The 283,611-nt window shown below is 52.5% G+C and overlaps 4 protein-coding genes, 1 non-coding gene and 1 pseudogene across 12 annotated transcripts in view; 4 read left to right on the forward strand and 2 right to left on the reverse strand.

Moving 5' to 3' along the window:
- Positions 1-111,834: 111,834 nt before the first annotated feature.
- IRF8 (interferon regulatory factor 8) lies at positions 111,835-205,794 on the reverse strand. 6 transcript variants are annotated; one of them, XM_073796389.1, is made up of 9 exons: positions 205,670-205,794; positions 130,195-130,369; positions 124,253-124,436; positions 121,604-121,692; positions 120,138-120,243; positions 119,001-119,051; positions 114,127-114,513; positions 113,426-113,541; positions 111,835-112,894 (listed from the first exon to the last, which is right to left on the reverse strand). In XM_073796389.1, exons 2-9 carry the CDS (start codon positions 130,366-130,368, stop codon positions 112,718-112,720), a joined length of 1,284 nt encoding a protein of 427 aa, XP_073652490.1. In that variant the 5' UTR covers position 130,369; positions 205,670-205,794; the 3' UTR covers positions 111,835-112,717. The 6 variants fall into 6 exon arrangements, with proteins under 6 accessions (XP_073652490.1, XP_019790672.1, XP_073652489.1 ...); XM_019935113.3 differs by lacking the exon at positions 205,670-205,794 and adding an exon at positions 133,928-134,023; XM_073796388.1 differs by lacking the exon at positions 205,670-205,794 and adding an exon at positions 133,843-133,968.
- On the forward strand, positions 168,993-169,298 carry LOC117309129 (non-histone chromosomal protein HMG-14 pseudogene; annotated as a pseudogene).
- LOC117309304 (U6atac minor spliceosomal RNA) lies at positions 201,295-201,425 on the forward strand. Its single transcript, XR_004523591.1, has one exon. It is a non-coding gene; the product is annotated as a U6atac minor spliceosomal RNA (small nuclear RNA).
- COX4I1 (cytochrome c oxidase subunit 4I1) lies at positions 205,731-213,405 on the reverse strand. 2 transcript variants are annotated; one of them, XM_004310819.4, is made up of 5 exons: positions 213,265-213,405; positions 212,026-212,099; positions 207,586-207,753; positions 206,862-206,993; positions 205,731-205,974 (listed from the first exon to the last, which is right to left on the reverse strand). In XM_004310819.4, the coding sequence occupies exons 2-5, from the start codon at positions 212,096-212,098 to the stop codon at positions 205,838-205,840; spliced, it is 510 nt and encodes a 169-aa protein (XP_004310867.1). In that variant the 5' UTR covers position 212,099; positions 213,265-213,405; the 3' UTR covers positions 205,731-205,837. The 2 variants fall into 2 exon arrangements, with proteins under 2 accessions (XP_004310867.1, XP_019790705.1); XM_019935146.3 differs by having other exon boundaries at positions 213,290-213,365.
- A 103-nt stretch (positions 213,406-213,508) lies between these two features.
- On the forward strand, positions 213,509-238,454 carry EMC8 (ER membrane protein complex subunit 8). Of its 2 annotated transcripts, none has more exons than XM_073796390.1 (5): positions 213,509-213,973; positions 222,043-222,119; positions 227,482-227,551; positions 228,253-228,347; positions 236,161-238,454. In XM_073796390.1, exons 1-5 carry the CDS (start codon positions 213,743-213,745, stop codon positions 236,183-236,185), a joined length of 498 nt encoding a protein of 165 aa, XP_073652491.1. In that variant the 5' UTR covers positions 213,509-213,742; the 3' UTR covers positions 236,186-238,454. The 2 variants fall into 2 exon arrangements, with proteins under 2 accessions (XP_073652491.1, XP_004310868.1); XM_004310820.4 differs by lacking the exon at positions 236,161-238,454 and adding an exon at positions 228,859-231,019 and having other exon boundaries at positions 213,523-213,973.
- An 18,773-nt stretch (positions 238,455-257,227) lies between these two features.
- Positions 257,228-283,611, forward strand: part of C19H16orf74 (chromosome 19 C16orf74 homolog) — a 30,824-nt gene continuing 4,440 nt past the window's right edge. The window contains exons 1-3 of the mRNA XM_033845334.2: positions 257,228-257,852; positions 259,158-259,212; positions 266,554-266,598. Of these exons, the coding sequence (XP_033701225.1) occupies positions 257,228-257,852; positions 259,158-259,212; positions 266,554-266,598 (725 nt within the window). The remainder of the gene's footprint in view (positions 257,853-259,157; positions 259,213-266,553; positions 266,599-283,611) is intronic.

A 283,611-nucleotide genomic window follows, 5' to 3' on the forward strand; every position in this document is an offset into this window, starting at 1 on the left:
TTCGATTCATATGCACTTAGAAGAGCCACAGCGAGCAAAGTGGAAACAGATGAGCCCGAGAGGCGGGCAGCGGCCAGATCCCACCCTCAGGAGCTCGGGAGAGAACTTGCGTGGGGTGGGCACACGAGGGTGCTGTGCCTGTAGGTCTCCCTGCGGGGTCAAGGCCCACTGTGAGGGCTGGAGGCCTCAGGGTCTCCAGCAACAGGGGCCCGACCCTTGTCTGCAAGCCTGCGGGAACCTGGGTCCCTACCTGGCGTCACCATGGCATGCACTTGAGTGGGGTCTAACCCCCTAGAACGTGAGCCCCATGAAAAAACAGGCTGCCCCAGGGGTCACTGCTGGACCCCCAGCAAGTGGCCCAGTGCCTGCCCACAGTAGGAGCTCAAAAATATGTGATGACTTGGCCAGAAGCTCGACATGGGGCAAAGGGAACTTGGCAACCGCCCAGACGACAAAGAACCAGGCCCCGTGTGCGACTTTGCACTAGGAACGTGCAGGCCACCCTGCGTTGAGGGGCGCTGGCCCCTCCCCCTGCTGTGACTCCTAGCACCCGCCTCTCTCCCCTCCCCTCCATCTTCCTCACCCCCTTCCCTCTGTCTGTCTTCACCTTCTCACCCTCCTGGACAGGCTGAGGCAGCACGTGTCCGGGACACCTGTTCCGTGGCACATGGCCGAGGCCGGAGCCGTCTGCAAACGCACAAGGAGGGTCAGGCTGAGGGCAGCCGCATAGGCAATGTTACTGAGAGCGGGAAGGGAGTCACAGAGGTGCAGCAGGAAGAAACGAGGGAATCTCAGTGGATGGGGAACGGAGAGGCAAGGGAGAAAGTCGCCCAGATTCCCCAGCAAATTGGAGCAGAGTGCGCCCTGAATCCTGGCGGCTCCGTGTAGGTCACACTAGTCCCAGCCCGATTTCCAGCAGCAGCGGTCAACCTACAAACAGGCAGCAGATACCGCTGGTGCCCCAGCCGGGTGATGCCCCACCACTTTTAAGGTTTTGGTGTGTTCTTCCGCCGGCTTCTCTGTGTTTCTGCTTCTCCAGGCTTTCACCTGGGACTCTCTTCCGAGAACTGGCCAAGGGCTTCTGGAACCGTCTGACAGTCCTCCGGGCAGCCCTTAGCCGCCGGCTTAGCGTGTGGGGCTAGGAAAGCAGCTCTGCGGTGTGGCTCACCCTCCAGAGCCCCCCCCGCCCCCACGGGATCAGGCTGAGGCTGCGTCTTTGCCTTGAAGTCGCTGGTGGCCTTTTTCTCCTGTTTGCTTCACCCCTTCCTGGTTTCTCCCGGAGTCTATCTCTAGGGAACCCAATATATGCCAGTCAGTTGATTACCTTCCCAATTAGCCTGTTTAGAAATCTTATAAATCAATGCAGCTGCTCGTCAGGGAGAAAGAATTCATATTTACATCAATTTGCATACAGCTCTGGATCCCCCAGAAGTCTGCCCGCACCTGCCTTCCAGACCCTGAGCCCCAGGTCATGATCTGCTGCCACAGTGTGTGTGTCCAGTGGAGGGTGGGGGCAAGACAGGGGTCTGCATTTGGATACCAGCCGCCCGCCGGCAGTGTGAGTGATCTGGGGCAATTCATCCCCCTCTCTCAGCTCAGTTTCCTTGCTGCAAAGTGGGTATAACAATACCACAATCGCAGGTTCTCATGGCGACTGGTTATACTAATCTATACGAAGCGCTGAGCACAGTGCCCGGCACCTGGTAAGCATAGTATAAGTGCTGACACTATTATCGCTGTTATTTTACTGTAAGCTTCTGCAAATCCTTACTGACTTGCTTGTTATTAGAATAATTAAATGTGCCAAACCACTTAGAGGCTATTGGGAAGGTCTGATTCACTTAAAGGATCCAGAAATTCAACATCATGTGTAGTAGCTAATTTCTACATACAGTCTCAATTAAATCTGTAGACAGGTCCCACGAGGGGTGATGTTACCAGCCAAGGACACCCAGGTGCAGAGCCGGGGCTGAGGTCACCTGCCCCAGGTCACACAGCTAGCAGGGGTGACGTGGGCTGCCTTGGGACCTACCATGACATGGGAGACTCCCAGGTGCCACGTACAGTGTTTGCCGCTTTTCTGGAAAGACTTCTTGAGGACCGGAAATCTGGATCTGTTGTCTTAACTGCCACGTATTCTGCTGTTCATCAACCTTGGAAAGCAGCTGCTAAAATATCGTTTCCGCCTCGTGGGTTCCCATGCAAATCACTCCCAGAGCTGGGGAAAGTGCAGCGCTGTCAATAGTTCACAGCCTTCGCTCTTTCCTCTCCTTTCCAATTCAGGAACTGAGTCTAGTTCCTTTCTCCACAATGCGGGCAAGAGAGGAAGCAGTTTCTGCCCACCGCAGCCTGTGCAGGCAGAGACTTGGGTGGGCTGCTGGCTTCCTGCCTGCCCTTTGCCCCCTGACACCCCCTGCCCATCCTCCACTAATGAATGGGCTGCCTCCAGACACAAGTTCCTGCTGCTTCTGCCAGGCAGCCCACCTGGATTTCACCCACTCACCAGACAAGAACAGGCAAGGGTGGCCAGGGTTGGCAGAGGGATCTCCTTTGAAACAAAACGATGAGCTTCACTCGCCAGTGACACAACCATCTGTCCCTCTCCTCAAGGCAGCCACCAACCACGCTGGGGTCCCCAGAGCTCATAGGTAGGACATTTTTACATGGCCCTTCTATTGCACCACTAATGTCTGCTCAATGGAGAAACACCTAGCAGCACAGAGGAAATAAATCACCCACAATGATCTCAATAAAATAAGAACAATAACCAGTAACTGTGAAGGACTTACGGGACCAGGCACTGTGTGATAGACTCTCTCTTTGTGTCCATCCACTGGCTAGATTCTAGTCTAACTCCTTGCCTGGTCCAAAGCTTGAGTCAAGAAGCTGTCGTCCGGAACTTCCCTGGAGGTCCAGTGGTTAAGACTCCGCACTTCCAATGCAGGGGCACGGGTTCGATCCCTGGTCGGGGAACTAAGATCCCACATGCCAATGCAGCACGGCCAAAAAAAAAAAAAAAAAAAAAAAAGCTGTCATCCGGCTTGTATGCCTCCAGGAGTAGGGAGCTCATTCCCTCGGGAAAGTTCTTCCACGTGATGAGATGAAACTGGACTCCTGCCCCTTTCTCCATGGGACCTTTGGAGCCAACCCCACAAAGCAAGCCTGGTTACAGCCCGTGAGACACCTGAACATAGCTGGCCTTCCGCCTTCAGTTCCTTCGCCCTTTCTCTGGCTTCGTCCCCATCGCACCACCTCTCCCTGGACATTGAAGCCAACACTGACTGAAGGTGTCCTTTATGCCAGGAGCTGGGCCGTCCTCTGAGTCTTCACAACAGAATGGCCACGTGGGCACTGTTCTCATCCCTGTGTCACAGGTGAGGACACCTGAGTGTCACAGAAGTAAGCTATGCACCCCCCAAGGTGCACGGTCGGAGCCCAAAGACCCTCTCAACCCTTAGCCCTCAGGCCGGAAGTACTTTCCATAAACCCGGAAGTGTTTCCATGAACGCGGAAGTGCGTGTCCGCAAAGCTGAGGAGTGCCTCTGTGAACCCAGAAGTACTTTTCAAAGCCTGGGTGTTTCCGTGAACTCTGAAGACTTGGGGATCTTCCAGAGCACCTATTAAAGGGCTGTGAGCCTGAAAAGACGGAGGGAGTGTCTTAGGAACTGATGCGGAATGTTCTCCATGACATCCGTGTGTGTGTGTGTGTGTGTGTGTGCGTGTGTGTGTCTGCGCCTGTGCGTGTCTGCCTGGAGACTGTTACAACTCATCTCCTGGGAGGGCACGGGGACCAGGAGGCAAGAAGGGAGGGGAGAGCTCCTTTTCACCCTCTGTCCTTTTTCACTGTTTGAAATTAGTTTTACCCTATGTAATTATTGCCTCTCTGAAATGATTTTTGTTTTTTTGTTTTTTTGCGGTACGCGGGCCTCTCACTGCCGGGGCCTCTCCCGTTGCGGAGCACAGGCTCCGGACGCGCAGGCTCAGCGGCCATGGCTCACGGGCCCAGCCGCTCCGCGGCATGTGGGATCTTCCCGGACCGGGGCACGAACCCGTGTCCCCTGCATCGGCAGGCGGACCCTCAACCACTGTGCCGCCAGGGAAGCACTCTTTGAAATGTTTTTTAAAATGGAAAGATTCGAACTCCTGGAGGGGAGAGACCATGGAATAGTCCTCTGTCCCCCCACCGGAGAGGGAGGGGGGCCTAATATCTGTTTGAAAGGAGAAGGGTGGAGGGGAAGTGGGGAGGGGAAGAAGAATAGCCTTTTGGAAAATTTTAGCCAAATTTTATCACATGGCAGGCATCACGTGTTGTGTAGGGAGAGCACTGGAATGAGCTAGAAAAGGGCCAGAGACCTGTTTTTGTAGCTTCTTTCCTGGTGTGGCCAGCCCTGTAGCGATACAGTGGACATATGACTTACCAAAATCATTACCTTTCTTGCTGACCGTGGCAACCATTTCTCAGACACCAGCAGGAAAAGATGAGGAAAGTTTCTAATTTGGGGTGTGCTCTGGCCCTTGGCCACCAGCTCCACCCCCAGCCCCAGGCCAGGTCCCTGGGCAATGCCCCAGCTAACGCTGCTTCGGGAATGACCTGGACCAGAGGTGTTTGCTCCGGAGTGTGGCTCCAGGCCTGGCCTGCCTCCCAGCCCTTCCAGGCAAAGGGCCTCCCACCAGCAGGCCTCCCTGAGCGCCAGACGGAGAAAAAAATGCTCCTGGCAGCTCAAACATTTCTCCCGGCAGGTGCCAGGTCCCTCCCCCGCACACCTCCACTCACACGCCCCCTAGAAGAGCAGATTCTGCAGGTTTTCCTCAGTTCTTGTCTCTGATAGAACTAAGGTGGGAAGCCAACAGGAAAGAGGCTGGCTGGCTCCTGGAATTCGTCCTCAAGGGCATCTCACACACTGATGAAGGAAATCCAGATCCCTACAATGATGGGGTCCTGGGAGGCAGGGGTAGTACTCATCAACAGCCTTAACAATGCCCCTATCTTTAACCCAGCCGCCTCCACTGCTCGGAATTCAACCAGGGAAGCCATTTGACAAGCAAAGAGACATAACTCTGGGGATGTTTAGCCCAGCATGGTTTTGATAGCAAACAATGGGAAACAGCCTAAGTGTCCCACAGGCAGGGCCAGGTGATATAAGTGAGGATATAGTCATAGGAGGCAATTCTGCCACTCCTATTAAAAGTGCAGGTATAGGAATGCTTTTGTGGATGTGGAAATACGCTTTCAAGATGTTGTTAAACGGAAAAAAGAAGTTACAAAATAGTAAATGTAACATGACTCTGATTTTGTAAAACACTACATATGCATGACCTATGTACAAAGAAAATGTCTGCAGTGTCATTGGGGCTATAGGCCAAAACACTTACACGATTATTTCCAAAGGGTAGGATTACAGGTGATGTGTTTTGTTTTTGTTTTTTAATTTCAGTTAATCTGTGCATTCTAATTGTTTGTGAAATGATAACTATTCTTGAACTTTTTAAAGGTAGAATTTGTGTACAACGAAAAGCATTCATTTTAAGTGTATGTTTCCACAAATTTCGAAAAATTCATGCCATCCATGTAAATACCACCACGAACAAGATATAGAACATCCCATCATCACCCAAAACAATTTCCCTTGAGCCCCTCTTCAGGCAATCCTTGCCCCCTCCCCCAATCCTGGCTCCAAACAACCGTTGATCTGCTTTCGGTGGCTAAATGAGATTTGTCTTTTCTAGAGTTTCATATAAGGGGAATCATACTGTGCGTTCTCTTCTGTGTACGCCCTCTTTCACTCAAAAGCTGAGTAGTATTCCACTGTATGGACTTGCCGTACTTTATTTATCCATTTACCTCTTCATGGGCGTGTAGATTGTTTCCAGTTTGGGGATACAATTACAAAGTGATGGTGAGCATTGTTGTTCAAGTATTTCTGTGGTCCTCTGTTTCCATTTCTCTTGGGGGGAAAATGCATAGGAGTGGAATTATTGGGTCACATGGTAAATGTAAGCTTGGTTCTGTAAGAAATTATGAAACTGTTTTCCACAGTTACTATATAATTGCACACGCCCATCAGCAACAGAAGTTCTAGTTGTTCCAGTCTTTGCCAGTCGTTGGTATTATTAGCTATCTTAATGGGTTGTATCTCATTGTGGTTTTAATTTGCATTTCCCTGATAACTAGTGAGGCTGAACATCTTTATTGTGTTTATCGACCTTTCATACATCGTTTTGTGTGCCGATACCTTCACACACCTCTAATAATTCTTCCGTTTTTTCATGGTGCTGTTGGCTTATTATTCAGCGTAACAGGTTTTTGGTTTGGGTTCGTTTTTTTTTTTTCATATTACTGGATACAAGTCCTTCATTAAATATATACATTGTGAATATTTTCTCCCAGTCAGGGACTGACGTAGGCTTTTTTGTTTTCTGAAGAACATAGTTTAAAATTTTGATTAAGTTCACTTATCAGTGTTTTTCTTTTATGGTTTATGCTTTTTGTGCCTTATCTAAGAAATCTTTGACTGTCCCAAGGTTATAAAGATAGTCTCTTGTGTTTTCTTCTTGAAGTTTTATAGTTTTGGCTTTTATACGTAGGTCGATGATCCATTTCAACTTAATTTTATAAATGGTGTGAGACAATGTTCAGGGTACTGTTTTTGTCCATAGTGTGCATTGTACAGAATGGTAGCCACTGACCACAGGTAGCTCTTGTGCCCTGAAGATGTGGCTAGTCTGGATTGAGATGTGTTGTAACCATAAAACATACACCAGATTTCGAAGACTTGGGACCAAAAGAAAATGTAAAGTGTCAGTGTTGAAATGACGCGGTTTTGGATATATTGGGTTAAGTTTTATATATATATATATATATATACATATATATACACACACATATATACATATATGTGTGTGTATATATATGTATATATATATGTGTATATATATATATATTTAGTAGATCTTAATTGGAGTATAATTGCTTCACAATACTGTGTTAGTTTCTGTTACACAGCAAAGCAAATCAGCCGTATGCATACACATGTCCCCATATCCCCTCCCTCTTGAGCCTCCCTCCCACCCTCCCTATCCCACTCCTCTAGGTCATCACAAAGCACCGAGCTGATCTCCCTGTGCTATGCGCTGGTTCCCGCCAGTCAACTATTTTACATGCGGTAGTGTATGTACGTTGATGCCACTGTCACTTCGCCCCTGCTTTGTCCTACCACACCTTGTCCTCAAGTCCATTCTCCATGTCTACCTCTTTACTCCTGCCCTGCAACTAGGTTCATCAGTACCTTTTTTTTTTTTTTAGATTCCATATATATGCGTTAGCATACAGTATTTGTTTTTCTCTTTCTGACTTACTTCATTCCGTATGACAGACTCTAGGTCCATCCACTTCACTACAAATAACTCAATTTCATTTCTTTTTATGGCTGAGTAATATTCCATTGTATGTATGTGCCACATCTTCTTTAGCCATTCATCTGTCAATGGACACTTAGGTTGCTTCCATGACCTGGCTATGGTAAATAGTGCTGCAGTGAACATTGGGGTGCATGTGTCTTTTTGAATTATGGTTTTCTCAGGGTATATGCCCAATAGTGGGATTGCTGGGTCATATGGTAGTTCTATTTTTAGTTTTTTAAGGAACCTCCATACTGTTTTCCATAGTGGTTGTATCAATTTATATTCCCACCAACAGTGCAGGAGGGTTCCCTTTCACCACACCCTATCCAGCATTTATTGTTTCTTAGATTTTTTGATAATGTCCATTCTGACCAGCATGAGGTGATATCTCACTGTAGTTTTGATTTGCATTTATCTAATAATTAGTGATGTTGAGCATCTTTTCATGTGCTTCTTGGCCATCTGTATGTCTTCCTTGGTGAAATGTCTATTTAGGTCTTCTGCCCATTTTTTAGCAGGTCTGTTTGGTTTTTTTGATATTGAACTCCATGAGCTGTTTGTATATTTTGGAGATTAATCCTTTGTCTGTTGTTTCATTTGCAAATATTTTCTCCTGCTCTGAGGGTTGTCTTTTTGTCTTGTTTATGGTTTCCTTTGCTGTATAAAAGCTTTTAATTAAGTCCCGTTTGTTTATTTTTGTTTTTATTTCCATTACGCTAGGAGGTGGGTCAAAAAAGATCTTGCTGTGGTTTATGTCAAGGAGTATTTTCCTATGTTTTCCTCTAAGAGTTTTATAGTGTCTGGTCTTATATTTAAGCCTTTAATCCATGTTTATTTTTGTATATGGTGTTAGGGAGTGTTCCAATTTCATTCTTTTACATGTAGCTGTCCAATTTTCCCAGCACCACTTATTGAACAGGCTGTCTATTCTCCATTGTATGTTCTTGCCTCCTTTGTCATAAATTAGGTGCCCATATGTGTGGGGGTTTATCTCTGGGCATTCTATCCTGTACCATTGATCTATATTTCTGTTTTTGTGCCAGTACCATACTGTCTTGATTACTGTAGCTTTGTGGTATAGTTTGAGGTCAGGGAGCCTGATTCCTCCAACTCTGTTTTGCTTTCTCAAGATTGCTTTGGTTATTCGGGGTCTTTTTTGTTTCCATACGAATTGTTAAAATTTTTTGTTCTAATTCTGTGAAGAATGCCATTGGTAGTTTGATAGAGACTGCCCTGAATCTGTAGATTGCTTTGGATAGTATAGTCATTTTCACAATATTGATTCTTCCAATCCAAGAAGATGGCATATTTCTCCACCTGTTTATGTCATCTTTGATTTCTTTCATCAGTGTTTTACAGTTTTCTGAGTACCAGTCTTTCACCTCCTTAGGCAGGTTTATTCCTAGGTATTTTATTCTTTTTGTTGCAGTGATAAATGGGAGTGTTTCCTTAATTTCTCTGATTTTTCATTGTTGGTGTATAGGAATGCCAGAGATTTCTGTGCATTAATTTTGTATCCTGCAACCTTACCAAATTCATTGATTAGTTTTAGTAGTTTTCTGTGGCATCTTTAGGATTTTCTATGTATAGTATCATGTCATCAGCGAACAGTGACAGTTTTACTTCTTCTTTTCCAATTTGTATTCCTTTTATTTCTTTTTTCTTCTATGATTGCCATGGTTAAGACGTCCAAAACTATGTTGAATAATAGTGGTGAGAGTAGACATCCTTGTCTTGTTCCTGATCTTAGAGGAAACGCTTTCAGTTTTCACCATTGAGAATGATGTTTGCTGAGGGTTTGTCATATATGGGCTTTATTGTGTTGAGGTAGGTTCCCACTATGCCCACTTTCTGGAGATTTTTTATCATAAATTTGTGTTGAATTTTGTCAGAAGCTTTTTCTGCATCTATTGAGATAATCATATTATTTTTATTCTTCAGTTTGTTAATATGGTGTGTCACATTGATTGATTTGTGTATATTGAAGAATCGTTGCATCCCTGGGATAAATCCCACTTGATCATGGTGTATGATCCTTTTAACGTGTTGTTGGATTCTGTTTCCTAGTATTTTGTTGAGGATTTTTGCATCTCAGTATTCATCAGTGATATTGGTCGGTAGTTTTCTTTTTTTGTAGTATCTCTGTCTGGTTGTGGTATCAGGGTATTGGTGGCCTCATAGAATGAGTTTGGGAGTGTTCCTTCCTCTGCAATTTTTTGGAAGAGTTTGAGAAGGATGGGTGTTAGTTCTTCTCTAAATGTTTGATAGAATTCACCTGTGAAGCCATCTGGTCTTGGACTTTTGTTTGTTGGAAGATTTTTAATCACAGTTTCAATTTCATGACTTGTGGTTGGTCTGTTCATATTTTCTATTTCTTCCTGGTTCAGTCTTGGAAAGTTTTACCTGAATTCCAAGAATTGTCCATTTCTTCCAGGTTGTCCATTTTATTGGCATAGAGTTGCTTGTAGTAGTCTCTTATGATGCTTTGTATTTCTGTGGTGTCCGTTGTAACTTCTCCTTTTTCATTTCTAATTTTATTGATTTGAGTTCTCTCCCTCTTTTTCTTAATGACTCTGACTGAAGGTTTGTCAATTTTGTTTATCTTCTTAAAGAACCAGCTTTTAGTTTTATTGATCTTTGCTATTGTTTTCTTTGTTTCTATTTCATTTATTTCTGCTCTGATCTTTATGATTTCTTTCCTTCTACTAACTTTGAGTTTTGTTTGTTCTTCTTTCTCTAGTTCCTTTAGGTGTAAGGTTAGATTGTTTATTTGAGATGTTTCTTGTTTCTTGAGGTAGGCTTGTATAGCTATAAAATTCCCTCTTAGAGCTGCTTTTGCTGCATCCCATAGGTTTTGGATCATCGTGTTTTCATTGTCATTTGTCTCTAGGTATTCTTTGATTTCTTCAGTGATCTCTTGGTTATTTAGTAACATATTGTGTAGCCTCCATGTGTTTGTGTTTTTTACGTTATTTTCCCTGTAATTGATTTCTAATCTCATAGCATTGTGGTTGGAAAAGATGCTTGATATGATTTCAGTTTTCTTAAATTTACTGAGGCTTGATTTGATGTGATCTATCCTGGAGAATGTTCCATGAACACTTAAGAAGAAAGTGTAATCTGCTGTTTTCGGGTGGAATGTCCTATAAATATCAATTAAATCTATCTGGTCTATTGTGTCATTTAAAGCTTGTGTTTCCTTATTAATTTTCTGTCTGAATGATCTGTCCACTGGTGTAACTGAGGTGTTAAAGTCCCCTACTATTATTGTGTTACTGTTGATTTCCTCTTTTATAGCTGTTAGCAGTTACCTTATGTCTTGAGGTGCTCCTATGTTGGGTGCTTATACATTTATAATTGTTATATCTTCTTCTTTGATTGACCCCTTGATCATTATGTAGTGTCCTTCCTTGTCTCTTGTAACATTCTTTATTTTAAACTCTATTTTATCTGATATGAGTATTGCTACTCCAGCTTTCTTTTGATTTCCATTTGCATGGAAAATCTTTTTTCATCCCCTCACTTTCAGTCTGTGTTTATCCCTAGGTCTGAAGTGGGTCTCTTGTAGACAGCATATATATGGGTCTTGTTTTTGTATCCATTCAGCCAGTCTGTGTCTTTTGGTTGGGGCATTTAATCCATTTACATTCAAGGTTATTATTGATATGTATGTTCCTATTACCATTTTCTTAATTGTTTTGTGTTTGTTTTTGTCTTTTTCTTCTCTTGTGTTTCCCGCTTAGAGAAGATTCTTTAGCATTTGTTGTAAAGCTGGTTTGGTGGTGCTGAATTCTGTTAGCTTTTGCTTGTCTGAAAAACTTTTGACTTCTCCATCAAATCTGAATGAAATCCTTGCTGGGTAGAGTAATCTTGGTTGTAGGTTTTTCTCTTTCATCACTTTAAGTATATCCTGCCACTCCTTTCTGGCCTGCAGAGTTTCCACTGAAAGATCAGCTGATAACATTATGGGGATTCCCTTTTACATTATTTGTTGTTTTCCCTTGCTGCTTTTAATATTTTTTCTGTGAATTTAGTTTTTGTTAGTTTGATTAATATGTGTCCTGGTGTATTTTTCCTAGGGTTTATCCTGTATGGGACTCCCTGTGCTTCCTGGACTTGGGTGACTATTTCCTTTCCCATATTAAGGACGTTTTCAACTATAATCTCTTCAAATATTTTCTCAGACCCTTTCTTTTTCTCTTCTTCTTCTGGGACCCCTATAATTTGAATGTTGGTGCATTTAGTGTTGTCCCAGAGGTCTCTGAGACTGTCTTCAATTCTTTTCATTCTTTTTTCTTTATTCTGCACCTTGGCAGTTATTTCCACCATTCTGTCTTCCAGCTCACTTATTCGTTCTTCTGTCTCAGTTATTCTGTTATTGATTCCTTCTCGTGTATTTTTCATTTCAGTTATTGTGTAGTTCCTCTCTGTTTGTTTGTTCTTTAGTTCTTCTAGATCTTTGTTAAACATTTCTTGTATTTTCTCAATCCGTGCCTCCATTCTATTTCCGAGATTCTGGATCATCTTTACTATTGTTACTCTGAATTCTTTCTCAGGTAGACTGCCTATTTCCTCTTTATTTATTTGGTCTTGTAGGTTTTTACCTTGCTCCTTCATCAGTGGCATATTTTTTTACCGTCTCATTTTTTTTTTTTTTTTTTAATGAGTGGGATTGTGTTCCTGTCTTACTGGTTGTTTGGCCTGAGGCTTCCAACACTGGAGTTTGTAGGCTGTTGGGTAGGGATGGATCTTGGTGCCGAGATGAGGACCTCCGTGAGACCTCACTCCGATGAGCATTCCCTGGGGTCTGAGGTTCTCTGTTAGTCCAGTGGTTCCGACACAGAGCTCCCACTGCAGGAGCTTTGGCCCAACCCCGGGCTCATGAACCAGGATCCCGCAAGCCGCGTGGGGCGGCAAAAAAAAATAAAAGCACAATAACAAAGTAAAAAATAAAATTAGAGTAGGAAACTAACAGATATGTTAGAAAGAATATAAAAATAAAAATACAGATGAATCAACAACCAGAAGGCACATCGGTACCACAATAGTAAGAAAGAGTAAGAGGGAAAAGAAAAAAAAAGGGCGGGGGGGAAGGCCTTGGCTGTGGAGGATGGGGCCTAAGCAAGGGTGAGGTTTGGGTGGTGGGTGGGGCCCATGCTCAGGACCCACAGGACCGGAAAAGGCCCTAGGGGCTGTGGGAGGTGGGGCTTAGGCTCAAGGAACAGACGGGGCCCAGGCGTGCCCCCCAGCCCTGGTCTCAGAGGGTGGGGACCTCATCTGGGAGCCCAGCAGGCTCACCGGGCCGAGTGGGCGGGGCAAACGCCCTCCTCTCCCTCCTGCTCCTCTGGTCTGGGAGGGCCCCTCCCGCCTGCCTCTCCTGGTCTCCCCCGCCTCAGGGGTGCTGATCCTGTCTGGCCTCCACTTCTCCTCCCCCCTCAGTTCCCCCACGTCCTACTGGTTCACTTTGGGGTTCCTCCCATCTCCTTGGGCGTCAGAGTCCCCCCGAGCGGTGGCAGGAGCCCTATTTGTGGGGAGATGCTAACTCCAAGTCTTCCCACACCGCCATCTTGACTCCGCCTCTAAAATATATTATTAATTTCCCTTATTTCCTTTTACTTTTTTAACGTGACCACCAGGAACTTAAAATTACCTGTTTAGCTTGCATTATATTTCTGACGGGCAGCAGTGGTCCATATGGATATCCATTCCAGCACAGGTTCTTGAAAACACTATCCTTTCCTTGATTTTCATTGGCACCGTTGTCGAGAATCAACTGACCACACGGATGCAGATCAGTGAGTGGGCTCACTTCTGTTCCATTGATCTATAAGCGTCCTTGTGCCAATCCCACACTGTCCCAAGTACTGTAGCTTTTTTTTAAATATATATAAATTTATTTATTTGTTTATTTTTGGCTGCATTGGGTCTTTGTTGCTGCACGCGGGCTTTCTCTAGTTGCGGCGAGCAGGGGCTACTCTTCGTTGCGGTGCGCGGCTTCTCATTGAGGTGGCTTCTCTTGTTGCAGAGCACGGGCTCTAGGCGCTCAGGCTTCAGTAGTTGTGGCACACAGGCTCTAGGAGTGCGGGCTCAGTAGTTGTGGCGCATGGGCTTAGTTGCTCCACGGCATGTGGGATCTTCCCGGACCAGGGCTCAAACGCATGTCCCCTGCGTTGGCAGGTAGATTCTTAACCACTGCACCACCAGGGATGTCCCACTGTAGCTTTATAGTAAGGTTTGAAATCAGGTCGTACACTCTCTCCGATTTTATCCTTGTTCTCCAAAATTGTTTTTCTTATCTTAAGCTCTTTCCATTTCTGTGTAAGTTTTAGAGTTGGCTTGTCAATTTCTTTCTTTATGTCTTTCTTTCTTTCTTTCTTTTTTTAGCCCATTGGAATTTTATTAAGATTGCATTAAATCTATGATCCATTTGGGGAAAATTGTCTTCTAAATACAGTGACTCTTTTGATCCACAGACGTGGCATATCACTCTATGTAGGTCTTCCTTAATTTCTCTTAGCAATACTTTATGGTGTAATTTATTCTTAAATATGTTATGGGTTTGATATTATTTTAAATGGTACTTTAAAATTTTTATCTTCCAATTATCAATTGCTACTATGTAGAAACACAACTAAATTTATTTTGGTAAATTGACCTAGTATATTGCTAGCTTACTGCATTCACTTAATACTTCAGGTAGTTTTTTGTAGACTCCTTCGGATTCTGTGTGTACACAGTGATGCCATCTATGAAGACAGTCATTTTCCTTCCTTGTTTCCAATCAACGTTTCTTCTGTTGCCTTCTCCTATTAGCCAGAACCCCCAGGACAAAGTGCAGTATACATGGGCACAGTGGGTATCTTTTCCTCACTCCTGACCTCAGGGGGAATGTGTTCAGTCTTTACTATTAAGCATGATGTCAACTGTAGGTTTTTCATGTAGTCATGACCCTTTATCAGGCTGAGGAAGATTTCCTCTATCCCTAGTTTGCTGAGAGCTTTTATCATGAATTGGTTCTGAATTTTTGAAGTGTTTTTTTCTGGACATATCCAAATAGCCATATGGTTTTTCTCCCTTATTCTGTTAATGTGGTTATTTTCATATGTTTAACCAACCTTGCATTCCTGGAATAAACCACTTGATCATAGTATCATAGATCAGAGATGTGCTAGGCCCATCGCAGACACTGGACACTCTTCTATGGGCTGGTTAACGCTGGATCCCGGCCCTGGTCCTTTCACCTTAGAGCCCAGGAGGTCAGGCGTCCGTGAAGGGCAGGAGTCCACGAGCCAGGTCGGAGCTGGGGTTGCTCTCCGCGCATCTCGCCGCAGAGTCCTTCTGCACTCTAGGCTGGCCACACTCCCAGTGCTATCAGACCCACGTTGTGGGGAGAAAGACTGAGCGCCTGCGCTTTTGAGAACCTCAGTGGGGCAGCCCCGTCCAGACATCACTGGGATCAAAATGGTTCGGCTGTCCCCATGGATTCACCCTCAGTTTCTGCCATTAGTTCAAAGGGGGCTTCATGGGACACTCACACCCTCTGTACAAGTGGGTGGTCCAGTGCCGATTTGCCAAAACCCTCAGGCAGTAGGGTGTCTGGTCAATTGTGCTTCGAGGTAATTCAGAGGCAGAGAGGCACCTTGATGCTTCAAGCCACTTCCAAGGTCAACCTCCCAGCGTCCTACGCAGCCCTGCAGAGAAAGGCGCCTTTGTAGGGCCGAGACCATGAGGTCGCACCAGTCCAGCCTGACCACAGGAGCTCCAGCCCTGTGCCTGTCATCAGGTTCACTTCATCCCCAGAAAACATCACAATCTGAAGCATCCTCGGCAGGACCGAGGACATAAAGCGTGATTTATTGCCGTGGAAGCACGTCCTTGTGTATTTCCAAACCGCCTTAGGGAGCAATTTCTCACCATGTCAGCAGCTGGCTCAGGAGAGGTGGGAAGGGGGGAGTGTGAGGAAGAGAGACGTGAGACAGCGCATGCGTGCCCGTGTCTGGGCGCCCTCCCCAGGACTGCTGCTGACCACCTCGGCTCAGGAAGACATCTGGCCTCGAAGTCCTTGGGAGGGGGCTCCGAGGTCCCTGGTGTGACCGGGCCCATGGGCTCAGGGGAGCAGCCCTGGCTCTTCTGCACTTCCTGCCCTCCTGGCCCAGCTGCCCCGGTTTTATTAGAACCAGTTGCAGATGCGTTTCCTAGAAACAAAGGGGCTGATCTCATTGGCCTCCCCCTGTGCAGAGGAAATGCGAGTGCAAGAGCCTCGTCCGTGGGCTCAGAGCCTTTCCAACACCGCGTCCTGGGTCCTCACAGACACCCAGGAAGTCACCGGGGGATCGCCTTTGTCCCTGTACAGGAGGGAACACCGAGGCACAGAGAGGCTGGGTGCCCGGCCCAAGGTCCCGGAGCTGGATCTGAACTGGTGCCCTTCAGGCCCTCCGTGGCGTTGCCATTGGCATCAGCAAGCCCGGCCTTCCCCCGGGATCCGGAAGCTTGGCTTCCTGTCCCACGTTCTGCCCAAAGGGAAGAAGAACCCCACAGATACTACAGACCCGTCCCCCGTGCCCCTCTGGCCCTGGGATTCCTCTACGAGGGGACAGTGACACGTAAGAGCCTTCACCTGACGCCGACTCCTCACCTTCCCAGGTGGGGCAGGTCCCCCTCGGGAACAGTCAGTGAACATCAGCGTTTGCTCAGGACTCCCTCCCGGCCGGGCGCTGTGCTGCCAGCTTCCCGGGCTTTATCTCGTTTGGTCCTAAGAGCTCTTATTATCAGACGGAGGACAGGGACCTCGAAGGTCGGGGGACCTGAGCTGCAGTAGGCACAGGCAGGACTGAGGCTGGTCGTCCTGGCTGGCGTGGAGGCCCTGGCCTCCCACGAGGAGTGTGGACGCCTCCCCCAGAATGGCACGTGGTACCAAAAAATGGTCAGTGGCGTCTTGGTAAGGCCTCAGCGTAGCCAGATTCTCCCATGGTGCTGAAGGCTCCAGGGCAAGAGTCCCAAGAAAAACTGGCAAGAGCCACACGGCCTTTTCCAGCCCAGACCCCAAGTCACCCAGCGTCACTTCCGCTGCGCTCTTTTCTCCGAGGCAGCCAGCAGCCAGCCCAGGTTCAAGGGAAGGAGACAGATTCACCTCCACATGGGAGGAGGGTCAGAGAATGTGTGGACATGTGTTAAATCCACTGCAGATGAACACTGCTAACATCTCCATTCTACAGATGAGATAACTGAGGCACAGAGAGGTTAAGTGAGCGGCCCAGGGTCACACAGCTGGTCAGTGGAGAACCTAGGAGTTGAACCCAAGAGAATCTGTGCTTTTGACCACCTCACTGTGCTACGGTGTTAGGGGTTCATGTTTTCCTGACATTCCTGCCTGGTCTAATTAGTGCCATACATTGAATCCTCAATTTCTGGTCCACCAATATTTTCCAAGATCCCCTGTGCCCCAGGCCCTGCGTTAACCTGTGGTGACACTAATGAGGACACAGTCCCTGCCGTCAGGGAGCTCCTGGCCAGGCAGGGAGACGGACTCATCCCCATCTAACTGCTGCCCACACAGCTGGCTTCACAGGCCGGAGAGGGGTGGGACACTGATGCCTGGGGATCTGATGGGGCTTCTCTGAGGACACGTGGCATTGATGGGCTTAGAGCAGGCTTCCTGAGCCTCAGCCTGGTTGACACATTTGGGACTGTCCTGTGCATTATAGGATGTTGAGTGGCATCCCTAGCTTTGACCAGTAACACACACCGTCAATTTATGACAACCAGAAATAGCTCCAGATACTGCCAGATGTCCCCTGGGAACAAAATTACTCCTAGTTGAGTACCACTGGTTGTGGAGAAGGAGCGATATTTTTTCCAGGTGGAGAATAAAGAAAGAGCGTTCTGGGACTTCCCTGGTGGCGCAGTGGTTAAGAATCCACCTGCCAATGCAGGGGACACGGGTTCGATCCCAGGTCCGGGAAGATCCCACATGTCGCGGAGCAACTAAGCCTGTGCGCCACAACTACTGAGCCTGCGCTCTAGAGCCCGCACGCCACAACTACTGAGCCCACGTGCCACAACTACTGAGCCTGTGCTCTAGAGCCCGTGTGCCACAACTACTGAGCTCACGTGCCACAACTACTGAGCCTGAGCTCTAGAACCGGCGAGCCACAACTACTGAAGCCCACGCGCCTAGAGCCCGTGCTCCGGAACGAGAGAAGCCACCGCAATGAGAAGCCCGTGCACCGCAACAAAGAGTAGCCCCCGCTCACCACAACTAGAGAAAGCCTGTGTGCAGCAACGAAGACCCAATGCAGCCAAAAATAAATAAATTAATTAATTAATTTTTTTTTAATTAGAAAAAAAAGGGCATTCCAGGTGGAAGAAATGAAATAAACTAAATACAGGCAGGTTCAAGGTGAGGCTGAAAGGTAGGGTGCATCACAAGATATGAAACCAGAAAGGCGAGATTAAGCTAGACTGGGAGAGCCTTGGATATCTTGTTAGGAAATTTGGACTCTATCTTGTAGGCCGTGGGGAGCCATGGAAGGTTATTAAGCAAAGGAGTGGCATGATAGACCTTGCTGTTTAAAAAGATCACTCCGTTAGTGACGTGGAGGCTACTGTAACGGTCCCAGGCGGAGAAGACATGCACGTACACAAAGAGGAATGTCACCATATAGCAATGTCACCAAATGGGAATGTCACCAGGCAAGACCTGTGAACTTGGAGGAGGAAGGTGTAGAAGGTGGAGATGGTTGAGGGAAGTTCCAGGCCATTGGATGCTTTGCCCTGAAGGGGTGGCCAGGAGGGAAGAGGTGCTCCTTGCTATTGAAGAGGCGCGTAGCCCGTGGGGCAGAGCTCCGGGTCCGCCTGGCTGCAGTGCAGGGCCTCTCCTCCCAGAAGCCAAGCTACAGGACCTGGGCTTGGTCTGGGGCCGCCTGCTGGGGAAGGACATTCTCACACAGGGGTTCGGAGGATGGTGTGTAAGACAGATCATGTAGGCATGTGCACATCCACTGCCATGGTGTCACTGGGGGTAGAACCCCAGGATGAAGCCCCCCAGCCCCTATGTCCTTACAGCTGTCTAGCCCAAAGGACCTTGCAGTTGCCCAGAGAACAGGCCAAGGGCTGCCGTGCCCAAGTGTCACCCCATCAGCCAGAACAAAGCCAGCAATTTTCTCAGAGCAGGTGTAAATCCCAAAAGGAGACACCTCCTTTAACGTGACCAAAAATGAGAATTTGGGTGAATCCTGGTATTGCAAAAGCAGGGTCTGGGGGTGTCTTTGTGCAGACCCCTCCACCGTCCCGTCGCGTGCGTCCTCGTGTCTCATCTCACCGGCCCCGCGAGGTCTGGGAGGTCCCGTGGCACACGCCAGAGAACGGGGCGGGGGCCGCTTCACTGCTGCCTGCTCTCCACACCTAGCTCTGCGCCTGGCACGGAATTGATGCTCAGAGAATATGCATGAGTCCCAGCGCCGCTCTGCCCATTAGACGAGTTCTGGAACCACCCCATAAAGACGCCTTAAAAAGACCAGCGTCTTATGCAAACCTATGTGAACAGTCAGCACATTTTTATCCAAAGAGAGAAGCCTGGGCCTTTTTTAATCTGACCATCGGAGATCCAGCCAGGCCTGAGAGTTTGGAGAAACATGCCCCAACAGAAGGTAGATGTATGAAGGACATACAGATGAACTGGGCAGGGCGCTTCCAGCTGCGGACACCCCGGGTGCCGGCCCACGACTGACCATCTCACGGACAAATACCCGGTGATCGCATTTTTGCTGCCATTTTCCCCCCGAGCCTAACCGCTCCGATGGGTAATGTTTAACGACATCTCGGAAGCGGTGGGTGACACTTACAGAGCTGGCCCTGCAGCCAGCCTCTTGGCTAAGGCCACGGGTCTCATTTGAGCCCTGCTACCATCCCCTGAGGTCATCGCCTCATTTCACAGACAGGCGATGGAGGCCGTGAGATTCAGGCGCTGGCAAGGACTGGAGCCCACGTCCCGAATGCTGTGTTCTGCTGTCTCGGGAGCTCATGGCGGCGGGTGGCGGGGGTGGGCGGAGAGGGGAGCGTGCTCCCCAGCACAGAGCCTGGCGCGTGGGGAGGGGGGTGGAATTCACAGCATCACTCCCGCATGACTGGGCTCCAGCCCCCTCTGCCTGCGCACTCGGGTGTAGTGGAGCATTGGGTGCCCTCATTATCCCCATTTTACAGATGGGGGCACCAGGGCACAGAGAGGTTACACGTCGCGTCCAAGGTCACCCAGCTGATAAGCGGCAAAGCTGGGAACGGCTGCCCTGAACTAGGAAACCACACAGACTTTCACATCGTTTGTATTCGGTAAACCTGTGCTGTGCGAACAGGAAGTACGTGAACAGAGTGTAATGACCACACTCGCTGCCCAGCTGTGATGACCACAGCCACCGTCATTATTCCAGCACAGGCCATCGTGGGGCCTGCAGCTCAGTCGGCCGCGGGGATGGGGGACAACAGTGCTGCCTGCCTGGCCAGGGTGGGCTGGGGTCGTTGCTGTGGGCCCAGTGGTCATTGTGTGGGCCCGGTGGTCATTGCTGTGGGCCCAGTGGTCATTGTATTGGCCCAGTGGTCATTGCTATGAGCCCAGTGGTCATTGCTGTGAGCCCGGTGGTCATTGCGTGGGCCCGGTGGTCATTGCTGTGAGCCCGGTGGTCATTGCTGTGAGCCCGCTGGTCATTGTATTGGCCCAGTGGTCATTACTATGAGTCCCGTGGTCATTGCTGTGAGCCCGGTGGTCATTGCTATGAGCCCGGTGGTCATTGTGTGGGCCCGGTGGTCATTGCTATGAGCCCGGTGGTCATTGTGTGGGCCCGGTGGTCATTGCTATGAGCCCGGTGGTCATTGTGTGGGCCCGGTGGTCATTGCGTGGGCCCGGTGGTCATTGCGTGGGCCCGGTGGTCATTGCGTGGGCCCGGTGGTCATTGCTGTGAGCCCGGTGGTCATTGCGTGGGCCCGGTGGTCATTGCTGTGAGCCCGGTGGTCATTGCTGTGAACCCGGTGGTCATTGCGTGGGCCCGGTGGTCATTGCTGTGAGCCCGGTGGTCATTGCGTGGGCCCGGTGATCATTGCTATGAGCCCGGTGGTCATTGCTGTGAGCCCGGTGGTCATTGCGTGGGCCCAGTAGTCATTGTATTGGCCCAGTGGTCATTGCTATGAGCCCAGTGGTCATTGCTGTGAGTCTGGTGGTCATTGCCTGGGCCCGGTGGTCATTGCTGTGAGCCCGGTGGTCATTGCGTGGGCCCGGTGGTCATTGCTATGAGTCCGGTGGTCATTGCTGTGGGCCCGGTGGTCATTGCGTGGGCCCGGTGGTCATTGCTGTGAGCCCGGTGGTCATTGCGTGGGCCCGGTGGTCATTGCTATGAGTCCGGTGGTCATTGCTGTGAGCCCGGTGGTCATTGCGTGGGCCCGGTGGTCATTGCTATGAGCCCGGTGGTCATTGCCGTGGGCCCGGTGGTCATTGCGTGGGCCCGGTGGTCATTGCTATGAGCCCCGTGGTCATTGCTGTGAGCCCGCTGGTCATTGCTGTGGGCCCGCTGGTCATTGTGTTGGCCCAGTAGTCATTGCCATGGGCACAGTGGTCAAGGTTCTGGAGGTTCATCTGCACCGTGGCCTACATTGATCCTGGAATCTTTCCTGCTGCCTAGTAGTATTCCATTGTCTGAACATCTCACAGTTGACGTACCCATCTACTACCGGTGGACCCTGGGCTTATTCCCAGTGTAGGGCTGTGATCCATGAAGCCACCGTGGACACCTTTGTAGGAGTCTTTTGGTGACCGACGTCCTCATTCTCTTGGGACTGTGTCTAAGGGGGAACTAGTGAACCGTTTCCCTATGTCACTTTGGGCCCCGTGGGCAGGGCGTGAGTCCCGGCTGTTCTGCCCCTTCTCTAGCCCTTGATATTCTGCGGGTGGGAGCCGTGCCTCCTTATGACTTTGTGACATTTCTCCGTGAGCAGTGATGCCCGGGGTGTCGCATTTGCTCCCTGGCCATTCCGTATCCTCCTCGTGGAGATGCCGGTTCTAGGCTTTCGCCTGGATTTCACCCAGCTCTTTGTCTTTTTCTTATTGATTTGTGGGATTGTGGGAGTTCTTTGTCTATTCTGTGAGTCCTTTATGAGATACACGTATTTGGAATATTTTCTCCCAGTCTGTGGCTTGTCTTTTCGGGTTCTCAATGGTGTCTTTTGATGAACAGAAGTTTCTTATTTTGATGAGGTCCGTCGTACCAACTTTGTCTCTTAGGGTTGCATTGTCTGGGTCGTGTTTAAGAGACCTTTGCCTGTCCCAAGGTCATCAGCACCCCACAAGTGTGCATATCCTTCAGTCTCAGCCCTGAGAACTTCACACGGTCAGGAAGGCCTCTCTTGTCACTGCACCCCATCCCCAGCACAGCACCTGGCACACCGTGGGGCTCCCCAGATATGTGGCTGAAGGAGTTATTAGGTTCCCCTGCAAAGCCAGAGCCGCCCCCCACTGGCTCCCTCATTGCCCCTCAGATAAGGGAAGACACAGCCGTTTGACAGAGCTTCAGGTTCGGAAGGCGAGATGGCAGAGGCGCCCCCAGCTCCCCATGATAACTGCCCCTACAGTGTCCCCAGGGAGCCCGCCTGGCCAAAGGCCAGGACTCAAGTCACCTCACAGCCTGGCCTGCACCCCAGGCCCTCCGCCGAGCTCAGATCTTCCCCGAAGGGAAGATCAAAGACCCAGCTCCACTTCAGAGGCAGGAATTTGGACTGCGGAGATAATTGGGTCCTGGGGTGAGCGAGCACAGAGATAACTGTGTGTGGGCGGGGAGGGGGGGGGAGATAGCTGGGTCACTTGAAACCCTGACTCCTCGCACTTGAGGCAGACTCGCCAGACCCTTGCATCCGGGATCCTGGCTGGATTAGAAGCCCCGGTTTAGAGGACGCAGTGGGAAAAAACTCACCCAGGCGTCCAAGACCCTAAAAACCCATCGCGAGAGATCCAGAAAACTCCTGCGTTGCAGGTGGGAGCTCACGTTGGTCCCCTGACTTTGGAAAATCATCTTATAGCATTTGCTGCAGTCGAGCCCGAGCGTGGTTGCCCGTGTCGTGTCGTGTGTGCCCCACAGCCCCAAACTGGGATCCACCCAAATGCCTATCTGCAGGGGGATCGGTAAATAAATTGCGTGGAGACCAACATGCTGTCGCTACACGCAACAACACGTATGCGTCTCACACGGGGCTGAGAGAAAGAATCCGGGAAGAGCAGAGTGTTCCGTGAATCTGTTTGTATGATGAATTTCAAGAACAGATAAATTAATCTGCGCTGTTGGAAGTCGAGAGAGGCCAGGGCGTACACGGGGCGGGGGCTCCAGGGGGCTTCGGGGGCTGGTCTCGTTCTGAGTTTTGACCCGGGTGCTGGACTGTGTTCAGTTGGTGAAACTTCCCTGAGATGTCCCTTATCTCCTGTGCATTTTCCCACGTGTATGTTACACTGCAGTTGGCAGGGGGGTTGGGAGAGGCTCTTTTTTTTTTTAATGGAAGTATATTCGGTTTACAATGTTGTGTTAGTTTCAGGTACACAGCAAAGTGATTCCGATACACATATATATATTCTTTTTCATATCCTTTTCCGTTGTTGTTTATTACAGGATATGGAATATAGTTCCCTGTGCTATACACGTTACATCCTTGTTTTTATCTATTTTATATATAGTAGTGTGTGTATGTTAATCCCAAACTCCTAATTTATCCCTCCCTCCCCCCTGTCGCCTTTGGTAACCATAGGTTTGTTTTCTACATCTGTGAGTCTATTTTTGTTTTGTAAATAAGTTCATTTGTATCATTTTAGATTCCACATATAAGTAACATCATATGGTCTTTTCTTTCTCTTTCTGACTTACTTCACTTAGTATGATAATCTCTAGGTCCATCCATGTTGCTGCAAATGGCATTATTTCGTTCTTTTTTATGGCTGAGTAGTATTCCATTGTATATATGTACCACACCTTCTTTATCCATTCATCTGTCGAGGGACACCTAGGTTGCTTCCATGTCTTGGCTATTGTGAATAGGGCTGCAATGAACATAGGGGTGCATGTATCTTTTTGAATTATAGTTTTGTCCAGATATACGCCCAGGAGTGGGATTGCTGGATCATAGTTCTGTTTTTTTAAGGAACCTCCGTAACTGTTCTCCATAGTGGCTGTACCAATTTACATTCAGAAGGGGTGCTCTTTTGAAAAGGGGAGGGTCATCTTGGCATCAGAAAAACCTGGGCTCCCACCTGGAGTGCCCCCTTGGCAAGCAACTTTGCCCCCTGCCCCTCGGTTCCTCCCCTGTGGAATGGCCGGGCAGCAGCCCCGCTCCTTGTCTTGTGATCAAGATGCTGAGGAGTGAGACTGTCCCACGAGCGTCAGGCTGACCCGTGGAAACTTCATCTGAACCGGAGGAAGCCAGTACCTGCCGAGAGGAATAAAAATGAAAGAAATGTTACATTGTTTGACAGGGTCCCCGAGTCTTACTCAAGGACTGAGAAATAAGGATTGAAACAAGCAGTAACAGAGCAAAGGCTTGCAGTGTGAGGAACAGATTCCCTTTCAACCCGGAGACAGGCTATTTATTTGAACAAGAACTTGCACAGGTCTCTTTTTATCCCCTTTGGAGCATATTTCATGTCGCCAAGAATTTCACGGCTATTAAAAGCTGCAAAGAAAAAATCCTTTTAAAACTGCCTGTTTGTAGCATGGGGTGGTTTCCAAAGCCCTGAGGACGGGAGGCTTCAGAAGCGCTTTTAAAGTTGACGGTCCTCAGAATCCGCCAAGGCTGTGCGTGCTCCCCGACCCAGGACCCAGCAAGGCCACTTCTGGGTGTCCCCCACACCAAAAGGGGACGTGTGCTCACCAAAAGACAGGTACTAGAATGTTCGCGGCTGCCCTACCCAAACATCCATCGGTGGTAAAGTGGAGAAGTGACTGAGGACATAGTCTCACCATGGAATAGTATACGGCAATGAACATTAAAAAATCAACAGCTACCGAAAAAAAAATTCATTTGGGCTTCCCTGGTGGTGCAGAGGTTGAGAGTCCGCCTGCCGATGCAGGGGACGCGGGTTCGTGCCCCGGTCCGGGAAGATCCCACATGCCGCGGAGCGGCTGGGCCCGTGAGCCATGGCCGCTGAGCCTGCGCGTCTGGAGCCTGTGCTCCGCGACGGGAGACGCCACAGCAGTGAGAGGCCCGCGTACCGAAAAAAAAAAAAAAAAAAAAAAAAATCAACAGCCACATACCCACAAACAAAGCCAGACACAGATTTTGATTTGGTCACAAAGCCCAAAAGCAAACAAAGTGCTCTGCAGTGATGGAGGTCAGCATCCTGGGACGGGGTGGCTGTGGGAATGGAGCAAAGAGGGGCTTTGGGGCTGGGTCATGTTCTGTGTCTTCACCTGGGAGCTGGTATCACAGGTGTGCACACAGTGATCATCGCTCAGGGCTGTTCTTACAACACCAAGGCATGGGTGTTCCACGCCAATAAAACATTAGTACAAGTTTAAAACACGTTTTTAAAATATGGCTTAGCTAAACCTGGGAGGCAGAGTTGGAAAATCACCCCGGGTATCTTCCCGAAGGACCCTCTGGGCGGGAGAGCAGGTGCCTCGAGGCTCACACCCAACCAACCACACCCAGGGAAATGCGTGACCACGACTTCTACTCCCCACCCGTCCCCAGCCCGGGCCCTCGGAACACCGGCTCAGAGAAGGAGTGCATCTGACAGACCTCTGTGTCCAGCCTGCCTCTGGCCTGAGGCAGGAGGCTGCGTCTAGCGCCAGAAGCAAGTGCCCCAGACGGTCTCCTGCAAGACTGGAGGACAGGAGGGAGGCAGTGGCCTTTTTGTAGTGCATGCCCCTCCTCCCGGTTGCTCGTCCAATGCTAGTCTAGTTGCTGCTGGGGAGAGATTTTGCAGATGGGATGTAAGTCCCTAGGAGTTTGTTTTAAATTCATCTAAACAGAGCTCATCTTGGATGGGCCTGGCTTAATCAGGAGGAAGGTCTTTATAAAGGGATGTCAGTTTTCCGCGAAGGAGAGACCCAACAGTCACAGGGTCGTCAATGCCCTCCCTTATCCCTGAATCCTCCCTCCTGCAAGTCTGCCCCCTGGGACAGCTTCACCCGAGCCCACGGGTCCCAACCTGCCCCTCATGTTCCCTTCCTAGGCCTCTGCCCTGCGGACACTGGACATGCTTAGCCCCCACTAGAGTGTAAGCCAGTGCCTTATGCTCTGTCTGTCCATCCATCCCTCTGTGCATCTGTACCTATCCATCTGTATCATATCCATCCACCTAGATAACTAGATCTATCCATGTATCTGTATCCATCTGTATATCCGTGTCTATACCTATATCTACATCTTTATCTCTCCACCTGCTTCTGCTTCTCTGGTTGAGCCCTGCTGCAGACGCCTCTGTTCCCCCATCTGACGGATGCTTGCTAGAATGTAGGGGTTAACTACACAGGGTCCCCCCCTACCACTTATTAGGTAATGGTTCTAGGCAGGTTACTTCACCTCTGTGTCTCAGTCTTCTCCTCTGTAAAATGGGGATAAGAAGAAAGTCTCCTCCTCCCAGAGTTCTTGTGAGAATTAAACAAGGTAGTATATTTAAAGTACATAGACAAATAGCAGCACACAATAAGTACCTGATAAGTATTCGCTATTATTTCCTGCAGAATGGAACTGGAAAGACAGTCCATTACGCCCTCCATGTTGCCGTGGGGCCTGGGTTAGATCTGTGTTCCCTAAATTTAGGTCATCGCTATTTTTATTGTATCTGCATGCCACTTGTATTTTTTGTTTACTTAATATATTTATGTTAATCAACTTTTTTTTTGTAACTTACAACTTGTATTCAGAAGGGAAACTGTGTATCACCAAGATAAAAGGAAAATCAGTTTCACTTTCCATAAATGGAAGGTATGATTTCCCATAAAAATCAACACAGCCCCGCCACCCCTTTTCACAATCCCAAAACCCAAGAGTCTGAAAAGCACACAATTGTTTGGGGGTTTTGTTTGCTTCTGGTTCGTTTTGAAAATTTGATGCCAAACCTGACCTGATCTGACTTGAGTCTGTTCAGTCTATTTCTTCCACTTAGCGTGAAAATCACGTTTCACCGGAGAAACAGAAATAGAAAAGAACTAGAATCCACTAAAGGTATTAAATGAATCCCCGTATAAGCACCATATTGTCTTTTTTAAAAATCCAAGAGAGGGCTTCGCGGGTGGCGCAGTGGTTGGGAGTAAACCTGCCGATGCGGGGGACGCGGGTTCGTGCCCCGGTCCGGGAGGATCCCACATGCTGCGGAGCGGCTGGGCCCGTGAGCCGTGGCCGCTGAGCCTGCGCGTCCGGAGCCTGTGCTCCGCAACGGGAGAGGCCACAACGGTGAGGGGCCCGCGTACCACAAAAAAAAAAAAATCCAAGGGAAATACGAATTTCAAAGTACGTCTGGCTAAGAATTTTGACTAAGAGAAGACCCTGAAGAAACATTGGTTGTAGAAATGAAGTTATGCGTAAATAGATGATTCTGCGTATACTCCACACGCAAAGTGAATGGGGAAACGCCTCATGCTCTGCTCACGCTCCAGATTCACATGTCAAGCGGCCGGGACACCCAGGCCGGCAGCTGTTGCTGACGGCCGTCTGGAGCTCGGCTGGGCCGCGGATGGGAGCCCCCAGTGTGGTCCCTCCAATATGGCGGCCTTGGGGAAGTTGGGCGGCTTACGTGGTGGCCGGCAAGCGCCCTGATGGCACTGGGAAGAAGCTGCCTGCTCGTCTGACCCGGCCTAGACAGCCTCATTCCTGCCAGCTCTCTTGGTCAAGTGGCCAGAGAGCCTGCCCATACTCCAGAGGGGGAGATAGAGCCCACCCGCCAGTAAGTGGAGGATCAAAGAAGGCGGGCCATATTTTACAGGCTTTAATGCTGTTTGAATTTGTACAAGCACGTACTTCTTTTCTGAGTAAGAAAGAAGACATTTGCGCATCTATTTTCTCTGCAGTATGGGCTGTAGAGTCCAAAGATCCCAGTTCTGTCATCTACTGAGGATGTGAGGCCGGTGAGTCACTGGGCCTCACAGGGTGACCTTCCCAACCTCAAGTGATGTGGCCCCTTTCCTGTAACTTCGACAGTTCTCTCGTGTCTCCCTCAGTGACAGTTGTGCCTCCATTGGAGGCTGGAATGCTGGCAGGAGGGAGAGACCCCCCCTGGAACCCCCTACCATGCTACGCTGGCGTGGTGACCCTTCGGGGATCTCCCTCGGGCCCCACTCAGTCCTCTTCCTTCCCCACCCCGCCCCCAGTTCCCTCCAGGCCCCTGCACACTGGGAAGTCCAGAAGCCTCCCCATGCTCCATCCTTCCTTCTGGTGCCAAACAAGGGCCCAGAGGGAGAGAAGAGCCTCAAGCCCGAGGAAGGATGGCCATCCCGGCGTTCAGAGGCCAGTGGTCCCTCTGAGACTCCATGAGGACAGTACTCGGCCAAACAGCTTCGGAGTTCTAGGTGGTTTCCAGGGCTTGGAACTTATAACCTTACTTTCTGTTTTCCCATGTAGAGAAAATGCCTTGGCTACTGGCCAGCCTCTGACCAGCAGCTTCTAATTATGCATGTGTGGAGGAGAAGGGCAGGGTGGAGACCGAGAAGGGTGTGCTGGATGGTGGGGGAACAGGGGCAGGAAGCCCAGAAACTTCCCTCCTCCCCAGGCCACCAGGAAGCTCGGCAGGGGAGGTCGGGCCAGTATAGGGAGGCCTGCACATTTTCACTGAGGCCTCACCCACCGGTTCCTGTGACCCGGACATACAGCTCTTCAGGGCAAAGGACTGTAGTTAGTCAAGGCACCAGCTGCTGTAATAAATGGGTCCTGAAATTTCGGTGGCATCTCTCAAGCAAAGTTCATTTTTCACTCTGGACGTAATCCAGGGGCAAGTTAGCACAGAGCACGGCTCCACACGCTTATTAGGGACCCAGGCCTCTTCCACCTGTGGTTATGGGTCCCCAGGTGTTTCCAGTTTCTTCTCTGGGATCCTCACCGTCCCGCCAGCAAACAGGGGAGAAGGAGAAGGTGGAGAACGAACATTGCTCTCAACCCTCCCTCCTTACCTGTGAACTTATTCCTCATCCTGCAGACCTTCCTCCCAGATGCTTAGATGGCCTCAGGAAACAATGGGTTCTAAGTCTATTAACGTCTAGATTACAGGAAATTGCTCTTAAATTTAAAAGTGCTGCGTACATATCTTGTATTCATGTTGAGAGACCTTGACATTCAACTTCACGCCAATCAGGAAAGGCCCTCTTGTGCAGTCAGCAACCTGCACAACTGTGCCCAGCAACTCTGTTGTAAATTCCATCAGCTTCCCAGCTTCAAAGTGGGAATGGTGTGAGCTAGCCCTCAGCCCAACCATAGAATCACAGTGGGAAGGTATCGAGGTCACCGAATCTGGTGGTTTTGAAAGCCCCACCCCCTCGGTTTCCCTCCAATAACCCAAATCCAGTGGTCCAGCCCAACCTCCTCAATGTGGTACTGGGAACTTGAGGTTCAGATAGAGTTGGGGCTTTCCCAAGGTCACAGAGCCCTGTTATTGGTCAACATTACAACGGCAGATAAGTTCAGACTTCCAGTTTAGCCATCTAGACCAGCACTGCCCCACTGCAAAATAGAACATAAACCACATGTGTCATTTTAAACCTTCTAGTTACCATATTTTAAAAAGTAAAAAAAAAAAGGGGTGGGGTGGGGGATGGATATTAGTTTTAATAATATATTTTCTTTAACCCAGTATACCCAAAACATCAACACGTAGTGAATATTAAAAATTGACACATTTTACATTCTTTATTTCACCCTAAGTCTTCAAAATCCTGTGTATTTACACTTACACTCGACGAAATCTGGTGCAATTTCACACTTCCACATCTTAATTTGGGTGGTCAATTTTCACTGAAAATACTTGCTCCGTCTTTACAGTTCATAAAACTTACAGTTGTAAAGGTAAACTCACACGCCAAGTGGGTGCGCCCACACTTCAGGGTTTTCTTAATCACTGGAGGATCTGTTTTCAAGTTAAAATCAATGGAAGTTAAATACAATTGAAAACGTAGCTCCTGGGCCGCAAGGGCAGCATCTGCGGCGCCGGGAGGCCACACCAGGCTCGTGGAGACCGTACCCAAAAGAGTAGCTCTGGAACTTGCCCCACATCCTCAGTGACCCTGGGACCCCTCATGACAGGGAAAATCTGTGAGGATTACTGCTTCCCCAAGCGTTGGAGAAAGAAACCATCGTACTGGGAAAATAACGGAGGCTCTGAGACGGCTCCTTACTCTTAGTTTCCTGCGGTCACACCTCTGGTTTGCCAGGGCACTTGTCTGATAAATGGCAGCCTTGCACCCACCGCGGAGGGCGGCCTGAATCTCCGGCAGGAAAGGCCCACAGAGCCTGGGGACACGTGGACGAGCGCCGGACCTGGGTCCCTGTAGACGGGGAGGATTGTGGGTGAGGCACGTGGCTTTGGAGCAGAGCCGATGTCCTGAGACCTCCAACGCCCATGAGCCACGTGGCCAGGGAGAGTCTGGGTGCAGTGATGGGCCCTCAAAGGTTGGGTTTTCTAGGGCTACCGAGTGAGTGTTCTAGGGCTGCTGCCCAAGTACTGTAGCGTGGGGCAGAAGACGGAGATCAGGGTGTCTGCAGGGCTGGCTCCCTTCCAGCGGCTCTGCAGGAAGATCCTTCCTGCCTCTTCCAGCTTCTGGGGTCGCCAGGCATCCTTGGCTTGTGGACGCATCTCTCTGACCTCTCTGTCATCACATGGCCATCTTCCCTGTGTACGCGTGTCTGTATCCAAATGTCCCTCTTCTTATAAGGACAATGGTCAGCCTGCATTTAGGGCCACCCTAATCCTTCTGAGCTCATCTCTTTTTTTTTTTTTTTTTTTTTTTTTTTTTGCTATACGCGGGCCTCTCACTGTCGTGGCCTCTCCCGTCGCGGAGCACAGGCTCCGGACGCGCAGGCCCAGCGGCCATGGCTCACGGGCCCAGCCGCTCCGCGGCATGTAGGATTCTCCCGAACCGGGGCACGAACCCGCGTCCCCTGCATCGGCAGGCGGACTCTCAACCACTGCGCCACCAGGGAAGCCCCCTGAGCTCATCTCTTAATCGCATCTGCAAAGACCTCATTTCCCAAAAAGGTCACATTCACAAGCACTGGGGGTTAGGCCTTGAACGTATCTTCTGGGGGGACCCGAGCCATAACAGTGCTTCACAATCAACTATGCGTTGACCCTCAATCCACCCTAAGAGGTTGGTGTCCCCGGGATCCCCATTTCACAGGCGGGAAATGGAGCCCTGGGGCTGTGGGAACCTTGCCCTGCTTGTCGCTGGCATCCTAGGACTCGAAGATGGTCCTTCCCCAGAGCTGTGCTCTTAGGCACTTCCTGGGCCTCGGGCCCTTCTGGCTCAGAAACCAGGATACTTGTTTTGCAAAACAACTTGTAAAACCCAGGTCAGTCTGCTCAGGCTCCAGCCTCCCCCATCCAATGACCCAGGAGGACAATTCTGATTGGTTTCAAATGCTTGCCTAGGGAATCATCCAAGATTCTGGAAAAGATTCTCCGCTCCTTCCAGCTCAGCAAACTGGACCACGATACAGGAAACTGCAGACTCCACACGTGAGTGTGAAGCTTTCCTCTAACGAGCTGGCGAGCACGGTCAGGGATGGCTTGGTTTATTCCTGCCGAGGGGACGTCCCCGCCTCCTGGGACCCCTCCTCCAGTCTCAGCTCGTGGCGCCTTCCTGTCCCCCACACAGCTCAGCCCTCAGCTAAGTGGCACAGAGGACAAGGCAGGTGCTGAGATTGCTCCAGGCAAGTCCTCCACACCAGGACGGGTGCACTGGAAACCACACGGGCACAGCACCCACGAGGGGAGACAGAGAAACAGGAGGCTTTGGAAACGTCCACAGGATCCCTCCTCAAACCTGGCCAGACGTGCTCAGGGGAGAGCGTCTGTGCCAACAGGGGCCATCAGGAGCGACCCTGCTGCCGGGTCCTGCCCTCCTGGCAGGGAGGCCGGGGCAGAGGGCAAGCTGCCCCAGAGAGGTTGGGGACCCCTGCCCCGGACGATTCCCTGGGGAGCCGAAGCCTCTTGCCAGGTGGCAGTGGGAGGGAGGCTCTTCCAAACGCTCCCAGAGCCTGAGTTTGGGGAAGTTGAGGCTTTGATCCCAGGCCTGCGTCTGCCGGCTGGAGCCCGACCACTTTCCTGCCTCTCATTAGGGAGCCCTGTGCGGCCAGCGGATCAGACAAGCCTGGCATTCTCTGTTTGACCTAATAAAGCCTTGCTAAATTGCTCCGCTCTCATTCCTGGAGAAATGAGACCTGCTCCAATTACTCCCATAAGAAAAGGCCTCTTAGAAAACGCCGGAGCACAGGCAAAGGAAGGCTCTTCCTGCCGGCCTGGGAGCGGGGCTCGGAAATCCCAGGCGCCTTCTCCAAACAGACCCAGAGAGGAGCCTGTGTGGAGCTGAGGGTGCTCTGGGAGAAGTGGGGACCTCGGGAGCCTCTCAAGGCGGTGCTTTCCTCCCACAGGATAGGGGGCCGTTGTCTCGCAAGTTGGCAGGTGAAATTGAGCATTAAGAAAAAATTGGCCTGGCCAGGTCAGGGTGGAGACAGAAAGCGCTTGGCTTTGGTAGGAAATAGAGTGGAGAGAGGGAGAGAGAGAGAGAGAGAGAGAGAGCGAGAGAGAGCGAGAGCGCGCCTTTCACAAGGTGTGGGTTTCCGTGAATTAGCGATGGACTGTAGCCCCGCAGGACTTGGTGTGAGATTGTCCAGTCTGGGTTTGGAACGCAGGGTGGGATTGATTGAGCTACTGCTCGAAACCTTCACTTCCCCCTCCCCTCCCCTGCACCTTCCAGCAAGGGGGCTTTAGAAAGTGCAGGGTTGGGCTCCCCAGGAGGCTGCCCCCTGGTTTTCAGGAGGCTTGGCGGGGGAGCCCTTCTGGGAAGGGAAAAGAAAGGAAGGACGCAGGCCTGGGCACCCGGAGAAGCTGGGCTGGGATGCCATTTCAGGACCGGCCTCTACTGTCCCCACGGAGAGCACCACGGATCCAGTGACCCTCAGAGCTGTTCCCTGTTGGACAGAGGGGTCTGGGCCTTTAACCCCCATGTCGATCAGCCATTGGATGTGAGCTGCCCCACGCTGTGCAGAATGTTATAAAATTATGCAAAGCAACTGTACACATTGGTCTAAGAATTAGCTTAGGTATGCAATTACGCATCAAATTTAATTAAATAGCATATTTTTTAAACGGGCTTATTTTCATAATTTGGGGGTTTGTGGTTTTAAGACAAAGGCTCCTCTGACTGAACGTTCAGTTCATTTTAAGCAGATGCACTCTTTCAGTGCGTGGCTTACTTGCCACCGCTCCACACCCATGGCATGCGTTGCTAGTCATTCACAGAGCACGTCAGCCTCCCGCTAATTCACAAGCACCCGTCCTGAGCCTTCCCCCGACTGCGTCTCCATTTAAATTCTCCTCCAGAACTACTTTTCTGGCCGTGGCCACGCTGCGTCAGCGGTCCCTTCCCCATGCTTGCCCTGTCATGTGCATATCCCGCTGCACTGCATATGTCTGCTTTCTTATCTGTCTCTCTAACAGCCTATTGAGCCCCCACCCCCCACCGCCAGGGCCTGGCACAAAGACTGGCACGTGATAGGGGCTCAGGGTGAGCATGGCCCAAGTGTCCCCGAGACCCCTTCCACCCTGCCTCTTTGTGAGTTAGACATAGGTGTTGAGGAGGGGCTGACTGTATGCCAAGGTTTCGGTGTGAATCCTGTCACAGAGATCAGCCCAGGTAAGTCAGACCTAAACCATCAGAGCACATTATTCCTCTGGCCAAAGGTGTTGGTCCAGGAATGGGCACACCATCCAGCTGGGGCCCATGAGACGTGACACGGAGCTTGCTAGAGGCTTCTGGGAAAGAAGAGGCCTCTCCTTAAAACAAGCTTTTTCTCCTTGTAAAGGGATGGTGTTGAGGTGTGACGCCTGGAATTCCTGCCGCCCTTTTGCAACCTAGAGGGCAGTCACCCTGAGAATGACCTGACACTGCAGAAAGAAAGAAATAGGGTCCTTGGTGATACCATCCAGTACTAAACCAAATCAACACCAATGCCCTCCCCATCTCCAGAACATTCCTTACATGAACTGACAAGTAAAATCCTTTATCGCGTCAGCCAATACAAGTGGGCTTAGCCCCCACTGCCCACCTCTCTGACTTGGCCACTTGTTGGAGTCACTTTGTCTCATGGTCTGGGGTCCACAGGTTCCACCGCCAGCTCCAGGGCTTCCTCACTGTGGACCTCACTGTGGCACGTCACATCGCCAAGTTGAGCCTCCATTTCTTCAGACCAAAAATGTGGTTTAATAGGAAAAATGACTCTGGATCGGGTGTCAAGCATTACTTCTCCTTTGACGCTGCCTCCCTGTGCCCTCACTCCACCTAGCCACAGCTGACAACCACGAAGAGAATGGACGTCCCTCCGGCATGCAAGCAAAGGGTTGCCCCAAGGCTCAGGGCCCCACGTTGCCGGCTCTTTCTGGAAGAGACGAGTATATTTTTTCAGCAAATACCAGTATAGTACTTACTCTGTGCTGGGCCCTGTTCTACACGCTTTCAAATATTAACTTGTATATCATCAACAACTCCATGAAGTGAGTACTGCGGCTATACCCATTTACAGGCGAGAAAACCAAGGCCCGGAGAGGTTAAGTGACTTGCCTGAGGTCACAGAGCCAGTGGGCGGTGGAGCCTGAGTTTGAATCCCAGAGGCCTATGGCTGCAGAGCTGAAACATTTAGCCACCCTCTCATGTCAGAATAATCATCATGTGTGTTTGCTGTGTCTAGGCACCAAACACGAAATATCTCATTTGATTTTCCCAGCAGCCCCCCGGCGTATGTGTCATTACTACCCCATTTTACAGATGGCAAACATATCTCTGAGAAACAGAGAAAAGACTACATCCGTGGGTGAGTGAATGAATGAACGAATGAGTGAGTGAATGCTGGGGAGCCGGACCTGCTGAATGACCTTGGCTTGAGCTCCACGTTCCCGGCCAAGAGTGGACTCAGGAAGTCCCAGTTACCCCGGGGTGTGCTCTTGGGACCCAGAGCCTCATCCTGTCTGGGATCCCTGAGAGCGGCCCTGGGCACTGAGTTCCCAGTAGCTTCAAAGGGAGCCGGAGCCGGCCAGGCTCCCAGGGGGCGAGGACAGCAGGAAAGCTGGGCTAGCCCCGCTGCCAGACGTCAGAAGCGTGAGGCGGCTTTGGTCTCGGGCCCTGGCTGATGGAACCAGGGCAGCGCAGAGCCAGGCGCTTCTGGGAACCGCATGCTGGCATTTCCTTGTTTTGTCAACTCCACCGAAGGGCCCCGGAAACCACACGCAGAACAAAGTCTCCGGGGCGCTGTCTGGAAGGCGAGAGGATTAGAGAGGGAGCGGGGAACGTGCCTCTGGGCCAGCCTCCCAGGGCCTGGGAACTTCTCCCGGCCTCCCCTGAGATGTCAGCTCCACCCACACGTCCCAGGGACCTCGCACTACACGCATCAGCGCCACTGGGCATCGGGAGCCACCCAGGTGCCGAGCGCGGGCTCGTCAGCCAGGTGTGCTGGCCAGGTGTACCTCAGCCACCCTCAGAGCCCCCAGGGTAAGGACCAGCAGTGTCCCCGTTCTACGAATGGGATAAACAAGGCTGGGAACAGTGAGTAGCTGGCAGGTGATGCGGCTGGGTTTGGGAAAGCCCATCTCAGCCCCAGGGCCAGGCCTGGGGTGTTTGTTTGCTCTTCTCTTCGCTCGTTTTCGTGGATGATGTGGTTCAAAAATGAGAACGTGGAAGAGGTACTCATGAAGAGTCCCCGCATCCCTTAGCGATGAGGAAACGGGGGCCGAGGGCCCCGCTCTCACCCCCGCTGCCACACGCGCCACGAGGGTTGGAAGGAGGACGGACGCTCTGTGTCAGCAAAGCCCTCGGCAAAGCGGGTCCTGGAATCGCGGTGATTGTGAAGGGAGGCCTCACGCAGGACCGCCCGGGGTCGGCGTGCGCGCGGGCAGGGTGACCAGAGTGGGTGAGGGGACACCCAAGCCCCAGCAGCCCCACGTGGAGGCGGGAGTTCCCCAGGGCTGGCGGGGAGAGCCCTCCACTTGGGATGCGGCCTCAGGCCCTGGGTATCCTGCCCGTCCAGCAATCTGCTCGAGGGTCCTGGGAGTGGGGGCACATCTCAGGATGAGAAACGGGGCTCCTTCAGGGAAGGGAACCAGATACACACGCAGGTGTACGCGGTCCCCAGACGGGCCCGCACACACGCTCACGTGCATGCTCTGCGTACCTGCAACCCAGGTTCCCACTGGCTGTTCCAGGCAGGGCCGGATGAGGGCCTTGGGAGGGTCGCGTCCCAGACAAGGCGCCCCTCCCCTGCCCCTCCTGGTACAGCTGGAGGCTGGCGTCACTGTCTCTGTCCCCATGTGTCTGTCCTCTGCCTCACTGGTTCCCTCCATCTCCAGTGTGTCTCTGACACTGTCTGCGTGTTGGTTTCTTTGCATCTCTGTGGGTGTAGCTCTCTCCTCTCCCCACCCCAGGGGTCTCCCCTGTGGGCGTTTCGGGGGCAATCCTCTAACGAGGCCCATGACTGATCCGCTGTTAGACCTGGACCCTCGTGGCCCTCGGAGCCCTGCGCAGGCCACACCCCTGGAACCGGGGGCGGCCAGGAGGCAGGAGTGGACCCCGGATGGGAGGCTTTTGGGGCTTTGCGTGGGGGCAGAGCGCCTTTGCAGGACGCAGCTGGGCCGTCCTCCAGGCGTCCTCCACGTGGGGTGGGGCGGTGCTCCTGTCTGGAGGGATTTGCGTCTTATCACTGCCCCACCAGCCTCCCCCATGCCGGGGCTCCCGGGGGGGCATTTTTGCGCTCCCCTGGAACGTGCGGAGGGACCCGCTAGGCTCCCCTGGAGATAAACCACGCCTGCCCCAGAACCCGCTCCTTTTCTCCGTGCGTGGCCCTGGTCCGCTTCCAAATCCTGAACCTTCTGCGGGGAAGGGCTGAGCGGCCAAAGAAATCCAGGTCTCTGCTGTGTGCTGGGTGGGACATCTGACCAGTCCTGTCTGTCCGGAGGCGGGGTCAGCAAAGACCCTGCCCGGCCTCGGGGACCACTGCAAGCGGTGCGAGAAGGACCAGGCTGGGGGCTGGGGGCCGAGGTGAGCAGACAGTGAGACAGTGAGAGATGGTCCGAGAAACCGACAGAGAGAGAGAACTCTGCGAGAGACCAGTGGAGAAACAGAAAAGACAGACATGGACGGAGGGAGCGGGGAGGTCCAGGGCAGCCCAGAAGAGCCTAGAAGAGGGAACACAGCTGCACGGTGTTGTACAGTAACATAGTGGGGATGGAGGCCACTCCCACTGCGCTTGGCCGCCTTGGGAACACGTGGGCGCTACAAGCCAGTTGTGTGCCTGCAGCCCGGCTTCAAATCCCTAATCAGCCACTTACTGGCTGTGTGACCTGCAGAAGGTGACTCAACCTCTCTGAGCCTTTGTTTCCTTATCGAGAAAATAGGGATAAGTGTCTGCATCATGAGACTGTCACAAGAACTGTACGAGTTCATACACTCAAAGCAGTGAGGAGCCCGGCTGGAGTACCACCTGCCAGGCTGCCCTGAGGGCTGAGGTGTTCCTGCCCGAGACCCACGGCCCAGGTCAGATCAAGAAGAAGCATCAGGAAAACCAAATTGAGGGACATTCTACACAACAAGTGGCCCGCTCTCTGCAAGCGTGTCAAGGGTCTGAGCGACACAGAAAGAAGGAGCGACAATCGCTCTGACCACATCCGCTCAATGCACTGTGGCAGACCAGACGGGAGCCTTTGCTATAAAAACTTATTGCGACGATTGGTGAGACCTGAACGGGGCCTGAGGACCCGACGGCAGCGCCGGGTCAGTGTCAGCCTGTGAGTGCGATTCTGCAGGGGATGTCCTGTGCGCAGGACACTCACACTGACCTATACAGGGGGACTGCACGTCAGGTGGGAGACAACTTACAAAGCCCGGTTCTCCACACGGGCGGCTCTTCTGTAAGTTTAAGATGACTTCTATTTTTTTTAATATATGAAAAAATTAAAAATAATACACTTGGATCTGAAGCAAGCAACGATAACAATAAAACCTCAAGACAGACTAGCATATGTTACACAGCGGTCAGGACCCGTTGACACCACCCTTAGACTTTCCTCTTGACCATCAAAAGGCCTAGGAGCAGCCTTTCCCCCCAAGTTTGAGTCTGTATTTTAGGGCCCAGCCCCAGGACCCCCGCCCCTGCATTTGGGAAGCGTTGGCGTCCTAGGAAGACCCTGGGCTGTAAGTCAGATCTACGTGCCCCAGAACCCTCTGCTTTATAGCTGGGCAGCCTTAGACAACTGGCTCGCCTTCTCTGAGCCTCAGTTTTCTCATCTGAGGCGTGATGGCTGACACCTCCCCTCAAGTGACTGTAATGAAATGGGACAAGCGTTCAAAATGCAACGGAAAGGGGAGGATCTTTTCAAGGACTCCTTTCCCTTCAGTTCTCCAAGACCAGGGTCCCTGTCCCTCTTTTGCTTTGTCTCAGACATGAGCCTGCAGGCTAGCAGGCTCCCGGGCCAAATACAGGCCACCTCCTGGCTGGATAAGTTCCCTCTGGAGCCGCTGAGCTGATTCAAGTCCTGGGGGAAGTGGAGCCGTAAACCACCCAACCCGCTGCTCCTGTCACTGGAGATCAAACCATTATCGGAATCAAAGCCGCCCCACTGATGGATGAGCTCTCTGGATCCGGGGCCCAGGCCTCCAGCCCCCTCCTGTTCTTGGAGTTCAGAGCACTCCAGCCACCTTGCCAGGAGCCCCTGCACAGTTTAATTGGGGCCAGAACACCTTCTGCCCCTTGTTGCCTCCTCGGGAAAGATGCTTATCTCTCTCTGCAGGGAAGGAGGGTACAGAGGTGTCAGCAGACGGGGCAGGATGAAGAGGCCTGATAGGGAAGGCCTGGCTGGCGGCCGGGCCCCTCTCCTCCGACAGCGTCTCAGCTGTAGGACAGATGCCTGGAGCCCCAAATGGCTTTCCAAGCCCAGGGAGCCCTGAGGTTAAAATGTGGCAGCAGCCGACAGATCTAGCAACTGAGAACGTTTTATTTCAGGAGGCTCTGCAGGGGACAGACAAGGGGCGGTGTCACCCTGACACCCTCTGGACTCTTGGCCTCCCAGGAGAAAGGAAGACACAATACCCAGGGGTCGGAAGATTCCAGAAGGGCCTGGCCAGCCTGAGAGCTGGCTAAGGCCCCAGCCTTGGGAGATCCCTGAAGGGGTTCCCAGAGCTGAATAATTATTATTAAGTATTATTAGGAACTGGTTGTTCACAGAGCTGAATAATTATTATTAATTATTATTAGGAACTGCTTGTGATATAACATCAAATGAAAATTCAAATGACAGTACATGGGGTGGTGAGTGGCGTCTGAAAGGAAATACCCCAAAATGCCAGTAGTGGATTTGAATGTGCAACGGAAGATTTCTCACTTTATCCATGCAATTTCCAAAGCCTTCTTAATAAACCTGTGCTTCCTTTTAACTGAAGAAGCTAAACCCAATAAGTCGTGTAGGAGACGCCCACGCAGCCAGGCCTGGGGCAGGGTGGCAGGTCCTCTAATTCTGCTTCTCGGAGAAACCCCGAGTTGCACCGGGTCACGCTGCTGCCCTCACCGGGTCCTCTAGCTGTTGAGAGCCGGTATAATCGCCGGCCGCCGCGTGGAGGTACTTAGATGATTGTAACTTTCCTGCCTCTGTTTCTGCGCCACTTGCCTACACTGCCTGTCGTGTCTGGGCCACAAGACATGCTGTCCCTGTGCTCCAAGGCTGAGCTCCGCCTGGCAATGCCGCCAGCCCAGCCACTCTGCACGGCTGCTGCCTGCTCCGGGCCCGCATGGCCCCACGTGCAAAATATGCTTTCAGCTTCGCTACCCTGCAGCTTAGCAATGAGTGAAAGAAAGAATGGAGATTAAAACATCACACTCTCCGGAGGAACATCGTTGGTAGAATGGGAGGAGGGCAAGCTTGGGCACATAGGGAAGACTGATTTTCTTCTCTGCTAGGACTGGAAAGCCAGAAATTAGAGGCAGAACAGGGAAGTGGAGGGACTCTGGAGGCAGGGGGGGACCTGGGTTCAGCTCTGACCTCTGTCCCCCATCAATTGTGTGGCTCCGCCCCCCCCAACCAGGTGCCTAGTTCAGGGGTCTTCGGTTTTTCCTGTGCAAAACTGGTTAACAATTTATCCCATATGGGTTGTTTGTAAGGGCCCAACAAGATGCTAAATGAACAGCGCCAGCACATAGTAAATGTTCACTAAACGTGGTTGTGGAGATAAGGGAAGGAACATCCTTGCTCCCCACGCCCCTGCCCCAGGCCAGTGGCTCTCAACACCGGTTCCCATTACAGTCACCTGGGGAGGTTTTAATATCATGGGTGCCAGGCCCCAAGCCCCTTGGAGAAACGTCTGATTCCAGGCTGGGCGGGGAAAGCCAGGATGAACCCAGAATCAGTCCTTAGGAGAGGGTGTTCGGGGCTGAGGGCCTGGAGCAGAAGTATTTATGGTCGCTTCCAGTATCCATCTTACGAGGTTCTGAGAGTGAAACAACGTACCCAGAGTCCACACAAGAATTTTGCAGAACCAGGATTTGAATACAAAAATATCTAGCTCAGAAGCCCGGTTTTTCTCCTAACCCATGGAGATCCCGTCCTTGTTTCCACCAGGGGTTTTTGCAGGAATCTTTAGCTGGAGCAGCGCCATCCCTAAAATACCTTAGAATAAATCTGCCCCTCACACTTCCACATTACCCACAATGTGTGTGTATTGTGTGTGTGTGCGTGTGTGTTTTAGGAGTCTGGTCCTTCTGGCTGTGTGGCATCGCGGCGGCCGCGTCCCCTCTCTGGCCAGTCTAGAAGCACCTCTGGACCCAGTCACTCTGGCGCCGTGTGGCCCTTGGGAGAACAAAGGCTGAGCCGGGGAGTGTGGATTGCAAGAGCTCTGGCCCGGGGCCTCCGGTGGGGTGGGGGGCGGTTACCATTGCAGCAGAGGGCCAGGGTCCCTCAGGCTGTGCGAACCCGGTGTTCAGCAGTGACACCATGTGGCCACCCCTGGAGCAGCAGCTGCACCCGGGCCGGGCGTCAAGCTTGTTCCCACCCTCTCTCCTGCCCGGTGCAGGCAGCCTGACCTCCGCCTGGCACCGAGAACGCGTTCCAAAGCTCTAGGACAACGGGGAAGTAGGGTCTTTAAGAGGTGATACCAGACTTGGAGCAAATAAGGACAAGTTGAGCGTAAGTGGTTACATTTTAAAAATGTAATGTGGTCATGTTTGACCTCCGCGCTGGGGATCTGGGCGGATGAGTTATATTTCATCATAGCCCCCACGACTGCTTTTTTGGGAAACACAGCTCTGAGATCATAGTAGCTCATATCTGTCAATGAGAAGAGGTTGGCATGGGATTTGCAAACACGTGATTAACGCGAAAATTCCAGGGGCGGACAGGGAGGTGGGCCGGCCTCTGGGGCGCTTGCCCAGCGTGGACTCTGACCGCTTCCTCTTGCTTTTCTGTGTGCGTGAGTCCCCCAGAGGGTCTTTCCTTGCCTGACCGTGTCGTGTTCTCACATTGTTCTGTTTCTCTGACAACAGCTGGTTGCCAAGGAAACCACTGTGGAGCCCCAAATCAGACCCGTGTCTTCCCTGCAGGGAAATTCAGCCCTTAATCATCTCTCCGTCCACAGAAAGCTGTGTCAAACCCCAAGCAAGGAGTCCCCTCCCTCCCGCTGGGACCTTTCCCTGGGGGCTGAGCCCTTCTGAGAGAAGGAAGCAGGGGGGGTGGGATGAGAGCACCAGGGACAGCAGAGCCGGAATGGCCCTCAGACCATGTCGTCGACCCTTCCTTGTTTCAGTGTAAACGTTTTACCCAAGTGTAACGTACCGTATAAAAAGCAGGAGGAACACCCTTTGCATCCCCTGGTGGCCACGCCCCCCCCATGCCCAGGAAGGTAACCACTCTCCTGACTTCTGAGAGCAGATGCACTTGACATAATAGAATCACACGGTGTGCGCTCTCTGCGGCCTGGACCGTGTTGAACACTACGTTGGTGGAAGCCACAGGTGCCATAGCCTGTGGCAGGCTCGCTCACTCTCACTGCCGTGGCCTAGCCCACCGTATGCACAGCCTAGAGCTCACTCCTTCATGTCCCATCGATGGGCACTGGGGCGCTTCCCAGCTTTGTCTGAAATGAGCGGCGTTGCTGTGACCTTGCCTGTCTGTGTCTGCGGGGGAACCTGTTTACATATCTCTTGCGTGTGTATCCAGGATCGGAGATGCCGGGTCATAGGGGATGGATCTAGTAGCCATGGCTAAAAGTTTTCCAAAACACTTGTTGCAAATGTCACTCCCACCAAACGGTATGAGATTTGGCCCTTCCACCTCCTCGTCAGCACTTGGTATTGTCTGCCTTTTTCTCTTAGCCATTTTTCCCTCCCTCTCATGTTGTGGTTGGAGATACTGAGGCCAAAGAGATGGCCACTCCCAGGATCCCAGAAGCAGAGGCGTTGGCACCAGCCTGGAGCCAGCTCTGCTGTCATTTCATCCTCTCTATTGTGCAAAAGGCACCAATTCAGTTTCCATGTCAAGTCTCGTCCAATTAAACCGTACTTAGAAACCAAGGCAGGCATTCCGCCGAGCGGTAACAATAAATACACTCATAACTAGCGTTTGTCAGACACTGACTGAGAGCCAGGACCACGTGAGAGCTTTGCCTGCATCGCCTCACTCGGTCCTCTCGCGGCCTCGGGAGGGAGGCCCTTCTCTGTCCCCGTCCTAGAGGTGGGAAACCGGAGGCCCAGAGAGGTGGAGCAGCTCTCCCAGGATCACACAGCCACGTCCTCTGTCTCCAGAGCCCACGTTGTTGGCCCATCCAGTGGGAGCTGAGATGCTCTCCCCGGTCTCTCCCAGGTTTCTTTCTCTTTCTGGACTCAGTCTTAACAGGCAGTGTTTGTCTTTTCAGAATTTGCTAATCTGAAAATTATATTTTTCAAAGATTAGGTAGCTAAGTAAACCGTTCCAAAGACGCATGCTTTTCAGGTCTCTTGATTGACACTTGAAAGCATTCTACAGTGAATCTGCACGTGTTCACCACATGTGCATGCGTGTGCGTGTGTATGTACCCTAGTCTAGCTTCATCCCAGGTGTCTTTACACCACGTCAAAGCGTACAGGTCAGGAATCATCTCCCGCCTGAAAGGGTTTGAGGCCACAAGGCCTGTCTCGTTCCTTCATTGATCCCACATGTCGTGATTCAGCCCCATAAGCCTGGCCCGGGCACACGATGTGAACTTCTGACACGGCCAGTCCCTGTGCTTGCACAAGGCAAATCCAGTGCAGTGAGAAAAGTGCTATGAGGAGGACATTTGGGGCACTAAAGGGGTATGGCCCCCATCCAGTTTTGGGAAGACAGAAGGCTTAGAGGAGGAAGCGGAGACCTCCAGGGTGAGTAGGACGAGCCAGGCCAGCGGGGAAGTGGGCTCCCAGCAGAGGGAGGGCAGGTGCATCAAGGAGACTAATCAGGCAGCAGTCTCCAGGAGCGTCCAGGGGGCGTTGTTCTTAACATGCTAATTTGATATGCTAATTCAACATGCTGATCTAATATGCTAATTCGATGTGCTGAATTAATATGCTAATTTAGCGGGCTATTTCAACATGCTGATTTAATATGCTAATTCAACATGCTAACCTAACACACCAGTCTACACTATGAGCCTCCAAGAGCACTTCCCAAGCTCTTCAACCAGAGAATACAGTCACCCAATGATGAACCCTTAAGATGTATGAGACACCTTTTCCCCGTGCTGTCTCCTTTGATCTCTTAAACCCTTGTGGCCTGTGCACCAGCAGCGCTGGCCTTCCCTGGGGGCTGGTTAGAAATGCAGAGTCTCAGGCCCCGGGACCGACCTGCTCCATCAGAACCTGCATTTTATCAAGATCCTGCGTGACTCATATGCCTGTGAGAGTCCAGAAGCACTGCTGCCCTAAGAGTCCAGGAAGAGCTTTTGTGGTACCCATTTTACAGTGAGGAGACGTAGGCCCAGAAGGGCAGAGTCCGCAGCTAGGAAGTAACTGGCCGCTCTTGCGCCTCCCTCTCCAGTCCAAACTGCTGCTCTGTGGATGGGGACACAGAGGCCCAGAGAGGGAACATGCCTCGCCCAAAGCCACACAGCAAGACTATCATCCTGGTCTTCAGACGCCACAGGCACGCATGTGCTTTCCCTCCCCCTAAAATGCTGGGGAGCCGTGGTCACCCCGGATGCTAGTTAGAATGCACATTTCCAGGCCCTTCCCAGAGCTGCTGAATCCAAATCCCTGAGGACGGGGCCTTGAAATCTGCATTTTAGCAAGCTCTTCAGCTGTTTCTTAAGTCTCGCTTGGGAAATTGCTGAGGACCCCGAGGGAACATTGTGCAATTCTCAGGCTATCCACCAGAGGGAGCCCGCACCCCAGAGACGCAGCCTCGTGGTGCCCTGAGGCCCCAGATAGCAGGTTCCCGTGGCTTTCTCCCAGTGGGTCCAGCGTGGTTGCTGTTTAGGAAAGATCCTCAGGTCACACCAGTCAGAGGTGGTCGGGAAAGGGAGCACTTCTGTCAACATGGGAGACAGGAAGGCTGAGTTCTGATCTCATGCTGTCCACCTGGACCCTCACATCCAGGCCTCTTGCAGGCAGATTCACAGTGAGGCCTCAGCAGCGCCCTTCACCTCTGAGCATCGGCTTCCTCCTCTGCAGATCAGGCTGTCGTACCTAAACGTCCCGAGTCCCCCAGCCCAGCCTCAATATTTTACAAGGCGCACGTTAATGTCTGTAAAACGTTAGGAAACAGAAGGCATGTTGTCACAGAGATGTTCACAGGTTGTTTTTGGAAGGCTGTGCTGTGATGGCATGTGCTCTCCCGTGTATCTCCATGAATCAAATGCTCTCCAGCCAGGGTGAGCCAGGGAATGGCACCGGAGGTTGTTGTGCCGTGTGTGAGGGCTGGAACTGTGGCAGCCACCTTGGGCCCCTGAGGGGAGATGGATGGCTGCGCTTCTGAGACCATGGTTCATTGTGACCTGCAGCACAGATGCAGAACACTTTCATCATCACAGTGAGTTCTATTGGACAGCACTTTGAATAATACATATACATACTTTTAATGGGGATAATTAACACTGGGTCTTGAAGTTCAGAAGTTTTTCATCTCTGTCTGTTCTCACAAGAACCCTGTCAAATTTGGATCAATATATTACTATTCTCGTTTTTAATGAGGAAACTGGGGCTCAAAGAGAGACTTGCCCAAGGATGCATGGTCAGAGGCAGCAAAGCCAGGGCTCGAACCCTGATCTCCTGGCTTTTCATTTTATGCTCATTTGCTGCCTCTCCTCCAGGTTGAGCCCATCACAGTGACAGTTTCCTCATCAGCCCGATGAGGCATGTTTTTAATTAAACCCATGCTCCTCAGAACGAGGCTCAGAGTTTTGCAATCGTTGCCCTTCCCGTGGATGAAGTAGAAAGTGTTAGAATTCAGGAAATAGCTCTGCTTGGTTCTGAGAACAACACCCACTGAGTCCATGGCTCTGGAGCTATTTCTGAAGATGCCAGGACCAACGCTCCCTCAAAAGAGCAATTATCTTATTGCAAAACTATAATCAGCTTTCCCCTGGAATAACAGCTTTGCTCTCCCTGAGCAGAATGGAAGGGCAATCAGGACTACAGTCAGAGGCCCTGTGTTGCTACCTACTGATCTAATTCTAATCACGGCTAGGGATTGGAATCCAAAAGATTACCTCACCCCACCCTCTAAATATCGTAGCTCCTAAGAATTTGATTACTTTTCCCACTGCATCAACACTGCCCCCACTGTACACAGCTGATTTGGAAAGGCAGAAGGCAAGAAACACTGACCAGGGCTCTGTGATGGTGATGATGATAGTGATGGTGATAAAGATGGTGCTGATGGTGGTGACGGTGGTGGTGATGGTGGTGATGGTGGTGATGATGGTGGTTTAGGTTAATGATATAAATCACACCCTTGCTGGTACTTGCAACGTACCAGCCCCTGAGCCACGTGCTCTGGCCATCTCGTTACTTTTCTCACCCTCCCCTAGCCTCTGAGGAGCGTGAACTCCTAAACTCTGTTTGCTTCTGTGAGCTGGGACTCACAGCATTCCCCACGGGGGGGGGGGGGGGGGCGGTGTGGTGGAGAAAGCACAGGTTCAAATTCTAGTCTGCTGTTTCCTAGGCATGTGACTTTGGGAACTGACTTCCTGTCTCAGGTTCCTCATCAGTAAGATGGGGGTGACACAGTCCGTATCTTAGGGGGTAACTGTAACAATTACATGAGCTGATGGATGCAAACAGCTGAGACAGGTGCACCTGACAGGTACCCTCATAATCTCTGTTTCCCTGGCCGTGCCGCACACACAGTCCTGGGCAATCATACTTGTCATTGGGGTTGTGAGGACACCTACTGCAGAAACTGGAGCTCTACAGCAGTGGCTCCCATACTCTAATGACATAAGAATCACCCATGGAGCTTTGAAAGCGTCGAATGCCTGGCCCATGCCCCAGGAGAGTTAAATCAGATCCTCTAGGGATGGCTCAGTGGCTCATGGAGCTCCCAGGTGGTTCCAACATGTAGCCCGTGTTCTGGACCAGGCTGCCCAATGGAAATGTAATGTGAGCCCGTGTCATTTAAAAGTTTTCTCAGCCACATTGACAGGAGTAGAAAGAGACAAGAGAAGTTAATTTTAATAAAAACATTTTATTTAGCCCAAGTAAAACCAAAATGTTACCACTTTAACATGTAAACCCGGGACTTCCCTGGCAGTCCAGTGGTTAAGACTTCACACTTCCACCGCAAGGGGCATGGGTTCAATCCCCGGTTGGGGAACTCAGATCCTGCATATCGCATTGTGCGGCCACAAAATTTAAAAAAAAAAGAAATGTAAATAAACATGTAAATCCAACACTGAAAAACTACCAGTGAGATATTTCCTGAATTCTAACACTTTCTGCTTCATCCACGGGAAGGGCAGCAACTGCAAACGCGTTTTCTGCCCCAAGTCTTTGAACTCTGCTGAGTACTTCACACTCAGGGTACGTCTCACTTCAGATTCACAAGTTTCAAGAGGCTTGTGGCTTCCATCTTGCACACCCACCTGGCGAGAAGAGCTCTCCCCACTTTACAGATGAGGAAACTGAGAGTCAGAGGGGTGAAGGGACCAGCCCAGGCCCCACAGCTGCTTCGTGACAAAGGTGACTCAAACGCAGGTGTCCTGGCCACAGCCGGGTGCCCCCTCTCTGCCCACACCCTGGTCCAGGTGGTTCCTGGCTCCCATGTGCTGCCCCAAACCATGGGAGGGGAGCAGCAGAGAGCAGGCCCTGGTGCCAACACCCCAGAAGCTGAGCCCCGAAGCTGGGCCTCCGGGATCCGTATACCTTGTTGGGTCTGATCCCTCTGGGGGAATGATTTCTCCATTGTCCACACTCGCCTCCCAGCTGCACTCCCAGGGCGGTGGCTGGGATTTGGGCCTCTTTGCAGTTTGCCCAGCACAGTGCCCAGGGCCCGCCAGGGGCACAGGTGAGACCCCAGAAACTAGGGCGTTTCTCCAGGAACCTCTGAAGGTAGCTGATCTGGAGGCAGACGTTTCCAGGGGTCCCAGCATCATAACCCCTGGGCAGCGGCCATCTGTTCCCACGGCTTGGGCAGCCCCTCCTGACGGCCGTCCTCCCCAGAACCCCTTTCTGGTCCTTGGAGACCCTAAGAGGTGCACCCAGGCACCCTGCCTGCTTTGCTTTTGCTCCCGCTGGGGGTGCGGCTTGTGCGTTTGCCGGGGTCTGTCTTCCCCTCCTGAGTGGAGGTTCTGGAAGGGAGGCTCTGTGTCTGTTTCAGCTCCTACCGCGTCCCCGCCCTGAGGGCCTGGTGCACCCCGGCTCTGTAGACACTTGTTAAAGGAACCCATTCCTCAGCTCCCAGTCCCAAGGCACCTGAAAAGGTTCGTGCAGCTTCGAAAGACTCCACACTTAGAACAGGGAACAGCGGGGCCCTGGAAGAATCCAATCCCACAGCTCCGAGGGGAGACGCCACCACGTCTCTTCTGCCACCAGATTAGCCGGTTTGTTTCCATTTTCTCAGTAGAGCTGCCGCCATGGGCCACCTGCGCCAGCCCAGAGCACTGGGGGGACCTTTAGCGATGATGACGTTCGGTCAGGGACTTTGTACGGGAGCTAACATTCAGGAAAAGGGACCTAGCTTCCCACCAGGGCGGATCCGGCGTGGAGGGAAGCATGATGTAACAACTAGCATCTCAGCATGTGATAGACGCGTAGCCCGTGGGTAGGTGGGTTTCCCTTTCCGTCACCTCTGCAGCCCCCGCATGTCGGCTGGGAGCCAGGGTGCCACAGGCACCTTCCCAAGGAAGCCCTCTGAAGTCCTGGCATCCCATTTAAAATCTCAGAAGGATGTTCAGAAAGAGATGCTGGGTAGACATAGAGAGCAGACTTGTGGTCGCCAAGGGGGGTGGGGGGGGGGAGGGAGAGGGACGGACTGGGAGTTTGGGGTCGGTGGATGCGAACTATTACACAGAGGATGGATACACAACAAGGTCCTCCTGTAGAGCACAGGGGACTATATCCAATTTCCCGTGATAAACCATAATGGAAAAGAATACGAAAAAAGAATGTATATGTGTGTATGGCTCAGTCACTTTGCTGCGCAGCAGAGACGGGCACACCCTTGTAAATCAACTATACTTCAATTTAAAAAAACTAAAATTAAAAAGAAATGATGCTGGAGGGTGTCTGTGTCAGGAGAGCGCTTGCCTCCCCCGCCCCGTGGCCCCGAGCACGAGGGGAGTGGCCCCAGGTGCTCTCCGGGAAAAGGACGTTTCACAACGGCTCACCCGATAGAGCCCACACCCCAAACCAGAGCACATTTAAACCAACTTCTTATATAACTCAGTTCATTCTTGTTCATCCTTGTGGTTGGAGTTTTCTAGAACCCACCAGCAACCTTCTGGTTCATCTTCTGGTTTTGATGTGCTGCTCTCCACCTTTGAAGGAGGAAATGGTCGGGAGACCTCAGGTTTCGTTCTGTTTTGTTGTTTTAATCTTTAGTAATGAGGGTGGTGGCCGCGCTCCATCAAAATGCTCCCTGCGGAGGGAGCTGGGCCCATCTGTTCCATGAAGGGAGCACAGACTCTGAGAAAGGGGAAGTAAGAACAGCAACTCGAGGATGCGAATCTAGACTTCCGTGGGGCGCAGGGAAGCCAGAAGAATTTCGCTGTATTTGTTGTGGTTACTTTTGTTGTTCATTGTGTTCAACGTGGTCCTTAACTCTGTGCTTCTGTGGATTCCTACAAACCGATTCTCAAAGCTGCCTACCGTATGAGGCCAACTGTTTGACATTCTAGAAAAGGCAAAACTACGAAGACAGGGCTTCCCTGGTGGCGCAGTGGTTGGGAGTCCGCCTGCCGATACAGGGGACGCGGGTTCGTGCCCCGGTCCGGGAGGATCCCACATGCCGCGGAGCGGCTGGGCCCGTGAGCCGTGGCCGCTGAGCCTGCGCGTCCGGAGCCTGTGCTCCGCAACGGGAGAGGCCACAACAGTGAGAGGCCCGCGTACCGCAAAAAAAAAAAAAAAAAACTATGAAGACAGTAAAAAGATCAGTGGTTGCCAGGGGTCAGGCCCACCCGGATAACCCAGCATCATCTTGCTGACTTAAGGTCCATAACCCTAATCACATCTGCAAAAGTCCCTTTTGCTGCACGAGATAATACATTTACAGATTCTAGGGGAATTGGTATGAACGTTTTGGGCTAGGGGTTCATTCTGCCTACCACAGCATCTGTTCATGTAAATACTTGTACACAAATGTTCCCAGAAGCTCTGTCATCTCCAGAAGCTGGAACCAGCGCCCACGTGGGAGTGGATAAAGAAATAGCGGTATATCTATACAATGTCACGCTGCTCCGCAGGCAACAGAATGAATTCTTGATACCTGCCGTGACGTAGACGGACCTTAAAATAATTATGCTGTAGGAGAGCAGCCAGCCTCCCCCTAAGAGCCGCACAAACTATGTAGTTCCATTGGTATAAAATTCTAGAAAATGCAGGTTCATCTCTAATGACAGGAAGTAGTTGCCACGGGCCAGGGGTGGGGTGCATTGGGAGGGACTGCAGAAGGGCCTGAGGAAACCTTGGGGTGATGGGTCTGTACGTTATCTTGGTTTTATGAGTGTAAACATAGGTCAACGCTTATCAAATTGTCCACTTTAAATATATATGACTCATTGTACATCAGGTATACCTCAGTACAGCTGGAATTAAAAGGCAATCCTCTGAGATGGTATACACATTCCATAGAGAGAGAGAAAACATAAATATGCCAAATGTGAAATTGCTGAAACCAGGTGGTGGCTATACAGGTGATCATCGCACTGCCCTTTCAACTTCTCCAAATACTTGAAAGTTTTCATAATTAAAAAGTGGGGGTGGGGGGGAGGGGGGTACTTCCCTGGCGGCCCAGCGGTTAAGACTTTGCGCTTCCACTGCAGCGGGCGAGCGTTCGATCCCTGGTTGGGGAACTAAGATCCTTCATGCCGCACAGGGCAGCCACATAAATAAATAAGTAATGTGGAAGGGGGGGCGGAAATCCAAGCTTTGGGGTCACACCTCCAGGGGGTCAAGTCTGATTCAAGTCATATCCTAGCTGTGTGAGCTTGGGCAGGAGATGATTTCTCGAGCCTCGTTTTTTTCATCTGTGAAATGGGCCTAATCACCACGCTGAGCTCATTGGGCTCTGAGCATGAAATTACATTAACGCAAAGAGCAGGCTTAGCAGGGGCCTGGGTTTGTCGTGAAGCCTCCGTGAAGGTAGTCGTCACTGTTGAGTCTTAAGCTGAGCTCCCTTATCTGAGAGACATGGAAACTGAATTAGAAAACTTGGCAGCCTTCTCTGAGATCACACAGTCACATGGTCCGAATCTGGCCCTAGAGAACTACCCCTTTGGATGCCCACTGGCTACAACGCTTCTTAGAATTCTGATGTAAATAGTTTATGCAAATATGGCCAAGCCACCCCACCTGAGATGAGGCCCTCCCTCTGACCAAGAAAGGAAGCCAGGCCCAGCACCCAGGTATATTTTTAACGGAGTGGACATGTGCACTTTGCATATCTTGTCTGCTTGGCAGTTTGAGGTTCAAGGTCCCAACCAAAAGTAGATGTTTTTATTTGTTTGTTTAGACAGGTAAGATCTCATAGTCTCAGACTCCACTATCAGAACACTGACTCTAAAGTGGAGATTGATCCATTCCTAAAACCACTCAGTTGGTTATTCAGTGTGTGCTGAAGCCTTTATCCTCCAGGGGTCGCGTGAGGGTTGGCCAGGAGTGTACTGCATATCCTCCGTGTACAGGCGCTCGAGACACGTGCGCCAACAGAGGCCCAGTTGAGTCTGTGAGTGAGAGGGTTTTCTAGAAGCAAGGAAATATCTTGGGCAGTCCTACCCCTCTCAGCTTTGGGGGATATTGCTACTTGATTTGCTCAGTGGTTTTTGTTAAAGGGAGCGGGGGTGGGGGGAGCTGTAAAGGAAGGCTGAATGTAATGGTAGAGAGGAAGTTGAAGGGTGGTCACTGTGAAGAGGAAAACGTACTCTGGGGAACCATGTTCCTCTTTTATTTGTCTCTTTACACACCAGCCTACCCACTTACCTAGAACACACACAGCAACTTTCAAGTATTTTGGTGACTGTTATATGCAAGGGACTTGTGTTCAACTATTTATTGCCAAGAACTCCTTTTGGTGAGGCAACCACAATAGCTTGTAGGCTTATCCCTCCAACCAGTACGAGTCCAAATGAGGTACAGGTGCCAATCCACAAACCGTGTCTGGTGCAAAAGGGGAAAAGAAATTGAGAGGAACAGTTTGGAAACTTTTATTCAATTTGACAGCGCACTTTTCAGTCTCTTACTAATAAAGCTGGGGCTTATATTTTGTATATTTTTACTTTATTTTCTAGTAATTCACTTTTATAAAAAAATCCACATGCAATGGATTAGATTTTTTTTCATTTCGAAGATAATTTGCCTAGCTTTTCTCAAGGATCAGCTCCAAATATATTCAGTAGAGGTCAACCATCATTTTTTAAGCTTTATAACCTGATGTCAAATATACAGGGTATTAGATATGAGCTCCTGAATACATTACACTCCATGCCCAAGTTAGCACACAGAAAGAGGACACAATTTGCCCAAAGACACAGTCCAAGTTTGTGGCAAAGAGAGTTGGTAAGGCCAGTTATTCAAGTTTTTCTCAGACTGAAAAGGATGTCTGCTTCACTTTGGTTTTCCTAATAAAACATTTTAAACCACTTATTTACACACACAGAAACACAAACACAACTGTAAACTTAGAAATCCTTAGGAAATACACTACAAATAAGGGAATGAAAGGAGATTAGCCAACCTTAGAGAGCAAAAAGCAATTCTACCGCTTGGAATATCTTTCCTCAATAAGAAGTGACGCTGTACACAAGAAAGCAAGGCTCTGAAGATATCCAGGACCCTCTGTATGCTCAGGAAGTCCAGTGCTTTATAACCGAGCAAGTACACTACCCTCCCTTCACTGGGAGCATTGCTCAAGTCCATAAATAAAAAAGCAAACACACATTGGTATGTGTATAAATCCTCGGTACTGAATCACACATTTCTTGGGGATTTGGAGAAAATAAATGTAATTTTTTTTCAGAAATTAAAAACCTCAACCCTTGGATTCAGTTACTTGATTGTCTTCCTTGGTCCAATGCACTTAGGTCTCAGGCAAATCTTGGTCTCATCTGGGAATAATTTACAATTAAGTGCTGGCTCAGAAAGACAAAAAAAGAATTTTTTGAATCCACCAGTAATGGTTGAAAAATGTATTCTCTGATGCTCTTCTCATCGAGAGCGGACTCCCACTGTACTTCCGTTGAATACACCTCCCTTCTAAGGAAGAGAAGTTAGCGCATTTCGGCGTGGCTTCTGAGGCTACGTCCATAAAAGGTACCTTGTTCTCTCACTTGTTGGGACACAGACCTCTGGAACCCTGAGCCACCGTGTAAGTCTGGCTGTCTCATAACCACCATGTCACTGCCACACGCTTCTACTCTTCTCTTGCCGATTAGATGCAGGGAGAGATGGGACATGCCAGGTGGATTTTATGATTTCCCTATTCCTCTACTGGTAAGATTCCGGACGAGGAGAAACAAGCAAGATGGATTTCATGAGCTCATTTGGGGGTTACTTGCTATGGGAACAGGAAACAATGAAATACGAATTTTCTAACAGCAGTGTGGTGCTCAGTCCAGACTCCCTGATAGTGTGTCTCCAGGGAGAGGTGGGGAGGTGGGGATAGTTCGGGGAACTCAACGAAAAAGGAGAACACACCAGTGAGTGAGCTCAGGCAGCATGTATTGGTGAATTGGGATGGTGAGAGTTGTGGAGTGTTTAGAGACCCCTCTGACCACCTTTGAACACAGTTACCTCTGCTGACTTCTAGTAAATAAACACTGCACTTTTCTTTAAAATATATATATATATATATATATTATACACACACACACACACACACACACACACACCGGTTATATACACTACAAGTATTTCTCTATATCAGTCACCTTCATTTGGAAAGTGCCTCTTAAAAAAACAACAAAGACTCACCTTCCAGGTAAATGATTACCATACGTGTGTAGTGCAGAAAAAATATTTATAAATATGAATTTTCATCTGAACAAGGCAAGATACATTTTCGTCACTCATATAAAAACAATAGCATGGGGGCTTCCCTGGTGGCACAGTGGTTGAGAATCCACCTGCCAGTGCAGGGGACGCGGGTTTGAGCCCCGGTCCGGGAAGAGCCCACGTGCCACGGAGCAGCTAAGCCCGTGCACCACAACTACTGAGCCTGCGCTCTAGAGCCCGCGAGCCACACCTACTGAGCCTGCATGCTACAACTACTGAAGCCTGTGCACTCTAGAGCCCATGCTCTGCAACAAGAGAAGCCAGTGCAGTGAGAAGCCCGCGCACCGCAACGAAGAGAAGCCCCCGCTCGCCACAGCTAGAGAAAAGCCCGTGCGCAGCAACGAAGACCCAGTACAGCCAAAAATTAATTAATTAATTAATTTTTTTAAAAAAGAAGACGAAGCTCCCACCCCATGATGCAGACTCAGCCGGCCCACACCCGAGCTTGGGAACCTCTACTTTGCAATCACTGCCTCCCTCATTTTCTGGCTGAATTGTCCACACACATGTTCCTATCTTCAACGTCAGGTGCACAGTATTCAGGCTGGTCCTTAAGGACTTGGGGTGGAACATGCAGGGAGAGTGACAGGCCTAGAGGAAAAACACAGATGCAGGAAAGTGTAAAGAAGGTTGGGGTGGGCTGGAGAGAGAAGCCCACTCTGGTGAAAAATAGGTTGGCAACTATACGGCACTCTGCACCATCCCTCACCCACAGCAGACATTGCTAATCGATTGCAGCACTCCTGCAGCAAGCCCAGAGGCAGCCTTATAATGCCTGCAATCATCGCGCAGCTCCACGGCAGAACGTTCCAGACCCCCAACCACCAACTAAGCACAGTTGGCCCGTGAAATACTATCTCAGGGCTGGAGAGTGGGGTAAGGGAGGAGGAGGAGAGGGGAAAGATCCTTTTAGGGCAAGATCGCGACAGACGCTGAATACGTTGCTAAGGAAGAGAACGTTATCCTGGTGGCTATGAGGGCTACGAGGGTTTTGAGCGGAGGACCCGATGTGTTCAAAGCTGTGCTTCTGAGGTCACAAGGAGCTATGCGAGCTGTTTTGGAGTTTGCAGAAGACAGAGCCAGGGAAGTGTTAGGGTCCGGACACAGACTCTGAACGTGGAAGAAAGGGTGGAAAGCAAGAGAGCAAGCAGTGGGGAGCGAGGGAGAAGTTGGCAGTGACTCTGAGGTTTGGAGCCTCGGTAACTGGGGGATGAGTTGGTGTCATTAAGAATAGAGAAGGGCTTCCCTGGTGGTGCAGTGGTTGGGAGTCCGCCTGCCGATGCAGGGGACGCGGGTTCGTGCCCCGGTCCGGGAAGATCCCACATGCCGCGGAGCGGCTGGGCCCGTGGGCCATGGCCGCTGAGCCTGCGCGTCCGGAGCCTGTGCTCCGCAACGGGAGAGGCCACAACAGTGAGAGGCCCGCGGAGCGCCAAAAAAAAAAAGAATAGAGAAAACCAGACTAGCCACGGGGCGGGCTGGGGGTGCTGACTTCACCCTGGGGATTTTTCATTCTTGCAACCAGAAGAACACGCAGGTGGAAATTTCCAGCAGGCAGCAGAAACTGTAAGCAGCGAAAGGAGAGGTCAAGCCAGGAGGGGCCAATGAGCCATAGAGGGAACGACTATAAATTTCAACGTTCCTGACACCCAGGGGTCAACCAGCAGCTCTGAGAAAGGGATCCCCGGCTTGTGGTGTCTTGCAGCCCCGGCGGGCAGCCCGCCAGCTTCCATGCTGCTCCGTGACGTCACGAACAGGGGCTGGGAGGTGATGCTCCCAGCGGTTCTCTCCCACCCAGCTGGCTCCCTCACAGCCCCTCCAGCTCCCGGAGGTGTAGCAAAGCCGGCCCCGCCCCCCGCGCCTCACAGCGCACCCCCAAGTATGACTTTCTGGTTTTCTTCTGCCCAAAAGGGAGGCAGGCTTGGTTTCTTTGAAGTCGAGCCAAGTGGGTTTCACAGAAGAAGGTGTCCGCGTCCCGGTTTCTACCTGCTGGCCACAGTGGGGTGAGATCTGAGCGCTGGTGGCTCCGCGGCTGCTGTGGCTTCGTGGGCGCGGGGGGGGGGGGGGCCTGCGGCGGCCTGTGACTTGAAATGAGATCAGTGGGGCTCAGCCAGTTCCCCCCGAGACGCATCTCCAAACCCAGACCTGCCCCGGGCCCAGCACCCCGGCTCTGAAAAGGTGGGCTGCAGGGGGCCGGAGGCTGCAGGGACCCCGAGGAGGCCAGCAGACACAGAGGAAGGCCCCGCCTGGCTGGCAGATCCAGGTGGGAGGAGGCCGGGGACCACATCCACTCCTGAAGGCCCCCCAGGCCCACCCTGGGTGCCGGGCGGGGGAGTCACGTGCCCACGTACATTAGAGGCAGAGCTGAGATTCCATACAAGGGGTGTAAAGGACTTTGAAATGAGGAAATTGAGGCCCAGAGAGAAGTGACGTGTTCTCTCAAGGACTGTGTGGCTGACCTGGGACTCGAGCTGATTCTCCCGAATTTCCTTCCTGCTTCCCTCTTCCATCTCTTTCTTTCCTCCCCTCCCTCCCTCCCTCCCTCCCGCTCTCCATCCTTCCCTCCTTCCCTCTGATGTGTATTAAACACTTTCTGCTGACATTCGTGACCGTGGTAAAGAGACGGGCACCTCCATCCTCTTGGGCAGAAGGCCCACTTTGGGGGGCACGATGCTCTCTATTTTACTGCATTTTAAAATAGAGACATAATTCACGTGCCGTAGGATTCACCCTTTCAAGTGTGCCATTCCATGGTTTCTAGCACATTTACCGTCTTGCTGTGTTTTAAGAGACAGCAAGTCTTTCGTTCCCAGGCCCGGCCACTCCTGGTGTCACAGCCGTGGCGAGTTACTCCAGGTGTCATTTGGAGACGGTGACCGCCCCACCCCAGAGTGCAGACCCTGGCCTCGGTGGGAAGCACACAGTAGGTGATCTCACGTGACAGCTGTCATCATGACTCACTAAGTGGTGGGCCCTGGGCCCCGTGTGGACCGTGGAAAATGAACAGCCCAGAAACCGCCTTCCAGAGGCTCACAGCCTTGGAGAGGAACTTGTTATTAATTGCAAGAGAGAGAGAAAGCAGAGAACAGCTTCCTAGGGGGTCGTTCTTATAGGACTGAGGGCCTTCAGACGTGACTGTCCCGACAGAGCAAATAATCTGTCTCCTGGCTCAAGCCACACACTATGTTTATGGCTTTCACCCACACTCTAGTTCTCCAACTTCTTTTCTTTTTTAAATTATTTATTTATTTATTTTGGCCGTGCCGGGTCTTCGTTGCGGCACGCGGGATCTTTGGTTGCGGCACGTGGGCTTCTTAGTTGCGGCACGTGGGATCTAGTTCCCCGACCAGGCATCGAACCCCGGCCCCCTGCATTGGGAGCGTGGAGTCTTACCCACTGGACCACCAGGGAAGTCCCCTATTTCTGCAACTTCTAAAGACAGGTGTTTACGTGACTGAACGGGCCAGGGGAGAACAGGTGCTCGGTTTCCGTTTCCTGGGGAGATGGGATGATGTGGGGGCCACGGGGTCCGTTCTTCAGTCCAAACCCCGGCGCCTCCTCCTTTGGCCTCTGCAGAATGGACAGTGCTGGTGTCCGCGTTCCACCAGGACTCAGATATCATCTGCGGCAGCTGACCGCCCCCCCGGAGAAGCACTCGGCATCTTCCAGGCTCAGTGCCTGCAGAACGAAGCTCAAACTCCCATCACAGCTGGGTCCTGGGGGCGACGACCAGCCTGTCCCCAACTGCGGACGTTCCACTCCAGGCCCGCGGGCTGCCGAGCGTTCCCTGGGATGCATGTGGCTGGGCTGCAGGCTTCAGTTCGTCTCTTTCTTCGTCTTCATACTCCAGATACTTATCTAGCACATAGTAGGTCCCCTTAAATGTTTGTTGAGTGAATAAGTAGACCAGAGGTCCACAGTTTCACTTGCCAAATCCCAGAGGAATAAAACCTCAAACCCAAATGTGTGTGTGTTTGTGTGTGTGTGTGTGTGTGTGTGTGTGTTTTCAATGAGCCACAAGTAGAAACAAAATGGTAAAAACAAGCCCCTATGGGAAACCGGAACGGACCCTCCAGGCTTCTTGAACCGAAGAACCCAGAGCAGAACTGGCGCATCAGACTGTCCTCCAGCCTGGATCGATATTTCAGTTTGACTCTCTGCTGGATGAGAGTCGCGGCTCCATTTCCACCCAAGATCAGAGGTACCTGATGCTCTGTCTAGAGTACCCTTCCGACCTGGTCCAAGAGAGGCCTGGAGGAGAGGGGATCACTGTGTCCTGGGCCCCCAGGCAAGTCCAGCGGCAGCCCCCAGGGAGATGTGTGGGCGCAGGGGATGCCGGAGGCCGGAGGGCGGGTCCTGCCACACATGAGAAGCGAGAACCCTTTGTAGCTGGCCCTTGGTCCTGCTGTCCTCAAGCACACCTGGCCAGGTCTCCGTTGCCTCGCCTGCTGGGGTCAACAGAGCATTACACTTCCCTGCTTGGGAGGAAGGTCCGTAAGCGTTTGGTGACTGTCGCGTGCAACCGAAGAGCCTCTGAGAGCACCTGCTAACTTAGACTTCTGGTATTTATGGCTTTGACGGCAATGACGAGGGACATCTTGTGACCAGGGATGGTGTTTTCATTCCATGACATCCATTTCAAAGGTTAGGAACGTGCCTGGAAGGTGCCCCGGACAGTTCATTATGGGTCGGTGGTCACGGTGCTGGTGCTCCAGCCCTGCCACCTGCATCCTGTGGCATCGTGGGCATGTGACGTGGCCTCTCCAAGCCCAGTCCTAGGCCTGGCTTTGCCATGTATAACCCACAGGACCTCGGACAAGTGTGTCTGTCCAAGTTCACCGTCTCCCCACGCGATACAGAGACAGCGGCTGCGGGGATCACACGGGTGGCTCACGGGGCGCCCGGCCAGCCGGGCCTGGCTCCCAGGGAGCCGTCCGGCGGCAGGAGCGTGACCGGCTGTTTCACTGGGAGGCGCCTTGAGGCTGTGCGGAGCGGTCCTCAGCATCGTGTTTCTCACTGTAGGGGAAGCATGCCTGGTGCTTCTCTCGAACCAAACCCCTATTTTCCTCCTCTGTAAAATGGGGACCCTAGGATTGGGGGACATTGAAGGAGATAAGCAGGTAATGCATTAGCACGATGCCTGGAGCTGGACCAAGTCTTCTACCTTTCTGTGCTACCCATCCTAGAACTCACTGCCAACAGCTGCTCCCATACGTGTGTGCCGAAGCCTTAAGGAGGGGCCCCCGTCCCTCCTTCCCCCCATCCTGAAATTACGTACATTGATCCACCACCTGCAGAAGGGCCTGGAAGCCAACATCTCATGAAAGAACAACTTACATGATTAAATGGTTAAATCCCCGACCCCCCAAACAACCATCAAAGGCCAAGAGCCCTTCACAAAATGGTACATAACCCCGCCTTGAATGAAAAGGTGAAGGTCAAGGGACTCCCCTGGTGGTCCAGGGGTTAGGACTCCACACTTCCTCTGCAAGGGGTGAGGGTTTGATCCCTGGTTGAGGAACTAGGATCCTACATGCCCTGTGGCGTGACTAGTAAAGGAAAGAAAAGAAAATAGGCGAAGGTCAAGAAAACTCGGGCTAATCGAAGTTGCTCTGCGGAGCACACTTCTGTGTGGCACTCCATGCAGACCACGCATAAACACAGGGGGGCTCGCAGGTGTTCTTGAGCAGGGATGGCATCACGCCTGCCGTGATCTACAAGGGCTGCGGTGACAGCGACAAAGCTGCTTTTCTGGGAGGTTTCCCACACATAGGCCCCGGGGTTATGCAAGCCACAGACCTTTTGATACTTCCCTCGTTCAAGGAACATCTGGACACCCAGCTCACATGCTGTCTGCTCACTCACTCTCTCTCCTCCCAATTCCATCTGTCCTTCAAGGTGAATTCCAAACCTACAGGGAAGACCGTCTGCTTTTCCTTAGGCGAGTTTGTCATGCTCCCTTTTTTGCCGTGGCTGCCAGGAAGCTCCAAGCTGAGCTTTGTGTTCAGTGTCTTGCTTTCCTCCTCTCACTGACCTTCCTCTCCATGCTGCTTCCGGAACCCACGGGTCCCTTCTCTCTCTCCAGAATCCCTGACTCAGGCGTCCTCAGACCTCAGATCACAGTTTCTTCTCCTCATGTGCAGGCTCGAATCCTTGCGTCATACCTGCTCCTTGGCCTCCCTGGGGCCTCCAGTCCACTGGGCAATTCATTCCTCTCCTGCAGCCCTTCCTGCTTTGCTCACTTCCATATCCAGCAGGGGTTCCATGATTTAGAACGACAATCACAGTGCCCTGAACTCCCAGCATCCCAAGGGCGCTGGAGAGGATTCTTGTCGTGCAGGGCCATCTGTGTGCTCTTGTTGATCCAGTGGTTCTTCCAGTTTAACCACTGTCTGTGGGCGGGGGGGGGGGGGGGGGGGGGGGGCTGGGGGGGAGAGGGAAGCACATGAGCCACCCCCCTTCCTCTGGAAAAATAGGATCAAAAATAGCACTTTCTCTTTTAAGAATGGTGGGCAGCTTCTGAGCAGTGCAGCGTGAGGCAGCAAGAACAAAGGCCACAGAGAAGAGTTCCAGGGCGGGTTTATTTATGCCTTTTCACGCTTACACTCGCGTATGCCACCCGGAGAACAAAGAATCCTACTGGTGTGAATAAATGTGATTGGTTACTTTGCTTACAGAGGTTTTAAAAATCTTTTATGTCCTTTGGCTGTTCTGAGAGCTTTGGAAGCATGTTGGATGATTATACAAGCCATAAGTTAATTATGGTGAAATGAACTCTTTTTAATAATTTTTTATAAATTTATTTATTTATTTTATTTATTTTTGGCTGCATTGGGTGTTCGTTGCTGCGCGCGGGCTTTCTCTAGTTGTGACGAGCGGGGCTACTCTTCATCGCGGCGCGCGGGCTTCTCGTTGTGGCGGCTTCTCTTGTTGCGGAGCACAGGCTCTAGGCGCACGGGCTTCAGTAGTTGTGGCACTCGGTCTCAGTAGTTGTGGCGCGCAGGCTAAGTAGTTGTGGCTCACGGGCTTAGTTGCTCCAGGGCATGTGGGATCTTCCCGGACCAGGGCTCGAACCCGTGTCCCCTGCATCGGCAGGCGGACTCTCAACCACTGCGCCACCAGGGAAGCCCGTGAACTCTTTTTAGATGTGGCGTCATTTGTTGTAAAGGACCCAGTTTTGAGCTCCAAGCCTTCCTTCAGTGTCGTCAGTGCTCAAAGCCTTGGCAGCCTCCACGTGAGCTCGCGGTGTGAGGGGAGGCGAAATAGGAAGTAATTAGCATGCTTTTCCGTTTGTTTTACTTCTAATAACCAAGCACAGGATGACATTTTCTGCTCTTGGGATGTGATCGGTCCCCTGAAATAACAGGAAGGCAAAGTAAAGATGGGACACAGTGATGTACACTTTGGGTCCTTAGGCATCATTTGATGGACCCCCCCCTCCCCCTAGAAATGCGGAAACTGAGGTCCAGAAGACCCAGTGAATGACAGAGCCCAGAACACACCCAGTAGCTCTTAATCCCAGCCTGAGGGTATAAACTGAGATCCAGGAGACTCTGAGCTACCGTGTCCGACAGACCCAGCTTCCCCCGCTTTGCAGGCGGACAGAGGACCCCTCTCTCCAGCCCCCAGCATCACTCCCAGCTGTCGGATCCGACCCCCGAGCCATCCGTGTCGTCTCTCCCTGCAGTATCTCGCTCACAGTGTAAAATTAGCTGTCCTGAGTTTCAGGAACAAATACCTGCCGCTCCTTCGGTGGCAAGAAAAAGAAACCAGTGGGGACTTTCCTCCTTTCCTACTGCCAGGGCTGGGCCCCTGCAGTGCAGGGGTGCAGCGGGGAGCTTGGGGAGGGGCCGGGGGACTCTGCAGTCCGCGGGGGCCTTGCTTTTCCCCTGGGATGCCCAGGAGGCAGAGGAGAGAGGTCTGGGCGTTTTCCCATCTCGTTCCCTCCCCATCCTGGGCAATTCCTCACCACGCTGAACGCAGACTGCTGTTCCTGGATTTTCTTGTAAACGCCCGTTCTCACTTTAGAGGCGTACACTCCGGAGCTTTTATGGAAGGGGGACCCAGGTACAGAAAAGCACGCAAACCATAAGCTCCCTGGATTTGCACACATCGGGCACCCGTGTAACAGCACCGCGTGAAGAACTGGTATGCTATTAACACCACCAGTGCCCCCCAAGGGGAACCCTACCGTGGCCTCCAATAACATAGACCCATTTTGCCTGGTTTTGAGCTCTGTAAAACGGAACCACAGTGTGGACTGCTTCGTTTCTGTCCTATTTTACTGCATGTGCTGTTTGGACCATCACCCACGTTGTTACTCATGCATGTAGTATAGATCGTCCGTTCTCGTTGCTCTGTTCTCTTTTCTGTAAATACACCTCGATTTTGTAAGGTCACGCGACATGATATCCTCATTTTTGTAGGTTAAAAAAAAAAAAGCAGTGAAACCATTCATGATTTCTGTCGATTTCCCGTTAGTATTTATCCGCACGTTCATTTCCGGTAAATGCATGGTTTTGTAACGTACTCTCGTTCTGTTTTTTTGTTTGTTTGTTTGTTTTTTGTTGTAAATTCACCTGTGCTGCTGCCCCTCCGTCCAGTCTGCCTGCACGCACGCCCTCACGTGGGCTGCCCCTCCCTGACGGCCACCAGGAGACCCCTGCGCCCCCTGCGTGTGCCTTAAACATCCTCACCCGTGTCACCTGACGGGCCGGGGTGGAAATTTCTTGGGAACCTGGGAGTGGAATTGTAGGGTCGTTTGTGTGTCCTGAGAGGCCACATCTGTAAAAATCATCCACCCCACGGATGCCCTGTGGCATGTCTTGCAGCCCCAAAGGCGCGCAGTGTGTGGGCTGGAGGGGAGAAGACGTCCTCTAGTTTCAGGGCAGGGGAATGGGAGGGAAAGGGGTGCACCAGCCAGCAGGGGGTGCTGCTTCCCTGGGGATCCTGGAGGCCCTGGGGTCCCAGGAATCTGGAGAGGCCATTGCATGGCTGCCGTTCCAGCGGCCCCTGTGCCTTCCCAGCGACGCCAGGCACCATCTGGAGTTGGCCGGAGCTCCCGGGTCGTCTGTAGGCAGGGTTGGGGGGCGGGGATTACGAGAGCGCGCTGGGCACAAAGGGCTCCCCGCGTCTCACACACCAGGTGTCCTCTGCTGCCGTCACTTGGTTATCCGGAAAGGAAGACAGAGGGCAGTGAGAGACCCTCAGGACCCATCCCGGCGCCACAGGGTCAGGACCCAAGCTCCAGACATTTTGCCGAGGCCTGTCCCTCTCTGTGGCCCTGCCCTGTTTGTCATCTGGACTTTGCATTGCAAGGGAAGACCGAAAGTGAAAAGAAAAGAGAAAGTTGAGCAAATATTGCCAGCAGAGGCCGGTGGATAAGTGCCCGCAGGCCCGGGGGACAGCTGTCCCCTTATCCGACGTGATAAGCGTGGATAACGCTTCTTGTCTCTGCCCCTTCTCCCATGAAGGGATCCCGTTTACGCATCCATTTGTTCACGGTCTCGCTCGGCATCTTCCTGGCACCTACTGTGCGCCGGACAGGGTTCAGCTTCCGAGACGGAGCGGCCGCACTGCCAGAGCCTCACACAGCGGGGCGGCGGCCGGGGGCGCGGGGGGAGGCAGCGGGCCAGCGCCCCACTCACCAGGTACGTCCATCTCAGACTCATCGAGGCCTCATACCCACAGCCACAGCTTTTCAAGAAGACTTCCACCCCAGGAGGTTAAACTTCTGTCTGGTTTTGCAACCCTGTTTCGGCATTTCTTCACTGGTAAAATAATAAGCCAACAGTGTCCACCAAACCGGGAGTGGCCCTGCCTCTTCCCACTTGTTCCTGGACGAGACGAGACACAGGCCCTCGAGGGAAGGGCTGCTTGAGTTTCCACGGGCTGCTTTCATGGACCTTCCCACGCTGTGTTCCTAAGGCAACTGCTTTTCATTACGTGAATGATCGGGCTGGATCTAAAGTCACAGTAGCCACCGCCGTGTGCAAAGCCCTCTGTCCTGAGCACGACACATTCATCGACTTAGAAGGATCCCCGTCCCACAGATGAGGGAGGCGAGTCACACAGAAGCCAGGAAACTCTTTCAAGGTCACCTTGAAAATCCCCGCGGAAAGGGGGATAGCCCAGGCCGTCTGGGCCTAAAGCGCCTTGAACCCCGTGCTCTGTCCTGTGGACATGCATGTCCCAGAGGCCAGGCCAGGGCTGCACCAATCCACTTCGTGGGTGACCGGGCGTCTGGTGTGCAGAAGAAGGTTCTAGAAAATGAGGATTTCCTCCAGCAGGCTCCAGGATGCTCTGGGGAGGGCAACACCCTGAGGTTTCATGGCTGTTCAACCTGGACCAGGACAGCATTCACCAGAGATGCGGAGGTTTTATGACAGGGTCCCCCATCTGGTAATAAACGTTTGCTTCACTTTCCTTTTCACTTTCTTTTTGTCTTGAGGGGTTTTTTTTAATTCTCCATCTTGCTTTTTTTTTTTTTTCTTTTCCCTCTAACTTTCTGTTTTCCTTCCTTTCTAGGCTTCCTGCATTGAGCCCATATAACATTTGGAAATAAAAGAAAAGTTACTTTATGCCAGTCGAGAAATAAATGCTTACTGCCTCTAACCCACAGGTCAAGGGAAAAAGAAACTACGGGAGTGATTCAAGCAAACAGTCGATATCATTTAGTTGTGTCATTTTCTCAGTGTATTTCCTAGGCAGACATGGCCCCAAAGAAACTTCTTTGAAAACTTTCCTCCATCTCAGTGTGAAAACGTGATCCGGGCTGGCAGTGCTAGGGGACGGTAGGGGTGGTGGTGTTACATGCGAGGAAATGAGAACCAGAGTGGTTAAGTGCTGTTCCTGAGGCCACACAGCTGATTCCTAAGAAACAGACCCTAAAGCAAAGCTCCCTTCATTCAGAGGGATAAGGTTCTGTCTCAGCTCCGTCAATCCCGCAGTTGCTAAGACCAGATGGCCTGATAAAGATCCCTTCCTCTGTCTAGGTCTCAGTTTCCCTGTCTGCAAAATGAGAGGGTTGATCAAGAGAGTAATAGGAACTCACGTGTGTTAAAGGCTAGTTATCTGCCGTGTAGAAAATAGATAGTAATACCTGTACTGTTCTCACGAGAGCCCCGTGCAGACAGGTAAACGGAAGCAGAAGGTGGTTGTCTACAGCGGAGACGATGTCTCAGCTACAAGCAAGACCAGGGTTTGAACCCAGGGCCTCCAGCGCCAGAGCCAGGGACCCAGTCTGCACACTATCTTCTCTGGCAGGTTTTAGCAGCCCTGCTGGTTTCCTTTCCTGCTCCAGGCTTCCCCTCAACAGAAAGAAGCCGGTCCCAGGACGTGTCCAATGTGAGCGGACATTCACGCAGCAACATCTTACCCTCACCAGGGCAGGGTGTCATGGCGTTTGTGCCGAGACTCTGCGCTTGATTTTTCTGCAGGTGAAATATTCAGGGCAAACTGGCTTCCTTGACATTCAAAAGGGGAGAAAAAGAGGACAAAGTGGGCTCAGTACCTACGCCAGGAGCCTGATCCTTCCTCAGGTCTGAACACGTGAGCCTCGATTTCCCCCTCTGCAGAATGGGATGACGGGGCTGCTGAAAGCTATCGATTCCCGACTAAGGCACAGCTCCGAACACCTGCGCCCCTCCTTTGAGGTGCCAATCACAGCTACACACAGGGAGCGCTTAGGAGGTGCTGGCTCGGCACCAAATCTCATGAGGCAGAGGCTGTTACTTTGTCGCCACGCCCCTGACAAGGACACCACGGCACTGAGAACACTGGTAGGTCCCGCGACTAGAAAGTTGGGCGACTGGCAGGTGAGCCCCACACTGCAGACCTCCCAGGCCGGGCACCACTGTTCCCACCTGGCTCCCCGGGAGCTGGGGCCACTCGTGTCACTGTCCCCATCATGCCAGACGCCACCAGATGGCCCAGAAGGGGAGGCCACGAGGGCTCAGGGGAGCGAGGACTCCGTCCTTCTTCCCGGGCGCGGAGGGGCAGGGACCCTGCTGGTGGTAGGGCCAGGCTCCCACGTGGCCAGCGCGGGTGCAGCCCCCCTCCTCATGGGAGGAAGCGCAGCAGGGCCGGGGACCGCACCCGGGCAGCTGCACAGCCAGACCCCAGGCAGGAAAGCCGCTCGCCCTGCTGCCCTTCCGGCGCGGCAGGAGGCCCTGACCAGCAGGGAGCCGCGCTGCAAGGGCGGGCGTCCCCTGTATCCCAGAGCTGGGGGCCTCGGCGAGACACCCTGGAGCGTAGCAGAAGGGACCAGACCCTGGAGACGGGCAGACGACTGCTTCAACCCCACTAGAGCGATTCCTAGCTGGGGGCCTCAGGGCCCAACCACTTCCCCACGTGGCTCCCATCCCTCAGGGCCTTCAGCGCAGCCACAGCCGTCTCAGGCCTCCCTGCAAGGTCGTCAGATGGTTTAGAAGCGTCAAGAGGGCCAAGGGGCGAGAGGAAGGGCCCCCCTGCTAGGCCACACCTGCCCAGGTGCCTCGGGCTGGTACTCTCGCATGAGGCCATGGAATGGAGTATTCGGGCCTCGGTCGTGGATCCAGGCTTCCTCCCTCCTTGCCCCAATGCTGTGTGGCCTCAGGAAAATGACGTCACCTCTCTGGACTTCAGTTCTGCTCCATTCAGTGGGACTAAAAGTAGTTCTCATCTCACAGGCTCATGGGTTCCGTGGATTGGTGCAATGGTATGCTTAAGACCAGGGCCCAGCACATAGTAAGAGCTCAATAAATTCCTATTCCATCACTACCGTCTGTCCCCTCGCGGACCTCAGCTGGTGAGGGCTCTTCTGACTGTCCTTGGAGGGGAGCCCACCCAGGGGCAGCCTGGGACCCCGGGCCTCCAGGAGTGCTGTGGAGCCGCTGGCTGGCCTGCACCCCGGCACGCGAGGGCACACGGGCACGCCAGCAGCGGCCTCGCCTCGCCCCGCCTTTCGTGGGAGCGTGGCGGGGCAGCCAGTGGGTACGGGGCCAGGGCAGAGCCCTATTATTGCTCAATGCCAGGACCACGCTGGGTCTCAACCGTCAGGGACCTGGCTGTCGGGGCCCGAGGGGCCTCGCAATCAGACCTCTGTGGGCCACAGGCTTTTAATATTTTTAGAGAAGTTGGGTTTCTACCAAGTTCCTCTGCCTCAGATTCTTCCTAGAGCTGGCGTGTCCCCGGCCCACCACTGGCAGGAGCTCTGCAGAATCTCAGAGGCCACCGCGGCTGCCAGGTCACCCTGTGACCTCCACAAGGGGTCGTGCGGCCAGGCCACCCAGAGCCCCGTGTCCCTCAAGGTCAGGCCAGGGCCTCTGGAGGCACTGCATTTCCTCCCTGCCCTCCGGCTCCCCAGCTTCTGGTTTTCCTTTCTTTTCTTTTGTCCCCTCTGCATTTTTTTTTTTTTTTTTTAATGTGAAAGATCCGGTCTGAGCAGCTGTGAACCAAGAGGGACATTCATTTCACCCTTTGGGAGGGAAGGTGCCTGCCTCTGGGCAGGAAGAGGCAGCGGGGCTTGGACCTCCCCTCCCCCCACACACACCCAGAGCCCTCGGGGGCCATTTTCCTCTGTTCTGTTCTGTTTGCTCAGACATGGGCAAAAGTCACTTTTCCCACATCCCACTAGGCCATAGTTCAAAAGTCAGCTCCCCACCTGGCTGAGCACAGGGCTGTCCTCCGTGCAGCATGTGGCTGGAACACGGTCTCACACAACCTTCTTGGGGGTCAGGGGGTACAGGGGACTGGGGGTCGGCCCCGTGGTGCAGACAGCAGGTGGCTGGCATCACGGGGAGTCTCCCTGCTCCAAGAGGGGCATCGGGTTACAAAGCAGGATATTCGGGTTGTAAAGTCATTCTTTTATCCATTCAACTTCTGTTGCTGCCGTAACGTGTGACCACAACTTTAGCAGATTGAAACAGCACCGATGTATTATCTCAGAATTCTGGGAGTCAGAAGTCTGACACGGGTCGCGCCGGGCTAAAATCAGGGTGTGGGCAGGGCTGTGCTCCTTCCGGGGCCTCCAGGGCGGAGTTTGTTTCCTTGTCCTTTACGGTTTCTAGAGGCGCCTGCTATCGTTGGCTCGTGGCCTCGTGGCCAGCGGCTGCCAGTCTGTGACTCTGCTTCTGTCCTCACATCTTCCTGTGACTCTGACCCTCCTGCCTCCCTCTCCCTTGTATAAGACCTTCGTGGTTATCCTGAGCCACGTGGGCCAACCAGAATAACCTCCTCACCTCAAATCCTTAACCACATGTGCAAGGTCCCTTGTGCCGCGGCAGGGCACATGCTCTGGGGATCACAGTGCAGACATCTTTGGGGGGGTGTTATTCTACCAATCACACTAACTCCGGGCAACTTACTGGACGTGATTATGATGATGGGGGTGATGATGGTGGTGATGATGATGGTGATGATGATGGTGGTGATGGTGATGATGGTGATGGTGATGATGATGGTGGTGATGATGGTGATGGTGATGATGATGGTGGTGGTGATGATGGTGATGGTGATGATGATGGTGGTGATGATGATGATGGGGGTGATGATGGTGATGATGATGATGGTGATGGTGGTGATGATGGTGGTGATGGTGATGATGACGGTGATGGTGGTGATGATGGTGATGGTGATGATGATGGTGGTGATGATGATGATGATGGGGGTGATGATGATGATGGTGATGGTGGTGATGATGGTGGTGATGGTGATGACGGTGATGGTGGTGATGATGGTGATGATGGTGGTGGTGATGATGGTGATGATGGTGGTGGCGATGATGATGATGGGGGTGATGATGGTGATGATGATGATGGCGATGGTGATGATGGGGGTGATGATGGTGATGATGATGATGGTGATGGTGATGATGGTGGTGATGGTGATGATGATGTGATGGTGGTAATGATGGTGATGATGGTGGTGGCGATGATGGTGATGATGGTGATGATGATGATGGTGGTGATGATGATGACGGTGATGGTGGTGATGATGGTGATGATGATGGTGGTGATGATTATGGTGATGGTGATGGTGGTGATGATGGTGATGATGACGGTGATGGTGGTGGTGATGATGCTGGTACCTACCCATATGGGGTTGTTGGGAAGATTAAATCAATTCATATTTACAGCTCATACAAAGATTAAGAATTTGCAGCTCAGTCTCCATCTTTCGAAGGGGGAGAGATCTGGGAGCAGAGCTGAGCAGGGTCTGGGCTGGCGAGGAGGGATTGAAGGTTGGCCCACACAGAAGAGGGCTGGGGGTTCAAATGTCTAGGACAAGCTTAAGACAGCTGAGAGATAAGCTCTAAATTCAGGGGAGTACACTCGAGCATGGCCCTTGGAGTGCTTGCTAAGTAACAAATCATGACTGTGTCTATTTATACCTCATCTTCAACATTCCCAGTGGTGAAAGAGCTGTGAAAATTGAGGAAGTGGTGGGTGGACCTTTTTTTTCTTCTTAATCAAAGTGCAAAACTTTCCTTTAAGATTCCAGCTTTTCAGAGCATGCGCTGGGGCCACAGGCGCAAGCGGAGGTGGCAGCCGCTCCAAGAGCGAATCCTCTGTCGGTCCTCCTAACATGAGGCTGGAAGGCCACAGCCGGGTCCCCGCAGGTCCAGCATGGGGCGGCCCTGGGAGCCGTGTGTTGTGACATCTCCAGGGTGGGTCGGGCATGCGCTTCGGCTCAGCGTTGGTTTGTAGATTGCCCTTGGAAACTCTCGCACAGGGTCCTTTCATAATGCGGCTCAGAACAGTCCCACAAACCGTTACAAAGTATTTTAGGCGACACATTTCTATAACTGTTAAGCTTTTTAAAACAATGTTTTTTCAGTTTTGCCCTTTTGCAAAATAACTGTTTTTATACTGATTCAGAAGCTCTTTTTTCTCAGCATTATTCTTGGCCAGAATTGCTCTAGCATGTGACCCTAAAGGGAAGCTGAGACCAAGGGCGCTATCCCTCCACGTCTAACCCAGGGTCCTGCCGCGGAGATTTAGTCCAAAGTAGCAAGAGCCACCTCCTCTGCCACAGAATCCTCATGCCAAGTATTCGATGGAGGGAAACGCATGCACGCTTTCCTCTGTAAGAGAAGAAGGCGTCTCCATGTGAAAGCGACCAAGAAAATAAGCCCTCATTCTGATGTCTCGTCGGCACGAATCCCAGACACAGGGCTGGGCCAGCAGGTCACTTTTCAGGTACACATCGCTGTGAAGCAACATAAACATCGTGCACCCGCGGAATATGGACATCACGAGGTGCAGGCAGTGCGTTCAGCGTAATCCTGTTATACAAATCACACACGCGCGCGCGCGCCTGAGAAGGAGGCCCAGCAAACACAAGCGTCACTTACCTCTTGTTGGAAATTTGAGGATGACGGCGTTTCCATTTTTTACTTTTCTACTTTTCTCCATTGTGTAAATTTTTGGGCAAGATGCATCTCTTCCTTGCATGGGCCTCTTACATTTGTATGTGTTTTCCCTTAAAAAACAGTAATGGGAAGATACCATCGTTCACCAAGTACACTCAAGACGTTAAATTCGGTGTTGAATGTCATACAAAAATGAGAAGTGGCAATAAAAGTAGTCATTACCGTTTTATTTAACTGAGCATTTACTATGCGCCCAGCACTTTGATAACCACTTTGCATACGGGATCTCCTTCGATCCTGAAGCAGCTCTTTGAAGTGGGGGCTAGTATTCTTCCCACTTTGCAGGGAAGGAACAAGAATGTTGACTCAAAGTTAAGCCATTCGGCCAAAGTCACCAGTGTGGACCTCAGCCAGCAGGGCCGGGTTTGAACTCAGGAGCCTCTGGTCTGAACATGATGGCTCAGCACCGCGGAGCAGGGAGACAGGGCAGAGGGGCACGGATGGGGAGGGCGTGAGCTGAGATGCGGGGGAGGAAAGGCGTGAGGCAGGGGGGCCATGCTGACCCATGCCGAGGGGTCTTGCAGATGGACGGAGGGAAGGAAGGAAAACAAGAGGAGAAGGAGCTTTCAAGCCCTGGGAAATGTTTGGATGAAGGGGGGCGGTGGTGATTTGGAATGTTTATCCGGAGGCACCTTCTGCAGCTCTGGTTTTGAGATTCTCCATTTTTTTATGATACGCTCCAATTTTTCTTGAAACCACTGTTGTTGTTCATCTGTTTACACTTCACCGGTCAATACACGGATGTCAAACAGACGAGGCTCAAGAAAGAGTTCCTTTCAGCCTCCAGGACTTCGCGATAAGGCCACACAGGAAAGCCAGACCCGGGGAAATGCAACACTGGACACAGCATCACCCGGAAATTAAATCTCAAGCCACTAAGCGTTGAGAAGAGCTTTTTCAAGTACAGTTTGCATAACATGAAACTCATGGAGGCAACGTTCCCAGAGCCGTTTAGAGACAGTGAATCGGGAGGAGGCGTGCTTACAGGAGCAGGTTCTTAACACACGTTTGGTTTGAGGGGATTTCATTCCGTGCCGCTGGTTTTCTCTGTGATTTTTTTCTTTCCACCTGCAGTTTAGCAGCCTGGCTGTTTTTGAGGTGCATAACTGCATGGCCAGCCAGAGATTACACCGCTGAGTTTTCAAGGCCAGTAGATTGTGTGTTCAAGGCAGGGCTGCCACAGACAGTGGTGCGGTTTGTACACTGCACAAAGCAGCTGGCTTTCAAGTGGAGCTAAAAATACAAGCTGTGCGCTGCCCCGTCTGAAGCAAGGGGCTCCTTTTTCTTTGTACGAAAGGCACGGCAGTCAGCTTGCCAAGCCCTAGGCCTGCAGGTCTGCACTGGCCCAGAGGGGCGCCTTTCCCAGTCCATAGGACAGTACCATATAGGACGGCTAGCCTCGGCTCTGGACTGGGGAAGCTCCGGAAGGGAGGGGAGCCGGGAGCAAGGCTGGCCTGGAAGAGCCCCTCTCCATTGAGGTCAAAAGAATGAAGTGGAGCCCCAGGTGTGGGCTGATCGAGGAAAAGAAACAAGGCCCTTTTATGAGTTCAGTTCGCAGTGACTATAGAACTTTCAGGAACCCTTTGCCCTGAGGTTGGCCTTGGGCCCTTGGTTAAACATTGACCAACACACATGACAAAGGCAGCCCGACCTTCCCTTCAAGGCCACACCGCAGTCTTACTCTTGTCTAGGACGTTGGGGGTAGGGTAGGGACCATCCTGCACAGGCCAGGCTGGCGGTCTCCCCCGGCAGCGTTTTAATTAAACAGCCCTCGCGCCTGCTTACCTGAAATCCTTTCATCGGGAACTTCTTAGTCCTAAAATATGGGAAAGGAGCCCCCTGCAGTTACTCTAAAGATGATGCTGTGTTGATTGAAATCCCATGGAGGTGATACCAGACCCCTGAGGACAAGGTGTGACAAGGCAGTCCCAGCAGGAGACGTGGAAGGGAAGGGGGGCAGGGAGAGCAGAGAGAGAGAAAGAGAGGAAACCACATGGACCCGCCTCCCCGTGGGCGCCCAGCCCTGGGATCTCAGCTCCCAACATCTCCTTGGTTTATTGCGTCCACGTGCACGGAGCCAGGGCTGGAACCAGGGAAACAAAGGCAGTCTCCCTGTTCTCAAGGGCCTTCATCTCTGACATCAGGACGTTGTGTCAGGCGCTCCACCAAGCATTGTAGCTGCTTTATCTCATTAATCCTCACACTAATCCCCGGAGGCAGGTGCCGTTTTTACCCCCACTTCATGGAAGAAGAAACAGAAACTCAGAGTGGGGAAGCGACTTAGCTCACGCAGCCAGGACCGTCTGGCTCCAGTGCCGGTATTCTTCCTGACTCAGTTAGGGTGTGGGGAGTTTTACTGAAGCAGCCATGATGATGGTAACTATAGCAACTGTAGTAGCTGCAGTAGTCATGGTGACAGTGATAGCAGTTGTAATAATCGTAGTATAATCTTCTTAGAACTAGTAATCATAGCAGGGAGGTAGGGGCTGTGCTAAGTGTTTTCACATATTAATTCATTTAATCCTCATGACACATGTGATAGGCACCAGCATTGTCCCCATCGTACAGACAGAGAAACTGAGGCACCCGCACACTAAGTATCCCACCCAAGGCCACCCAAGCATCAGAAGTCGACTGTGAACCCAGGATGTAACGGGTCTTAACGGTGCCCACGCCTATGGGGGGAACACAAGACCTGCTTTCTCTAGACCTGTGGGTGGCAGTGCTGGCAGCCATGAGGGGGATCGTACTGTCCGTGTGGCCACCTGCCGCTGGCCAGGCGCCATCCAAGGGCCAGAGCGCCAGCCCTTGGAAGCCCGTGTCTATTTAGCGGTGGGGAGGTCAGATGACAGAGAGGAACCCTGCAGAGAGGGCAAGGCGCAGGGAAGGAGACGCACAGTCTGAGGGGCGTGGAGGCAGCTGAGGGGCGGATGTCTCGGGTGGGCGAGGGTCAGGGCAGGTCTCTTCAGGAGGGGACATCCGGGCAGAGATGTGTAGCCACCTAGGGGTCCAGGGAAAGAACATTCCAGGCCTGCAGAAGCCCCTCCCTTGCCATGGCCCTGGAGAGGAAACTTTTTCCATTAAAACTTTTTGAAAAATATTGCAAACATACACCAAAGATAAAAGCCTCGCTCGTAATCTCACCACTTTTGCAAGTATCTGAAGCTGCGAAAATTCCCCCTTCTGTCCTGCGCCCCAGTCACGTTGGGGGGATTAATTGGCAGGGGAAGCACGTCGATCCAAGCGCACAGAACCATTTGTGTTGACGTGAAAGGCCCCAGATTTCTCTGTTTTCATCACCCTCTTGAAGGCATGTGACTGTCCCTTCCTCAGCAGCTCCCAGCTGCCCAGGTCTAGCAGCACAACAAACTGTTGTGGCCTGAGCACCCTTACAGCAAGAAGGTTAGAATTGTACATAAACTAAGGTCCACAGGCTCTCAGCAAGCTTGGAGGTCTCTCACCTTGACCACAGGGCAAGGGCGGGAACACCTGGTCTTTGGGTCACATATGTGGACCTGAGGCTTTTTGTCCTCGTTTTGGTTTTCCCGGCTGCTTTCCGGGGGGCTGGAATTTTTTGACAGTTGAGTTCCGGATTCACAGCGTTGGGATGGTGACCAGTGAGCCCAGTAAGAGACAAACACGCAGCTGCTTGAGCCAGAGAGAGCCAGAGCCCCTCAGCGCCAACCTGTCAACCACACGGCGCAAAAGACCCCAAATGACACTCAGGAGGACTCAGGCTGCCAGGAGCCCCTCCAGCAAGGGCGCCACAGCCTAGATTCACAGCGAAGAGCCCTTGGCAACATCTTTCAGAACACGTGAAAATGGGGTGACACTACCGTGAAGAAAGTCAGTTCTGAGGGCTATTTTCAGCGTGCCACGGGGGACCAGATTCCAACCACAGAGGTAAATGAAAAACCAAAATTAATGAAACGATCTAACCAGAGAAAGCTGCCTTTGGGCAGCAGAAAGTTTCATGTTTTAGGTAATTTCTTAAAAGAGCAAAACTGATTATGGGCCGTCCCCTCTCCCAGATGTGTGAAGTGTGAGCTCTCTTCTCCTATTGTCTGTTTAGTCTCCATCCTGCACCCGCGTTCCCCCCTCCCACTCCGCGTGTCTCTCTCTCTCTCTCTCTCTCTCTCTCTCTCTCTCTCTCTCTCTCTCTCGTTATATCTCTCTCCCCCTCTCCCTCTCCCTCTCTCTCCCTTTCTCTCCCCCACCCCAAAAAACCATTACAATACACTTTAAACCAACCGCTTTCTGGAATCTTTTCCCTTTTGTAAAACTCCATTAAACCTCACTCATTCATTCTGCAAACAATGTCTTGATACTTTATTCTGATTTGATTTACATCTTTTTAGAAACATCAACTCCCAATAGACTGCTGTTGAATATGTAATTGGAACTCAGACATAATTTTTACAGACCTGTGCTGTTCTGACTCTGCTCTCAGTTCTGAGAGCTGACGTCAGCCGTGGTAGTGCGGCAAATGCTGCTGTGGGGCAGCGTGAGTGAGGGGTGGGATTAGGGCTCTGGTGACTCTCATGTCCTCATCAGGACCCCGGAGCCGCCTGCCTGTCCCCGCAGTGTTTTCTTTCCCTACTGAAGTTTTTGCTTTCGATCTTTCATGCATCGTGGGACCAGTCAACCTCAAGAATTGTCTTTTTTTTTTTTTAAGGCCCACTCAAAACTTCCCACATAATTCCCCAGCAAGTGTTAACGAAACTCTTCTTCACCCTTGCTGTTCAAAGTGTGGTCTGCAACCCGCACCCTGGGCGCCCCCGGGGGCTGGGGAGAAACACACAGCCTCAGGCTTCGCCTACCATCGTTTCCCGCCGCTGTTCACTCATCCATTTCCACAACATGGTTTTTTTGAACCCTTGCAACTCTCAGAGCACCTGCCTGCTTCCTGGGGAGGACAGAAAGTGTAAGATCCGGTGCCCGCTCCAGGGGCCCACCGCCCAAGGTGGGCCGAGCACCCAGGCTTGGAGCCAGTACTGGCCGCCCTGCCAGCCCGGCTGCACGCCCCACGTCGGAAGCAAAGGGACTGCATCCTCAGGTTTCTGGACCTCTGTGACCCAGAAGCACACCTATCTCTGGTTTTGGTACAAGAGAAAGCAGGCGCCCTGTGTGATGTGACATCACCTCTTCCAGGGAGCCTTTGTGTGTCCAGCCCCCCCACGCTGAGATCCGGCCCCGCAGTCCGAGATCCAGCCCCCCACTGCTGCACAGCGCTGTCATCTGAGTTGACTCTTTTAAATACGTAGGCCCAGGCCCCTCCCCTCATCAGTAGAATCAGGATTTCTGGGGTGGGGTCCCAGCAGCTCCCAGGGGGTCTGCTCTGCAGCCCGGGCCGAGGGCCCCCGCACACCCAGTACTCCCACGGTCCCCAGTTTGAACCTGCGCTGTCCCCTGCAGAGAAGCCTCATCCCACCCACCCCCGCCAGGTCGGATGCCCCACTGGTGTCCCGCCGCGCCCAGCTCTTGGTCCTGAGTGTGATATTCTATTTCTCGGCCTGCCCCACTAGACTGCCAGCTCCTGGAGGTCAGGAGCTGTGTCTTGTCTGCCGTACGTCCCAAGTGCCCGGCACACAATCAGGTCTCATTAAATGTGCGTGTCAGTGAATAACCAGCCCGGTGGGATTGTGAACACCTGGCACCGACCCACGCTTCTTCACAGCCTCACGCAGGCCCGAGCACGCCCAGCCTGGGCCTCGACCTCTTTGCTCCCGTCCGCCCACAGCTGATGCCATTGGACCCCTTCACAGGGCCGGCTCTGCCGGCCACACCCAGCCCTCTGGGGTCCCAGCACTAGTGCCTGGGCTGCTCATCAGGTTGACCTTGGGCACCTGGGTTTCCTTCTGGCTTTTTACCTTTAATCCCCTTTGCCGGGGCCCCGATTCCTTCTTCTTCACTCTTCCAAACGTACAGCTGTTCTCTGATGTCTGAGAACCCTACCTAATACCCTAATATCCCATTCTTAAATATCCCATAGTTAAGCTCAGCAAATGTGAGTCGATGGATGAGAAGACAGATGGTTTTGTTTGTGTGTTTGTTTAATAAGTTTTTTTTGGCCACACCACATGGCGTGCGGGGTCTTAGTTCCCGGACCAGGGATCGAACCCCTTCCCCCTGCAGTGGAAGCGTGGAGTCTTAACCACTGGACCGCCAGGGAAGCCCCTAGAAGACAGATGATTGAACGGAGGCTGGGTGGACGGATAGATGGATGGTTAAAAGAATGGAGGAGGATGGAGGATGGATAGACAGACGAGTGAATGGACAGATGGATAGGTGAATGGTTGGACAGACGGAGTGGTGGATAGATGGATAGAGAGGCAGAGAGATACAGTAAGTCAGTTGACCTACCTCAATCCTCAATGTCCAGCACCTGCAGCGGAGGTTACGGGATCAGCTCAGAGAGACATCTAGACAGTTTACCAACATGCCTAGACCAGAGTCTACAGAGAAGTAGTCGTAATCCTTGGCCCCCGCCCTCATGGCCCTCAAAGTCTGGAGTACTTGGGCCCCAATCTTCAGTGGGAGCTGGATGGACAGGCCACAGGCAAACTGTCCAAATCCCTGGTCATATCCAGCGCTTCCCTTACAGGTCAGGATGGCCTGGAAAGGAATGGCCTGCTCACCTGTAAACTAGGATGGCCTGCTCACCTGTAAACTGAGGTGACGTTCACGGTACCTACCTGCGGTACTTTCCTGGGAGCGCTTCCCTTACAGGTCAGGATCACGGCTAGGATGGCCTGCTCACCTGTAAACTGAGGTGACGTTCACGGTACCTACCTGCGGTACTTTCCTGGGGACGGCTATAGCGAATCGCCTCAAACTTCATGGCTTACACTAACAGAACTGTACTCTCTCATAGTTCTGGAAGCCCGAAGTCTGAAATCAGTTTCCAGGCCAAAGTTAAGGTGGCAGCAGGGCCGTGCTTCCTCTGGTAGCTCCAGGGCAAATCCATTTCCTCGCCCCTGCCGTGGTCTAGTGGCTGCTGTCTGTTCCTGGCTCGTGGCCCCATCACTCAATCTTTGCCTCCATGACCACATGGCTTGCACGCCTCTCCCTCCCTCTTCGAAGGATACTTGTGATTGTATGTGGGCCCGCCCAGGTCATCCAGCATAATCTCCCATCTCAAGATGCTTAGCTTGACCACGTCTGCAAAGTCCTGTTTGGGCCACATAAGGGAACATTCCTAGGTTCCAAGCATTAGGCCACGGCTATCTCTGGAGGCCATCATTCAGTCTCCCACACGACCCCATAGGAGCGGATTAAGTTGCGTCAGATACATAGCCACAACTCTCTAAATATTAGCTGTGTCAATAATACCAATTATCCAGCACTGCCCTGGAGGTGCCTGGGAGCATCTGAGGAGAAAAGAGGAATTGTCCTTCTCTCTGAGTCCAGAAAACAGAATCGTCACTGTCGCACACGTTTGTTTGGAAAACACAAACAGCTGCTGTTTGGCTGGGGCTCCCACCACCACTTTTTTGTGGCCACAGGCCCTGTGGTCACTTCCCTAAAAGGCTCAGTCAACACACTTCACTGAGAAACCTAATTTGGAGGAACTGTTGCTTCAGCGTTGGAGGACAGGCAAAACAGGAGCCTACCAGCCATTGTGGTATCATTTAAAGTCAAGAGAACTGACCCAGCAAACTCTCAGAAGGAGGAACGGAACCCACTTCCGAGCGAGCTGCTGGAAGCCGGAGAGACACCATCTCGTGCCGAGACCCGGGAGTCTTCCCAGGACGAGGCACTTGAGCTGCAAATTAAAATGCCATCTGGTTTCTGCCCTATGACTGACCTGAAAAAAAAAAAAAAATCACTTTGAAAGATGGAAGTGGGGGTAGAGAAAAGGGTGAGGAAGACTTTTGGGGAAATGGCATGTGTTTCTCCAGGTATTTTTGGTCACTTTGGAGCAACCTGATTAACCCCTCACAGGCTGGAAGAAATTCACTTCTTTTCAGATTCAAATGAATCCCAATGATGGATGCATCAGTGGGAAATTTTAACAGGGGCTAGATAGTAAAGATGATATTAGGTTTCTTTTTTTAAATTTTTATTGAAGTGTAGGTGATTTACCAAGTTGTGTTAGTTTCAGGTATACAGCAAAGCGATTCAGTTATACATATATATAAATATATATATATTCTTTTTAAGATTCTTTTCCATTATAGATGGTAACAAGCTATTGAGTATAATTCCCTGTAATATACAGTAGGTCCTTGTTGATTATCTATTTTATATATAGTAGTGTGTATATTTTATTTTATTTTATTTATTATTATTTTTTTTTTTAGTGGTACACGGGCCTCTCACTGCTGTGGCCTCTCCCGTTGCGGAGCACAGGCTCCGGACGCGCATGCTCAGCGGCCATGGCTCACGGGCCCAGCCACTCCGTGGCATGTGGGATCTTCCCGGACCGGGGCACGAACCCGTGTCCCCTGCATCGGCAGGCGGACTCTCAACCACTGCGCCACCAGGGAAGCCCAGTAGTGTGTATATTTTAATCCCAAACTCCTAATTTATCCCTCCCCACCCTTTCTCCTTTGGTAACCATAAGTTTATTTTCTATGTCTGTGAGTCTTTTTCTATTTTGTAAATAAGTTGATTTGTATCATTTTTTTACACTCCACATATAAGTGATATCATGTATTTGTCTTTGTCTGCCTGACTTACTTCACTTAGTATGATGATCTCTAGATCCATCCATTTTGCCGCAAATGGCATTATTTCATTTTGTTTGTGGCTGAGTAATATTCCATTGTGTATATGTACCCCATCTTCTTTATCCACTCATCTGTCGCTGGACACTTAGGTTGCTTCCATGTCTTGCCTATTGTCAGTAGTGCTGCTATGAACATTGGGGTGCATGGATCTTTTTCAATTAGAGTTTTCTCCACATCTATGCCCAGGAGTGGGATTGCTGGATCCTGCAGCAACTCTATTTTCAGTTTTTTGAGGAACCTCCATGCTGTTCTCCCCAGCGGCTGCACCAGTTTACGTTCCCGCAAACAGCCTGGTGGGGCTCCTCTTTCTCCACACCCTCTCTGGCTTATTATTTGTAGACTTTTGGGTGATGGCCATTCTGGCCAGTGTGAGGTGGTACCTCCTTGTAGTTTTGATTTGCGTAAAGATGATATTAAGTTTCTTTGGTGTGACAATAGCATTCGGATTCTGAAGGGGGAATCTAACGGATTTGTGTGTGGTCTGTGAACGCACCTTCAAATTTACTTTCAAATGGATCAACAAATACATATACACAGATCTCTGAAGCGAGTATGCCACAGTGGTAACAGCTGTTGAACGTGGGGAGTGAGGAAATGCAGGTGTCCATAACTCTCAGCTTCTCTGTATGTTTGAAAAGTCTTCATAACACAGAGTTGTGGGGTTGGGGAGAAAGGAAAGATGGTTAAATGAAGCAAAGAGTTCCCGTGATCACTTTTCCAAGACTCGACTGGATGGGCTGGGAGCACCATCTGAGGTTGAAGGGAAACCTTCAGAGAGCGGAGGCTTGTGGGAACAAAGATGCAAAACCTGGACTTTTAGGGCAAGGGACCAGAGAGGGAGATGGGAAGGGGAGAGAACACCATGGTGAGGTGCTTTCTTGGTGTAAGGACATCGGCAGAACCAAAACCAAAGCACCCGTGGAGTACCGGGGGACTGGGCGGTGTTGGCATATCGCTGGGTACAGCTCAGTAAATCATATGTCAGACAAGGACGATGTTAAAGGTTAAAGGTCAGCAGCAGGAGCCGGGGTGAGCCTCTGAGCGTTTCAAATGCAGCTCCTCTGAATCTGCTATGTTGGGGGCAGTCTGCTCTGTCCATTTTAACATAGAAGAACTGGGAGACCTGGATTTCCAGAGGAAAGAACCCCACAGGGCTCATGGAATCCTGGTCTTTTAGGCTGTGGTGGACATTGAGGCTGACATCTGCAGCCTCCCTCCCCCCAACCCCATCATTAGTCTAAACCAATCATCAATCCATCCCTCCAGAGTGATTGGCTCAGGACGGGGCATGTGACCCAGTTCTAGGCAATGAAATGTACGACGGTGTCGGCCAGGAGCCTTCTGGGAAAAGTGACGTCACTTCCAGGAGAGTACCGTGGAAGAGACGGTCTCGCTTCTTCCTCTGGATTCCGTCCCCTGAACGTGATGCCTGGAGCCACGGCTGCCATCTTGTGACCAGCCCGAGGACAAAGCCAACGTCAGGGTTGTCCGCGCAGGGAGATGGGAAGGACCTCGCTCCTTGAGGACACCTCTGGGGCATGGGGCCAGCCAAGCCTGAAGCCTCCCTGTACACTCCTGTGATGTGAAATCGCACATGTCCTGATTCTGGAATTTTGTTGGATTCCACGCCTATTCCTGATACGAGACCAGGAAGCTGAACCCGTGCTGGCCCATATGGTGCCTTTGCCTGAGTTCCGCAGCCTGGGGAGTGGGACGCAGCCGGCTTTCAAGCCCACCTTGCCCTTGACTCCAGGAACCCGCCTGCGGTGGACATCCCGCACAGTGGGCGCAGAGGACCTCCGGCAAAGCCCCCAGGCCCCACCTGCCAGGCTGGTACCCCTGCTGAGACGGAGGACTCCCTCCCTCCATTTCTGGATGATTCTGGCCCTTGAGAAGTTCAGGATGGTGCCAGGGGGTGAGTGTAGCCCCTACCCTCCGACTCAGTCGGCCCTTCATGGATCCTTTGTTTTGAACACGTCACATTTCCTCCATTCTCATTCAAAGTGCTGTTTAAGTGCAACTGCAAGCCCCACCCCACTTCCTTTCCAGCCAGAGTGACCCCTGAGCAGCCCCTGATGGAAACCCTGGAGGCGAGGCTGCAGCGTGAGCACCTCCGACCGGGCTCCTCCTTCCGTCTGGCCCCACCCGGCCCAAAGGCGCTGTGGGGGAAATCAGGGCGAGTGCCTGCTCTTCACTCAGCTGAGGACCCAAAGGTGGGTGGGTACAAGTTTCCCACGAAGTGTCTAAAGGAGCCAGATGTTTCCAGGGCAGATGCAAGCCCCTGCCCTGTGGGCCTCCTGCAGGACTCGGGACTCAACGACCTGGAGAGTGAGAGGGCGTTGGCGGGGCGCGCCCAGGGGACGTGAGGCCGGATGGAGCTCAAGGGCCAGGAGAGTATTTTGGTCTTGACCCCCGGGGCACCACGCAAGAGGTGACCAGGCCCTCGACTTCTGTTTCTCACCCGAAAAGGAGAGTGTCAGCCTCTTTTCCCGACATGGGGCGAATTCTGCTGGTGGAGCGCGCCGGACCTTGAGGGTCCCGCTCAGGCTTCTGAAGACCCAGATGTGGACGGGGCGGTGGTAGCAGCCAGGATGATCCAGCCGCCTCAGCGAGCACAGTCACCGGCCACCTTCTCCAGTTACAAACGTTTGCTGACCCTTCTCCCAGTTCCAGGAGCCAGGACACCCCAAAGATGCAGCTCGGTGCAGAGGTCAAAGATTACAGCTTGGAGTCAGTTGGATACAAGCCCTGCCTGTCCTCAGCTGTGTGACCTTGGGCAAGTGACTTCACCTCTCTGGTCCTGGTTTCCTTGTCTACCAAATGGGGGTAAGAGTCGCTCCCTCCTGGGGCTTTCAGCAGGACTTGTTACACACAAAGCACTTAACACACTCCCTGGCATGTAGTAAGCATCGGTAAATGTGTCTAGTTACTGGTAAGAACGCACAGCACTTCACAGTTTGCGAAGCACTCTCAAGGCTGTTACCTCATCACCCTGAAGAACTGTTGCTCTGGCTCAAAAGGCAGAGTAACCCATCCTGAAGGGAGTCCAGCTGATTCCCAGCCCCGTCTTTCTGGCTCCCCCCTCCCACTTTCCTGCCGCCTCCAAAGCCATCGACTCCCCAGCACAGCCCCCGCAAGGCTGAGCGTCAGCGCAGGTTGAGTTTCAGTGTTGATTCCCACTCACCAGATGACTGCGGGCCCGTCGCTTCTTCCCCTTTCTGTTCCCGGTTTCTTCATCTGAAAAGTTAAAAGCTGGATCGACCCCCGAGTCCCTTTTCCTTCAACATGCTGAGATTTCTGCTAGATTTAATGTCTATTGCCTTAATTATGTTTTTGATACTTACTGTGTGCCCTCTCTATGTCAGACACCAACTATTGTGATAGCATATATGATTTCTAGTCCTCACAAAAAAACCTTGGGAGGCGAGCCACTTTATCCCCGTTGTACAGATGGGGAAACTGAGGCTCAGAGGGGAAGGGACTTCCCCAAGGCCACTCGGTGAGTTGGGGGGTAGAGCTGGGCTTTGAACCCATGTTGGTCAGATTCCAAACTCAACCTTTTCCCGTAATGTTGCCTTCAGCTCAATCCCTCCACGGCCCGGTTAGCTTCTCGGTGAATGACCAGACTTCCCCTCGGTCGACCACCTTGGAACTGGGCGGTACTGGTGAGATCATGAAGACCAGAAGCCCCCACGGGGCGGGGAGCCCTCTGGGCACACAGCCCCCGCTCGTTCCAGAACATGCCCTGTGCACCTGTGCCGTACGGGTCCTGGGCCAGGTGTGCAGTTACGAGAGGCACCCGAAGCCACCAGACAGCTGCCGGGCCGTGTGATTAGAGCCTGGGAAAGGCCAGATGGCTCCAGCCACGTCTTGCTTTCCATTGCAGGTCCCTTGAGTCCCCTCCTCATGAGCACGCCAGAGCTCCCTACACACACACACACACACACACACACACACACACACACACACACACACACACACACACACACACACACACACACACACACACACACACACACACACACACACACACACACACACACACACACACTGGGGAGCATGCATGGATGCCTCGCTCACTCGTGCAGTGCCTGGAATAACACGCGCAGGGAGTCCCTGTTCAGTAAATGTTGTCTTAATCAGCTCATGAACGAGTGAGTAAAGTGGATGAGGGAATTAGTGGGTCTCACCCTTGAATACAGAGCTTGTCGTTTCCTGTATGTTCTGTGTGACTGTAGAGCCCACGGTGTCATGTTCTTCACAACGAGCTTCGCGCACTGCTTAGAACTTGGGGCGCGGCGTATGGACGGAGAGCTCACTTGCCTGCAGGTGGGGAGCTGGCTTCTCGCGGTGACTCTGTTACGAATTCCCTGACAGACGTACAACTAATGTTCCCACTTCTCCAGCCTCTCTAGACCTAAGCTTTTCATATTCTACGGAGAAGTCTGAGTTCTGTCCGCCAAGGTCTGTAGGGCCAGTGCTGTGCGGAGCCAGCTTAAATAGGCTCAGGCGGGAGATGTACACCATGGAAATTGGCAAAGGCCTTTTTTGCTTTCCTGAAGAGCCTGTTAAATTTCTACCAGCTTGCCACTTTAAAAGGCCCAGATTTCTTTGAAGCATCCGGTCTTATCTTTAAAATTCCTGTGCATTTTGCAGTTACTTCACGAAACATTATTTGTCATTTTAATGAATTTTTTAAATAAACTTATTTATTTATTTATATTTTTGGCTGCGTTGGGTCTTCGTTGCTGCGCACGGGCTTTCTCTAGCTGCGGCGAGCGGGGGCTCCTCTTCGTTGCGGTTCACGGGCTTCTCATGGTGGTGGCTTCTCTTGTTGTGGAGCACGGGCTCTAGGTGCGTGGGCTTCAGTAGTTGTGGCACGTGGGCTCAGCAGTTGTGGCTCACGGGCTCTAGAGCGCAGGCTCAGTAGTTGTGGTGCACGGGCTTAGTTGCTCTCGGCATGTGGGATCTTCCTGGACGTGGGATCTTCCTGGACGTGGGATCTTCCTGGCCAAGGGCTCGAGCCCGTGTCCCCTGCATTGGCAGGTGGATTCTTAACCACTGCGCCACCAGGGAGGTCCCCATTTTAATGAATTTTAAATGACCAATTATATTACTTTATTCCCTCCCCCAAATAGTTTATTAAATTGTAGGTTTCTGTGTCTGTCCTGGGCCTTGATACATCTGCCAGCAACTGGATTTTCCAGTTTAAAAAAGCAGGGTCGGGCTTCCCTGGTGGCATAGTGGTTAAGAATCCACCTGCCAATGCAGGGGACAGGGGTTCCATCCCTGGTCCGGAAAGATCCCATGTGCCGTGGGGCAACTAAGCCCAGGCGCCACTGAGCCTGCACTCTAGAGCCCGCGAGCCACAACTACTGAGCCCGTGTGCCACAACTACTGAATCCCATGCACCTAGAGGCCACGCTCCATAACAAAGAGAAGCCACCGCAATGAGAAGCCCGTGCGCAGCAACAAAGGGCAGCCCCCGCTCACCACAACTAGAGAAAGCCCACGCGCAGCAACGAAGACCCAATGCAACCAAAAGTAAATAAACAAATTAATGAATTAATTAAATCTGTGACTGTTAAGAAAAAACGCAGGGTAGTGGGGAGGGAGGGATGAGTGGGTGGAACAGAGAGGGTTTTTAGGGCAGTGAAACTACTCTGTGTGATGCTCTGATGGTGGATACATGTCATCATATGTTTGACCAAAACCATAGAATGTACAGGATCAAGACTCAACCTGAATGTACACCATGGACTTTGGGTGCTGACAGTGTGTCAGTGTAGGTTCATCAAGCGTAAGGAATGTGCCGCTCTGTGGGGCGTGGTGATGGTTGGAGGACCCCCGAGAGGCCGTAGGGGGGCAAGGGGTACATGGGAACGCCCTGTACTTCCTCTCAGTCTTGCTGCGAACCTGCTCTAAAAACAAACCCAATTTTCTAAAAAATCAGAATCCAAGAGGAAGAAGCCCTGGAGCATTGCATGATTTCTAAGTGTCCTAAGAGTCCATAGGGTCTGGCCTCCCTTCTTTAATTAGCACCAGTGAAGGTAGGATTTCCTCGTACTGCGCGTGCGGGAGGCGCCGCGGCTTACACAGGTGCCGGCCCATCACCATCAGTTGTCTTGCCGTGTGGTCAGAGTTTGCGGAAGGTGAGCGAGGGGAGGCTTGATTCTTCCAGGGCCCTGGTTTCTCCAAGTGTCTTTAGCCATCTGCTGAGTTTATTAAAGTGCAGGTCCCCAGGCCCTGCCGAGACCTCTTTCTGGGATAAGCCTGGGAATAACAAGCTCTCTGCTTGCAGAAACGGCGTGAGCCACTGTCATGCTGCAAAACACTGGTGCGTTAAGCGTATACTTCCCTTCCAGGGCAGGCGGGCCTCAGTAGGATGCGGTAGCATGTTTATCGCCTGTTAGTCCTTTCTTGGGAGCTAGAACTCGCTCTCCCTGCCCCCCTCTCCTTGCAAAGAGGGGACGTATCAACTTGGATTTCCCCCAAGAAACTGAGGGTTCATTCAGCCCTTCTCTTCCCTCAGCTTGGGGTGGACCTTTGGGTGATACGAAAGGAAGCAGTTTTAGTATCAGAAAAAGCTCATTAGAAAATTCTCATCCTGAGCTGGTGTAGCACGTGATGTGGTCTTGCCATTCATTAAAACCAAGTGGAGGGAAAGAAAAAAAATCTCTGGTTGCAGGGCTTCCCTGGTGGCGCAGTGGTTGAGAGCCCGCCTGCCGATGCAGGGGACACGGGTTCGTGCCCCGGTCTGGGAGGATCCCACGTGCCGCGGAGCGGCTGGGCCCGTGAGCCATGGCCGCTGAGCCTGCGCGTCCGGAGCCTGTGCTCTGCGACGGGAGAGGCCACAACAGTGAGAGGCACGAGTACCGCAAAAAAAAAAAAAAAAAAAAATCTCTGCTTGCAGTGGACCAGTGCACAGCCCGGCGGTCCAGGTGGGCCACGTGGGTCCATCCCAAGAGCGGCAGGACTGTTGGGCTCTGTCCATCTCAGCTAATGGAAAAGTGCCGACTCCTGACTCAGGCAGCCCTGGAGGCCAAAGGCCCCTCCGTTACCTACCGTGTGAGCTTCCCTTTCTTTGAGCCCCGGTGTCCTCAGCTGAAAACATGGGGCCGATGCTCCCTCCCCAGGGTCGTGGGGAGAATCAAACCGGACACCCCGTGACTGGAAAGCACTGGTCACCTGCGAAACCTCAGAATGTGGGTGTGCTCCTGGGGGCACCCGGACCTGGCCCTTGTGGGGTCACTGCCCGGCAGGATCCAGCCAGCCGGATTCCTGGGACACTCGGGCTTCTCTACTTCCTCATCTGGGTCACATCCCAGAGCTGAGACACCTGAGTCTGGGTTTGGGGCAAGTTTGGTTCAGGCCGCCCCAGGGGCAGGTCAGCATCACGTGGACCACAGTGTTCTGGCCTCTAGAGTGGGGTCACCCCTGCCGTGGGGAGTGAAGGGGCTCTGACCATGGTTGCAGCCTGAAATCTCCAGGACGCCAGTGGTCAAACAGGGCCGAAAATGTTGCTTCTAAAGGCAGAGACCTATTCTTCCACTCGGGACCTACCCCAGCACCTACCAAACTAACACCCAGAACGTGTTCACGTCCACCTTTTTGGAGGCATGAATGTGCCACGGAAAATCCCCAACTGAAGTTGCCCCTGGATCCTGGCACCTTCATAGGAGCCTTTGCCGAGGGCCGGGAAACAGCCACCCCTTCTGTAAACAATTTGGAAATCCACGTCAGGAGGCCTGAAAGGTTCGTACCAACTCCGTGTACTCGAATGTTTGTCCAGTGGGTGCTGTCGGGCACCTCCTGTGCGCCAGTCCCCTGTAGGAAGCTGGAGATGGGATGATGCAACAGACGTAGTCCTCAGGGTGCGTGCTGTCTAGCGGGGGCCACCGACCGCATTCATGTCACGTGGTGACAAGTGCCCCCGAGAAAAGAAAGCCAGACCATGGCAGAGAAAGCGAGGACAGCCCTCCTGAAGAGGTGACATTTGAGCAGACCCCTGGATGAAGAAAAGGAAAAGCCACGTGAACGACTGGGAAAAGAGCATTCTGGGAGCAGCAGTGCAAAGGCCCTGAGGCAGGACCACGAGGACAGCAGAGAGCCCCAATGTGGCCACAGAGGGGTGAGGGGTGCAAGGGGGGATGACTTGGAGAAGTGACCGGGGACTAGGTCATACTGGCCACCCAGTAATGCCACTCCTGGACGTTATCCTAAGAGAACAATTAGAAAGAAGCAAAAACACACACCCACAGGCATTTGCAGCATCATCCCAGAGGACCAGAAGTTTCCGGCCCACCTAAATGGCCACCAGCACGGGGGCAGTGTCATAGAGAATGGCACGCCAGCCCCTGGGTGCTACCCAAGCTCCCCAGACAGTTGTGAAGATTTGGTAGCAACGGGGACAGTATGCATGATATAATATGCTTTTTTAAAAACTCATAGTTCAAAAATACATTCTCACACCAAAATGAGGACCAAAAGCTGTTGGGTTAGAGCGGGGGTGGGGGGCAGGATATGGGAGGACAGTTCTTTTTTTCCTTTTTCAAATTTTATATAATGCGGTTGCTGTATTATTTTTATAATGTAAAAAAAATTAAGGGGGAAAATGTGTTCAAACCAAACCAATGGTGGAGGCAACGAAAAGGCTGGTTTCCCTTCCTCATGATACCAACCCCCGCACCGAGGTTTCAGGTCTTCTCACCACCACCTCCTGGAACCCAGCCAGCCCGGGGAGCGCTCCATTCAGCCCCAAAGGGCAGCATGGATCCTCAGGGACGTGCGAATCCTACCCCGCTGAGTAGCCGTCTTGCCCAAAGCATAACTAGATGTCATGTCCAGAACAGGTGCGGGGCGCTGGGGGTGCGTTCTTACAGGACGGCCGGAAAAACCTCGTCCCCAAATACCCACCTGGCTTCTGCCTGACATCCCACCATCTGAGACTCATGTGGTCACTAGGGCTTTCCTCCCAAACCCTGATGGAGGCCGTGTTCAATCCAAGGTGAGGCTGGCCCCAGCTGCAGCTGAGCTCCAGGCTCGCTGCCTCTGGCCCAGGGGGTTAAACAGCCCCCCAGCCCCCTCCTGCCGTGGGTCCCCAGGCTTGCAGGCAAATCGGAGGCTGCCTTGCCCTGAAACACCCTGTGGATCGCCGGCCGCCCTCGCAAGGGGCACGAGGCCCTGATGGACTCAGAAAGCCTCGCCCCCACTCCTGCTTCCTCCGCTGTCCCCCTCCCAGGCTGCCCCCTCCCCGGGTGCCAGCCAACCCACTACACCGCTGTTTCTTGGGCTTAAAGCATCCTGCCCGCCCAGCTCTGTGCTTGGCTGAGCCCTTGACACTCAGCGCAGACGTCCCCTCCTCCAAGAAGCCCTCCCTGACCTCACCACATTCCAGTGTGGAGCAGGACCCTGGCCTGGCCTCTCCTGCCCAGCATGCATCGCGGCAAGCCTGAGGGGAAAAGCCTCCCTACGTGCCCCTTCCCCATCCCACACTCTCGGGAGTACCAAGGGCCCCTGCTGAGAAAGCCACGGAGTCACAGGACAGAGCCAGCTCGGTGGGGAGAAGCCCTTTGGGCAGCCAGCAGCACAGAAGGAGAGGCAGCCCCTGCAGCCACCAGAGGGTAGAACCAGGCCGGCCCCGCCCAGCCCACCCAGCGCCCCACACGGGTAACGTGTCCTGGGTGTGACACCCACCAGCAGGCAAGGGACCTTGCGTTTGCTGAGTGAGCCCCCCAGAATGACCATGTCTGAGCCTGCAGGGACCAGGTCCCTGCGGGGCCTGAACGGGGGCCGTGCCCAGCAGCTGTAGACACACACAGGCGTCCATGTGATGGGAGTTGTGGCTTCCTTTTTCCCAAATGGAAATAGTATATAAATTGTGTCCTCCCCCTGTTGCTGTTGTTGTTGTTTTAATGCTCATTGCAAAAACAAAAACAAAACGAAAAACATACAAAGACAAAACCCCAAATTGGACTCATCTCTACACCCACCCTCAGAAGGCTCTGGAAACTTTAAAGAGAACTTTAAACGGGGATTCTCAGATTCCTGGGTCCAGGGAGGCAGCGGGGGCGGGCACCGCTAAAGGGCCCCCAGGTGCATGTTCCCAGGAGGTCCCAAAGGCCCCCGAGAGGGTGCATCAGTGCCCAGGAACTCAGAGTTTCCACCTTCAAGTGTTTGCTTTCTTGCAAGTGTTTGAAGTCCTGCCAGCATCTTCCGAGGGGAGGCAGGGCTGCAGGCGGGGAGTCCAGGAGAGAGAGGAGAGGGAGGGGGAAGGGAGAGTCTTCTGAAACGGGTCTCGAGCCTTGGCAGCCCCCAACGGGTGGCCCTGCCCTTGGGAGGCCGCAGAGGCCTGGACTCGTGTCTCAAAGCCCTGCTCCCTCTCCGGGTGGCCTGGGCGAGCAGGGCCCTTGGGGACCCCGTGTCCTTACCAGCACACAGAGGTCTGTCTCTAAGGGGCCTCCAGGCCCTGAGATCCTGCCTCAAGTATAGTTTTCCTGATTCCTTCCATGTCAAGTGGCACAGATACACATCACCTTTGGTGCAAACACCACCTCACTGAAGATTTTGTTCTATGACGTCAGCTGCTCCCTCCAGCACTTACGCCTCACCCAAGATGCGGATGAGTATTGACTCTGTGGCTTTCACTCCCAAACCCGCCCCAAATGGCCCCCAGAAGGAGAACCAGTCATCAAAGAGGCGAGGGCTTCTGATTCATGAATCTCCCAAACGAAAACTACAAGCTTTGGAAACCGTTCCCGGTGAGTTCCAGAGTCTGAACAGTTGCTTATTTTCACCCCCCTCCACGCTCCCAGCTGGTCTCGACTCAACACGTAATGGGCCCGATTCGATGAACAGAAACTGGCTTGGAAGGGTGTGACGAGGTATTTGGTTGAAGCCCGTCTGTGAATCGAGGAGGCTGGGCATGGGGTGGGCAGCGAGGGGCCCTGCCCGGCTTCACGTGTGGCTTCTGCAGCTGCTCTGGCCGCAGGAGTGGGATGAACCTCCGTGACTTGGATACGAGGGTGCGGAACTCGGCAGCCCGAGTTAGGCCTGCAGAGGCTGAAGAGAGAGGACGGTGGGCCCCTGGCCTCCACACGAAGGGCCCAGGGATCTCGCTGGAGCCCTCAGTTGCTGTGTGGCCACGTGGCCACTCTGAACCTCTGCGTCTTCATCTCCGTAACGGGGATGAGCTGAACTTAAACTGGTGGGCAGCGGTCCCCCCAGAGATGTCCCACCCTCGTTCCCAGTACCTGTGGGTGTGTCAGGTTACACGGCAAAGGGGAATTACTGTGGAAGACAAGTTTAGCTCGCTCATCAGCTGATTTAAAGACAGAAATTAGCCTGGGTTATCCAGGTGGGTCCAGTGTAATCCTAAGGGTCCTTAAAAGTGGAGAGAGAGGTAGAAAAGGGAGTCAAAGAAAATGATGGAGAAAGGACTCCACCTGCCAGGGCTGGCCTTGAGGACGACGGAAAGTACGTGAGGCAAGGCACACAGGCGCCTGTAGAATCTGGGAAAGGCAAGAAGGGGGGCTCTCCCCTGGCACCTTCAGAAGGAACACGGCTCCACGGACACCTCACTTTGGCCCAGAGACACCACGTCAGGCGTCTGACCTCCAAAACTGTAAGATAATACGTTTGTGTTGTTCTAAGCCTCCAGGCGGGTGCTGATTGGTTACAGCAGCCATAGGAAACTCATTCACGTACCGTGCGGGGTTGTGGGGATTAAAGGAATGTCCGCACCTGCAGCCCTCAGCATGCTGGAAGCGCTCAACAAACGTTGGCCATTTTCATCACACGCAGGAGGGATTCGGGGTTTGGTGCCGACCGCGTCCCTGTAACACCCACCATTCCCAGGCTTCTGGCAGTCCTGGGCACAGCCAGCGGGATGCCCCTCCTAAAGATAGCCCTGGGGGTGCAAAACTGGGCCTGGCCGCCGTGAGCAGACCATCAGAACCGTCCATTCTTACTTGCTCAGCAGAGCTGTGTGGATTTAAGGGGGACAGAGGCCGTGTCCAGTTTTTCTCGGCACCAACTTATTCCTAACCTCGGGGGTGGGAGGCGGGAGCGGGGGCATCTGTGTTTGTTACAGCTCCCAGGTGGTTCCCGTGGACGGCCAGCGCCGAGGACTTAATCTAATCCAGAAAGAATGCTGACCGCAGGCCTAGCCAGCAGGTCTTTACTATGTAGTTAAGGACAGTGACATCAACCATGGCGTCACTGTTTGTTGACGGGGCACTGGGCTACACGCCTCTTATATGCTGTCTACTAAGTCCTTCGACAAATGGCAGCTGTTGGTGCTAATATCAGCTCCCCCACTTTACAGATGGGAAAGCTGAGGTTCAGGAACGTGAAGAAACTCACCCAAGACCACTCAGTTACGGAGAGATGGAGCCCAGATTTGAAATCATAACCATCCGACACCACCGTCGTTCCCCAAGAGCGCGTAAGTCCTCGCCCAGCTCCATGCAGCATTGCGGGGCGTGGCCACCCGGCCCCGTTCCTCCAGCGCCCGATGGCAGATGTGGGCCGCAGTGGAAGCAGCTCACTGCGGTTTAGGGAGACCTGGGTTTAAGTTTGGACTTCGGGAGGGAGGAGTAAACTGTCTCCTTCCGTCAGTCACTGTATAGTACTTCTTGGTCTATGGCTTGCTTCGAAAACACAGTCCCCCTGAGTCAAGGCTTATCACAATGAATATCTTTGCAAAATAAAGTCCACATATTTTCAAAAAGATGCTTCATGTATAATGCAGTGGAGATGTGTTCAGCTCAGAGGACTATGTGTTTTCGAGTGTCGAAGGCCCCCAGCCAGGACCACCAGGAGGCCAGCGATGGAACAATTGGGTTTTTCCCTCGTTGCGTCATCAGTGGACCCTCCCTGTGGGGAACTGTTGAGCGAGGGGGTGTCAGAAAGAGCCTGCTGTGGGAGTGGGCTTTGGGCAGGCGGGTGGTTTGGGGAGGGTCTGAGGAAGGGGGTTCACCCTGGCGTGGGTGCTGTCGGAAACGGGGGCAGTCCTCTGATGAGGGTCTGACTCATCTACAGGGAGGGTGGGGGGAGCTGTGACGGGTAAAGAAGCAACCCCTCATTTTGGCCGAGCGGAGACAAGGTTTGCTGTTGCGTGTGTGACCTCCGTCGCTTTATCATGACCTCGTGTGAGGCCGGCGTGCTGTGAGGCGGCTGATGCCCACATCAGGAGGACAGCATGGCCCAGCTGGGCGCCAGGCCAGTGCCCGGGTGTCAGGGGGGCCTTTGGCTCCCTCAAGAGTAACGAGAATGAACCCTTCTTCAAATACTCGACGATTCCTGCTTTTCACACCGGCCTCCCCTCTGCACAGGCTCCGGCTGGGGCCCTTAGACAATTCCCAGCTCACACCTCAGCTGGCTCATCTGCACAATTAAGCCCTGTTTCCCAAAGCATTTTCCACATAACACTAGTTTCACCAGAGTAACGGAGTAAAAGGGTTCCCTGGACTACTGAGTTTGGGCATCACTGGCTTCTTTGCTGCAGGACTTCTCAGAGCCTTTAATACGCTTCAGTACATCGTGAAATGCCCAGAAAGAAATGGGGTACTCTTGAAACTTGTTGGGCTAGAATAACTCTTGGGGTTTGGTTTTGTTTTCTTCAGCGTGCAGTGACCTATGGAACAGTGTTTATACAATGCTAAGACAAAGGGGGTTCTAAAACAATGGTGTCCAGCTGGGAGGACTTGGGTCCTGAGGCCGGGGGTACTTACAAGCGGTTCCCATCCCACTCCTTCTCGCACATGCGTACATGACTACTGGACAGATGGACCAGAAGCCGCTGTGATTAATTAAGGACAAATCCGTTGGCCAAACCATGTAAGAGAACTCAGCCGTGTCAGAGAATTATGGAGGTTCCCAGTGTGTGGAGACTTAACGTGAAGCCCTCTATGAGCCCTGGGTGGTCTGCTGTTGCCCCCCCACGCTCCGGCAGCCTCAGGTGACCCTCCAGCTGAAACTGGCCTTTTCCAGATCTGCTGTCGAGCGAGCTTCTCCCCTGGGAAGGCTTCTCACCTGCTGCTCCCTCCGTCGGGACGCTCCCAGGTCCACCCTCCCTCCCTCCCGGGTGAGGCCAGGTCCCTGCTGCGTTCTCCTTCTCCGGTGCCCCTTTCCTCGTTCTTTTCCAGAAGCTTCCACGCTGTGACTTGCGTGGCTTCCTCTCGGCGTCTGATGGTGTCTGTTTCCCCCCTAGAGAAAGGGCCGTGTCTGTTTTGTTCTCAGTTGCAGCCACCAGGCCTGGCACACAGTAGGTTCTCAATAACCACGTGTTGAGTGAATAAATAAATGAGAGGCCTGTGCAGAGTACTTAACACTTCAAAGGGTCTCTACGACTCAAAAACGTTGGAAGCCACAGATCAAAGGATGCATAGAAGTATTAACAGTTAAAAAAAAAATATATATATATATATATATGTGTGTATATTAACCATAGGCGAGGGGTGGCCGCCGAGGGGCGTGGGGTTGCCTGGAGGAGGGAGCAATGAACTTGTTCTAAAATGGACTGCGGTGACGGTTGCACAACCTGTGATACCAAAGGGCATGGATGGAATGGTGTACTTTCAGGGAGTGAATTGTACACTAGTGAGTTAGGCCTCAGAGCTATTACCAAAGAGAGGTGAATCCGGGCGAAAAAGTAGGAGCGTGTTCTTTGCACTATACTTAAAGCTTTTCTGCACACTTCAAATTGTGTCCCCCCCCCCCCGAAAAAAGTTTTCTAAGTGGCTGTACCAGCTTCCTCTGTCTCGAGGGACCAGGACTTTCGCGACCCCCGCCCCCTCCCTCCTTCAACAGGCACTGACTTTGCATTCGTTCTGAGCCTTACGTGTGTCTATGAGAAGGACTTTACGGCATTAATTTGCTCCATCCTCAGCGCCTCCCTGGGAGCTAAGTCTTATTAATTGATCCATCATGCAGATGGGAAAACTGAGGCCCATGAGGGGAATAGCTTGCTGAAATTACCCAGCACACAATGAGAGGGGGCGGGACCCCAACGCAGGACATCAAAGAGTCCAGAGTCTTGGCCACTGATCCCCTGAATTCAGGCGTGTGTGTCCGTTATGGGATGTGGGTCCAGAGACCAGCCCTGTGAAAAATTAGGCGGGGTGCTGTGTTTTTCCAAGGGGGTCTAATTCGGTCTCTGGCATGTGTCTTGCCCACAGCACCTGGGCTGCCTCTGACCAAAGGGGCCACAGAAACCTCAGCAGCTCGTGTCGCAACAGCACGGCCCTGCCACACGGCCGAGCAGGCAGCTGCCCAGGAAGACACAGCCGCGGGTGGCCTGGCACAGGTGTCGCCAGGGGTCAGGCCGCCTCGGTGACGCCCGGCAGGGATGCCAGGGCCTCAGGCAACCAGACCTCCCCCCAGGACACCTTTCCTGACCCCCCCACCGGCCAGGAGGCGAGATCCTGAAACCAAGCTCCCCCGCCAGTTCTCCTTCCACGGGCAGCGAAACGTACAACTTCCACCCAGGACTCCTCTCGGGGAGTCGCTTGTTCCTTCGGGCAGGACGTGGAGCAGTGGATTCAGGAAGTTGCAGGGCGCCTGCAGTTTGCAACTTCACGTTTTCGCTTTTCTTATCAGAAAGGTGCATGACTAATCCTGGGAGCCGGGCACCTTGTCACTGTGGAACTACCTTGGTGTTCAGGGTCCTCGAAACTTCGCTCGTTTCTCTTGTGTGCGCATCAAGGTAGGGGCCTGAGCTGAAACGAAATTCAGAATGAGAAGAGCCGAAATAGAAAGGAGAAGAGTGGGAGACCCAGCGGGAGCCGGTCACGCGCTCCAAGCCCAGGCTGCCCCTGCTGGGGTCTCTGCACCGGGCGGGGATCCCACTCCCAGCGGCCTCCCCAGGAATCAGCATTGGCCCAGCAACGGCCCAGCTTCTGAGCCACGGAGACCTGGCTCCACCAGTGGACCACTGCCCGACACACAGAATCACTCCTCTCTCCTAAGCCTCAGTTTCCACATCTGAAAAATGGGTGACAGTAACACCCACCCACCAGGTTGTAGAGGACCGAGTCAGCATGCCCAGAAATAGGTACTGTTAATTCTAACAGTGACTATAACTGCTGAGCACCGCTTTGTTCTATCAGGCGATACGATCCAACATTTAACTGTTCCACCCCATCGTGCTCCAGGTATCGTGCTGAGCGCTGCCCCCTTTCCTTATGTGATCATTATAGCAATCCACTGAGGAGGTCTTCTTATTTCTAGTTTTAAAATGAGGGAACTGAGGTTATTAGGGCCGAGTGGCCTGCCCAGAGTGGATCTAAGCTTGTGGGCCTTAGACGACTTAAGTCCTCTTTGAGATAAAGAAAACAAAAATTATTAATGGAATTTAAAAAAAAAATTTTAAAAGAATACAAAATTCGGCACCCAGCCCAGTAAAGGACCCATGCAAGAAGGCAGCAGTAGACTGTCAGCTTCACACGCCCCGTGGTACCTCTGTCGCTGAGCCAGGATCCCCCCAAGGCTGGGTGAGCCCAGGCCTAGGCCTCGACCTCTTCCCCATGCAAGGAAAGTGCATGTCACCCCGGGACCCTGCAGGAGGAGTGAGGAAGAGGAGAGGATGAAGGGCAGGGAGGGGACTGAGAGTGGCACACGTGGGAGGGAGACAGGAGGAGGCCGGCAGGTGGCTGAGGGGCAGCCGGGAGCGTGGGCCGCGCAATGCACCGCCACTGATGGTTAAGCAGAGCGTGGGAGTTGGCCACTGGCCCCCTGAGAGCCAGCGAGGTTCTAGGTCATTCTCCTTAGCGCCTGTGTGGATATAGAGAAGAGCAAGCGGCCTGGAGGCCAGGTGGGAGGCTGTCATGACTTGGTTATAAGTACTGTAAGTGTAGGTGGCCACGTGGGTCGGTGGCTGCCACGTCGGACAGCACAGCACTGAGCCGTCATGGGGCTCAGGCTGGGGACCTGTGATCAGATCTGTGTGGCTCGTGGCCAGATGTTTGCAGAAAAATAGTGACTCCCCTCGGGTACCAGTCCAGGCAAGAGAGGGTGGGGGCCCAGAGGGAGCCAGGTGGCAAGGGTGACCCTCAGGTTTCTAGACTCCGCAGCTGTCCTTAACTGAGGGGCGAAGAGCAGAATCAGGAGCTCTGGCTCTGGGAGCAGGAGCTGGAGCTGGGGCTGAGGGCAGCGGTTGAAATAAGGAACTCAGGTTAAGACAGTTTGAGCTGGAGGTGCCGGTGGGCCGTCTCGGCACAGAAGTCAAGGGGGGCTTCGTTAGACGGTTCGGGAACCTGTCACATTGGTGCTAAAGGTGTGGGTGTGGATGTCGTCAGCCACGGGTGGCTGTGTCATGTGAGGAGACCCGAAGAGACGGCACAATCCTAGGAGGTGGCAGATGAAATCACAAATTCCTACCTGGCCACCTCGATCCTGACGCCAGCAGCGGGCGCACACTGCCTTGACAGACGACCGTCTGGATAGCAACAGCCACAGGTGTCGAGCCGTGTCGCCGCCAGGCCTGAGCCAGGCTCTCTGCGTGCATTTCATCCTTGCTGCCCCACTGCAAGTTCAGGGCTGAGGTGCCATTTCACTGGCAGAAGCTTCTCTCTTCACACGCTAGACTCAGGATTTAAAAATAAAGAAAAATAAAGCTTGGTTCAAAATTAGCACAAGACTCGCTACAAAGAACACAAGACACGGCTTCCTGTGTGTTTTTTTCTTCAGTTTTTTTTTAAGACTTCCAGAAAAGTCTCCTCTGCAAAGCTGAGACGAAAAGGGTAAAAAATGCAAATGTGATGGTCCGACCTTGAACCATCATCTGTATGTGCCCAGCCCAGGGCAGCCACACAGAGACTGAAGAGAGAGGTATCCAAGTCCTAAGTTCCCAGAAGCTCCAGACGGGAGCTGCCTGGAATTATGGGGCGGGGGGTGGTCACCAAGACTGTGGGCTCCGTTAGGGCAGAGGCAGCTCCTTTAACGCTGTGTCCCAAACCTGGCCTCATGCTTGGCTCAGTGGATGGATGGATGGTTGGACAGAAGATCGGTGGATGGATAGAAGGTGGACGGGTGGGTGGGTGGGTGGGTGAATGAGTTCATGAACAAACTGTAGTTCTGGAAGCTCCATCACTTGACGGCTAACAGAACCAATGTAAGAGGAAATGCAGCCCAGTGCCTCTACTTGCAGGTTAGGGACTCACACGGACCCAGACGTGAGTCCCCACTCCACCCTCGCTGGTACTCGATGCTGTTTTGACCAATTATTCCGGTTATTTTGAGGCATCTAATCTTTCACGTGATTGGCCACAGATTCCAGTGTTCAAACACAAAGTACCAAAAGGAAAATGCCCAGAAGCCCTTTCCGACCCCTCCAGTCTCAGACGCTAGTCCCATCCACACAGCTGAACAGAGACATCTTGGCGGTAAACCGTAAGCTTCCCTCTCTTGCAGCCAGTCGACGTGGATGGGATACGGTTGGGCCACCCGCTTGCCAGGTTGAAGAGGATATTCACTCGTCCCTGACTTGGGCCACCCCAGCTTCAGAGACCTGCTGCCTCGGGAACCATCCATCCTGCAGAAGCGAGGAGAAAACGCTAGTCCTCGCGTCCCAGCCTCTCTTGCAGCTGGGGTACAGCCATGTGACCCAGGCTCACCAATCAGATGCTAGTCCTCACTTCCCAGCATCCTTGGGGGGGGAGCAGCAAACATGCGAGCCAGGCTCACCAATCAGATGCTAGTCCTCACTTCCCAGCCTCCCCTGCAGCAGAGCTGCAGCCCCCATGTGACCCAGGCTCACCAATCAGACGCTGCCTGACTAGGCTACCTGGGCTCGGGCCCTTTATTCCGCACACCTGGCGTCCTCCCAACAGGCTCCGTTTTGGCGAAACAACGGCAGTTGCTGTCTGCTGTTCTCAACGAACGCGTCTGCATGATTCCGGCGTGCAATTGCTCACGCAAAGTGGCTCTGTCCTCAGAGAGAGCGTGGGGCCTGGACCACGCAGGGCTGCAACGCCGTCCTCGGAGGAGGTCTGAGGCCCCCCCGCCGGCCTGCCCCGGCCGCCCGCTCCCTAAGAGGACTGGGGAAGGCGAGGCGTTGCCGTAGCTCTGACTGTGATCAGCCATCATGGGAACCACACAGAGCACTGAGGGAGAACCGGGAAAGGACGCCCATCCAGAGAGGGGCGAGTCCCCGGCGCGCGAGCACGTGTGTCAGCGGCAGAGATGGCGCTACAGGTAAGTGGAGTGACACTCCGCACGTTTTCTGCCGTGGTGACAGTTTTGAGGGTGCCTTGCTTTGTGCGTGATCCTTCGCTTACCCTTTGGCCGCGCTACTGAAGTGCGCGGCAACGCAGGAGAATCCCATTTTACTGCTGAGCAAACGGAGGCCAGGGAGGTGATTCCTGTAAATGACGGGGCGGGGTCGGGAGCAGGGCGCCAAAGAGTCCTCGTGCTTTTCTGGCTGGTAAAGGAGGGAGGCTGAGAGGAGACGGGGGAGAGGAGCCAGAGACGCCCCTTAGGACGCTTGGCAAGGAGCAGAAAACTCCAGGTGCAAGGGAATATCTGCCCTTGAAAACAAAATATACCAAACTGAGGCAGCCTGGGGCTGGCACTCCTCTGCCACGTCCCCTCCAGGTGTCAGCGTCACGCATAGGCTGGCAGCGGGATGGTGCTGGCAATTCCACCACCTCCCCAGACACGGCCACATGCCAAGGAAGGAGGCCCCTGCTCTCTCACAGGAGTGAGAAGACGCCCCAGAAGCCCCAGCAGGTGTTTTCCTCACAGCCCATCACATTATTCGGCCCCAGGCTCCTTCCTGAACCCTGACTGTCCAGGGCAATGGGTGACCCCATTGTCTCAGAGAGGGATCAAGAATCATAGCTGGGTCTGAGGATGCGGACCCCCCTCCCTGAATCAGGTAGGGCAGATGCGTGAACAAAAACCTGGGCTCAAGGTGTAAGAGCCCAGAGTGGGGAGATGGATGTCAGCCCTCAAACAGCCGTGTCCTGTCACTGGCCAACCTTGAGGCAAATTCTGGTCACCCAGACCAGGGCACTTTGCTTACTTGTATATCGCTGAGTCTGTGTTTTCATGTGGATAATGGGAAAAGTGCTCTGGTAAGGTTGTTGATGACGTGATAGGCTCTCGACAGGTGTGAGTTCCTTTCACAATTAGGAAGATGCCTTGTTGTCGAAGAGGATAGGCTCTCGACAGCTGTGAGCTCCTTTCACAATTAGGAAGGTGCCTTGTTGTCGATCTGATACACACAGGGTTCCTACACACTAATCCCCGTCAGAGCCTGTGTGATCGCTGGTGTACTTAGTGAGCCAAAGCCTGGCTCTCTGTTTCCTCCAGACTTGGGAAGCTTGGTCCCACCAGGCCCTCTGACTCAGGGAGTTTGAGCCACAGGGAAACGCTCCTTAGTCCCCGTTAAGCAAGACTCGGGGTCATTGGTTCCACCTGATACACGGTTCAAAGCGAGGCAGAGCGTGAGGGTAAACTCTGGAATATCTCAGTTGCTTCAGAATTCATTGCTCCCCAACTCACGCATGCGTTCATTTGGTTGTTCGTTCAACAAACATCCCTTGTGCCAGGAAGTAAATTGGACACCTCGTTGGCCACTGTTAGGTTGAGTCTTTATGGCGAGCACAGGCTTTTTTTTTTTTTTTCTTTTTTTCTAACATCTTTGGCATTTTGGAAGCATTCCTGTCTGAAATGAAACAGATTGTAAGCCTCATTTAGAAAATAATTCCTTTCCTCCCACACATCCTAAGACGACGTGTCAGGTGATGCTGTTCAGATTTTCCAAGTACAAATCACCTTTAGGTCAAGCCCAGGAACCCAGTGGAAGCAAAGGAAAATTTCGTAGGGCTGTGCTAGCGGTGGTTTTGAATGGAAATATCTTCTTGGTTATAACAGCATCATGGTTGACTTTCACACCAGAGAAAGGAAGCACCGACTTTAACCTCAAAACGAGGAAGATCATGATAGTCACAAAAAAGGGAAAAAAAAAACAAAAAACACCAATCCTCTAAACCAGAAACCCCTGGTTGCAGGCCGGCCTGGACCCATGTCAGGAATTTTTCCAAGGAAGTACGCTTTGAGGTTGGTCCGCACCCTGACCCCAGAATGGCTGAGAGCTTGGCTTTCGGAGAACTTGAGCTGAAAAGGAATGGGAGTGCGGGGAAATGCCAGTGAAGACAGCTGGCAGAAGCGAGTCAGGAGGAAGTGGCTTTGTGAGTTGACAACCTCACAGCAGGCTGAGAAGCAGAAACCGAACCACACCGGGTACAGAGCTATTTTCAACCTTGGGGTTTTCACCCCCTGTCCCCAGTGTTCTGGGCAGTGTAACTCCCGTATGACACTGTCAGAGCCGTGGGCTCAGGACAGAAGAGAAGGCAGGTCTGAGAAGCAGAGGCAGGAGGGCGCCTGCAGCGGTGCGTCCCCGCCGTGGAAACTTGGCCGCGTGACGCCCTTTCTCCGGGCCTTGTTTTCCTCCCCTGCTCTATCACTAAGGCTCTGTATCACTGTCCTCTTGCTGCTGTAACAAATGACCCGAAAGTGAGTGGCTTGAAACAACACACGTCCATCCTCTCACAGGTCTGGAGGGCAGAAGTCTGACACGGGTCTCACTGGGCTACAATCACGGGGTCACAGGGCTGTCTCCTTCTGGAGGCCGCAGGGGGACGTTTGTTGCCTTTTCCACCTTCAGGAGGTACTGCTTTCCTTGGCTGCATTTTCCAAGCCAACAGGTAGCATCTTTCAGTCCCTGACTTTGATCGTCCTGCGTCCCCCTTTTAAGGACCCTTGTGATGACATAGGCTCTACCCAGGGAATCCAGGACCGTCTCCCCACCTCAGGGTCTTTAACCTTTTCACATCTGCAAGATCCCTTCTGCCGTGAAGGTCGCTAGGATGTGGACATGTTGGGAGCATTATTTTTCCTACTACGAGCTCCTTCCCTCTTGAACTTTCTAAGAGCTGGGGTAAGAGCTGAGTCTTCTGTGAAACTTGCTGTCAGTTACAACAGTGGCTGACGTTCACGCAGGCCCTCCTCCCCACACCCCAGTTACCAAGGTGCCCCATGTAGTCCACCAGCATCCCCGGAGTTAAGGCCCATCTGCATCTCCTGTCCACAGACGAGGACAGTAAGGCTGGGGGTGGGGGTGGTCCTTGGCCTGTCCACACTCACGTGGAGGTGAGCTATAGAGCTGGGTAATTGAACCCCCCTCCTGCCAAAGCCTGAGCCGTCGACCACGTCCATAACTGTCGCCCGGGTGTTGCCTCATCGAATCAACTGGGATCAAAGGTTCACAAAGCAGACTCAGCCACAGGACCTCCCACTCGTTGCTGGCGGGAATGCAGAAGGCACGGCCGCTTTGGGAAACAGCTGGGCGGTTGTTTCACAAAGCCAGACACAGGCTTAACCGTATGATCCGGTAGTTGTGTTCCTAGGTGTTCACCCAGAGGAGGTGAGAATGGACGTCCACACAGACACCCGTGCACAGGTGTCGCAGCAGCTTCATTCATAAGCGCCGGGCAGTCCGGGGGGCATGGAGGTTACGGAGGTGCCACTGCTGGGCATCGCAGTGCTGTGTGAGCTCCTGACTTTGGGCAGAGTCCAGGCAGAAAAGCCCACACCTGTCACCGTGGTGACCCAGCCGCCTCTCACCACCCTCACCGGTCCCCACACCCCACGATAATGTGCCTTGGCCGTGCCCTCTCCCCTCTCGCCCTCCTGACCCCTCTGTGTTTATCGCATCCCGGGGCAAAGCCCTCCGCCAGTCTCGCCTGTGCTCCACAGTGGGTAAGGGGCCCTCCTGGCGCTGGGCAGCTCCATCCTTCACTAGTCCACGCCGCTGTCATAGTTTCCTTTTCCTAGATGTGAGCTGGGGACGGGGGCCAAACAGCGATGTGCCCCCGCTGGCCCCGTGTCCTAGCGCCAAGCCTGGGCTCCCTGAGCCTTCAGTGGACTGCCGGACACCTCCTGGGTCCTCGCGTGGGTTCCGGCCCCGTCTGTCCTTCCTCTGATCCGGCAGCCCTACGCTGCCGAGGGGCCTCCTGGACACGCACCCACGTGTCCCAGCACGGCCGGCCCCGACGTAGCGATAGGCAGCGTCCCTGAGCGCCCTGCTCTGAGAACCTTGGGTGTGTCTGTCGTCTCATCTCCACGGCAACCCTGGGAGAAGTGCGGAAGCTGAGGCTCCTGAAGGCCGGTGAGTCGCACCACCTCGGAGCCAGAAAGCCTCAGGGCCGGGGCCACACTCACCTCGGTGCTTCCCGCGTCCTCGACCTCTGATGGTGCCCGTTGTCCGGGGAGCAATCTAACGCACCAGCGTGGCATCAGGGCCACCCCCACCGCGGCTCCGGCCACAGGCCTCGCCACCACTCGCTCAGGACACCAGCACCGGCCCGCGTCACCCCGGCACGCGTCCCCCCGTGCCCGCTCGTGCTGTTCTAGCATGCCCTTCCCCCTCTTCTCCTGATGAGCTCCTCTGCTTTCTTCTTCCTCAAGGCCCAGTTCATGTATCATGTGTTTCTGTGGACACTCACTGCCGCGCCAGACACAGGGGCCTGTGATGTGGGCAACAGACAAAGCTGGGCTGAGATCGCGGCCAGCTGGGGGGACGGTGGGAGCCTGCGCTTGAAGCTGACTGGACGCCCGGTCCGGGGGGGCAGCAACGGGCAGACGTGGAGAGGAGCCCAGGGCTGGCGTCAGAGGTGCCAGGAGCCTCGAAGACCTGGAGGAGGAGCCAGCATAAACGCCAGAGCGAGCTCGTGCCCTGGCGAGTCCCCTCTGCGCCCTCGGCGGCACCTGCGTCGTCTCGCGGCTTCAGAGCTTCCGCTGGGTTCGCCCCCAGCTTGTACTTACCCAGAGAGCACACCTGGGCTGAGCAGGGGTCTCAGGAGATATTTGGAACCCTTGACATCCCTCCAGGCCCCAACCACTCAGAGCCAATGGCAGCTCTGCAGAACGGGCGTGGGCTCCCACCCAGAGACCAGGAGGAAAGACAGCCCGATGACAAAGTGGGCAACAGCTCAAACTAACGGCCCTTCACTGTCTGCTAAACCGACGACAAGGAGCCCAATCCCGTTAGCCACCAGAGAGATGCCGGCGACAGCAGACAGAGGCATCACAGCACCACCCGAATGGCCGCAACACGAACGACTGAAAGCGCCACGTGTTGGTGGGGACACGGAGCATCGGGAACGCCCGCGCTTCAGCGGGAGGGCGGCCAAGCCAGCCACGCGCGCCCGCGACTCGGAAACCTGAGCGGGGCGCGGGTACCACACCTCGGTGCAGGGGCCCCAAACTGGAGACAAAGCCAGCGCCCCATCCACGGAAGAAGGGAACCGTCATGACTGTCACACGCAGACGCGACACCGCCTTGGAACAAACGCACGGCAGTGGGTGACACTCCCCGCCTGAAGGTGGGTGAGTGAAGCCAGACGTGGAGGTTTCAAACGTACAGTTGTCTTGTGGAACATCCCCAAATAGGAGCGTGTTGAGGGGCTACCGGGGGTAGAAGTGTAAAGAAGAGGAGGGCAGCGGTTACCCTGAAAGTCAGGACAACGCTGTTCTTCTGACACCCTGCCCCCAGCAGGGGAGAGGAGGGCACTGACGGGCACCGGGCGGGCCCAGCCGAGCCCAGGCAGTGAGGGCGCAGCTCCCCACTTACTCGGCAGCGTCCAAGGCCCTTCCACAAAACAACTCGCTGTGGCTTCGCACCCATTTGCCAGACGAGGAAACTTAGGGTCAGAGAGGTCACGCCATCAGGCGTGGCAGCGGTGGGGCAGAGCACCCCGGGCTGTGGGCGGCGGCTCCAGGGGGCCGTCACCGATCACTTCCGGTGCCAGCAGTTCTTCACGTCTGCGAAGGAGGGAAGTGATCCCAGCTCACTTCACGATCAGGAAACGAAAGGCACAGTTGAGAGAATTACCTTGAGTTTCGGAACGGCCGCGTCCCACACCTTGTCCCGACACTTCCGGAAAGCAGGCTCGTCTTGAGTAAAGCCTCGCGGCTGGGCTGGGCCAGGCAGGTGCGGCCGTCTGGAGTCTCTTGTTCTCCCTCTGGCCACAAAGGCCCTGGTTTGCCTCCAGACACCCTCCGTTGGGCCCCCATCTCTCATCCACTCTGAGTCCAGGCCCCAGCCCGAGGTGCCTCCCCACGGGCCCCCCCATCTTGCTCCTCCGTCAGGGCTCCACCAGTCCCCCAGAGTCGCCCTCTGCTCCCATCCTCTGAGCCCACAGGGCCGCGTCCCGCCCCGCACGTGGGGCACGCAGTGCCTTAGATCTGGAAGGCACATGCAGCCCCGTTCCTGTGGCGCCCTGAGCGTTTGCTCCTTCATCGGGAACTCTTGTTTTGAGCACATACTATATGCTGGAGACTTAGTAACAAGCAAGACAGACGTGGCCCCTTCTCCACCCACACTAATGCCACCTTCCTTCCTCTGATCTCCTGCTGGGGCTCCCACTGGCTGAGCTCGGCCGGAGGCCAGAGGGTAGGGAAGCCGTTAGTGGTCTGTGGCGGTCAGCCTTCCAGAGACCGAACAGGGCGGCACTGGGGACCGTGGAAGACATCCAGCATTACGAGCGTAGAATGCTGTGTGCCCACGTGGGTCCCCACTCAGAGTTGCACCACCTCCGTGGACAGGCCCTCTGGAAAATCTCTCAGCTCCTTCTGTTCGATTCCACACCCACTAAGCAGGGTCCCCAATTGCTGCCCACGTCACCTGCCATAAAAGACCTCAGTGAATCCTCACAGCAACCCCACGAGGTCAGGGCAGTGAATCCTCACAGCGTCCACATGAGGTAGGAATGATGGGTAATTTATAGCCGAGGACACTGAAATTGAGGGAAGGAAAGCCCTCCCCCGTGTCTCACAGCTCATCAGCAGCGGACTCAGGCTTTGAACCCAGGTCTAGCTGACTTCCCGGACCATAGATGTGCCCCTTGCATCGGCCCGTACTGGACCTGGGTAAGAATTCAGGCACTTTTCCCCCCTTTCTCTTCTCCTCTGCCAGCTTCAGCTCCACCCCCGCCCCCGCCGACGCCTGCCTTTGGACAACTGAGCCTGCCGCCCAGCGGTCAGCCCCCAGGGCTCCCCGCCTCTGTGCCGTGGCCCTGTCTGACCCAGTGATGCAAGAGCCGGCGCCAGCCTTGCAGTTGAAATGTTCTGCAATGTACAGTAGACCAGGCCATCTGCTTCCTCCACACATCGCCCTCTGCCTCCGTCGGGACCCGGAGCAAACGTGCAGGGACACCAAAGCAACAGTCTCTTTATTTCTGGGCTCAGGATTTCTAACTGGCCTGATTGCTCAATGCATGTTTCAGACATAGGAGCCGGGAGGAGGTCAGGAGAAAGGGCCCTGCGGATGCTGCAGGAAGGGAAGTGCTGAATGGAGAGATAACATCTTGGTCTGCTAAGTGCACTGTGATTTTTTTCCCCCCAAAAGCTCTTCAAGAAAACAGCCGGAGTCTCTCCCTCTTGTGTTTCTCTGAGAGATTTTTATTTTCAAGATTCTCTATGCTTTCTAACACCGTCTGGTCCTTACAGTTTAATACAAAGGTGCAGGAGGGAACAACTACATGTACTGGACGCTTGATGTACGTGGGTGTCCCTTAAACAGCCAGGAGCCATAGGGCTCAGTCTGAGAAATGCCCCTCCTGACGTAACATAGCTCTGCAGCCACAGGTAGTTGCACAGTAGCTCAAATGCCCTAGCGCCGTGGGTAGAGAACCGTGAGGTAGGTCCGTTGAGAGGTGTGTGAACCCGATCACACGAGAGAAGGGCTACGTTCAGAAGAAGGTACGCGACCCTGTCGTGCTCCCAAGTCGGAGTGAGGAAAGTCTACCTGCCTGGGATTCAAGGAATCAGGGCAGAAAGGAGCCAGGGCTTCCAGGGCAAGGGCAGAAGATTTAGGAAAAAAAAAAAGTGGGATGAGCAGCAAAGGAGAAGATGCTTCTGGGCTCCAAATATGACTGCATGTTCCTTGACACTCCTGTCATCAGGAGGTGGGGCTCTGCCCATCCCCCTGAATTTGGACAGCCTTGTGACTGCTCTGACCCATAGAGGTGGCAGAAGTGATGCCAGATGGTGTCTGAGGCTGGGTCATAAAAAGCCATTCAGCTTCCCCGGTGTCCACGGGACGGCCTGGGGGCTGCCATGCTGGGAGGAAGCCCGACCTGCCCGGAGAGAGCACGTTCCAGGGGAGAGTCGTGGCTGTACCCAGCCCTCCAGCCCTCTCCATGCCCACACAGGACGTAGATGCAAAGCCTGCAGCTGATGCCACCCCAGGCACTCAAGCCACCCTCAGCTGTTCGAGTCTTCCCAGCTAAGACCCCAGACGCTATGGACACCATCGTACCCTGTCTTAATCCTGACCCACGAAATCTGTGAGCAAAATAAAATGTCCTTGATACCAACAAGTCTGTGGGTCGCTTGTTACACAGAAAGAGACGCGTGGAGCCGTCGCCATGCGGGGCCGACTCCGTCGAGTCTGAAGGCGGCAGCCCAAGCAGAACAGGAAGGAAAACGCACGCTTTCCTCCCGATGCCTGAGGTTTCTGACTTGGATGAGGCCCCACCTCCTAGACACACTGCGAGGCGTGATATCGGAGCACGTAAATTAAAGAAACACTGCATGAAACGACTTTCTTGCCTTGAGAGTGAACTTTTAAAATGCCAGTGAACAGTGCACGTGTCCGAGAGGAAGATGCCGGCTGTGAGTGGGCTGAGACATTTGCTGCTGCTCTCCCACTTGTGGTAAACGCAGCCAGACTTTCCACTGAGACACCACCTCCCTGACTCTCAACCCACTGAGCTGTTAAAATTACAGTCATTAGTTATAGATCATTCTTTAGCAAGAACTTCTAAGTATTTCTGAGTAGTTGAGTTGCAAAACTTTCTATCACGGAGGGTCTGAATCACTCACACAAACAATTTCTTCCTGGTTCCCACAGTTGCTTCTTTGTGGAGAGAAGCTGTCCTGGTAGCACACAGGGATGCCTGCCCAGTCTGTCCCTTTCAGGAGGATTCTCCAGGCTTCAGGAGGTTTCCCTGGGCCCAGCAGATCCTGTGGACGCTTATCCCGGGGTCCATCATCTCATTAATCCATCTGAACATTACAGAGGAAAACAAACATCTTGCATCCCGGGGTGGGGCGTGGGTGGGATGAACTGGGAGGCTGGGATTGATATATACACACTATGGATACTACGTATAAAATAGCTAGCTAATGAGAACCTACTGCAGAGCACAGGGAGCTCTACTCAGTGCTCTGTGGTGACCTAAATGGGAAGGAAATCCGAAAAGGGGGATATATGTATATGTATAGCTGGTTCATTTTGCTGTACGTCAGAAACTAACACAACATTGTAAAGCAACTATACTCCAATAAAAATTACGTAAAAAATTTTTTTGCATCACAGAGGGATTTTGCAAGTTAGTATGCCAAGTGGCAGTCACCCACAAAGTGAGTGTTACCTTAATTTTGTTGATGATTTTAAAGCACAAAGAGTGAAGGCTCCTTGTTTCCCCGAACGTCTCATCAGCCCATTCCCACGCGTTGCCTTTCAAGGCCCCAGAAGCCAACTGTCCAGAGGGGTCAACATCTCAAAACTTAGTTCACATCTAGGACCTTAGCAATGTTTTCTCGACGCCCCGGTTTATACTGAAGCATCTCGTCCTTGAATTCCCTCCTCCGCAAATGAAAGCCCTTGCGGCTCCCCGCCTGTCTCTCCGAGGTTCCTGCAAGAACTCGAGTGGGAAGGATTTGTCAACTGTCTGCCTCAGGGTCTCGAACTCTGGGGAGAAGCAGACTTTATCGAGTATCCACGTGTGGCCCTGAATCCACAGGACAGAAGAGGACTTGCTCGTAAACACGGCCCGGGCTGTGGCGTGCAGGAACGACGCGACCCGCTTCCGAGAGAGCCAGCCATTTGCCTGCCCACTGCCTCTCCCCGGCTGTCGGCCAGCCGGCCAGCCAGCTGAAGCAATGCAGCAAGAGCTGGCCCCCCAGGACACAAAGGGCCCAGCGGCAGCCACGCACGGCCCTGTGCCTAGGACTCCTCATCTGTAAGCTGAGAGTAAGAACCGTCCCATCCCGCCGGGCTCGCCCGAGCCAGAGGGAGAAGGCCCGTGGCCTTGCAGACAGTGTGTCGGGTAGCTTGTCTCTGCCCTGCCATCCATCAGTCTGTCCTGGGTGGTTCAGTGGGCACGTCCCATGAGGACATCTCCATGACGGCTGGACTAGGCCCCCCGTGTCCCCGCTGTATCCCCAGGACCAGCACAGTGAGCGTATGAGTGAGTGGAAGAAAGCACTCCCCCATCGTGGGTGGCTCTCCAACAGGTCATTTCCAGCAGCTCCCAGGACGGTGCTCAGGGCCAGCCTCCTCCCTTCTCCACACCCCTGCATACTCTCCAGTCAGCTCACGGAAAGTCAAGCATGAGAAAACCCTCAGAGTTCATAAAAACATAGTGTGCCCACACCACACTTTCTCCAAGAAGTTCTGTACGGTCTGTAAGTCTCCAGACCTTTCTGCTACTGTTCTGAGGATTAGTAAAAAAACAAGCAAAAAGTCCTGAAAAATCACAGTGCAGGGACTTCCTGGTGGTCCGGTGGGTAAGACTCCACGCTCCCCAATGCAGGGGGCCTGGGTTTGATCCCTGGTCAGGGAACTAGATCCCGCGTGCTGCAGCTAAGACCCGGCACAAATTTTTTTTTTTTTTAAATCACAGTGCAGTATCGTTTTGCAATCCCCCCTTTGAAGAATCTAGAATCTGATGAAAATGATAAAAGATTTGACAATGACTTAAAAAAAAAAAACACAGCAGCTTTTTAAAAAGCACTTTATTTTAATGAAGATCAATAAACTTTTTAAATGGATGCAAAAGTAAATATTAATTCGGCATATTAAAGATGTCTGCTCTGACAGTCATCTGAGCAGAGACTAAAGCCTATTTTTATCTGACAGAACTTCAGAAAACAGGTCTATTATCCTTAAAAATGTAATGCCGGCTTTGTCGGCCCAAGAGGAGAAGCCACTCCTTCTGGAGTTTTCCTGTATTCTCACGTGAATTCCAGCACGTCTGAAGAACCTATGATGGAATCTCGCTCACACCACACCTCCATCACCTTCGTACAAATGGCAACAGGAATAAAACGGCATTCTTTGACTTTTCAGACTTTTTACTGGGGACTCTCACAAGGCCACCGGGTTGGCTGAGCTGGGGCAATCATGTCCTCAAACCCCAGCTTCTCTCACTTCTCAAAACAAGGGTTGACAGGTGAGGCCCCTCCTTGCCTTTTCATTGTGAGATTCTGAGTCCGGGATGGTGGTGACCCAGGCTGGGAGAAAGAAGAACGAATAGAAAATTCTCCTCCCCACCCTGGAGAGAGTGGATGGGAAGCAAATGGACCGTCACCAATGCCCCCACCCCAAACCTGCCCCGTGTCTACACTGACCGTGGGATCGACTCGGCCAGACCCACAGGCTCTGTGACACCCAGCAGTGGGGAGCCTGCAGGTCCTCAACCACGCCGTGCCTGTCCAATCCTGGCCTGCCCCTGGGTACACCCATCTAGCAAAATACGTTTGTTTTTTAGAAAAAATGTCCAAGTGCTTATTTATTTATTTTTTAAATAATTATTATTGGAGTATAGTTCATTTAAAATGTTGTGTTAGTTTCAGGTGTACAGCACAGTGAATCAGTTGTACATATGCATATGTCCATTCTTTTCCAGATCCTTTTCTCATATAGGTTATCACAGAATATTGAGTAGAGTTCCCTGTGCTGTACAATAGGTCCTTGTTGGTGATCTATTTTATATACAGTAGTGTGTATATGTTAATCCCAATCTCCTAATGTATCACTTCCCCCCATGTTTCCCCTTTGATAACCAAAAACTTGACTGTGATACCCATGAGTCGGCTTCTGTTTTGTAAATAAGTTCATGTGTATCATTTGTTACTAGATTCCCCATATAAGTGATATCATATGGTAAATAATTGTCTTTCTCTAACTTCACTTAGTGTGATAATCTCTAGGTCCAGCCATGTTGCTGCAAAGGGCATTATTTCATTCTTTTTTATGGCTGTGTTCCATTGTATGTATGTACCACACCTTCTTTATCCGTTCCTCTGCCGCTGGACACTTAGGTTGCTTCCACGTCTTGGCTATTGTAAATAGTGCTGCAGTGAACATCGGGGGTGCATGTGTCTTTTCGAATTATGGTTTTGTCTGGATGTATGCCCAGGAGTGGGATTGCTGGGTCATATGGTAATTCTATTTTTAGTTCTTTAATGAACCTCCATTCTGTTCTCCATAGTGGCTGCACCAATTTACATTCCCACCAACAGTGTAGGAGGGGTCCCTTTTCTCCAGGCCCTCTCCAGCATTTATTGTTTGTGGACTTTTTAACGATGGCCATTCTGACTGGTGTGAGGTGGTAACTCATTGTAGTTTTGATTTGCATTTCTCTAATAATTAGTGATGTTGAGCATCTTTTCATGTGCCTTTTGGCCATCTGTATGTCTTCTCTGGGGAAATGTCTGTTTAGATCTGCTGCCCATTTTTTTATTGGGATTTTGTTGTTTTTCTGATACTGAGCTGCATGAGCTGTTTGTATATTTTGGAGATTAATCCCTTGTCGGTCACTTTGTTTGCAAATATTTTCTCCCATTCTCTGGGTTGTCTTTTCACTTCGTTTATGGTTTCTTTTGCTGTGCAAAAGCTTTTAAGTTTAATTAGGTCCCATTTGTTTATTTTTTGTTTTTATTTTCATTACTCTAGGAGGTGGATCAAAAAAGATATTCTGTGATTTATAACAGAGTTTTATGTCTGTGTTTTCCTCTAAGAGTTTTAGACTATCCAGTCTTACATTTTAGGTCTTTAGAGTTTATTTTTGTGTTTGGTGTTACAGTGTTCTAATTTCATTCTCTTACATGCAGTTGTCCAGTTTCCCCAGCACCCCTTTTTTTCCTTAGCGATTGATTGATTTTAACCACTTATTGAAGAGACTGTATTTTCTCCATTTTATATTCTTGCTGCCTTTGTCATAGATTAGTTGATCATAGGTGCGTGGGTTTATCTATGGACTCTGTATCCTATTCCATTGATCTGTATTTCTGTTTCTGTGCCAGTACCATACTGACTTGATTACTGTTGCTTTGTAGTATAGTCTGAAGTCAGGAAGCCAGATTCCTCCAGCTCAGTTTTTCTTTCTTAAGATTGCTTTGGCTGTTTGGGGTCTTTTGTGTTTCCATACAAATTTTAAAATTCTTTGTTCTAGTTCTGTGAAAAATGCCATTGGTATCAAGTGCTTTGTAATTACGAAAGTGATTTTAAGTGGTTGTAGATACACATTATCCTGCACGTTGGAAGGTTAGTGCGATATTGTGAACCAGAAAGCCAAGCAAGCCATTGTTTTCAGGCTCCTATCTGGCTTTTGATTAGTATCATGATTGAGGGTAAATATGTGGATATATTTTTTGGGGAGTAGATGCATGTTATCTGCTAGTAAATAGGGTAAGTTCTTCCAGGGCTAAAACTGGGACTTCTCTGTTGGACTCCCACTATGTTGAAGGGTAGAATTGGGTGTGCAGTGGGGTCATTTTTTAAAAACTGTATGTGTATTTTACCACAATTTTTAAAAATTTTATTGAAGTATAGTTGATTTACAATGTTGTTCTAATTTCCGCTGTACAGCACAGCAATTCAGTTATATATTTTTTTCATGTTTTTCTCCATTACGGTTTATCACAGGATTTTGAATATAGTTCCCTGTGCTGTACAGTAGGATCTTTTGTGTATCCATTCTGTATATAATAGTTTCCACCCGCTAATCCCAAACTCCCAATCCATCCCTCCCCCAGCCACCCCCTTGGCAACCGCAAGTTCTGTTCTGTGAATCTGTTTCTTTTTCAGATAGGTTCGTTTGTGTTGTATCTTAGATGCCACATACTGTATTTGTCTTTCTCTAACTTCATTTAGTGTGATAATCTCTAGGTCCAGCCATGTTGCTTCAAAGGCTATTGTAAACAGTGCTGCTATGAACATTGTTGGGGGGGGGCGGTGCATGGATCTTTTCAAATTAGAGTTTTCTCTGGATATATGCCCAGGAATGGGATTGCTGGATCATATGGTAACTTTATTTTTAGTTTTTTAAGGAACCTCCGTACTGTTCTCCATAGTGGCTGCACCAACTTACATTCCCCCCAGTTGGCAGTGTAGGAGGGTTCCCTTTTCTCCACGCTGAGTGGGGTCATCTTTGACTGCAAGGAGTACTGGGGCTAGGGGACCAGCGTAGTGGTGAGAAGCTGACATATCTCACCCCGTGTTCCCCAGTTGACTCCGGCTGCCCTCCCACGTTCCATAGCGCAGGCCCACGAATGGGTTGACTGAATCGAAGCCACGATCAAAAAGCTGGTGCCATCCACAATTATTTTTTGAACTCGTGGTTTACATCCTGCCCACTTTATAAAAAAAAGGATTCAAGGCAGTTTACAATAGGACAATTAACTCAAAAAGGGCCATTAAAAGTACAAATATTTTAAAAACAGGTCAAAACCATTTAGAATGAAGAAGAGAGAGGTATGTCAGATGATTTAATTACAGAAATGAAAAAATAAACTTAGCTCTAAGCTTCCTGGCAACAAAGGCCCCAAAGGAAAGTTTTCATTGTCTGAAGATGAAAACACACCAGTTCACCTGGCAATGGAAATGCTCTCCTGGCACCAAATTCTAGGAAGACGATGCGTTCTTCTAAAAACCCAAGCGTCGTGCTTTCCCTTATTAAAGGAAGGCCGGTATCCAGGTGTCTTTAAATCTTATTAACATGCTTAAAAGAAGACACTTCACTGAATCAAGCATATGAAATGATAACTCTATAGCTCTAACCAAAGTTAAACTGATCTTCTACTCCAGATTTCTGTTCTGGAAACAGCTATTTGCTAATAAAATTGAATGCCAGGTCTTTGGAAATATCAAGTATCCCCAAATACTGAAAGAATCATAGCAACTAATGGTAATTAGGGGAAAATGCAGGAAATAAATGTTTTAATCACAAGTTATCGTTACAGCCTCCAGAGCATCTGGTGCGAGTTTTGATGCTTACACCTGAACGGCAGAAGTGGGGCACAGCTCTGTTTCCCTGTCAAGTCCTCAGAGGACGCCCTTACTAAATGAAGAGCAGGGGTAAAGCCTTCCACCCCAGGTCAGAGGGATCCACATCCTTAAATAATTACGACAGTAATTGTAATAATGAAATTCTAGATGTGGGCGGGGCGGGGTGCCCAAGGGAGAGACTTAAACTGTGATCTGTTGGTTTTCTCTGAAAAAAGGTCTCTGGTGTGAGGCGCAAATATCTGGAAACATGCGGAAGACCTGGTCTGGCAGGGGCTCCTCGGGAGCCTGCATCACGGAGCCGGCGCTGCAGCTCTTCCCAGCCTCTTCCACCAGCTGTCGGACGTAGAGCTGCTCGACCTGGAGGGACATGCACCACAAGGTCAGGGATGGAGGTGGGGAGTGAGGTGGGCCTCTCTGATGACCCCGGTCTGGAGCCATCCATCAGAACCTCCAGGCCGCCAGTGGATGAGTGAGCAAGCAGTCCTCTGTCTACTCTCCCCGCAGTGCTCCAGTCTGGCGAGCCAGGGTCCAGAATTCCACCAGTTAGAGTTCATTGCTTTGACTAGAGTTAAACAAGGGCTGGCAAAGTGCTAATCTGTCAACTTAGACCTTAAGACAACTGAACAGGGGCGACTCCTTCTGAAAAGGAGGTTTTGAGTTTTAAACAACGACCTAAACAAAAGGAGGGGAAACAACGTGGACTCTGAGAGTCCCGGAACATGAGAAGATAGTTCAGGGGTGAAAAGAAAGCGTCTCCTTCCCCCACCCGAAGCGCTCGTCCAAGCCTGCACGCGGGTGGAGCCCCCCCCCGGGCCCTGCTGCCTGGTCCCCAGCCAGACGTGCAGGCTGCAAGGTCTGGACGCAAGCCCTGAGGCTGCCGGTTCTCACCTGCACGAGAATGAGCTTTGAGCGCACCGGGGTCATATCTGGAAACTCCTCTCCGAAGCACAGCACCACCCTGCTGTCGGGAAGCCGGCTCTGGCTGCTGTAGAACTGCTGCAGCTCTGCAGGGACACCAGCGCGGGGGAAGGTGTTGGCGAATCCTGGCCTCGCGACCCCCTGGGCCAGGTGGACTCCGGGCTTCTGCACCTGAGCTCGTCCCCCTTCGCGGGGCCCCTTCTACAGAAAGCCCCCGGGAGTTCTCTGGCCAGCAGCCTCAGGGGACCAGAGTGACTGATTTCACACGTCCCGACCTTCCAGGAGGAACTCGCGGGTGTGGGATCCTAGCCACACGCCTCCCAGGATGACGGCAGCCTCGGGCAGCACTCCCGTGCAGGCGTGCACAAGGTCACTGTCTCAGGATGTGGACACGGCTGCCCGGGGACCTTGCCAAGCTGCAGATTCTGACCGCGCAGGCCCGAGCTGGGGCCTGAGACTCTGTGTCAGTAACCAGGGCCCGGGGACAGCCCCCAACGACGTGGCAAGGCGCTAAGTTCCTTAATCCTCCGACAGCTGCACAGGGAAAGAACCGCACAGGCGCCCCCTCTGCGGGCACCCCCTCTAGACGCCGGGAGTCAGGCAGGGAGGGGCCTCTCCTCCGCGGGCCACCCCTGGACGCACGGGTGGGAGGGAGGCGGGTCGGGACTGACCTCGGAAGAACTGGCTGGTGTCGAAGACCTTGACCACCTCGTCGCGCTCCAGCTTGTTGGGGCCGCCCCTGCCCGCCGCGGCGTTGCCGCTGTAGAACACGCGGCCCTGGCACTGCCGCTTGACCAGCACGCCCTGCCGGCTGCTGTGCAGGAGGACGCCGCGCTCCAGGTGCCCGAACAGCTTCCGTGTCACCTGCCGCTGCCGCTCACTGGGGATGGCGTCGGCCGGCGGGAAGCGCACCAGCTCCAGGCCCTCGGGCCCACACAGCTTGCCGCCGGGCAGGCCGGGCTGGCCCAGGGACAGGCGGCAGCCCTCGGGGCACGTGGTGGTGGTCTGGCCCATCAGCTTGCCCCCGTAATAGAAGCTGATGACCATCTGGGAGAAGGCTGTGGGGAGACGGGAACAGGTCAGGGGCCGCGGGCGCAGGGGCCCCGGTCCCTTCTGCGCCAACATGGCCGCAGCCTGCCTTTCTCCCAAGGCAGGGGGTGGCTTAACCCTGGGAGTCTTCGGCATTCTGGGGAAGTTCACGCACCCCTTCTAGAAATGATGTTTTTATAAGCATGAATAAATACACAGAATCGCTAAGGAAGCCAGTGATTCAAAAAACAGTAAAAATTGCTGGCGGGTCCTCCCTCCCTCTGGGGATGGTCTCTAATTTACAAGTCACGGCTGAGGGTAAACGATGTGACAACTTAAATTCTTCGGAAAATAACTCCATCTCACAGGCCCTGCTCTACCACTATCGTGTACACAGCATACAATTTATACTAGATGTATACATACATATCTACACACGCACGTATATGAACGTACATATACATGTACACACGCAAACACACACACACACAGTACTGCCGACGTTCATAAGGGAAGGAAATGCTAGATCTGATTTCCAGGTTAGTGAAAACAAAGATGTAACCTTTTCCCTGACAAATTAATTCACAGTCGCCTTGGGGTTCCCTGAATTTCCAATTAAGAATCTCTCCAAAACCTTTCCTCCAAACCTGTTCTCAGGAAGAAGTCTGAAAAGTACTCAAATTAAGGCAACGTTTTCCAAAATGTGCCACACGTAAGATGACTGGGGGGCGGGGGGAGACAGCATTACATAAATGAAGAGGTTATTCCATTTTCAATATTCTCTCAATCTCTGATCAAACAAAGCCCTAGTTTGGTGCCGATGGACCCTTAACACGTCATTCTGACAACCTCCCTTTCAAACGAGGCAGAGAACCTGAGCCTCTGAGCCTTGGGTGGGGGTAACAGAACGGCCAGGATTTCTGAACAGGGTGTCTGGTTGCCACTGGCTTTGCTTTGGCCGCCGAGGTCCTACTTACAGCAAGTGGCACTGGTTCCACCTTTACAGGCCATGACAGATGGTCCCCATTTATATTAAACTTCATTTTTTAAAAGTGAAACTTAAGAAAAGTCAGACATTAATAATAGTCCAGGCGGTACCCAGATACGAAAGCCAACTGCGAAGGCGGGGCTCACGTGACCACTGTTTGTTTGGGAACCTCTAAACTAAGGTGAGAGTGAAGACAACAGGCAGTCCAGGGACACCCCCAGAGGGAGCTGCATCTTACTACCTCAAGCTACAAGAAGTACACACACTACCAACGAGCCTGGTGAGTTCAGGGCACCTTCCGAGTGCCCCGGACCCGCCGAGGGCTGCCCCTGGAGCCACACAGGCTGTGAGTGGCCCAACTCCGGGTGCCCCAGAGAGCTGTGCAGTGCACCACCTGCCCCACTGTCAGGGGCGGCCCCGCGAGCAGCCCGCCTGGCCTGGGTTAACGCGGCCGTGCACTCCTGATTCCTCGGACCCGCCCACTGGGCTCCGCTCAAACGGCACAGCTCCCTGCTCCATACCCCAGGCTCCATTCTCTCCCACGTCGGAGTTCAGTGGCGTTCCCAAATCATGCGGGGTTGTGGGTCGGGGCTTCAGGTGGTCCAGTCCAACGCGTTTACTTGACATTTGGGGAAACTGAGGCCCGGGGGGGGGCTCAGCAGCACCCGCATCCCAGCCCGCGTCTCGTCCCCCGCTCACCACCCTCCCCACGTGCCGTGTCTGCACCACCTAATGCTCCGCGCTCCGCTCCCCACGCTCCAGAGCAATTCTGACCTTTGTCCCAAATGGATGAAATGCTCCAGATTGACTCTGTCACCGCTCTGCCCCTTTGCCCTGTCATCGCCCAGGCCTTATCTCATGCCAGCGCCTCTGGGCCGTGTCAACGGCTGCTGCACAGGTGCTCCACACAGGCCCAGAAGGGCTGTGCAAATGGCCCCTGCGGAGGGGCGGCGCGGGCTGGCAAGGCCTGAGCGGGGACACGCGGCCGCCCCAGCCGAGCGGTGGAGGCCCCGGAGGAGAAGCGCCTCAGCCCGGCCACCGGGGAGCGCAGGCCAGCCTTCCTGCGGATCTAAGAGCCGCACGGCAACCCCGTCCTGCGCCCGGTTTAGCCACTCGCCCACCGAGGACAGCCCTGCTGGGGAACAGTCTGACCACGCTGGCGGCTCAGCACAGATGTCAGGGGCACGGACTCTGGAGCCTGGGCGCCTGGCGTCTGGCCCCAGCTGGGTGGCCCGGGCAGTGGCTCCACCGCTGCCCACCGCTGCTCCACCGTCTCCATCAGCAGAGTGGAGACGACGGCCCCACCCCGCCGGGCAGCTGTGAGGACAGCGTGGGCTCGCATTTGTGTCCGGCACGTGTAAGCACCGTGTAAGCGATGGTTAAATAAACTGGGACGACGGGACAAAAGACGAGCTGCGTAGATGAGACCCTTGAAGTTACGTCCCATCCCTGGTCTCGCAGCCGTACCGTGCTGAGCCCAGTGGTGGGGACCCATTAGCGTACTGAGTCCTCAAAGCGACCCCCTGAGATGGAGACTATTCATGATGACACCATTTTCCAGGTAAGCAAACCAGGGCATAGACAAGTGAAGGCGCTCGCCCCGACGACGCGACTGCTAATTTGGGGGCCTGGACCCAGCCCTCCCCAGCAGGCCAGCTCCTTGCCTGCCACTCCTGCCACCCTGACAGTTCCAGACGATGCCCTTGACCCTGGTCACTTCAACGACACAGTCGAGAGCACACGCTGGCGGCCTGAGGCGCGTGTGGATCCGCCAGCACGGTGGGGTGCTGTCAACACGTGTCTGTAGCCAGCGTTTTACATGGGATGTTTCACATAAAAATCCAGACCTCTGGTTTCTCTACAGTAAACGGGGAAAGCAAGGCTGGCTGGGTCTGCGAGTCCACAGGGCAGCGCGGTGGGCACGGGGTTCCACTTTGCCACACTCCCTACCGCTCCCTGGCGCCTTTCACCTGTCCGCTTCACTCACTGCCTCTGCCCTTGCCAGCTTATTCACCTAGCGGTGGGTGTGTGAACGAAACAGAGGGACCGAAGTCCACAACTTCTACAAGAACGTTTTAGGACTTTCTCGGCATGAGGCAGTGGCTGTGAGTCTCCTCACACGTGGGGCACTGAGAAGCTCTGGAACAACCCGGGAAACTTCCTCCCTAAACTATCTTCGCTCACCCAGATGCCGCAGCCCTGTGCCTGGCTACTCTTCTGCCCCCGGAAAGCATCAGTCAGCAGACTCCCTGGGCCACGGCCCCGTGACCCAGGCATAAAGCGGTCTCAACGACAGGCTCGCACCAGATGCCTGGGTTTGAGCCCTGCACCCCTCTTCCCAGCTGTGGGACCTCGGGCCAGCAATTTAACCTCTAAGCCTGTTTGTTTCCTCTTCTGTGAAGACGGGGTTCTAACAGCCCCCAGCTCGCAGGGCTGCCGTGCAATGCATAAGAGCTCTGAGAACACGAGGGGTGTTTTCTTTATCATCTTCTGGCCTGGGTGAGACCTGGCTCCACCCCCCCCCCCCCAAATACACCTGTCCCCTGAGGGCCTTGGTCGAGACACTGCTCCCTGAGCCCCGTTTCCTCCGCTATACCAGGAGACCCGAAGCCCGCAGCCCTAATGTCCTGTGGTCCACCTTGATAAGTCAAGCTGCTCGCTTCTCACAGAACAGGGCAGCTACTGGGGAAGACACCACCTTCCTCTGCCCTGAAGATGCCACCAATGAGCCTGAATGTAAATTCCAGAATCCCCAGCAAAACTAGACAACCATGTGGCCCAGGCCACCTCTGCCCGCAAGGGACAGGGGCACGGACGGAACGGCCCAGCTCGGCGGCCCACAAGCTGCGTGACACAGGGTTTCTGAGCCTGTGCAGTGGGAACAGTAACAGCACCTACCTAGAGGTGCTGCCGTACTGAGATGAGGCCGTGAAAGTCTCAGCACGGATCCTGGCACCCAACTAGCACCAGCTTCACCACCACCACCACCTCCGTCATCATCAACACCGTCACCCTGTCGTCGCCATCATTGTTCTTAGTATCCCTATCGCTACAAGCTTGGGCGTGGGAGAGGGTATGTCAGTAAAGGAAACTGACCCCAGGAACGCTGACCAATTGTGTCCCTACCAGAAAGCTGTAATAACACTCCGTTAAAACCTCAGAGCACTCTGGTGAGGTGGCTGTCACCGTTGTTCCTACTTTATAGGTGAGGCGCCGGAAGTTCCGAATGGTTCCGTTACTCCACCTGGGGTCACACAGAGCTGGGCCTCGAGCGCGTCTGTGCCCACGCTCTTCCTCCTGCATAATTACACCCACAAAGAACTCTCTGGATCTGTTGGTCCGACCCAAGAAGAAGCCCAAGAAGACCACCACTTGCTCCCAAGCCAAACAGGGAGAAGGAATCGGACTCCCAACTGCCGACACTGGATCGCGCTCGTCCGCAACCCTCGTGGGCCCCCACGGGTCCGTAGAGCTTTGTTCAAAGAGCTCGCCTGGCCCGCCCCCGGCCCGCCCCGAGCCCCTCCGTACCTGCGTGGTGCGCGTCGTAGGTGCTGTACCCTGGCACCAGCGGCAGGCCTGCTGGAGAGAGACAAAAGCAGCGTGAGGCCCAGCCAGACCCCCAGCTGTGTGCGGGGACCCAGTCTCCTTAGGAGCCGCACATGCGTGCTCCTGAGGCCCCGCCGCAGGCTTCCGCCGCATTCAGGGTGCTCCCTCCCGGCACAGCGACCCTCGTTTCATAAAGCCAGACCTCAACCCGACGGGCGGGCAGGGGGAGGAGCCTTCCCCCGTGCTGTGGGACCTCTGATCGTGTGTCGGCGTGACACCACGGGGCCACACTTCCTTCCCGCCCCAGGGTCGGCTCCTGAAATACCCCTGGACTGCGGCCCCTCACCCAGGCCTTGCCCCGGAGGGGAGCCCGGAGCCCAGCGAGTGTTCCCGGTCGTGCTGCCGCAGCACAGGGACCTGGGGCGACATTGTCCCCCAGCAGCCTGGCCAACTCTTGAGGCCGCTAGGCCAGCTGTCACCTCCCGGTCTCCCACAGGGGACAGTGGGGCAAAGAGGCGAGGGAGGAGGCAAAGATGCTCGTGCCCACGGAGGGAGGGTCGTTTCAAGGAGCGGGGGCGGGGGGCATGAGAAGCTAAGAAAAGGGCGAAGGCCTCACTTAGTCCTCACGACCCCGGGGGGGCAGGTCCCGGTGTCTCCATTTTATAGTCAAGGAAACTGAGGCTCGAATAAGATATGCAACTTCCTGGCATGGGATTCGAATCCAGGGCTCCAAGCTCTCCCCATCTCAGATGCCCGCGGCTATCCTTGGCTCTCAGGGGTCCTCACGTCACAAGACTGTCCTAACGGACCTACGAGCCCCGCTGCATCTTCCCTCTGGTCTCCCGCCCCTCCGTCCACCCTTCCCAGGGGCACAGCGGGGCGCGCCACGGCCTATGGGAAGGACACTGTGCCTCCAGGGGACAGTGGCAAGTGGGGCACAAAGGCGTGGCCGGGCTGTGCCCTCGGGCCCGGAAGCCACGCCAGCTCTCTGGGCTCAGTCACCTTCAGGAAAATGGGGATCACGGTAGCCTCCCCGTCCACCCACCCCAAGCAGAAAGGAGTGAAGGCCTGAAGGCCGGCAGCCATGGGAACGCCTCTGGGGGGGCGAGGAGCCCTCACCTGCGCTGGGCTGCTGCATCCACCAGTCCGGGAGGAGCTGACTCCTGCAGGCCTCGGGCGGGGAGGGGCTCCTTTTGACCATCCCCATGTAATCGTCCACGGGAGGCTGGGGCAGGGGCGAGAGAGGAGAGCGGTGCTGTCACTGGGTTTCCAGACTTAAGTGAAACCACGCTGTCATCTCTATCGCACGAGATGAAGCAAAGTTTCACTTTGCATCTTGAAAGATCCAAGACAATAAATCCACCAGGCTGGGCGGTCAAACCACGAGAGCGAAGCCCTGGCCTCTGCGGGGCCCCTCCTGTGTCCACTGGCCTTTTCCATGGAAGTGCCTATTGCAAAACCGAACGGCCAGGTCACGCAGCTGCCCTCACGCCCTGGGGAAGCACACGGTGACCTCAGACACAGTCTCCCGCGCTCCAGCCCATCTCACTCCACACGCCACGTCTAGACTTTCCACCTCTGCCCCATTCCTTAAAGGAGGCTGGCAAATCCAATTAGAAAACGTTCTGAAACCTGCTCTCGCTGTGATCCTCACGTGCCAACGCAAGTATCGCACTCTCTTAGCTGAGCTGGCTGGACAGCCTTGTATGGAAAACGGGACATCACTGGAAAGAAGCGAAGCCAGGAATTCACTGGGTGTCTGCCAGAGCCCACCCAGAGACGCACCAGCTGCCATCTGCAGGAGAGCCGGGCAGCCCGGGGGAGGCTGCATTGTGTTATCTGCGTTCTCTCCCTCAAAGCACTCCCAGCGATTCCATTATTGCCACGTGAGCGCTGAGAAGAATCTGGAGAGCACCCACACCCCCTTTTGCAAGGCCGTGCGGAATAATTTTAGCTAGGCAATGTCGGCCTTGCAACGTGCAAAAAAAACACAGCTACGCAGCGAAAGGCAGCTAAAACTAGTATTCAGAAACCCACGTGTTTTGCCTAAGGAGACCCCATTAAGCCTTCACTTACAGCCTATGAACTATGCGCTTGTGTACGATTCTAGTAAGCCTGGTTATGCGGCTTTCCAACCCATCAAGGACTGAGAGGTGCGTGTTAGTAAACAGGCAGCCCCCAGCGCGAGAGCTGTACGACGATGCGTATCATGGCGACAACCCCAGCGGCAAAGAACGTTTACTTTTTCACGACGGCCTGCCGGAAGAGGCAGGGGCGTGTATGGTGCCACTCAACACGTGTAAAACATGACAAGTTTAGAGGGAACTTCACTGATGCAGAGCCGGCAGCTCGGCCCCGGCCCTCGGGATGAAGGACAGGCTGGAAGCTGCAGGGGGCTGACCGGCGGGCCGAGGCTGGCCTCGCGAGGACGGCGGGTCCTCACGCCCCACCCCTGAGCGAGCGAGAGCCCGAGGCCCCGGATGCCTGGGCGGAGCATTCGGGATGGCGCCGCTCCCCGCCGCTCTCCACCGAACACGCGCAGCTTCTGTCGGGGCCGGAGCTCCGGAAACGCTGCCCCCACTCACCTCCTTGATCAGCTCGTCGATTTCGGAGCGACCGCACTCCATCTCTGTGGCTTCGCTAATGCAACCGGGGGCCACCACGCCTAACTTGCCTACGGAAAAACGGACAAACGCGTGACAGCCGGCACTGGGGCATCACAACCATCATCAAGGCCACAGTCAGAGGCTTTTTCTTAAGGCTAGGCTGAGGGAAACGGAAGCCAATACGCGTCTTCAGTGGTTTGGGAAAGGCCGGGAAATCCTTCTCCCATGCTGCTTCAGTCATCTGGTCAGCGGGAAGCGGGCTGCTGCTGCGTCCACTCAGAGGACCAAGGCAGCATTGGTCTCTTCCTTCTGTCTGCTGAGATCTAAGATGAACTCACGTCTGATCCACTCTACACCTGACAGAGGTCAGAGTTACCAGCTAGGGCATCTGAAGACAGGCAAAGATTTCCCGGCAAAATGTGTTTGCAGGTTGGAGTCTTTTTTTTTTTAAAGTTAACGGGCAGGAAACCTCATTTTGGCCTTTCCCAATAGACATGTGTGCATCTGTGCATGCACGCGGCGCACCGTAAAGGCCCGCGGGTGCCCAGGCTGGAACCCGCCTGCAGCGGGAACCGTCTAAAGGCACACGGGCGTTCCCACGACAAGCGCTCCGGACCCGGCTAGTTTCTTCCCCCCTCTCAGGCCTCTTCCCCAGCCAGAAACTCACCACCTTACACTTATCCGTGTGAGATGTATTATGACCAACAAACACTCGTTTGCTGGAATTCATCAGTCCCAATCATCTGTAGAACTGACCCACTGTTTCATCCAGACTGAATATTGATTCGATTTTGATTTGAAAAAATCACTCAGAAGCTGCTGAGGGGGGAAGCAGGGGGCAGGTGGGGCACCCCCAGAGTAGCCAGCAAAGCACTGAGGTACCGAGGAGAGTGCGCCCACCTAGGCATTATGCAAATGCAAAGCTTCTCTGCCCCCTGAGAACCGCTGCTTCTGTAACATCCACCCCTGCAGGTGACGCTGGCTGCGCTCTGAGCTATAAACAAGCCAGGGTCGCCTGCCTGTTCAAGCTTGGCTGACCCTGTGGGCGGGAGGATTAAGAGAAGCTTCTCTATTCCTTCAAGTCACAATTTATTATACTTGGCGATGATGAAAAATTGATCCCAAACTGGAAGTAAGATGGCAATTGAGCATCCGAGAGTATCAGCTAAGAGGTGTCCCCCTAAGGGCCATCTGATTCTCCACGGGGAAGGTCAGTTTGTTTGACTTCCTACTGATTATCCATGAGGGTTCAGACTCAGTAGAGTTAGGTGTTAATTCACAGACAACTAAGCTACAAATGATCGCTAGAGAAGAGCGCCCCCAGCTATGGCTGTGCTGCCGGGCAGGACACGCACAGGCTCGGCTCAGCCTCTGCCTTCCGCTGACCGTGCGCACCTGCGTGGACTAAGCTACAAATGATCACTAGAGAAGAGCGCCCCCAGCTGTGGCTGTGCTGCCGGGCAGGACACGCGCAGGTCCGGCTCAGCCTCTGCCTTCCGCTGACCGTGCGCACCTGCGTGGCATGTTCTGCGAAGCAGTCTTGGTGACCGCACACTGGTGCCCTCGTTAGTGAGTTCAACAACTCTCCACCCCAGGCTCACCATTTATTTCTGAGAGTCACGATTTTAACTTTAAAAATTATGTATCAACATTTTCAACCTCCCTGCGGTGGGAAGAGCCCTCTCAGAAACTCAGAATTCCTGCCCAGCCCTAGGCAGTTTTCAAGGGTTCTGTTTTCTTCCCAGCATTACTGGACAACTAACTAAGCAGCTACGAGGAAAGGATGCTGTGCTGAGATTCTAACGGCTACATCAAATGGCTAAGAAAGCCAACGTGTTGAAAGAACGTTTTAACTAGGGGTGGTAATTAGGTTTCGTCTCCTGGGCCAGCTCTAATCTGTAGCAGCTGCAGAGCACAGCACTTTGAAAACGCCTGAGGCCCGATCTGAGCTCAACACATCCTGATCGATTAGTGATGTCTGACCAGAGCAGAGCGTGGACAGCAGGACGGGGGGATGTGAGGCAGGTTTTTGCTATTGTGCTTTAATCTCCTCACAATTGCTTTCCTGGGATTTTACAGCGGGAGGAGACTTCAGGAATTATCACAGCTGGGGGTTCCCAAACAACGGTCAGGATCTAATATCTAGAAGCATATCCCGTCTCCAGCAATGAAGCCAACAGTGCTCCACCTGCAAGTTCATTCAAGAACTCTGCCCTCAACCCCTATCAGCCATCCCTCCTTTGTCCACCTTATTTTCTCCTAGCCTGCTCCGCGAGCTGCTAGAAAACAAAAGGAATCCCTCATCGGCACTGTTCGGGGAGCCTTGCTCCCGTCCAAGCCCGTTGCTGAGCCCCAGGGAGGCCCCAGCACTCGCTCCTGGTCCAACAGTCAGCGAGCAGCAATGCCAGCTGCCACGCCGTCTCCCGCCCCTTCCTCCCGTCCGCTGCCTCTCAACTGGAAACTGCCACAGTCGGCAGATGGTGGGTGAGGTCAGCGGAAGGAGACCTCAACCTCTGCTGACATAAAGGAGAGAACTATTTGTTTAGCTGGACCCCGTGGGCGGCGACTCGAACCCCAGACCCAGGCGGCCTCCGGTGGGCCAAGTGCCCATAAAGAAAGGATACTTACATTTTTGCTCCTCCTCGGGGACGATTCGGTAAACTTTATACGGTTCAGAAATGTCCAGCTGGGACCGGTCTGTCACTTCCTCAAAATCCGGGCTCTTGTTCAAAGCACAGCGTAACCTCGTCTTCCATGTGGCCGGCTCGGCCTTGTCCCCTTCCTTAAACTTCCCTTTAAAAACGGCCCAGGCCTGAAGGAAGGAAAGAAAACACATGAAGTACCCAGCTGGCCCCGGGACCACGCACACCCGGGGCCACGGGCAGGCCCTGCTCTGCTCGCCCTCCTGAAGGTCCTCAGTCAAGGATTTCAGGGTTCAGGGACCCCAGTCAGACCACTTCCTCTGACAGAAGTGAAAAGACCCAGGTCGGGGCTGGGGCAGGGGGAGGGGGTTCCGGAACTCGAACCCAGGCCCAAGGACACACACACATGGATCTGGGATCGTCCCCTGCAAATCCTCCCCGGGCCCAGAGGGCCAGGAGGAGCCTGAGGCCAAGCAGTGCAAAGAGGAAGTTGCACATGGTTTCACTCGAATGTTCAAAACAAAGAACAATTTGTTGCTTTTTCAAATCAACCTCTAGCTACAACGTAGCACGAAAAGGGAACATTTGCAAAGAAGTCTGAATGTGGTCATCCACTGCCCTGCTACTTTTAACAGAAATTTTGTTTTGCATTTTGGCGTTCATTCTAACCTTCCCCACCCCCTTCTCCCCTACGGCTCCCCAGGGTACTGTTTAAAATGCAAACAAATGTTTTCCCTCTCTGTGGGTTTTTTTTAACAGCTCTGTTTTCTGACCTCTCCAAACCTTAGAATCTGAACTAGGACCAGAAATTCAAAGCTGGAAACTTTAAGTCAAAATGTAAAATGGGGCAGTATTTAAAAAAAAAAAAAAAAAAAAATTAAAAACACGTGGATGGGCACAGTTTTTAGATTTCAAATTTGGAATGCCGACACACCAATCAGAGGGTCACTACTGTCAGGTGAAACTAACGTTTGGTGTCAGGCAAAATCAGACATGTCTTCCAGCCTAAAATAACAGGAGATCTGGAGGGAATTCTCAACCCTCACCGGGGAAAATGAAATTCTAAGAGCTGACTTTCCCCAAGGTGACCCAGTCTGGGATTAAAAACCAGCTGTTCTGACTTCCAACCCAAGGAGTTTCTACTTCAGCAAGCAGCAGGCAGGTGTTCCCAAGCTTAATGCATATACCGATCCCCTGGGAAGCTCGTTAAGATGCGATTCCTGGGCCCTGCCCGTCAAGAGTCTCCTTGGGTACCTGTGGGTTAGGTCTGGGAACCCGTATCTTTAGCCTACATCCCAGTGATTCTGACTTAGGTGGCCAGGAACTGCATAACACCCTGAGTCAGATTCCCATTTAAAATAGTCCTGGTAGAGCTTCCCTGATGGTACAGTGGTTAAGAATCCACCTGCCAATACAGGGGACACAGGTTTAAGCCCTGGTCCGGGAAGATCCCACATGTCGCAGAGCAACTAAGCCCGTGAGCCACAACTACTGAGCCTGCGCTCTAGAGCCGCGAGCCACTACTACTGAAGCCTGTGTGCCTAGAGCCCGTGCTCCACAACGAGAAGCCACTGCAATGAGAAGCCCACGCACCGCAAGGAAGAGCAGCCCCCGCTCGCCGCAACTAGAGAAAGCCCACGTGCAGCAACAAAGACCCAATGCAGCCAAATAAATAAATAAATAAAATTTATAAAATCGCCCTGGCTTTTCCCCCGATGTAAGACAAGTTCAGTGCCTGTGCTCTCTGCTCAGCTGCCGCCCTAAGCTCAGAGTCTGCAGTCTTACCCGAGGTAAAGGAACCGGAGAAGCTCCCCTACTCATACTAGTGAGCACGCGCAGTCACTTCCTCCTCACAGATGCCGGACTCCCCTTTAGAAACATGTTTAAAAGTAAATGGCTTTCAAGCCTTTTCCCTCTTTTTCTCTTCGTTTATTAACTGCGTCACAGACCAAGCACTGATTTATGTTTTTCATAGAAATTTAAGTGTAAACTGTGTACACACTGAACGGTAATTTCAAACGTGCATTTACGTTAAATGCGGTTTCTCCACCTGGCACTAATGACGTTTGGGGCTGGATCACTCTTCGCGGTGGGGGCCATCCTGGGCATGCTGGGAGGTCCAGCAGCATCCCTGGCGTCTACCCACTACTGTCAGTAGCATCCCCTCTCCCCGCTGTGACGCCCAGAACATCTCCAGACACCACCAACTGTCCCCTAAGGAAGTACTATCATGACTCACGCGCATCCTCATTTGAGAACCACTGAGCTGGTAATCCGCGTTACCAATGGGACTGGAAGACCGTGGATTTGGGGGCCATATTAGGCCGGCTGGGGTGTATCCAGAGCTGCACAGCCCACGGGGCACTGCCGTGGGCACTTGTCCATTCAAAGCTCACGCTCACCCCATCAGGAAAGCCAGATCCAGAGAGTGAGGCAGGGGCCCCACAGTCAGGACGTGCACCGGGCTGCATCGGGTGCCCCACCGCCAGCCTGCCCCGAGCCCTCGCAGGGCTCTCTGGCCAGCTCGAAAATACCAGCTTACCTGGGTGACCTCTCAGGGCTCTTCAAGAGCAAATGCTAGACAGAACAGAGGGATCTGAGGCCCATCAACAGCCACGCAGCGGCTCAGAATACACCAGAACCTACGTCTCCCCTGTCCGTGCGCTGCTCTGCACTGGTCAGCAGCCAGCGTTAAACCCGGGACCACCGGCTCTTCCCCATTTAACATTATTGTCTCATAGAGAACAGACTTGTGGTTGCCAAGGGGGAGGGATGATTGGGAGTTTGGGATTAGCAGATGCAAACTATTAAATACAGAATGGGTAAGAAACGAGGCCCTACTGTAGAGCACTGGGAACTATATTCAATTTCCTGTGATAAACGAAAATGGAAAAGAAGAATATATATATGTATAACTGAGTCACTTTGCTGTGCAGCAGAAATTAACACAACACTGTAAATCAACTACACTTCAATAAAATTTAAAAACAACAGAAAACAAACATTACCGTCTCATTTTGTGCTTTAAAAGTCAAATGCGATTTTCTTCCTCGAAGGCCTGCTGAATTGGAAATACCTGCTACGAAGTACGTTCTAATTTATTCAGGCCTGTCAAAAGCCTGGTCAACGGCAGAACAATTAACGAGTCGTAACCCTCAGTGAACTAGATCTTCCCCCTCAACTTTATGAAAAGGAGGCAAAATACTTTTTTAAGAATAAGTATGAGCTGATATCAGGGCCTCATCATACAGTCAGGGATAATACAAAATGAGCTAATGTCTTTTTCAATCTCCTGTCTCTGGTCCACACCGCGAAGCTGCCCTCACGATGACACCTGCAGACAATGAAGGATTCTCTGGTGTAAGTGGCTTCTTACGATCCCTAAGTCAGGAAAGCAGGCTCATTTTTTTTCTCTTAACTCATACATTTTTGAAAGGTTTGCTTTGAATGTTTGCAACAAAAGGTTCTCTACTTAAACAGAAAATCCCCAAGATGGCTCAAGGCCTGACCGCTGGCTTCTTCCAACAGCAGAGCTCTGTTGGTGGACAGGGCAGAGACGTGCCCCTTGGTGGATGGAAGTAAGCACCACTTGGGGACAGGCCGGACAGGTCTTCCGCCACGTGCATGTCCACCAGCCCAGGATGTCACCCTTCGGGTGGCCGCCCAGCTCTGGGTGGGCGCCTGGTCTCCCTCCCGCCCCCATTCCTGCCGAGATTGTAGACTCATTTCAGATTGCCACACTGAGGGACTGCGTAATCAACGGAAACATTGGGAATCTTGCACATTTTTCTCAACGCTGTTGAAACGGCCATGAAGAACATTGCATAAGATGTATAAATCTGGGGCTCTATTTCATTACCCCCCAGAGCAAAGCGGGAGCAGGGTGAAAGGAGAGGCCTGCATCTCCGCCGGCAAGCCACAAGCAGGGCTGTGCAGCCACTGGTCTCGCCCCCAGTCCCCTCCTGAAGCAGTTTTACTGATGGTCAGCCTCCAGCTGTGCCCTTAGCCCCCCCACGCCTCTGCTTCAATCTGTTCATCCTGGCCACAGTCCACTCCTAGCAGGCTTCTCAAAGGGGAGGGGGGCGTCTGGCAATGTCAGAGGCATTTTCTGTCGTCACAGTGGGGCAGAGGGTGCTACTGGCATCTAGAAGGTCAAGGCCAGGATGCTGCTAACACCCTCTTAGGTGCACGAGATGGACCCACACAAGGAACAATCTGGCCCCGGGTGGCAGAGCCCTGGCTCACAGCCATCTATGATCGAGAATTCCCAATCAACTGGCTGGACCTTGGGCAATATTAAAATTTAGACGGAGCCATTCCCAAGAGAAAGTCCCCGAGATGCCAAAGGCAAAAATCTTCTCCGAGAGAGGAATCCACGAGGCCACCAAGGAGGAGAAAGGAGGCATGAGCAGTGCCCAGGCTCCCGACCGGGGCTCCCTGAAGGGAAGAAGCCTGCCGGATGGATGTCCAGGCCACGAGAGCCCCCTTGAAGGTAAGCGCAGAACGTCCGCACGCGCCCACTTTTCTTGGAGGGGCAGGCAACTGGCATCAGATTGTCAAAGAGCTGTGACCCGCGTTACACAGTAACAGAAGTGCTGAGACGTGCAGCCCCCCTGCAAACACCAGGCAGAGACATGAAGGACTGAAATGCCTCACAAGCCAGCTCTGACCTATCAGTGCTCTGCTCTGGGGCCAAGGTATAATAATCTCTGTCATTTTGGCTGTGCTGGGGACAGTCGTCCCAGCTAAGGGTCCAGTGCTGTGCTGGGGTCCTGCAGGCCTTTGCTCCCCTCACTCATGCACGCCTGGGGTCTGGCTCTGCGCCCCCCACACCCTGCTCAGCCTCCTGGCTCCTTCCCACACTCACTCACTCTCCCCTCCTGGACTCTGGCCCCCAAATGCCCACACGACAAGCACATATAGCAGCAGTTTGCAACCCAGATTCGGAGTCGGATCACCTCTGATATGTCTGTTTGCAAACATGGAGGCCTGGCCTCACCTTGGACCTAGGGCTCCAAGTCTCGCAAGGGGCGGAGCCCGCACTTCTGTGACCCTGCTGACCGATGGGGGATTCTGATGACCCGGCTGGGCTGCAGAGCTGAGCTGCCCTGGCTCCTCTGCCTGGATCTAGGTGATGGGTACGGCTAGGCGTTGGGAGCCTGGGCTCACGGCTGGGATGCCTGGGTTCAAACACTGGCTCCATCATCCAAGAGCTGGGAGATCTTGGACAAGTCACATCTCCTCTTGGAGCCTCTACAGAACAAGGACAGGAACGGCACCTACTGCATAGGATTGTGTGAGAGGAAAACAAATAAAACACGTGGGGCTGGGCCCAGCACAGAGCAAACTCTCAGTCAGTGCTGCTGTCTCAGTGCACGTGGTGGAACTACGTGCTCGCTCCATGCTTGGGGTACTGCTGATTCTCAAGGGAAGTGGACTCGTTTTAGACACCAGCTGCAGGTTCAGGACACCCACATGCCCTGGTCCCAGAAGTGATGACAGATGGTGTCTCTCTCATCTGAGCTGACCCTACACTGCCAAGCGGAAGTAGCACCTCTGAAAGAATGAAGAGTCAAACCTTTCCTAGAATCCTAAATGGAATTTAGGGGGCAGCCCGGAGGAAAAGGTCTCAGTGTAAAAGAAGTATTTTCTCTCTGTGTTTGCCAGTCCTCATGCAAAAGAAATGGTAGCGCAAGGGGAGAAAGTGCTCTGTTTTCCTCATCGGAAAATGCCAACAATATACAACAAACCGGGAAAGTGGTGAAATTGGGTGACAGGTGTACAATCACCTACTATATTTTTGAGACACATTCGGCACTCATTTGTTTTAAAAAAAACTGGATTAACTTTCAAGCAGATAAGCAAGACATCAATCACGCAACAGCTGCACCAGGAGCTCACGATGTGGCAGGGAGGCCAAGCCACTACCTTGAAGATGGAGGCGTCCACTTCCTGGTTGTAATCCTGTTTGCCAGCGTGTTTCCAAGGGATCCGGAACATGCTCTTCTCGTCGTTCTCCCAGATCAGCCCTGGGTACATGGTACTGTCGATCTGCTCAATCAGCCACTGCCGCAGCCGCCGGCCGCCGTTGCGGTCACACATCCTTGGAAAGAGAAAACATAGCCTGTGAAATTACATAGCCGTCTAATTACTCACAGCACCCCAGGTACTCAACAGCCAGGCACTGCTAACAGGAAAATCAGAGGATCAGGACACAGGTGCCAGCTTGGGGGAAACCCACGGATCCAGGAACTCTGGGCCACCTGCTGTGAGAAGGCAGTGCCGGCTTCCAGGGCCTCCAACCCTGAATGGAAACTGAAAGCTCGCTGGGAAATCTGCAGCCGTGCATCACAGATGTGGCCCCGACTAAGGCTCTGGCTGTGCTCTTTCCAGCTTTCACCCCCTGTTCTGTTTCAGGCAAACACAGCCGCATCTGAGAGCATCACTCATCGTTCCATTTTTAGCAGGAGGTGGGGGAAAGCACTTTCACCTTTTCAGGTGCCCTCAATGAGCAGTCCATCGCTCTGAGAGCCAATTCCATGACTTAATGCCCCACTGGACCAGCGTGCATGAGCAAACATGACATTTGTGCTCTCCGAGAAACAAGAAATCCTCAAGGCTATCCCTTCTAGATTGCCCCTTCACAGCTGGTTTGGGAATGGGACCAAGCTGGGGTCCCATTCAAGTCTCACCATCTCTCAGCTGGGTGAGCCTGGATCGTCATTTAACCTCGGAGTGTCAGCTACGCTGGCTGACACACCAGGATAAGTGCAGATACCGGGCGTTGTCACGGTGAGGACTCAGACGACACATACAGAGCACCTCACACAGTGCCCGGACCTGAGAAGATTCTCTTTAAACAACACATGTTACTAGTGTCCCAACTTTCCTCCTCAGGAACTCTTATGACAAACTGGGAGATAGAGGACAAGAGTGAGGAAAAAAACTGCAGTGACAGAACAGAGCAAAGCTAGCCTCTCCCAGAACGCACGAGAATCTGGGGGCCTCAACACCCCGGGCGCCCAAAGACACCCTTGGGAAGAACATTCTAGCCAGAGCAGACAGCTTTCCCAACAGCACAGAGAAAGAGAGCGCGACCGTGCCGTATCGACTCACAGCCCACGTTTACAAGAACAGGGTGGAAATCCCCTAGGCGGTTGGACAGACGCCCACCCCAAAAAAATCAGCATTTCAGTTCTTCCGATTAAAATGTGACCGCTTCGGGCCAACAAATTTGAAACAATCACCAGTGACAAGACATAACGTCCCTAAGAACATGGTCACATCCAGAGCCATCCTGGTCCGTAAAGCAAGAAGTGTGTGTGTGTTTTGGACACTCCAGCCACCCCACAGATGGCTATGCGGTCGGTGAAGGGGTCCAGGTCCCAGGTAGCAGGAGAGGAGGTGAGGGCCCATGAGCGCCACCTGTAACTTTTTCATCCAATTAACTCCAGCTGCCCGTTTGTGGATTCAAAAGGAGTGAAGCGTGTGAAATGGGAACTAGACTTCGATTTGGAAACTGTAGACCCCAGCGAAGGCTTTTCTCTAACTAGCCCTTGGGAAAGTCACCTGACCACCTCTCTGAGGCTCTCCTCATCGGCAAAGTGCATGGATCTCAGAAATCCCAGAATTTGAAAACAGTCCCTCGTGTTTATAAACTGGAAGGGACAGATGTGGGAGGGACACCTGGTGAGAGAGATGAAACAACACCGCCACGCACCCCAGAAAATAACTTGGCAGGGCAGAGATTCCCACAGGGCTTTCCTGGAGGAAAGATGGAGCAGCTCCCCTCACTTGAGGAAGGAGTTGTGTGGAGGAGGGCGAAAGGGGTCAGAACACAAAAGAAGGCTGGTGTCTGCGCATCTGTCGATTAAATGAAATGTCCCCACTCGTCAGCATTTTGCTCACCCCCTTAGTACAAAGTCCATACACTGGAGTCCGTGCTCCAGGAGCCTCCTGAAATAAAAAGCAAAGTTTCGTTTGTACAGGCATTTTTCTAGAAAGCAGGTCAACACCTTCTCATCAGGATTTCTAACGGATTCATGACCCCCAAACTGTTAAGGACGAATCTCGTGGTGATTTATAAGAAGAAAAAAAAAAGGTAAGTGAATGGCATTGAGAGGAAGAGTGAGTCAGAGAACATGAAAATACTCTAGAAATCATCTAATCCAGCCCCCGCTTCATTCAAAAGACAAAACTCTGAGGCCCAGAGAGACATCCCAACCCCCAAGGCCCCCAGCAGGATCTCATTTCACTCACCCTGCAGAGAAAAGCCACGGTTAAGTGACAGGATCTCAGCACATGGACAGCTCACCTGAATTGTCACCGAAACCCCCCCTCCAAGATTCTAAGTGGCGTTAAAAGCCTGAGATTCTCTTACAGTGTGATCCATAACGATTTACTGAACACTAACAAAATCCCACCAAATACAGAGCCAGGAAACGTTTATAAGCCCAGTCACATGTTTAAAACTTCCTCTTCCTTGATTTTTAGGTAATAATTCTCTTTATGGCCAAGTCCTATCTGGAGCTAATCTGCATTAGCTATAAATCGGCCGGGGATCAGGCTTCCCAGGCAGGAGGTGATAAGAGGCTGCCCTGGGCCCACCCAACCCGGATTCCAGGAAGGGCCTGAGAGGTGGTGCAGGTGCAGGACTCACCTTCCCCACGTCTCTCAGGGCGCCTGGTCATTTGCCCTGGACACCCATAAGACCCAAAGCACAAAAGCCATTTCTCCTTCTGGTCCCAATCTTGCTGAAATACCTAAACCTCTCCCAATTCTCTCGAGAGGAAACTGCATAATCTAAAAGGACTGTCATTCAAGGGCTGGCTCCTAACTTGGCTTTCAGAAAAGGTGGGTTACATCCCTCGTACGCTGGGGGGTAGTTTAAACTCTGGAAAATCCAGTCTCTAGTTTCCATTCACAAAGCACTCCGCCGCTCTGGGTAAGGAGCACACCTCACCTTAGAAAAGTCTGCCCTTTGCCCTGGGGCTCATGTTACACCAAAATGCTCTTTTAGCTGTGAGCCCGAAGGAGACTTTCTTGCCAGGAACGACCGGGCTATTACGGAAGCAAAGTACCTCCACCCGCACTCAGAAATCTTACTTGTCATCGATGAGAATTTAAAAATCCAGCCCGCCCCGCTTCACAATCTAACCCCACCAGCGCGGCTGGACAAGAGGCAGTTTCACAGTTATGACTCCAGCCCGGTTCCAAGAGCAGGATTTGAGCGGGAAAGGAGCAGGTCTTATAACAAGGGGGTCAATATTTCCCCGCATTGTACGAGCCATTCTAAAATTTTCCGTGCAAACCAGATTTTAAGAAAAACGAGATTATTTTAAAGCACCAGCCAATCTCTGGGAGCAGCCGCACCTGGATGCTTGGTTCGGATTCAGGAGAAAACGAGGAGAGAGAAAACAGACCAAGACTGCACGGCCGCTGCCTCCGCGCCAGCCGACGTCCGCGCCCCCGGCCCGAGCTCCCAGCCCACCGCCTACCTGCGCCGCCTCCCGCCGTCCGCGCCCCAGGCCCCGGGCCCACCTGCGCCGCCCGCCGCCGCCCGCGCCCCAGGCCCACCTGCGCCGCCGCCCGCCGTCTGCGCCCCCGGCCCAGGACCCCCAGCCCGCCGTCCGCGCCCCTGGTGCTCCAGCCCGCCGCCCACCTGCGCCGCCGCCAACCGTCTGCCGCCGCCCGCGTTCCCACGCCCGCCGCCGAGCTCCGGAGATGCGCCGCGGCCGCGGGCGCCCGCGCTAATTTAAGGCCGGGGGCGGGCCCGGCGCGCAGAGCGACGGCCGCGACGGCCAATAGGCGCGGAAGGGCGGGAGGGGCCGCCCAATGGGAGCGGCGCGCCTGGCCCGCCTTCTTCGAAGCGTTCGGCTTTCCGAGAAATCACTTTGCTCGGAGGCGTCGGCGGCCGAACGGTCCGCGAGTCTTCCGGGGTTCGTTCCGGGGGTCCCGGGAGTGTCCGCAGGAATTCCCGAGGGCCGCGGGGGCCGTCCGTCGGCCCAGGTCAAGGTTAGGGCGGATGGTGGGTACCAGATGGCGTAAGTCAGGCCAGTTGGGGCTGAGGCAGGGGGTCAGATGGCGGAGGTCAGGGCTGTGCGGTGGATGGTGGGTGTCAGCTGGCCGAGGTCGGGGCCGAGGTGGAGGTCTGACAGCGCAGGTCAAGGCTGGGATGGTAGGGGCCCCGAGGTCGGCGCTGCACACGGCCAGGGGTCCCCGCAGTGTGGCTCCCGCGCCACCACCATCTCTGCTAGTGTGGCCGAAGTTCCTGGAGCTGCTGTGGGCCAGCTGAAGACGTGTCTGAAACCACTGCCCTCTGAACATGGGAAATAAAAGCGGCAGTGTCTAGCTGTTAAGGCTAGAATGTCCAACTAGGGAAATTTTCATCATAAATTCTCTTCCCCAGAAAACATGGGTTGTGTTGAGAAGGGTCCCCTGTGTATCTGTGTCAGCGTCCAGCCTCTCCTGCATGTCAGCGGGCACTTACTGCAAACATGGGAGTGGAGTGGGGGAACAGAAATGAGAAACAAAGTCCTGGAAATGAAAAGAAGAAGACTTGTTTTCCCATGTTCTGTTCTGGGGTAGCCTTAGAATAGAGAAAAGCGAGATTCTTCATTGACTTTTATGCCTAGTTGGTGAATCATACACAAGCAGCAGTGTTCATTGGGCCATTTTTTTCATTAGGCTTTTCAAGGACCTATGAAAAGGTGTGGGACTGAAAAAGAAATTTTATTAGGCCCCAAATGCAAAAAAATACACTGCAAATCTGAAGTGAATAAATATTCAAAGAAAGATCCCTGAAATATAACATGTCAACGTCATAACTGTAATTTATTGATAAACATGTCATTGTATTTGAAAACCATGTGTGAGTTAGAAATCACTTGGTAAGAATTTCCTAATACCACGATTCAGGGCAGTCATGGCAATCATAAATTAAGTGAGTACCCCATTGCCAAATAATTTCCAGTGAAAACTATTTTTTTAAAGCTTAAATTCTTTAAGAGTATTTAGACAATGTGGGGGTATTTTGATATGTCTGTTATGATGGGGGATCAGCATCCTGAACTCAGAAGTTCTTACAACAGCCTGTATGTACGTTTATCCTCATCTCTTTCCACCTATGTGCCCCTTAAGCCTACCCAGATTTACTAACCTATAAACGCTGTCCACTGCACGATGATGTGTGATCAAATTTCCGCTCAACGCGCCACTTAAGTAAAAAGATAAGAGCAACAAGTATAGAGAAGTTGGTGGAAGGGTCCCAGCATATATTATTGGCAGTAGGTGTCACTATATACATGACAGGAACTGTTCACAGCACCCTGGCTTGCATTACAGCTGCTCCTGAAACCCTGTATTTTCAACGGGGTAATTCCTCGCTGCTGGGAACAACTGCTGACCTTATCTGCTTAGCTCTGCCCTTATGCAATGAGCACTTATCGAGCCACTACTGTGCGCTAGAGGCGGTGCCAAGGACAGGAAACGCAAACAACAAAGTACCCCTGGTCACTCCTTCCTCTTCAGTTACCTCCAGCATCTCCCACTCGTGGGAGAGCTCATCCTGATTTCCGCAGCAGCCGACTCACTCCCCTTCCTGCCTCCACCTCACGTCCCTGTTTATCCTACTCTTCGCTCCCCCAGCTTGAGCCTCTCCGTCGCACACTGGTTTCCCCGTGGCTGCCACGGCAGGTTCAGGTGCTCGTCCTGGCGTCTGAAAACCGTGCTCTCCCAGCCTTCTCTCTCCCCCATCGTCCAGCAGGAGCCCCTTCTGGAGACAGCAGCCCGTCACCACACTTAGAACAGCACGTTCCGGAGTCAGGCCCCTGTTCAAGTCTACGTGCCCTGACTCACTAAATGTGTGACCTTGAGCAAATGACTTAACCTTCCTAAGCCTCAGTTTCCTCATCCATGTAATGGATGCTGATAATATTATGTTAAACGGTATGAAATCGCCAGTATTCAACTGTTTTTCCATCTACAGAAAGAACAGTTCCCTACGGGTCAACCTAATCATTCCTGCCTCTTAGGATTAGTGGGGACTGAGTGAGCTCTGTGGGTTGGGGCAGGTTGGCGACTAGGGAAGGGAACTGGTGAAAAGCTTTCCTAGGAGACGGTGTTTCCATTTTCGAGTCCCCACCTCTCCCTTCACACTTTCCAAGCCCAAGCACAGCAAGGGGGGTTCAGGAGAGCTCTGCAGCGTGTCTGCTGAGAGGACAGGTGTCAGCTCTCCTGAGAAAACCAAAGTCACCGACAGCAGGGCTCCGACTCCTGCCTTGGAAATCTACAGGACAACGGAGGCGCTTGGTGGTGGTACCAAGAACCCGTGTGCCCGTGTGCCCTCCTCCACATTCAAGCACCCTGAGATCACCTTAGGCACATATACTGTACACATCCCACCCGGACAAGCCAGGACACGCTCCCCACCTTAAGGTCGGCTGACCTTAACTCCATCGGCAACCGTGTTCCCCTTTGCCCCTGTAAGGTAACATCTTCCCGGGGCCCGCAGGTTAGGCTGTGGGTGTCTTTAGGGGCCACTGTCCTGCCTGCCACACCCTTAAGATCCACCTCAAGTCATCTTTCCTACCCCCGCCTTCACTGACCCTCATTTTCAAAACACCAGACTCCAGCCACACTGAAATCTTTCCAACATAATCTGGGACTTAATGTATGCCCTTGGGAACTATTTCACTGAACGCTTCTTTAGAGGAAGGGTAAAATCCTATTCTGGTTCAGTACCCCTACTTAGCACAGCACTGAATTAGGGGTGCCTTACATAACAAGGGTACTTCATTGCAAGATCTCAGGCGGAGCAACAGAAGAGGGGCTGGAAGGACAGCTGTTCATCTCTGTGCTCCAATATATGAGTTGGGGGTCTGAGGTGGGGGTCTCCAAGAACACGTCCAAGTTCAGTGGGTCGCTAGGAGGACTCGGGGACTCAGCACAGAGCTGTCATCACAGCTGATCTATTACAGTGAGAGGATGCAGAGCACGATCAGCTCAGAGGCTGGGTAGGGGTTGGGGGGGTGAAGTCCGGGGGAACCAGCTCCAGCATCCTCTCTAGTGGGGTCGCACGGGACACGCTAAATTCCCCCAGCCGCGAGCTGTGACAGCACGTGTGCAGCGTCGTCCATCAGGGACGTGTTAGAGGTTCAGCGCCCAGGGTCTATACTGGGGGGCCGTTCACACGAGCACCCTCTGCCTGACGCGCACCCAAACCCCAGGCTCGCAGGAGGACAGCAGGAGTCCGGCACCACCACCCCTGTCTGTACACACAACTTAGGCACAGGGAGCCGCTCATCAGTCCTGGGAGGGGGGGACCCTCCCCAAATCCACCTTCCCAGACACTGGCTGAGGGCCAACCCTGGAAGGCGGCCCTTCTGGGGACCCCAGTCTCGAGCCTGCTGTGTTAACTCCTCTGCACATGTTCCTAATTCTGAGGGGGCTTTTGACATGCAAAACCTGCTACACTCGTTGCAAAGGAGACCGTGGCTGGAGTCACCTACCATCAGGTGCATTTACCTGCCATTAACTAGGGTGGGCTGAGTTTTCTTGCGCTTCGCTAGGCTGGGGGCTCATAATTGAGGACAAAGGAGCCGCTGCAGGCCAGCTTTGGGAGGACGGTGGGAGTAAATCCGGATCAGGTGGGGGGCCGAGTCTTCCAGGGAGGGGTCTCTCTCCCCCTGGGAACGCCTTGTCCTCCCAGCCCCAGCATGCAGGCTCACTTCGTCAGATACCAAACATGCAGGAGTGGAAGCTCTTTTTCCTCTTTTGGGCTTTAACGTTCCCAATTTCATCTGCTCTCCGGATTGGCCACCCGTGCTCCGCAGTGCCTGCTGGCTCCCGCCTCTGTCAGCCACGTGGATCTCAAGAGGCCTCTGGTTTTCCCCTCTCCCCCAGTCTGACCCAGTGTCCTCCAAGTACAACTCGTAGGAAACGCAAATTGTGGAAATTCCTGCAGATTGCATACTTCCACAGAAGGCTAATAAAGGACGACCCTAATGGAATCGAGCCCCTTCGACATGTCGTGTTGACTCTAAATTGAAGTTTCCGCTTAAGACGGCGCCGGCGCGGCGAGACGAGACTACTGAGGCGGTCATTAACTGCAAGACGTGGCACTGACGCTGCAGCTGTGACCAGGCACAACTCAGAGAACCAGAGAGAGAGGCCCAAGAAACAGGGAGTAATGAGAGGTCTATCTGTCAGCAGATCACCGATCTGCACAGGTAAGAGAGGCTTTGAAGAATATCACTGCAATGGGGTCAGGGCAGCCGGTAAGTCAGAAATTCAGAGCAGATGAAACAGGACATCTGCAAAGAAATAAGCTCACAGTCAAGAATGTAACAGGGTTGGGGATGGCAGTGAGGTAGGCAACTGTTTCTTAAACAGGACAGAGAAATTACTAACCAGAAAAGAAAAGCTAGACAGACTGGACTTCATTAAATTAAGAGCTTGTGTTCATTAAAAGACAGCATGCAGAGTGCAGAGGCAAGCGAAAACCGGGAGGAGATGATGCCAACACACGTTTCCAAGGAAAAAACTTACACCCAGACATAAAAAGAAATCCTATGACTCAATAAGAAAAAAGATTCCATCCTAAATTCTCAGGCAGAGGTAGTTTACCGCATGGATCTTTGCAGATATTTTAAGTTAGCGCAATAGGAACTGTGGCTACTACAGGAATGCACTTTGCTCATATTCGAGTCGTGGCGATGTTTAATTATCCGCTTGGCTGTTATGGGAAAATTCTCAGCTGTAACTGGGGGTTGTTGCTGTAATAGTGTATTGCCCGTACACTTCTGTCTCCAGCGGGTTTTTATGTGCCAAGTTTTCATAGCCTTGAGCCTGGGCAAGTGCTTTAGGCTTTTTAAAAGAAACGTGATCGAACTGCACAAAGCTGACCAGTTTTTTGTGTTTTTAATTTATTTTATTTATTTTTGGCTGCGTTGGGTCTTCGTTGCTGTGCGCGGGCTTCCTCTAGTTGTGGTGAGCGGGTGCTGCTCTTCGTTGCGGTGCACGGGCTTCTCACTGAGGTGGCTTCTCTTGTTGCGGAGCACGGGCTCTAGGCGCGCAGGCTTCAGTAGTTGTGGTACGTGGGCTCAGTAGTTGTGGCTCGCAGGCTCTAGAGCTCAGGCTCAGTAGTTGTGGCACACGGGCTTAGTTGCTCCGCGGCATGTGGGATCCTCCCGGACCAGGACTCGAACCCGTGTCCCCAGCATTGGCAGGTGGATTCTTAAGCACTGCACCACCAGGGAAGCCCCTAGAGCCGATCAGTTTTGAGAGATCATTAATGTCCTTGAAGTCATTTTTGTGGGTGCAAAACAAATGGTAAATTTGAATTGGTCCCTCTTATAAGAGTTTGCAATCAAGTCTGCTGAACTTACGAAGTTATGCCCTTGCCCTGATTTTATATACTCGTGTCTATCAATAAATATTGTGATACTTGAATTAAAAAAGAAAATAGGAAGACTGAACAGCCACTGCACTAACCAAATAGCCAAGAAGCACATGAAAAGATGATGAAGGACTTCCCTGATGGCGCAGTGGTTAAGAATCCACCTGCCAATGCAGGGGACACAGGTTCAATCCCTGGTCCGCGGAGATCCCACATGCCGCAGAGCAACTAAGCCCTTGCACCACATCTACTGAGCCTGTGCTCTAGAACTCGTGAGCCACAACTACTGAGCCCACGTGCCACAACTACTGAAGCCCACGCGCCTAGAGCCTGTGCTCCACGGCAAGAGAAGCCACTGCAATGAGAAGCCCGCGCCCCGCAACGAAGAGTAGCCCCCGCTTGACACAACTAGAGAAAGCCCGCACGCAGCAACAAAGACCCAATGCAGCCATCAATAAATAAAAGTTTTTTAAAAAAAGAAAAGAAAAGAAGGAGGCAGCAGGAATCCATGCGCTTACACCAAAACACAGAGGCGGGCACATCGAGGATGAGGAGAAAATTCTTCCTTGGTCCTTGACCCAAGACTAACTTTTTAACCTCACTGTTTAGAAAACGTACGCATGCAGGGTATGCTGAGTAATCAGGAGGGATGGAGAAGAGGAACCGTATGTCCTCTCTGAGGAAGCCTGGGGCCACTGAGTGGGGAAGATGGGGCAGGTGCACAAATCACGATAATTCAAAGCAAAATATACTTGTGGTTAGAAGGCTCTGCGTGGGGCCAGCGAGGCGGGAATCCAGAGGGACAGAGAAGGACACACAGACGCAGTGCGCTTGGAGAGCACTGTAACCGAGCAGGACCCTCGGAGGCCGTCCCAGAATAGACCCCACCATGTCCTCCACCTGCCTTTGGTCTGTAGAAAACTTCAGTCAAAGGATACATTTAATCAGAGAAGTGAGAAAACGTAGAAAGAAAGGAAAACAGTCAAGCAAGAGAAAATAACAATACTTTAGCCATTAAACAAAGTCAAGGACCTTTAGCTCCTCCTCAAGAACTAGAGATGATACTCTGTGCCATGTCCTGGGAGCTGTTTGGCAGGTACTGAAACCTCCACCAAGTGGAAGAAGTTAACTGTGTGCCGCCCACGAGCACGTGGACCCCAGACCGGTTGCAACCAGCAGGTTGAGGAGTCTGACTCCCGATGACCTCACCACCAGCCAATCAGAAGAAGGTCCACGAGCTGACCACTCCCTCCTCCTTGACTCCTCACTACCCCCTCCAGGGCGGGACACAGTCTTGAGAGCGCTGGCCCGCTGCGGGCCCCCCTTTGCCTGGCAAATTTCTACTTCACCCAAACTCTGTCTCGTAGATTTGCTCCAGCACCGGTGCACAGAGGCCGAATTTCGGCAACATTGTCCACGAAGCTCCTCCCTAGGCTGCTTGCTGGAGCTTCCAGACCATCAGGCAGGGCGGGCGGCTGGCCAGCAGCATTCCACCCCGCCAAACAAACACAGAAACTAAGATGCAGCGAGGCAACGGGAGCCGAGGAGGAGGAAACGCAGGTTCTCCGGTGTGAAGGAAGCGGGGGCTTACCCCCTGCATGGAACTCACCACCACCAACCCTCCACTCCCAACCCGCCGGAACATGCAAGAAAGGCTTCGTGGGGGAAGCAGCATTTGCAATGGGTCTTAACGGTTGAGAAAGGCTTTTCACAGGTGGAGGAAGAAAAGACCAAAGCAGGAGAAAGACTCGTGCCAGGGACCCGTGGGCCATGTGGGCGGGCGGGGCGTGGAAAGCCTCATGTCCTTCTTGGAACCGAAGGTGCCTCCTGCGTAGAAGAGCAGTGTCACCACGAACACACTGAGCATGCCAGGGGACAGGCGTATCCCCACGGGCGGTGTCCACCTTAGAGCTAGGAGAGTAAGGGACGAGCTGGGGGGAGGGGGCGTGCTGGGCGGGCTCCTGAGCGGGGCTGGGACACAGACGAGGCGTCCCTTGGGAAGGTCCCCAGGCTCGATCACAGGGAGCCTCTGCGACACCTTCGTGGCGGGCTGTCGACAGTACAGAAGGACACACAGTGTCACTGAGAAAAGGTTTCATGGGCAGTGGGTCTCCCTGGCCATGGCCCTGGGGATCTCCAGGGTGGCAGCTCCCCTTCCTGGTCGCCCTTCCTCCCGCCATGGCAGGTCTCCCAAACACAACAGACTCTGTGCAGCAAACAATAATCTTTCATATCCTCAATTTTTTTAAATGTGATTTTAATTCTGTGCCCCTTAATAAACACTACACAAATTCCACAGCAGAAAAAATTTAAAACGCTTTGCCTCTGCAGTAGCCAAGCATCCCAAATGCCACCTGGGTCAACCCTGTGAAAGTGCTGAAATCCACTGCAGGGCACACTTGAAAACGGTGCATGTTTACGGCGTGTGCATTCTAACTCAATAAAAAGAAATGGGCTTCCCTGGTGGCCCAGTGGTCGCGAGTCTGCCTGCCAATGCAGGGGACACGGGTTCGAGCCCTGGTCTGGGGAGATCCCACATGCCGCGGAGCAACTGGGCCCATGAGCCACAACTACTGAGCCTGCGCATCTGGAGCCTGTGCTCCGCAACAGGAGAGGCCGCGACGGTGAGAGGCCCGGGCACCGCGATGAAGAGGGGCCCCTGCTCGCCGCAACCAGAGAAAGCCCTCGCACAGAAACGAAGACCCAACGCAGCCAAATAAATAAATAAATAAATAAAACAAATTTATTAAAAAAAAAGATTGAAGAAAAACCAACATAAAGTAGTGGGCCTGGGAATGGAAGCGTTTCAAACTCAGTATGGTCGATTTCTAGCTACTGTGCTATTTCAGAAAAATTATAATGTTCAAACTAAAATCACCAAAATTTTACTTTGCCTAAGCTGTTGAATGACATGGTTTTCACCCAAGGTTTTCCACTTCTCTCTTCTGGTTTTGACTGGAGGAAATTTAAAAATTATGTCATCCCTAGGCATTGAAGTTGCCTGTCTGCCCACCACGTAGATATCATCAGGAGAGGATGACGAAGAAAAAAAGAGAAGAGAAAACGCGAGGGACCTCGGGACAGAGAGGGTGGGCAGACAGCCTCGAGGAGGTGACATTTAAGTTGGGACCCGAGAGCAGAGAAGTCGGGCGTCCCGGAGGCTGAAGTCAGGTGGGTGAAAGGTATTTGGAAACTACAAGACTTCCGGCCAGCTCCGACCCAGCAGAGGCTTCCAGTGTCTCGGGAGAAGTGGCAGGGAGTGTGGGTGTTGAACTTGAGACTGAGCTACATGAAATAGACGAGCCTGGAGCTGAGATGCGCTGTCCCAAGCACTGCGGGAGTTTCCTCCTGCCAAAAAAGCATTTAGTACGTTTCACGCTGTAGGATGTATGTGGGAGAGATTTTTGACTCATGTCCACTCAGTGCTTTCCCGATTAGATAATGTTTGAGAGTAAAAAAAAAAAAAAAAGGTCAGTCCTCACCATAACTTAATCCTGTTCAGAAGCACTTTTGGGGGCGGGGGTGGGGGGAGGCGTTATTTTCAATTTGCAAGCCAAGAATACAAGCAAGTTACAGCGGCAAAACCCATGAAAAAGTGAGATTTGGACAGGAAAGCTCAGTAATCCTCTAGGAAGGTCACGAGGGTTCTTACCCTTTCAGTGTGCTGCGGGCTCCCTAGTGAGTTGAATGGTGATCCCGCCAAAGAGATATGGCCCCGGGCTAAGCCCCAGGACCTGGGAACCTGATCTTATTTGGAAAAGGGGTCTTTGTAGATGTAATTAAACTAAGGATCTCAAGGTGAGACAACCCTGGATTTAGAGTGTCCTTCTAAGAAGAGAGGACTCACCACTGCAGAGGGAAGCAGAGATGGCAGTGACAACAGCCCCAAGCCAAGGACCACCCAGGGGTGAGGCAGCCACCAGAAAGAAAGCACAGAATCAATTCCCCTCCAGAGCCTGCGACACCCTGACTTCAGACTTGCGGCCTCCAGAGCTGTGAGCGAATACATTTCTGTTGTTTTAAGCCCCCCACTTTTTGGTGATTCATTAAGCGTCCACAGGAAACTGATACAGATTCCCTAGCGATCAAGAACGTTTCTGAGATGCGTATATAATGAAATGCACAGGATTGGAAAAAAAAAAAAAAAAACAGTTGTACTGACGTATGCGTCTCTCTCTCTGGTAACTGAAGACACCCCAGGAACCCGGATAACTAGACAAGTTCCATGTATCAGAATTCCTTAAGAAGAGCCACTGGCCCGGCAAGGGGCCACGTTGCATTCCGCCATGGAAACAGTGGGGTCCTGAGGCTTCCTCCCCAGGACACTCAGACTAAAATGTAATTCCAAACTTCAGTGCCAAGTGACTAAGGTGGAATGTGAAACCCTAATAGGGATAAAGAAATACAAAACATTTCTGTTAAACATCTTCTATTTAACTTCCTGGTAAAAGACACTAGAGCACTGCGCCACCTTTATTTCAGGGAATGGGTACAAAGCTGGCTCTTCAAGGGGCCCAGGTGGCCTCCAACCCAGGATCCGCTCAAGTCCTAACTGTGCCTACAGTGAATCTATACAGCCTGCTGTGGGTCCGCACTCCTCGCCACGAAATGGGATCCAATCCTCATAACCGGGGGTGGGGGTAGGGGGAAGCACTGTGATGACCAGCCTCTCAACAAATACTGTTTTGCTTCCAAAATATTCAAGATAATATTCAAGTGACCCTAAAATCACCACTGCATTCAGAAACCCAAAAGGACTAAAAGTGTTACCATCAAATCACAGTGTCCCCTGGTCTGCATACTTAGCAGGAGGACTGGTCGCCCGTTGACCTTGGTCAAACACTTGGGAAGATCGTTAGTTCGGAGAAAAAGAGAGAATGTCCAGAAACAATCACCAGAGTCAGCACAAAATCAAACTCCAGAAGCCTCATCCCCTTCAGCACTTTCCCCTCCTCACCTCCAGAGAGCCACAGCCTCAAGGCACCCCATAACCCTTCCTGTGACATCCAGACCAGGTGGGCAAGAGAGCCTGCCACATACTGAGTGAGGCTCACTTGCAGTAATGGGGTGGACAGAACCCAAGAATGGCCCCCAATGTTTCCCACCCTAATCCCTGGAGCTATGAAGGTGATGAGATCTCACACCCTGATTATGTTATGTTACATGGCAGAAGGAATTTTACAGGTGTAATTAAGGAAATCGGTTGACCCTGAGTGAATCGAAAGGGAGATTATCTGGGTGAGTCTAATCTAATCACACGAGCCCTTAAAAAGCAGAGCGTTTTCTCCAGCTGGTAGCAGAAGGGGAAGTCAAAGGGTCAAAGCATGAGGGGGCCACACGGAAAGCATAAGAAGGGATGTGGGTGGTATCTGGGAGCAAAGACTGGTCCCGGCTGACATCCAGCAAGGAAACGGGGGCCCTCAGTCCTACAGCCGCAAGGACCCAAAGTCAGCCAACAGCCTGCGCGAGCTTAGAAGCACAGCTTTCCCTAGTTGAGCCTCCAGATGAGAACGCAGCCTCGCTGACACCCTGACTGCAGCCCGTGACACCCTGAGCAGAGAACCCAGTTGGGTCCATGTGGACTTCTGACCTACAGAACCAAGATGACAAATGGGTGTTGTTGAAAGTCACTAAGTTTCTGGCAACTTGTTATCCAGCAGTAGGAGACTGACACAAGTAACATTCCATCAAGCGTGCTAGCTGCTTGGCCAGCTGGAACTGGTCAATTCACACGGCAAGGGAGCAGCAAAGAGTCCACACAGCACCAGCTACCGCCAGGCCCTGTCCACTCCCATTTTGCCCAATAGGGCAGCCACTAGCTACATATGGACACTGAGCGTTTGAAATGTGGCTGGTATGAACTGAGATGTAAAACACACTAGGGCTTCCCTGGTGGCGCAGTGGTTGAGAGTCCGCCTGCCGATGCAGGGGACACGGGTTCGTGCCCCGGTCTGGGAAGATCCCACATGCCGCGGAGCGGCTGGGCCCATGAGCCATGGCCGCTGAGCCTGCGCGTCCGGAGCCTGTGCTCCGCAACGGGAGAGGCCACAGCGGTGAGAGGCCCGCCTACCGCAAAAAAAATAAATAAATAAAAAATGAAACACACTAGATTTTGGAGATTCAGTACATGAAAAAAAGAATGTAAACTATTTCTTTAATACTTTTTATATTGATTGCATGTTGAATTGATAATATTAGGAATCTATTGGGATAAATGAACTATATTATTAACATTGATTTCACCTGTTTCTTTTTAGTTTTGGGGTTTTTTTTTTTCTTTTTAGTTTTTAAATGTGACTTCGAGAAAATTTTAAATTAGGCCTAGGAATCACATTGTATTTCCACTGGACGGTGCTGATCTAGGTATTATCTCCTGTAATCCTCCCAGCTCCCCTGTGAGGTGAGTGCTACGCTGTGATTCAGAGGAAAAAACTGAGACTTTGCAGAATAAATTGTTCAATGTCAGAGGGTGAGGGAGTGAACCAGGGATGAGAACCGGGGTTATCAGAGCCCAAAGCCCATTCTCCCACAGCTTGGTGGGCTACTCTCTCAAACGACAACAAAAGTCTGCATTTTCAGCAGAGGCCACTAATGTCTTAAACCAAACAAGTGGCTACAGATGTGGACAAAACCATAAGCCGATCTATTTAGGGAAGTACTTTGGGGTGGAGGGAGAGCTTTCACCGCCATTCAGATTCTACTCTAGGAACGGACTCTGATAAGCCCAGGGAACTGGATCTTTGAAATGAGTAATGAAGCAGTCATTAGGGAAATTTAGGGGTTCTTGGTCTCCTTCTCCATGATATCCAAGGACATGTTATAAGAAAAAAAAAAGGTTAGGGAATTCCCTGGTAGCCCAGTGGTTAGGACTCTGCACTTTCACTGCCAAGGTTGTGGGTTCGACCCCTGGTCAGAGAACTAAGATCCCACAAGCCACATGGTGTAACCAAAAAAATTTTTTTTAATTAAAAAAAAAAGAAAGAAAAGAAATGTTGTTAAATGTCCATCGACAGATGAATGGATAAAGAAGATGTGGTACATATATACAATGGAATACTACTCAGCCATAAAAAAGAACAAAATAATGCCATTTGCAGCAACGTGGATGCAACTAGAGCTTATCATACTAAGTGAAGTAAGACAGAAAGAGAAAGACAAATATCATATGATACCACTTATATTTGGAATCTACAATATGACACAAATGAATCTATCTATGAAACAGGCTCACCAACATAGAGAAGAGAGTTGTGGTTGCCAAGGGGGAGGGGTGGGGGAGGGATGGAGTAGCAGTTTGGGATTAGTAGATGCAAACTATTATATATAGAATGGATAAACAACAAGGTCCTTCTTTAGAGCACAGGAAACGATATTCAATATCTTATGATAAACCATAATGGAAGAATATGAAAGAGAATATATATATATAACTGAATCACTTTGCTGTACAGCAGAGATTAACACAACACTGTAAATCAGCTACACTTCAATTTAAAAAAAAGAACAAAAAGGTTATGATCCATACAACATGATCCATTTTTATAAATGCCTTTTATAAGCCTTAGCATTTGAACTACAAATAAAGAAGTTAAATGTACCAGTTATCTTTTTCTTTTTAATTTATTTATTTTTGGCTGCGTTGGGTCTTCGTTGCTGCACGTGGGCTTTCTCTAGTTGTGGTGAGCGGGGGCTACTCTTCGCTGCGGTGCACAGGCTCCTCATTGCGGTGGCTTCTCTTGTTGCGGAGCACAGGTTCTAGGTGCCCGGGCTTCAGGAGTTGTGGCTCGCGGGTTCTGGAGCTCAGGCTCAGCAGTTGTGGTACATGGGCTTAGTTGCTCCGCGGCATGTGGGATCTTCCCAGACCAGGGCTCGAACCCATGTCCCCTGCACTGGTAGGCAGATTCTTAACCACTGTGCCAACCAGGGAAGCCCATGCCAGTTATCTTGATGTAAGTTCTACCCAATATCCTTCCAATCGCCCGAAACAAAATTGCAGAGAAGCCTGCCCGTCAGGGGCATATGCTGCCTCTTCGTCCCATTATGGATACAGTCTAGGAACAGAAAGGGAAGTGGTGGGGTTTCCCTGGTGGCGCAGTGGTTGAGAGTCCGCCTGCCGATGCAGGGGACATGAGTTCGTGCCCCGGTCCAGGAAGATCCCACATGCCACGGAGCGGCTGGGCCTGTGAGCCATGGCCGCTGAGCCTGTGCGTCCGGAGCCTGTGCTCTGCAACGGGAGAGGCCACAACAGTGAGAGGCCCGTGTACCGCAAAAAACACACACACACACACACACACAAAAAAAAAAAAAAAAGGGAAGTGGTGGCCTGTGTCCCAGCAACATAATATAGAAAACCAGCAGGATGCAGTCCTTCCATCTCCCTAAAGGCCAGTCCCTCGAGGGATCGGGGGCCAGGGGTCACCCTTGACACCAGGAGAAACTGAGGGTTACTTCAGGAAGTGGTGATTTAAGGATGTGGCCCAGTCCCTCATAATCACCCACTGTTCATCCGTTTCCACTCTATCTACTGATCCCAAGACACTTGTCGTGTTTCACACTTCTAGTGTCCCATTTCAATTTATATTCAATTTGCACTCCTTCCTAGCAAATGTTGATCCATTTACAATTCAATGTTTATCGTGTCAAGGATGCTGAGTTCCAAATTCCTCCCTTGGAAAGGCTGTTATTGTAATTGCCATGCCTACCATCAAGGAGGCAAAGATCTGCCAAACACACCACCTCCCAGAAGGCCTCCTGGGATTGTTCCTGGGGTGGAGGTCAGGGGAGGCGGGATGGTGTTGGTAGGGGGATCTCCAGGATCATGTTTTGAAATCCATTCTAGACTTGTTTTTGCTATTGACATGTGACACTCACTGTTACTTCTCAAAAAATCTTGCTCCAAAGATGCTGACCTCGCTAACATGGACTGTGGCCCCAGCAAGGAACTAGGGTCCTTCCTGCTCATCCCGGGATAGGCGGAACGTGACCTGGGGGGAATGTGCTTCCTTCTGAGTCACAAGACCAAACTGGGGTGACTGTGGGTCGGGAAAGACAAACACCCCACTCAAGTCCCAAGGGTTTGACGAGCAGATTATCATTTTTCTTACACTGGAGATGAACTGAAATCCTTTGTTTTAAAAGTTATTTCTCTGCCTTTGAGCCTCTGTGTATTTTAATTTTTGTCAAGGGTTTTTACCTGCCAGCATCTCGTATGGCTAACTTTGGGTGCGTTAGCCTGAGTCCATCCTCTGCTTAAGATTACAAGCAGGGCGCTTGAATTCCCTAGACCCACTCCTCCCCCCACCTCCCCCGTGTGCTGCCTTTTAAAAATTGATTATCTGATGTGTACACACACGTTCATAGCAGCACAATTCATAATAACCAAAAGGCAGAAACAAGCCAAATTGTTCATCGACGGACAAAGGGATAAACAAATGTGGTCTGCACATATAACTAAATATTTTTCAGCCTTAAAAAGGAAGGAAATTCTGACACACTACATCGTGGATGGACCATAAGTACATTACGCTAAATGAAAGAAACCAGACACAGAAGGACACACACGGTCTGATTTCACTTATATGAGGCATAAACGATAGGCAAATTCGTAGGGACAGAAAACAAAATAGTGCTTTCCAGGGGCTGGGGGAGGTGGAAGGGTGAGTCAGGGTTTAATGGGGGCAGAGTTTCAGCTGGAGAAGATGGAAAAGTTCTGGAGACGGATGGTGGGTGATGGTTGCACAACAGCGTGAATGTACTCGATGCCACTGAACTGTGCACTTGAAAGTAGTTAAAATGGCACGTTTTATGTTATGTATATCTTACCACAGTAAAAAAATTTTAACACTTTCGGCAACAGGAAAAGATGAATGAGATGCACTCTTTGAATGATAAATATTAACCTTATGACAATGAAAACTTTCCAATTCTGAAATGTTGAATCAGCCGCTAACCAAGGAATGTAGGATGGGGGAAAAAATCAAATTGCTATTTCCTTGAACATGTGTAGAAAAAAATTGGATGTTAATATATATATTTTGAATGTAAAAATATATTTTAAAATATGTGTAAAACATTTTTGAGGAGTTGAGAGAAAATATAAAGATCACTTTCCATGTAAGGCTGTAAACTGCTTGTTGACACTTTACTGACTCCTTTGTTTCCCTGATGTTCACTATTGATTTAATTTAGGGCAGCTCCCCACTCAAACTGGTTTTACGCTTTATAAAGATAAAAGATACTAGTAGGAAATTTCCACGCTCTAGAAAAGCATAAGGAAAAAAAATTTAAATTCCCTGAAACTAAATCACTCAGTATAAATACCATCAACATTTGGATAACACCTTTCCAAACCCCTTGCTATTCTAATGGTTGGAGGTAGGTAGATTAGCTGGACAGATTAGATTAGCTGGATAGATAAATGATTGATGGATGGATAGATAGATAGATTAGAAGGATAGATAAATGACTGATGGATGGCTAGATAGATAGATTAGAAGGATAGATAAATGACTGATGGATGGCTAGATAGATTAGAAGGATAAATGACTGATGCATGGATAGACAGATTAGAAGGATAGATAAATGACTGATGGATGGATGGATAGATTAGAAGGATAGATAAATGACTGATGGATAGATAGGTAGATAATGAATGGACAGATGATGGAGAGATAGCTAGATTAAATTTACACAAATACAATCATTATAGTTTCCCTTTTTTTACTCAGCAAAACATTGTATAGATCATTCCATGTTAAGGGATATATATATCTTCAGAATATATGATGATAAAAGAATTCATCCAGAAGACGTAACAATCCTAAATGTGGATGCACCTAAACACAGAGACTCAAAATACGTGAATAAATAACAATAGAAATGAAAGGAGAGAAGGCCAAGTTCTAAAATTATACTTTGGGGAGTTCCCTGGTGGTTCAGTGGTTAGGACTTGGGGCTGTCACTGCCGGGGCCAGGGTTCGATCCCTGGTCAGGAAACTAAGGTCCCGCAAGCCATGGAGCATGGCAAAAAATAAAAATAAAAATTATACATAATGACATAAACATTCTCTCAGAAACTGATCAAATAAGTAGACAGAAAATCACCAAGAATACAGAAGACCTGAACAACACAGCAACCAACTTGACCCAATTAACACTTACAGAACAGCCAGCCAACAACAGGACAGTCTTCAAGACGGACCGTATCCTCAGCCACATAACAAACCTTAGCAAATTTAAAATAATTGAAATCATACAAAGTAGGTTCTCTGACCACAGCAGAATTAAACTACAAATTCATGACAAAAAAGATACTTAGAACCCACCCCCCACAAAAAAAATATTTGGGAATTAAACACATGTCTAAATAATTCCTGGGTCAAAAAGTAAGTCACAAGGGAAATTATAAAATATTTTGAATGGAATGAAAATGAAAATACAAAATATCAAAATTTGTGGGGTGCCGGTAAAGCACTGCTTAGAGGGAAGTTTAGAGACAGCAGATGCTTCGGTTAGAAAAGAAGATAGTTTTCAAATAAGTAATCTATGACTTTACCTTAAGGAATTAGGAAAACAAAAAAAAAGGGCAAATTAAACCCAAAGCAAGCAAAATGAAAGAAAAAATAAAGACAGGAACGAGTGTGAATTAAATTAAAAACAGAAAAACAGTAGGTAGAATCAATAAAACCAAAAGCTCTTTCTTTGAAAAGATCAAGAAAATTGATAAACCTCTAGCCAGACTGACCAAGAAAAAAAAAAAGACAAAAACTACCAAAATAAGGACTATCATACACATCTCAGAGATAATAAACAAAGAACAAAGTAATATTATAAACAACTCTATGAGAAATTGGACAACTTGGGTGGAATTGACCAAGGACAGACTACCGAAACTCACAAAACAGATCATCTAAATAGTCCTACATCTAAAGAAATTGAGTTTGCATTTTTAAAAAACCTTCCAAGAAAGAAACTCCAAGCCCTTTACCAAACATTTAATAAAGGAATAATACAAATTCTACACAGCGTCTTCCAGAAAATAAAAGATAAGAGAACAATTCCCAAGTCATTCCATGCAGCCAGCATTACCCAGATACCAAAACCAGAGAAATACTACACAAGACAGGAAAATGACAGACCAATATCCCTCGTGAATATAGGTACCAACGTCCTCATTAAAATATTAACAAATCACAGCCATTCATAAGAAAACAAAATCAACACCAAGTAGGATTTAGCCTGGAATTCTAGGCTGGATCAACATGAGAAAATCAACCAGTGTAATCTACTGTATTAGGAGATTAAAGAATAAAAACCACACATCATTATCTGGATAGATACAGAAAATGTATTTGACTAAACCTAATATCTATTCATGACATTAAAAAAAAAAAACCTCTCAGCAAATTAAGAATATAAGGGAACTTTTCTAACCTGATAAAGGACATCTACAAAAAACCTACAGCTAACATTATCCTCATCGTTGAAAAACTGAATGCTTTCCCCCTACATTCAGGAATAAGGCAAGCATGTCCACCCTCACCCTACAGGGTTGAAAACATGTCTTCCCAAAAATCTATACAAAAAACTTCAAAACTTACAGCTTTAGCTTTGCTCAAAATTGCTAAAAATCAGAAACAATCTAGACGTCCTTCAGTGGATGACCAGATAAAGAAACTGTGGTATGTTTCCCTACGATGGTACAGTATATGCTGCATTTCCATAAGCCAGAATACTACTCAGCAAAACAAAATAATAAGGAACAAACTATCAACTACATACAACATGGATGAATCTGAAATACACTAAATGAAAGCAGCCAGACATAAGAAAGTACAGTCTGTATGACTCCATTTATACGACATTCTTGAAATGGCAAAACTAGAGGGGAGAGGAGAGGTCCGTGACTGCCTTGGATTATGGATGGGGGCGGGGGGTTCCGTCTACAAAGGGGCAGCTCGGGGTACTGGGTGGGGTGGGAAGTGGCACAGCTCCATTTCCTGGTGTGCTGGTGGCTGCAGAACCCCACACAGTTGTCAAAACATAAAGACCGTACCTCAAAAAAAGTGAAACTTACTATACGAAAATTTTAAAATAAATTTTGTAGAAGCTAGAAACACACACCCCCATTTCCTAGCCATGCTCCGATGTACGGTCTTATAGATAAACTTTAGATTAATTGTGGGGCTATTTTTAAAGCTCACGAATAATTTGCTTGGAACTGCACTTGAATTATAGATAATTCGTGAAGAACTGACATACTTTCAATAGTAGGTCTTTCTATCCAAGAACATCCGTGTCATCTTTTATGCCCTTTAACAGAGTCTTGAGTTTTTTCACTTTGGCTCCTACACGTTTTTATGAAAAATTTCCTAGGTTTTTAATGCATTTTGTTGTTACTGAAAATGAAATCTTTCTTCCATTACGATTTCTAAGTGATCATTATTGGTTTAAAGGGAAAATACAGATTTCTGAGTAGCTGTTTTATAACTGGCCACCTCACTCATCTCCCTGTTCATATTAATATCAATTATTAATTAATATGATGACACATATGCTTACATCACCCACCAATAGTGACTGCTTTTTTCCACCCTGTATATGTCTGACTTCCCTTTTTTCAAATTGCGATGACTAACGCTTCGAAAACAATGTGAAGTAATTCCACTTTTATTTTCTAAGTTCCACCCGCAAGTAGGAGACCAAGCAGCTGTCCAGCCTTTTGCTCTCGGGCATCATTTTTCTAAACTCAAAAACAAAAGCGCGGAGCCTGTATACACATCGCTCTGTATTTCTCACAACTTCCCATTCATTAAAAATTAATGACTCGGCAATACTGAAAATTTTAAAGGAAGAAAGCAAATCGTTGCTCCCCACGCCACGACCCCAGCCAGCCGCCTCCGGTTTGCTCTCCGCGCTCATCCTGTGTAGTTAGCACTTAGTTGTTATCGGAACATAGGAAATGTCAGTTCAGAGGTTGAAAGCACTTCCTGGATCCTGCACGCAGACCCTAGATCCAGACAGGCATCCGCGCACGTTCCCACCTCCCCGTCAGAAACGGCGATAAAACAGTGGAAAACAGAAAGCATCGGAGTGACAGCTTCTCTAAGGATCACTGCGAAAAGACAGGAGGGAAACAAACCGGGCGTGGTGCCTGTCCCATACTCCCCGCAACCCCAGAAGGGGACAGAGCTGGCAAGGAAGCAGACAGCCAGAACGGCCGCATCGTCAGGCTGGGCTGGCTGATCCAGCAGCTAGAAAGCCCAGGAGAGCTGTCCCTGTCACTGACTGACTGGGTAACCGTGGACAAATCAACTCCCCTTAGTAAAGAGAGCAAACTGAATTTCTAAGGACACTTCCAGCCCTAAGTTCACATATCTGTTTCTTTGGGGAAACTGGGCACCTGGGATGAGGGTTGAGCCATCAGAGCAAGACGACTGAGAAGCAATTCCAGGTTTTTTCCAGATCATGAAATCAACCGCTCCTTGTGTTGGAAAGGACCGGAGGGCTGACCTAACATAACCTCCTCCCCTTCAGGAATCCCCTCTCGAACACCCTTGACATCCCAAGACTGCCTGATTCTGACCCTGTGTCCTTTCCATGGGTCTAAATGGCAGTTCTCAGACGCTGGTACAGGGACAACACCAGTCTGAGACGGTCTTCGCCCTTTGGAGCCAAAATTTCTTTTATGAATAATGACACTGCCATATGGGAGCTGGTTTTTAAAATCACCTGATAACAAAATCAAAGCATCAATTCCCCCAATACACACAGGGTTCTTTTCCTGCTAGTGTTTAAAACACCAAAGAGTAAGAAGCCCTAGAGAACATCATATGGGATCAAACATATCATACATGAAAGTAGAACACGCTGTGAGAGTATCACTGTTTCTGTGCATGTGATAAAGAATAAATGCAAATACAAAACTATGGTTTGTGGTGGCGAGAATATAAGTGCTCTTTCACCTTTTTCCCCCTCACACCCTGAGATGGGAATGCAGGATCACACATGTGTGTAACCCCAGACTGTCTACAACTGATGAACGTGCATATTAATTACTGAGCCAGGGAACAGAAACTCACCCAGGTAGTCTCATGCCTGACATCTGAACAACCAGAGAAGATTTAAGATAGTCCTAGAAACTGGGAAGCGTTACTAAGGTGCACTGAGATGGGGACCTGTATTTGAAACCAGCTCCCATCCTCCCAGGTTTAAGGCAGAGGTTCTCTTGGACACTCACTGACCTGGGAGTTGTGTAAGATAAAGAAATGCAGAAATAGGGAGAAGGTGTACATTTCAGATTGTCACACCTCATTCTCAAAAGGCATCCGACCATTCTGACCATTTGTTTCCACGAGTTACAGTATTTAAACTGTTCCCAGATATTAATGCTTTTGACCGAAACGCACTACAATCTTGCACAAAAATAGACTATACTCTTCAGAGGAAATGGAAATATTCTTTTTTTTAATTAATTTTTATTGGAGTATAGTTGCTTTACAATGTTGTGTTAGTTTCTGCTGTGCAACAAAGTGAATCAGTTATACAGAGACATATATCCACTCTTCTTTTTAGCTTTGGAGTAGAAATATTCTAATTGGCATCCTAGATAAATACATTATTGGATAAAGTATGAATGGGTTTTCACGAGAGGCACTGTGCTTTAATCTTACTTCTTCCAGTAAAATCAGAACAGAATAGAGCCTAGAAATAGATCCACTTAGACGTGGCCAGTTGATTTTCTATAAAGGTGCCAAGGCAATTTAACAGAGAAAGAATAATTTTTCCAACTAATGGTAGTCCCAACAGCTGAACAATTGGGCATACATATAGAAAAAAAAAAAAAAAAGACCAGTGACTCATATCATATACAAAAATGAACTCAAAATAAGTCTAAGACATAAATGTAAGAGCTAAAACTATAAAACTTCTAGAAGAAAACACAGTAGAAAATCTAAGTGACTTTGGGTTGGGCAAAGATTTCTTAAACAGGACACAAAAAAACTATAAAAGAAATATTTGAGGGGCTTCCCTGGTGGCGCGGTGGTTAAGAATCTGCCTGCCAATGCAGGGGACACGGGTTCGAGCCCTGGTCTGGGAAGATCCCCCAGGCCGCAGAGCAAATGGGCCCGTGAGCCACAACTACTGAGCCTGTGCGTCTGGAGCCTGTGCTCCGCAATAAGAGAGGCCGGGGCAGTGAGAGGCCCGCGCACCGCAATGAAGAGTGGACCCCGCTTGCCGCAACTAGAGAAAGCCCTCGCACAGAAACGAAGACCCAACACAGCCAAAAATTAATTAATTAATTAATTTTTTAAAAAAGGGCTTCTCTGGTGGCACAGTGGTTGAGAGTCTGCCTGCCGATGCAGGGGACACAGGTTCATGCCCCAGTCCGGGAAGATCCCACATGCCACGGAGCGGCTGGGCCCGTGAGCCACGGCCGCTGAGCCTGGACGTCCGGAGCCTGTGCTCCGCAATGGGAGAGGCCACAACAGTGAGAGGCCCGCGTACCACAAAAAAAAAAAAAAAAGAAATATTTGGTAAACTGGACTTCATCAAAAATTTTAAAAGTTTTGCTCTTAGGTGACACTGTTAAGAAAATGAAAAGGCAAACCACAAAAAATAGTTGCAAAACGTGTGTCTGACAAAGGACCTGTCTCTAGAATATAAAGAACTCTTGCAACTCAATAATAAGAAAACAAACAACCCAGTTTTTTAAAATAGTCAAATGATCTGAGCAGACATTTCATCAAAGAAGATAAACAGAGGGCCAATAAGCACATGAAAACATCATTGGTCATCACAGAAATACAAATTAAACCCACGAAGGGACACCCCTATATGGTCATTAGGAGAGTTAAAATTAAAACACTAACACCGCCAAGTGCTGCGAAGGATGTGGGGCAACGGGCACTATGGCTCTGCTGGCGCGAGTGTAGAGTGGTGCAGCTGCTTTGGGAAACAGTTTGGTGGTCCCTTAAAAGGTAAGCCATAAACCTATCACATGACGCAGCAATTCCACTCATAGGTATTTGCCACAAAAACAGAAAACATACGTTCACATTAATGTATCTATAAATGGATGTTTACAGCAGCTTTATTCAAGGCTTCAAAAACTGGAGACAACCCAACTGTCCATTAACTGGTGAACTGGGGACTCCCCTGGTGGTCCAGTGGTTAAGAACCCGCCTTCCAATCCAGGGGACATGGGTTCGATCCCTGATGGGGGAACTAAGATCCCACATGCCGCGGGGCAACTAAGCCCACGCACCTCAACTAGAGAGCCCGTGTGCCACAACTAGAGAGAAGCCCACGCGCCACAACGTGCCACAACTGAGACCCGACACAGCCATAAATAAATAAATAAATAAAATATTAAAAACTTCATTCCTAAAAAGACTGGTGAATTGAGGAACAAACTGGGGTGTCGCCAGGCCATGGAACAGTACTCAGCTAAAAGAACAAACTGCTGATACACACGACGGTGCGGGTGAATCGTAAAAGTGTGACATCAAGTTTAAAAAGCCAAACATACAGACTACTTACTGTAACATTCCATGTACATGCAATTATTTAAAAAGACCAAACCACAGTGAGCGAAAGCAGATGAGTGGTTGCCAGGGACCAGGGGAAGAGGGAGGAGATTAGCTACAAGGAGATAAGAGAACTTCGGGGGGTGATGGGAACGTTTTATCTCGTAATTGCGGTGCTTCCACGACTGTACACGTTTGTTGAAACTCACTAAATTGTCCACTTAAAACTGGTGAAGTGTACTGTCCATAAATTACCTGCTGGCAAAGCTGAACCCCCAAAGCCATCCAGAGTCCGTGACCAAGAGCAAGCCCATTACTGCGGTCACCAGGAGGCTAGGGTGGGGAAGTAAGACTGCAGTTTCGTTTTGCCAGAAGACTCCTCTAAATCTAGGTGAGTGAAAACAAAACACTGCAGAATTTTCAGGCTTTTCCTATGCCGCCCCCACGCCAGGCCCCTAGCCCAGACATGTGGCTCTCCGGGCACGTGGCCCAAGACTCTCGGTTTCTCTTTTTTTAGACAACTTTGACCTCAAGCTCAGAGGGGTTTTGGTTCTCAGCTGCCATGTCAGCGTGGACTTTCCACACTGCGTTCCCCCGTGTACATCCCGGACCTGGAGCCTCAGCGATCTGAGGATGCTCGCGCCCACCCTCATCCCTCATTTTCTGTGACACTTGCCTAACACTTACATCGAGGGCAGTCTTGAAGAGAGAAGGGTTCTCCATGGACCCATCACGAGATGACAGATGGTCCTCGGATCCACCTGAAAAGGCATGAGTCGGACAGGGCAGAGAGGCCCAGCCAGCCCCTCTGTGCTCCACGTCCAAGGCCGCCTGTGCGGGGCTGAGCCTTCAAAGGACCGGTACGGGCCACCAGGGAGCCATCCTCGGTGGCGAGAGTCAGGTTAGTGGGAAAGGCACCCAGCAAGGCTGGTCTGGGGTGAACCATCACCAATAGCACCACCTGCCACGCCCAGGTGCACAGGACCTCCTAAAACCAGCCCGAGCTGCTGTGTCCCCACTAGAGGAAAGGTTCAACAGCGACCATCCAAGGAGAGGCAACATGGGATGTAAATCATGTGTATCAAGGGGCCAATAACTGGCGATACCCTCTCCTGTGTAGATAAGGGGAAATCAAAAAGGACGCTTCATAGGGAAAAGATCAACACTCCGGAGCCCAACATCAACTTTTCCACGTCCACAATTCAACCCAAAGGCCACATCACACACACTGTTGGCAGCTCAAGAAAAAAAAAAAAGGAGCTTTCTCCACTGGAGAAGTTCCCAGCAGAATGAGTCTTTCCTGAGGGGCTCGGGTGGAAATCCTCGGGTTCCCTGTCCTCCAGCCTCAGCCGCTCCTTCGAGTGGCTTCTGCTGACTTTAGGGCTGGATCATAGCTCATGGTGGGGCCGGCCTGGGCACTGCAGGTGTTGAGAGCATCCCTGGCCGCCACCCACTAGATGCCAATCGCACCCCCTCCTCTGGTTGTGACAACCAGAAACGTTTCCAGGCACTGCCCAATGTCCCTTGGGGGTACAACCGCCCCCAGATGAGAACCACTGAGTTATGCTTCTTCCTTTTCTTTTTTTCGGGGGGGGGGGGGGGCGGGGGGGGGCCACACCACACAGCTTGCAGGATCTTAGTTCCCTGACCAGGGATCGAACCCGGGCCCCGACAGTGGAAGCGTGGAGTCCTAACCACTGGACACCAGGGAATTCCCAGCTTCAGTCTCTTTTAAATCTCTTCGCCTCCACTCCCTCCTTCCTCTGCTCCCCAGCCTTCAAATCTGCCCCCAAACCAAAGTCACCCCATTGGTACTGTCAAAGGGTCAGTGACCCAGCACAGGGTCCCTCGGAGAGCACAGTGGCTTCTAAAATGACCGAGTGCTACTGTCCCTGGGCGAGTGCCAGCCCTGCAGGGAGCAGCTAGACCTGCCTGGTGGGCATCACCAAGTTCCCTCACCCCAGTTGGTGGCCTTCTGGCTCGATGACGCCCACCCTTTGCCTGTCAGTCCCCAAGGCCCTGCGGGCAGTCTGAGGGGCAAAAGCCCACAGCACCAGAAATTCCTAGGAAGGGCTTTTCCCAACACTTCTTGAAGTGTGAGAGTAACAGGATTCAAAAGAAACTGATGTGAAAGGAAACTGAATGATGGGGCGTCACTTCCCATCAGCGGGACCTACCACACCAGAAGACCGGGGGAGTCCCCGGGGCTGCCTGAGCCACAGATGTGGTCCATAAAAGGCCCTGAGAACACACCTGTCAGGAGCAACCCACAGCACAGACAGGAACTTGGCCTTCAACTCTCCTGGCCCCTGGTTTTTTCTCCTATTGCCTGGCTCAGGGGTAAATTCAAACCAGGCTGGGTCATAATCCCCAGGTCTGAATGAGAAATAACTTCTGAGCTAGTTAAATATCACGTGTAACTGTGTTCTGGTGTCAGCTGATCCACCACAACCAGAATGTAAGTTTCTTGAGGATTTACACTGCCATGCCCCCCACCTGCTGGGCATGGGGGCCGCTCAAGTTTCCAGGTAAAGATCTGTGTGCTGAGCTCTCTGTTCAGACCATGGTCCCTAGCGGGGGCGTCAGGCCTGGGTCAGTGGCCTCAGGGCCCTGTGCTCTCCGCCTACCATGTGTTCATGAGATCAGAGTTAAGGACAGCCTCGGAGGAAAGTACACTGGGGTTTCCCTGATGGACACATCCTGGCTGCTCTGGAGGTCCGTGAGCGCCACTCCCACCTCCAGACCCGCCCTCTGTCCGCAGTGGGGGGTCCCACCTGCTCGGCCCAAAAGGAAGGGGAACCAGTACCCGCAGAGTGTCACCCTCTCGGCGGGTACCAAGCCTGGCCAAACGCCACCCTTTCTCCTGCCTGTGCCCCGCGGTGGAACGTGGCCAGGGGAGAGCACACAACGGCTGGCCCGCCTCTCTTTAGTCACGTTCCTGGTCCTCTGAGCGCCTTCCTGCTGCCCGGTAACTGGACCCATCTCTCTATCCTGCTCCTCTCTCCTGGAAACCATCGCATACTTTCTCTCTCCTCAAGCCTCCAGCACTCCCTTGATCTTGTTCCTATTTCACGGAGAAAATAAAAGCAACCAGAAAAGGAGACGGGAGCCGAGGTCCGCCTTTACTTGGCATCTTCACGGAGGGTTTACTTCCCCAGCGCCCAGCTCCCCGGGCCTGGCACTGCCCACAGCACCGGGCCACTTGGGGAGGCCACGATGCTTACCTAAGTGTATGCCGCGACACTGGCTGCAAAGCCCCTGGGGTTAGAATACTGTGTTGGATTTCTTCCTCTCTTATTGGACAAACACACGGCCTGCAAGTGGATAGGAATGGATCAAAGGAGAAAATTTTCAATTTGAGGATAATTCAAGCAACATCCCTTGCTCAGTCCCAGGAATAGAGCTGTGGACAAGACAGAGTTCCTAAAACAGTGGGGGAGACAGCCCTGAAAACACACATACAGGATTACAACTTGTGCAGATCCTGTGACAGAAAGAAGGGCGGGGCGGCGGTGGGGGGGGAGTACAGAAAAGAGATGTGATTATAAGTCTTGAAATGGGGAGAGTATCCTGCCTCATCCAGGTGGGTCCAGTGTCATCACAAGGGTCCTTACAAGAGGACTGCAAGAGGGTCAGAGTCAGGGAAAGAGACGTGATGACAGAAACAGAGTCAGAGAGAGAGAGAAAGAGACATTTGAAGCTGTTATGCTGCTGACTTTGAAGAAAGAGGAAGGGGCCACGAGCCTAGGGATGCGGCTGCCTCTGGAAGGTGGAAAGGCCAGGAAAGGATTCTCCCCTGGCGCGTCCAGAAGGAGCACAGCCCTGCCCACACCTGCTGTCAGCCCAGTGAGACCCGTGTCAGACTTCTGACTCCAGAGCTGCAGGAAAACAAAGTGGTGTGGTAGGACAGACATACCACATTATATTGGCTTCACATATACAACAGGATGATTCGACATTTGTACACACTGTGAAATGATCACCGCAAAAGTCTAGTTAACATCTGTCACCACATCTGGCTACAGAATTTTTTTTTCTCGTGACGAGAACTTTTAAGATCTGCTCTCTTAGCAACTTTCAAATACGCAAGACATTTTGTTAACCAGAGTCACCGTGCTGTACGTTATATCTCCAGGACTTAAATGTGTGTTGTTTTCAGCCATTAAGTTGGTGGTAATTTGTTACAGCAGCAAGAGGAAACTCATACGGGACCTTAAATGTCAAATCCATTCCTTGAATGATGAAAAAACTGAAAAAGGAAAATCGGGTAGTATTACGAGGCAGCAAGGCAACATATACTAGATGGCAAATCAAATGGACACCGAGTAAGCGCACTGACGGCTAAGAGGTCTTCTAATTCCTGGCAAGAGTTCAGCAAGAACGTCTCAGGCTGCTGAGAACAGCTTCTGGAACAAAGGCTCTCCTGTCCCCAAAGCCAGACACTTTGTGTCCATCACGTCCAACAGCCCCACAAGCCCTGACTGGGGAACAGTCAGGTGCTCGGGTATAATTGCTCTGGTTTCAGCAGGAGTCACGCTCCATGCCTCCGGGAATATTTCGTCACAGATTCTCCAGGGCACTCACCATGAGGAGAGCTGTGCAAAGTCAACACTAGGAAACAACTCAACCTAACCATGGAAGATTCTGAGTTCCTACGACCTTTGAGCCAGCGCTGCACAGGTCCTAGTCTGTTACGGAGCACGCTGACTGAGCTCACGTCCTGTCTCCACCACCCCAGCCGTGCGCTCCTGCCCCGAAGTCCCTTTGATTGCCCTGAGCCCATGTCCTCCTTTGCAAACTGCAGAGAGAAGCATCCACCTCAAAGAGCTGCTGCGAAGGTGAAATGAGATGTGTGAAGCAGCCGGGACCTGGCAGGTGCTAAAGACGGCAGTTATCACCTGCATCTGTACTTCAACGCAAACATGCGTGGAGACATCCACCTCCAACAGGAAGGAGAAAGAAGAATGGTGGGAAGCAAAGGACAGAAAGTCAGACAATTTCAGTCATGCCTATAATGTAAATGATTAGTACTTTATTTTCCTTTCTTTTCTGTTTTGGCTGCATTGGGTCTTTGTTGCTGCACACAGGCTTTCTCTAGTTGTGGCAAGCGGGGGTTACTCTTCGTTGCAGTGAGCGGGCTTCTCATTGCGGTGGCTTCTTTTGTTGCAGAGCACGGGCTCTAGGTGCGCGGGCTTCAGTAGTTGCAGCACGTGGGCTCAGGAGTTGCAGCACTCGGGCACTAGGATGCACGGCTTCAGTAGTTGTGGTGCGCGGGCTCAGTAGTTGTGGCTTGCGGGCTCTAGAGCGCAGGCTCGTAGTTGTGGTGAATGGGCTTAGTTGCTCCACGGCATCTGGGATCTTCCCAGACCAGGGATCGAACCCGTGTCCCCTGCATTGGCAGGTGGATTCTTTTTTTTTTTTTTTTTTTTCTTCTCACTGTTGTGGCCTCTCCCATTGTGGAGCACAGGCTCCGGACGTGCAGGCTCAGCGGCCATGGCTCACGGGCCCAGCCGCTCCGTGGCATGCGCGATCCTCCTGGACCGGGGCACGAACCCATGTCCCCTGCATCGGCAGGCGGACTCTCAACCACTGCACCACCAGGGAAGCCCGGCAGGTGGATTCTTAACCACTGCACCACCAGGTTAAGTCCCTCTTTCTTTCTTTTTTTTTTTTTTTTTGGCCATGCCGCACGGTTTGTGGGATCTTAGATCCCCAACCAGGGATTGAACCTGGGCCCTCGGCAGTGAGAACATGGCATCCCGACCACTGGACAGCCAGGGAATTCCCAATCATTAGTACTTTTAAGGGCAGCTGGGCTGGATACAAACTCCACGTAGTTCAGAGGCCAGACCCGTGGGGAAACTGGAGGGAGACCCTCCCTTGACTTATACGGACGAGCACACACACTGAGGCGAGTCACTAACGCAAGAGGCCAATGTTGGCTGCACATTCCTCAGGCCATAAACCAGTGACCCCGGCTCACCGTCTTACGTGAAGGGGTACTTTTAAGAGCAGCAGTCTTCCCAGAAGGCCCCTGGGTGATTCTGAGGGTTTTGAGAACCACTGCTCTAGGAAAAGTATTTGATTGCTTCTGGGAGAAAGGTGCTCCCCGAAATATTGAGCCAGGATCTTTCGACTGGCAGCTCCACAGAAACCTATCTAAACTTGTGGGATTAACATTGACGAAGTGTAGGGGGTCGATGGAAAAGAAACTGGCGTTTGACAGAATTGTCCAAAATAGTTATGTGAACTCAAACAAACATATAGAAAAAGCGCAGCAGTACAGGCCACTGGGACCCCCCAGTGGTTGGGTCACTCTATTTTTTCCTAGTCCTTCTCCAAACTCTTAACTTCCCCATTGCAGAGTCTCATGGAGTTGACCTCTCACTTCAGGCGCATTTCCAGAAGTGTTTAGATGCTCTGCTCTGAAGGCCTCCTTCTCTAAAGGCAATATTTAATGATCCCTCTGATTCTTACCCTCTCTGACCAGACAAGGGGATCCACAGAAGCCCTAAGTACCTCCTGAGAGCATCTGAGTCCCAAACTGCCACTGCCATTGAGGGCATGAAGCCTCCATCTCCCCACCTAAAGGCATGCCTGTTGTGAAATCTAGGGTGTAGAGGGATGTTCAGAAAATAGCTTCTTGAACGAGGCTTCCTTCCTGTGGCCAATTTCATGTAGACATGTCACAATTGCAGGGGGAAAAAAATGAGAGGTTAAAAAAATACACTGGATTTGCTGAAAAAGTTATTTCTTGTAAAAAGCATCTCCCTTCCACTTAGGGAGGACATGAACAGGCAGATGCCCCTTGGCTTCCCTTATCTGTGAAGGTGAAGAAAACCTCACTTCAGCAAGGGCTCTGGGCCTAGGCCAGCAGCCGTCTGCCCAGCCATGGGGTGAAAATAACTTGCAGGGTCGATCAGACCAAACCCCAGCACACTCATGGCCTGTCCAGTGGGCTCTGTTTGAACGCTTCTCATGACCTCAAAAAACTGTGACGGTTCAGCCTGCAGAACCTGGCGGAGATGTGGGTAGATCTTCCACTTGCATGCGGTCACTCCATTCCTGCCTACAGCCCTTAAAAGGTCTTTCAGTTCAGGTCACAAGCGGTAAACCTCTCTCCGTCTTCATCCAAAATGTCTTTGTGTCGCAGTCCCTCTTGAGGGACGGTTTAGCCTGGTTTAGATTCTAGCTGGACAGTTACTTTCGCTCATCTCTTTGAAGATATTATTCTGTTGTGTTCCATTTTAATAAGCATGCTGGGATAACTGGGCATCCATATGGGAAAAAAAATGAAACTGGAGCCCTACCTCACACCATAGACAAAAAACTCAATTCTGTGTGAATTATAGGCCTACATGTGAAGGCAATAATACAAAGTCTTTAGAATTAAGGTAGAAATCTCTCTTCACGAACTTGGAATAGGGAAACCTTCCTTAAGATAAAAACAAGTCATTAACCATAAAGGGAAAGATTAATAAATTCAACTCTACTATAATTTATCCCAAAAAAATGCCATTAAAAAATACACAGATGAGGGCTTCCCTGGTGGCGCAGTGGTTGAGAGTCCGCCTGCCGATGCAGGGCACACGGGTTCGTGCCCCGGTCCGGGAGGATCCCACACGCCGCGGAGCGGCTGGGCCCGTGAGCCATGGCCGCTGAGCCTGCGCGTCCGGAGCCTGTGCTCCGCAACGGGAGAGGCTGCAATAGTGAGAGGCCCGCGTATAATAAAAAAAAAAAAAAAAAAAATCCACAGATGAGAGAAGATATTTATAATACATGTACCAAACAACTGGTTCAGGATATATAAAGATCTCCTACAAAGTAATAAGGAAATGACAGACACCATAACTGGAAAACTGGAGGACACTTTTTACAAGAAATCCAGAGGCCAATAAACACAGAAAAGCAGGCTCAACCTCGCTGGTAATCAGATAAATACAAATTAAAACCATAATGAGGTACAACTACATACACCCTATGACCTATAATTCCACATCTAGTATATGCCCAATAGAAATGCAAATACCAGAATACATGTGAAAAAATATATATACACATATATATGTGCCTGTGTGTATGTGTATATATACGTATGTATATGTATATATAGTAATTCCCAAAGCATAAGGGAAAACATGTCCATCAGCATTAGAATGGATAAACTGTGGTATATTCATGCAAAGGAATAATATACAGCAATGAAGACCAATCGCCTAGGGCTACACACGACACGGATGAATCTTTAATAGAGTGTTGAGTGAAAGGAGCCAGTCCCACCCCTCCCTCCAAAAAAAATGCATATGATATGGTTCCACTGGTATCAATTTGGAAATAAATGAAAATGGAACATTTAGGGATGCATACACAGGCCAGGGGAGCAGAAGGCAAAGTAGGGATCAGATGACCACCGGGGCAGTGGCTGCTCCAGGGACGGAGGGCCTGATGGGAGGGGATACTTCCCAGGGACGCGTCAGTGACACATTTATATCTTATGCACTTTTCTGTGAAACATTAACACAATAATAAGGGAAAGTTAAGGGTACCTGCTAAAATAATAGGAACGCAATGTATATCTTCCAAACTAGCAGATTAGAAAACCTGCAGAGGGACTTCCCTGGTGGCACAGTGGTTAAAAATCCGCCTGCCAATGCAGGGGACACGGGTTCGAGCCCTGGTCCGGGAAGATCCCACATGCCGCGGAGCAACTGAGCCCGTGTGCCACAACTACGGAGGCTGCGCTCTAGAGCCCGCGAGCCACAACTACTGAAGACCGCACTCCGCAACAAGAGAAGCCACCACAATGAGAAGCCCGCGCACCGCAAGGAAGAGTAGCCCCCGCTCGCCGCAACTAGAGAAAGCCCGCGTGCAGCAACAAAGACCCAACGCAGCCATAAATAAATAAATAAAATAAAGGTTAGCATGGATTCTTTAAGAAGAAAAAAAAGAAAACCTGGGGAGAGGAGTGCAGAGAGGGATATAAAAAGATTAACAAAACTTAAAGCAAAATGTTGGGGACAAGAATAACACCGAAAGGAGAGTAAACAGAAAGAGCAACCTAAATGCCAGTGGGAAGAGGTCAGCTGAGTGAACTAGAGGCGTCCACTCACTGGGCGGCTGCCCCCTCGATGCCCACCGCACACAACTGAGAGGAAAGGGAGGTCCCCACGCCGAGGCAGCATCACATTCTGTCTTTGTTTAAAATAAATACACGTTGATATGGCTACACACACGCATCTACAGGTTCTGAGGGACCATTCAGCAAAGTGTTAAACAGTGGTTATCTCCGGGTGGTACAACTGTCGATCGTTTTTCATTTGTATCTCTAATATTTCTACAATTAAGTTGTGTCCCTTAGACTTTTTTAAGACTTTATATTTTAGAGCAGTTGTAGGTTCACAGCAAAATTGAGAGGAAGGTAGAGAGAGTTCCCATATACCCCCGTCCCTGTCCCCACACACACACAGCCTCCCCGCACTGTCAACATCCCCACCAGAGTGGTCCGTTCATCACATCTGATGAATCTACATTGACACGCCATCATCACCCGCAGTCAACAGTCTACACTGGGGCTCATTCTCGGTGTTGCACATTCTGTGGATCTGGACAAATCTATAAGGGTATGTATCCACCATCACAGGATCACACAGAGTATTTTCACCGCCCTAAAAATCCTCTGTGCTCCACCCATTCATCTCTCCCTGCCCCTAATCACTGGCATCCACTGATCTTTTTATTCTCTCCATAGTTCTGCCTTTTCCAGAATGTCACAGGGCTGGAAGCATACAGTCTACAGCCTTTTCGGATTGGCTTCTTCACGGTAATATTCATTTAAGGCTCCTGCATGTCTTTTCACGGCTTCATAGCGCATGTCTTTTTAGTGCTGAATAGTATTCCATTGTCTGGGCATGCCACAGCTTATTCACTCACCTATTTAAGATATCTCGATGCTTCCAAACTTTGGCAAGATTGCTTTCTTAAGTAATGGGAGTTAAGTGGGTAACTAAGATGAAGCCATGGTATGGAGATCCTCAGAGCTGGGCCAAGTTGAGACGTCACACAGTGGGGAGCTACTGAAGATTCTTGAGCAGAGCTGCAATGGGACAAGAGCCGGGTTTGGGGAGGACCCATTCACTGCAGAATTGGGGTGTGGTGGGATCGGAGGCAAGAGCTCAGCCAGAAGGCGCTGAAACAGCCCCGAAGGAAGGTGGGGAGGGGAGTTTGAGGATGATGCAAAAAGGCCGGCGAGGGGAGGGGGAGTGGGGCCTTAAAATCTTTTAGGACATTTTGTAGGAAAGAAATAATAGAGCACAGTGAGTTTCAGGTGGCTGGGTGAGTCCCAGGAGGAGGGAGTGGGCAGGAAGTTGATGCTCAGCCTGGGAAACCAGGAGGGGAGGCTTTAAGTCAGTCGGGGTTAACCTCAAGGGCTCCCAGCGTGTGCTAAGACGATGCCCAGGGAAAGCCAGGCGCAGTTAGAGCATCTCTGGGGACGCAGAGAGGCCACTGGGTAAGAGCGCTGTCCAGAATGCATTGCACCCTCAGCTCTGACGCCTCCCTCTGGCCTTACCGCACAGTCCTACAAGGTGGGAATTACGATTCTCCCTATTCTGCAGATGGGGACAGTGACTCTCAGAGAGGTCAGGTGACTTGTCCTGGATCAGAAACAGTGCAGGATGTGACTACAATTTGAACTCGCATCTCCTGTGGGCAAATCCCACTTTGCTCTCCAATAAGCTGCTCCCACAGAGATGCTTCCATCCATGGGGCTGAGGAGCAGAGAGAGGCGGGCAAAGGATCCCGTACGCGAGGAGAGGGCTGTGGGTGGCAGGCAAAGATTGCACCTTCTGGGGATCTGGATGCCAGGCATGGCGGTGAGTGGACACAGGACGCAGCAGGTGGTCTCATAGAGGCGTGTGAGAACACGAACAGGCGTCGGGTTCCCTGGTCCTGTGAGGAGGTGCTTCACACACACTGCTCTTTCCTTCCTCACCAGAGCCTGGCACTCAGGATTGCTATCCTTCCTCCCTCTTATAATGGAAGAGTCAGAGGTCCCAAGTGGCACACAAGTCCCAAGATGTAGTAAGGCAAGAGGTCGAGGGCACAGGCTTCAGGGTCAGTCGGACTAGCTTTGAGCCTGGCTCTGTAACTTCGCAGCCTCGGGTTCCCCATCTGTAAGATGGGGACAGCATTGACAACCTCACAGGCACCCGTTACGCGCTAAAGCGCGCTCGCTGTTACTATGACTACTGCTCTTATTACATCATCACAACTAGCACCTGCACAGAAATGATGGCTCATATTGATCAAGCATTTTCCAGATGTCAGATACTGTGTTACAAAGTTTTCATAACTCTGAGACCAGTTTTTTTTTTTTTTTTTTGCGGTACGCGGGCCTCTCACTGCTGTGGCCTCTCCCGTTGCGGAGCACAGGCTCCAGACGCGCAGGCTTAGCGGCCATGGCTCACGGGCCCAGCCGCTCCGCGGCATGTAGGATCTTCCCGGACCGGGGCACGAACCCGTGTCCCCTGCATCGGCAGGCAGACTCTCAACCACTGCGCCACCAGGGAAGCCCTGAGACCAGTTTTTTTTTGAACTCCAGTTCAAGCGCCCTTTCCACGATATTATACCATTTCATTGGAAGAAACAGTCTGTGGAGAGGAAGAAACTGAAGATGCTCAAATATAAGGCTCTGGCCCCTCGGCCACCGCAGCTCTTGTCCCCGCCGGCACTCTCCGCCGCGCCGCCCGGCAGCCGCAATATGTAGCAGGGTGGCGGGAAGCGGCAGCTTCACCGCCGCCACGATGCCCGAGAGGAAGCCTGGCTCCACCGAGGGGGCGGCGAAGGAGGAGCCCAAGAGGACATCGGCGAGGTTGCTAGCTAAACCGGCTCCTGCAAAAGTGGAAACGCAGCCCCAAAAGCCGGCAGGAAAGAATGAATCTTCAGACAAAAAAGTGCAAACACAAGGGAAAAGGCGAGCAAAGGAAAAACAGGCTGAAGCCACTAACCAAGAGACTAAAGAAGATGTACCTGCAGAAAATGGAGAAACTGAAAACGAGGACAGCCCAGCCTTCGATGAAGCAGGAGAGAAAGAAGCCAAGTCACATTAATATCACACACCTGGTCCTATCAGTGGTCCCCGTCTCTCTTCTTGCACAATCCACAGGAATATTTTTATCAACTGTTTTGTAAATGCCAGTTTTTTAGGAGCTCTAGAAACATTTTTTAAAAGGGGGGAATCCGCCCCATCCCATTTTTTTAAGTGTAAAAAAAAATTTTTTTTTAAGTGGTGAAATCATTTGCTGGTTGTTCATTTTCTGGTACAACCAGAACATAGTAGGATATTGAATGTGGGAGGCTCTGATTGTCTTGGGTGTGAGCTTAACATTCCACAGATGGGGGTAGCCTTTCTATCCTCTAATACAAAGCGTACTAAATGGTAGGTTGGAGTCAGCTGTGCGTTTAATGTCTTGAACACGTTTTTTTTTTTTAATTTTTGTTGGAGTGTAGTTGCTTTACAATATTGTGTTAGTCTGTACTGTACAGCAAGGTGTATCAGTTATACATATTCATACATCCCCTCGTTTTTGGATTTCCTTTTAATTTCAATCACCACAGAGCACTGAGTAGAGTTCCCTGTGCTACACAGTAGGTTCTCATTAGTTATCTATTTTATACATAGTATCAATAGTGTGTATATGTCAATCCCAGTCTCCCAGTTCATCCCACCCACCCACCCCGACCGCCAACACTTTAAATTACTTCTCTTCCCATGTTGTTTTTGGTAGAATTTTTCCAAAAGCAAACTACTCACTCCTTGATCTTGGCTCTCCTGGTCAGAATTTTGTGTGCTCTGTAAGTAACATCTTTGGTCGTGGTCGTACAGTTCTAGTAACTTTGTTAATGTGCTGTGAACGATGGACAATTTGAGTATGTACAGTATATGATATTAAATTGTGAATTAGTGGGACTTATGACGGAACGGCAAATCAATATTTGAAGATATTGGTACTTGCTGTCCTGTTAAGGAAAATTTGCCTCCAAATTTTAAGCTGGAAAGTCACTGGAATAACTAACTGTTCAGAAAAGAATCACAACTGCATGATTTTTTAGATTTTTGGTATGTATGTTAAGAATTGTGTACAGGGACTTCCCTGGTGGCGCAGCGATTCAGAATCCGCCTGCCAATGCAGGGGACACGGGTTGAAGCCCTGGTCCGGGAAGATCCCACATGCCACGGAGCAACTAAGCCCATGCGCCACAACTACAGAGCCTACACTCTAGAGCCTGTGGGCCACAACTACTGAGCCCGTGCACCTGGAGCCTGTGCTCTGCAACAAAGAGAAGCCACAGCAATGAGAAGCCCACTCACCGCAACTAGAGAAAGCCCGCGCGCAGCAACGAAGACCCAACGCAGCCAAAAATAAATTATTTAATTAATTAACTTAAAAAAAATAAGGTTCTGGCTGAGAGTGAAAGGCAGGAAGAAGGATTGAGTGTAACCAGGATCGCTCTCCTGGGAGTGGGGGGAGGGGGGAGGGCGCCGCATGGCTTGTGGGATCTTAGCTCCCCGACCAAAAATGGAACCCGTGCCCCCTGCAGCGGAAGCACGGAGTCCTAACCACTGAACCGCCAGGGAGGTCCCAGTGCTGGATTCTTGAATCCTGCATCTTTGCGGAGGGAGACTGCGGGCTGGGCAGTCCGAGAAACTGGCACGACACAAAGTTTCCGCTTTCAGAGTAAAGGAGGCACCACTGCCATCCCACCGGAATGCGCTCGTCCCACCGGAAGTCATCCCCAATGAGCTCCGGCCTTCCTGAGACCTTGGGTTTGGGATCGTTTTGAACACGTCTTCCTTCCGCTGACACATCCGAAGCTTCTGATTGTTTTTGTGAGCCCTATGGTGTGGGGCCCAGCATGTCTCACCCATAGAAGGGTTTTGGGGTTTGTTTTTTTAATATATTTTTATTTATTTTTGGCTGTGTTGGGTTTTCGTTGCTGCGCGCGGGCTTTCTCTAGCTGTGGCGAGCGGGGGCTACTCTTCATTGTGGTGCGCGGGCTTCTCATTGCCGTGGCTTCTATTGTTGCGGAGCACGGGCTCTAGGCGTGTGGGCTTCAGTAGTTGTGGCATGCAGGCTCAGTAGTTGTGGCTTGTGGGCTCTAGAGCGCAGGCTCAGTAGGTGTGGCGCACGGGCTTAGTTGCTCCACGGCATGTGGGATCTTCCCGGACCGGGGATCGAACCCGTGTCCCCTACATTGGCAGGCGGATTCTCAACCACTGCACCACCAGGGTAGTCCCCATAGAAGCATTTTGATAAATATTTGTGGAAGAAATGGAAGGCAAGGATAGGGAGAGTGAGAGAGCAGCCTAGATGGAAAATTGCTAAGGACCAAGACCTCCTTCGCAGAGAGCGTTTGTTATGCCAGCGTATAAATACGACGGTTCCAAGATTATACAATTTTTTTCCCTTGGGATCCAGACACACTGCCTACAGGAACAAGTGTGGCGTCGATGACCTGGGCACACAGGCCTCCTTCAGGTTGAAAAGCGGTGTCCTGTGCTACCAATGGCCTAAGATGTGGAGAACGGGCTGGGCTGCTTCCCCATCAGACAGCGACGCATAAGCACAGGCTCCGTCCAGCAGCTGTTCTTGACCGCTGGCTGCGGACCTCTCTTGACCAACGAAGAGGACTGGGGGTTGGCAGAATTTCTTGTCAGGGCAAATCTTTTTCAATGAAATGAGACCCGCCCCCACCCCCAATCCTTCTATCACACTCTGAAATTAAGACGTGGGAACTCTTTGGAAGCCGCACGGAAAGGTGAGTGTTCAGCCTGTCGGACAAGGTCTAAACACAGCTCGCTCCACATGCAGAGCCCGGCATCCCACCCACCTCCCGGCACCGCGGGTGACCTACATTGTGCTTGACCTTCACAAAACCACAGGCACATAAACAGTGTGAGAGAAGACACAGCCGTGGTGTCCGCTCCCAAGTGGAGAGTGGCTGAGAACCTCAGAGAGGGAAGTGGCCGTGTCGCTGAAATAGAGCACGTTAGTCAGTAAGGCCCAGCCCAGCTTCCCTCCAACAGCTGCCTTTTGCTATGTTATTAGATCTGGAAACATTCAAGCAAAGAGTGCGATTGAGGGGTCAAAACAGTAATGCTCAGAAGCAGACAAGCAGAGACCTGGAGAGACGGTGCTTCAAGAACAGGCTTGTACGGCGCACACGGGTGTGTCCTACTACACCACTGTCGGTACCCAAAGAATAATGAACAGACACTCCCACGACCTCAAAACTGAAGAGGGTGAAGTGGGTTCGGGATCATTTTGAACACGTACATAGAAATCAACTGATTCCTAAAAGATCTGGAGTTATGTATTGTATTTTTAAAAGCCCAAATTTGAAACACTAATGCGGATGATAGAATTAATCCTGTACTGGGGGATCTCAGTGATGATACGCTGCCGTGTGTTTGCCATGTGGGATAAAGGAACAATAAAAATTCAAAACAAACACGGAGGTGTAGGGAGTGAGCACTCGGATGCTGGGGTGACACAAGGGCATCTATGTTACGAGGACTCTGGGGGCCAAAAGCAGAGCATGGGGGGTAATGGGAAAGGTGCTGGGATTCTGGGGAGGGGTTTGGGAAGTTTCAAATATCTAAACCCTGAAGTGCTGTGGTCACAAGGAGGCTGAAAGCAGCAGGAGAGGGACTCGGGCAACGTCAGTGTTAACACAGCAGGCTCCAGACTGGGGTCCCCAGAAGGGCCGCCTTCCAAGGTCAGCCCTTGGCTGGCGTCTGGGAAGGTGGATTTGGGGAGGGTCCCCCCCTCCCAGGACTGATGAGCGGCTCCCTGTGCCTAAGCTGTGTGTACAGACAGGGGTGTTGGTGCCGGGCTCCTGCTGTCCTCCTGCGAGTCTGGGGTTTGGGTGCACGTCAGGCAGAGGGTGCTCGTGTGAACGGCCTCCCGAATAAAGACCCCGCGCGCTGAAGCTCTAACGCGTCCCTGATGGACGACGCTGCACACGTGCTGTCACAGCTCGCGGCTGGGGGAATTTAGCACGTCCTGTGCGACCCCACTAGAGAGGATGCTGGAGCTGGTTCCCCTGGACTTCACCCCCCCACCTGTTCCCTTCACAGTGGCAAAACCAGCCCTGGAACCCAGTCGGGTGTCCTAGGGGAGGATGGTAAAGCAGGAGACAGCATTCTTAAGCACACAGCCACACAAAGGTTGATACGAGGCCAAACGCAGATGAATGACAGCTAGGAAGACCTGAAGTGGGTCACGAGTTATCACAGGAATGGTTAAAACCAGATAAACAAATAAAACAAGCCATGGTCTGCTTTTAAATGGGACTTCCAAAATTACTGTGTTCTGAACGTAAGCTAGATTGATTACCAAATCAAAATACAAATGAGGATGTGGTATATCAGTGCGGTAAATCCGTACATCCCGAAAAGATACACTGAAGCCCTAACCACTGGCACCTGTGCATGTGGCCTTATTTAGAAGTAGGGTGTTGCAGATGTGATCAGATGACGATGAGGTAGGCTGGATTGGGGGGCCCTGATGCAATGACTGGTACCCTAAGAAAAAGAGGGAAGCCTGGACACAGACATGGGGAGAGGGCCATGGGACGATGGAGCCAGAGGTTGGAGCCACGCCTCCGCGAAGGAAGGAAAGCCCAGGATTTCAGGAGCCACCGGAAGAAGAGAGAAAGGGAAGGAAGGAGGCTTCCCTAGAGCCTCCAGAGGGATCAGGGCCCCGCCCTTACCGTCAGACTTCCGGCCCCAGAACTGTGAGAGATACACTTCTGCTGTTTTAAGCCGCCCAGTTTTCACTGCCGCCCAGAAGCTCATACACCGACCTGGCTAAGGAGGGTGAGTACGTGGAACGCATCCTGTATCGCCCAATGTAAGAGCCACAGCTTTACCCGCACGACACGTATTTCATACACACATCAAACTTTTTCACTCCGTGTGGCACAGAATCAGTCAACTTCAGTAAACTGATTCACAGCTTTTAAATCAATCAATCAATCAGCCGCCTCTGCCCTGGAGAAGCGGCCTCTGACACGCAGCTTCCCAGTCAAAGGCAGGTGACTCAAATCACATCCAAACAGGTGGTGAAAGGACACCCTCCCCTGACAGGTGGGTTTGTCTCGGTTACTGGGGTCCGGGGAAGGGGAATCTGAGCTTTGAAAGGGGCTGCCCCAGTGTGGGAAAAATGCTTTTAAATTCTATGTGCTCGAATTGAAAGAAACAAGTCTTCACCCTCAAAGCATTTGTCCAGGGCCATTAAAAGTTCAAAGACAGGGCTTCCCTGGTGGCGCAGTGGTTGAGAGTCCGCCTGCTGATGCGGGTGACACGGGTTCGTGCCCCGGTCCGGGAAGATCCCACATGCTGCGGAGCGGCTGGGCCCGTGAGCCATGGCCGCTGAGCCTGCGTGTCTGGAGCCTGTGCTCCGCAAAGGGAGAGGCCACAACAGTGAGAGGCCCACATACCGCAAAAAAAATAAAAAAATAAAAGTTCAAAGACAGACTTTGGAATCTTAATACCATAGGGCGGATTTTAAGTCACATCCATGCCAGGAGCACCAAAAGGCCCACAACAGGATCCCTGGGCTGGGGCCAGCTAGGCGCAGACAGGTGGGTGGGGGACCACAACCCGGCAAGGGACCAATGCCGAAGAGATCAGAGCATAAGAAATACCTTACGCGGGCTTCCCTGGTGGCACAGTGGTTGAGAATCTGCCTGCCGATGCAGGGGATACGGGTTCGAGCCCTGGTCTGGGAAGATCCCACATGCCGCGGAGCCACTAAGCCCGTGAGCCACAGCTACTGAGCCTGCGCGTCTGGAGCCTGTGCTCTGCAACAAGAGAGGCCGCGACAGTGAGAGGCCCGCGCACCGCGATGAAGAGTAGCCCCCGCTCGCCGCAACTAGAGAAAGTCCTCGCACAGAAACGAGGACCCAACACAGCCAAAAATAAATAAATAAATAAATTTACATATATAAAAAAAGAAATACCTTACGCGGCATCCAAAGCCCCTCACAACACACTTAAGAGATTCCGGCACCTTCCAGAAGGAACCTTTGAGCTTAGAGTCTCTAATCCCCACATTCGAAGGCTTAGGAAATTCTGTACCCGAGGAAGAAGCCACTCCCCCAGGGTTACACGGAGGGAGGGACGGGCTGGGCCAGCCTGGGGGCTCCCGGCTTCCCGTGTCCTCGTCCCCCTCCATCCACACGCGGCCCAGCGGCCCAGGGATCCACGCAGAGCGCTCTGTGCGCTTCCGTACTCCGCCTAGTCGACAGGTGAGAAAACAGAACTGGAAGAGGCAAAGCTGCGTTCCCAGGAGCCCCCGCCTCCCCTCCAGTGAGCAGTGAGGTTGGGACGGAGCCCAGCTCAGCCCGCATTCCCCTGCACAGCCCCACCCCCTGGCCCTGGGGAGAAGGATTTGATGCAGCGGATGGCACGGGAGTGGTGGAGAGAAAGCTTCGAGAAGGGTCTTCCTTGAGCTTTGGAGGCTGGGGAGTCTGTGGCTGGGCTGAAGGGGTGGAGGGCATCCCCTTGGGTGGGAAGAAAATGAAAGGCTTCTCATGAAGCAGGCCCAGAAGCAAACCCGCTCCAACCCACTGCCACAGCAGAGCAAGCGTGGGAGCTGCAGCGGCGTTCAACCCGGGGGGCTCCGCACTAACTGTTACCCTGGGGAAGAATTTACAACCTTGAGGCCGAAAGGGGACACCCGTGTGAGGTGCAGGGTCTCCCCGGTAACTCTGGATATCCAGGTGTTAACCTTTACCTGGCCCCCTGCAGCCCTGTCTCCTGGACCCCGTGAGGATTCGGGGAGGCTCACTCAACTCCAGAGACCTACAGTAGAGGCTGCCTGTCCCTGCACTTTGAAACCCAGCCCGTGCCCTCTCCTGGGGGACCCTGTGGAGACGGGACAGGGAACAGAGTCCCCGGCCAGCAAGTGCACGTGGGAGGTCACCTCCACCCCATGCCCCCTCTGCCCACAGGGGGATGGGCTCCTGGTCTCTGGGTTCCACGCTACAAGGGGGCTGGAGGTGAATGTACCTGCCCAGGCGGGGGAACTTCCAGAAATGGAGTCTGACAGAGGACGTCTCGGGGACAATGGCAAGAGAGTCTTTTCCCTGGGACTCAGGACTGTTTCTTGCTTCCAGCTCGTCGGTAAAAGCAGTGACCCTGAGCTCACGCCAGCAGGGAGCTTTTGGCTTTGACTTCCCACGAGTTCGATTGTCCCGTGGTCACCCCGAGTTTTGGAGGTGGCTGTGTGGCCCTCTGCAGGCGGGGGTGGGAGGGCGCAGAAAGACTCCACTGAAAGGCGTCCCAAACCCCTGACCCCCAGCCACCCCTCTGGTGGGGACTCCTCACTGGGACCCTTTCATCTGGCCAATGTGGTGAGCGCCCCCTGCACCAGACGTGGTCCCGGTTGAGCGCTCTGTGTCTGCAGAGAGAAGGGCAGGCCGAGCTGAGGGTACCCACACCACCGACCTCCAAAGGGAAGCAGAGGGACCGTCCCGGACATGGGGAGAGCAGTGAGGTGTCCTGCGTGGGGAAGGAAGGAGAGGGCTTGGAGGCGCCAGAAGGTCCTGAGAGGGACCTCCAAAGGGAAGGGGGACACAGTCAACGTCTGGTGCATAGTGCGAGGGGGTTTACACACACGGCCCCTTTGACCCCCCAGCGACCCTGTGCCGTAGATCTTATCACCCAAGTTAACAGAGGGGGGCGGTCCGAGGGGCTGGTGCCTCGCCCGATGACAATAGCAACCAGCTCAGGCCGGGAAGCCGTGGACCCCGGCCTTCCCCTGCACCCCCAGCCCTCTGAGAGCCAACACTCACGGCCAGACGGGCCACACCCATGTCCCCATCCAGGCCGGGACAGGCGCTGGCACGCAGAGCCCCGCTCCCAGCTGCCGCGCCAGCCGCAGGCCAGGGACCACAGCCCCACGGCCAGGCTTCCAGCTGCGCTGGGCAGCAGCAGCCCTGGGAACGAGGGCCGATGGGGAACTGAAAGAGCACAGCCTGACCCAGCTGGAGTGCGGAGCCCAGTTCCCAGGGACCCAGCGAGGACAAGGTCAAGACCACACTGGTGTTTGTTTTGTTCTTCGTTCATTTCTGGAGCGCCATCTGCCTTCCCGTACTGGTGCACCCACCTGCCCGTCCCCGGGGCCCCCGCAGAGCCTGGCCAACAGCATACACAGCAGGCCTGTCCTCATCAACCGACTCCCTGGAGGTGGGGCGGGCGGCACCGAGGTAGAGACTGAGCCCCAGAGGGCCCGTCTCCAGGAGAGGGCAGAGGGTGGGCAGGGACGTGCGGGGCCCATCCGGGGATGCTCGCGCGGGGACAGGTCCAGCGACTTCCTCCTCCCTCCCTACCAAGCCTCGCAGGCACGCCGAATGCTGGGCGCCGGGGCCCCCTCGGGAAACCCTGACGCTGCTCCCACCTGTGCAGCCCAGAGGACTCGCCCGGCTTCACCTGCCCTGGCTGCCCTGGGCCCTGCGCCTCAGGTGTTTGCTGAATCACATCTTACCCCTCTCTTCTGGGACACTCATCAATGCTCACTCCTCACTTCATGAGCAAGGAACCCTCCGGCCCTCGGTCTCACCGGTACGCTCAGCACCGCACCAACTGCTTTCTAATGTTCTCAGCTCCTTTCTGGATCCAATCCAGCTGGGACACTCCTTACTGCACAGAATGGGGGGGAAATGGGTCTTGTTGGTCAAAAACGGGGGCAATGCTTGAGCCCACGAGCAGCCGATGTCTCTCGAGCTGCCTCTCGCACCCGACGTTGGGTTTCATCTGTTTTCACCTCTATCCTCTAGGGAGTCACCCCAGCTCCCTGCCTGGGAACACAGCTCAGTGGCCTCTGAGTGCCAAGGGGCAGGAAAGACTGCTGCCACCCTCTGGGAGGGGACCCCAGGCCATGTCAGAAACTGAACACCCACATCCAGCCCATGATTCATGAGTTGTCACCTGGGTGGGTCACCCCTGTGGCTCTCGGAGGCTGAGCTGTGAGGCTGGGGGGCTAAGGCCTCACTGCCAGGGAGGGGAGAGGAGAGGAGAGGGAGGGGAGGAGAGGGAGGGAGGGGGAGGGGAAGGTGGGGAGGGAGAGGGAGAGGAGGGGGAGGGGAGAGGGAGAGGGGGGGAGAGGGAGAGGGAGGGGAGGGGGATGGGAGGGAGGGGAGGGGAGGGGAGGGGGGAGGGGAGGGGAGGGGGGAGGGGAGGGGAGGGGAGGGGAGGGGGAGGGGAAGGGGAGGGGAGGGGGGGGAAGGGGAGGGGAGGGGGAGGGCAGGGGAGGGGAAGGGGAGGGGAGAACTGAACTGCAGGTCTCCAGAGTCCCTGGCGCTGAGATGGATGACCCGCACTCAACACAAGCCCCGTGGCAGTTTCCTGAGACAGAGGCTTCCGAGGACCCGGAAGCACTTCCGCTTCTACAAGTCAAGAGATGGGTGAGACGGGGTGGACCCACACCAGCCCAGGACGGCCCCTGGAAGCCTAAGGTCATCAACCTTTTTTATAATTTGCCTCTTAATCCAAAAGATGAAAATTTTTAAATTCCCTTATTCAACGTTTTACTTCATGACGAATTCTCAGAACGGCATTCACTCCCACTTCTCAAAGTAGCCTGGACTCCAGAGTCGAACACAGAATCATTTTTGACTTTGTCACTATTTTATTCTGAGGTCTGGATAGAAGCTCAACTGATCTCAAAAGCCAGGAACCTATTTTTACAAATGACTTTTAGGGTGTAAGTCTCCTACTGTTACCGTCAGCCAGCAGCCTTTCAGCCTGCTTTTAACAGTGACCTTTTAAATCAACTTTAATGCTGAGCGTTTCACCGGCATTTGATTCTGCCGACAATTCCGAGGCGGGGGTTACGATCCCCGCGTGATCGAAGAGCCAGCTGAGGCTCAGTGACCGTGCCTTCCAAACCCTCTGCAGCAGGACTGCTGTCGCCACCCCCCACCCCCCAGCCACAGGACTGAGCTCACATCGTTGGCCCTTTCCAGACCACTCCGCCCACTGATGTTTCTAAAGCCCGGGTTTTGACAGCAAAGTGCTATTTTGTAGTGGCTTCAAAGCCCTCAATCCTCAGAGCAGTGGCTCTCTACTCTTTGCGACCCACTTCTTACGTTCAATTCTTGCACTGCTCACTGGAAAACATGAAAAGACTCAAAACTACAGTCAACAAGATTGCAATGATGCAGGCAGGTTCCCAGAGCACAGCAGGTCCCTGGGGGCCACGAGTGACCCTGAGCTGTCCCATTCCTCCGTGGCTCACCCACGGCCACGCGCCGCCTTGACTGTGCTCTCCTATATGCCGCGCGTCCTCAGGCGAGGCACGGTTGTTGGCTTCGAGAGATGCCTTTGAAACCTCCCAAAGGCTTCTTTTGCTTATGGCTTCCCTGGAACAGGGGTTAATTGCTGCCCCTCTCTGTGTGCAGTCAGAGGACAAGTGACCTTCAGCCCAGTCCATCAGGGTTCCAGACCCACAGGGGGGCACTCCTTTCCAACTCCACGTTTGGTGAGGCCACGTTGGCAGCTTGAGATCGGCCTTGGTGGGAGCGCTTCCATGGTAATGGGCCAGCACTAAGGAATCAGGGCTCTCCCCCAGGCCAGCTGGTTGCTAAATCTACCAGCACCCACCAGAGGAAGGAGCAAGCACTGGGCTTATTGTCCCATGAGGGGTTAAATTAGGAGCTCCAAGACCCCCTTCTGGCTTCAGAACCAACGTTCTCCAACACACAGCACAAGGGGACTCAGACCGGAGCTGCCAACGGGTTTCCTTTGAGGACTGCCCTCCTTCCTCTCCAGGCGGCGGGCGTCAGCACCTGCACGCCTGCAGGAGCTCAGGCTGCTTAGTGTCTGCGGGGCTGTCTGACAGGCCCCCGAGACAGAGGGCCTCGGCCTGCCATGACTCTCCTAGCTGAGTACTTGCTTTCTGTTCGTTATTCGTAAAGGACAACCCACCTTCCAGAAGGGCTGGGGGGATGCCAGCAAGGAGTTTCCACCCCCAGAATCCCCAACCCCATCCTGATACCCCAACCAGCAGCACGTGCCACTGTGGAGAAGGATCTGGAATGTGGACCTCAGGGTGGCTGGGGAGACCAGGTAGCCCTCCCCAGGAGGCCTCCTGGGGTGGCCTTCGTCCCCTTGTCCCCCTAATTCTGCTCCTCCGGGGTCTGCCAGTCTCAAAGACGCAGATCAAGAGCAGACCCCGGCTTGCTAGCCGAGCTTGGGAAACCAGAAGGCTGCTGCACTGATCGTTACTGAAGATTCCGCGTGTCGGGGGACCGGAAGACGCCTGTCAGCGTTACCTGTGCAGTCTCTCCCTCTAGATGGGTCTGCACGGGAAGCCGGGTCATAAACAGGCAGTGTCTCGGCCGGCGCAGGGCCAGACAGCAGGGGCTGCATGAAGCAGACGCTCCGCAGCCCCAGCTAAGAGGTCTGGGTCCTCCATCCTGCACTGGACGGGCGTCCGCAGTCAGTGGGCCCAGAACGCTGTGGGGCAGAGCTGATACCCACTGCCCTGGGCACCTCCTGGAGGGGCCGGGCCTCTGGGACTCTCCCTTCCCCAGATGCAGGCCAAGTCCCTCCCTCTGCCCTGGAAACCCGTCTTCCTTCAGCTACGCCGACACCCTCGTGGGGCCACCCAGTCTGTGTAGGGGTGGAAACCACGCCTGACTCTTGGCCTACGTCTCTCTGCTCCAGTCTGGTCCACCAGACGGACGTGCTGTCCAGGTCAAGCCTCTGTCCCTGCAGGCTGTGGACAGACGGCCGCCAGCCTCTGCTTGCTGGGCTGCGGGTGCAGGGGCTTGAAGGACTGGGCAAGCCCAGGGAACTCTTGCGACAGCACCTGGCACAGACCGATCACGCGCAACAAAGGTTAATGACCCCCACGTGCGGGATCCCGGGCTTCACTCCCCTACACCTTGCCAGTTTTCAGGAACTCCTTCGTGGACCAGAAGAGTCCCCGATCTCTATTCTAGGAAGTGCGCTTAGAGGTGCGGGAGGTTGTCCTCCCCACCCCAAACGCCCAGAGAAAAGCCACCGTGTTGCCTCTTTCAGAGCTTTCAATGTGAAAGTGCTTTATAACACTGAGTTGAAATCTGCCTCCCTGGACCTTCCCCCCAGGGTTCCACACCAGTCTAATCCCTAACTCCTCCCTGGCAGAACGGCCTCTGCAAGGCTTAGGCTTCCCCACAGGGCTGCCCCTTGAGGTCGACACCTCCATCCTCTTCACCTCATGCACACAGCTCCTCACTCCCCACTGGCTTGGGCTCCGGCTGCACCTCTTGGAGGCATCTCCTGGTAATCGTGGGAGTCTACCATCAGGCGAGAATCGGGGCACCACCCCATCCCCGTCTCCAGAGGCGTCCAACATTAAGAGCTGGCGTGCATCCTTGCAGAGGATTCTCTCAGGGAGAGAAGCTACTTTTCAAACAAATGAACTGTAAGGCGAAGTGTTATGTCCCTTCTATTCATTCTACTCAAAACAAAAGGACTGGCTCTGTCTCCTCCTTTCTCCTTCTTGCTGGCTAGAATGCAGACATGATGGCTGGAGCTCGAGCAGCCATCTTAGACCATGAGGCACTGTGCTAGGAATGACAGAACAGCACAACAGGAGAAGCGTGAGGTACTGGTGACCATATAGTAGCCACACCAGCCTGGAGCTGCTCCCTCTGGAGTTTTCTTTTTTAATATGTGGACGGGAAATGATCTGTCTGGTGAAAGACCTGTTTTTCTCTCTCATTTCTTTCCCTATTCTTCCTTCATTCCCCCTTTCCTTCTCTCCCTTCTTTCCTCTTTCCCTTTTCCCTTCCCTCCCTCCACTCCTCTCACTTTCCCTCCATCCTCTTTTGCACTCGAACTTAATTCTAACTGATACTCAGCCTGACGCTGTTTCCATTTCAACCAGCAAAGCAGATCAAGTAGGAAATAAGTTGAGCGGAGTGGCCCCGCCACCTGCTCTGCAGGAAAACAACATCCATCAGAAGAGACGGCTTTTTCCAGACAGGCCATGTGCTGAGGAGGGACACAGACCAGCACCGTGGGGCGGAGATGCCGCACAGGCGGGTCCTGCAGCGCCCTGGCTCGGCCCAGGACCACGGGCTTTGCACCAGCTTCCCTGGGCACTTGCTCTGCGGGCTGAGCACAGAGGGTGTCACTCACTCACCCACCCGACTCATGGGCTGGCGTGACAGGGGCTCAACCTACCAGGCACAGAGCTGGGGGCGCCCACGATTTAAAGAGAGCACGTGGTTGGGGGAGGGGGAAGGAGGGGGGGTGAGCTGAGACCCCTGGTCTAGAACCCATGTGTTAGCCACCACCACCCTCCCCCAGTTCCTTCTCAGACCTCAGGCCCTTCACTAAACCTCTGTGCCAGAATCTTCCACCTGCCCCCCAGCCTGTCCTCCCTGCCCCGGCAAGGCTGGCCCATGTGGCTCCACTGGCTCGGGGGTGGGGATGGGGGGGAGGGCTGGCTAATGGGGAGCCCCATGGGAGACTGGAGGGAGGGAGGAGGGCACTGTCGGGAATCTACCCGCTGGCCACCCTCCCGCCCCCCTGCCCACCACTGGCTGTGTCCCTTCATCAGAGACCCCTGCTCCTCTCAGGGAGACAGAAGCCACACGACTCTGTCCTTCTGGTTCTAGAAACTTCTTCCTTCCCTCGCCCCTTCTGGCCTGGGGTGGAGACAGCTCCTCTGCGACCAGCCTGGGGGCCCCAACTCTCCCTTGAGGTTCCGCTCACAGCCACACAAAGGGCCCCTGCACTACCCTAATCTGAGGGGGCCCTCTGCGTGGGGCGGGTAACCTCATCATTTGTAAACGTGGGTGGTCACGCCTATTTCCAGGGTTGCAGAGAGAGTTCAGTTGATGGTGCAAATGAAAAAGCTGCGTCATCTCTCACAGGCCCTGCAGACTCGGCCAGACCGAAGTCCAGCTGGGTCAGCAGTAGGTCGTGGCTGCCAAATGCAAGGGTCAGCAACTGGTACTCAGACCTGGGGTCCAAAAGAAAGGAGGTGGGAGGCCTGCTGGCCCCTGTGCTCAGGCCACGGGGAGGGCTGTGTTCACTGCGGGCCTGGCACCGCAGACCAGGCTGTGATGAGAGCGGGGCTGGCGCGGGGTCGGAGGCCAGGGCAGCGGGGGAGCTGGAAGGGCCATGGCTGGCACCTGGAGACGGGAAGCTGTGCGGGACCCGAGCGCTTCTTCACCGGTTCTGTGACCCGCGGGGTGGACAAGCATTAGAGCTCACGGCTCCTGCCAGCAGGAGTGGGTAGGTGGAAGCTGCAAGGAGGTGGATTTGGTTCAAAAGGAGGAAGAAATTTCCAGCGATTCGAGCTTTCTAAAATAGAATGCCTCCCACAGGGAACAAGGTCCCTGCACAGGGATATTCGCCGCACTGCTGTTGGGGGAAGGTAGAGGCAGATTAAGGGACCATCAATAGAACTGTCACATCATGGGACAAATGAGCCACATTCAGAGAGGAGGGGTCTGTAGGTCCTGCTGTGGGACAAGCTCTGTCATAGATGGTTCAGTGACAAAAGCGACTTCCAGAAATGCAGGGGTAGCTGAGGATGAAAGTAAATAATGATAGTAACAGGGTCTGGCTTTGAATGAAATAGGAATCCACGAATGCACATTGATATCAGTGGATAAACGTGGACAGACCTCCATCATGAACCAACCCCCCCAAACACAGGATTCCCTTAGAAGAACCCAGCATTATTTCTGTGATTTTCCAGCCAAAATGCATAACTTGCTATGAGGAAACATCAGACAAACCCAAACTGAGAGGCATTTGACAAAAGACTACTTTGGAATATTCAAACACGTCGAGGCTGCAAATGCCAAGGAAAGACCCCAGAACTGATCCAGATTGGCGACGGGCCATCGTGTGATCCTGGATGGGGTCGCGCCCCAAGAGCAAGAGGCTGGAGCCGTGGGTCCCATCTGTTGGGAAACCTGAATGGGGTCTCTGGGTGAAGGGTGCACAGGAATGCTTTGAAATACTCCTACGTTTCTGTAAGTTCAAAAAAGTTTCAAAGTAAAGAGTAACAATAAATGTAAAGGAGAAAAAACAAGCAAAACATAAAGTGATGGCGGTGGCTGCCATGCCTCCCGCCCGATGCAATGTCACAGGAAGGCCATGGCGCCCTCTGAGCCCTTCCTGCCAAAAAGTGAACTCGAGTCGGGTCCAGCCTGGGGGAAAGAGGGACACACAGAGACCCACCATCCACGTCAGCATGTGAGACATTCTCCAGCACAACGACCCAGTTTCTTCCACAAACAAAAGGCCAGAGAGAGAAAAGAGAATTAAAGGAGACTTACAGCAGCCTTTCTTGGATCCTAATTCAAGCAAACCAACTTCAGGAAGACGTTCACGAGAAAAAATCAGAGCAACGTGGACCCTGCTTAGATACTGGACAATACAAGGGAATTACTTACTGTTAACTTGTCTGCATGGGACCATGCTACGGCTATGATGCTTTTTTTAAAAAAGTCCTCATCTTTAAGAGAACTCCGACACATCTGTGGACAAAACAAGATGATGTCTGGAATTTGCTCAAAAACACCTGAGCAAACGTGCATCGACAGATGAATGGATAAACAAAATGCGGGACGCACATACAGTGCAGTATTATTCAGCCTTCTAAGGGAATGAAGTGCTGACGCCTGCTGCAACGTCAGTGAACCTTGCAAACATTATGCTACGTGAAAGAAGTCAGACACAGAGGCCAAGGATTTTTACTCCACTTATATGAGGCACCTAGATAGTCAAATTCATAGACACAGAAAGTGGAATAGAGGTTCCCAGAGCCAGGGGAGGGAGAAGGAGGAGTTAGTGCTTAATGGGGACAGAGTTTCAGTTTGGGAAGATGAAAAATTTCTGGAGACGATGGTGGTGATGATTGCAGAACAATGTGAATGTGCTTAACGACCCTGAACTGAGCCCTTAAATGGTTAAAAATGGTAAGTTTTATGTTATGTATATTCTACCACAATAAGAAAAAAAATACGGGGGGGGGGGGCTGGTGAGGGGGGCGCGGTGAGCCACAGGCTGATACTCGTCGAAACTGGATGATGAGAATCTAGTGAATCCTTTTACGATTCACTCTACTTTTATGCAAGCTTGAAATGTTTCCACAGTGAAACACTTTCTTAAAACCTTACAAATAAAACAGCAGTCCAAACACCCAGGGCTGGGCTTCCCTGGTGGCGCAGTGGTTGAGAGTCCGCCTGCCGATGCAGGGGACGCGGGTTCGTGCCCCAGTCCGGGAAGATCCCACATGCCACGGAGCGGCTGGGCCCGTGAGCCATGGCCGCTGAGCCTGCGCGTCCGGAGCCTGTGCTCCGCAACGGGAGAGGCCCCAACAGTGAGAGGCCCGCGTACCGCAAAAAAAAAAAAACAAAAAACACCCAGGGCTGACAAGGACAGCTATGAAAACCACAGCAGCATGGAAAATGCTCGTGAGATTATGTTCGGTCAAAAGCTGGCTCTCCAATTATGTCTACACTATGTTTAAATCACATGCAAAACTATGAATTGAGGAAAAAAGTCTGGAAGGACACATACCAGAATTACAGTAGCTGTAGTGTTTGGATGGTGGGATCGTAGGTAAATTTTGTTTTCTTTTTCTGAACTTTCTCTAATAGAGTTACTTGTATAGGTTTTGGAAATAAATTACATACACCCCAGGGCAGGCAGTCACAAGCTACGAGAAGGGTGCCGGTTGATAAGGTAGCAATCCTCGTGGAGAGTTCTGGGACTTCTTGGGAGAGGCAGGCTGAAGCGTGACCCGAGGGTTTAGGGAAGAGCCACCAGCCCAGGGCATGGGGTTGGTGCCTTCTTCCCCTGCCTCTCTGACCCTGGGGTGTGAGGGGGGCTTCCCCCAGGGCCGGCCCCTTCCTAGTGTGCAATGGGCGCAGGACAGTGGCGGCCCGGGCCTGACCCCAAGGCGCCGCCTGCACAGGAGGGCCCACTCGAGCCGGGCTGCGGGTGCTTCCTGTGCAAACGCCCGGCGGCTGTGGCGTCCAGGGCTGCGGTCGCCCGGCCCCAATCTGGGCTCCTGTTGCTCAACCCGCTGTGCTTTTCCTGTTCCCCTTTCCCGACGGCACAGCCTGGGCAGCAGGGGCCGGGGGCTCTGCGGGTTCACCGCATGGCGGACCCCCCCGGAGCTGTTTCCACGTCTCTGATTGTTTTTTCCCTCCCTGGGTTGCTAAACAGCTTATGAAGAAACCCCTTTCTTTTGCTTTTTTATTCTGGGGCAGGAATCCAGCACCGTCTGTTTGCCGAGAGGCTGTGCCGTCCAGCCAAAGTGGCAGGACAGGCCCCCGGGCCCCCCAAGGCCCAGGAGGGGCAGCTCCCCTCCTCCCGCCCCCTGAGGAATGGCACCCAAACCTGTCCAGAGGTCGCACAATAACAATAACAGCTAACATGTACCGAGGCGGCGGGAGCTGGCCCCCTCCGTCCTCCCGACAGCCCTCCCAAGTGGGCCCGCCGTGACACCAGTGTTTTGAGGAGGAAGCTGCAGCATCGCAGGGAGGTGACACAGTCAACCCAGGTCAGGCGGGGGAGGGGGGGTCAACCAGAACCAGGACTCAGCCGCTCGCCCTCAAGGGTCCCCCTGCACTGTCCCAGATGCCCAAGTGCCCCCAAGGCCACACGAAGGCTACAGCACAGGAGGTCTCGGGGTTCCTTTGGAAAAGTGAAGGCTCACCCTGAGGTCACCCCTTTTGGAAGGAAATTTCAAGGGGCGGAGAAAAATGCCCACAGGGAAAAACACCTGTGTCGAGGAGAGCATCACTTCTGGGGGAGGGAGGGGCCAACTGAGAAGAGGTCCCAGGTAATGTTTTGTTTCTTACACCACGTGACAGGTCCATGGGGTTCACTGCGGTATCTTGCGTAGAGGTTTCTATGTCTGAAATATTTCATAACAATTTTAAAGCAAAAAACAAACCAACCAACCCAATTGCACAGGCCTTTTCTCTAACACTGAGTCAACACTCTGAAGAATGTTAGGCAAGTGGCTGACGATCTCTGCAGCAGACACTGGACTCCAGGATTTATCCCAAGATACATCCTCAGGATTGAAGCCTCCAGCAGACAAAACAGGAGTGGAACGAGGCCCTCCCTGACCGTGGAATCGTGGCTTTGATGACGGCCAGACAGCACCCTCCGGCTCCGAGGGAGGCCCCCTAACCCTGCAACAGGTCTTCCCTCCCCTCCCTTTCAACAACCCCGTGGGAGACTACCAACCGCGCTGACACAGCAAGCCGGCCTCCGGGGAACCTGCCGTATTTTTCAAGCCCAAGAAAAGGAATCTTCTGGCTGCTCAGACAACTGAAACAAACATTGGCTTTTCTGATTCTGAGACCCACAGGGATCTTTATTACATAAACATCTGAGGGATCTGTTCTGTGCAAATGGACAAAAGTGCATAATTCACTTACAACATAAATAGCTCAGCGTTCCACTGCTCCAGCCCCTGGCTATGTATTTTTTTTTCCAGTTGTTATTATTTCGTTTTTTCCAGAATGGAAATTAGACTTTATAAAATTACATTTCAAGTAGTCCATGTATGGACCATATTTCTCAGCTTTTTACCAAACTACATGAAAAGCTGTAGTAGTCTAATATGTGAACCTGTGATAAAATGTTTATTAGAACGAATTTAATGACTATTGGCATCAATACTTTTTTAACATCTTTACTGGAGTATAATTGCTTTACAATGGTGTGTTAGCTTCTGCTGTATGATAAAGTCAATCAGCTATACATACATCCCCGTATCTCCTCCCTCTTGCGTCTCCCTCCCACCCCCCCATTCCACCCCTCTAGGTGGTCACAAAGCACCGAGCTGATCTCCCCATGCAATGCAGCTGCTTCCCACCAGCTAGCTATTTTACATTTGGTGGTGTATATATGTCCATGCCACTCTCTCACTTCGTGCCAGCTTACCCTTCCCCCTCCCCGTGTCCTCAACTCCATTCTATGTCTGTGTCTTTATTCCTGTCCTGCCCCTAGGTTCTTCAGAACCATTTTTTTTTTTTTAGATTCCATATATATGTGTTAGCATATGGTATTTGTTTTTCTCTTCCTGACTTGCTTCACTCTGTATGACAGGCTCTAGGTCCATCCACCTCACTACAAATAGCTCTAGGTCCATCCACCTCACTACAAATAACTCAATTTCATTTCTTTTTATGGCTAATATTCCATTGTATATATGTGCCACATCTTCTTTATCCATTCATCTGTCGATGGACATTTAGGTTGCTTCCATGTCCTGGCTATTGTAAGCAGCGCTACGATGAACATTGTGGTACATGACTCTTTCTGAATTATGGTTTTCTCAGGGTATATGCCCAGTAGCAGGATTGCTGTGTCGTATGGTAGTTCTATTTTTAGATCCTCCATACTGTTTTCCATAGTGGCTGTATCAATTTACATTCCCACCAACAGTGCAAGAGGGTTCCCTTTTCTCCACACCCTCTCCAGCATTTATTGTTTGTAGATTTTTGATGATGGCCATTCTGACTGGTGTGAGGTGATACCTCATTGTAGTTTTGATTTGCATTTCTCTAATGATTAGTGATGTTGAGCATCCTTTCAGGTGTTTGTTGGCAATCTGTATATCTTCTTTGGAGAAATGTCTACATAGGTCTTCTGCCCATTTTTGGATTGGGTTGTTTGTTTTTTTGATATTGAGCTGCATGAGCTGCTTATATATTTTGGAGACTAATCCTTTGTCCATTGATTCGTTTGCAAATATTTTCTCCCATTCTGAGTGTTGTCTTTTCATCTCGTTTATGGTTTCCTTTGCTGTGCAAAAGCTTTTAAGTTTCAGTAGGTCTCACTTGTTTATTTTTATTTTTATTTCCATTGCTCTAGGACGTGGGTCAAAAAGGATCTTGCTGTGATTTATGTCATAGAGTGTTCTACCTGCATTTTCCTCTAAGAGTTTTATAGTGTCTGGTCTCACATTTAGGTCTTTAATCCATTTTGAGTTTTTTTTTTTGCCTTTTAAAATTTATTTATTTATTTATTTTTGGCTGTGTTGGGTCTTCGTTTCTGTGCGAGGGCTTTCTCTAGTTGCGGCGAGCAGGGGCCACTCTTCATCGCAGTGCGTGGGCCTCACTATTGCGGCCTCTCGCTGCAGAGCACAGGCTCCAAACACGCAGGCTCAGTAACTGTGGCTCACGGGCCCAGTTGCTCCGCGGCATGTGGGATCGTCCCGGACCAGGGTGCGAACCCGTGTACCCTGCATTGGCAGGCAGACTCCCAACCACTGCGCCACCAGGGAAGCCCCTTGAGTTTTTGTGCATGGTATTAGGAAGTGTTCTAATTTCATTCTTTTACATGTAGCTGTCCAGTTTTCCCAGCACCACTTGAAGAGGCTGTCTTTTCTCCACTGTATATTCTTGCCTCTTTTGTCAAAGATAAGGTGACCATATGTGCATGGGTTTATCTCTGGGCTTTCTATCCTGTTCCATTGATCTATATTTCTGTTTTTGTGCCAGTACCATACTGTCTTGATTACTGTAACTTTGTAGTATAGTCTGAAGTCAGGGAGCCTGATTCCTCCAGCTCCGTTTTTCTTTCCCAAGATTGCTTTGGCTATTCAGAATCTTTTGTGTTTCCATACAAATTGTGAAATTTTTTATTCCCGTTCTGTGAAAAAGGCCATTGATAGTTTGACAGGGAATGCACTGAATCTGTAGATTGCTTTGGGTAGTATAGTCATTTTCACAATGTTGATTCTTTCAATCCAAGAACGTGGTGTATCTCTCCATCTGTTTGTATCATCTTTAATTTCTTTCATCAGTGTCTTATAGTTTTCTGCATACAGGTCTCTTGTCTCCTTAAGTAGCTTCATTCCTAGGTATTTTATTCTTTGTGTTGCAGTGGTAAATGGGAGTGTTTCCTTAATTTCTCTTTCAGATTTTTCATCATTAGTGTATAGGAATGCAAGAGATTTCTGTGCATTAATTTTGTATCCTGCTACTTTACCATATTCATTGATTACCTCTAGTAGTTTTCTGGTGGCATCTTTAGGGTTCTCTATGTATAGTATCATGTCATCTGCAAACAGTGACAGTTTTACTTCTTCTTTTCCGAATTGGATTCCTTTATTTCTTTTTCTTCTCTGATTGCTTGGCGAAAACTTCCAAAACTATGGTGATAATAGTGGTGCGAGTGGGCAACCTTGTCTTGTTCCTGATCTTAGTGAAAATGGTTTCAGTTTTTCACCATTGAGAATGAGGTTAGCTGTGGGTTTGTCATATATGGCCTTTACTATGTTGAGGTAAGTTCCCTCTATGCTTACTTTCTAGAGGGTTTTTATCACAAATGGGTGTTGAATTTTGTCGAAAGCTTTTTCTGCATCTATTGGGATGATCATATGGTTTTTCTGCTTCAATTTATTAATATGGTTTATCACACTGATTGATTTGCATATACTGAAGAATCCTTGCATTCTTGGGATATATATGATTATTTCAAAAACTCGTGGAGGGTTCTGTGGCCAGTGACCAAGGCTCAGTCACCATGAGCAGAAGTCTGGCAATGAAAGGCTCTGTGTGGAGTAAACATGGGAAAGCCTGGAGCGGGGCCAGGACACAGGTCCCCAAGGCTCTGCATCCCAGCATCTGGCCACCGGCTCCCTTTTGTGTCAATGGTGTGCAGGTGGCACTGGATTCTGAAGTTCTGCTTTCAACTGCTTCAAGTTGAAAACACTTTTAAGGGAATAACTCGGAGCTACTGAGGATTCGGTTCCAGTCCACGCAAGAAAAAGTGAGTCATGAATCTTTTGGTTTCTCAGTGCACGTAGAAGTTACCTTTACACTCTACTGAGCCTATTAAGTGTGCCGTAGTATTATGTCGAAAAAATGTGCAAAAACAAAAAAATAATTACAACAGTAACATCTAAGATCACAGAGCACAAATAATAAAGTTTAAAGTATTGCGAGATTATCAAAATGTGACACATGGACATAAAGTAAGCAAATGCTGTTGGAAAATGGCACTTAATAGACCTGCTCAACACCGGGGTGCCACAAACCTTCAGTTTGTAAAAAAAAATGCACCACCTATGAAGCCCAGTAAAGCAAAGCACAATAAAGCCAGGTGTGCGTGCACAGGGGAGCGGGCAAGTGTTTATACCTCTAAGCTCACCTCTCTGAACCTCAGCTGTTCATCTATGATTCGGGAGGGGGTGGAGACCAGATCCACAGTTAAAACGTCTCCTCTGATCTCAGATGCCCAGGGTGGGCTTCCAAGAACTTTTTAGCATTTTTTTCAAATCCATTTCAGCCTGAGATTCTTGGTACCTAGAAGACCCATGAAAGAGATCCACTGAGCCCGTGTGCTCAACCACATGCTTGTACGTATCTGCACGCTTGTACGTATTTCTGGGGAGAGGATTCTTAGCTTTTGTTGGATTCTCAAAGAGGGTGGTGAGTCCAAAAGTCTTTGAACCTGTCTGTTGGGACCTTTCTGTTATGAATGACCAAAAAAAAAAAAAAAAAAACCCCAACCTAAAGTGGCTGGAGTAGATAAAGGAGAAAAATGGAATTTATTGGCTCGGGCAAGCAAAAGGTCCAGGGGACGCTTGGCTTATGTAAAGCTGAATCCAGAAAGCCCAAGTCTCTCTCCATCTCTGGCTCCACTTTCCTCTTTTGGCTTCATCACTGTCAGGTGGACTCACTATAACCAGGTCCCCCAGTGGGTCCAGACTCACACCCTCACCGTTCCAGATGCAGCAGAAGTCCTGGCATCCCGCGGGTCCAGTGTGGGTCACGTGCGCATGCAGAGGACCAGGATGCTCATCCAGGACGTGGGTTCTCAGTCTCTCCAGCCCATCTCCCCTGCAGCCCCAGAACAGTGGTTCTGCCACTCATGAGGATCCCAAGCTGGTGTTTTCCAGGGGACATCTGGGAGGTCTGAGGAAGTGGTAGCCCTAATGACTGGGAAAGTCCTCTGGGGCAGCCTTGTGACTTGCTTTGCAGGTGACCCCAGCAGGTTCCTGATCGAAGGGAAAACCCCACGAGTCCCTCTCCAGCCTGGCACAGCTACAGCGTGTACAGAAACGCTTGGGAAGCACCAGAAGCCAACGTGGCCACTGGCCAAGAAGCCCCAGACATGGAAATGCTGCCTAAACCCCCTGCTGGTCACACCTCTGGACACACGTGGTCACCTCCAGCTTGTTCCCTCTGGTATGTGGACCCTGATTGTCTCAGTACCCAACAGAGAAACTAAATCAAAGCCATCCCTAACCCAGCCAGCCTCTGAGCTTGCGTCCTGCCTGACAGCTGTGCCAGGAGCCTCGGGCCATCATGGTTGAAGGTGGAATGCCCAGGCACTGCAGTGGGACAGACCAGGGTTTAGCTCCTGACTCTACCAGGTAATACACAACATAGACGTCAGCGTGATTATTTACTGAGTATCTAATACGTGCCAGTTACAGCAGGGAACAACGCAGACACAGGTGTTCTGGAGCTTACGAAGGTGAAGAAGGAGGTGGTGATGGTGATAACAGTGATGATGAGGATGGTGGAGACCACAAGATCCTCGGGAGAAGGCACTGTAGTTCCTACTTCCCGCCCCTCCATGTCTAGCACCGTGCCTTGCACGTAGTAGGTACTCAAGAAATGGGTGTTGTTGATGGACTTATTCTCCAAGTCGCTCTAGGCAGAGAAGCCCTCCAAGGGTGGCTCAAGCTGGCCTCCATGCATATCTCCTTAAAGTGGTGTGTCTTACCTTTAAAACGGACTTGAGCCTCTTTCTACTCTGCGGTGTATCTACGTTTCTTCTACTTGTAACAACAAGAAACTTTTTCCAAAACTTCGAGTGAAAATGATGCCCCAAGAAAACATACCCTGTTTACTCCTGTGGCTTTTGAGACGCGCACGCACGTGCACACACACACACACACACACGCACACACGCACACACACACACAGATTGGAGGTCCACAGAGCCCAGGGCCAGAAGCACGAACCCAAACTGTTAAGCGTCTGGGAAAATGCGTCTCTCCTGGCGGCGCTGAGCCAGAGCAAGAAGGGCAGCTGGGCACTGCTCCGCCCTCCAGACGGGACCTACCAGAAGAAGACTGAGCCCGGACTCGGCCACTCCATGCTGAGAGCCAAAGGCTCTGAAAAGGCCTCTGGAAACTTTGTTTTCCCCTTAAAACCTGGTGTTTCCATCCCAGGGGCCGTATCACCACTGGACGGCCTCTGGATGACACGTGGGTTCTGGGACTCACGGCATTTAGGGAGCTGCTACTCGGGGTGGCCAGAGTCTCAGAACTTGCTCAGGAACCCTCGCAACTCCCCAGTAACAGCACTTCCAACCAGGAAACAGGCAGTAAGAGGGCAGGACACTCCCCACGGCTGCTGGCCGACCAGAACCTGATCAGAGCCCGGCTCCCCGCTCGCACCACCCCACTGCCTCGCCGCCCTGAGTTTCTATTTTGCCATTTCTGAAGTGAGTCTCCTACACCATCTCTCAGATGGTTTTCAGTTCTGTCACATAACATCCATCCTCCAAAGCGTGGAGGTGGACAACAGCTGAAGGGCGATTTGATGATGACACGCTCGTTACCTGATCCCCGAGGATGGGGGGGTCCTGTCCTTCCCGCGGCAGGACGCTAGCACTGACGTGAAAATGAACCAAGGGGGGGACAGTCAATCTCGGTCCCTCCCCTGCGCGTGTCAGGAGGCAGGTCCGAGAAGCCTGCAAAAGCCAGTGCATCTTCCTTGGGGGGCAATTTTACTTGGAATTTGTGGCAATCATTATTTCTATATTAAAACAAACACAGCAGTGTCATGGAGTAAAACACAAAATTTCTGTGGATTTTCACGATCAAATACAAGACTTTTGAAGGCACGTCGCGTACGCGGCAGGACAATTCAGATCACTGCCCCACAGTCCAGATTGCACAAACTCTCCTGCCAACTATTCAGTAGACAAGCTTGACAAGGGAAAAAAAAAATGGGGGCGGGGGGCTTCCCTGGTGGCGCAGCGGTTGAGAGTCCGCCTGCCGATGCGGGGGACGCGGGTTCGTGCCCCGGTCCGGGAGGATCCCACGTGCCGCGGAGCGGCTGGGCTCGTGAGCCATGGCCACTGAGCCTGCGCGTCCGGAGCCTGTGCTCTGCAACGGGAGAGGCCACAACAGTGAGAGGCCCGCGTACCACAAATAAAAAAAAAAGAAAAAAAATTTTTTTTTTAGTGCAGAGCCTGCCTCTGGGGGCTCCAGGACAAGCACGGAGGCTGGATGCCACCTCGTGTTCATTTGGGACATGACAGCCAGCTTGCGAGGATGTCAGATGCAAAGGCCTGCTGGCAGAAGGGGTTCCTACGTCCCTGCGGGAACCTCGCATTTCCCGGCCTCCCCACCCCTCCCCCGACAGCCTGTCTCAGCACCTGGGCCCCCCTTTGTTAACAGGCTCCTCTGCGTGAGGTGGAGCCTCCCCCGGCCTGGCCTCAACAGCACCCACGGGCTGGTTAACCCCAGCTTTGCTGCCCCGCAGATCATGGCCCAGCAGCCCTGGGTTAGGCAGAGAGGTCTCTGTTTTCAACTGGTTGTCCAGGCAACTTGGGAATGAAGGCAGTGGTTTGAACCTGCACTTGAATCACCTGGGGCCGATTTTAGACCCTGCAGACACACCTAGGATAAGGCCCACGCCTCAGTGCCTTCACACAGTCACCCAGGCGATCCCAAAGCGCAGCCTGAGCTGAGCACCACTGGGATGAAGACTTGCATCACATGAATTTCCCGAAAAGATTTCAGCATCCAGGGACGTCCCTGGCGGTCCAGGGGTTAAGACTCACGTTTCCAATGCAGGGGGTGCAGGTTCAATCCCTGGTGGGGGAACTAAGATCCCACATGCTGTGTGGCACGGCCAAAAAATAACTTAATTAATCTTTTAAAAGGTTTCCGCATCCTTGGGAAGGACGTTGGCAGTGAACCTCACTCCTCAGTTGTGTGGTCAGCACTGTCAGCCGTCCGGGGACCAAGGGGTTCAGGGATGTGTAGGCCGCCTGCATGGACTCGTCCTGTGTTTGGGGACTATACCCTGCTTTTGCAAGGACTTTGTCAGGACGCCTAAATATCCTGTTTTCAGCTTTTGTCAATAAAACACATAAATTCCACAGTTAGAGCTATTTTCTGCCACAGTAATTGGTGGAATTAATCGGGTAAATGACGACACCAGGAATGCGGGGCTTTAGCGCTAAAATTGGGATGGACGATCCTGGGAAAACTAAGATAGGTTGGTCACCGTCAACCTCAGACCTGCCTCAGATTAGCAATAACTGGAGCCTCCCCGTGCATTTCTGAGAGTGGCAGTGGGAGCGTCCATCAGATTCTCGAAGGGTCTGTAATCCCCAAGGATGACAAGCCTGCCTTCCGTGCTTATCCACAATGCAACCCTGCTGGTGCGCTGGCCTGAATCTGACAATAGCACAGCTAAGTTTTATGGAAGGAATGAGACCCCAAGAAACGTCCAACCCAAGACCAGGTGCTGCCCACAGGGCAGGTCTAGGAAGGGAAGGCTCGGGAGGTCACGGGTCAGCTGGAGGGCAGTGGACATCTGAGTTCAGCTGGTTTTGTTGCTGACTTTGATTTGGTTGGGGAGTTGGGGAGAAATCACTGTTACAGGGCAAAAGATGAGGAAATCGCTTGAAAAGACCCTTAGAGGTTGACCCTTTCCTAGGGTTTGGACATGTTTGTTTATTTAATAAACATTTACTGAGCACCTATTTTGTGCCAGGAGTTGTACAGATGCTGAAGCGAAAACAGCAACACATCAGGCACTGAGTGGTCTCTGGTGCAGCCCAACTGGAATTCAAATCCAAGCTCTGACTTTACCGGCTGTGTGCCTTTAAACAAGTCACTTAACCTCTCTGTGCGCCATCCCGTAATCTGTAAAATGGGAGAATAACCTCATGTCTGTAACGAGGAAATAAAGCACGTAGGGCAGTAAGCCAGAGCTGGGACCCAGGCAGTCTGAGCTGGTGATGGTACACTTAACCCCTCGCCAGCCTACTTCACAGATAAAGCCCTTATGTACTTTAACCCAGGGAGCAGCAATGCCAGAAGCAACTGGCTCCCAGGCCTTGTAAGCCTACATCACATCCTTGTAAATTACATTTTGCTTTCAGGGTCTGTACCAAGTCAAACCAAAGCATCTCCCTGGTAGTGAAATGAAGTTTCCAGCCTGCAGAGCTGAAGTCTGCAGCGGGATCTCCCCATGGGCCAGAGGATTCTTCAGGAGGACAGAGAAAGGGCAGCTGGAGGAGAGGACATCACTGCGACTGCCTGGTTTTGATGGGTTTGGCCAAAGCTGCCCTGCAAGCGCCCAGCCTGTGGGTGAAGCACCGCTACAAGCAGAGACGCATGCCGGGGAAGGTGTGTGAACAAACGTGCCACCCATACCTCAGCTTCTGCACCCCAACCCTAGAGAAAGCTCAGGAGAAAGCCCCACTCACCGTGTCGGTACTTTTTTCTGGATGTCCCACCCTACAAACGGGATGCCTGAGGCCTCAGCTCTCCCTCTACTGTGCAGAATTGAGAATGCGGCCCAATGAACTACCAAGTCTAACTCTCCAAGACGCAGGTCCAATTGTGCATCTGAGATGCTTGCAAGCTGAAGACAACCCTTTAGAAGGCACGTGAGCCCCTACTTTGGGGTCAGAACTTCTGCTCAGGGGTGATAAAGGAGTTAGCCAAACTCCAAATGAGCAAAGGACCTGAATAGACATCTTCCCAAAGAAGATACACAAGATGCCAGCAGGTACGTGAAAAGATGCTCAACGTTACTAGTCATTAGGGAAATCCAAATTAAAACCACAGTGAAATACAACCTCGCCCCTGTTAGAACGGCCATCATTAAAGTCAAGAGATAACAAATGCCAGTGAGGATGTGGAAAAAAGGGAACCCTTGTGCATTGTTGGTGGGAAAGTAGATTGGTGAAGCCACTATGGCAAGAAGTATGGAGGATCCTGAAAAAATCAGAAACAGAACTGCCATGTGATCCAGGAATTCCACTTCTGGGAAGAAATGAAAGAAATGAAATGAAAACTCTAACCCAAAAACTCTAACTCAGAAAGATACCTGCACCCTTATGTTCACAGCAGCCAAGATATCAAAATAACCTAAGTGTGCATCAATGGACGAACAGATATAGAAGTTGTGGTGCATATATGTACACAATGGAATACTACTCAGCCATATAAAATGAAGAAATCCCACCATCTGCAACATGACTGGACCCTGAAGGCATTATGCTAAGTGAAATAAGTTGGACAGAGAAAGACACTGTATGTTCTCACTTACACGTGGAATCTAAAAACAAAAGGAAACAAAAAACAAACAAAAAAATCCAAACTCATAGAAAGAGATGAGACTTGTGGTTAACGGCAGTGGGGGTGCGTGTGGGGAGGGGGGATTGGAGGAAGGTGGTCAAAAGGTGCAAACGTCCAGTTGTGAGATAAGTAAGTTCCAGGGATGTGATGTACAACGTGACAACTCTAGCTAACACTGCTCCACGAAATACTAAGGAAATAGGACATACTAGGAAATACTAAGAGTTCTCATCACAATAGGGATTTTTTTCCTTTTTTCTTCTTTCTTTTCTTTTTACTGTATCTATATGAGAGGATGAGTGTTGTCTAGACCTATTGCGGTAATCATTTTACAGCATATGCAAGTCAAACCGGCAGGCTGACCGCCTTAAACTTACAAAGGGATGTACGTCAATTATCTATCAATCAAGCTAGGGGTGGAGGTAAAGAATGTAGAGTTAAAAGAAGAATCAAAAAATAATTTTAAAATGTAACTTCATTCCGAATATTGAAACTGCCAAGCACTTGGAGAGAAAGTGGGTCAAGTCAGTACCTAACACGTCTGAAAGCTGCGGGAATAGGACTGGTCACTCATCACACTCAGGGAAAAACTAAAGTTCTGACGTGAAATTTGACACAGTAAGGTAATATTGGCATCAACTTCTGAAGCCTTTCAAAGCACAGAGAAGACTTACAAGAACTCAAGAGTTTCTCTAAGAGTCACTGTCAAAAGACAGAGCTATCTACAGATTTTCCCCTTCAAATACCAATACCAAGGATAAATTAAAAGTAAGCGTTCAGGGGCTTCCCTGGTGGCGCAGTGGTTGAGAGTCCACCTGCCGATGCAGGGGACACGGGTTCGTGCCCTGGTCCGGGAAGATCCCACATGCCGCGGAGCGGCTGGGCCCGTGAGCCATGGCCGCTGAGCCTGCGCGTCCGGAGCCTGTGCTCCGCAACGGGAGAGGCCACAACAGTGAGAGGCCCACGTACCACAAAAATAATAATAATAATAAATAAATAAAATTTTAAAAATAAGCGTTCAGGACTTCCCTGGTGACACAGTGGTTAAGAACTTGCTTGCCAATTCAGGGGACACAGGTTCGATACCTGGTAGGGGAAGATCCCACATGCTGCGGAGCAACTAAGCCCATGAGCCACAACTACTGAAGCCTGTGCACCTAGAGCCCGTGCTCCACAACAAGAGAAGCCACTGCAATGAGAAGCCCGCACGCAGCAACGAAGACCAGCCCCGGCTCGCTACAAGTAGGGAAAGCGCACACGCAGCAACGATGACCCAACACAGCCAAAAATAAATAAATAAATAAATAAATAAATTTATTTAAAAAGAAAAGGATTCCTAAGACTTAAAAAAAATAATAAGAGTTCAACTTATTCAACTTCTTTTCACAAAAAAATGAGCCCTGTCTCCCATGGTGACACTCCCTTTTAGAGAGCACACTGGGACACCTTGGGCTTCTCACAGGCCCAAGTGACGGCCTGTGAGCCACACGGGAGGCCATGCAGAGACTCCTCAACATGCCAGCCTTGCTGCGTGCTGCTCCACACCTGTGCCAGGCCTTCTCCAAGAAACATGCTTAGGCTGATCCTGCATGCGTGGGAACAACTGACAGGTGGGCTCAGCTACTGCTACGACAGTAACTGCCACTGCAGGGATAAAGCAGCAGGCTGGGTGACACTCACAGGAAGTGAAAAGAAGTGGACAGCAAGCAGACGGGAGGCAGACAGGAAGCAGACAGGGAGCAGGGGCAGACAGGAAGCAGACAGGGAGCAGACAGGGAGCAGGGGCAGACAGGAAGCAGACAGGGAGCAGACAGGGAGCAGGGACAGACAGGAAGCAGACAGGAAGCAGGGGCAGACAGGAAGCAGGGGCAGACAGGAAGCAGACAGGAAGCAGACAGGAAGCAGGGGCAGACAGCAAGCAGGGGCAGACAGGAAGCAGACAGGAAGCAGGGGCAGACAGGAAGCAGACAGGAAGCAGGGGCAGACAGCAAGCGGGGCAGACAGGAAGCAGACAAGAAGCAGGGGTAGACAGGAGGCAGGGGTAGACAGGAGGCAGGCAGGAAACAGGGGCAGACAGCAAGCAGGGGCAGATAGGAAGCAGACAAGAAGCAGAGGCAGACAGGAAGCAGACAAGAAGGGCAGACAGGAAGCAGACAAGAAGCAGGGGTAGATAGGAGGCAGGGGTAGACAGGAGGCAGGCAGGAAACGGGCAGACAGGAAGCAGACAGGAAGCAGGGGTAGATAGGAGGCAGGGGTAGACAGGAAGCAGGCAGGAAACAGGGGCAGACAGGAAGCAGACAAGAAGCAGGGGTAGATAGGAGGCAGGGGTAGACAGGAAGCAGGCAGGAAACAGGGGCAGACAGGAAGCAGACAAGAAGCAGGGGTAGATAGGAGGCAGGGGCAGACAGGAAGCAGACAAGCAGCAGGGGCAGACAGGAAGCAGACAGGAAGCAGACAGGAAGCAGGGGGCAGACAGGAAGCAGGGGTAGACAGGAAGCAGACAGCAAGCAGGGGCAGACAGGAAGAGCTCCTTTCTCCTCCAGCCTTCCAGCTCCCTGAGGGCCCCCAGCAGCAGAGGCTATGCCAGCTGGCCAAGCCCAAATGCAGTTTGCAGCATCCTGGCCCCAGCATCCATCAGCCAGTATGGAAGGGTAGGTTTGAAGCCAAGACAGTAACTTACCGGGCACTGTCCATCTCTTAGGCTACTCTGTGACCACGCACGTTTAAGAACCTCCATACAGCATCAGACGACTCTACGACCCCACCAAACAAGATGCAAACGGCCTTCATACAAAGGAAGATGTTCTCACCCTCAGCCCAAAATGAGTCCCAAGAGCCATTGCAGGCATCCCTGGGCCCATGTGACTTGCTCCTTCAATTCAGTCACAGTCTCATCTGAATATTGTTACCTAGGGACTAAAACGTAAAATTAACCTCCAACAAACGTGTAGAAAACAATACGGAGAAGAAAGGCAGAAAAGAAAAACGAGTTAATACGCACACAGGCACACCCAACAAGCAAGGAAGAAAATACGCCTGGATGCTGCCGTCCTGACTTCTGAACAGTCACGAAGCCACAATTAACACTCTTAACTTCCTTCTTCTGCTCCCATTCTGCTTCCTTCGCCCCTCTCCAGGGCTCAGCTGCTTGAGGTTCTTCACCTATTGGAGTGACCTTCATTCACGTAGGTCATGAATAGGGTCTGAATGCTTGGTGGTCCTGTCTCTTTGTTGTTACTGTGAACTACTGTTTTATGTTGACTTTGACTGTTGGACTTGGAAGATCTAAGTAAGAGGCACCCAGGAGAGTCCCCTGGGTTCTAGCCGTGGCTTTCCTCGGCCCCATTATGTAACACAAACCCCATTTCCCATTTATACTCAGGATCACACGTCCCACAGAGTGAGTAACCCTCTTCTCTTTCTGTTGGTCAGCGGCATGAGAAGCCCATCCAGTCGTGGCGAACTCAATCTCCAGCTCCCGGGAGTCCACTGTGGCGTCTCCTGGTGGAAGCGTTCATTCATTCCCTAAGGAATCAGACCTCCACACCAACAGAGAGAGTGTTCACAAATGGGAAACAAAGACCCTGTCGATGTGTTATTAGGTGTAACTGTGAAAGGAGACACTCCCCTTTCCACCTCGGATCCCTGGCCCATGTATTCAGTCTAAGAGAAAGAGAGAACCACACACTGGTCCCTGATTAGAAGCATCATTTTGTATGAAAGGAAAGTAAGTTAGCATTCTCCTTGACGAGGATGGAAAATGCCCTTGGGTCTCACGACATGCAGACAGTTAAAGCATTGCTACCTACTTCCTGGCTCTTCCCACTTCTAGGTATATTCCCAAAGAAGCGAGAGCTGAGACTCAAACAAATCTGGTACGCCCATGTTCGTACCAGCATTACTCACAACAGCCGAAGAAAACAACCCAAATGTCCCTCACAGGACAAAGGGATACAGAGAATGAGGTGTATACGTACAATGGAAAATTATTCGACCTTAAAAAAGAAAGGAGGAAACTCTGACATATGCTACAACATGAACAAACCTTGAGGTCATTATGTTGAGTGAAATAAGTCATACACACAAGGCCACACACAGTATGATTCCAGTTACATGAGGTTCACAGCGTCTGCAAATTCATACAGAGAGGAGAAGAGCAGCTACCAGGGCCTGGGGGAGGGGAGAATGGGGAGCTACGGTTTAACAGGTACAGCATTTTCAGTTTGGGATGATGGACGTTCTGGAGATGGAGAGCGATGACGGCTGTACAACAATGCAAAGGTACCTAATGCCATTGACCTACACACTTAAAAATGGTTAAAACGGTGCATTTCATGCTACATATATTCTCCCACAATACAAAATTGATATAAAAAAGGCATATACTGCATCCTGTAAGATAGAATCCCATTCCCTGAGAGTGTTATCGCCCAAGTGCCCACCACCGAGTGTTCAGAAGTCCGCTGCCTCTAGGTGAGGGGTTAGCGGGACCAGTGAGCCCGCTGATGCACGAAGGAAGTCCACCGGTGCCGTGCTGGGGCTTCTCAATGGTCTCCGCCATTGGCAGGTTAGGTACACGACATCCGTGGCCGGCAGGTCAGCCTCCGGGAAAGGAACTCTAGGTTATGGGGCCTGCACGGCCTCCATCCCTGCCACCACGGCGGCTTAGTTCATGGACCCACTGAACACATACACACTGACGTGCTGGGGGGAGAGCCGGCCAACAACCCCCACTCTTGTTGGCTGCTTCTATCCCTGAGCGTTGCTCGCGCTTCCGTTTCCTTGTGTGTCTCAGGACCCAGACATTGAAATATGTTGGACAGACGTTAGTCCATTGTCGAAGCTGAAGTTCGCTTTCCTGAACCTCTAGAAGGAGGCGTGGTTCAGGATAACGTTTCTAATTTCACAAGGTTGTTTTCATTTGGGGTTGAAAAATATGGCAACTGGCCTTCTGAGATCTGGGGCCTGTCTTCAGTTCCTCCACACATATCTGGGGTTCACCTTTCCTTCAGCCCTGCCATCCCTGCCCTGGTCAGTCTGATCCCACTCTCAGCAATTTCTCTGCAGTATGGGTCCCTGTCTCAGAGGTCAGCCCAGGAGGGTCAGTGTCAGGACTGAGAGTACTCCTGCCCCCTGGACCTTACTGAGGGCCCCCAGCATTCGCCCGTTGTTGGACCGGACAACCCTCCCAGCTTCATCAGCTGGTCCCACCACACCTCCTCCCTGGCAAAATCCTTGGCTACCCCGGGGTCTCAGCTCTCAGGTCCATCAGCTGTCCCTGCTTCCCTCTGCTTCCCCTGGCACCAAAGCGGATACTGTGCAGGGCTTGTGGCCGTGCTTGATCTGCCCCCACCCATCTGTACTTCGGGGGATCACGGGGGTCGGTTCATAGTAATATCTCCTCACCTCATTTTTTGGTATTATCAACAGGGTTTTTGGTTTTGCTCTCTAGTTACCACTTCTATGCGGGGTTTCACAGAAATTCAAAAAGTACGCCACCACAGCCTTCACCTCCCCAGAATGCGCCCCCGCAAAGTGGTCATGGTCACTTTTATTGTCGTAGGCAACCAGTGTTTGGGTGGATTTGCCCTCATGGTTTCCAATCCCTTCGCTCCCCCTTCTTTCTTATAGCTCACTCCTTCCGAGTTTTCTCCTTCCTGGATTATGTCCTTCAGCACTTCTGCCAGCAAAGGCCTGTTGGTAATCAATACTCCTCATGTTCGCCTGTGAATATCTTTATTTTTTCCCTCGCTCTTGCTTAATAGTTGAGCTGACTTTATCATTCTAGTTGAAACTATGGTTCCACTGCCTTCTGGCATCTAGGGTTGCGTTTGATACGTCTGCTGTTACTTGTTCCTTTGTACATAATGATTTTTAAGCTCTACAGGGTAGAAAGCTGCCAGCCGGTAACAAGGTGAGCGCTGACTGACAGGCAAAAATAAGAAGAGTAGAAAAGGATGAAACACACTTTAAACGGCAAGGAGCTCTCCACGCGTCAGGTGAGAGCCAGCAGCCCAGCAGGGCCTTGCAACGCTCCCAGGTAGAGTCCAAGCCTGGGCTGGTCAGGGACCCCCCCCCACTCTGAAGAATCTCCACTCCTGGGGGGGACAGGGACCCTCTGGCCTCCGGGGAGCTAAGCTGGTGGCTGTCCCGTCAGCCTTCTTGGTGTTTCTCCAAGTCCTGCCCCAACTTCATGTTACACAAGGAACCACAACAGTCTCCCCAGATACCCTGGGAGGGGCAGGGTGAGTGCCCTGTCTGCGGCTACATGAGCACACCCCCCAAGAGAGCTCAGCCTGCCCTCTCTCCTGGGCCCCCATGCTCTCCACACCCTTCCCCTCCTCCCTCACATGGTCTCAGCCCCACGGGTCATCTTTCAGGTCCTCGAACCGAGTGAGCTCCGTCCTCAGGGCCTTCGTCCGCGGTCCTTCGAGCATGACTGTCTCCACCCGTGCCCCCTCGTCCCTGCCTTTGCTCAAGGGTGGGCGAGAGTCATCAAGTCTCAGCTCAAGGGCTACCTCCTCGGGGACGTCTCCCACCACCGACCTCGAATTTTTCCCACCCCCAGCTGAAACCCCCCCTCCATCACCACCCTGAGCCCTCTCGAACCCTCTAATTACGTTGTCCGTTGTTTCACTCGTCCTCGGTGCTCCTGGGAGCCCCAACGGTGAGCCCCAAGGGTCGTGTTCACTGTTACCCTCACAACATGCAGACCATGCATAAGTGCTCAGTAGACCTCCAGCTTAAGGATGGTGGGCTGGATCGAGCATTCATTGTTTCCTCCTCAATTTCCAGGAAAATGGCAGTAAAGGGATTTTTTTTTTTTTTAAGGCATAGACCCACAAAGACAGAGAGACAGAAGAGGACAACAGTCTCATCTTGGAAGCTGACGCTGAGGTACAGGAGGCCATCCTCTGAGCAAGTGCAAGAGTGGTTCCGACGTGGCCGGGGGAAGCCCCCAGGCCCAGGGAGACTCCATGTGAAGCCACTGCGGGGCAGCAGCAGTCCGGGGGTCAGTCTCCAGCACCCCCGACTCCCACTCAGGCAGAGCCCTCGGCCTCTAGCTGCATTCAGCTCCACCACCCAACCCGGGAAGGGCCCCTTCCTCTTGGGGTCGTTCTGGGGAGTGAGACGGTGAGCGCCTGGCCCATGGCAGAGGACCCACCAGTGATCGTTCAAGGGTCAGAACTCCAGCCCCACCACAGGAGCCCTCGCTGGCAAGGAGCTGAAAATGGCGCTGCCCGAGGGAGGTCCAAGCCACCCAGAGCCACACTGGTCCTCACAGCCAGGCTCGCACCCCACAGCTCCCGGCATTTCCTCTCCCCCCAGACGGCCCCCCGGGGAGGCAGCTGGCCCTTGAGAACAAACCAGCAAGGCCATTTCCAGAGCAGCGGGAGATACTGCAATCAGGGGCTACAGTTCACCTGCCCCTCCTGTTACACTGGTTGGTTCAAGCCCTCTCACAAGCCTATCTGAGGCCAACTTCCTGTGACATTCCTCTGGTCGAGCTCTAGGGAACAACTTCCCTTCCCAGTCACAGCTCCCCCCTGACCCACCCCTGCATCGATGCTGCTGGGAGACCCCTCTGCACCAGCTCTATTCTGGAATCTGTTCTGCTTCCCTACGCAGGGGCTCCAGGACCCAGGGAAGGGAACGGACGTTAGAGCAAGGGGAGAGAACCACAGGATAGACCGAGGAGCCCCCACAGGACGCCTGCCGGGGGCTCGGGCAGGGCTCCTTAACTCCTGCCCGGCCTACGACTGGCTTCGCTGTTGCTTCTTAGATAAAAAAAAGGCAGGAGCGCAGAACCCGGTCTGCCCTTCCCAATCTCGTGGTCACACACTCCAACCAACACTCACAATTTCAAGGGGAGAGACAGTCCCAGGGGAAAAGCGACCACGGTGAGGTCTGTCAGTCTGGCTACTGCGATGGGGATTCACTCTCATAAAAATCTCTTGTCAAACATCCCATGCCACAGCACTGTATATTTTTAGTTTTTATATGCTATTCCCTAATAAAACTTATTTTTGCCAGTTCATTTATACCCAAAGTGTACTTAATACGGACACCTGGGAGAAACTTACTGTGTTTCGAACGACGCTTTCACTTCCTTCAGTTATCATCAAAGAAGCAGCCACGAGGACGCCACGTAAACTGCTCGTTTATTAGCACTGGTACTGGGAAGGAACGCTCCCGTAAACGTGCGGAGCTGCAGGGAGGTGACGGGGGGCTCCGGCGTGCGAACGCGGCCCTCATTTCTTCCACTCGCTCCTGTCGTAGTCCCACTTGGCTGAGAAGCCCTGGATCGGGGCCACCTTCATGTCGAGCATCCTCTTGGTCTGCTTGGCCACCCACTCCTCCTCGAAGGTGTGCGGGACGGGGCCGTACACTGCAGTCCAAAACAACTTCGTGAGGCAACGCTGTCCTGACCAGGCGTTTCCAAGCCAACGTGCTACACGGGGGAGGCCTTCCCCCATCTCACTGGCAACCCGAGCAGCACAGTCATCTGCCACTTGACAGCCACACACAGGCGAACACACTGATTTCGAATCCTGGGCACTGACAACTCAGTATTTCCAAATTATTCCTTCGTTTGTAAAAGCAAGCAATAAAATACTTAAGCTAAAAGCAGAGCGTCCTCTCTCCAGGATACAGACAATGGGTCTACAGGCAAGCACAGAGCACAAACAGAACGAAAGGTGACGCGGGGGAAGAGCAGAGGGTCACAGGTCTGTCACCGACCCGCGTCCACAGGCAGGCCACAAACACAGGATCACACCTGCTCAGCACGGGAAGATACCTGCTCGGCTGGACAGAGAGAACGCAGGACAGGCAGCACCAGAACAAGCACACAGGCAGCGCAACGCTGGCCGGGCGGAAACTGCTAGGTCCGAAGACCCAGAACTCTGGTTACTGAGCTGCAGTCCCCGACGGCAGAAGCAGCCCTTGACGCGTAAACGTTCCCTTCTCCTTGAGCTAACCTCCACTACTCCTTCTTCTGACAACTGACTGGCGAGCAGAGAAAGCACTACTGGATACGTGGCGGGCCGCACAAAGGAAGCCGTTCGTGACCGAGTGTGGCCCGCTCAGAATAAAGCAGACTCTGCTTACACCACTTCTGTTCACGCGAGCCAGTCTCTCAAACCCGGTACACAAGCTGGGGATGGAGCCCAGGACGGAAGCGCCGATTCTGTGTGGAGGCCCCATGGCCCACTCTTGGGCACCGAAAGATGCAGCCGTTCCGGGTACACGGCCCCTTCTCTCCCCGCCACTCACCGTACAGCTTCTCCCAGATGAGGATGAGACCAGTGAAGCCGATGAAGAACATGGCGGCGCCCACAACCGTCTTCCACTCGTTTGTGCTCCTGTTCATTTCTGCGAAGCTCTCCTTGAACTTGAGGCGGTACACTGGGGACAGAAAGGACAGCGCTGCAGGCGCAGAGAGCCATGGGGACCGACAGCCCCTCCGCAGCGCGGGGCTCCATCACTCCTCCCCACAACACGGGGGCGGCAAACATACAGCTAGGAACACGACACAGGCCTGAGGCCCGGACGCACCCACGCACACGTAAGGGGGAAGGAAGGAGATGCATGAAGTCATGGAGTTTACTCTGGGCACAAAAAGGCAGTGAAATTCCTTCTCCTTTAGATTAAGGTTTAAGGGTCTGTTTAAGCCCATAATACTTTCATGCCTCTTTCCTACCTGACAGCGAAATTTCGCTGATCTTCCATCAATAATTTACAGCCAACCCAGTCCCACCCAGGGAGGCCCCGAGAAGCTACTCTCATACGCTAAGCCCTCCGCAGAGCCCTGCATCCTTGTTCCTGCTCCTCCCCGGGGGCGCTGGAGCCAACAAGCCTGGACAAAGGGGCCTGGGCCCTGGACAGCCCCACAGAGCCACAGGAACCCACCCTCCCCAGCACGCTGCGCTCTGGGCAGCAGCCCAGGACCAGAATTCTCGGCCAACGCAAGCTGCCCTTGCTTCCCTTCAATACCCACATTCCACTTTCTCATCGATGGAGAGGCTGCTCCAGGAGGCCTTCTCCTTCTCCTTCAAGGCCTTCTGGCTGGCAGAAAGGCTCCTGACGTGGGCCACATCGGGCAAGGGGTAGTCACGCCGGTCGACGTAATTCGGGAGAGCATAGTCTTCACTCTTCACAACACTTCCTAAAACATGCATTGGATAAATATTTGAAAATTCACATGGGTTCAGAGTTACAAACAGGGCGGTGCTTCTAAACACCAAAGTAAGTACGTGTATGTGCACCCTGAAAACTTCAGTTACCCCAGGGGCTGTGGCCACCATTCCAAATAGCCACAGGACTGTCATGTGCAACAGGGAACAGGCCTGTCCCGAGGGGCCCAGACGGCACAGTGAGGCTGGCAGATGGGTAACAGCAGCGCTCTTCATCACAGCAAAACAAAAACCTGCCAGGGGCCTCGCTAACAAGGCGGCACTTCCAGCAACGACCAGTGTTCATGTAGAGTTCAGAGGGGGCGCTCAGGTTCCCTGGACTGGACTGCAGACCGGACTAAGTGAAGGCCCTTCTGCAAGGGACTCCAACTAATAGGGAAGAACAAAAACAATATACAACTCATGAAAAGGGCTTCCCTGGTGGCGCAGTGGTTGAGAGTCCGCCTGCCGATGCAGGGGACATAGGTTCGTGCCCCAGTCTGGGAAGATCCCACATGCCGCGGAGCGGCTGGGCCCGTGAGCCATGGCCGCTGAGCCTGCGCGTCCGGAGCCTGTGCTCCGCAACGGGAGAGGCCACAGCAGTGAGAGGCCCGCGTACCGCAAAAAAACAAAACAAAAAACTCATGAAAGAAACAAGGTTCAAAGTTCAGAAAGAAAGATGTATGAAAAGCTGGTTACTGCACCCCTGCTTATTACAGCAAAGTACCAAACAACCTGTGTCCAACCAAGGACGCACTAAGAAGCTGTGCTCCTTAGAAACACGCCATCATGGAGCCATTTGGCCTGTTCAACAACGGTTCACCAAGCACCTACTGTATGCCAAGCGTGGCTCCAACCTGGGGTGATCAGTGAACAACGCAAACATTCCTGCCTACCAGTGTCAACGTGCTAGAAGTGGGAATCAAACAATAAACTACAGAGCATGTTGGGAAATGAGAGATCTGGAAAAAAAAGAAAAAGGCAAGCAGAGGAAGGGAACCAGTGGTACATGCATGGCAGGAAACAAGTTACAACAGTACAATGAATGACAGAGATCCATGTGCCCAAAATGGAAAGACAACTGTGTACCCGCCAAGTCACAGAACACCATCAGGGTTATGTTTTCTTTTTAAAAAGCTAAGTTACATGTAGATACTCACAGGTATGTGTAACTAAACACACAAAACCCCTGGCAAGTTAAACCCAAGCTGTTATCAGTGGAAAGAGGAGAGGACAAAAATGAGGATTCTGCTCAAAAAGTGAGAAATTTTAGTGCCTTCACGTGGGTGTGTCCCCATGTATTCTTCCAGTAGAGAGGAAAAAAGTTCAGACAGCAGGGGAAAAAAGGAATAGCTTCAATTTTATTTAGGGTTTTCCCTCTGCAAAAAGCTGTGTTTAATTCTACCCTACATCTGCAAGAAAATGTTGTGTTCCAAACTGATTTAGAGGTATGAAGTCCTGCAAAAATGCTTCACCTCTATTTAGCTTAGTCCCAATGATTAAAATCTCCCAAACACGTTAACAGTAGTGAAATAAAACCTTGAGTCTTAAAGCAGTAAAGTTTCTCTAGGTGCGTATCTGTGACTTGCAAATGCCTAGCGTACTTACATATTTATACCCGACCTTATCCCAAAAGGATGTGAGATGAAAATGGCCAGAATTACCTTCCAATTTAAAAACTCTCAAAATGATGAGTGGAGTACAAAGCACTCAGGTTACACATGAGTTATTAAAAATAGATGTTAACCGGGGTCATGAGAATGTTCTACAATTGACTGCGTGATAATGGCGCAACTCAGTGAATGAACTAAAAAACGACTCAAGTGCACCCTTTAGTGGGGGAATGTGTTATGTAAATTCCATCTCAATAAAGCTGTTATAAAGACGTAAATGCTCATAACCTTCAAGCACTCTAAGCATGAAATTGCACTTTCTAGAACAAGAATGGCCAATCCGTGCTCTCAGGGCTGCCAAGGGCCCTTCAGCAGTTTGGGCCTGGTCCCCAGTAAGTGGGGGCGGGGAGGGGAGTGCAGAGCACAGACACGTAAAGGTTCACACACCAAGCATTCCTGTTAAAGAGAGAAAAGCAAAGACGTTGCATTCTAGTGCATGTTTTAGCATGTGTATCCTCAAATTGGATGGATTTTGGGGAGCCTCTGCTGAGGCAATCTGGTGAATCTAAGCTCCCCTCTCAATCAGACGTGTCACCACACAAATATCCGAACTTCCCACAAGGGCTACCAATGGCGCTCCAGACTGTGCTATTTTATGTGGAGAACCGGTTCATGTATTCGTGTGCGACTTGTACAACTAAAACTCTAAAATTAAAGGACGAGACTTGTCTAATGGACTGCAGTTCTCTCCACCTGCCTACCGTGTGCTGGAGACGCGGCAATGAACAAGCCCGGTAAGGTCCCTGGCCTCCAAAGCTGGCGCTCTAGAAGCAGACGACACTCTAACTACCCCAAATCCACAGTCTCTAAGGAAGCACAAAGCAAGGTAAGGCAGGACAGGTGGTCAGGAAAGGCTGTTCTAAAATAACACCTGCACGGAGGGTGATGATTCGAAAGAAGCAACCGTCCACACCTGTGGAGCTGAGGCACGACGGGCCCACGCGGGGCATCTGGGGAACAGAACGCCCGTGCGGGCTGGGAGCCTGAGCCCACAGGAAGGGCTGGTGTGGGCTGCTCTCTGCCGCTCTGGGTCTGACATGACGAGACCAGAGAGGCTGGGCGCTGTTCGTACTCCAGGCACAAGAAGCCAGCAGGGGCTTCAAGAAGGGACTGACTAGATCCGACCTCCTCTGCCTAACGCAATACCCTAAGAATAAGTCACGGCCAGTGCCACCGAGGGAGGTTTGAGCTGACTTCTTACAGAAGATCCGAACGACCAAAGGGACATGAAAGAACTCCTGGGGGTGACGGAAGTATTGTATGTCCTGACAGAGGTCATTGTTACACAACTGTGTGAGTGTACCTAAATCCATAGAAACGTAACACCTAGAAAAGATAAATTTTCCTTTCTGTAAATTATACTACCAACTAAACTAAGCAAACAAACTAAAAGCTAAGGAAATACATTAGCAAAACCAAAATGGAAACAAAATGTAATTTCTGTCCTACGTGACTTGCCAGGCTTTTAGTGAAGGAGTGCTTCTTTCTGCGTGTATTAACTAAACAACTAATTTTTCATTACCTAGTCATTTAAATCACATATTTCAATAATACTCTTACTAATATGATCTGTTTTAGAGTCTATGTCCATCGTGTTACCCTGAGCAATACCAGCAATATAGAGAAACGTAAGACAACAGTACTGCCAATTAAAGGACACAATTTTAAGGAAAAATTCACACACAAAGCAACTCAGGCAACAGCTTTTGAGCCCCCGGATACATAAGCCTTGCTCTCTGACTTTATCACCCACCACTCAAGCCTTGCCCTCGACCCCTCAGTAACACAACCTGCCATGCTGACTTGCATTTCCTCCTTCTGCTTGTTCTCCCTCCGACTGGAATGCTGTGAGGTTAAACCTACTAGCCCTTCAGCAGAGCAAGGCCTCTCCTCTAGAAGCCTCCCCTGTACCCCAGAGGCCAGGCTAAATGTTCCTCCTCAGGGTCCATCTCTTACTGAAACACTGCTTTCATGTATCTTCCCTCTCCAGACTGCAAACATCCTTGGGGAATGATTTCATATCTCATATTCTTTTATTCTAAGTGCCTAACAGTAACAAGTACAAAGAAGATGCTTGATAAATGCAAAACTAACCTCGCTATGTGCCAGGCACTGCACTAAGCTGTTTACATATATTTCAGGTGAGAAAACAGATTCCTAAACTTGAGTAACTAGTCCAAGGTAGAAATGAGATTGAACCCAGTTCAGGCGAAGAACTCCAAGCTCCTTCCCTTCCATTGTCCCAATAATGTAAACCGTGTTCAAGGTAAGTGGCTGGGAGTTTTGTCGGAGGGAGAGAGTGTTAAAGTCAGGTATAGTGGGGATCTCTTAAAAGGGGTGGAACTTGAACCTGAAAATATGGGAAGGGAAGGAAAAGGGGGAAAATACCAGTCTAAGCAAAGACTCAGACCAGAATTCAATATGATTCATAAATAACTCTCTAATCTAGAAGTATGCCCCATTAACATATTTATACCTCCCCTCAAGTTCCTCAACAGCGTGATCAGGATCTTAGCCATCTCAGCCCTCTGTGTTTGAAACTCCAGCACAGGGCCTTAAACAGAGCAGAGCAAAAAGAAAAGTTACACTTACCGTGTGCCCGTACACACACCGAAGTGGAAATTGCTCGCTTGCCAATTAGGCTAAATACTCTGGTAGCCAACATTCTGAAAGACAAAAACGTACCTTCCCTATGAATAAGCGTAAACACCTATTAGGAATGATTCCTTTTTGCCCCAATGCATTTTGGAAGTCAATGCAATTCTTTTCTCTTCTTCTCCCCCCTAACATAACTGATCCCTTCTTCATTACTGACTCTGAATTCACAAACTAACCAAGGATGAGATTTTTTTTTCTCAGCAGTCAGCACGTCTTAACGGAGCTTCATTATAAACCAAGCACCATATGTATGCACTTAAGGCAATTCGGAGAAAACTGGGTTTTGGGGTTATTTTGCATATCGTTTCTCTGCTTTTGTCTTTTAAACATTAGCTTTCTTACAAAGCAAAGAGAAAAATATTTTTAAAGGAGACTCTGGAAAAGCTAGAATGTGCTATGATGGGCTCCACTGTTCAGAGAAAAAAAGTCAACAGTTCAAAGGGACGGTGGCACGCACTGCATTCATTATCTGGTTTAAGACCTAATGTGTGCACAAGACAGGAAGGGGAAACCCGGGAGAAAGGCTGCAAACAGGGCCCTGGGCCACTTCCAAACCCTACAGGACAACGAATGACCTGGATGACCCCCTTCTCACCTGGGCCTTCACTGAATCATGCCTAGCTCCCCTACCTCCCCCTCCCTTAAAACTGGACGTTTCAGGGGACCCCACCGATGACGAAAAGGATGCCAAACGCATTCAGAAAATACCCATTACGGGCAGAAGCATGACAATCAGGGCTGAACTCGTTCCCGTTTCCCTTGTTTTCTCCACCTGCCTGGCCCGCGCGTGGGCGGACGCCGAACGCCTGCCCCTGACCCCGTTACACCCGGGGCAGTGGCGCAGCACCGTCTGAAGGGGTGGCCGGGAGCCCGGAAAGCGACCTGCCCTAGGGTGCGCGCCCGCGGCCAGCGGACGCTCCAAGGTCAGAGCCGAAGCCAGCCCGCGGCCGCGGCAGCGCAGGCAAGGACCGGCCGATGCTTCTGGGAGGCACAGAGACCGCCACCGGGCAGCTCCGGAGTCCGGAGCCCCCGCCGGCCGGCCTCAATGTCACCGGGACCGGAGGCCCAGCGCCGGTTCCTGCTGGCGCCGCGCGGCGCGCACGCAGGCCCGGCGGCTCCCTGCGCCCGACCCTCACCAGCCTCGCGATGCAGACCGGTCGCCGGCCGCCTCACCTGCCGCCGGCCAGCCGCTGCTCACCTTGCCAGCCAACGACCGCCCTCTACGCCCCGGGTACTCACGACCGGAAGAGAGCGAGGCCGCGCCGCGGAGCACCACGGGATCGAGGAGGACCCCACCCCGCGCCCGACCGCACAGGAGGTCACAGGACCGGAAGTCGGGGGGCGCCGCGAACGTCGTAAAACGCAGGGCCGGGCTGCTTTCCGGCGGCCGCTGGGAGACAGCTTTTCGGCGGCGCCCGGCGAGAGGCGCGAGGGGAGACTGACGTGAGCTCATCGGTCTCTCCCGGGGGGAAGCCGGCGTCGAGAGGAGCCGAGCCCGAGCGGGGCCTGGCCTGTGGAGGCCTTCGCCAGCCGCGGGGCCGCGCCAGGCAGCCGCCGCCTCGTCCCACTTCTCCCCCGAGGCGCCGCACGGCCGGGCAGCGGATCCAGGCCTCGGCCGGCGCCGGGCCTCCGGGGCCCTCCCGGGCTCAGCATGCCCGGGGTGAAGCTGACCACCCAGGCCTACTGCAAGATGGTGCTGCACGGCGCCAAGTACCCGCACTGCGCCGTCAACGGACTGCTGGTGGCCGAGAAGCAGAAGCCGCGCAAGGAGCACCTTCCTCTGGGCGGCCCGGGTGCCCACCACACCCTCTTCGTGGACTGTATACCCCTCTTCCACGGCACCCTGGCCCTCGCCCCCATGCTGGAGGTGGCCCTCACCCTGGTAAGCGCGGGAAGGGTCCTGCCACGGAATCAGCAGGGCAGGAGACCGCCTGGCGATCAGCTTCCGAGCAGTCCCAGCTGGAAGCTCCCAGTGGTCCAGCCGGAGTCTAGACCCACCACCGAGGTAGCCGTGACCACGAACGCACGACCCGCGAGGGCGCATAGGCCTTTGCCTGCACTTAGCAAGGCCCCGCAGATGGCAGCTCGTAGTGGCAGCGGCCGCAGGAGCGATCTTAACCGTCCTGGGTGTTTTTAGACGCTTTAGGCGACGCATAATGCATTAATTTTCTCACACCGGTATCCTTTATAGAAACAAGCCGTCGTTAACTGAGCGATGATTTGACAGCGTTTGTATTTGGGATTTTGAGTCACGAGAAGTTTTGACACTGCGGTTTGGCTTTTGCGCACCTTCGCGGGGCCGGATCCGTGTCTGCCGTGGGTGTAAAGGCTGCGGTTCTTCCGACGTTAGTGCCCCGGACCCCGAGGGTGGAGGCACGTTTAGAGGCAGCGTTGGCCTCACGGGCACTGCGGCCCGAGAATGCGCCTGAGCGCTTTGTAAGGGAAGGTCGTCTGTCCTCCTTAGTGACATCTAGAATGCACCCGTGGTTTTAAAAGCTAAAACCCGCAGATGGCAGGTTTGTGGAATTTAAAAGCCGGAGCAGACATACCTTCCAGCCCGCACACTTCTGTGGGTCTGCTCACGACTGGTCGGTCTATTGAAGTACAGTGAGAAAAGATGTGGCATAGGGATAGACTGGCTGGTCATTGAATCCTAGGCAGTGCTTGTTGAGGTATGGTGTCCCATAAAGGAAAAAAGACCACCGATAAATTTGAGTTGAAACCTTAGGGAAAAATAAACTGTAGACTCAGACTTGCCTGGCTTGAGGTGCAGTTTTTCATATACATATAAACTATGATACTAAAAAAAATTAGTTGATTATGCAAAAATTAGTTAAGTTTGAGAAGGTGTAGCTAGAAGTCCTTTCTCTATACCTCCCAACAAGTAAAATGAATCCATTTTGTAATTTACCTAATTATGACCCCCATGTAAAGTCTTGGCGAGCAGAAAGTATCTTTAGACAAACGGTCCTCGCCTAAGCTTACTGGGCACATCTTTGAATGCCTTTTAAACTGAGTCATTGTCTGAATTTCTTCATATCATCTTGGGGCAGGAGATAGATAAGAAGTAAATGATATTTATAAAATCAACCATTTTAGCTCCTGAAGAAATAGCTTGTCAGTACCAATACATCCCTAGGGTGTGCATGTGTCTGTTACTTCAAGTCTTCTCAACCACCTGTCTTGATTATTTTGTTATCAAGGGAATTGCGCGGCGATTGGATACGTGAAGTGCATTCCCTTTCGGGAACTAGATCAACCAGTAGCATCAATGCAGGATTATTCAGTTGTCCAGTGGTGTCAGGCCTGTGCTGGGGGAGGGATATGCCTATGGATCAAACACTGCACCTGCTTCGCAGTTGAACTTGTACCAAGCGGACAAGTACAGTAGCGAAGCATAAGTGCCGTATGAGGGGTTGAGCAGAAAGTGGGGAAGGTTCACGTAACCCAGCCTTCCTTCAGGGGATGCAGGAAAACCGCTCAAGGCAGAGGGAGTAGCTTGTGCAAAGACCGGGAGAAAATGGGGGGAGGGGTATTTCGGGAGGAGCTAGAGTGTAGAGTATAAAGCGACCTGGCATGGAGAGAGGTGAGCAGTGGGCAGATTTCATTGTAGAGGACCTTGCAGATCACACAGCGGAGTTTGGGCTCCATCATGAGGACAGGGAAGCCACTGGAGGAGAGTTGCATGGTCACATTTGTGTCTTGGACTGATCGCCCCAGCCTGCAGCAAAGAGGATGTTGGAAACGGGAGTATATATAATACTAGAGGCAGAGAGGTGGCCTAAACTAAGTGCACTGTGGAAGCAGAGGAGACAGACCAGAGAGAGCCAGGAGGGAGAATCCACAGCATTCAGTGACTAATCGTGTGGGGACATAGGGAAAAGGAAGCAAGGGTGACACACCTCTATTTCTGACTTAAGCACCAGAAGGACAGTGGCACCATTCATTGAGGGGAAATGACCTAGTGTTGACGGCTGAAAAATGGGTCTGAAACTCCGAAGATGGGTGGGCTGGAGACGTAGATGGGGGACCAGTAGCTTCCCAATGACTTTTGAAACCATGAGAGCAGGTCCTATTGGCTGGGACTATATGCAATGAGTAGAGAGCCATGGACAGAAACCTGAGGGACTCCAGCTTCTGTGGGGTGGGTGGAAGAAGGGAAGTCAGAAGACTAACCAAGGTGGAGCCAGGGTGGGTAGGAGGAAAAGGTGTGTTGCTTTATCCCTAGAAAATCCTATCAGAAATAAAGAGCATCTTAAAGGCAAACCTGAGCCTCACTTGGAATTGTCAAAATAGGATTAATTCTTTTCATCCTTAAGTAAGCTCTACAGAGTTAAAGGGTTACGTTCCTATTACAAGATATAAATGCAATACTTGAACGAATTAAATATACCAACTGTAAGCAGCTGCATTCGGAGTCGCCTTTACGTGAATTTTCCCCAAGGATTAGGGCTGTGTCCACTGTTTACCTGGGGAGGGAAGATGCCCAGAGGGGACCTTGACTCTTAAGGCAGGCCCACTGCCACAGCTTGTTAAGGGGCACTGCTTGAGGCCTTGTTCTGACCCTGTTCCCCGTGCATCACTGCACGCTGCACTCCAGACTCGCCTTCCAGCATGTCCCCAAATGTGCCCTTCAGTGTTTGTGTCTGCTGTCCGGCAAAATTAAGTGCAAACTAGATTCTCTGCGCTTAGCTTCTTTTCAAACAGTAGAAACTAACAGCCAAAGTTTTATCCTTGCCAAGCAGTGGTGGTTTGTGCTTACTTTTCTTCTATTGATCAAAACTTTGAATCATAGACTCAGAATTTGAAAAATACGAGAAAGATGTCAACTGAGTACAAATTAAATAACTTTCAAAATAAAGTTATAAAGGAAAATTTGCAATTTGAGTCCATCCACAAATTTTGTATTACAATTAAGATATTTAAGTTTATATCATTCAGCTTGTGACTTAGCAACTTTATAACCTGAAGGCAGTAAAAATCTCAGTGTATGGAGCCATGGTTTATCAGCTATAGAAGATGCAGTTTTAATAAAGCGTGTAACTCCATAAAACTGTATAAACGAGGCCTCATTCTCGCAGCTTGTTTCTATTCAGGGAGTTTCGTATCGAGTTATTTTTGATAAGTGGGAAGACTGACTTGATATGCAGTCCATCTAAGGGCAGCCTCAGATTCCTTTGCAAGGCTTTTCATTATAATTTTCCATTAAAAAAAATCCTTGCATTTCTGGGTGCTTTCTATTTTTTTTTTAAAGTACTTATGCCTGTTAATTTATCCTTATAACCCTTTGACGTAGGTAGTGATGGAATTATTTCTAAAAGCAAAAATCCATAAAATGTCAGTAGGGAAATGAGCATAAACCTGCTGTCTCCCTAAGCCCTCTTTGCCCTTTTCCCCGGTCGGTGGCTTCCTGGTGCCGTGGAGCTGCTCTGCATTACATTCTGCTCCAGGACTTCCTTCTTTGCCAGTTGGTCTAGTCACCGTGACTTGGGTCTAGAATTCTTTCTGCTGCCTCCACACGTGCCTTCTCTACTCATCTGCACAGGCTGCTGCCCCTCTGGCTTTTGGCTCAGCCCCCTGCTTCCTCCTGCCCCTTTTTCTCTCCAGAACATAAACGTGCTGGCCTGGGAGAGGGAGCTGGCAGCCCTGGGTTCTCCTTTCAGTTCTTGCCCTTGACCTTCACCCTCTGTCCCCATGCCATTTACCTCCAGAGCTTTTCCTCCTTGGAGGCAGCTCCTCTCCTGCCAGAGGAGGATCAGCAGCCGACTTGAGAAGGAGCTTTTCTTCTCGTGAAACTAACAAGCCCTGTACTTTTAGAAGCCAGGTCCTGCTCATTGCTGCAGACAGGGAGGCTTGTAAGTGGCAAACACGGGAGCAGCGCCCTGCTGGGGGTGGCTCTTATCAGCTCCCTGCCTCGCCTACTTCATGGCTGTTACATAGCCACCTGAGGTGGGCGCTGGCGCTTTGAAAATTGCAAGGTGCCTCATACGTGCAAATGTTAGCGAGATTGCTGAGAGAAGCTGCTTTCTTTGTGCAGTCTAACTGGGAACGGATGAGTCGGGCCCAGGGCCTTCAGTCGTTCTCCTATGTGTCTGGAATGGAACGAGCCTGAAAGGGCATTGAACAGAGGGTGGCAGACTTATGCCAAGGTGAAAGTTTCCTTCTTTCGCTCTGAAAAGTAAAAGAAACTACATAAGCAAATGCAGGATTTGGACCCTGTGTTCAGAGTCACTTGACGAGTTTCAGAGTGTTGTCCTGAACTTGTTCATTTTGATCGTTCACAAGATGCATCGCGGGAGTAGGGCATCTTAGCAGCAAGGTGAGGAAGATGGAAGCGGATTCGTTGAGAACAGCGGTCAGACAGCTTCTCAGTTCTTTTGCCTTGTCCGGCCCCACTTGGGAGGGAGCGAGTTGCCGTTTGGGCTGACTTCAGGATTCTGAGGGCCCTCAAGAGCTGCCTGCCCCACCCCCACCCTCCCGACTGTCCACACGGCTCGCCTCCTCCCACACCCTGACTCTTACTGCCCGCCGGGTCACTCTCACCGATGAGGTCTGGTTCCACTGAAACTTGTTTATGCCCCCTCTGTGGGCTCTGATGGCCAGTCGCCATTCCTCAACTGTGGGCCACTTGTGTCTGAATCTGGACAGCTGCGGACAGGCTGTGCGTGCCTGTCAACAGGCATCCAGACTTAACTTGGTCGTTCTTTTTTGAATCATTGAAAGGCTTCTAAAGCCAAGCCAGAGCTTCTGTGCCTGGTTCACTTTGGGGACAGCCTCTTCAAAGAGTTCTACTAGGGAGATCCCTGGTGGTCTAGTGGTTAGGACTTAGCGCTTTCAATGCCTGGGCCCAGGTTCAATCCCTGGTCAGGGAACTAAGATCCCGCAAGCCATGCGGCATTGCCAAAAACACAAAAACAAAACAAAAGGGCTTCCCTGGTGGCGCAGTGGATAAGAATCTGCCTGCTAATGCAGGGGACACGGGTTCAAGCCCTGGTCCGGGAGGAGCCCACAAGCCGCAGAGCAACTAAGCCCGTGCGCCCCAGCTACTAAGCCTGCGCTCTAGAGCCCGCGAGCCACAACTACTGAGCCTGCGAGCCACAACTACTGAGCCTGCGAGCCACAACTACTGAAGCCCGCGTGCCTAGAGCCCGTGCTCCGCAACAAGAGAAACCAGCACAATGAGAAGCCCGCGCACCGCAACGAAGAGTAGCCCCGCTCCCCGCAACTAGAGGAAGCCCGCACACAGCAACAAAGAACCAATGCAGCCAAAAATAAATTAAATAAATAAAATTTTTTTAAAAAGAGTTCTACTAGAAGTTCAAGGTCCTGACATTATTTTTCTGCTGGAATTTGGTTAGGCCCTTGGAGTTTTACATACAGGAATTCACCCCTCGTTAGGTAAAGTGTAAGTTGAGGTGTGCATTGTGTGTGTCACAAGAATCATCCTTCATGTCAAGTGACTCCTCTGCTCTCTGAGTGCAGGTATAAGGTGCCACCATGTGTTTGCTAAGGATTGAGTCCTGAACCGATACCTTCAGCCCAGGAAAGGGATCTGGGAGAGCTTAGACTGCTGTGGGAGTCCCTGGTGGCGTAGTGGTTAGGAATCTGGGCTTTCACTGCCGTGGCGCGGGTTGATCCCTGGTCAGGGAACTGAGATCCCGCAAGCTCATGGCCATGAGCTTGGCGCAGCATGGCCATAAAAAAGGACTACTGCTGGGGATGGTCAGGATAGCAGCAGCAGAAAATAATTATCTTATATTAAACGTAGCTGTGGTGGGCCAGAAAATGGCCCCCCAAGATGTCCACACCTCAATCCTTGGAACCTGTGAACGTGTAACCTTACGTGGTAAAAGGGACTGCAAATGAGATGAAGTTAAGGATCTTGAGACGTGGCGATTATCCTAGATTGTCTGATGGACCCAGTGTCATCACAAGGGTCCTCGTAAGAGGCAGCAGGGTAAGAGTCAGAGAGAAGAGTTGTGACAGAAGCAGAGGTCAGAGTGGTACAGCCACCAGCCACACCTAGGGTGACCCCTAGGTGTCGGGAAAGGCAAGGAACGAATTCTCCCCTAGAGCCTCCAGAAGGAATCAGCCCAGTGGACCCATTTTAGACTTCTGACCCGGAAGATAAATTTGTGTTGTATTAAGCCACTAAGTTTTTGTGACTTGTTACAAGGGCATTAGGAAGCCAGGACAGTAGCCAAACTTGGGATACCATCTGTAGTTGTGACTCTGGCTATAAGAACAGCCCACACCACAGGGCTGGGAGAGGGGCACCCAAGTGGGCAGGGGTGAGGGTCACCTCAAGTGAGGATACACTCAAGAGACCAGTCTTTGATCAGAAACAAAGACTGAGAGGGCTACACTAAAGGATGGGCTAACTTATGGGTTTGAGTTCAGGGAATGGGACCAAATGCCAAATTTTAGAACAGGGCTATGCCCTTTGATACCACATAGAGATACATTTAGAAAGAAATGAAAGAATTTGCTGCTGTAAGCAGCAAGAGAGAGTTTCTAGAACTCATTCCTTGAAGAGGTGATAGAAACAAAATATAAGTAATTGTGGAATAATTTGCATCAAAGTTACAGTGAAAGAGCCGTTATAAATATTTTGTAGACTTGGCTCTCGTCTTTTGAGTGGATGACCAAAACGTCTAATTCGTTCACTGAGCCCTGGTTTTGGCCAAATGTGGTAATTTGTGAGCTCTTAGGAAGCCAGAATTATTATTCTAATCCTTGTGTGAGCGAGGGAACCTTGGTCTGTAACCATTCTGTAATGTCTGCTTTTAGTCATAAAGGAGACTGTTGGAGACCCAAACCAGAACTTGAGAAAAAGAGCAGTAGAGCTATGTTTAAAAAAGGAAAAAAATAAGAAAGAAAAGAAAAACATTTTTAACCAGTTACTTTGAAAAACTCGAGGATCAATTTTATCTCTTCTTTTGCAGACTGAGGATAGGATTTACAGCAGTGTATTATTAAAATTCCGTTATGGCAAAGCAGGATGACCTTTTGTTGCTTTTAATAATAGCATTAGACCTGCAGGATGCTAAATCTGATGAGAGAAGAGTGGCATTATAAAACAAAAAACTTTAAAAATCCGCTGCCATGCTCCCATTTAAAAACATGCCACAGAGAAGGGTGTGCGCGTGCACGCGCGTGCCTGTTTACCCCGCATCCCGGCATGATGGATTTTTCGTGGTGTGTTGCTAGGAATATGGAGATACGGTATTAAAGCAGTTGGCTTTGAAACAGACTTACATTCCCAGACTGGCTGTGCTAGCTGGCTGTGCAAACTTAGACCCTCTCCGAGCTTTTTAGTTTGCTTATCTGTGAAGGATTGATTTAAGGCTTATTCAAGCCCCAGAATGCCTCAGTGCTTCATATTGTCAGAGAAGGTGGGTAACTCTGGTCTCACCTCACCCGCGGCACTGTACCCATTTAATATATGTCTGCACTGGGGCCTTCTGCTGGGACTGGGGGAGGAGGTCATTCCTCATGTCCAGCCCCACCCTTCCCAGTCATTACAGGGTCCTCCTCTGTGGGAAGACACCCCACCTCAGTGAGAGTTGGAGCCCAGGCTCTTCTTTGCTTTCTCTGGCCTCACGTGGACTGTGGAAAGCAAATTGGGGTGACCTTCTTTCCCCTGAACACCCATTTCATTCTTGTTTTTTTGTTTTGTTTTGTTTTGTTTTGGCGGTCCTGCTCGGCTTGCAGGATCTCAGTTCCCCAGTCAGGGATTGAACCTGGGCCACAGCAGTGACAGCCTGGAATCCTCACCACTAGGCCACCAGGGAACTCCCCCATTTCATTCTTATAGGGAGGAGGATACAGGGCTTATATCTGACTTGTCCCAGCATCCGGGGTGGGGGGGGGGTTCCCTCTGTTTATTGAGACTTGATATTTAAGGGAAAATCATTCACCTTTTCTTCCCAAATTTTGTTCTTCTTTCAGATTGATTCATGGTGCAAAGATAATAGTTATGTGATTGCTGGTTATTATCAAGCTAACGAGCGAGTAAAGGATGCCAGGTATGTCCATGCAAAACCCCTCTGTGGTCTGAAAGAATGATGCTGTGAGGGAGATGATCTCTGCTACACGTTTTGGCCTCTGGTCTCAGGATGCAAAATCTGTTAGAAGCCCTCTGGGCCCTCCTTGCTTGTTTATGGTATTCCGGGGGACTGCGGTATGGGTAATTCCAAACAACAGTAATTCTAAACGTTTAGTAATTCTAAACATTTATATTAACGTTCTGTTCTGTATCTTCTTTATTTTGCTTGAAGGGAATTCATAGAATGAAAGCAACAGTCCAGGGCCTTCTGTTTCTATCCCCACTCAGCTGTGTCTTGCTTCCCATTCCCAAGGTGGGAATGATGTAGGGCATAGCATTAGGAAAGAGCTCCGCCCTTTTGGGGGGTTAAAAAAAGAGTAGCTTGTAGGTGTGGTGCTCTTAAGGTCTGATACTTTGATGAAAATGCGGTGTTTGCTGCTTCTTTCATGTTAGGTTCTGGTTTCTTTTATCCGGCTATTTGCACCGACTGTGATTCTCACTAATGAGCAAAGCTGAGGTCTTTGCTTTATTTCTGCGTCAAAGTCCCAGCAGAAAAACACTTGACACCCTGTAGTTAGGATAATTTGTGGAGGACTTAATAAGGCGGTTGTTTCCAGAGCTGTGAACGGTATGTAAGAGAACTCAGGAGAGGGTGGTGCAGTCACCTGGAGCTGGTGACAAAAGCTGGTACCTGCGCTGCCAGAAGGGGTGAGGGGGGTTGGGTCAAGACGTCCGGCCTGAGGATAGAGTCCCCTCTGGTCGAGGGGTACAACCAGCAGCCAGCCTGATGGCACCTCACAGGCCGAGTCCCAGAGGAATCAGCACCCTGACCAGCCGAAAGCCAGAGGCAGAAGCCGGGGGGCCCTCACACGCTTCCCTCACGTGGCCAGGCAGCCTGGGACGCGGTGAAGGACCCCAGACCGAAGTGTCTCCTGGAGTCACATCCACTTGCCCAGCAAAGGCAAGAGGCTGGACTCACAGCGTTAGGGCCATAATACAATAAGCTGATGAAACACTTCAGGGATGGAAGCCGTTTTGCCCTAGAGGACTGGGCCCAGTCGGGACTCAGAGGGAGACAGGGTCACGGGCGCAGACTCCTGTGAAAGCCTCTGTGTGGGCCACGGCGCAGGGGCGCCCTCTGAAGCCTGGCTCCCACGCTCTTCCCGCCCGCTGCGCTGCCGGTCGGGCTCTCTCTCAGGTGCATCTCTTGTTGACCACGCCTTCCTCTTGAGCCCCCCTGCCTCCCGGGTCCTGATGAGCTGGGGGTATTCATGACCTGTTCATGGCCGGTGTCAGTCTTGGTCTTTGTTACACGAAAGAGGCTGCAGGGCACAAAGAGCCTGTCCTGGGCCAAGCTCTGCGCTGAGCCAAGCTGGACTCCTGGCCTTGCCCTCGAGTTGCTGGATTGAACACAAAAGGCACCGAAACCTAGGCCTGTGGTGCAGGCCCCCAGGCCCCATGCCGGGAGGGCGGTACAGAGGGCTGTCCAGCAGTAGCAGGCAGGCATTGAGTCCATTGCTGTGACCAGAGGGGCCCCCGGGGAGGGGTGTCGTTTGAACTGGATGCTTGCGCGTGGCAGGGTCCTGTCACGTGCAGACGTGGAGAGCAGAGGGAAGAGTGCAGAGCGGAGACAGCGTGATGCAGACACCGGGTGGAAACCGGCAGGAGTGTGGGGCGCACACACAGAGGGGGCGCCAGCAGGTGAGGCCACCCTGACGGCTGTGAGGCATTTCACTATTTTGTAAGCAGTGGGGAGCTGTCCTTGGAAGGTTTCCCTGTCCCGCAGCTGTTCTCGCAGGAAGGAGAGGAGACCGGGCCAGAGGTGATGGTGCTGGCTTCCTTCCTCCCCCGCCCCCAGACGCGCCCGCACAGGCTCTCCCCTCCGCTGCCTCACTTGGCTCATGGCCTCTTCATCGTCCTGCCTCTGTTCGGACCTCATTGCAGCCCAGCCTAGAATCATCTTGCTCAGACACCACTTTCATGCTCTTCACACCTTCTAGAATTTCCCAGGTCCTTCACCTGCTCTGCTCAGGAGGTCTTCATTCTCCCACTGAAGCCAGTGTCTAAGTGCCTACCAGCCGTTGGTGAGATCTGTAGAGAGTGTGGTGGGCGGTGAGACAAGTGTGTCCAGTAACCCTCTGGATCCCTTCTGACCCCGTGAGCCTCGGCCATACTCCGGGATCTAATCCACCCCCGCAGCGTGTTTGGAGTAAACCTCCAGTCACTACCACTGTGCCTGGCCTGGGGCTTTCGTGGTGTCATCCTTTCGAATCCTCACAAGGGCACTCAGCTGAAGAAACTCCAGCCAGAGACGCTCGCTGCACCAAAGCCACACAGCCAGGAAGCTCAGAAGCTGGGATCACGCTGACTTCCTTCTTCGGTACCGTTTGCTTCTACCTAGAAAACCTTCCCTTCTCTCTTCAGCCTCGCCTAGCTAAAATTTTGCTCCTCTTTCACAAACATCGGCTGATTCACATCGTCTCACAGCATAAGCTTTGGAGCCAGGTTAGACTTGCATTCAAGTCCTCAGTGACTTACTGATTCACCACTTTGGCCTCAGTGGTCCTGTCTGTAAAATGGAGCTAAAGAGTTCATCCCTCGGAGAGTGGTAGTGAGGAGGGCAGAGCGAAGCCACGTGCAGCGTGCTTATTAACTTTGTGTTTGATTCCAAGTAGAGGCCGGTCCTGTTACTAGTCCTGCGATTACCTTTTTTAAAAAAGGATCATTCAGTCACTGTTTTAATCGGAGAAAAAGAACTATAAGGTGTTTGTAACTAAAAGAACTGTAAGGTGTTTGTAACCTAAAAACTTCAGGTTATCCCATCAAGTTTTATTTGATCATTTCATAATTGCTGGAGCTTTGCGTCATGATAAACATTTCATGAGGGGTAGATTTCAGTACCAGGTCCAGTGCCTTGGCCTGAGGTAGAAGCTCAGTAAAGAGCTTTTAGATGTAAATGTGAGCTCTCAGTCACAGGTAGATGCCTAGTCTTGTGTGGGTTGGGAAGGGGGAGTGGCAAGCGGCTTCCTTCTCCAGGGTCCCCGCCGTCGTGTTTGGCAGCTGACTGTTCACAGGAACAAGGACTTGCGCAGCCGGGTTGGAAACAAAGTACTGACCTGACTGTCACAACGTGACAGTCTGACATTAGGAGTGGAGCGGGTCGGTGTTAGAGGCTAAGTGTGAAATACAAAGGAGAGGTAAACGAAGTTGGTAGCTCTTTGAAAAACTTCGGCAATTCACTAACTACTGTAAGTTTTAAGTTCTTTCAAAAGAACACGTGTTAAGTGTGAGTTTGGGGGCACCTGAAATGAAACATAATAAATGTTTCTCGATCCCCTTCCCAATAAAAGTCACCAAGCACTGTGATAATCATAAACGTCAGGATAATAGTATTTTGCCAGTTTCTTTGTGGCAAATGCTCCTGGGGAGAAGATCACGCTCTTAGCAAACGCTGGCTTCGTTTCCCTTCGCACGTAAGGTGTGAGTGAGCGAGGACCCGCAGAGACTCAGAGCGCGGTGCGCCTTCTCCGCAGTGGGCGGGTGAGTCAGCAGGTCCCACTACGCCGACTCCTGTGAAGCGCTGCCTTCACTTTGAGGGCCTTCCGGGGTGACCTGAGGGACAAGAATCCCTGAGGCCCTTTCTCTATGAAACTTTTTTTGTTTCATTTTTCTTAACACGATACTGCAGGTAAATAATCACACATCTCTATAAATTCTCAATTTTAAAAGTGAAAATAGAATAATTAGATAAACTTATTTTTATAAAGCATTGAACCAGCTTTTTTCACCTCAATCACAAAGAAACGATCGTAATTGTGTAGTGTGTTTCTTTATGGCTCTGTCCCTGCTTCGGAAAGCTGAGACTCTAGTTGTGCAGGGGGAAAAGATGCGGAAAAAGACAACTGCATACCAAGGCTTAAGTGTTCAGAGAGGGGGCTAATGGACCTCATCTGGGGCAGCTGGCAAGACGTCCCAGAGAGGATGGTGTTTTCTGGGCATTAAAGATGGAAGGAATCGAGTAAGCAGAGGTGGGCGCCGAAGGGCATTCCAGACCGGGAAAGGTCTGAGCGGGAGGAGGGGCGTGTGAGGAGGAGCCGCGCAGACAGTTCCCTGGGATGGAAGGCACACAGCGTTGCTCCGGGGGTGGGAACGGTAGCTGGTCCCGTGGCGAGAGCGGCTGGGTCTGCCAGCCTGAGCACGGGGGGCTTTTATCTTCTAAGAAGAGCCTGGAAATTGAGACTGGTGAGGAGGCAGTTTTAGAAACGCATGCCTCTGGTGACAGGCTGAAGGGGGCGGGCGGCAGAGAGAATGAAGGAGGCAAAGTGGAGGCGCCTGGAGCGGGGCTGGAAAGAAGTGGGAAAGGTCACCTCAGCCAGAGAAACTGGGAACAAGGCGGCCTGCCTGCCTCGGACTCCAGCCACCCCGGATTCCAGCCGCGGGGCCTTGGGAGCCTGGCAGGCGGTGGGGAGGCTTCAGGGTGCTGGCCCTCCGGGGTGAGGGTGCAGACGCCAGCCTGCACGGCATAGTGAGGAAATGGAGCGACAGGGACAGGATCGTCAGCTTACTAAAGAGGTTGAAGAAATATGGTTGAAAGCGAGAAGAGAAGTTGGACCGTGGCTGGACAGAACCGGTTAATTTTCTTGTCCTAAAAAGGAAAAGACTCAGATTTGACATGAGAGCTGGGCTGGTTGTGGGGGAAGGGAGCTAAGTAAGGCCCCAAGGGGGAGGTCAGAGTGGCTGGGCCTGCGGGCGGGAGGAGGGGGCGCAGGGACGCGTGAGACCCGCTCTCCAAGTCACCCTATTGACGTAAGGTGGAAAGTTGCCATTTATCAAGGTTGCGGTGGGCGCAGGGCCAGAGCCAGCCAGGGAAGGCTCACGAGCACTGAGAAGATCTGGAATGGCTTAGGAATTTTTAAAACTAAAAAAAAGGAAAAGCAACTGACCCCATTCCAGCGGCTGAGGGCGAAGATGGAGGAGGTGGGCCCTGGAGGCTGCTGGCCTGGGGCAGCTCTCAGCAGCACCGTTGTCGCAGGCCCTGGGTGGCACTCTCCCCCGGGGTCCAGGGAGCGTTTCCATTTAGAAGACACCCTCTCAGGACCCCCTCCCAGGGCTTCCTGGTGGGGGAAGGGCCCCACATGGCCCACGCAGCATTCCCCATCTTCACCAGTCACTGCAGGGGGAACGCAGTCACCAGAAGCTACTTAAGCGGGCGGGCGTAACAAGCTCGGGCAGCTTACTGGTGCCCTTGGTCTCTGTATCATTGCTCTCCACTCTGCCTTAGGCAGACAGTGTTGAACGGCGTTAACTAGAATGCGGTAACCTCGCTGGTTCTTCTCTCACAGTCCAAACCAGGTAGCAGAAAAGGTGGCCTCCAGAATCGCCGAGGGCTTCAGCGACACGGCTCTCATCATGGTAAGTCGCTCTCGCTCGCTCCGGAGTCTTCTGTGTGCGGGTGGCTTCTGAGCGTCCTCTTGCTGACGTGGAGCTCTATCTGTGGATGTCAGCGGTTTTCCTTCCTGCGAGTACTTCATCGGACCGTGGCCCCCTTTTGCAGTCTGCTCCCAACCGCACGCCACTGCTGTCCCGGCGCACGGAGTTCCAGGGGTGGGGGTCGTTCCACTTCAGCATGTCACACAGCGGGGTCCCCATGCCAGCACCACCACCACCACCTGGGAATTTGTTAGAAATGCAGATTCTAGGGGCCTAGCAGTCTGTGTTTCAGTAAGCTTCCAGATGATTCTCACGCACGCTCAAGTGTGAGAACTGTTGGATTACGTTAGCTGGCACAGCTGAGGGAGCAGGGGAGGGAGCCAGGGAGGGGAGTAGCTCTCCTCAAGAGCCTGTAAACCTCAGTTCAGGTGGGGTTCTAACAAGGAAGGCAGAAGTAAAGTTCGGAAGCTTCACGTTTGTGAAAAAGCGGTGAAGTACTTAGTGTTTCTCCGGTATGACACAGTGCACCTGGGCCGTGCTCTCGTGGTGTCATGCGCTGTGAGGTGGGGTTTCGGCCACGGGCAGTGTTGACACTGGTCCTGGGAGAGCCACGAGGAAGGGTCTGCGGACTTGCAGCAGAAGTGCTGGCTCTGTTCACGAGCATGTCCTTTGTCTCGTTGCAGGTAGACAACACTAAGTTCACGATGGACTGCGTGGTACCCACAATCCATGTGTACGAACACCACGAAAACAAATGGCGCTGCCGAGACCCTCACTAGTGAGTGCCCTGTTCCCGGGATGGCCCACGTGCCACGTGTGCTGGTGCCATTCCGGGCACCCAGCTCCCACAGGAAAGCGTTTTTAAGTTAGCGTCTTCCCCAGAGGAGTGTGCAGACCTCACACAGAGGTCGTGCATGTTCCTCGACCCCTGGAGGACTGAGGCCTACAGGGTTTCCGAGCAGTCAGGACAACCTGAGTGTCACTCGAGGGTCTTCCCACCCCAACCCCAGGGCACCCCTCCCCAAGCCACACCCTCTTTCCAGGCATTTGGCTCGGTTTATTTGTAATCAGTCATCTACTTCCAGCTTTTTCAGAATTTCATGTGGAGGGTGACTCTTTCACGTTTCAGATTCCTTACGTACATCTTCATGTGTTTAAACGTACGTGTTTGCTAGTGTTCAGTATTGTCTTCCTTTATACCACTCTGCATGTGGCTGGTTTCCTGTTTACTCTATTGAAAAGCCACCGGTTTTCATTAAGAGGCTGATTTCTCCTGTTTCACCTCGTAGCGATTACTGTGAAGACTGGCCAGAGGCCCAGAGGATCTCGGCATCACTCCTGGAAAGCCGGTCCTACGAAGCGCTCGTGGATTTTGATAATCACCTGGATGACATTCGGAATGACTGGACAAACCCAGAGATCAACAAAGCTGTTCTGCACCTGTGTTAGGGAGGGGTCTCAGTGACTGGCCTCTGGGCATTTCCGCTACACTGAAGAAGAAAAGCTATTTTTAAATGTAAATAAGATCTCTCATAGCCCGTGTGGAAAGCTGACAGTTTTCAGAAGTGGCATGTGCCTTGCAAGAGGGCACAGTGTCCCGTCAGTCGTCTTTCTAATGCAGAGCCTCGAGAACAGGCACAGACTGTCCCACCTGACCATCCCTGTGGACTCCTTCCCAGTTGTACATTGCTATAATGCTTTAAATCAAAGCTATTTCTGCTTGTCCGAGATTGTTCCTATTAAACGATTTTAACCTTTTATAATCTGGAGAGAATACTTTTTTTTTTTTTTTTTTTTTTTTTTTTTTGCGGTACGCAGGCCTCTCACTGTTGTGGCCTCTCCCATTGCGGAGCACAGGCTCCGGACGCGCAGGCTCAGCGGCCATGGCTTACAGGCCCAGCCGCTCCGCGGCACGTGGGATCTTCCCGGACCAAGGGACACGAACCTGTGTCCTCTGCATCAGCAGGCGGACTCTCAACCACTGCACCACCAGGGAAGCCCTGGAGAGAATACTTTTTAAGGCTTATGAACTATCTTTAAAAAAAAAAAAAAGGCCCAGATCTTATACCCAAATGAGAGTGCGTGTGAGTTTTCATCCTGTTTGAGTTAATATCCAGACCCTGGGATTGGGCAGGCACGTAGCGTGCGGGTGCCGAGCAGTGTCTGAGAGCTGTGTGCTGCTGTCAGCAGCTACGAACAGCACGCCCCCGCCCCCCCACTGTCAGGCTTCCGTAGCTGCCACGACTCTACACGTGGGAATAATGCCACAGTTGCCTGAGGAACCTTCATCATTGAGGGTAAAAACAAACATTGTTGGGAAGGCAGCTTGGATGGGAGCTCAGTGTAATAACCCTCAACCAGAAAGCTTGTAAACCTGTGGAACCAAAGGAAAAGTGGAACCATGCTAAGATTATCTTAAAGAGGCAAGAATCGGTCCTGACTCCCGACTGACTTGCATGATTGTCCGAATGGTTCTAATTTATGTCTTCAAAACAATTATTTTTTTTGTATTTGAAGCAACAAAAGCAGAACAAAACTTAGGGTCCGGAGTTTTATACTGCACTGTCTGTAATCATTGTACTTGAAACAATCAGTCAAGCTTTTTAACCCAGCCGTAGGAAACTGATGGGGAAACTTTATGGTTCCATTACATCTTTTTCTTTTTTACATGAATTATTGCACGCAGAGTTCAGAGAACTGTACCTTTGCTACTGTCTTTTTTTGGACTACATGAAGGAAATTTGTAACAATCGGATAATCTATTGAAAAGGTTTATGACACAGCATTCACTATTTTCTCTTAATAAGTAGGAAACATTTCAGCATTGCTTCCAATAGATGTGCTTTATCTGGTCCACCAGATTTTCTCTTCTTTCTTCAAATCCCGCTTGCCCTTGGCTTTTTAAGCTGACTTTAAGTCACATGGGGAAGACAAATGAAGGGGTGATGGATGCATCGGTACACTTTATCTTTTCACTCTCCTCGACTTAGACGCCAGGGCCAGCACAAGTGGAATGCAGTGCACAGTCTCGTCCCAGATGGGTCTGTATTTGTTTCGAAAAAGAAAGAGTTATCTCCAGCATTTATCACAGAGAAGCCTGTCTTGGGACTTCCCTGGTGGCGCAATGGTTAAGAATCCGCCTGCCAATGCAGGGGACAAGGGTTCGATCCCTGGTCTGGGAGGATACCACATGCCGGGGAGCAACTGAGTCCGTGCGCCACAACTACTGAGCCTGCACTCTAGAGCCCGCGAGCCACAGCTACCGAAGCCCGCGCGCCTAGAGCCCACGCTCCACAACAAGAGAAGCCACCGCCATGAGAAGCCCGCGCACCGCAACGAGGAGTAGCCCCGCTCGCCGCAACTAGAGAAAGCCCGTGCGCAGCAACGAAGACCCAACGCAGCCAAAAATAAATAAATAAATAAATAAAAATAAAATGAAAAAGAAAAGGCTCTCTTTTCCTGGGATTAAAATGAACGTGTGCTACCTCCAGGTCAAGGTCAAGGGGAACTGGCAGAGCTGTTTGGAACAAAAGGTGTGGCCAAGGCTAGTTTTGGAGGCATTGCAAGGATAGTCTTATTTCCCCTCATTTTCACCTCTTTGTGGAATTCTTGTTTCTGATGCCCCCACCTTCCCAGGAACATGTGCCGTTCTCCAGTCTGGATTTCAGCCTAGAACCAGGCGCCCCGTCCATGGCTGAGTCGGGCTTATGTTTTCAAAAGAAAGCATATTAAATACTCTAAAGGGAGGAACGTATCTGTGAAAAAAACAAAAACAGATTTCCAGAGTGCAGATAACTGGTCCTGGATGCTTGTAAAGACAGCAGAAGCCTCTGAGGGGAGCCCCAGGCCCTGTGCTGGGCTCCCCTCCCTGTTACCTCTCCAAGCCTTGCTGTGTGGCCTCTGAGCCTCCAGTCTCCTGGCCCTAAGAACAGTCTTCATTCTTCCCCACGCAGCATAAAAGTGAGAGCCTGTCAGTTAGCCACTGAAATGGACTCATACTCTGCCTTTTCCTAGAAAAGACTTAAAGGAACAACACAAAGTATATTTGTACATTGAAGAGATCTTCGTCCGTCAAAATGCCCTTGAGTAACTCTTTCCTACTTAAATCTGAAGGGGTTGGAGGGAAACGGGGAGGGCGAGGGGGTGGGGTGGTGTAGCGATATCCCCTTAGAACCAGCCATATGCTTAAAATCCTGGTGGACATTTTTCTGTCTTCCATAGCATCTATCCATCATGAAGTGAGTGGGACAGATGAATTACTGGTTTATGTAAAAATGCCATTTTCCATGTCTAATGGTTGCCTTTAAGAACTGGGGATACTAGGGGCTTCCCTGGTGGCGCAGTGGTTGAGAGTCCGCCTGCCGATGCAGGGGACGCGGGTTCGTGCCCCGGTCCGGGAAGATCCCACATGTCGCGGAGCGGCTAGGCCCGTGAGCCATGGCCTCTGAGCCTGCGCGTCTGGAGCCTGTGCTCTGCAACAGAAGAGGCCACAACAGTGAGAGGCCCGCGTACCACAAAAAAAAAAAAGAACTGAGGATACTAAATGTGAGAAGGTAGGCGTAAATGACAGAAAGCAATGCGTATACTAAGGAAAAATTGACTTCGCTAGTTCTAATGAAATTAGATTGACCTGGAATAAAAAGCAAATTAGAAATCTTGAGTAATTGAAGTTTTCCAGGCATCTGGTATTTTTAAGACTCCTCAGTGTAAAAAGTTCTAAGTAGCTTTGACTTAATAGCTCATTTTTCTGATTGATGTGTTTGGAAAACTCTTGTTCCTGTGTGTAGTCATTTTCAGCTTTTCTAACCTACCTTTTTTGTTTTGCCTTCAAAAGAAAAATATTTGCTTCCAAAACTGCCCCGTTTTAGCATTACAACTGTCTTAACACGGTAGCTGCTTTGTGACATTCTGTTAAGTAGAAGCCAGAAAAATAACCATGAGCATTCATCTCCGTACCCTGCGGAGATTTTTAGCAATTTTAATGAAGAGAGCTGAATTTTAAAATAGACTTTCGTTTTACTAATTGACATTTCTTTAGCCTTTCCATCAACTCAGTGCCTCTTAAGCGTTAGATTTTTTTCTTCGGTTCAGTAGAAAGCCTGGCAGCAAATGTTGGTTTGTGTTCGTCCTGCCACCTCTCAGATAGGTGGTGTGTTAACCTGGCTTCGTTCACACTTCAGCGTCCAGGGGATAACTTTGATATTTGTATCCTCATAACGTTGACTTGTTGTTACTCCTAAAATGCTTACGATCTCCTCGAATGGGATGCAGAATCTGATCCAGTTTTGCATTCCTCCAAAATGAATCCCGTTCTTCTAAGGAGCTTCTTTTCCCTTAAAGATTCACTTCTTGGGATCTAGTCCAGCTTTAGAACCGCCAAAAATTGTGTCTTCCTTGGTCTTTTGCTTTCAAAGTAGTGTGACAAGTGCCGGCAGAAGCTCCACTGCGATTTGAGTGGAGGAAACCTTTGGCTTGAACTTGCGTTACCACATGAAGCAGAATAGCGTCCTGTACTAGTGCTGTCTGAGAGAAGTTCCAGGTGCAGTCAGTAAGCCCGTAGTAAGTGACTGCGTTTCCGAACACAGGCACACCTCGGAGATATTATGGGTCCAGATGCAGATCACCGAAATAAAGCAATAGAGTCACATGAATTTTTTGGCTTCCCAGTGCATAAAAAAGTTATGTTTACACTATACTGTAGTCTGCTAAGTGTACAATAGCATTATGTCTGAGAAAACAATGTATGTATCTTAAAATACGTCATTGCTAAAACGTACTACCCATCATCTGAGCCTTCAGCGAGTCAGGATCTTTTTGCCGGTGGAGGGGCCTGCCTCAGTGTTGGCGGCCGCTGCCTGATCAGGGCGGTGGTTGCTGAAGGCCGGGGTGCCGGTGGCAGTTCCTTAAAATGAGACAACAGTGAAGTTTGCTGCATGGATTGACTTCCGTGAACAATCTCTCTGTAGCATGTAATGCTGTCTGATAGCATTTGACCCACAGTAGAACTTCTTTCAAAATAGGAGTCAGTCCTCTCAAACCCTGCCTTATCAACTAAACTGATGTCATAGTCTAAACCCTTGGTGGTCATTTCAGCAGTCTTAACATCTTCATAGGGAGTAGATGCCATCTCAAGAAACCACTTCTGTGTCCATCCATAAGAACTCATCCGTTCAGGTTTTATCATGAGATTGCATCAATTCAGCCACATCTTCAGGCTCCGCTTCTAATTCTAGTTCTCTTGCTGTTTCCACCACATCTGCAGTTCCTTCCTCCTCTGAATCTTGAACCCCTGAAAGACGTCCATGAGGGCTGGAATCGACTTCTTCCCAACTCCTGTCCATGCTGGTATTTTGACCTCTTCCCAAGAATCAGGAATGTTCTTAATGGCATCTAGAATGGTGAATCCTTTCCACAAGGTTTTCAATTTACTTTGCCCAGATCCGTCAGAGGAATCACTGTGGCAGTTAGAGCCTTAAGAAATGTGTTTCTTAAATAATAAGACTTACAGGTCAAAATGACTCCTTGATCCATGGGCTACAGGATGGAGGTTGTGTTATTAGCAGCATGAAAACGCTCTTAATCTCATTGTCCGTCCCCATCGGAGCTCTTGGGTGACCAGGTGCATTGTCGGTGAGCAGCAATATTGTGAAAAGAACCTTCCTTTCTGAGCCTCAGGTCTCAACGGTGGGACTAAAAATATTCAGTAAACCGTGTTGTCAGCAGATTCGCGTCATCCAGGCTTTGTTGTTCCGTTTATGGAGCACAGGCGGGGTAGCTTTAGCATCGTCCTTAAGGGCCCTAGGGTTTTCGGAATGGCAAATGAGCACTGGCTTCCACTGGAAGTCACTCTAACATTAGGCATTAGCCCCTAACAAGAGAGTCAGCCTGTCCTTGGAAGCTTTGAAGCCAGGCATTGTCTTCCCCTCTCCAGCTCGGAAAGTCCTAGACGGCATCTTCTTCCGGTAGCAGGCTGTTTCCTCCGCAGTGATCATCTCTTGCTCAGTGCAGCCACCTTCATGGACGACCTGAGCCGCAGCTTCCCCTCAGCACCTGCGGCTTCACCTGGCCCTTCCGTGCTACGGAGGCGGCTTCTGTCCTTCAGCCTCATGAACCGACCTCTGCTTCAGACTTTCCTCCTGCAGCTCCCTCCCCTCTCTCAGCCTTCGCGGAACTGGAGAGAGTTGGGGCCTTGCTCCGGATTAGGCTGTAGCTTCAGGGAATGTGGCTGGTTTGATCTTCTGTCCAGACCACTCAGGCTTTCTCCATATCGGCAGCAAGGCTGTTTCCTCTTCCCATCAGTGTGTCTACCGGAGCAGTGCTTTTAATTTCCTTCAGGAACTTTCTTTTGCATTCACAGCTCAGATAGCTGGCACAGCAGGCCTCTGGCCCTGCTTTCCACACGCCTTCCTCACGAAGCTGCATCGTTTCTAGCTTTTGACTTAAAGTGAGAGACGCGCGGCTCTTCATTTCACTTGAACACGTAGAGGCTACCGCAGGGTTATTAATTGGCCTAATTTCAATATTGCCGTGTCTCAGGGAATAGCGAGGCCCGAGGAGAGGGAGGGGGGGGAACGGCTGGTCTGTGGTGCAGTCGGAACACGCGCGACTTATCGATTGTTTGCTCTCTTACCTGGGTGTGGTTTGTGGCGCCCCAAAGCAATTCCACAGTCACATCTAAGATCACTATCACAGATCCCCATAACAAATATAACGATAGTGGAAAAGTTGGAAATACTGTGAGATTTACCAAAATGTAACGCAGAGTGAGCAGATGTTCTTGGGAAAATGGTGCCAATAGACTTGCCCGACACAGGGTTGCCACAGAGCTGCAATTTTAAAAAACACAGTATCTGCAAAGCGCAGTAAAAGGAGATCTACCTGTGCTTGTGAAGTTCTCTGGACAAGGCTTCAGACCCAGCGCAGCCCCCGTCGTCGGGGAGTCTGCCCCGCGACAGGACACTCACCCGAGTTTGCTGAGGGCCCTGGATGCGCCCTGGGCGCTGAGGGTTACGTGAAGTGTGTAGAGTGGACCCCGCTGTCGTCCCCCAGCTGCCCTTCTCCATTGCGCTGACCTCACTACTGAAGAGATGGTCATTCCTCAGAGAAGGGTGTTCTCAGAAACTGATCTTCCTGTTGCCTGGGCAGTGCCTCATCGCCCTGGTTCTTAGACAGCTGTGCCAGGCTGCAGCGGTGTGTGGTGTGGGTCCCAGCTGGCTACTTCAACTCTGTGGCCGTGGGCGGGTTACCTCTCGGGTCTCGTCTGAAAAAGGAGGGTGATGACACCTACTTGCAGGGAGGTTGTGAAGACCAGAGGTACTAACACATGTGCTAGCTCTTAGTAGAATGTGTTTGGGCTACGCTGAATAAGGTTCTTGATGCAAATGTTTTAACAGTTCTACAACATACTGTTGGCCAGACTGACCCTCAAGGTAAAAGCCTACTTAGTCCTTTACTAAGAAAGATGTTAAGTGTTTATTCATCGTAAACATTCAGTGAACGTTTATTGAATGAATGAGTGAATAAAAGCATTTGCTCTCAGCAGTAACAGCAGCTTACCTTTCTTTAACCCTTCGTTTACACTTGTCTTCCAGTCCGCGCTCCCCACCCCAGCCCTGAGGATGTGGAAGGGTGTTATGGTCTGCGTTTCACAGGTGGGGAACCAAGGCCCGGATTAGAAGTGACTGCCTGAGGACTCCTACGGCCAGATCCCAGGGCGCGGGCCTCTCCTGGGAGACGAGGGGCAGAGAAGCCGTGTCCCTCCTCCTCTTTCCACGCTGCCTGGCCTCGCTCCTGCCCCCACCCAAGTCTTAATGCAGTTTCTGGCTTACTACGATGTCAGTGTCTGTTCACAGTAGAAAACCCAAAAGAAACTAGAAGTCACTACCATTCTGCCAGCCTCCCATTCCCCCCTGTTCACGAAGACGCGACGGAAAGCTGTCACATCGTCAGGATCTCCTGAGACCTTTAATGTCCTGGATACTGAGATGCAAAGTGGGACGCATGGGAAGCCTACATTTGAGGAGGTTACAGTGTAAATTAAGAGGTAAAATGCATAATTACAAGGAAACTATTAGAAAATTTGTGCAGATTCTTGGGCTCAGGCCCTGAGAATCCAAATTCATTGAGATTTCGGACCCAAAAGTCAGTTTTTAGCAGATGATTCAGGCCATACTTTTAAAAACCCTGAGCTCTGACCAGAATCCATGCATTATTGTGAAGAATTAGAGACCCTCAGAACTGAAGTGACTTACCCCACTGTATACACTCAGCCAGGGACAGAGGACTCGGACCGTTAGGCCGACCCTGTGAAGTTGCTAATTCAACAGGTCAGCAGCTCAAGCATCACAATTCCATAGGGTTCACCCTGGCGGGATTCAGGCCTCCTGAGGGAACTCTGTCTCAGCAGGAAGCTCTTTGATTTTTTTTCTCTTAAAATGTGCCACGCACGGAATGCATGAATGTGCTGTAAACATTTGAGCAACAGGAAGCAGGCAGGTGACGCCGGACTCACAGCTTCTGAGCCATCTCAAGCCCCTGGACCCAGGACGGCAGGGCAAGGACAGTATTTTATACTTTCCCTGCGTCGCAAGTTATCTTATACCTAGGAAGCCCTGTTGATTATCTTAATTTTTAAATTATATCTGGAATCTGTCAGTACTTCCCACTTCCTGGAGGCGGCTCTGTACCAAGAGTGCTCCGTGCAGCTGCCTCCTGTGTCCCCAGGGGGTGTGCGGGACATACCCCCGGAGACCTGCTGTTGTTCAAGTCGGACAAAGGTAGGAACTGAAAAAGCAGAATCATCTGAAATCTCCCCATTTGCTGAATATCCTCTCCCCTAAATGTTACAGTCCTTTATTTTTGAATTCTGAAGTCTTAGATTTAAATTTGTTGAAAGAAATGTAATTGATATTTTCTGGATTATTTAATCACTTCATTTCCAGAACCGTTAAGTTTGCCCTTTATATTCACGTCCTACGTTCTCTATGTTCCCGTCTCAGACATATTTGGCAAGAGTTTTTTTTTTCTTAATAAAATTTACTTATTGAAATATAATAGGTGTATAGAAAAGTGTACAAATCACAGGTACGTAGCTCAGTGAATTTTCACAAAGTGGACACAGTGGGCAGGTGCAGGCTCTTGTAACTACCACCGAGCTCCAGATATAGGACATTAGAACACTGCCAGCACCCAGGAGCCCCTCATGCCCAAACCTAGGTTAGTTCCGCCTGGTCTTTGAGCTTTATATAAATGGAAGGGTACAGCATGTATTCGAATTGTGTGTGAGATTCATTCATGTTACAGGCAGCAATTTTTCATGCATTTTCCTTGTTGTGTGTTATTTCTTTGTATCACCGTACCCCAATTTCTCCATTTCACTGTGGATGGACATTTGGGGGTTTTCCTGACTTGGGCTGATACAAATCTTGCTGCAATTAATTTTTTTCTTTAATTCATTTATTTGTTTGGTTGCACCGGGTGGGTTCCTTAATTGCAGCTTGCCAGCTCCTGAGTTGCAGCTCTTGGGCTCCTTAGTTGCGGCACACGGGCTCGTCAGTTGTGGCACACGGGCTCCTTAGTTGTGTCATGCGAACTCTTAGTTGCGGCATGCTTGTGGGAATCTAATTCCCTGACTAGGGATCGAATCCAGGCCCCCTGCACTGGGAGCGCGGAGTCTTAACCCCTGCGCCACCAGGGAAGTCCCTAACTTTCTTGTATTGTTCTTTTGTGCGCATACATACACGTTCCTTTCAGGATTATGTGCAGAAGTGAGCCTGTCGGGGTGTGTATGTTCAGCTTTTTAGGGGACGTTACCAGTTGAACATCTGCCCCCCACTTTCTCCGTACCTTCAGCAACACTGCGTTGTCAGTCTTTTGAATGTGAGACATTTTGGTGGTGTGGAGTGGTATCTCATGGATTATTGGTCTACATATGAAAAGTAAAATGATAAGCTTTCCAGAAAATAACAGGAGGATATACTCACGTCCTTGGCTTGGCAAAGATTTTTAAACAGGACACCTAAAGAAGTGATCAGTTGTTAAAAAAAAAAAAAAAAAAGAAGTGATCAGTTGTACTACATTACAATCAAAACTTTTGTTCATTAAAAAACAATTACGACTGTGAAAAGGGAGGTCACAGAGCGAGAGAAGATATTTATAATACAGTCACCCAACAAAGACTTCGATATATCCAAATATATTAAAATTTTCAGACCAATTTTCTTCAAAAGGCAACACAACTGATCAGGTACTTCCCAAAAGGAGATATCCAAATGGCCAGTAACATCAAAACTATGCTCAAGTAGGCCTTCCCTGTGGCGCAGTGGTTGAGAATCCGCCTGCCAATGCAGGGGACATGGGTTCGAGCCCTGGTCGGGGAAGATCCCACATGCTGCGGAGCAACTAAGCCTGGGTGCCTCAAGTACAGAGCCTGCGTTCTAGAGCCCATGAGCCATAACTACTGAACATGCTTGCCACAACTACTGAAACCCGTGCACCTAGAGCCCATGCTCTGCAATAAGAGAAGCCACTGCCTACGCACCTCGACGGAGAGTAGCCCCCGCTCGCTGCAACTAGAGAAAGCCCGCGCACAGCAACGAAGACCCAGAGCAGCCCAAAATAGATATATTAAATAAATTAATTTAATTAAAAAAATATATATATATATGCTCAAGTAAAGTCATCAAGGAGAAGCAAATTGAAAACAGAGTTTTTCATGGGAAGAAAATGTGAAGAAGCAGAATCCCCCCGCTGTGCACAACTCCCATGTCCTGGGCCTCCCGGCACAATCTCGCGTGCTGTGACAGTGTTGGGCATCCGAAGGAGCAGCAGCCTCCGTGGCTCCTTCAACTGGGCTGGCGTATCCCTGAGACTCGGCTTTAATACTAGGCCTCCGCCAATAGGGAGCAACAGTGCTTTGTCTGAGGAGCTCGGCTGTGCCTTTCTCCTCGCCTACTTAGGACGTGTCCCTCTGTGAGACTTAAGGAAGACTTAAGGAACTAGAGACTTAAGGAACTAAGTCTTAGGACGTGTCCCTCTGTGAGACTTAAGGAAGACTACTGTGGGTGTCACCTGCTGCCTCTGCCATCCTTGCCTCCCACCTCATCCTGCCCTGCAGCTCAGAGCTGGTCCTTCCAGAGTCCAGCTGTTCTGTCCATCACCTCTAATGCCTGGAGTTTACTCAGTGCCGGCCTCACTCACTTTGAGGAGCTCAAAGCCATTTGCAGATCCTGCTGGGAAAATGGCTGTCCCGCGGTCAGCCAGGCTCTCTGCTAAATTACTCCTGGGCGAAGAGGCCGTTCTCAAGACTCACGGAGCCCTGGGGTGCCTTTACCAGCAGGCTCTGCGCCCGCGGAAACCCCAGGAGGAAGGCGCCGCTCCTCCAGGCCTTACGGGATTATCCAGGAGGGGCGGCGCTCCGCATAATTACGGGAGCGTGGTTATCCAGGCCGGCTGACGCTCTGCGCACGCAGCCACACGCCGGGCCACCACCCACATCCGGGCAGAGGGAAACTGAGGCAGGAGTGGACCTGGGCAAGTGGGGCAGGCCGGCAGCAGAGACGAGGGGAGTGCATTTTGGTTGGGGGCCTGGGGGAGCAAAGCAGATGGGGAGCAGCCTGGGACCCAAAGGAAATTAAGTATTTTTCCAGTTTCAGCAAGGAGTCACTTGGCATTCTTCCCAAATGTGTCTCCCAAGCAGCCCACCTTTGAGACCAGCTTCACGCGGGCAGAGCCTCGGACACCCTGTGGACCCCACACCTCCCCTGGGCCTGCAGGAAGATCGGGGGGGGGTGCTCAGAGCTGCCCCCGCCCCGCCCCCACCCCCCGCAGCCTCTAACCCAGCTGACTCCTGGCCCTTCCTTTACTCAGCCGTCGGTACACTGTGTGAGAGCAGAAGGCGTAGAGAAGAGTCCCCTGCGGGCCCCGCCCACAGGCCCTTCATTGCGGTGAAGGCCACAGCTGGTGCGCAAACACACAGGAGGAGCTTGAGTTCCTAGGTAAGGGCCGTCCCTCTGGTGGACGGAAGCTGGGGCAGAGAAGCATCCCAGGTGGGCCTCCCACCTGCGCAGCCAGGGAGGCGGGACAGAGCCAGGACGTGGTGGCAGGGAGTGACCAGCCACCGGGAGTGTGGGCAGGTTGAGACCACTATCCCTGGCTGCTACCACCCTGTTGCTCGGCTATCCCTGCAGCTCCACCCTGCCCCCCAGCCCTGTGGGTCCGGGGATTGGGTGGTGGTCAAAGGCTGGCAGTGGGGGCGGGAACTGTCAGCCCGGGGGTCGTGCCTGGGGGCCAGGGTGACAGCTGACTTATCTCGTCCTTTCCATTGGCGCCTCTGATGTCTCACATACCCGAGCATCCAGACCAGGCAGTGTGCCCCATGCCCAGCATAGAGGAAGTGTGGGTGCCGTGTGTACAGGCTCCAAAGGGCAGGGGAGCGGCATTTAGGACGAGGAGGAACATTCCAGTGAATCGTGGAAGAGGAAGTGTTCCTCTATGCACACAGGTCTCCCTCCTCTGCGCCAATAAGCAAGGACTGCCCTGTGGTCAGAGAGAATGTGAGATGTGAGAGCACGTGCCCACCCACTGCCCACCTTGCCTGGTATCTCCTGTGAAATACCTTCGGTGGTGCCAGCTTCCTGAGCCACCTGGGGGGCGCCTGTCGGAACCTCAGAGACAGATGCTGCAGGGAGACCCCTGGAAACGTGTGTCTCTGAGAAGCTCCTCTAGCAGAGCCTGGCTGTCTGTCTCACTGTCCGTGGACGAGTCTGAGGTTAGAGCTGAGCCGTCCTCACCTGGCCCACGTGACGGCCCACCTTGGTCTGGCCCTCCCACCCCAAGCAGAGGGGCTGGACCAGTGTCAGGAATGTCCTTTGACGCGTGTGGCGACAACAGAATTCTAGAAGCCAGGACGAATCTGGGAAAAGTGCCACCACGGTCATTTCCCTCCGGCCTCCGGCTGCGCCTGGGCCCCCTTCGCGCAGCGGCCTTGGCTTCAGCCCTGTTACAACACAATGACGTGCGTGGGAGCGGTGAACACGGCAGAGGCCAAGCTCAGCCGTGGACAGCGTTTAGTTACCCCCAGGACTGCGCCCAGCGGAGCAGAGGCCGAGTTCTCCAGCCTGACCTGCTGCAAAAGGCCTCTGGTCCTCCCACTGGGACGGCTGTGTTCTTGGCATGGGAGCCGAGAACGCACTGGTGACCCCTACACCCAGCTCCGTTTACTCTGCCTCTCAGGCTCCGGGCTTTAATTGCAGGAACATTCCTTACTCCAGGGTGGGGGGCGTGGAGGGGGATGTCAGAGTGGAGCCTTTCAGCGATGCTTCCATCTGAACTGCAGAAGGCTTCAGAGCTAAGCCTGGGGAAGGTGCTGGGGGAAGAGGCCTGCCTTCCCTTCTGGGACTGGGGCGAGCGCTGGCTTCGGGTGGGTTTTCCAGGTCTGAGCAAACGTCCTTGCCAGGGCTGACTTGGGTCTCATCAGCTAACTGGAAAGCCCTGGTCTCTCTGCCAGCCTGGTCTCACCCCCCAACACCACAGCTCTCGGCCACGTGTGAAGACGTCGCAGCTCTCCACCTGCAGGTCATGCCATCGCCTGCTCTCGTCTGGCCTGCTACATGGCTTTGAAGCATCTGGGCTAGGGTCAGGGTTGCTTTCTTGCCCCGAGGCTGCTTGTCTGGCATCTCATGTGGGCGGCGTCATTGGAGCACAAGAGCCTCTCCCAGCATCATTGTTAGGGGTGGGGGCGACGGCAGGGTGCTGAGTTCTGCTTCTCCTCCCTGAGGCCACAGGCGGCCTGCTCACAAGGGGCGCACAGTGACAATGGAGCCTGGACACCCTTCCTCCCAGGCTCTCAAGTCATCAGGTCAACCATCCCAGTAAAGCCAGTGCGGTGACCGGCGTGCCCAACACTCCCAAACTTGGGGAGCCCACGCCAGTCCCGAATGCCAGACCTTTCCCCTTCTGCTTTGTGAACCACTTCCTGACATTCCCCCACTGACCCTAGTGTCACCCCCTAGGACCCCACAAGACTCCCACAGCTGCGTTCCTAGGGGAGCCTTCCAGAAATGGTCCCATCCTCGCTCTGTCTCTTCTCCCCTGCCGTGGTTTCGATCCTCCGCCACGTGGGTTTCTGTCTTCTGCGGGGCTCCGGCTGGCTCATCCCCCTATCCTCGAGGCCAGAAACTGGGAATGTGAGCCAGGGATTAATGGCACAGAGTAAGCTTCCGAAAGCCGCGGGGCCCATTGGAAGGCCTTAGCTTACAGATAATTTCCCTTCTCTGCGAAGGCTAGGCATTTAGTCCATATGGGCAGAGTCAGGGGACAGTCAGCCAGCAGGAGCAGGGAGCCGCCACAGCCCAGATGGCCGCCCAGGAAGAGCAAGCGACCGTGCCCAGCCTGAGGTGCGAGACGGCCACTGACCTCTTCTCCTAGAGGTAAGAGCTGGGGCGCTGGGACCCCCCCCCCCCGCTGTGCCTCCAGACCCCCAGAAGGCGTGGGCGGCCCCCTCTCTCTGTCCTCACTGTGGAACTCCCTCCCGCCAAGTGCCCAGCAGTGTGCCAGTTACTCTCCTGTCCTCTCCTGAACTGTACAAACTGTACCTTTATGCAGAATGCACTCCTGGATTTTTTTAATGTAAAGATTGAAGTTTATGCGAGAGAAAGACGTGGCAGTGCTGCCGCTTCTCACTCCCCACCCCGTCACCAAACCAAAGTGAGCCGTTCCAGTTTCGTTCAATGAGGTATTGAAGTGACCCGGGAAAAGCAAGTCCGCTTTCTTCTCACTGTCGGCTGGCAGTGCCCACGGGGAGGAGGATGTTGGTCTGCGGCACAAATCTTTTCTTCGTGGAGGAGAGCTCGCTGCCGTTTTCAGGCTGCAGGGAGGCTGTGACCCCCTCACTCCCCAGCCCAGGTAGTTGGGGGGCTTCCATGGAGGGGAGCTGCTCTCTGGGGCCCCAGGGTAACTTGAAGGTGGATTTGGACTTGGAACTTCTCCTTCTGCGTGCACCCCACCCTGTTGGATATTTTTGTAGCTGGGAGATGTCCTCAGCAGCATTTAATAAGCAGATGGAACTTGGTGCGCTTGGGGGTCCCCTAAAGTTGGTGGGGGGCACTATGGTCTTCCATAGACCATATGGCCCATCTCTTCCATAGACGGGCTTGTTCGTGCCGGGGAGAGGGCTGTGAGCCGTCTGCGGCCAGGGTGGGCACCCCCTGCCTCTCCAGGGATTAGCATAGGCCCTGTGCCCTGGGGCTGATTTGGCACCTGCAGACTTGAAAAATAATTTTCAATCTCTGCAAAAGGAAAGAGAATCGGCACTGATTAGAGGCAGTCTACAGAAGGGGTCAAAATGCCAGTTCTGAACCTGGCTGGCTGAGTTCAAATCCCAGTTGCACCATTTACTAGCTGGTAACGCTGGGCGACTTAACTAACTCTGCCTCGGTATTCCCATCTGTAAAATGGGGATAGAGATGCCTGCTTTTTTTTTTTTTTTTTTTTTTGGCTGCACTGCGCAGCATGTGGGATCCCAGTTCCCCAACCAGGGATTGAACCTGTGCCCCCCACAGTGCAAGAGTCCTAACCACTGGACTGCCAGGAAGTCCCGAGGATGCCTGCCTTTTGTACCTGATGTCATTAAGTCAGTTCATTTGTGTTTGGCACTTGGCGAGCACTCAGTAAACACTCAGGACCGTTACTGACTAAGAGCTTCTATTACCCGATGCTGGTCATGAAAAAGTGGCCACGTTTTTGCCCCACGTCAACTCAATGACACAGGTACCATTATCCCATCTTTCAGGTGTGGGAAATGAAGCACAGAAGACAGGTGACTTTCACAAGGCCACTCATTCATTCAATTTTTTTTTTTTACATTCAGAGGCGTTTTAATTTTTTATTATGAAATATTTCACGCATAGGAAAGTACAGAGAATACTTTAACACACACTTATGTACTTAACATATATTAGCATTTTGCTGTATTTGCAGAATTTTTTAACAGATCAAATGTTGAGATAAGACTCCCTTTGTCCTCCTCTCTTACTCCGCCTTTCTCTCTCTGGAACCGGGCACTCACCTGAAGCTGGTGGGCACCCCCTCAGATAGTCCTACAGTGTTCTTATGTACAGTTATAGACTGCTTTGTCTTTTTCAAAATGCTCCAGTCAACTTCATATCATACCATACAATCTTGCTTTCTCCCACTCAGTATGCTTTCGAGTACTTCTGTGTGGATACCCGCAGACCTAGCTCGTTCACACTGGGTGCTGTGTGGTCTTCCATCGGACGAACAGGTCATGATAACACGCCACAGATTGTCTATTCGGTCTTCTGACCAACAGAGCCTTTCCAAGTTTGCTATTTTATAGGCGATGCTACAGTGAACACCCCCCATGCCCCCTCCTGGCGCTCATGTGTAGGCTTCCCAGGACACAGACCCCCTCCGTGGGGAGGCTGGCTGGCGGAGGTTAGCTTCCCCGGATGGTGCCCAGTTGCCCTCCAGTCGCCCCACTTCCACTCCCTGAGCAGCTCTCTGGCCAGGACCAGCACTTTTAAGTTTTCATTTCAGTGGATGTGGAGTGGCACCTCCTCGTCGTAATTCCTTAAATGTGTACCAGCGGCCGGAGCTGGCCAGGCACTGTGCACGGTTATCAAATGGCAAAGCAGGGACCAGGGGCCCACGGAGGATACTCTAGACAGAGCACCCCTGCTCTTGTGTCCCGTAGCGCTTAGCAAGCTCTGATTTGCATAATCGGTTATTTACATGTCTGCACACCCCCACGCCCCGTCGGCCCCAAGGAGCAGTGACCCCGTTCAGCAGAAGGTTTGGGTGTTACTGTTTCTCGCACCTCTAGGTCCCTGCTGCCTGATACGGCAGCCGGCAGCCATGTGTGTCTCCTGAGGACTTGAAGTGCAGCTGGGCCAAATCAAGATGCGCTCTGAGTGTAACATACATGCCGGCTTCGGAAGAGTTAGCACGGAAGGAAAGCATGTAAACTATCTTGTTAATAATTTTTATATTGATGACATGTTGAAGTGATCATTTTTGGATAAATCAGGTTCAATGGAATATGCTCCTAAAATGAAAATCACTTGTTTTAACAAGGCTACTAGGAAATCATAAATGATAAATGGTACCTGTGGCTCGAAATAGATTTCTGTTAGATAGAAATAGCCCTAGACTTTACCAGGCTGGCACCCTGCGGCAGGTGCCTGGGGAAAGTTTGATGAATGAATGGGTGTGTGACCCGACGCTTTGAGAACAGAACTGCGGTGTATCTGAGCCCCTTCTGGCCCATCCCTGATGTTCTCAGACTGTGCAGAGCGGCTGGTTCCTGACACCCTTCCCTTCCTCCCTTCTCCTCCTGCCCCAGGGGAGTGAGGGAGAGGCCGCAGGAGCCAGCCGCCTGTGCAGGGAACACTGGGTGTCTGCCAGGCTGACCTCCGCCTGAGCAGTGCCTCCCGGAAAGCCCCACGCTGACCAGGGAAACAACGTCCTGCAGAACGGCTCAGGCCCCTTCGGGGTCAGCCCCCTGCCAGCCACTGTGTGTGACGTCCGCACCCTCCTGGCACCGTCCCGGGTACATTCATCCGAACCCCCCCGGGAGGCCGAGACCACACTGAGGGTTGCAAGCCAGGACGCTGGCTGCCCAAGGCCTCCCGGAAGAAAGCAGAGCTGCACTCGGCCCCTGGGCATGGGGCCCGGCCCGGCACACCAGGGCACCCGCTTTGATGCCTTGAGAAAGGTTAACTTTGAAGCTGCCTGTCTGGGTGGCTGAGCCGGCAGGACTTGAAGAAAGCGCTGTCAGGCTCTAGCCTGCACCGTTCCACGGAGTTACCCCTGGCAGGTGGGGAGCCGGGTCTGAATTGCCTGGGAATCCCCCGCTCTTTCCAAAGATGTGCAGAAACCTTACCCGTTTGGAATCTTTGGGAAGAAGTCTAGTTGACTTAAGCTAAGGTTTCAGGTAACCGAATCTGACCCCTCAGGCACAATGCTTCCACATATTTTAATGGTTTTAGGTGGGAAGTATTTAACGATGGGGTTTATTCTGTACGAGCCTGGACGGAAGGGTGACCGGCGATGCCCTCAGGCTCTGTCGAGCAGGGAGGATTGTCCCTCCAGGCAGTCCCCAGCGGCCACACTTCCTGGGTCTTCATTCTTCTTCCTGGTACCAGGCGCTTCACCAGTGTGTGCTCTAGCTCTGTCGGGGCACCCACCTCCTTCGTCATCCCTGACCCACTTTCCCCATGGCCCATCTACATCCCCTTTGAAATGCTTCTACTGAGCTGAGCTGGGAAAGCCAAGCTTATTCAAGCCCATGTAAAAGAAGGGCAAAGCTTTGGCCCAGGTCTTGCCTCTAACCCCTGGGTGGACTTTGGCACAGGGCCTTGGGGTGTGGATAGGGAGGTCCCCGGATGTGCCCTGAAATAAACGGCACTTACTGTCCTTATAAGGACATACTGGTTTATGAACAAGAATGTCTAGCAAAAGCAACAAATTCCCTACAGATCACAAGGTACCGATCTTTTTATCTTCAAGATGGTTCCAGGATGGGCTGCTGCCCTGAATCTGGCAAAATCAGAGTTAATTCCTCCATTCCTGCTGTCCCCACCACGTCTCTCTCGGCACAGATCCATGCCTACCCCTCCCCCACTTCTCAGGAACCCCTCCGTATCTCTCCACACCCACGAGCTCAACCCCAGCCCAGGCTGGGGCTCCACATCTGCTGTGGGAGGTCCCATCCCAGCGGCGGGAAGACTGATGAGAAATCCCACCCACACCCACCATTAAACACCTTTGGTTCTGGAACATTTTTAAAATAATTCTTTTAGTTTGGCATTTGAAATTATGTGGCTATAAGTAACTTATTAAATTTAACAAGCACAGTCAAGCACCCTCAGGAATGCTCGTGAAGGGCAACCTCGATTTGTCTTCAAAGAACTGAAACTTTGTGAAGACCAAATTTAACTCAGAAGAATGTTGCAGTGTCTTAAGTAAACTTTTATTAGCTTCTATCTTGCAGGTTTCTCTATACTTTAAAACCCATGGATTTTTTTTTTTTTTTAACTTTTGGACTGAGTAATCCATTCTCCTGATTCAAGTTTCAAAAGGAGCTAAAGGGAAGGGAATGAAAAGTTCCCCCCCCACCAGCCTCTGCCCGGAGCCCCACTCCCTCCCCCCGCGGGCAGCCGAAGGAGCTGGATTCTGCAGAACCCTCCAGAGTCACCCCAGCAAACAGGAACAAACAAACGCAGGGCCTTGTGTTCTCCTCCCTTTTCAGTGAGAGGACTGAACCCTTCTGCAACTTGTTTTTTTCCACTTGGAGATCTTTCCGCATCAGGACATGAAGAGCTTTCTTGCGGCTGCAATCTTGTTTCTGTTTATTGTTTTTTTTGGGGTTCCCCCCCCCACTCTGGAGCAATTTCCTGGGTCATAGAGAGCCCAGAGGGCCTGGTGCGCCCCCGCCCCCTGACTGCAGTCTCTCCCCGGCCCTCCAGCCCAGCCGCCCCTCCCTGCGACAGGCTGGAGCCAGCTTTCTGATCTACCCACCGCCTGCCGAAACCGTCTCCAGGACCAGCTGCTACCAAACTCTGTGACCCCCGAGCCCGCGGGTCTGGCCTCCTCTGACCTCCAGGCGCGGCTCACGCCGCCCTCACCCTCTGGGCTCCGCTGCCCGGCCTCCCGAGGGACTCAAGGCAGGGCTGCCCTGCTGTCACTTCCATCCTATCACCTTGCCTCAGGGACGCCTTTTTGCTTGTCCCTGAACCCTGCCATCTGCCCCTGTGCCCCTGAACTTTGCCCCCGTGACCCCCCAACATGCTTGTCTCCGCACATGTCAGGGCTCCCCTCCCCGCCCCCATGCTGCTCTTCTGTTCCCCAAGCTGCCGGCACCCAACAGAGCGCGAGTACCTGTGAGATGCTCCGTACCTAAGGAACTGAAGAAGGAATGGCTCCTCGTTCTTTTGCTCCGTCACAAGTGTGAGCTAGGAAACACGAGGCTCGGTCCCGCTGCCGACGTGAGCCTCTCCCTCGGGTCCCTGGGCCGCCAGCCCGCCTGCCCGCCAGCCCGCCAGCCCGGTCACGGTGCTCTCCAAGGTGCCGGGCCACGCCCCCCTCCTCTCCCTCCTCCCCCTCCTTCTTCTCCTTCTCGGGTCGCCTCTGCTTTTTGTCTTTCCTCCTCTGCCCACACCCTCCCACCCCTCATTTTTAGGACCCTCCCTTTGCCCTCCAGCTCCTCTCTGCAGGTGCTGCGGCCCCTCCACGAGGGTCCCGGGCTCCCCCTTCTCTGCTGCAGAGCCAGCCCTCAGGCTGGTGGTGAAGCTCGTCCGCCTCGCTCTTTCCAAAAGCCCCGGAGCCCGAGAGACCTCTGCCTGGCAGCAGGCGGGGTCCCCTGGTCATTCCAGGGCCCAGTCCCTGCGGGACGTGCCTCTTCCTCCCTCGGCTCCTGTGGCCGTGCCCGCCCGGGAGGTGTTAACGTGGCAGCTGGGGCTGTCGTTGTTGTTGTCGCCGCATTGCAGCCTTCAGGAGGTGTAACTCACATACCACAAAATTCACCTGCTTCGCGTGCACGACTCAATCATTTTTAATAAGTCTACAGATCCCTCTGCCCACCGCAGTCTCTCCTCAGCCCCAGCCCCAGCCCTTGGCAACCACCCATGTTCTTTCTGTCTCCATACCTTTTGCCTGTCTGGACACTTCATATACATGGCATCATCCTCTGTGTGGCTTTTTGTGTCTGGCTTCCTGAACTGAGCATCACGGTTTTGAGGCGCATTCATGTCGGGAAATAGCGGTGCTTCCTGCCGTCTTACGGCTGAGTCATGTTCCATGGTGTGGGTGGACCACCATTCACTTCTCCGTACATGAGTTGACGGACAGCTGGATCGTTTGCACCTTCTGGTTCTTGTGAATAGTCCTGCTGTGAACATCTGTGTAGAAGTCTCTGTGTAGACATGTGTTTTCATTTCTCTTGGGTAGATACCTAGGAGTGGAATTGATAGATTGGTAACTAAACGTTTCACTTTCTGAGAATCTGCCAAGCTGGACTCCAAAGTGGCCGCATCACTTTACACTCCCAGCAGTAATTTAAGGGTTTCTCCACATTCTCACCAACATTTGGTATTTTCCTTTTATTTTTTTGATGAAAGTCATCCGGGTGCACATGAAGCGTCATCTCATTGTGATTTTGACTTGCAAAACCCTTAAGACTAATGACATTGTGCTTCTTTTCACGTGCTTCTTGACCGTTTGTAGATCTTCTTTGGTAAAATATCTATTGTAATCTTTAAAAAAGTTTTTTTAAATTTATGGTATCTTTTTTTTTTTTGCGGTACACGGGCCTCTCACTGTTGTGGCCTCTCCCGTTGCGGAGCACAGGCTCCGGACGCGCAGGCTCAGCGGCCATGGCTCACGGGCCCAGCCGCTCCGCGGCATGTGGGATCTTCCCGGACCGGGGCACGAACCCGCGTCCCCTGCATCGGCAGGCGGGCTCTCAACCACTGCGCCACCAGGGAAGCCCCTAAAAAATTTTTTTTAATTTAAATGTCAGTTGTTAATTGGGTTATTTGCCCTCTTGCTGTTGAGTTCTGAGAGTCCTTTATGTATTTAGTCCCGGATCGGGTGTATGATGTGCCAACGTATTCTCCCCATCTGCAGCTTGGCTTTTCATTTCCTTAAAGGTGTCTTTTGAAGTTTTTAATTTTGATGAAGTGGCCATCGATATGTGTGACTGTCCCTCTATTGGTGGACGCTGCTTTGGCGCCAGGCATAGCGCAGAAACCACGCTCTGTCCTCACTAGCCCAAGACCCAGGGCAAGTGACAGCACCTCTCTGGGCATCAGTCACCTCATGTGCAAAAGGGGGACAAGGATAGTGCCCACCTCAGAAAGCTGTGCAAAGCTGTACTTAAAACAGTGCCTGGCGCCCAGTTAGCTCAAAACAACCCTTAACCATGGATTGTGGATCCTTCAGGGAATTTACATTCACTCTCACTTTGGATCCTTACCGCAGCCCTTGGAGCTGATGCTCCTTACTCCATTTTAGGGTGAAAAACAGACACTCAAACAGCTGAGTGACTTGCTGGAGGTCCCACAGACTGCGAGGGGCCACAGAGGTGTCACCCCAAGTGAGGGTTCCAGACCTGCTGCCTCGCCTCCCAATGGCTGACCCCCGGAGGCAAAGTGAGCCTCCCTCCCTGGACCCAGCAAGCCCAAGCAGAAGCTGTCCCCCGGGGACAGTAAACCAGCACGGGCCAGGCACCAGCCAGCAGGGGATGCAGAGACGAGGGACTCATCACCACTGCCCCAAGCCAAGCCTGTGCTCTGGGGGGAGACGAAGTGAGATTGGAGGGCCCCGGGCGGAGTTGGGAGCACTGAGGAGGGGCCAGACCCAGCCTGGGGTGTGGAAGGGGGCGTCTCAGCCTCTTCCGGGGTGGGGTTAAGCCCTGGGCCCCTTCTGACGGCCTGGCCTCCGGAGCTACAATGCAAGTCTGTGGCTCTCCGGTGATGCTTTCGGGCAGACAGGCCTGCAGACTGGGGTGGCCCCGCCCCCGCCTACCCTTCACCTGGGACCTGTCTCCCCAGGACCTGCGTTGCTTTTCTAACTTCAGGAATTTTCAAACTTGCATGTGGAGAGGAGACAGCACAACCAGTCCCCACATACCCATCACCCGGATCCAACACTGGCCTTTCCAGGGCCATTCTCGTCTGATCTCCCATCCTCTGAATAAATTCCAGGCATCATATCATTGCATCCCCAAATCCTGCAGTACAAGTGCAGACACACACATGCACACAAGGGTTTCCCCAGAAAGAGAGGAACTACCTGCCGCCCACTCCGTACCGGTGGGTCCTGGTGAGAGAGGCCGGCCCTGCCCCTTTGCAGCCAGACGTCCTCAGTCCAGGCCGTTTCACCTCTCTGAGCCCCAGTTTCCTCATCTGTACAATGGGATACCAGTGCCTACTGCCTGGCAAGATGGCTGTGGAGATTAGCCAAGACTGCAGACTGTCTGTGGGTGCACAGGTGGACAGCAGAACAGTAAGAGCACAGCGGAGAAGGCTAACCCCAACGTCAGGATGGGAGGGAGGGGAGAGAATGGGATGGGGAGTGACACGCAGATCTTCAAATACCTGCAACAACGAATTCTTAGGGGGAAAAAACCTCAAGCAAAGGTAGCAAGTTATAGGTGTATACTTTCTCATACTCTCTGCTTTTTTGGACATTGGAACAGTTCATAAATCTAACTGCAGCAAATGAAAGCTGCAGTTAGATCACGTCTCTGCTTGACACTTAGTAGGAGCCTGGCTCAGCGACCTATCGCTCTGTAACAAACATCCCCAAACGTAAGACAGCAGTAACTTAAAACAGCCGCCATTGTATATTTTCTCCCAACTCTGTGGGTTGCCTGGGCTCGGCCGGGTGGTTCTTGGGCATCTCATGGCACCGGCTGGGGCTGCTGTCACCTGGTGGGGACTTGCCTGGGCTGGATGTCCAACCTGGCTCACACACATGGCGGGTGTGGGGGACTGGGCGTCAGCTGGGGGCTCAGCCGGAGCTCTGACAGGCAGTCTACACCCGCGCTCTCCCTGTGGCTTGGGCGTCTCAGCATGGCGATGGGGTTCTCAGAGGGAGCCTTCCCGAGTGCAAATCTTCCCAGATGGAGAAAGCAGAAGCCCCCGGGTCTCCGTAGGGCTTAGTCCCGGAAAAGGCACATCATTGCTTCTCTTGCATTCTGTTGGCCGTGCAGTCTCAAGGCCATAGAGTCCAGGAGGGGAAATAAATGTCACCTTTCAGTGGGGGAGGGAGGAAGAATTTGCAGCCTGCAGCCGTCTTTAACCTACCACTATGATCAACAAATGATTGTTGAATATGAAACTGAATTTCACAGACGTGCCTCAAATAGGGAATTAGCTGCAGGTGAGGCCTGGGGGGTTGTGAATGGACCGATCTCCCCCCTCCCCCCCCACCAGCCCTGCTCCCCACCTTCCTCGACAGCTTGTGGAGCCCCTCTGGGCCCGAAATCCTCCAATGCCACGTGTGACTGGGTAGCGCTCTCTGGGCGTGGGGAGGTCATGCTGTGGTGACTAGGAAGGCCCAGCTTCTCAGACCCTTGCACGGTCTGCTGGCAGTCCAGTGGGTGCAGGACACCCACTCTCCCACGCTGCTGCCTCGGCTGGGGGCTCCCAAGCGCCCCTATTCACAGGCGTCCTGGGCTGGGATGGTCTTTAGCCAGCAACGGCCCCTGCTGAGCCTTGGGCCTACCCTGATGTCCTTCCAGGCTCAGAAAATGTCCGGGGCGAGCACTGTCGTCTCAGCCCTGCCCCTCCCCTCGGCTCCCTCTGGTCCCCTCCCTGGTGTGGCTCCGGTGCTGCCTGGCCTCCACCGCTGTCGTCATCCACGCTGCCCCTTGCTGGCAACTAGAAGGGGCACAGGTGGGCGGGGCTGTGCAGACAGAACTGCCTCCTCCCTGTTCTGGGCTGGGCAACCTTACAGCCGCTCCCTCCCCAGCAGCTGCCCCGGGCAGCTCCCCTGGCTTGGCATTCAAGCAGATGGTTCCCTTTGGGAATGGGCTGTCCACCTGCTGCTCTCCTTGCGATGCGTCTGGTCCTGCGGTCCCCGGAAACCTTCCGAGGACTTGCCGTTCTTTATTGGTTTGTTCAAACCCCCAATGCGTTCCACATGTGTGTCCGGAGTGCCTGCCCTGTGCTCGGCCCTGCGCCCCAGGCCGAGGCTGTGAGGCCAGTGCTGCGGACCTGGTCCCTGTCCTCCGGGCTGTCCTCCGGGGGTTTCCCTGCTAGTGAGACCCAGACCTTCAGTCATCGCATTGATGAACCCACGGCAGCCTGCGGTCTGCCAGGCAAAGGGACACTTGCCTAGATCCGTGAAAGCGGGGAGGAGCTAACTGGACAAGGGCAGGGGGGAAGGACATCTCAGGAGGAGGAGCTGTCCTACAAACATGGTCCTTTTTTGCCCTCCATGGGCCATGCCCTGGACCCAGAACCATCACAGCAAGCGTTTCCTCCTGTTACTCACACGGGACCCGGCTCCCTTTGGGGGCTTCTCAAAGGCCACCTTCTGCGAGTTCTCGTCCACCTCGTCTAAAGCTTTAGCTCCTCTGTTTTATTTTCCCTCCTTAGCACTTAGACTCTGACATCCATAGGGGGCAGGGACTGTCTCGTTCACTCCCTGTATCCTCAGAGCCTGGAACTGTTTCTGACACATGGCAGGTGCTCAGTGCACGTTGGAATCCTTGTAGAATCATGCACAGGAAGTGGGCCCCCAAGGGGAGGAGAGGGTGGAATTGCTCTAATTACCCTTCTCCTGCGTCCCCTGCAGACCAAGGGGCTGAGAAGGGAGGGCTTTGGGGGACAAGCATCAGGGTCCCAACTTCCCAAATCACCACCCCTCGGGGGCCACGCCTGAGGAATCCCCGCCTCTAGCACCTGCCTTTTCCCAAAGCTCCGGGTGATTCTGATCACAGACAGCTGTGGGCTGCTGCCTTGATCTCCAGGGTCTGTGGGTTCAAGGCTGACCCCTCCTCTTCAGTCACTGCAGCCGCTTACAGGTGCGCGGTGCAAGGTAAGCCCACTGAGCTGAACTCTCCTCCAGAGCCCGTGGGGTCCCCACCACCAGCTTCCTCTACCCCCCCACCCCAAAACAGGACCAACTTCCTGGGCACCTCACCTGGCTGCCAGGAAAATGGTGTCCAAGTGGGCGCTCTCTCTTTAAAAAGAAAACCCACTTTATTTTGGAAAATTTCAAACACACACAAAAGTAAAGAGAATAGTATAATAAGCCTCCACGTACCCACCACTTAACTTCAACTATTATCAACATTTGCCATTGTTTTCACCTCCCTCTACCCCTCCCACCCTCACTCTGCCACCTTTTTATTTTCCATGTCTTTTAAAGCAAACCTCATCTTCATACTAATTCACTCATAAATACTTTTCCACATGGATCACTAACAGATAAGGGCTTTAGAAAACACAGTGATATCACTATCACAACTATTAACATTAGTAGTAATTTCTTTTTTAAAATTATTTATTTAATTGGCTGCATCGGATCCCAGTTGCGGCGCTCGAGATCTTCTTAGTTGTGGCGTGCGAACTCCCAGTCGCGGCATGCATGTGGGATGTAGCTCCCCGACCAGGGATCGAACCCAGGCCCCCTGCCCTGGGAGTATGGTGTCCTATCCACTGGACCACCAGGGAAGTCCCAGTAATTTCTTTTTTTTTTTTTTTTTTTTTTGTGGTGCACGGGCCTCTCACTGTTGTGGCCTCTCCTTTTGCGGAGCACAGGCTCCGAACGCGCAGGCTCAGCGGCCATGGCTCATGGGCCCAGCTGCTCTGCGGCATGTGGGATCCTCCCGGACCGGGGCACGAACCCGCGTGCCCTGCATCGGCAGGCGGACTCTCAACCACCGCGCCACCAGGGAAGTCCCAGTAATTTCTTAATATGATCTAATACCCAGACTATGTTTAATTTTCTAGTATCTCACAAATATCTTTTTCTGGTTGGTTTGTTCAAATCAGGACCCGTCCAGACCGCACAGATTTGCGTTAGGTAGGTCTGTGCCTGAAGTCTCTATCCTTCCAAGTGGGCTCTGACCCTCAGATCGAGGTTCTCCGTGGTATCAGCCGATTAACGTACGTGGGAGTTTTTACGGAACAAACACCTATACCTTGGCCCTAACTGGACCAATTAGGTCAGGGTCCCTGGGGTGAACCCTAGCCTGGGTGTTTGCTTCATTCATTTGTATTTATTTACTGGTTGAGCGCCACCCTCGGGGATCCTGGCATGCTGCCAGGGCTGGAACCCACTGGAATACTCTCAGGGGTTCTCAAGGCACTAGCAGTCGTGCCCCCCAGGGTGTCCCCTGGCAACCTCTGGGGAGGTGTTTGGTTGTCACCACTTGGGGAGGGAGCTATGCTACTGACCTTTAGTGGGTAGAAGCCAGGGATGCTGCCCAGGGCAGCCCCCCAATGGCTACAGCGCCCAGGGCAGCCCCCCAATGGCAGATCTAATTATCCAGCCCCTACGTCCAAGTGCTGACATTGAGAATTCCTGAGCCTGGGGCACAAACCCCGCTGTTCTCAGGCCTCCTGAGGGAGGAGGCAAACTAAACTGGATTCTTTCCATTCCTTATCTCAACCCCATACACTCCACGAAACGCATCCGCCTGGACCTCCTCACATTAGCCCCGCATCCCCTCCCCCAGTGCTGAGCCTGGCCGCTCCTCTCTCTGCTCCTCTCTCTGCTTGGGGCAGCAGAGCAGGGCACAGGTTGGAACGCACCACTCAGCGGCGGGATGACCTGTGGCCTCCCTCTGCTGCGGGCCCCACACCTGGGAAATGGAGAGAGCAGGGCTGTCCTGAGCAGGCGGTGACAGCAGGCCACGTGCCTAAGGAGCGCTCAGTCAGTGCCAGTTATGCTGTTCACTGCGGTACCCGGTGTCCGGCGCAGAATAGATGCTCAGAAAGTGCTTACAGAAATGAATGGTCTGTACACTAATATGCATAAAATAGATAACTAATAAGAACCTGCTGTATAAAAAAAAAAGAAATCAATGGGTCCCCATTTCTCCTTGTGGGAACTGGGGCCCAGAGACAGGCTGATGTCACAACCAGTGCCCAGCATTCGGCCTGCTCAGGGCTTCTCGGCCGGCAGAAGGGGCCTCGCTTCCGTGACAAGAATGTGGTTGGCTGTGCCCCCCGTCTCTGGAGGCCTCCCCACCCCTTTGTTGCCACCATCACAGGAGACGATGCGAAGCAGCCCTGCCCCACAGCTCCCTGGGGAGGAACCAGGGCACAGGACCCTCGCAGGCCACCTTCCCTCCCGAGGCGGAAGGCAGGGACGGGGACGGGTGGGGGGACATCCAGCCCCTAACCCTGCCCCCCACCTCTGTCCTTCTATTTGGAGGGGGGGACATGATACATTTCCTGCCTGTCCCTCTGGACTGGATACGCTCAGGGGAACCAAAAGATTGTAATACTTTAGGAATGACTCAAAAGGAGAACACGGCTAGGGCGCTGACTCTTATTTAGGAATGACTCAAAGGGAGAACACGGCTAGGGCGCTGACTCTTATTTCCTGCAACCCATGCTTCCCTGCATTCACAGAAGGGGTGTCATTGTCCTGCTCTGAGACTCAGTTTCCCTTTCGAAGCCTCCAGAAGGACACAGAGCATGGGGTGTGGGGATCTTGGGCTTGTAAGACGGAGCTGGCCGGACAGGCTTGTGACAATGACATGGGAAACACTTGCTAGGGGTTGGCTTTGTTCTTCCTGGCACGCTGGGTAGGTGCCTGCAGAGGTCTCCTCTCTGTGGGAGGCCTCCTGAGAAACCCACTTGGATAAAAGGCCTCTGCACCCACACCTCTGGGAACTGGGGAATGACTACCAGCTGGGCGTCCTCAGAAACCCGAAGGCGGCCCAGCGGCCAGGAGGCAAGCCCTAACACCCTCCAGCTGGGCCGCGCCCCCTGGTTCACCCCCAGAAGTGGGGTGCAAAAGCATGTGTGGCGAGCCAAAGGGCCAGACGCTGACACCGGGGAAGCTGCCCTCTGATCACGAGGGCCATCTGAAGCCCCACAGGCCAGCGACTAGCCGGGGTGGGGGGAGGGTGCGTACCGTCAACGTGTCCCCAGGGCCCAGGGTGGGGGTGGCGAAATGCTGGAGCCCCACACTTCCCCCCTCCCCCTCAAGCACAGGCGTCCGGTGTGGAGGGAACCCCGAGGCTCAACTTCCACCACCCAGGGCTGGGGGGGCACAGCCGCAGGGGACCCGGCACCCAGCCTCGGAAGGGGCGCGCGGCCGACAGCGTCCCCCGGGCCGCGGCCCAGACCTTCCCCGGGTTCCCCGCCTTCGACCTCACCCTCGGGCCGGGGCGAGAGGAAACTAAGGAGGGCAGGGGAGTCCGCGAGGCCGGAGGCGCCGGCGCCCGGCGCACCCCTGGCCCGCTCCCTAAGGAGGCGGCGGGCGGTACCCGCTCTGCCCCCGCGCCGGGCCGGTGAGATCCGGCGCCCGCGGGCGAGGCGGGGCCGCCGTCAGCACCGCCCTCGGGGGCCAGGGAGGGGGCGGTGGGAGGCGTGCGCGCGGCGGCGGCGACGGCGGCGGCGGCGGTGGCGGCTGCCCCGAGCGCCGACCGGGGCGGAGCGGGGCTCCAGGGCGCTACCCGGCCCGGGCCAGGAGCTCCGCTGCTCTCTCTTGAAGGCTTGTCGCCGCGGCCCCTCGAGCCCGGCCGCCGCCGCCAGCGGCGCCGGGGCGGGCCCCACAGTGAGCCCACCAGGAAGCGGTGAGTGCCCTGCGCCGCGCTCCCCGGTGCCTGGCACGGCGCTGCCCACCCCACCCTCCTAGAAGACGCCGCTCTTCCCGAGAGCCGCAGCCCCGCCGAGCAGCGTCCACGCCCCGCCAGCCCCCGCGGCGGGAGTGGCGTCTCTGGGGCGGGCGGGGGCCCCGGGGGGCGGCGGGGGACCCCCGCGGGCTCGGGCGTGCCCCTCCAACTTCTTGCAGACTTTTCTGCGGATACGCGGGTTTGGGGAGAGTTGGGCCTCCTCCGGCCGTGTTGCAGCTTAAGACTGGGCGGGTCGGGGGAGGGGTGTGTCCCCGCGCGTGGAAGCCTCCGGCCCCCCACTCCCCACCTGCCACCCCGCGCTGTCACGAGCTCCTGGGGGACGGACCAGACCGCCACTCCTGAAAGCTGGAAAGGAGCCCGGCGGGGGGTGGGGGCAGGAGGCCTCGAGAGGAACCATTTCCCCTCTATCGAGTATTTCAGAATATATTATTTATGAACCGCCTCACTTAGGGGCCCCCTTCGCTCCCAGAGCATCAAAGCAGGTTTGCAATCTCGAAGGGAGATTTGAGTGTGAACGCACTCGCGACTCTCCCGGCCTGCTGAGCTCAGCGGACCTGGGGGGAGGCACTCCTTACAAAGGTTGACCTGTAGCCCGGCGTGGCCAGCCTGGTGGGCGGGGTCAGGGCGGCTGGGACCTCTCTCAGACTGCTCCCCGGCTCAGAAAAGTCTGTGCAGGCTGAGCCTCCTTGTCTCACTGAGGATGGGGGTGGGGGACGAGGAGGTGAAGGCAGCCCGGTGGAGACGCTCCTGTGATTGTGCAGCCTTTGTGAAAAAACACCCCATCTTACAGATGAGGAAACTGAGGCTCGGACTGGCCCACCTGGATTGGCAGGCTCCAGGGTTTCCTGCACAGCCCCCAGGGGCGCTTGGGGAGCCCTTGTCCCAGGCCAGGTTAACTCCAGAAAGCACCGTGTTACCTGTCCAGGCCACACCCACCTTGGGTTCTGTGTCCCCACCCTGGATGGGAGGGAGGCCATGTATTTATGGAAAGACTTAATCCCTCTGGCCGCCCCAAGGAGGCTGAAACCTCCACCAGGCTAATCTCCTCTCCCTGGAAGCCTTTCTCTTGGCCAGTGGGGTGCCCTCCGTGGGCCCTGAGGTTGAGAACACCTGTGGGCTTCCCCTCGGCGGCCACGGAAAGACAGCGGTGCTATTTCATGTTTGTTGAGCACTGAATGATGGTAGCCATCACCTGCGTTTTCTGTGTTCATTCTCTGACCTAATGCTGTTATCTCCATTTTACAGATGAGGACGCAGAGGCTTGTAACGGTAAAGTGACTGATCCAAGGTCACGCGGGCGGTAAGTGGCAAGGCCGGGCCGTGGACCCCCAGCCCTCACGGCGTAGGACCACCAGGTACAAGCCTTCCCCCATGAAAATACTGTTAATGTATAATATACACACAGTAACGTGTAGACATGAAAAGTGTACACCCAGATCAAGAACCAGAAATTCCACAGGAACCCACTCGTACCCCATGGAGCCGCAGTCTCCCCTGGGAGCCGTGGGTGGTTCTGTGTGTACCACAGGCAGTGCCACATTGTAGGTACTTTTTATTTGGTGCAAAGAACACAGTAGTTTACTTTTCTCTTTGCCCTGCAAACCTGCAGGGAGTGATTAGGAGTTTGTGACTCCTAACTTCAAGGTTGCTGTAAAAACAATGACATGTTTTCTACTTAACCCATGATGAATTAACCATTAGCCTAACTTCTAGTACAATACCCCTTATTTTGAAACATTTTTATTGATGTATAACGTAGGGAAAGTTGCACAGATCCTAAGTGTTGAGTTTAATCTCCCAGAGGCCCCGAGGTGGCAGTGGGCTAGTATTGTGCTCAGACTTACATGGGCAGTCAGCGGAAGGCCACGGCTAGACCCCAGGTGGCCCAAGACCCTGCCGGGTGACAGCGAAGCGGGTGGGGATTTTGGTGGGCACCTTGCCCCCGCCCCCAGGCCCATCCTCTTTCGCTTCCCGTCGGCAAGCAGCTGTGGGCCAGGCCTCCTGCAGGTGTGTGGGCTAAAGCCAGGGAGAGGCTCGTGTTTGCACTCTGTGTACCAGGATGGGAAGCATGTTAACGCTCGTAGCATCTGTTCCCAGCACAGTCCCTTTGGCTGGTGTTGCAGGAATTCTAATCCTGTTGCAAAAGGAAAGTGCATTTTTTAAAAAAGGAAGAAAACCAAGATGTGTCGCGTGCCTGCTGGGAGCCCTGACTGGCCAGTCTGTTAGTACGTCTCCCCTGTGTTTGCAGTAAGGAAACAGGCACGGAGAGCTTACCCAGACTCCCCCAGCTGGGAGGGGAACCTGACTCCATCTGCTCTGGTGGGTCCACCCACCTAGGCAAAGGGTCACATTCCTCAGCTATGATTCTTCACACCTGGCCTCTCCTTGGTCCTCAAGTGAGATCTTGGTTCGGGGTGTGAGGCCCTGTGCCTGGGCTGAGTCATGACCTCCACAGAGCTACTCTGATTTCATCTGGGAGCTTGACTCCCCAGAGACCAAGTTCAGGCTTCTAGCCCGACGCTGCCTTTCACTGACTTTCCCTTTCTACATGGCCTCATCTGGGAAACCCAGGTGACAGCCTTTGTGTAGGGTTGCCAGGTTTAGCAAATTAAATGCCCAGTTCGATGTGAATGGCAGATAAATGATAGATGATGATTAGTGGGGGTATGTCCCATGCAGTAGTCGGGCATCCTGTATTTTATTTGACCAGTTTCAGTTCCAGATCTGCAGGATTCATGCCGGGAGGGGTTTTATTTCATCCTCTACAGCCCAACCTCCATGAGCCACCAAAGCAGAAACTGAAGGGAATCAGCCGACCTTGGCCAGAATTCTACAAGCAGGGTGCCTTCGGCCCTGGGGTGGTTCTTGTGTCTCCGGTTCACAGGGCTACATCTTCTTTACTTTTTACTCTGTGCAGAGAACACATTTGTTGACTGTTCTCTTCGTATTGCAAACCTGCAGGGGGTGAGCTGGCCAGCACTCACAGCTGCGAGCTGGTCGTTTGTGGCCCTTACCTGCAAGGCGGCTATAAAGACAGCAACGGACACCTTGGCCAGGTGTGTCCTTTCCCCATGGCTTTAGAGAGGCCGTGTGGGGTGCAAAGCAGCAGATATCCCGTCTATCTCTCCACCTCTCAGGGGAGGGGCAGACCCCCTGCAGAAGGACGTAAGTTTTTATCACTCGCTGCCCATCCCTGTCACCAGAGAGGATCCTGTCGTGGCCATTTGGCGGTAGGGAGATTTTTATGCCTGGGTGCGAGAAAGAACCTGTTCTAACTCAGGCTGTTGTGCAGATAAGTAACAATCTGATATTTTGAATGGAACATAAACAGACCCCGATTCAATATGAAAGGGAGGTTTTTCACACTCCTGCGAATGTGTGAAAAGAGAGAACATTTATACCTAAACTAGCAATTCTCTTCTTTCCGACTGCTTCCCTACCATCGTGCCAAGCTAAGGGGGCCCCCTCTCGTGAAATCTTTCCTTTCCGCCCATTAAATCTTTATTTTCTAATTACAAAAATGTGTATCTTTGTAACAAATTCAGACGGTGTAGACCTCCGCGAGTAGAATGATAGACACTTAAGCGGTGTGGCGAGATCAGCGGGGCTAGGGGCTGCGGTGTGGCGAGATCAGCCGGGCTAGGGGCTGCGGTGTGACGAGATCAGCCGGGCTAGGGGCTGCGGTGTGGCGAGATCAGCCGGGCTAGGGGCTGCAGCTCCCTGGCCGCTTGACCGCTTGGAGCTCCGTTCCCTCCTGTGTACATGGGGGATGGGCATGATGTTATCTCGTCGGGTGTTGTCAGGGTTAGGAACTCTTGTAATGGGCTCGGCCTCTTGAAAGCATTAGCCTGACACCTGTCAGCTGTGATGGTGGCGTTTGGGGGGATATAGCCCCACTCCCCACGGTTAGGTGTCGGTGTGGCTACCGTTTGGACAGATGAAGCATCAGGCTTGCCTTCCTCATCGCCAGACATCCCGTCCCATCCCACGTACGGGGGTGTCTCCCACAAAAGTATCTTCCATCTCTGCAGGGGGCTGCCCCCCAGCCCACTCACGAAGGGAGCAGAGTGGGTGGGGCTCTGCCCACAGTCCTGCATAAATCACCCTGGGGCACGATTCCTTCTGCTCCACAGGCCACACCTCGGAATCCGGGACCACGTGGCAGGGTGCCCCTGGTTCTGTTCCCACACAGCACCCTCAGAGGGTGCTGAATGGTGACATGATGACATGTATGCTTGACAGTGAGGTGATGATGATGGTGACACCTGTCCCAGGCCCTGTCCTGGAGGCTGGGCCCGGATGCCTGATGAGGACACAGAGCCTGGGAGGCAGAGCATCAGCGTCTCAGGCTCAGAGAGGGAAATGACTGGCCTAAGGTCACACAGCTTGCACAGACTCCCAGTTCCTCTCAGCCACTCCCACCTTCCTTCTGCCCCTCTGGGGCGTTACAGCAATGTGCACTGGGATAAGAAAAGTCGGCTAGTGAAAACTCCGTTTGGGAGTTCTAGAAACCAGAAATAGAATCACTACACGTAGACAAGACCTCTTGATGCAACATTTACCTGACCCTGGCACGGCTTCCTGTCCCCCAGTGTCCCCTGAATCCAGGCTGCCAGGTCCTCTCCCTCCTGCTTTCTTCTTTCTTTCCCTGAGTGCTTTGAGATAGACATTTATTTATCTATTTATCTATTTTTGGCTGCGTTGGGTCTTCGTTGCTGCACGCAGGCTTTCTCTAGTTGCGGTGAGCGGGGGCTGCTCTTCGTTGCGGTGCGCGGGCTTCTCATTGCGGTGGCTTCTCGTTGCAGAGCGCGGGCTCTAGGCGCGTGGGCTTCAGTAGTTGTGGCACACGGGCTCAGTAGTTGTGGCTCGCGGGCTCTAGGGCGCAGGCTCAGTAGTTGTGGCGCATGGGCTTAGTTGCTTCGCAGCAGGTGGCATCTTCCCGGACCAGGGCTCGAACTCGTGTCCCCTGCACCGCAGGCGGATTCTTAACCACTGCGCCACCAGGGAAGCCTGCAGAGATAGGTATTTTTAAGGTCACAAGACAACTTTGGGGATAAAACCCGTCAATGCAGGACTATTTTCTGGGAGGAACAGTGTGACACAGCGCCTTCCCCCAGCCAGAGCTGCAGTCCCTGGCTGCCCCTCCAGCCACATCAGAGAAGTTGTAGGAAAGCCCGATCTGATGCTCCAGCTGCGGGGGCTGGGTAACTCTGGTTGAGCTGCACTCTGCTTTCCTTTCCTTTGTTGAATGCTTCTCTTGAAATAGTTTCAAGCTTGCAGACAACGTGCGGGAACAGGAGGTGCTACTGTGTATCCTTCACCGTTTGCCCACCGTTGCTTTATGGGCTTGAGGCCCGTTAAGATTTCTGGCCGAACTCTGTGAGTGAAGCTGCAGAAATGATGGCCCTGGAACCTGAACACTTCAGTGTGTGTTTCCTAAGAACAAGGACTGTCTCTTGCAAAACACAGCCCAATGATCAAAATCAGAAAACTCGACATTGGCCTCATACCGTCACCTCCTAGGCAGTTGTCTTTCTTTTGACCATTTTATTACTTTTCAGACAGACACAAAAGTATGTCACGAACTCCCATGTCCCAGCTTCAACAGCAAATGGCGTCCCCAGCCCCCCCCCAGCACAGCTGCTGTTTTTCTGTTGTATTTGACAGCAAAGTCCTGACATCACTTTATCAATGAGGACTTCAGCGCGAATCACTGTTTTATAAACCCTGCACTGGGATGTGTTGTAAACTCTATTGGATGGGTTGTGACCAGCACTTAGCTGAGACAGAATGGAAGAGCCATAGACTGTGGAATCAGAGTGCTGCGCACAGCGTCTGTACAGTTGTGATGTTAAGTGTGCCTAGCAGGGGTCCCGACCTCAGGGGCAGACCGCTGGGCAGGAGACCCAGCTTGGGGGAGAGTGGTGGGGGGGGCAGAGACGACGGAGGTAAGCTCTGCGGTTGGCTTGAAATTCCGAGCCCACCATCTGCTCCCCGTACGACCTTTTTGCAGGTTAACTAATAACCTCTTGGTGCCTCAGTTTCCCCATTGGCAAAGTGAGGGTAGGAACGGTCCCAATCTCACCGGGCTGTTGTGAGCCTTGACTGACCGTGAATCTCTGTCAAGTTTCTCTGGAGGGTGCTGGGCACAGAGCGGATGCTCAGAAAGGTGCCCAGTGTTCCCATAGGTCTGCTCTGGGGCTCTCTCTCCTCCAGCCCCAGTCCCCGTTTCTCCTAAGGAAGGATGCATTCTCCCTGGCATCTCATCTTGCACACTAGAGTGCCCCCACTGCCCCTCACCCCGGGAGCTTTTGAAAATCCCAGTGCCAGGCCGCACCGCAGGCCAATTACCAGGAGTCTCTGGGGGAGGGACCCAGGCCTCTGTGTTTTTGGAAAGCGCCTGGCGACCGACTCTCACCTGCTCAGAACATCACCTGGTTCTTGCTGGGATGCAGCTCCTGAGCGTGCGGGCGGGCGGGGTCTGAGAGCCTACGCTTTTCACAGCCTCCCCGTGGGGGTGCTGGAGCTGCCGACCCGACCTGACCTGACCGGGAGCAGCTCTGAGCGGTGCGGCCCTGGAGAAGAGGCTCCAGTGGGAAAACACCACCTCCCTCCCCTCCATCACTGTCAGAAATAACGGCAGCCCACGCTTCTGGGACCTTTGCTGTGCGCCGCGCGGAGCAAAGCCCTTTCGCAGTCGCCCCCTCCCGACACCCATTTGACACCATTGCACGCGCATCAGCCCCGTTTTACAGATAAGGAGAGTGAAGGCTTGGCAGGTTGAGAAACCTGCCTGCGGTCACATGGCTGAGCCAGGCTCGGGTCCCAGCCAGGGAAACGTTTCCCTTAGCACACAGCTGCTCTGAATCTGTTCCCCAAGGTGTCTGTCTGTCCGCCCTCCCTTTCTCTCCCTCTCTCCCTCCCCCTCCCCCTCCCCCTTCCCTCCCGCCTAGTCCCCCAGTCCATCCCCTAGTGGACGTCTCCTGTCCATCTCCTACCGGCCCACAAGTTCAACCTGGCTAAATTGAAGCCTTTATCTCGGCCCCTCCTGCAGACCGAGCCCTCTCACAAGCCTGAGCCTGTGCGTCACCCCAACTTCCAGCTGCTTCCCCCTCCGTACCCTCACTGCCCCGCTGTCTTCACCACTCAGGCTCCACAGTTTCTGGCCCAGAGCCGAGCTGCTCTGACCTCGAGGGGCCTTGTTAAAATGCTGATTCTGGCTCAGTGCATCCAGGTAGAGCTGAGATGCTGCGTTGTTAACAAGCTCTTGGTGCCGGGGCTGCTGGTAGCGAGGGCCTGGGGGGAGGAGACGGGCCTGCACAGCCCCCTAGAATGTGGAGGCTCCTAGGAGCGCTCAGAATAGCCTCTGAACTGTGTAACCAGCCTCCAGAGACCCCACGGTCCGGCTCAGCTTTGGCCCTTCTGTGGCCTGTACCTGCCCGCCCCCCTACCCCCACCCTCTGTTTCCTCCCGTGGGCCACGCCCCTCTTGTCCTCTGGGCCATGGCGCATTCTGTCCCTGCAACACACCTCTGTTGCTGCCAGTTTGCCTACATTGAGGTGCAGGGTCCCATGTGGCCTTGAATCCACTTGTGTTGGGTCTTCTGAGACCAGATGCCAGGATGGGAAATGGGCAAGAAATGTATCAATAAGGGAAATAGGGAAGGGGGCTGGGAGGTCTGAGCCCAAGGAATAGCGAAGCGGGGCAGAGAAAGCAAGGAGGGGCTGGGGTGAATCCAGGGACAGCTGGCAAAGCCAGAGGTGGCCGTCAGGGGCGCCTGCCTTGGGTCTCGGCCTCGTGCAGGACAAAGAGACGACGGGCTTGCGAGCACGAGGGCCCGTCAGAGATGTGTGGGCGCTGCTCGCGGCCACACCCCGCCGCTGCCAGCCTAGCACACAGGTGCCCTGGGAGGCAAGGGATCCCCGACTTCACCCTCTCAGAGAGCCTGCAAGAGCCTCACAGACCCCTGTGGGTGGCCGGGGGTCAGGGCAGTAGCAGCTTGGAATCCCAGCTCCACTCCTTCTAGTAAGCTGAGCGGCCTCAGGCAGCTGCTGACACCTCTCTGAGCCTCGATTTCCACATCCGTAAAACGGGAGCAGTGATAGCACCTCCCAGGGGCGCACCCGAGGCTTGAGTGTCAAGCCGCTGCCTCTGTTCACCCATCAACTAGTCGGAATGCTTAGGACCATCCCCTTGCAGGGAGATCGTGGGAACGGGCTGGGAAATTTTAACACTGGGGACTGGGGTCCCTTCATCTGTTAGATCTCTGAAGAATTTGCATTTTAGAAGAGGGGCAGCATTGTAACAAAAGGCACACCCATTTTGCGAGCTCAGGGCCCCCTTGTCCCCAAAGCCAGCCACGCTCTGCTGGTTCTGCCTCATCTGCCCGGGCCAGGCCTCACCGGCACCTTCACTGGCTCCTACGCCGCTCTGGGCCTCCTCCGGTATATTTAGCTTTGAGGCGCCTGAAAGTTTTTTCCGCCAGCACACCCTGGGCTCTGAGCAAATGCAGCCCAGCTGTAGCGGGCAAGCGCCTCGGCCGCGGCTTCTCTCCGCTGCTACTTCCTGTTGTGCACCCATCAGGCCGGGGGCGGGGCCTGGACACGCGTGGCCGATACAAACAAGCCTCTCCTCTCCTCAGGCTGCAGAGGCACCGACATGGGGCTGAAGCTGACCTGCCTGAAAGGTAAGCGGGTGGCTCTCCCTCCAGCCCTTAAGGGGGGCGGGGCGGGGGAGGTGGGGGGAGGCAGGAGAGAGAGTGGACCCTGAGACCCCAGTGTTGCCGTCCCTGAGATGGAAGGTGCACGCCCAGTAAAGGAGCACCTGTGCGCAGTAGGCGCCGTGCGAGTGCGCTGAGCACTCCTCCAGGCCTTCCGCTTCCCTGGAGCTGAGTGATGGGGGAACGTCCCAGGGCCCCCCCACGCTTTGGTTGGCCCCTCGGAGGGATGAATCCCAGGCTGTGCAGAGTCAGGGGGTAAGAGGTCCTGGAGGAAGGTGCCACGCCCGCACGGGGGTGTTTGCTGTCCACCCCGAGGGGCCTGTTATCACTGAGATAGGTGGTCCCACCTGCCGGGTGCCGGGGAAGGAGGGCTGGGAGAGGGGAAAGGCCAGCGGGGAGAAAGTTCTAGGACACTGAGTCATTGAGGGGTGATACGGGCGCCGGCGGAGGCAGCCCAGACCTCTGTCTCGTGCTCTGGACCCTTCGGACCAGCGTCTGGATGTCTCAAGGGCACCTCAGACCCACACGGCCCACGCGAAGCTCATTATGGGGTGACGAATGCTCCCACCCCACGTCTCCCCAGCCTGAAATCTGGGAGTCGCCCTGGTGGCCCCTTGCCCACGTACAGCACGCCCACCAGCCCCTGACTCCCCTCCTGCCTGTCTCAGGCCTTTCCCCAGCTCCATCCTCTGGCACAGGAAGTCAGGAGGTATGGGAGGGGCCCCCCCAGGATGAGGGACCAACCTTCAAGTCCTGCAGCTGGGATGAGTGAGCTCCGGTGAGCCTCTGGTTGGCCCTCGGAGGGAGGCAGGGCATCTTGACGGACAGCTCCTCCAAGACTGTGGGCCAGTGGGGAGCAGTGGTCCCCCTGGACGAGCGGGGGGGAGGTGTTTGTCGAGCGGGCATCCGGGAGGGTTAGCTCCGAACGCTTGGCGCTCAAGGACCCTTTTCCCTTAGATTTTGCTGTGGGTCTCCCCAGTGCCGGGCACAGAGCAGGCGTTCAGGACAAGCGTTTTGTTTTGGTTTTCGATTGTGGTAAAATACGCATGAGATGAAATTTGCCATCTTACCCATTTTTAGGCACACAATTCATCGAGTACATTCACATTGTGTGCAACCATCTCCCACCATCCGTCTCCAGAACTTCTCCGTCTTCTCCAACTGCAACTCGGTCCGCATTAAACCCTGACTCACCCTTCCCCTCCCCCAGCCCTGACCCCTACAGCCTACTTTCCGTGTCTGAATTTGCCCCCTCCGGGTGCCTCACATAAGTGGAATCCTACGGCCACTGTCCTTTTGTGTCTGGCGTAACTTCACTCAGCATAACGGGGAAGCTTCGTCCATGTTGTAGCAGGTGTGTCAGAATAGCTTTCCTTTCCGTGGCTGAATAATATTCTGTGGTGTGTGTAGCCCACGTTTGGTTTATCCGTTTATCCCTGGATGGAGGCTGGGCTGCTTCTACACTTGGCTGTGTGTCAGGACATCTTTGACAAACCGAGGTCCTGGAGGGGCCTCTGGGGACCCCTTGCCTTCCAGCCCGAGGCTGGGGGTCGGCCAGGGGAGGAGACCCAGGAGCTACAGCTGCTGAGCATCCCTGGGAGAGCCCCCCACCTGCAGGACTGAAGCCCGGGCAGCAGGCCAGGTGCCCCTGGGCTGGGAGCTTTTAAAAGGGCCCTGACGGAGCTGAGTGCTGGGAGGGGTACGGGAGCTGGTGGCGCCCAGCGAGGCGCGCTCATGCATCTTTCCTCACTGGCGCTCTGGAGCTGGCCCACCGCCTTCTCCCTCCCCCAGCCCCACCCCCCCAGCCTTGGTCTCTGGAGGTGACGAGGCCCACACAGGGTTAGGTGTGACTCAGGGCACAGGGGGTGGGGGGAGCGCAGAACCCCTCTCCCTGTGCTTCACCAGGATGACCCAGGCCCCCCAGCCCAGGAGCCCTGGGTCCTCTCCCTCTTGGAAACCTCTTTCTTACGGGGAACTGCAGAGGACTGGATGCCTGCGCCGGTGAAGTTCACGGTTATCCGTGTCCCTTCCCTCGCTGCCCACAGGTGTGCTTCCGCCTGGTTGTTGGTGCTGGGACGTGCGGTTTGCGCACTGTGTTCTGTTTATATTTTATTTAATGTTGGTGCGAGTGCTGCGCGTCTCCAGCCAGTATCACTTTCACGATTCTTTAACGCCTGTGTGTGTCCACTTCTGCCAAGAGGGGGTCTTTGGGTTGTTCCCAGCGTGTTGCTTTCGTGGATCATGTCATTTTGATCATCTTTGCTTTCTAACTTTTTAAAATTAGTATTTGTTTGAGGTAAATTCCAGAAATCAGAATGACCTGGTCAAGTAATATGGATAAATGGTGGCTTCTTCCTGGGGGCTTGGCCCAGGCAAGGCCCTTTTCTGTGCCTTCTGAGTGGGTCAAGTCATCCATCCCTCCTCCCACCACGAAGTGAGTACTTCTAGGATTCCCAGTTTCCAGGTGAGGAAGCTGAGGAACAGAGAGGTCATGTAGTTGCCTGGGGCCACACAGCTGGGACCCAGGTGGGATTGGAACCCAGGCGGGCTGTCCCTGAAGCCTAGTTTTAGCCTCCGCTGGTATGGCCTCTTCAGAGGAAAACACTTTAATTCAACACTTGAAGTGACCACTGTAGCTAGAGGCTTTATCCACACGCTCTCCTAAATCTCCACATTAACCCTAGAAGACGATGTTTTAGTTTCCTGGGGCCATTGTAACAAATTACCACAAACTGGGGGGCTTAAAACCACAGAAATCTATTTTCTCACAGTTCTAGAGGCCAGAAGTGTGAAATCAGTGTCAGCAGGGCCGTGCTCCCTCTGGGGGCTCGAGGGGAGAATCCTTCCTGCCTCTTCTGGCTCCTGGGGGCTCCAGGCGTTCTTGGCTTGTGGCCGCATCCCTCCTGCGTCTGCCTCCGTCTTCACCCGGCCTCCTCCCCTGTGTTTCCCTGTGTCCTTTCTCTTAGAAAGACGTTGTTCTCCCCTTTGTCTTATGAAGACACCCATCTTTGGACTTAAAGCCAGTCTTAAATACAGGATGATTGCGTCACAAGATCCTTAAGTAATTACATCTGCAAAGACCTTATTTCCAAATAAGGTCATATTTTGAAGTTCTGGGTAGATGTGAATTTGGAGGGAACTCTACTCCGCCCACCACAAGTCACTTCACCTCTGAGCCTCCTGCGTGTGGGACAAGCACGTAGCTCTCTGTCTTATTTTTAGAACGTGCTCGTTGCCTGTCTGGCAATAAAGACTCAGCCCAAGGTGGGCGATCACGAGAGTGTGACATGGGAGACAGCAGCACAGCTGGGCCCAAGTCCTTTTGTTTCTGGTTCCAGAGGAGGGTGGGCACAGCGGGACGCTTTGAGTGGGGGCCTTGTGCTCAAGGGCCTGGCTGTAGCAGCTGTGACCCGTGGGGACGGTCTGCCGTCCAGAGAGCACCTCCCTCGCACTTTCTCACGTAAGGGCTGGCGTGTCTGTCCCCGTGATCCGGGCCCTGTTCGCTGAGCGTCTTCCCCCAGTTTGCTCATCTCGTCCTCACTACAGCTGGACAACGTAGGTAACATTATAGATGGGGAGACCGAGGCACAGGGACCGAGGCTGGAGGCCCCAGGGCCGGTCAGGAGGGGCTTGGCTCAGCAGGCGGTGGGGAGGGGGGCGTGCTTTTCCTGCTCTCTGAGCATGTCTGTCCCGGTCGGCCTCAGGTGGCACTGCCAGGAAACATGATGGGGCCGTGTGGCTCTCAGCGGGGCGTCCCCAACCTGAAGCCTGGACTTAACATCTTGCATTAGTGTGGTACATTCATTACAGTCAGTGAATCGATACAGATAACATTATTTTAACTAGAGTCCACGCTTTATCCTAATTTCCTAGTTTTTACCGAACATCCCTATTCTGTCCCCCGAGCCCATCTGGGACCCACCTTACGTTTAGTCATCACGTCTCCTTAGGTCCCTCTGGGCTGGGCCAGTGTCTCAGAAGTTCCTCGTCTTGGTGACCTTGACTGTCCTGAGGAGGACAGGTCGGGTGCTTTGAGGATGCCCCACTGTAGAGATTCGGCTGCTGTCGGGGCTTTTGTGGAGTACATGATCACGTTGGGTGGGGAGTGAGGAGGACACAGGTGCATTCCCCAGGACACTGGGCACTGGGGGCCCTGACTGCTCGGGCATCTTTCCCGGCTCCCTTCTGGGGCTCAGAGCCTCCGCTCCCCGTAATCCAGGTTTAGGTGGTTGGGAGGTGGCAGTTACGATGCCGAGTTTTCTGATTGGCGTTTGGAGGCCCGAGGCCAGCCCCGGACCACAGCAAAAGTGAGAGTCACCCCGCACTGCCCCATGCTAGTGCAAACACATGCTTCCAGCTGTCCCGCAGCGGGGTCCAGAGTTGGTCGAGAGATTGTTCATCACACAAACACTGATTGTGTCCCTACTGTGTGCCAACCCACAGCCGGGTGTACAGGGCTTCAGGGCTGAGCAAGGCGGCCACGGTCACTGACCCCCTGGAGCCCAGAAAGTAAGGAGGAGATGCACGTTACTTGGAACCGACGTCCGAGCACAAGCTGCTCTGTGCTAGGACAGAGAGCACCACCCAGCCCGGGGGTGGTACCGCTGAGGAAGCCGCACGCCTGGCGGAGCTGGCCTGCGAAAGAGTGGGACGGGACCGTGTCCCAGGCCACACGCACTCCCCGGGCAAACGCCGGAAGCAGGAAGGTGTCAGAGGGATTGAAGGGGAATGGCGGGTGGGCAGACCGAGGACTGCTCTGGCCGGATGGGGCTGGAGGAAGCTGGGGTCTAGTGATCTTCGGGGACAGGAGCGCAACACAAGGGTAGGAGACAAAGGCATTCGTTTGGCTAATACATCTTGAGCAGTTTTCAGAACCGTGCTGGCTCCGTACTTTTAAAGGGAAGGTCACACAGTGGGATCCACCCCGAGGTAGAGAATGGCCAAGGCTCAATATCTTAATTTACTGAGGTTTAGTGTTCCCACCTGTGAAATGGGCCTGTGGAGGTCCTGGGGTGTCCCTAACCTCGCCACCCCTGCGCACCCTGGAACAGAGCCCGACACACAGCAGGTGCTCTCTCCCCCTGGAGGAGAGGCCCAGGCCAGAGCTGTGCTCCTGTGTGACTTTTCATTTGTTCGGCAAACGGTCATTGAGCGCCTGCCACGTGCCGGGCACTGCACTGGGTCCAGGGACACGGCAGCGACAAGCACGGCTCCCCTGCCTCCACGTACAGGGGACAGAAATGAATGTGTGAACACGGGACCCGGGCTGGTAGACTTTGTGGTGAGAGCTGCAAAGGGAGTTGAACAAAGAGGTGCAATAGAGGGGCTTGAGGTAAGTGAAGACCTCTCTGTAGTGCCGACACTGGAGCCAGCCACGCAACGCAGGGAACAGTGTCTAGGCAGAGGGAACAGCAACAAAGGCCCTGAGACCGGAACAGGCTTGGTGAGCTGATGAGCAGCGAAGAGTCAAATGTGGTTGAAATTGGGGGCAGGGGCGGGGGCCAAGCAGGGGGAATGGAGGTCCCTGGGACAGGCACGGCCATGGGAGCTGAGCGTTGTATCAAGAATGTCTTTTCCGAGTAATTGGAGGCACTGGAATCACTGCAGAGCAGCGGTCTCATCCTCCACTGCATGCCAGGATCACTCACGGCGCCTACAGGACGGGGCAGCCCTGGTGCGCTGCCCAGCGCCGGGATTTAGTTTGGAAGAAGCTCCCCAGGTGATTGTCCTGTGCAGCCTGGGGTGAGAACCAGTGTCTGGGGCCCGTGCCCTTGCTTTTCTGGTGGGCCTGGGGTATAGACTGACACCCAAAGGTGACAAGGGCCAGGCTAGCTTGACTGGGCTTCAGGGATGCAGGCTCCAATCCAGGGCTTGTTCTGGAACCTTCTGAACAGATCTCTGACCGGGAGAAGGGCTCGGGGGGCTAGGAGACCCCCAGCCTACTCAGAGGAGGGGTGGGCAGTCAAAGCCTGTTCTAAACGCTGAAGCAGATGGGGCTTAGTTGGGCCCCGCCCCTTCCCGGGGGAGAGCTGTCGGCCCTCCTGGCTCACGGCAGGGATTTATTAAACCCAGCACCTGCCTCCTTCCAAAGGAGGGAGGGAGGGCTCGCGGCTCGGTCCCTAACTGGGGCCCACCCGGGATTAACCTTTGTCTCCTCCTTATTCTCGGGGCTCCACGGGGTCAGGAATCACGCAGCCTTACTCATCCCTGGAGCCCTGTTCCCGGCTGTGGGTCAGCGCACAGTAGGGACACAATAAGTGTTTGCGGAATGAACACTCTCTCGAGTTTAACTAAGATGTGGGACCCTCGCAGGCCTGTCCCTGGCTGGCTGGGGCCGCTGTGCCCTCTCAGCCCCTCGGCCCAGTAGGGAGGTCCACTCCTGCCTTCCCGCATCTCCTGCCATCCGCTCAGCAAGGCTCTGAGGACGATTGCTCATGCCCCCCCGCCCCGGCTACGGAGGGGGAAACCGAGGCATAGGGTGGTGAAGCTCCGCGCCCCAGGTCACACGGCTAGAATGTGGCCGCGCTGGGGCCCTGAGGGCCTCGGGAACTGACCGGGCACCCCGGACACGAGGAGCCCCTGCCGCCTGGTGCCGTGCCCGCAGTTTCCTCCGGGCCTGGCCTGGGCGAGGTGCTGCAGAAGTATTTGTGGAATGAAGGCCAGACGGAGCAAGGCGGGGACGGGACACAGAGGGGGGGAGGCGGGGCTGGACCCGCCGCCTGGCTCTGCTGCTCTCAGTGGACAGGGACCTGGCGCTGCTCAGGACTCCCGGGCGAGGGCCGTGTTCACCAGTTATGAGCTGCTGCCACGCGGCTGGCCCGGGCCTGTGGAATTCCTCTCTGCCTCCTGGGCCGTGGTTCCTCAGCCTCACGGTTGGGGTGTAGACGTGATTCTGGGCCAGGACGGAGCTGCCCCACATCCACCTCTGGCCGTCCCTCCACCCCCCCCCACCCCCCGCCCATCCTAATGCTTCTGCCTCACAGGCTTCGCGGGGCCCGAGACAGGTGGGTGTGAAGCTGGCTCGTGTGACCTGGCTGAGGGTCTTCAAGCACTCCCTGAACCAGTGCTTTTTGTTTTTAACTGTGAAACAGGCAGAGTTAGACCCCACCCGGGTCAGGGCTGCTGCTGGCGGGGAAGAGGCGTGCCAGGAGCTGGGACTGCGGCCCGCGGTGCGGTGCGCACGCAGATGTGCTAAGGTGCGCCCATAAGCTTTCTTCCCTTTCGGAATGGCTTTGAAATTTTATTTATGACCGTAGGCCAGGCCTTCCACGGCCAGAGCAAGAGTAAGTGGTCCTGGTGTCCACCCTGAGAGGTCACTGACTTGCCCGGGAGTCCAGCACACAAATGGACAGCTGTCCTCGGTCTGTCCCAGGTGGCAGGATGGACCTGCGGCCTGGCGAGCGCTTGTGGCATCCACGCCCACCGTGGGCAGCCAGGCCGGCTGAGGGCGGGGCTGGGCGTCCGCCCGTCCCATGGGAGTTTGGGAGCTGAGTGGCCCTGCGGAGCTGTCCTGGATGGCGGGGGACAGGCCTTTTGCCTGGCCACCTACTGGGGAGGGCTGGCCCCGAGAGCAGGTGCCTCCTTAAGCTGTGCACCCTAAGCGCCCTGCTTGCCTCACCCCAGCTCCACCCAGCTGGGTGAACACCTTTCCTGGGCTGAGGGTAGGCCCTGGGAGGGGCTGAACTGTGAACCAGCCGCGGGCAGCATCCGGGCCACTGGGGACTAGCCTGGCCCTGGGGGGTGGGTCTGGGCCGCACAGCCCAGCATCTACATGGGCCGAAGGCTCAGACCAGGCGCTGTGGGACAGGAAGGGCCTGGCGCTGAGGACACCTGTCCTTTTAGCCAGAGCCCCCTGTCACAGCCACCCGCCACAGCCGGCCTCGGCTCCGCGAGACACACTCTGAGGGCCCAGCCGTGGGCTTCCCACCTGTGGGTCAGAAGGGTGAGCCGTGCAGGGGAATACTCTACAGCTGTGAAAAAGGACCGGCAGCTCTGTCTGAACGGATAGAGAGCCATTTCCAACTCTTGCAGTGAAGTGAAAAGAACAAGGTGCAAAACAGTGGCTCTGTTGCCACCACCTGTATTGGAAAAAGAAGAGGCACATGCCGGGGAACATATTTGCACGTATATACATAGAATATTCTGGAAGGAGACACAAGAAAACAGTAATCATGGCTGTCTCCAAGTGAAGAGGTGAAAAAGAGCTGGGTGGCTGGGGAGTGAGGTGAGAGCAGGACTCAGATGGACCTTCCGGAGTCTCTTCCAGCTGCCCGTGTCTCTGGCCTGGGGAGACCGGCTCAACCCCATTGCCCAGGACTCTGTGAGGTTGACTCCCAGCTTCCTGGGCTCCTGCGACCACACGCTGGGCCACGCTCCTCAGCGATTCAAGGGAGAAGGAGTGTTCCTGGTGGCGTTCCCATCCCCCTCCCTGCCTCTCCAGGCCTGTACTCCGAATTCTCCCCCCGGCCCTTTCACCGCCTTTTTACTGTCTCACCTCCTCAACTTGATCAGACCTTTCCTGCAGCAGGAATGCCCCGCCACCCCCATTTCCCCATGCCACCTCCTAAATCTGTCTATGTCCACCCCTCCTCAGAAGATGTTTTATTTCTCTTTTAAATTATTTTATTTTTTGAATGTGTACAACGTCATGTAAAATGTGCAAAAGAATATGTAGTAATAAGTCAGACTCCTCTCACCTCCCTCCCAGCCACCTGCTCGGAGGCAGCCGTTGTTGCCTCCCCGTCTTTGGAGCGCTCTGCTGTCTGGCTGCCCATCTGCACCCCTCTCAGGCCTCAGCTGCCCACGGCTGGCGGACACGTCCCTATCCTCGGGGCCCGGACTCCCCCAGGTGCTCCCCGGTTTGCCCTGGATAACGCCAGCCGCCTCCTTCCTCTGGGACTAACTGGGATCTCCTTGCCTATTTGCACATTAATAACCCCAGTATCCTATTAATAGCAGTAATAACTACTAATAGCATTAATAACGATTGGCCCCCTGCTGTTAGCCAGGCTGCCCCAGACACCTTCTGCCTGATGTCACATGTCCTGACGAGAGCCCTGCAGGTTATGGGTTAGTATCTAGGGCGAAGGTTCAAATCTTTATTCCACCAAGGGGCCCGCCACTTGCAGCCTCTTTGCAGCTGAGGAAACACAGGCTCAGAGAAGTTAAGAAGTTTGCTCAGCCCGCACAGCCGGTGAAGGGCGAACTGGGGAGACCAGTCCTCTGGCTCAGGTCATCCTCGAGCCACTTCCCGTGGCTCCAGCCATGCAGATGTGCAGTGGAGCCCCTCGGGACAAAGGAAACCACCTGCTCCCAGGCACCTGCTCTGAAGTACCCAAATAACGTCTCAGTTAGTAACAGCTCTGACGGTGGTTCTCAGCTCTGGGGTATCTTGCCCCCCACCAGGTAGAGTTGCCAGATTTAGGAGGGAAAAAAACATAAAATGGGATGCCCAGTTACATTTGAATTCAGATAAACGAGGACTAATTGCCTAGGATACGTACGTCCGTCCCACATGTAGCATGGGACATATACTAAAACAAATTATTTGTCCTGAATCTCACCTGACAACCCTGCCCCCAGCGGACACTTGGCAATGTCTGGAGACACTTTTTGTTGTCACCAGTGCGGGAGCTACAGCATCTGGAGGCCAGGATGCCGGTCAGCCCCCTTCAGAGCACAGGACGGCCCCACCACAAAGAGTAACCTGGCCCCAGACGTCAGCAGCGCCGAGGCTGAGGACCCGGAGCTACACACGTCACGCGTTTCCCACGGCTCAGGCAGGCATCAAGGGCTTTGTGGATTTTCTTTGCCTTCAGTTCTCCGTCATCCTCTGAGGGCAGGCCTACCCTTGAGTCCATTTTAGAGGCCAGAAGACTGAGGGCCGGGGGCGGGGCTGCTTGCCCATCACACAGTGGAGACGTGATGGAGCCGGGCTGGCCCCGGAGAAGCCTTCCCAAGGGGCTGGTGTGAGGAGGAGAAAGGCCCGCCCACCAGGACCGGCAGGGCTGGTGGGGAGGGAGGGACTGCGGAGTCCAGCAGAGGCAGGGAGGCGGTCGGGGAGGTGAACACACTTCCCACTTGGCCGTGGCGAAGCTTCTTGCTCTCTGTCTCCTCCTCCCAGCTTCTCTCTTCAGTAGCTCATCCCTGACGCAAGCTGGGGCTTTTCCCTTAATTAAAAAGAGATTTAAAACATCCAGTGCCATCTCCGCTGGGCCCGGGCTGCCGAGAAATGGTAAAACCCCCATCCATCCGCCCTGGCCTCGTTCGTAATAATGCAAGGCTTTCCCCTTAATTGGAGTTTAAAAAAAAAAGAAGAAAAAGATTAAGTGCATCTGGAACCCTCGGAGGCATTTGTCCATTTGTGTTTTTTTGAAAGACCTGCACTAAATCCAGACACCCGGTCATCTCCGAGGAATTAGTGCCAGCCCCAGTCTCCGCCTGGCCCCAGGGCCTTTGTGTGTGCTGCTGCCCACCCGAGAGCCCTCCCTGCCATCATCTGCTGCTTGCTCCCATCGCTGACCCAGGCTCTGCAACGTGTTTCTTTGCTTCCTGGCCCCCAGGAGGACAGGCTGTGTGTCAAATCCCCTGTGAGTTCTCTGTGCCCCAGGGTGTCCATCTGGAAGATGGGCCTCGTTGGAAGGACCGAATAATGAATCCCTGCGAAATGCTCACACAGACCCCGGCCTCCCGGGAGCCCTGTTGTCATAGATCACCCATGTGGGCCCCTCCCGACAATGGCTTGGATCAGAGGGGACCCTCGTTAGTTTTTCCAGCCACCTCTGAACTCTTTGGGGTCCTGGTTTGCTGCTGGGGCCTGAAGCAAGAGGCAGAGGAAGTCAGTGTGTGACGGGAGAAGCAGAGAAGCATCTGCTGAGACGGTCTTGTTCTCTGCTGTGTCCCCAGCACCTGGAACAATGCCCAGCACACAGTAGGTGCACAGTAGCTGCCTGTGGACTGAGCATCTCCCCTGGGCCTGGCTCTGTGCTGCGGGCTTTATCCGTGCGCTGCAGGGGAAAGGAAGCATCCCCTCACCCTGCAGGTGAGCAGGCCGGGCTCGGGGAAGTGACAGAAGGGAAGCAGGGGGACTGAGACTCAGATTCGGTTTTTCCTCCTTCCCGAGCCCGTGGCCCTTCCAACCCAATGAGGAGGAAGGGTCTCCTTTGAGTGTTAAGTTGGAACCAGGAATATCTTTTCAGAGTCACTCCACAAACAGCTGTGTGAATGCAGGGATGAGACAAGGTCCCTGACCTGCACACAGAGGGCGGGTGGTGCTCAGAATTGGCTGCATCGGTGAATAAGTGCTAAGGTTAGAATATCATGTTAATAATAACAGCTTGTGTTTCTTGAGTGTGCACTGCAAGGCGGGTTCTGTGGCTTCCTCACCTGCGAAATGCGTGTAACAGTCAGATCCCTAGGCTGGAGTGAAGGCTTCAGTGTGGCTCTTAATCTTCTCAGCGCCCCCTGGAGGTGGCGAATATGAAGTACCCCCATTTTTGCAGGTGAGGAAAGGAGGCCCAGAGGTGGAGCCCCGCCAGTGGAGGAATCCAGGTGTACGTTCTGGCCTCCCACTGCACTGTGGGTCCGGCAGGGCCACTGTGTGATGGTGCCTTGGGGAAGAGTGGATATGGTCCCAGGGACATGGTCCCAGGCAGGGTCTGCGAGCCGGCACCAGGGTGCTGATCGAGCGCCATTTTAAAAAGAGCCAGCAGAGGGCGCCCTTAAGCCACGATGCCTGCTCTTGGCGGCCTCTGAGTGGCTCGGGGGCCGGGAATGGTGCGGTGTCCCCCGTGCCTGGGGCATCCTGAACAGAGGATAGGCCTGGCTCAGGGCTTCTGAAGGATGAGAAGTGGTGGCTGATACCGGAAGGAGTGAGGTGGGTGCTCAGGCCTGGGAGCCACCTGGCCTCTGCGTGTCCTCAGACACGTCACCTTCCTTCTCCAAGCCTTGGTTTTCTCGCTGGAGAATGGCCATGACCCTAGCGTGCAATCCGAGGGATGGTGTGAGGATTAATGTGGACTCCGCCCAGAGCCTGGCACGGGGGGTGCTTAAGAAGGGGTGGCTCATCTCTGTGGGAGGCGGCAGCAGTGCTCACCTCCCCCAGTGTTTGACCCCAGGCCACTTCTCCCACACTGGGCAGCCCCACGCCCCATACCTTGCATTTCATCCCTGCAAGATTGGTATCAGAGCTCCATTTTTCCAGCCGTGGATACGAGGAAAGCCGTGTGTTCCCCGGTGCCCTAGCTCGGGGGGTCCCAGCGCTGCTGTCAGAGTCACCCAGGAACGTTTTAAAGTCCTGGTGGCCTGTGTAGCACGGTGAAATCTGGCCCCCTGGAAGCAGGGTCCCCCCCCACCCCGGGATATTTTTTAAACTTTCCAGGTGGCCACAGTAGGCAGCCAAGATGGAAAACCACTGCCCAGGAGCGGGGCATGGGCAAGGGCCGAACCAGGTTTTCAGAGGCAGTCGGCCTGGCCTCCCATCACAGCCTCCGCCTTTCCCCCGTGGGAAAGTGGGCGCCAGGAGGCCAGAGAGCTCAGGCCCAGCTTGTTCCGTCTCCACAACTGAGACGGCGTGTGCCCCAGAGCAGGGCCTGGTTGAGGCGGGTGACAGCTGCCAGCCCGGAAGGCTTCCTATGCAAGCCCCCCATCCCATGCCCAGTCAAAATCTTCAGCGGCTCTGGGGCCCTGCTTCCTCCCTCCTGGGGCCCCGCCCCCTGGGATCCCAGCCAAGCCCTTCCCCTCAGGAAGTGGGCTCTCACTGGCCTGAGACGGGCACACAATTAACAAATAACCTTCTGGCGTTAGCACAAATGAGCTTCTTGTCTGGGGCAAGGCTGGCTTTTGTTTTTAATCCCTAAAGTCGGCTTTATCTCCTGAGAGCTGCTCCCTCGTGCTCAGCCACCTCTGCTCTGAGGCTGGGGGGCCTGGGGGGTTGAGAGGGGCAGGAGTCCTGGCCCCCTCCTTTCCCGCCCGCTCCTCCCTCCTCCCTCCCCCCTTCTCTCCCTCCCTCCCTTCTCCCTCCTTCCTCTCTCCTCCCCCATCTCCTCCTCTCTCTCTCCTCCCTCCCTCCCCTCCCCCTTTCTCTCCCTTCCCCCCTCCCCTCCCCCCTTACCTCCCCTCTCCCCCTTACCTCCCCTCTCCCCCCTTCCCCTCCCCTCCCCTCCCTCCTCCCCTCTCTCCTCTCAGCCTCCAGCATCTCTCCAGGGCCCACCAAGCGACCTGATGCTTCCTGATTAACAATGTGGGCTTTGGGGCTTCCCTGGTGGCGCAGTGGTTGAGAGTCCGCCTGCCGATGCAGGGGACGCGGGTTCATCCGGGAAGATCCCACATACCGCGCATGGCTGCTGAGCCTTTGCGTCCGGAGCCTGTGCTCCGCAACGGGAGAGGCCACAACAGAAGAATGTGAGCTTTGTCACTGAGCTCCCAGAACATGTTAAAATGCAAATGGTGGCCCTGGGAGGAGTGTGGTTTTTCTCCATTAGCCTTTTATTTTAGAGCTTTGGAATATTCGCCGAGGAAGGGGCCTTGGAGACCGAGCAGGGAGACTCCCTTCGGTTCCAGGTAATAGTAACCAGACCTTGCTTTTGTGGCCGGTGCTCCCCGAGACGCACTTTGTGGATGATTCTAGAGGAAGCTCGCAGGGACCGAACACCGTCTTGGCCCCGGCTCACTGGGCAAGTACTTCCCATTCATTCATTCCGTTCATTTCCTCACGCCCAGCACCTGTCACTTGGCGGCAGCAGCAGCCAGGTCTGGGATTTGGGTTTTGGTTTTGGCATTAACGAGCCTCGGGCTTTTGAGGTTCCTTTGTTGCCTGTTAGGACGTCAGGCATGTCCCTGATCCAAACTCCCCGACCCCTGGATGTTATAGAGCTGGCTGTGGCAAACCACAGCCCTTGCGCCAGAGCTGGCTGCTCCTCCTATTTGAGTAAATAAAGTTTTATTGGCACACAGCCCCGCCCACTCATTCACATATTGTCTGTGGCTGTGTTTGCCCTCAGTGGCAGAGCTGAGAAGTTGCAACGGAGACTGCATAGCCCCCAAAGTAAAACATATTTACTCTCAGGCACCTTTCAGATAGTTTCCTGGCTCTGTTATAGGATCGTGGTTACAAGAAGCAGAAGCTTTTGGAGTCAGACAGACCCGGGTTTGGGTTCAGATCCTGCCCCTGCCTGTGCACTGGGTGTTCACCGCTGTGCAAGCTCTTACCCTCTCTGGTCCTCAGTCTGTGAGTTTGCATCTCACGGGGTAGCCATGAAGCCTGAAGGAGGAAGTGTCTGGCACGTGGCCAATGATCCTTAAAGGCTGACTGGTGCAGTGATAACAGGAGGGCTTCCTCCAAGTGGCTTCTTTTTATGTGTTTTACATTCTGGGCTTCTGTGTAAGATGGCAGGAAGAAACAGCATACTAAGGCTTTCAAGAAGGTCGGCAGTGGCCTTGGTGGGTACTCCTGAGGGGCTTGTAGTCTGATGCAGGGGACGTGGCCTCTTTCTACAAAACTAACCAGCCTGTTAGATTCAGGGGGCCACAGGGGCTTCCTAGCGGGGAAATAGGAATGGAGTTTCAAGGACAGGCAAGCTGTGCTGACTGTATCAGTTACCTACTGCTGCGTAACAAATCACCCCCAAACTTAGTGGCTTAAATATTTATTATCTCACAGTTTCTGGGGGTTGGGAATTCAGGGACAATTTAGCTTGGAGGTTCGTCGCAGAGGGTCTCGTGAGGTTACAGTCAAGCTGTCGGCTGGGCCTGTGGTCTCATCTGCAGGCTTGCCTGGGCTGGCGGACTCACTTCCTAAGTGGCTCCCTCCCACGGCTGTTGGCTCACCACCTGGGCTTCTCCTCAGGCTGCTTGAGCATCCTTACAACGTGGCGGCTGGCTTCCCCAGAGCGAGAGCACGAAGGAAGTGCGGTGTCTTTTATGACCTCTCCTGAAGTCACACGCCATCCCATCCCTCTTTTTCTAGGCATTAGAATTCATCCTCAGTCCATCCCGTGCTGGAGAGGAGGGGAATTAGACTCCACCTGTTGGGGACATACTTGAGAACCACCACCCCAACCCTACAGTGGTCATTTAGGAGCACTGTCCCAGTGGGGGTCAGGGAAGGCCACCCCACTGCTCGGCTCCTCATGTTGGCTAGGCGCTCAGATACTTGAGCTGATGCAATCCAGTCTGGGGCTGTTTGGGGGGAAAAAAAACGCAGTGATGGGACACAGAGACAAAGATGTGACTACCCAATTCAGCAGTGCCTGAAGTTGTTGTGTTTTTTTTTTAATTAATTTATTTATTTATGGCTGTGTCGGGTCTTCGTTTCTGTCCGAGGGCTTTCTCTAGTTGCGGCGAGCGGGGGCCACTCTTCATCGCGGTGCACGGGCCTCTCACTATCGCGGCCTCTCTTGTTGTGGAGCACAGGCTCCGGACGCGCAGGCTCAGCAGCCATGGCTCACGGGCCCAGTTGCTCCGCAGCATGTGGGATCTTCCCAGACCAGGGCTCGAACCCGTGTCCCCTGCATTGGCAGGCAGACTCTCAACCACTGCGTCACCAGGGAAGCCTCTGAAGTTGTTTTTTATTTAAAATTGAAAGCAGTCCTACTTGCTCTGTCCCAGGCAGAATGCTAGCTTCAAGGGACACATGGCTGAGTGAGTAGAGGCTGTCCTCCAGCCGCGCACAGTAAAGGGGGACAGAACTAGTCGTTGCCATACAGTGAGATGAGCCCTGGAAGACCTCAGACTGAAGGAGTGGGGTCAGATACCCGGGACATCTTCCCCCACAGAAGAGCCTACCGTGCTGGCTTTTGCAGGATCAGTAGGAGGTCATCGCCCTGCCAAAGCAACGAGGAGCGCTCCAGGCAGGCGGGGCGGCCTGTGCAAAGGCACGAAAGGGCTGGGGAGCCCAGGGCATTTGGGGGCCTGTGGGCATTTCGGGGCGTGTGGGCAGGTGGCAGGGAATGAAGCTTCAAAACGAGTTTGGGCCAGACCGTGAAGGCTGAAGGCTGGGCTAAGAGGCTGACTCTAATTTATGATCAGCATTTCCCAAAATGTATCTCATGACTCATGGTCTTGTGAGATGGTAACAGGTGTCCCTCCAAAAACAGACATCAAGGTTATTTAAGTTCAGGAAGCCCGGGTTGAAGCACAGTGAAAGCAGCTTCCTTAGTGCAGGACTTCTCAGAGCCTTTAATTGTCTAACATGCATGGGATTCTCCAAGAGGACAGAGTAGATGGGATTCGCAGACTCCTTTGATCATGGAGCCCCCTTCCTGAGGGAGTCTGAGGAGGCCAGTGTTGCAGGGGACACACTTTTGGAAAAATGCTGCCTGTAGCTAGTTGACAAGAGCTGGTGAGAATTCTGAGCAGCTGCGAGGTACGATCTGTTTGTTTCTGATGCTGTTTGGAGGGCAGGCTGCCGAGGGGTAAGCCAGGGGGCGGAGAGGCTAGCTAGGGGCGTGAGAGGGGGGCGGAGAGGCTAGCTAGGGGCGTGAGAGGGGGAGAGGAAGGATGTCCCAGGTATTAAGGCGGTGGAATCTGCGGGCTTGGTGGTTGATTAAACTGGCCGGAGGGTTGGAGGGCAAGGAGGACAGGAGAACTGTGGCCGAGGCTCTGGTTTCCAGCGCACGGTGACGGCTTTGACTCAGATGGGGAGAATAAGGAAGGGCTTTGGCGAGAGTACTTTTATGTCAGCTGGAGATGAAAACTGGGCTGGGCTGGATTACCTGGACTGAGTTTATGGGAGAGAGAAGAGAAGGAATTCAACAACTTAGAAGACATGGACAGATTCCTTGATTAATGCAACGTAGCCAGATGGACGCAAGAGGAAACAGAAAATCTGAATAGCCCCGTCTCTATTAAAGAAACCAAAGCGCCCAAAGAAAATTCCAGGCCCAGACAGTTTCTCCGGTGAGTTCATCACTCTTAAGGAAGAAACGATACTGATCTCACACAAACTCTCTCAGGAAATAAATTGTGGGAGAGGTCACTTCA

Source organism: Tursiops truncatus, chromosome 19 (assembly GCF_011762595.2).
Source record: "Tursiops truncatus isolate mTurTru1 chromosome 19, mTurTru1.mat.Y, whole genome shotgun sequence".
In the NCBI taxonomy this organism is placed as follows: domain Eukaryota; kingdom Metazoa; phylum Chordata; class Mammalia; order Artiodactyla; family Delphinidae; genus Tursiops; species Tursiops truncatus.

Excerpts from the sequence above, each read along its gene's own strand:
- IRF8 (XM_033844800.2), bottom strand. The coding sequence starts at position 129,472 with ATGATGGAGCCAGTGTTTGAACCCAGGCATCCCAGCCGTGAGCCCAGG. Across the intron at positions 124,437-129,265 it reads CTTGGAGCCCTAGGTCCAAG|GCCTGGGCCGTTTTTAAAGG; the intron begins GTGAGGCCAGGC and ends TCCTTCCTTCAG. Across the intron at positions 119,052-120,137 it reads GATGCAGCAGCCCAGCGCAG|CAGGCCTGCCGCTGGTGCCA; the intron begins GTGAGGGCTCCT and ends GTCTCTCTCCAG.
- COX4I1 (XM_004310819.4), bottom strand. The coding sequence starts at position 212,098 with ATGTTGGCTACCAGAGTATTTAGCCTAATTGGCAAGCGAGCAATTTCC. Across the intron at positions 207,754-212,025 it reads GGTGTGTGTACGGGCACACG|GAAGTGTTGTGAAGAGTGAA; the intron begins GTAAGTGTAACT and ends TGCATGTTTTAG. Across the intron at positions 206,994-207,585 it reads CATCGATGAGAAAGTGGAAT|TGTACCGCCTCAAGTTCAAG; the intron begins GTGGGTATTGAA and ends TTCTGTCCCCAG.
- EMC8 (XM_004310820.4), top strand. The coding sequence starts at position 213,743 with ATGCCCGGGGTGAAGCTGACCACCCAGGCCTACTGCAAGATGGTGCTG. Across the intron at positions 213,974-222,042 it reads TGGAGGTGGCCCTCACCCTG|ATTGATTCATGGTGCAAAGA; the intron begins GTAAGCGCGGGA and ends TTCTTCTTTCAG. Across the intron at positions 228,348-228,858 it reads CGCTGCCGAGACCCTCACTA|CGATTACTGTGAAGACTGGC; the intron begins GTGAGTGCCCTG and ends TTCACCTCGTAG.